Source organism: Neovison vison, chromosome 3 (assembly GCF_020171115.1).
Source record: "Neovison vison isolate M4711 chromosome 3, ASM_NN_V1, whole genome shotgun sequence".
Classification (NCBI taxonomy): Eukaryota; Metazoa; Chordata; class Mammalia; order Carnivora; family Mustelidae; genus Neogale; species Neogale vison.
In genome coordinates this window covers 67,853,830-68,120,208 of record NC_058093.1, presented here as the reverse complement: position 1 = coordinate 68,120,208, position 266,379 = coordinate 67,853,830, and the positions used below count along the sequence as shown (strand labels likewise).

At 39.1% G+C, this 266,379-nt stretch overlaps 3 protein-coding genes and 2 non-coding genes across 15 annotated transcripts; 1 reads left to right on the top strand and 4 right to left on the bottom strand.

The window, feature by feature from the left end:
• Nucleotides 1-30,749: 30,749 nt before the first annotated feature.
• On the bottom strand, nucleotides 30,750-62,853 carry LOC122902586 (plasma membrane ascorbate-dependent reductase CYBRD1). 2 transcript variants are annotated; one of them, XM_044242327.1, is made up of 4 exons: nucleotides 62,568-62,853; nucleotides 45,805-45,899; nucleotides 32,463-32,617; nucleotides 30,750-31,938 (listed from the first exon to the last, which is right to left on the bottom strand). In XM_044242327.1, the coding sequence occupies exons 1-4, from the start codon at nucleotides 62,758-62,760 to the stop codon at nucleotides 31,641-31,643; spliced, it is 741 nt and encodes a 246-aa protein (XP_044098262.1). In that variant the 5' UTR covers nucleotides 62,761-62,853; the 3' UTR covers nucleotides 30,750-31,640. The 2 variants fall into 2 exon arrangements, with proteins under 2 accessions (XP_044098262.1, XP_044098261.1); XM_044242326.1 differs by having other exon boundaries at nucleotides 45,691-45,899; nucleotides 62,568-62,852.
• Nucleotides 55,998-56,104, bottom strand: LOC122903792. Its single transcript, XR_006384020.1, has one exon. It is a non-coding gene; the product is annotated as a U6 spliceosomal RNA (small nuclear RNA).
• Nucleotides 62,854-91,383: 28,530 nt separating the features above from the next.
• DCAF17 (DDB1 and CUL4 associated factor 17) lies at nucleotides 91,384-132,947 on the bottom strand. 3 transcript variants are annotated; one of them, XM_044242316.1, is made up of 15 exons: nucleotides 132,444-132,946; nucleotides 131,942-132,045; nucleotides 123,709-123,799; nucleotides 119,925-120,061; nucleotides 118,928-119,006; nucleotides 117,671-117,760; nucleotides 115,391-115,495; nucleotides 114,983-115,088; nucleotides 110,205-110,249; nucleotides 107,083-107,225; nucleotides 103,739-103,848; nucleotides 100,405-100,495; nucleotides 99,628-99,711; nucleotides 96,927-97,082; nucleotides 91,384-95,953 (listed from the first exon to the last, which is right to left on the bottom strand). In XM_044242316.1, the coding sequence occupies exons 1-15, from the start codon at nucleotides 132,567-132,569 to the stop codon at nucleotides 95,807-95,809; spliced, it is 1,614 nt and encodes a 537-aa protein (XP_044098251.1). In that variant the 5' UTR covers nucleotides 132,570-132,946; the 3' UTR covers nucleotides 91,384-95,806. The 3 variants fall into 3 exon arrangements, with proteins under 3 accessions (XP_044098251.1, XP_044098253.1, XP_044098252.1); XM_044242318.1 differs by lacking the exon at nucleotides 96,927-97,082 and having other exon boundaries at nucleotides 132,444-132,947; XM_044242317.1 differs by lacking the exon at nucleotides 110,205-110,249.
• Nucleotides 132,948-133,040: 93 nt separating this feature from the next.
• On the top strand, nucleotides 133,041-221,361 carry METTL8 (methyltransferase 8, methylcytidine). Of its 8 annotated transcripts, none has more exons than XM_044242320.1 (12): nucleotides 133,041-133,251; nucleotides 144,177-144,365; nucleotides 165,874-165,932; nucleotides 172,672-172,826; nucleotides 191,766-191,857; nucleotides 202,421-202,788; nucleotides 204,975-205,024; nucleotides 209,260-209,323; nucleotides 211,391-211,530; nucleotides 215,325-215,431; nucleotides 215,552-215,617; nucleotides 216,325-216,791. In XM_044242320.1, exons 3-12 carry the CDS (start codon nucleotides 165,900-165,902, stop codon nucleotides 216,513-216,515), a joined length of 1,266 nt encoding a protein of 421 aa, XP_044098255.1. In that variant the 5' UTR covers nucleotides 133,041-133,251; nucleotides 144,177-144,365; nucleotides 165,874-165,899; the 3' UTR covers nucleotides 216,516-216,791. The 8 variants fall into 8 exon arrangements, 6 of the variants coding, with proteins under 6 accessions (XP_044098255.1, XP_044098260.1, XP_044098259.1 ...); XM_044242323.1 differs by lacking the exon at nucleotides 133,041-133,251 and adding an exon at nucleotides 141,927-141,947; XM_044242321.1 differs by lacking the exon at nucleotides 133,041-133,251 and adding an exon at nucleotides 142,634-142,691.
• A 34,278-nt stretch (nucleotides 221,362-255,639) lies between these two features.
• Nucleotides 255,640-255,743, bottom strand: LOC122903844. The gene has a single exon (XR_006384056.1). It is a non-coding gene; the product is annotated as a U6 spliceosomal RNA (small nuclear RNA).
• Nucleotides 255,744-266,379: the final 10,636 nt, after the last annotated feature.

Sequence of the window (266,379 nt, the reverse complement as noted above, 5' to 3'; positions counted from 1 at the left end):
GATCTATCTCTGAACCGATAACACATTCCAAATTACTAAAGACCTTATAATAAATCTTAATAGCTGGTAGTTGGGTCGTTGCTTCTATTCGTCCACCTCCAGGATTGTTTTGGTCATTTGTGGCTATTTGTTCACCTGTATTTTAGGACCAGCATCAACTTCCATGAATAGAATATCATTAAGTCTATAGATCATTTTAGGGAAATATTGTTTACATTTTCTTTAATGTCCTTTACTGAAGGTTGTTTTTAAAGATTTTATTTACTTATTTGAGAGAGAGAGAGCACAAGCAGGGTGGTAACAGGGGGAAGGGAGAGAGAGAAACAAATTCCCCACTGAGCAGGGAGCCCCCCACTCCTGCTTGATCCCAGGGCCCCGAGTTCACGAGCTGAGCCAAAGACAGATGCTTAGCTTAACCAACTGAGTCATCTAGGCACCCATTTTTACTGAAGTTTTATGATCATCATTTCTCTCAGTATATGTGTCACTGACATGTCGATTTGAGATTATGTTTTGTCCATTGACCTTAGATTGGCCTGGAAGTTTCTTTCCCCAATTCTTTTTTTTTTTTTTTTTTAAGATTTTATTTATTTATTTGAAAGAGGAAGAGAGATCGCAAGTAGGCAGAGAGGCAGGCAGAGAGAGGGGGGGAAAAGCAGGATACCTGCTGAGCAGAGAGCCCGATGCGGGGCTAGATCCCAGGACCCTGGGATCATGACCTGAGCCGAAGGCAGAGGCTTTAACCCACTGAGCCACCCAGGCGCCCCTTTTTCCCCATTTCTTTTCTGGTTTTAGTATGAAGGCTACACTAGCTCAGGTAATGAGTTGGACACTATGCCCACTTTTCCTATTCTACAAGATTTCATGTATGATTGAAGTTGTCTCTTGAATATTTGGCTGTTCTTGCCGTTAGAAATAGCGAAGCCTAGTGTTTTCTTTGTTGGAAGATTTGTAATTCATTTTTTTTTTTTAATGGCAATAGTGGAGTTTTCTATCTGTTGTGCCATGGAAGCAAACTGGTGTGTTCTGAATGGGTTTTAGAGATTTGAAGCCCTCAGCCCGGAAGAGACCAAGGCAGGCAGGTGAGGAGTGGACCTGGGGCTGCAGGATCCCTTGGTCAAGTTGCCTCTGGTCATAAGCATCCTTGTCCTTTTACTCCACTGTGCCTTTGACAGATATTACTATAGTTTTTGATTTCTCCATAAAGCTCTTATATATGTTTTATTGGATTTATTCCAAGTTGCCTCGTAATTTGTCATAGCTGCAATTGGCATCTTTCTTCTAATTGTGTTTTCTAAATATTTGTTGCTATAGATTTGCAACTGTAGTTTATTGATCTTATTTATGGCCAGCTTACTAAAGTCTCTTATTAATTCTGACAGTTTTTCTATAGAACAGCTTGCGTGTGTGTGTGTGTGCGCGCGCGCGCGCATGCCATGCTGTGAGGAAAGTTAGAAAGCATTGTCTTAGAGAAAGTCTAGCCATAGTCTTCATCTATGAAATGGGATTAAAAGATACGTGCTTCATAAGATTGTTACAAAGATTAAATGAGCCAATCTGCTAGGCAGCAGACCAGTAGCTGGAATGCAGTGTTTAATTACTGCTAGTTGTCTTCACTAGTTTTTCATCTTTCCTTTTCCTTAAGACCTTGTGTTCCACTCCTGCAGGCTCAACCTGGTGCCCCAGGCCATCAACAGTGGGTTTCCCTTTTCTGGGTCTTCTGCCCACATTTAGATCCTGAAGGAAGTTTTGCATCCTTGTCCCAGGAAAATGCAAAAACACCCAATTTTGCATATAATTTGAGGAAGGTCAAGGACCTTGACCTTCCAAGATTTGTGGAACTAGGTTAAGAATCCTGCTGTAAAACAATCCTCCTAGTTTTCTAGAGGGCTTTAAGCTGTTCTGGTGGGATCCCCTAGGGATCTGGTGTAAATTTACTTTGCTCCTAATCTGGCCATGACATTGTATGTCTGTTCTGATAAATGGGATTCAGTCCTGCCTCTCTGACCTACAGCCTGACTTTGGTATCCGGGCCACATCTTACTTTCCTGTTCTTGAGCTTGCCCTTGGCAGGCTGTTCAGGACTCCCAACATCCTGGAGATGGAGGTTCTGCTCTTTTAATATTAGTCTGTCTAGGACAGGGTGTCTCAGCATTGGCACGATTGACACTTTGTGCTGGACAGTTTTGTATTGTGTCTGTCCATGTGCAAGGGCTGCTCTATGCATTGTGGAAGGCTTATCAGCAGCCCTGCCCTCTCTTCATTAGATGCTATTAACATCCCTCAATTATAACAATTAAAAACTCTCCAGACATTGCCACATGTTCTCTGCAGAGACCAGATAACCTCTAATTGGGAATCACTACTCTAGGGCCCAAAGTCCAGTCATGAAGCTTCTGCCTGATGCTTAGAGTCCTGCTCTCCGCTGCCAGACCTCTCTACTACCAACTACCAGCCTAGCTCTCCAAACAGAACTTGCTCCTGGATTTCTCAGTGCCACATTCTGTGTTCCAATAAAGAGGCCACTGTAATTCTTGCAACATCCTTCTGGTACCAACAGCTTGCCTGGACTACCAGTTGTTCTGTTTCAGGATGCAGTTTTCTCTGGCTGGTTTGAATGACCTGCATCCATCCCCCGCAGTTGCTTGCTTTCCTGCAGAGATGGGGTGGGGTTGATTTCAGTCTCTGAATTTGGTCGAGATCCAGCTCTTGCAAGAGTGGCTGGGTCATGTGATAAGAAAGCCAGAATGTGTTTGTTTTCCTTGGGAAAGTAATCTTCCCAGTGGTTTTTATGTGAGAGAGCCTGTCCTTTTCCTATGTACGTGCAGATAAAATTTTCTAAAGGCGATAAATTGCCCCACTCTGTTGTGCAACAAGTCAGCTGGGAATGAGCAGCAGAACCACAGAATGTACAGCCTTCATAGATCCCAACAGCACCAAAGTGGGGTGCTTAATAACAGAGCCTTAGAGTAAGAAAGGCTGATGCATTGAAAGCTTAGAGCAAAGAACAGAATGAGGAAAAGAACACTGTGTAATGCTTTTTGCAGAGACCGTATCAATGAACCACAGGAGAAAGAGAGAGTAGAAAAAGCACAGAACAAATTATATTCTGTAATATCCTGAACCTGGCTTAGTTAATCATAGTGCAGTAGAGGGTGCTGGGAGGGCCTGGTGCCTGAAAAGTACTCCAGGGGCTGACACAGATATTGACATTGGGAGGAAATCTACTCAAATAGGTAAGAATGGCATGCAATGGCTCTAATCAGTTGGAAGATTATTTTTCTCTCGTGGAAGATTATTTTTCTCTCGTGAAAGTTTGGTGCCTTTCCTTTGGCAAGGAGTCAAGGGCCCAGGTTATGTTTTTTTTGTTTGTTTGTTTTGTTTTGTTTTGTTTTTCTCTTTTTGCTCTATTATCTCTTGAATATAGCCCTCATCTTCATGATCAGAAAGGTCCATTCCCATACCCATGTTCCTGCGAGCAGAAAGAGGTAGAGAAGGGAAGACACACCCCTTCCTCTTCGAGGCATAACCCAGAAGCTGCCCACCTTATTTTGGCTCATGGGCTATTGGCCAGAATTCAGTCATCTGGCCACACCACAGGGCCATGCCCAGCTGCAAGGGAGCTACAGGTTCTGGAAGGCTGTATGTCCACATAAAAAACAGAAGTTCTGTCTGAGAAATTTTTTGATCACCACCTGCCTAAGAACTTCTTGTTCTCAGTCTTACCTCCAAATTCAATTTCCCAAGTGCTCCAAGAACCTGTCTGGCAGATCCATTGTTGGAAGACAGAAGATGGAAAGGAGAAGAGTAGGCAAGGACGGGTTATTTTTAACTAAAAGGAGTTGATAAACACTTAAATTCTGTTTGCTCCTAAAAGAAGGGGGACTTTTAGTATAATACCATCCAGCAAGCAAACTGACCTGATCTCAGTGCTACTGCTCTTCCAGAAGGCCTGCCCGCTAGTCACGGTTGTGCGGTTACAGACAGGCCTGGGGCGGTGTTGTGGGCTCCTGGATGGCGTGGGAACACATTCATGTTGAACTGGGCCCTCAAGGGCAGCCAGTGTCCTGAGGCAATCCTCCCAAGCCATGCTCATCTTCCAAAGGGTGACATTTAACTTATGGAGGCCGGCATATTTCTGGGACTGAAAGAATTAGAAATCTAGGTGGGAAATGTGTCTTTGGCCACACTAGAAAAGATGCTTGATTGTACTGAGAGACTCTAGATTCTGTAGAGTGTGTCTTTGGCAGGACTATCTTAGCAGTCTAGTCTTGAATAGCAAGAGGACCGGAGGTCTGTGGTTGTAGGACATCACAGGATGATAAGGCTGTAAAGGCAGAAGTGGAAATTAGATAAGAACTATTTACATAAGAGATATTTTGACATGATATATGTGAATTGTTTTGATATATGTAATTTTATAAGATTATCTTTTTTTACATTTTAAATAAACTTTTTTAAAAAAAGATTTTATTTATTTATTTGAGAGAAAGAGAGAGAGAGCGAGAAAGAGAAAATGAGGGGGAAGGGGCAGAGAGAGAAGCAGACTCCCCACCAAGCACGTAGCCCTTATTTGGTACTTGATCCCAGGACTCCAAGATCAGGACCTAAAGGACCCTGAGATCATGAACTGAACTGAAAGCAAATGTTTAACTGATTGAGCCCAGCCACCCAGGTGCTGCCATTTAAATAAACTTTTTAAGAATGGTATTACATTTACAGAAAAACTGAAAAGATGGTGCAGAGTTCCCATATGTATCTTATACTTTTATTTTCAAATATAAATTTTTACAACATAGCAAGAAGCATAAACATCTGCATCTTTGTACCTTATATTTTTAAATGAAGTCTTTTTTTTTTTAATATTTTCTTTATGTATTTGACAGAGAGAGATCACAAATAGGCAGAGAAGCAGGCAGAGAGAAAGGAGAAAGCAGGCTCCCTGCTGAGCAGAGAGCAGGGTAGGGACTTGATCCCAGGACCCTGAGATCACGACGAGGGGCTCAATCATGACCTGAGCCAAAGGCATAGGCTTAACCCTCTTAGCCACTTAGGTGCCCCTAAATGAAGTCTTTTTTATTCTAAACATTTTAACGGGGAAATTAAGAACAAAATGAGTCAGTAGTGGAAAATTTAAGAAGGGACTATTTTCGCTGTTCTGTCACTCCCTGAATGTGAGATTTTTAGTAAATCACTTAACATCTTCGCACCTCAGTTCTGTCACTTATAAAACAGAGATAAAGCTAAAACTTCACAGAGTTGCTGTGGTGACAACATAATAAAGTACATACGAAATAGCTCTATGTGGACCTATTGTAAAGTCTGAAACACTGATCAAATCATGGGTCTAGTAATTATGCAGTATCTATGGTATTTTAACTGACTGAACACAGTATGTGAGCTGACATGCAGGGGTTAATTAATTTAATTAGCTTGTCATACTCTGGGCTGCTGACTCTGTAAGGAAGGGTTGCTACATTGATGTAAAAAAAAAAAAAACCTAGAAACCATTAAACAATTAAATATTCACTTATAAAAACAACTGGAATAATTTTGCTGAGAATAAATATTATAAAAGCTTAGGTGATTTAATAATAATTTTCCCTCAATAAAATAATTCAATAGGACTGATAAAGGGTATGAAAAAGAAATAGTTCTTAAGAGTGTCTTGGGTTTACTATGCCAACTTCCTAGAATAAGGAGCAGAAAAAATTGCACAAGATTTGTCTCTGGAAGTGGATTTTATGAACCAAAGAGGGAATGAGGGTTTTCCTAAGTTGCTGAGGTACATGGAGATGCTTGTAATAGATTTTTTTGAAGATTTATTTATTTATTTGAGAGACAGCACATGCAAGGATGAGCAGGAAGAGTAGGGAGAGAGGGAGAGCATCCTAAGGAGACTCTTCCCTGAGCCCAGAGCCTGACACAGGGCTAGATCTCATGATCCTGAGATCAGGAATAAGCCAAAACCAAGAGTTGGATGCTTAACTGACTGTGCCACCCAAGCATCCCTATAGTAGATTAGTAACAATGATAATTATCTCTGGGTGATGGAATTTAATTCTTTTTTCTACCTTTTAACATGTCCCAATTTCTTACAATAAACACACATTGTTCTTTTGTAATAAACGTTGTTTAAATGTTAACTGTCAATATTCAAAGTATATGGTGAGATACCTCACTTTGTTAAAACAAAAACTGTGAAGTATTTTTTTTTTCCTGGTTAAAAAAAAAATGTGATATTTCCTGGAAAATCCCGCCAATCACTAAGTATGTTCTTCATGGTTCAGATTTCTAATAGGCCACCCATGAAAGTTGAAGGATTCCAGTGATGAATGGAGGAAAGGGCAAGCTGCTTCATTCACCTTTGGGAATCCATGATAAAGCATCCTTCTCAGATATAAAACCATGATTTTTCTCTTTTACAGAATTACTACAATGGAAAGAAAAGTTGCCTACGGTCCTCTGGAAATTAGAGAAAATGCCAAAAATAAAGAGTAAAATTTTTTCTTCCAAAGTAAGGTCCAAATGAACTGGCTTGAATATACAAACATATTGTTGAAAGTAGATATTCATCTTAACTCTGCCCGTTTATTTGTGGACGTCCTTGTGCTTTATACAATTGGGAAACCCAAAGATGAGACACAGGTATACTCAGTTGAAGAGGAATATAATCTTGTCCTCGCTTCTCAGGTGTGGTCCACTGACCAGCAGCATCAGCATCACCTGGGAGCCTGGAGGAGGACCTGAAGCTCGGCCTCCACCCCAGGTCAGCATTTTGACAAGCTCTGCATTTGACGAGGTAAGTATGTACATTGAACTTCGACCACCACTGTTCTAGTGACTATTTGGCCAATTTTGAGCTTTCCTACCTGACGGTATTAGCTAAGAGATCCGGGTGTTCTGGAGCTACTTCTGGAATGTGGAGGTAGGTCACTGGTATCAGGACTTCTAAGAAGTTCATCCTCCTGTTTGCTGAGTCATCTAAAGCCTGCTCAAACCGATCAGGAGTAAATATAAAAAGTGGGGCCACTATTCAAAGAAATTATCAGAGCTTTGTGCAAAAACTATTACAGAATTTATTGTAATATCTTTATAATGGAATAACTGAAAACAATCTAATGTTAAATAAAAAGAAATAAAAGAAATTAAAGAAATGATGATGGATCTAATAGCTACAAAGTAGCATTAAAAGCCATGTCCTGGAAGAACATTTGTTGGTATGGGAAGATGTCCATGTCATATTCCCAAGTAAACAAGCTGGCAACAAAACGTGGCCTGATTCCGTTTTCATTTTAGAAATGTACATATAGGGGTGCCTGGGTGGCTCAGTCAGTGAAGCGTCTGCCTTCAGCTCAGGTCATGATCAAGGGGCCTGGGACTGAGCCCCACATTGGGTTCCCTGCTCAGCAGGAAGCCTGCTTCTCCCTCTGCCTCTGCCTTCCGCTCCCCCTACTTGTGTTCTCTATGTCAAATGAACAAATAAAATCTTAAAAAAAAAAAAAGAAATAAACATATATATATACAAGAAAAAAAGAAACTGCAAAGGCATGCCCCCAGTGTGTCGGGGGGCTACAGATACAGAGTGCTTTTTTTGTTGTTTTATCTGCATTGTGTTTTTTACATTTTCTGCATCAAGCAATTTTTCTTTTGTACAAAGAGAAAAAGAAGAGTGTCATAACAAAGAAACGTGATCCAGACATAGCCCTGTTTCTGGCCAGAAACACTAGACATTTTTTTCAACTAGAAACTCATTTCTGCTCTGATTCAATTATAACCAACATTCGGTAACGGTACTAACTTTCGCATTAGAACAGTGGTTCTCAATCCTGACTGCTTGTGATTATCACCCAGAGGGCTTAACCAACAAACAACTAGCCAACCAAACAACACAAAAACCCTGGGCACTGGGAATTTTGAAAAGCTTCCCAGGATTGAAAACCACTACTCAGTATGGTGGAAGGATACTCATTGTTCATTTCTCCAAACCATGACTACATTATGTTTTAGTTATAAAACCCTACAGTTATATATTTTGGGTTGTTTATTAAAGTACATTTTTTAAAGTCCTGTCACCATCATTTATACTGATTTTAGCAATATTCAACAAACATTTATTGAGCTAGATAATTCATTTTGTGTGAGTTTCACAGACTCAGGAGGTCAGGAGGAGAGAAATTATTAAATCCATTACACCAAAGAGATATCCCAGATCCCACAGTTCCTTAGGGAAAGGGCTCAAATTTGTGTTCCCAGATGCTGAAGGCCGTGTTCTTTCTCTCACCACATTGTTTCTAGTGTTCTACATTTATGAACAGTTGAGAGAAGGCATTTTCTAGTTCATGGTTCTTTTTCTCTTTTTTTTTCAATGGTGCTTTTTCTTTATACATCCCAAGCATCCTTAGAATGTTTACATCTGGGGGATGCATGAGAGTCTTCCTTTTATTGAAAATTAGGTGGGGTACCTGGGTGGCTCAGTCAGTTAACCATCTGACTCTTTTTTTTTTTTTTAAGATTTTATTTATTTGACAGACAGAGATCACAAGTAGGCAGAGAGATAGGCAGAGAGAGAGGAGGAAGCAGGCTCCCTGCTGAGCAGAGAGCCCAATGCAGGGCTCCATCCCAGGACCCTGAGATCATGACCTAAGCCGAAGGCAGAGGCTTAACCCACTCAGCCACCTAGGCGCCCAACCATCTGACTCTTGATCTCAGCTCCAGTCTTATATCCGGGTCTCGAGTTCAGGCTCTGTGTGGGGCTCCATGCTGGGTGTGGAGCCTACTTTAAAAAAAAAATTTTTTTTTGCATTGTCAGTCTAGAAATTTCTGAGGATCACTATCTAATCATCCTGTTAGGGACCTAGTGCTCAAGGGTTCAGATCTTCTGAATCTGGGCATTATAAGACAGAGTAAGCAAACTAGAGACTTGGTGTGACATTTCCCAGCTGGGTCTGGATTTTAGCGACAGTACCCTACAAGAAGAGACCACGGGTTCCAGCCATGTTTTACCTGCTATCATGATTCTGCCTTTTATAAAATGCAAATTGTTTGGAAGATTATCTGTTTCTTTGATTATTGTAAATGTTGACTTCCCCTGTACCTTCACAATATAAAGGTCTTATTAGTTAGAATTATTCATATGTCTAGTGCATTTTGGAAAACAAACATGTTTTAAAAATAAAGACTTTCACCAAGTGTATTGAAAAAAAAACGAAGGAAAAAATGTGAGACTGCTTATAGCAGGCATCAAATTATGGCTTATGTTAGTTGGGATTCAGTCAGAATGATTTCTAACTGAAAATGGTCACAACGGTGTTCTAAATCCCAGCTCAAAAGAAACAACCAAATCTGACTGAAACCACAACCGCCCTGTTGGTGAGGAAGAAGCCAAAGGCGGCCTCAGTTGCCCATGGAGCCCCTGGTTGGCTACCGAGGAGTTGCTGCCACCTCGTGGATATTTCAGATAGCGCAGCCGGGGAGGCGGCTTCAGCCATGGTAAGGGAGCACGGGCTTAGCAGCCTTGATAATGCTTCAGCGGAGCTCACTTACTACCGCGGAGGACGAAGGGCCTGTGCCGCTTATTATGGGTTGGTGGTGTTTATTAATCCGCGACAGTATTGTTTTTGATAGACAACCTAAGATTAAGGCTAATAAAAGACTCTGGGATTGTGGACTCAATAATTTGTTGGCTTGAGAACAAAGAAGAAAGTCAGTAAATAGGACCTGGACGGTCCGGTAATTACTCCATCTTATAAATTACTGTTTTCTCTTATTCCAGCCCACAGTCTGTCATTCTAGAAAGTATGATATATTAATTTTTAGCTAAGCAGTATCCACAGGGAGTAATCAGAGTCAGCACTATACAGGTGTTTTTCCAATGAAAAAGGTTACTATTGGAATTATTTATAAACGGCATCAGAACTCTGAATATTAACAAAGTGATTTTCATCTGCTTGTTAAGTATCAGGAGATAACACAGGCACCAAATCATGTTGTTCTGGCTGACATTTGAAAGGTCACGCATTATCCAAGGAAGAGGCACCCGCTCTCAAGGTGTTATCAACCTTCCTTCTTGTCCTTCTCTTTTTTTCCTTCTAAATGCTGTTTTAAATTTAATTATTATGAAATAGTTTATTCCTACACAATGGTATTAAAAATATGATATTGGTCATGCTTGACCTCACCACTCACCTTAAGCAAAGTATTATGGGGTGTCTGGGTGGCTCAGTTGGTTAAGCATCTCCCTTTGACTGGGGTCATGATCCCAAGGATCTGGGATTGTGCTACGACCCACTCCCTGCTCAGTGGGGAGCTTGCTTCTCCCTCTCCTTCTGCTACTCCCCATGCTTGTGCTTACTTGCTCTCTTTGTCAAATAAATAAATAAGATCTTCTAAAAAAAAAAAAAAAGAAAAGATCAGCTCGGGAGTTTTGACCTGCTCCATTTCCGACCTGGGCTGGTTCTCCCCTCCTTAGGCAACTTGGTGGTCCCCCCAAGATGGGATCAGGAGGGAGACAAACCATAAGAGACTCTTAATGTCACGAAACAAACAGGTTTGCTGGGGGTGGGGGGGTGGGGATAGGGTGGCTGGGTTATGGACATTGGGGAAGGTATGTGCTATGGTGAGTGCTATGAAATGTGTAAGATGATTCACAGACCTATACCCCTGGAGCAAATAATACATTATATATTAATTTTTTTAAAACAGAAAAAACGAAAGAAAAAAAGAAACAGTATTATCAATACAGCTGGAGCCCTTTGTGTACTCCCATGGTGTTCCCATCTTTCCCTTCACAGCTCCCACTCCCTGAATTTGGTGTTTATCATTTTCATGTATTTCTTTATGTTTTTATTAATATATAATATTTTAATATAATCAAAGTACCAGTTTTTGTGTTATTGGAACTTGATTTAAGTATCATTTTTTCCCCGTACTGAGTATTTTTTTTGTTGTTGTTTAATGTTATGGTTGTGAGACTCACCCATTCCACTAGTCTGCTAGGGCTGCCATAACAAATTAGCCCACACTGCGTGACTTAAAACAACAGGAGTGTATTCTCTCAGAGTTCTGAGGGATAGACGCCTGAAATCAAGGTGTCCACAGGGCTGTGTTCCCTCTGGAGCCCTAAGGGAGAAACTCTTCTTTGCCTCTTCTGTCTTCTGATGACTCCAGACATTCCCTGGTTTGTGGCTATGTAACCCCAATCTCTACTTCCATTTTTTCATGGTCTTCTGCTCTCTCTGTCTTCCTCTTTTATAAGAACACTTATCATTGGATTTAGGGCCCATCTGTGTAATCCAAGATGATCTCCAGTCAAGATCCTTACTTACGTTTGCAAAGACCCCAGATAATATGTGGGGGAGGCAGTTTTCCAACCCATGCATTTTGACCAACGGCCCTGACCATTGGATTCCATGGCTTCTGAGCTCAGATAGCTGGGACTGCTAGCTATTTAAAAGATGAGCATTTACTGTGGCATTGGTTTTCATGCTTAGCCCATAAAGATAAAAACTAACCAGTATTAAGAGGCTATAGTATGAAAGAATGGTGTACTGGCTGGGGAGGCAGGAAATCTGAGTTCTGGAGTCTGCCCTTGAGTGACCTCCAGACTCCAAGTAACAGGATGCTGTGTTGTCCCCATTTTTCTTCCAAACCATTTTACATGATTTAACCAGCAAGGACGTCAATGAGAAGAAATAACCAAACCCATTCCCCAGGTTTGGGCTGGGAATGCACAATGGGATTTTTTAAAAACACTTACGTTTTTTTGATTAAAGTAAATAATCTTACAGAAATTTGGAAAAGTAATTTTAAGCCCACTAATCTAATCTGTTTCTTTTTTTTTTAAAGATTTTATTTATTTATTTGGCAGACAGAGATTACAAGTAGGCAGAGAGGCAGTCAGAGAGAGAAGGAAGCAGGCTCCCTGCTGAGCAGAGAGCCCGATGCAGAGCTTGATCCCAGGACCCTGGGATCATGACCTGAGCCGAAAGCAGAGGCTTTAACCCACTGAGCCACCCAGGCACCCCATCTATTTATTTATTTATTTTTTAAAAAGATTTTATTTATTTGTCAGAGAGAGGGAGAGAGAGCGAGCACAGGCAGACAGAGAGGCAGGCAGAGGCAGAGGGAGAAGCAGGCTCCCCGCTGAGCAAGGAGCCCGATGTGGGACTCGATCCCAGGACGCTGGGATCATGACCTGAGCCGAAGTTAGCTGCCCAACCAACTGAGCCACCCAGGCATCCCCAGGCACCCCATCTAATCTGTTTCTCATCTGCACATATTTACAGTTGTAATCACTTGAATCTAGTTTTATAACCTACAATATATCATCATTTTCTTGCTGCTATATAATCTTCATAAATTGTTTTTTAAAAGACAAGTATTTTTATCTCTTACAGTTGTAGAAAATAAAGCTCAGGAAGACTGGCCTACTGTAGGCCACAGAGTTGGGAAGTGATAAAGCTAGGGACCATAAAGTAACTGTAACTTATGATGTATAAAATGTTGTAACTGTTACAAGGTTTTGTTTAGATACGTGGGTATTTCTAGTAAATATTTGCAGATCAGTACCTGGTTATCTGCTCCTTAACAAACCAACCCAGAACTTAGTGCCTTAAAATAATGATTGCATGGGGTGCCTGGGGGGCTCAGTGGGGTAAAGCCTCTGCCTTCGGCTCAGGTCATGATCTCAGGGTCCTGGGATCGAGCCCCACATTGGGCTCTCTGCTCAGCAGGGAGCCTGCTTCTCCCCTCTCTCTCTGCCTGCCTCTCTGCCTACTTGTGATCTCTGTCTGTCAAATAAATAAATAAAATCTTAAAAAAACAAAAACAAACGAACAAAAAACAATGACTGCATTTACTTTTCACATGAATTTGTAATTTGACCAGCACTGAGCAAGGCAATTTGTCTTTGCTCCCTATGACCTTTGCTCCCTTTGCTCCCTATAGCATTATAGCACCCTGTCACCTGGGGTGGCTTGAAACTCTTGGCTGAGGCCATCAGAAAACTCTTTTACTCACAGTTTTCTGGTTCATGTTGACTATGAGCCAGTACCTCAGTTGGCACTGGAGCCAAACACCTATACATGGCCTTTTCATGTGGCTGTTGTCTTCCTACCAAAATGGAGGCTAGGCTCCAAGGCAAACAACCCAAGAAAAAGAAAACAGGGTGAAAGCTGTCTCTCATTTTTTTTTTTTTTAAAGATTTTATTTATTTATTTGTCAGAGAGAGAGAGAGAGAGAGAGAGCGAGCACAGGCAGACAGAGTGGCAGGCAGACAGAGTCAGAGGGAGAAGCAGGCTCCCTGCGGAGCAAGGAGCCCGATGTGGGACTCGATCCCAGGACGCTGGGATCATGACCTGAGCCAAAGGCAGCTGCTTAACCAACTGAGCCACCCAGGTGTCTCTGTCTCTCATTTTCTGATCTCATCTGAGAAGTCACACAGTATCACTTCTGCCATATTCTGTTTGTTAGAAGCAAGTCCCTGCAGCCAACCATGATTCAAAGAAAGGGGAATTAGGCTCTACATTTTGTTGGGAAGAATTTGAAATAATTTGTGGACATGTTTTAAGATTATCACAACTCACCCACTGTACATAAATTATTTACATTTTTCCCTACGTGCAAAATACACTCATCACCCAACACACATACACACACACACACATACCTACATTGCATCTGCTGTAACCTCATATTCAAGCTTGAGGGTCATGATGTGGACACATAAATCAGGTCCAGGTGGAGCAGAGGCTCCTTGGGTACTGTTCTCCTTTCAGTCTGAAGGCCAATGAATCGAAAGACAAGCCATCTGCCAACCATATCTAATACAGCTAAGCATGAAAACCAATGCCACACGCCCAGGATAAGCACTGTACACACATGGGTTCAAAAAAGAAAAATGGGGGGGGCACCCGGGTGGCTCAGTGGGTTGAGCCTGCACCTTCCACTCGGGTCGTGATCTCAAGGTCCTGGGATGCAGACCCACATCGGGGTCTCTCCTCCATAGGGATCCCGCTCCCCGCCACCCGCCACCCCCCACCCCACCCCCGCTCTGCCTACTTGTGATCTCTGTCAAATAAATAAATAAAATCTTTTTTAAAAATAAAATAAATTACAAAAAAGAAAAATGGGAGGCATACAGCCGTCACTGGTACACAGCAGCTCTGAAACCCACCTGAGCTCACGCCGCTGTTCCTTACTCAGGACTCAGTCCTACTTCCTAGAAGTAGCTTTAGGCTCCACCCACTGTGCCCGTGGTTGCATCGCTGGAGCCAGTCTGCCTTCTCCACTAACAGTAGCCCATGATTGCCCTAGTAGTTCTTCAGGTGGCTCTCAGCCCTTCAAAGTCTGGGGCTCCAACAGCCAGACTGTGCTTCTCAGTCTAAGCTGATGGTAATTCTTAATTTAAAAAAAAAATAATAATAATAATAATAATAAAAGTTGTGGGTTTCATATGAATCAATTTATTACCAACTCAGGCAAAAGCCACTCGCATAATTCTCGCTTAGCCCTTCTCTACCTTGGATTCTGCAAAGCTGCTGTCTGCAAACACCCTTTCCGCCTGTGGACCTTCCGTGGCTTGTAAATGTCGACAAAGCAACCCCTGGAATCTTTGCCAGGGCTCGCCAGTGTTAGAGCCACACTGTGGTGTCACCTTTGAGCTGTGTTTTCCCGAGCGCATTCTGAATCTGATCTTCACTTGGAAGCCATTTCATCTGCCATTTGGCGAGGTGGGAAAAGAGAAACTTATTTTCCAGTCCAGCAGTTTCTGGCTTCTCTATATAGAACAGTTCTTTCTTCTCTCTCACCTCTTGCATTTTCCCATAGTCAGAGAAAAACCAGGCAGCCCCTGTAGTACTCTTCCGGAAAGTCTCCTTAGGTCATTCAGTTAATTTGTATATTTTCTATTTTCCATATTACCACAAGTAACAGCATTGCTGAACTATCTACCACTTTGTCACAGCTGCAGTAACATTTTCCTCACTTTCATGTTAGGCGAATGTGATAACCACTACATTACGGAAACTCTCACTTTCCTGTCAACCCTCACCGATAACCTCTTCAAAACCCATGAAGCTGGGGCGCCTGGATGGTTCAGTCAGTGAAGCGTCTGACTCTTGATTTCAGCTCAGGTCATGATTTCACGAAGGTGAGAGGGAGCCCCATGTGGGGCTCTGTGCTGGGTGTGGAGCCTGCTTGAGGCTCTCTCTTCCTTCTTCTGCCCCTTCCCCCACTACTCTCTAAAATAAATAAATAAATCTTTTTTAAAAAAAGGAAAAAAGGCCATGAAGCTTCCACTTGCAATTTCTTGAAGACCTTCCCAAATTCTGCAGCAGTCTGACCGGTCCTGAAGTCATTGCTACCTGTTTTCTGTTTTCTCATGGTACCAAATCTGTTCCAATTATTTGTTGTTGCACAACAAACCACCCCAAAACATAATGGCTTAAAATAGTAACAATATCTGTTTGCTCATTACTCTGTAATTTTGGGAGAACTTGGAGGAGACAGCTTCTCTCTGCTGTGCTCAGTGTCAGCCGGGGTGGCTCAAAGATTGGGGGCTTGAATAATCTGAAAACCCATTCATGTGTCTGGGAGCTGATGTTGGTTGTCATCTGGAGGTTCATCTGAAACTGTTGTTGAAACACTTGCATGTGTGACCTTTCCTTGTGGCAGCTTGGCTTTTCCACCAAATGGTGAAGTGGTTGGGTTCCAAGAGCAATCCTTCCGAGGCAGAGAGCCAGGGGAAACTTAGTCTCAGAAGTCACATGGTATGATTTCTGCCACATTCCATTCTTTAGACATGAGTCACCAAGTCTGGGATGTGTTTAAGGGAAGAGAATTGGATTCTACCTCTCCATGGGAGGGGTGTCAAAAAATTTGAGAACCTGTTTGTAAAACCACCAATAAAAAGGTATAAAGGTATTCTTAGCTCCATTCTATAGATGTAGAAGCTGTAATTCAGAAATGAACTTGCTGAAGATCTTACAGTTAGTGAGGGATAAGGCTCGGGATCAAGTGTACTTCATATATCTCATTACATAATATGTCATGTACACTCCCTAAAGCATTATAATGCTACAGCGTTTCACTTAGGAAAGCAGAGATGTGTATGTGTGAAGGAGAAGGAGGCAAGGGCAGAAGTTTTCTAGCAGGTCTTTGCACATACAAAATACTCCTTTAATGTTAGAATCTATATAGAACACCTTGTGCACACGTAATAGCTACAAAAAAACCCCAAATGGCACGCTTCTGGACTCCAGAGACTAAGATAACTGAGCATGGCAGAGTTCTTTAAAATAACATAATGTTGTTTCAGCTAGTTTGTTCCCCATGACATTGGGTGGGCTCTTCAGAACCCCATAAAGAGGGAGTGGAGGGAGTGTGCTCACCAACTTTTGCCCAAAGGAATTTTTGTTCTCATAATTAAATTTCTGGTTAGTGGTCAGTTTTCCTTATTGAATACCTCTTTTTTTTTTTTTTTAAGATTTATTTGAGAGGGAGAGAGAGAAAGAGAGAGAGTGGGGGAGGGGCAGAGGGAGAAGGAGAGAGAGAATCTCAAGCAGACTCTACACGCAGTGGAGAGCTCAATCTCACCATCCTGAGATCTTGACCTGAGCCAAAATCAAGAGTGGATGCTTAACTGACTGAGACACCCAGGTGTCCCTATTTCTTTTTCTTATGTGACATATACCTCTGTCTGTATGTGTTTGCATCTGAGTGTGAGTACATGTCCTTATGTGAGCATTTTTCAACTAGTTTGTTTTCTAGTTGTTAACTACTGGTGCCCCTTTGAATTTTCTTGGTAAGCATGTTGTTGTGCAACAAGGAGAAAAAAAGCAAATTATAATATACCAAAACCTAAACTGCCATGCCTAGCAATGTATCTAAAAATCTTCTGAGAAGTATAAAAATAACTTTTCCTGCCACTGTTATGTCCCGTATGGCCATGTTTGTTCTCTGTAGTTTTTCCTGGAACAAAACACCAGTCTCTATTGATTTTGGCCGATGTTTCCCATATTTGTCAAAATCCATGATCTTACCATCATGTACAATATTAAATATTCAAGGACAAAGATGTTTGGCTTGATCTCTCCCTCTCTTGCAATAACAGAAAACACAGGAACATTGTTTGGCTCAGATTGTTCTTGCCTGAAAAGAATAATGAATTGTGCATTGAGGGAAAATAAGGCTTTTAGACTACTATGCTTGGGAATTTACCACCATGATCTATAATGTTCCCCATTGCTTTTGCCCAGGATTCTCCCCTTTGCCCAATTCCTCCAAGTTGTTCTAAGCCAAGTGGATTCCGATATGGTCCATCTCTAACTCTTCATTCAGTTTATCCCTTACCCTAGCCTTGCCTTCTTTGTCAGCTTTAAAAAATCCACACTAATTTTCTTATTTCTGGAAGACTCAATACTTAGATTATAATAGTTCTGCTCCACTCTTAAGCCTTGAAAATTCTGGATAATTCTGTGCTGAAGTATGGCAATGGTGGTATAAATTTAATTGGGGGCAAGTCTATAAAATAACACAGCTTTGTAACAGGAGCCTAGGGCAGTGCCAGTGAATAGTGCCTGTGTACCCAGGAGCACCTCCATGAATCACTGGTGGGTGAGTAAGAAGGACCTGGATTAGGAGAGGATGGAGAGATCAAGTATAGCTTGTCCAAGGTTACACTCCTGGACCATGACAGAGTTCTTACAAGAATCCACATCTTCCTGTTTTATCCAGTTTGGTGATTCAACGTTGACCAGTGTCCAGTAACTTACATTACCTTTGGAAGACTTGGGGTTATTGATGGCTTTGGGGACCTGAGGATCCTCAGTGCTGCAAAGCAAATGGGTCCCCAGTCCGGTCTGGTGTCTGACCAGGTTGGTCTCCAGTAAATGCTTTGGTTTGACTTTTCTGGTGTTGATAAAGCATTTATATTGGTTTTTAAAATATCACCTTTAAAAAAAATCACCTTTTATTTCTTGCTCAATTAGGCAAAATAAAGATTTGGATGATGTCAACCAGGCAGATGGATTTCCTTTAAAAAAAAAAAAAGATTTTATTTATTTATTTGATGGTGGGGAGCGGGGAGCACAAACAGGGGAAGAAGAAGAAGAAGCAGACTCCCCGCTGAGGAGGGATCCGAATGTGGGGCTTGATCCCAGGACCCCAGGATCATAACCTGAGCTGAAGGCTTAACCAGACTGAGCCACCTAGGCACCCCACGGATATCTGATAATACATATTTTAAAGTATTTGTGATATTTTCTCACTATAGAAGTAACACATGTTGGTAATAGAAAATGCAGATAAAATAAAAAGGGATATTTAAAATGTCCATTATCCTACTCTGCCTCAATGAGAACCATATAACCATATATATTATGCATGTTAACATTTACAAGTTGTTTATATGCTGTTTGTTTTCTTTATTAATACTTTATGAACAGTTTTCCATACTGATAAATACTCACCTATAGTGTAATTTTTGGTAATATAGTTTTTTCCTTAAATAGTTTGACATTGTATTTGTCCATTTTCTTTCTACTGGACACTGTTTCCAAAGACAAGAAATCTTTAAAGATGATTTGTCATACAGGTAATCACCGAAGTAGTGATGCTCAGTCTTCTGTTGCATCTCACCCACAATCCAGTGCTCTGGATATAGGAGAAAGAGAGCATGCCCATGTACCTTGGGCTGCCTCTGGGAACAAGAGCTTTGGAGGAAAACAGAACTTGACCATCTAACCTCAGTGCCCTTTTCCTAGTCTTCCTTGAAGGAACAAAGATTTTCACAAATCTTGTGGGTCTCCTTCTCCAAATCAATCAAATATTTGTGCTTGGTAAGGTCAGGAATCAAGGAATTGAACAGAGGTAAGGAGAACAACTTTATAAATTTAATATAATCTTGCCAGGGTAGAAGTAGAATTAAAAAAAATCTTTTTAATGAAGTAAAGAAACATGTATCCAGTTTTGCATGCTGGTTTAAACTGATAAATCAGGGGCGCCTGGGTGGCTCAGTGGGTTAAGCCACTGCCTTCGGCTCAGGTCATGATCTCAGGGTCCTAGGATCGAGTCCCGCATCGGGCTCTCTGCTCAGCAGGGAGCTGCTTCCTCCTCTCTCTCTGCCTGCCTCTCTGCCTACTTGTCATCTCTCTCTGTCAAATAAATAAATAAAATCTTTTTAAAAAAATAAATAAATAAACTGATAAATCACATGTTAGGGAGGGATAGATGTGTGTGTGTGTGTGTGTGTGTGAGAGAGAGAGAGAGAGAGAGAGAGAGAGAGATATTGATTGATTCAGGGAAAAGGAGAGAATGGGCCTGGAGGTGGAAGGCCAGGTGAGGAAGGGATGATTTTCCATCCCACGGGACTTGACTCATGATCACCACTCCATACTTCTGCACACCCTTGAATTATACTTGTACGTTTGTTCCCTCTATGGTGAATAAAGTCATACTTAAAAGTTGCTGCTTCCCGGGACGCCTGGGTGGCTCAGTTGGTTGGACGACTGCCTTCGGCTCAGGGCGTGATCCTGGAGTCCCGGGGTTGGAGTCCCGCATCAGGCTCCCAGCTCCATAGGGAGTCTGCTTCGCTCTCTGACCTTCTCCTTGCTCGTGCTCTCTCTCACTGTCTCTCTCTCTCTCAATTAAAAAAAAAAAAAAATCTAAAAAAATCTAAAAAAAAAAAAAAAAAAGTTGCTGCTTCCCTTTCTTTTGCTTTCCTTCCTCCATTTGAGTGTTCCAGGTGAGTTCACTGGGCCCAGAATCCTCCATAGTCTGCTAGACACATGAGGGGAAACAGGAGTTCTGACAGAAGAGAGAGGAAGCTGGGTCGAGCTGGGAGAGACGAGGATGCTTCCATGTCTCTCCATGTTCCCCCAGCTGGGCCATAGGGGAGAAGGAAAAACAGTGAATGGCTCCTGGACTCCAGCCTGCTTCTCTGTGTGTGCGGGTGCTGAACTGGGGGCTGACCCTCCAGCCCCTGGGACACAGATTCGGGAAGATTACCTCCAAATCTTAACTTCAGAGGAATCCCAGACCTTATGCAACATTCAATGGTTGCTTCCATTTTGCCTTTTCACTTTCATGCTACAAGAAGAAAATTGGTAACAAGCCTCAGTCTAACCTCAGTGTGATAGATTCAAATGAATAGATAGAAGTACATGTAATATTTATTTGGACTGGGCTTCAGGTTAAATTTCAACCATAACATTGCCCAAAAGGAGAAAATGCTGAAGCAAGATTCTGACCCTGAGGCTGAGGGCCAGATGTCCTTCTAGTTGAGACTAAAAACCCCTATGACTCCACTCAGCCTGGAAATATCCCAGTTATGTACCAGTAGATACCAAACAAATCAAAGATGTACTTAAAGTCAATCAGAAAACCTCCTCCACTTCCTGTTGGGCTGGCAGAAAGGGCTACTTAAGATGGTGAAAGTTCCCGCCACAAGACCTGAGCTCGGACAGGAGAACAAAGGCCGAAGCAGGAATCTGAGACCCTCCCGCCCCAGGCTCCCATGGACCAATGGGACCCTGACAAGCAGGAATCTGAGACCCCTGCCCTGGGCTCCAGTGGGCCAATGGGACCTGGACGAGCAGGTGAAATAACCAAATAAGGGAAACTTGCCAAAAGACCCCTGAGCTCTCCCCCTGAGACCCCTTAAAAGCCCCTTCCTCCCTGCCTTGGGCTCAACTTCCGCCACTCTGCTTTCCAGAGTCGCGGAACCTCGCCCGAGGGTGCCCACCTCCTCCCAGCACAACTTTCCTGGCTCCCCTTCTCCTGAGCCCTGAAACTTTGCTGGAGAGCGTTTTTAATAAATCTTGCCTTGCACCCACTTTGCCTGGTGTTGTGTTTATCTCGCCAGAAAAAACTTTACACTTTCAAAAATCCTACCCTAACGGAGCACTCATCAATCACTCATGAATGCTACTTTTCAATCCATAAAACCTCACTCTTCCTTCACGAGAGGAAAGTGATGGTAGCTGACTCCCTAGCTATATTAAGATCTAAATAAGAAAACTTAGATAATTTCATAGGGCTTCTTTGTCTTTTTTTTTTTTTAATGCATACCCTCTTATCCAGATTTGTAATACACGTTAGCATGTTGGGCTACCTCCAACAAGAACAGAGATTGGCAGAGTGTGGGAACTAATACACCTCATTTACACAGCATCTTCTCCATCCAAATTGGCCCATCCTTAAGATGGGTAGCCTTATAGGTCATGCCTCCCTGGAGAGTGAGGAAGATCCGTTTCAACTTATACTCTCTTCTCCTCTTTTCTAGCTGCCTAAAGCCTAACATTCTATAATTAAAGATTTATTCTCTGGGGTCCAAGAATGTCCTCCCTGCATCAAATTACCATGGAAGAAAGTCCACATCTCTGTAAGAAGAGATATGGACCAAGGGGAGGTGCACAGTGAGAAGTCATCTTAGCTCTTATCTAAGAGGACTACCTAAAAAGGCAAAAGACCCTCTTAAAAAAGAAATGCCATAGGTATCACCAGATTTCTAGGTGCTGGCTAAGGACAGACTAAGTAAGTGACAGAGGAGATGCCCTTTTTGCCCAACAGCTTCTGGATCTGCAGGTCTAACTCAGCGCAGCAGTAACCTCTATCCACCCCCCTCCCCCTCTACCCCCCCATCCCCATTTTTTTTAAAAAGTATTTTATTTTATTTTTAAAGATTTTTTTAAAAATTTGTTTGACAGAGATCACAAGTAGGCAGAGGCAGACAGAGAGAGAGGAGGAAGCAGGCAGGCTTCCTGCTGAGCAGAGAGCCCGATGTGGGGCTTGATCCCAGGACCCTGAGATCATGACCTGAGCGGAAGCAGAGGCTTTAACCCACTGAGCCACCCAGGTGCCCCCCCATCCCCATTTGAACAACTAGCTAGCCTATTTCTTCACCCTTTTTGGGGTTGGGGGAGTGTCTCTCTACCTGTTTTCCAGGTGGAGGCAAACACTAGTCCACTGTGGGCACATATCAAGCTCTCCAGATAGTCCCAAGAAAACTCTTTCGAATCAGAGGTGTCCTCCCTCATTTCCATCTTGCCATGCACTTTAATGCGAATGGCCTTCGATGAGAGAAAAATAGTAAGGTAAAGGCACTGAGACACTAGGGAGTGAAGAAATTAAGAAAAAATGCCAGTGAGCCAGGAAGGGAGATTTAATTCAGCCTAGGGCCAACCAATAATCCCTCCTGTCCAGCCACAAAGGGGCAGCAGCCCTCACCAGTTCTGCTCCCCATGCTTCTTTCTCTTATCTACCACTGACCACCTCTCTCTGCTGTCATAGCCTACTTATCTGGTTGATCAACTTTTCATAAACATTGAACATATGTCTCTCTGGCCCTACCATAAGCCTGGGGTACAAAGCCCAACGCCCCAACACTTACAGAAATGAGGGGGAAGAAATAATGGCCAATAGATACAGTTGGATAAAAAGAGTTAGGGGAGAGAACAGGATTCTTTCAACGCTGTGAGGAAAACACTTCACTCAGACCAAGCAACAGAGAAAGCCAAGCAGCAGGAGCCAGGGAGGGTCTATCCTGAGGAGTGGTTCCCTGCTAGGCTTAGGACTAATCTCTGCCCTAAAATAGCTTACAAGATGGTCAGGATCTGGTAAAACATACCCAAACATCACCCTGCCTTGTCTGCCTTGCTAAATTCAGTACCTCCTCTAAAACTCAGATCAGGTTTAATGGCTTGAAGAACAAGAGAACAAAATTCAGTGTGACCACAGCAGCTTGAAACTAAGGGGAGAGTCCTGGAAAGAAGAGAACCTCTAAGAAGAGCCTTAAATTCTGCACATTAACTCTACTCATAACTCTGGCTAACCTGGAACTATACATAACATAGAGCAGACTAAGCAACCCATCTAAGGCTAAAAGAAGAGAGGAGATGTTTCAGCTGCTGCTTGCTTCAGGGTAAATAGAGTTTGCAGATTGAATCTTTTTTTTTTTTTTTTGAAAGATTTTATTTATTTATTTGACAGAGAGAGATCACAAGCAGGCAGAGAGAGAGGAGGAAGCAGGCTCCCTGCTGAGCAGAGAGCCCGATGCGGGCCTTGATCCCAGGACCCAGCGGCTTAACCCACTGAGCCACCCAGGGCAGATTGAATCTTAACCAACTTAACTGCTTATTAAAACAGAAAGTCAGGGGCGCCTGGGTGGCTGAGTCTGTTGAGAGTCTGACTCTTGGTTTCAGCCCAGGTGATAATCTCGTAAAATTGTGGGATTGAGCCCTCTGGCAGTTTCCTCACTCAGCGGGGAGTCTGTTTGAAAGGTTCTCTCCCTTTGGCCCTCCCCGCACTTGCCTGTGCAGGTTCTCTCTGTGAGTAAATAAATAAATCTTTAAAAAAAAAAAAAAAAGAGCCAATATTCTTCATAACATAGCCAGAGTCTCTTCTACCATTCTCAATGTCCAGGTACAATAAAAATTGGTAGACATACAAAGAAATAGCTAAACGTGGCCCAAATTCAAGAGAATAGGACTGCATCTCAAAATGACCGAGACACTGGTATTAATAGACAAAGATTATAAAGCAGCTACTGTAAGTATGCTCAGGGGTATAAATGAAAACTATGCTTGAAATGAGTGGACCAAGAAATCCATAACAAGGCACATCATAATCAAATTTCCAAAAGAAAAAATGACAAAAATCTTGAAAGCAACAAGAGTAAACACCCTCCTTATAAAGGAAAAACAGTATAAATTAACACAGATTTTTTTTTATCAGAAACTATGGAGGCCGAAAGGAATGGCATTGCATTTTTCAAGTGCTGAAAGAAAAACTGTCAATCCATGATTCCATGTTCACTGAAAACATCATTCAGGAATGAAGAGGAAATAAAGTCATTCTTAGATGAAGGAAAACTAAGAGAATTTGTTATCAGCAGACCTAACTGAAAAGAACAGCTAACAGAAGTTCTCTAAACAGAAAGGAATCTTGGAATACCTGGAAGGAAGAAAGAACAATGGAGAAAGTAAATATATGGGACAAATACCATAAATTTCCTCCTTAATGGGTTTTCTAATTTTTTTTTTGATGGTTGAAGCAAAAACCATAACACTTTGATATGATTCTCAACTGATAGAGGAAATATTTAAGACAACAATGTTATAAATGGGGAGGGTAAAAGGATGTAAATGGTGTTGGGGGAGAGGTGGTGAGTATGAATACAAAGGAATAACATGAGACAGATCTTTGTGGTGATGCAAGAATTCTGTAACTTTTTTTTTTTTAAGAATTCTGTATCTTGGTTGTGATAGTGGTTTTGCAAGACCACACATGATAAACTATCATAGAATTATATGCATACATTATACCAACATCAATTTTATATTGTGTTATACTTAGGTAAGATATAATCATTGGTGAAAACTGGATCAGGAATAGACAAGACATCTCTGTACTATCTTGGCATCTTTCCATGAATCTGTAATTACTTCAAAGTTAAAAGTTTTCTTTTAAAGTAAAGAAAAGGGAATATAAAATATCTAAAGAAATGTAAAATGACTGGAGCTTTCATATAGTTAAAAATGTATATAATTTTAAAAAATAACAGTCTCAATGATGTAGGAACAATATAAAAAAAGTCAAACATGGGGCGCCTGGGTGGCTCAGTGGGTTGAAGCCTCTGCCTTCGGCTCAGGTCATGATCCCGGGGTCCTGGGATGGAGTTCCGCATCTGGCTCTCTGCTTGGTGGGGAGCCTGCTTGCCCCTTGCCTGCCTCTCTGCCTACTTGTGATTGTTCATTCTCTCTCTCTCTGTCAAATAAATAAATAAATAAATCTTAAAAACAAAAAAAAGGTCACACACATTATAAATGGAATTCTAAAATGAGAAGAGAGAATGGGGCAGAAAAATATTTGAAGGCATCGTAGTTAAAAATATCCCAAATTTGATAAAGACATCAACGTATAGATTTAAGAAGTACAATGAACTCAAAGTATGATTAAAAAAAAAAGCCTACATGCAGATATATCATAATTAAACTGCTGCAAGCCAAAAACAAAGGGAAAGTCTTAAAATCAGCCAGGAACAAAAGACACACTATATACAAGGGAACAATGATATAAAGAACTACTGTTTTAGGATCATAAATTATTGAGGCCAGAACACAGTAGAAGAACATCTTTATAGTACTGCAACAAAAAGTCTGCCAACCCTGAATTCTATATCCAGGCACTATATTTTCAAAAATGAAAATTATATGGGTATTTTTAGAAAAATGAAAACAAGAATTCATCAATAGCAGATCTGTGCTAAAGGAATACCAAGGGAAGTTCTTCAATAGGAGGGTAAGTGATGCTTTATTGGAAACATAGACTTCAAGAAGGGTGAAGAACATTGGAAATGGTAAATACATGGAAAAGGCTTTTTTTTTTTTTTTTACCTTCCCCTTCCCTTCTTCCATCCTTCCTTCTTTCCTTCCTAACTTCCTTCTTTCCTTTTCTGAGAAATTCAGTGAGTTAAATACCATGAATCCTGCTTTACAAACAAGGGCTCTTAGGTTCAGAAAGATTAAGTGTTTGCCCAGGTCCCCCAGCTGGTGAACAATCAAAACACACACACAGGTCTTCTGACTCTTAAGTTTAGAATGCTTTTCACTACACTCTTGAACCAACACTTCAGTGCGCTCAAAAGTTACCTAACCAAACTCTATAATCTAGAAAACAAAGTCTGATATTGTAAGATAAACCACCACCTATTCATTTATAAAGCTTAAGTATCTTTAACAAGGTAAAGTAGACATTCTGGTATGCCACCATGAGAGAGCATCTCCAGAGTTGACCACGATCAGTTCCTCATCTCCTGTGTGTACACACTGCTCCTTATACCAGGAGATGAAATCTGTTGCTGCTTCCCTCAATCTGGGCTGACCTTTTGGCTTCCTTTAGCCAACGGAATGCAGAAGTGACATTCTGAGAATCTGAGCCCATACCTTAAGAGAACTCACATTCATGACAGGATTCATGGTATTTAACTCACTGAATTTTATTTAGGACCAAAAAAGAGACTGGAATCTCCCATAAGAGGTGCAGTTTCAATGGAACTGAATCTATTGCCTCCCTGAGAAACCCTCAGCAGGATTTCTTGGTTTTCACTCTGGTACCTGTCATTAATTTGAGCTGGCCACCCTTCCCACAACTACTCCACTGCCCACTTATGTTTCCCATTACTACCTACCAATTCTTCCTCTCTACCAGATAGGTATTTTCTTTTTATCACATAGTTCTTGATTTCTCATCATTTCAGTCTCTCATGAATGGTCATGCTCTTACCTCGTGGTCCAGACCAGAGATTGGCAAGCTTTGGCCTGTGGGACAAATGTAGCCTGCCACTGTTTTTATAAATAAAGCTTTATTGGAACACAGTCATGTTCATTTACTATTGTGTGTGGCCCCTTTTGACTACATGGCAGAGCTGAGTAGTTGTCACAGAAAGCATGTGGTCCACAAAACCTATTTGGCAATTTATAGACAATTTCTTGACCCCTAGTCTAGATCTCCTCAGGGCTTCTGTCTTTAGGTATTCATTTAACTTCTGTTCTCCCTGACTTACTCTTGAAATATTTCCCTATTCAAATTCCTAGAAGGGAGAGAACCAAAATCCTCTGAAATGCTCATTCCTCAATCCTCAATCTGAAATTAAATGAAAGAGGACATTTTCATTTCATACCAGGCTACTTCACAGTGCGTTGGCCAGTTATGGAGAGGCGACATTCGAGTGGTACCAATTAGCTGCAGCTAAGGAAACAGGTTATCTATCACCTATAGTCACTAGTCAGTAAAGCAGAGCTGTGTTGGGAAGGCTGGGCATGGTGGACAATTGTTCAGTAATTGTCCAGTACAACTGCAAATTAAATTAAATGAGCTAACATATGTAAAATTACATGTTACTGTGTTTGAGCCATGTGTTTATAAAGTATCAAAAGTACTTGTCTATTAAAGTCAGCTTGAAATAAAATACAGTACCCTTGAAGTTAATAATATAAATCACAAACAAAATATGATGTAACATAAAAATTAGTTCACATCCAATATTATTGCTCTATTGCATAATAGTATATGTAATATTATGGTGCTATGATAGGTATACAATATAAAATGCCATTAATATTTCTCAGGAGATAAAAAGTAGGTGAAAAAAAAGCTATATGAGCAGTTAAAATTAAGATGCAAGGAGCATCGGCACTACTTAGATGTGACTAATCCTTTTTTATTTGGAAAAAAAAATCTAACAATTCATCCATAATGCGTTATGTACTTTCTCAAGGATGAGTGACTGTAAGCACAGAGTTCTATAATAATCGGCTCTCTTAATAGGGCCCTCCTTCCATGCTTTTCCAACTTAAACCGTATCTGCTTTGGCTGCATAAACCTATGGCTCCCTTCTGCCCTGGACTGTGGCTCCAGTTCCGCTCCCACACAGAGGAGGATACCTTGGCAATTTTGAAACAATCCTCTCATCCTTCCAGTAATGGAAAAAGTATGGTACTCAGAGTACATTTGAAAAAAATCTGACCGCAGGATGCCTGGGTGGCCCAGTCATCAAGTGTCTGCCTCTGGTTCTGGTCCTGATCCCAGGGTACTGGAATGGAGCCCTGCATCGGTCTCCCTGCTCAGCGGGGGATTCTGATTCTTCCTCTCCCACACCCCTGCTTATGTTCCCTCTCTCGCCGTGTCTCTCTCTCTCTCTCTTTGTCAAATGAATAAATAAAATCTTTTTTTTTTTTACATCTGACAGCATTTTCAATAAAGAAACTTAAAAAAAGAATTTCCCCCCAAAACAAAAAAGATGGGACAGAAACTTGCCAAAGAAGAAAGTACACCTTGCAGTGGGACAAATTGTTAACACACACAAATAGCTTCCAAAATAACTTTTATTACTATATAAAAACAAGTCAAGAAAAAATAGATGTGTATTTTTTTCTACAAAATTATAAAATATTTGGGCTACTTCATATCTTTCCAGAAGAAGGCAAAATTTAAACACAGTAATATTTTCCACTTCAATTTTCAGGTATCTCCTAAGGGATAAAAAATAATAGTTTTTTTTTTTTTTTACACTGTACTTTCCTTATGTGCAGCTCTGAGACATAGCAGTTACAGTGTTCTGTCAGAGTTCTCTAAGAAAGGGCATAACAAGATAAAAAATTCTATCACACAGCAATAAAATTAGCATAACACTTTACTCCTTTCTTTGAGCTTTTAGATCTGGCAGTTGTGGTCAATCGGTATGGTACTGCAATTTTCAACTCAGCAGGGAAAAGAGCCTAATTAAAAACAAGACATTCTCTTTATTTCGTCCTTTAGAAAACAGAAACCACTTGTCAGTATTCCTGAGAAAGTCCAATTGCCTTCTTTGTCATTTGATTGTAAGGTCTGAGATACTGTTTCGAACTAGCGGCTTACATGAAACCACACAAGGCAAGGGAAGGAGAGTTTCTGGAGGGTGAATTCAGTCTGACATAGAAGCACAGGAAACTGTACGCCTTTGAGAACATTAATTCAAAAAGCATATTCATTTGAGTTTCTCAATAAATCCTTCCAGAGAAAAGGCTTTAGTGTTGATTTAGATGAGTGTTAAAATAAAGTTCCCCTCCACCCCCAACCCCAGAAATTAGATTATGGGGTAAGCCAAGCCAGACTACCTCTCCTGATGATAAAAGCTATAATTACTTGGGAAGATTTCAATCACTGTTTTGGAAATGATACCTAAGGCTTTCTTCTCCCTTCTTTCTTTTTGTGGACTTTTTAATGAGATATTTTGGGGAGAGATGGCTTTAGGTAGGAAATACCAGCTTTTGAAAGATAAAGGTACAATTACCATTAGAATAAAAAGCCCATTAAAAGAAGAGTTTCGGAAAGGTTTTCTAGATATATTTTACTATGCATTGTTTTCATAAAGGTTGAGAAAGAAAGAAGTTCCTATAATATCCGTAAGATTGCTCTCACATTAGCCCACAAGAGAGAGAAAATAAAGGGCTGAGATGATGGGTGCTCAAATACTTTGCAATGGAATAGAATATTCTCATGCCAAAACCATAATTAACTTTTCACTAGTAACCTCTTCCTTGGCTTCAATCATTGATACTGTTACTGACCCCTTCCCCTTCCAAAAACTCCTGGAATTTGGGGCACATTTATATAAAGAAACATCCATTTATCAAAAATATGTTTGTGTATGACAGTGCAATTATTCCTTCCACCTGACACCAAAATTGAAGCATGATCTACCCATATTGAATTGTGCCTACTACATGCCAGGTACTGGGCTGGGCACTGGGCATACTTACGACACCATTATCAATTTTGGAAATAGAATTAAATATGAAGAAAAGAGTATTTTGGCAAGGAAATCTTCAATGGTTAGCTGTCAAGTTTAACCGATATGATGGAGTGAAGATCATATTCAGTCTATGGAGGTAATTACCACTTCACTTAAAAGGAACTCCACTAAGCACCAAAAAGGTTAAATGTGTTTGGTGTAAACTGTAACGTTTTTACCTACATTAAAATGCTCCAGTTTAAAATCACAGGGAAACAAACAAAAAACCCAAACGAAAAGCATCATTTCAGCATAGGTACTACTCTATGGGTAGGTGGGGGGGAGGTTGGTTGGTTTGTTTTTTAAGATTTATGTATTTATCTTAGAGAGAGAGCACGCCCAGGCACATACACGTGAGCTGGGGGAGGGGCGGAGGGAGAGAATCTTCATGCAGACTCCCTGTTGAGCACGGAGCCCAAGGGGGTCCTCCATTCCATGACCCATGAGATCACAACCTGAGTGGAAACCAAGAGTCAGACACTCAACTGACTGAGCCACCCAGGTGCCTCAACTCTAGGTTCTAATTTAAGTCGGCCCCGAGTCTAGACAGCGTTCTCCACGCTCGAACGAGGTCACCTCTGAGTCTCAGTTCATACTGAGAACCCAAAGCTCCAGATGTCTCCTAAAACTCCACCAGTGTCAGGAAGGACCTTAGCTGTTGCCACTGGGAAGGGCAGACCATGAGGTGAGTCTCTCTAATCCCCAAACCCAAAGCTATTCAGCAGCTAAGATGCTGAAAAACAAAAATTGTGATTGATTAATCTTGAAAGTTACAGCTGTTTTTGCCCAAACCTTTCTTTGTTACCAAGACACAATTTTAAGATCAAAGGGGCCTCCGGGTGGGCCACGGCTGTCGGCAATGGTGGGGTGCCATGATCTATTTCGAGGTATGGGTGGACCTCTTTTCTTGGTTGTTTGAGGAATCTGCCTTGGAAGAGAGAGCCAGAAGGTACACTTTAACAACACCACTACACTCCAGCAACTGGGGTTTATCCAGGGGTGAGTCAGAGTAGGCATAAACTAGTATCAAACAGAAAATGTAGCAGAGTGAAGTGGTTAGGGTCACGGACGGAGGAGTCAGACAGCCACGAGTCAAGCCTCAGTTCTGCTACCGATGAGCTGTATGACCTTGGGGAGAGTTACTAACCTTTCTCACCTCCAGATCTCCCAGTGGTAAAATAGTGATAATGATAGTATAAAGTTTGAGGATTGAACAAGTTAATATTTATAAAGTACTAAGAAGAGTGTCTGGCATGTAGTCAGTGCCATGTAAGTACTTTTTAAAATAAAAAACAGCAACTTGGGCTAAGCCTTTGCCTTCAGCTCAGGTCATGGTCTCAGGGTCCTGGGATCGAGCCCCCGCATTGGGCTCAGCAGGGAGCCTGCTTCCCTCTCTCTCTACCTGTCTCTCTGCCTACCTGTGATCTCTCTGTGTCAAATAAGTAAATAAATAAAACCTTTAATAAAAACAAAAAACCCAGAAACTTGGGAAAAAGTGCCCTTTGAGGTGTGGAGAACAGTTTATGCTATGTACGCTTTCAGGCATGGTCCCTACTAATAAGGTTTTGGAATCTGGGTTAGAAAGTACACCAAACCCCAAGGAAACTTTGGGATGAAGTGGAGTTTTGGAAAAAACTTCCAGGTCTGACAAGAGATTTCGTTAGCTACGTTTGGCTCAGTCATCACTCCAAAATTCTCTATATAAACCCTGGTCTCCAGGGCCAATCTGAGCTCAAATGAGTGAGAGGGATAGATAGCAGGGGACAGTCACTGGGAGAAGGGAACCAGTCACTTTCCTGAATTTTTCTGCATTCTACTCCTTATCTGTGTAGCATAAACCCTGCCCCAGATCTGATTCTAAAACATTAGGATTGGATTCCTGGAATTAACAGGAAATGACTTCATGACAAGAGACCAGAGATGCTGCCAACTGATGACATTTACCAACTGAGAGACATATTTTTGATTTTGATTTTGGTTTTTTTAAGTTTTTTGTTTCTTTGTTTTGGAGAGACACATTTTGATGATCTGTTCTATGTAAGGCACTGTGCTAAATATTTTGGTCCATGATAAGAAAGAAGTAACATAACCACCATTTATATCTTCTACTATTTAGACAGATCGTCTCCTTTCCAATTCAGGTAAGATCAGAGGCCTCAATCCATGCAAACTCTTTCAAGGAATCCTACTTTATGATTAAAATAAATATCGACTGCCGAGCTCAATCATCTTGGGGCTAAACAGGAGAAGTTAAACTGGAAGGCTGGTTTTTCAAAGTGAAGTTATTGGGCCACATCTCTACAACAATTTACATGGTGGATCTCTGGCCAACCTCATCAGCAGTGAAGTTTCTTTTCCTTGCTGAGGCTTCGTGGTTTAATTTTGAATCTGGTGCGTCCACATTGCTGAAGTTGACGGTTAAGCTTCCCACTCCCTCTTGAGCGCCTCCGTTTGGCTGAAGCAGGACAGAATTTGGTTCTTTAGGACGTTGCCATTGCGGTCTGGTGACTATCCAAAAAATGAGCGCCCCATAGAGCACCATCAGGAGGCCGAGGGTATTTGTGAAAACACCTTCTGGTGGGAACTTATTGTATCCAGAACTATTCCTACAAAAAAAGAGTGTGTCCAATTACAAATAGGGCGATCCAGCCATATGTCAGTCTTGAATTTATCTGCTTAAAAATGCACACTGGTACCCCTTCTATAAATTCCCTTAAAGTTTGACATTAAGGAGAAATTTAAGTTGTGCCAAAATAACTCAATTGAAATAGCATGTAACTGTTAAAAATGGTAAGTGTGAAAATACTATAGCAACCTGGAACACCTAGAGCACTTAAAAATTGGAAAAAGCGCAATATAAAAATGTATGTATACCATAATCACAATGAATTTAAAAACATGTACATCAAAAAGATTAAAAGGGCATGCCTAACTTCAGTAGTTGTTTTGTAAGAGTGATACAGTTTTTTGGACTTTTTGGTCCTTCTTCCAAGCATTATTAATTCTATACCACATGCGTAATACATTTTAATTTTAAAAATTTTGTTACTTTAAATTATGCTTTTCTAAGGAACAAGTATTTAACATTTTATAGCTCAAATAATATAATTAGGAGAACTATGCAACTTACAGGGCAAAGAACAGTTTCTCAGTCACTCCCATAAGCGCTGCAGCAATCACCGTTCCAAAGATGAGGAGCCCAGAGTAGACATGCATGGGCATGACAAATGCTCGGAGGGAAAGCGGAGCCCAAGGAAGCAAAAAGATGAAAACCCCTAGGAGAAGCTGAACATCAACAAGTACAAAGGTTATCATTTAATTCTATGTTTTAATGAATTTTAAAATTATTACTGTAAAAGCAATTATCTGTAAAAGAAGAACCTTCCTACAGAGCCAAGGGCATAAGATGAAAGGTATATCTCCACGCTCTGGTTCCACTACTCAAAGGCAACACCTCTTACCACTTTCTCAAGTACCCTACCAGAAAATATTTATGCCTGTACAAGCTTGTGTGTGTGTGTAAAGACAGAGAGAGATTTTTTAAAGTATAAATTGCGGGGCAGCTGGATGGCTCATTGGGTTAAAGCCTCTGCCTTTGGCTCAGGTCCCTGGTCTGCTCAGCAGGGAGCCTGCTTCCCTTCCTTTCTCTCCCCGCCTGCCTCTCTGCCCACTTGTGATGCCTGCCTGTCAAATAAATATATAAACTCTTTAAAAAAAAAAGTATAAATGGCATGTTACTCTACATACTTGTCCTGCATCTTGATTTTTTCCCTTAATAGTATACCTTGGAGATCTTTTCATGACAGCTCATGTGCATCTGGTTTATTCTTTTTCATGGCTACTCTTCTAGTAATTTACTCAATTCTCTCTCTATGAATGTTCCTGTTTCTATTTTTTTCTGATCATTAACAAAGTTACAGTGAACATTCTGGTATCTTCTTGTTTGTTTTTATCTATTTGCTTATGGTTGCCAAGTAGAAGAGGAAATAAAAGATTTTCAAGTCACTAAAAGCAGATACAATAGGACACATTCAGTTCAGCCTAAAACAGTATGTGCCGAGAAGTTGAGGAAAAATTTTTGTTTTATGAGGAAAAAATGAATCCTGCAGAGTCCATTTGCTTGACAATTAAAGCCCTAGTAGGATGTTTCTCTGCAGAGGATGTCAGGATTCTTAGGGAAATGAAGTCAGGTGACACTTCCAGTTTGTTTTGTTTTGTTGCCCAGATCAATGATTAACTATTCTCCTCTCCTCAGGAGAATGAAGATGACCACTGACTCATCAATGAAGATGACCACTGAATTTAAAGGGGCATTTTTTCAGGTGCCTACTTTGGAGCTACCACCCAAAGAAAACAAATATGAGAAAAGGGAAGAACAGGAAGAACACAACATCACTGTTCATCTTTCCTGAGATCAAAGGACTAATTTGGGAGGCACACCAGAAGAATAAAGGCAGAAGGGGTCTGAGACCCTAAAACACATTGAGAATCAGCTTCTGGGACATGGTAATGAATGGAAGTTAAAAAATGCATGTGATAGGCTGGTTGTGCCTATGTTGTTGTCCACTTAAGGCCACAAATGCCTCGCTGTATGAAAAATGGTACAGAGGGTCCCCCCTGGCGGTTCAGAATGCTGCTAATTCTCCTTCAGTGAAGTTTAGTGATTGTATTAGTATCAAAGGGCAAGCATCCTGATGTACAGGTTGTGCCTTCTCTATGATATATATATATATATATATATATATTTTTTTTTTTTTTTGGCAAAAGAAAATTACTTTTTTTCTTTTAAAAGATTTTATTTATTTATTTGAGAAAGAGACAGTGAGAGAGAGCATGAGAGGCGAGAAGGTCAGAGGGAGAAGCAGACTCTCCATGGAGCTGGGAGCCTGATGCGGGACTCGATCCTGGGACTCCAGGACTGTGACCTGAGCCGAAGGCAGTTGCTTAACCAACTGAGCCACGAGGCACACTACTTTTTTTTTTTTTTTTTTTTAAGATTTTATTTATTTATTTGACAGAGAGAGACACAGGGAGAGAGGGAACATGAGCGGGGAAGTTGGAGAGGGAGAAGGCTTTCTGCTGAGCAGGGAGCCTGATGTGGGGCTCCATCACAGGACCCTGGGATCATGACCTGAGCCAAAGGCAGATGCTTAACAACTGAGCCATCCAGGTGCCCCAAGAAAATTGTTTTTAAGAGGAAAGGGAAAAAAAATTGCAGAATGCTTTACTTTGATTAAAAGTGTTCCAAATGATGCACGTTTATAATAAATTATAAAAACTTATAATTTAGAATAATCATTCTTTATTTCCTTTTTGCCTTACCATCTAGCTTGAAACCCAGCAGACTGAAAGAAAATACCTCTGTCCTTTTAAGTCAGTGGTTCTTGAAGACCTGAATCAGAAATGCTTGTGCCTTTCTTTAAAAAGAAATACTTGGGACACATCCAGAGCTGCTAAATAAGAACTGCTGGGAGTTGGGCTCAGCAATCTGCATTTTAACAGAATGCCCAGGCGATTCCTAATACATGTGAAAGTCCGAAGATCACTGCTTTTGATTCACTTACATTGGTTCAGAAATATGGGTTAACTGCAGTCTGGAAAATCCCTAACAGTGAAGGCGGTGGAATCTTCCATTACCTTCAGTCTCAAACACGTATTAAGAGCCAACTATGGGCAAAGTGCTCCAGGGTTTAGAAACCGTCACCTGCAGAAAACTGTTCTGCACCACATTGGAGTTCTTTTTTTTTTTTTTTTTTTTTAAATTTAAAGATTTTATTTATTTATTTGACAGGGAGAGATCACAAGTAGGGAGAGAGGCAGGCAGAGAGAGAGAGAGAGAGGAGGAAGCAGGCTCCCTGCTGAGCAGAGAGCCCAATGCGGGACTCCATCCCAGGACCCTGAGATCATGACCTGAGCCCAAGGCAGCGGCTTAACCCACTGAGCCACCCAGGCACCCCACATTGGAGTTCTTAAGAGAGCTAAAGAAGAAAAAAATCTCATTAAAAAATTATTATTTAGATATTAAAGTGAAAGTGCAGTATGACCCTAATTTCCTAAAGGAAATAAGCCAAAATATAACGGTATCTCTAGATTATGGCATTATCAATGACTTTGGTTCTTTTTTTCCTATATTTTATAAATTTTAAAGTTAATATATATTCCTTTTATAATTAGAAATAGACAGGGCGCCTGGGTGGCTCAATGGGTTAAGCCGCTGCCTTCGGCTCAGGTCATGATCTCAGAGTCCTGGGATCGAGTCCCGCATCGGGCTCTCTGCTCAGCAGGGAGCCTGCTTCCCTCTCTCTCTCTCTGCCTGCCTCTCTGCCTACTTGTGATTTCTCTCTGTCAAATAAATAAATAAATAAAATCTTTAAAAAAAAATAGAAATAGACAATGAAAGTTTACTTTTAAAGTTCCTATACCAAATACCTAGGCTTTCTCAGTTAATTATTAATTAGTATCCACTCACAAATGTATTTTGCTACTCCAGTTTTATCTCATGTATGAAACAAAAAAAAGATACATGTGAACTTTGAGAGCTAACAAGAGCTTTTATTTGCAAACATCATTAATGAAACCAGGAAATATCTGCCTGGCTAGCTTTTGTATTCGGTATGATTTCCTTTTTTTTTTTAACTATGGAGGTGGAGTTAATGAGCAATCACGTGACTGACAGATGGAGGTCCTCTCCGTTTCTCTATTTATGTACTCACTCATTCCTGGATCGAAAGCACATATTCCTGGGTCCCATCCCTAGAGTTTCTGATTCACCAGGTCTGGAGTGGAACTTCAGAATCTGTATTTCTAATTTCCCCGGTGATGTTAATGATGCTGTTCTAGGGACCACAACTTTGAGAAGCTCTGTCTTGGGCCATTTCCAAGTTGCATTCTTCAAATATAAAAGCATGTTTCTTCCAGCGATTAAAAAATATAGTCAGCACCAACTAAAATATGTCCACAGTTTTTTTATAAAGAGAGACGACACACAAAGTGAACACTACGTTCCCCTTGTCAGTATCCCACACCTTGCTGCACTGCCTGGCATCACGAGCACATGGTGATAGCCCAGCACTGGCTCAGCCATCTCCAGGACTACCTCTGGTCTGCTAGGTACTACTGAAGTAAATCACACAGCGAATGACATCACTAAAAATCATGGTTATGATCCTCACAGCTATGAGCACTTCGACACTGCTCAACAATCCTTCGATGGTCCGATTTCTCAGCTCGTCCTCCAAGTTCCTTCTTCCTCAAACTATTCGCTGTCCTGTGTGCCTTCTATCAGGAGATGATTTTATTACCATCTCATGGGAAAAACAGAGTCTCACTCTTCTGCCACCAAAATGGAACAAACCAAAAAAGCACCCCAAGCCAACAGTTCCTACTTTCTTCAATTACAATACGGTCGCTATTCAATTTTCCAGCTGGGCTTGGCAACCTGCTTCCTGAAGACATAGCTATAGATTCACTCTAGCATTTACAACCTCTCCTCCTCTACTGGGGTCATCCTGGGAGCATTTTGACACACCGGAGCTTCTCACAATGAAAAGAAGTAAAAAAAAAAAAAAAAAGGAAAAGAAAAAGAAAAAACGAAAAAACAACCAAACACCTGCTTTGATTTTCATCCTTCCTTGTCCAGTTGCCATCCTCTCGCTCCTTGCCTTCTTAGCCAAACCTCCTGAGTTGCCTATTTTTCACGTTCCACCCTTCTTCAATCCACTGAAATCTGGATTCTGTCCTCCAAGAAAATTGCTTTCCAGAGTGATCAGCGACTTCCAGGTCACTCAACCCAAAGAACAGTTTTCAGACCTTATTTTCGTTGACTTTTTAGACCATCTGACACTCCTCAAGCCCTCTGCTTCCCCTCTAATGTTCCCTTTCTCATCCCCTACTTGCTTAAGCCTGCAAGTGACTTTCATCCCACATTTATGCTGACTTTCCAAATCTCGTTAATTTCATCTTTGAACTATCTTTTTTTTTTTTTTAAAGATTTTATTTATTTATTTGTCAGAGAGAGAGGGCAAGAGAGTGAGCACAGGCAGACAGAGAGGCAGGCAGAGGCAGAGGGAGAAGCAGGCTCCCTGCCGAGCAAAGAGCCCAACGTGGGACTCGATCCCAGGACGCTGGGATCATGACCCGAGCCAAAGGCAGCTGCTTAACCAACTGAGCCACCCAGGCGTCCCTGAACTATCTTTTGAAATTATCCACTTTGGTCACTGCTACTGCTACATTTCAGGCCACCATCCTTTCTCATTTGAAACTCTGTAAATACTTTCAAGCTAGTCTATCTACCTGAAAGGAATGAAAAAGGAATCTGACACAGAACTCCTACATATCTGAAAGGAAAAGAAAAAAGAAACCCTCATTTTTCAAATGGACAAAAGATACAAACAGGTATTTCTGAGAAGAGAAACATGAGTAATCAGCCTCCAATTCATCTACCATACTCCACTCCAGGAAGTCTGACCTCCTTGTTCCTCAAACAAAACAAACTTTACCCACATACTGCCCCATCCCCCTCTAATATGTCCTTTTCACCACCAACCTCATGACTTCAGGTTTTAGTTTGATTTCCTTTAATCCCTATACCATATGAGGGCTTGCCCAGAATACTCCATACCCACCTTATCTACCAAATAGGGAAAGACCAGTGTCCCTTGCAAGTTGCATGAGGACAGAAAGCATGTTTCTTTGTATCCATGCTTGTCTTGTGGAACAACACATACCCTACAGCCTAGCAAGGAATCTAATACACAGTTGGTAATTTAGCTTTGTTGAATAAGTGGATGGACTCATGAACAAAATTCATTGACACAAAATATATGTTCTTAACCACGAAGGTGCCTAGGATCTACAGCAGAAATAAAATTTTAAAATGCCCTCTTCGGGGGCGCCTGGGTGGCTCAGTGGGTTAAAGCCTCTGCCTTCAGCTCAGGTCATGATCCCAGTGTCCTGGGATCAAGACCCGCATCAGGCTCTCTGCTCAGTGGGGAGCCTGCTTCCCCCTCTCTCTGCCTGCCTCTCTGCCTACTTGTGATCTCTGTCAAATACATAAATAAAATCTTAAGAAAATATGTGTTGGCAAAATCTGGGAGAAGACTCTCATAAAGAAATTTCAGCTTAATTTCCTCCTTGAAAGGGTAAACAAAGGATCTCTGCTTGGCAGGGGAATCATTACTGTGTTTGTTTTCAGGGCTGTGGGATTGGGCAGGGGGCAGGCAGCAGATTAGATGATCCAGGCTGGTCCAACCCTGGGCCCAAGTACCTCAGTCAAGAAAACATCTAACAGACAAGTAGACCCAAACACATTTTTATGGAATTTAATCTACGGACTCAGGAAAGATGGGCCCTCTCTTTTTAGGGGTAGGTTCAAGGATCGTAGGATCCACCTATTTCCACCCCAGCAACAGACTGAGGGGAGCAGAGGTCAGATATGCAACAACACAGCCCAGTCAGAGTACAGTTTGGACCTCTGATAGTTTGTTATTTTTAAAAAATGCCCCAGAGGCTAGATGTCACAAATTGAAAAGAATTTTACACTTGAAACGCTTTATAATCCATAGTGAAACTTGAGGAAGGAGGAAGACCTTTCAGCCTTTTCTGGTTGTGGTCTTTGTTCCTTGCCTCCTTCTTTCCTTTACTTACTGAAATCACCTGACACTGGCTTCACTTGGTGGATAAATCCTGACAGGGAAGCTAAGCCAACCTTAAACACTAAGATAAGAGGATCTGAACTTGACCATCTCTTCTGCGCTCTTCATACTCTGTGGTAGGACTGCTTCCTGAAGTGTTCTTGGGTGGGGGCAGGGAGTGCAAACCAACCTCACAAACTCGGTGAATGGTCCACACACAGTTAAACTCTGGGACTTGAGTACAGGCTGCGGGGGCCAGGGAAGCCGGCAGAAAGACTGCAGCTGCTGCTGCTCCAGGAAACTGGGGCTTCCTGTTCTCCACCCACAAGTGGCAGCTCCAAGAACCTCTGCCTAGAACTCATCTTGGTTCAGACAGAGATACTGCTTCCCTTTTGTACTTTTGACTTCAGAAGTCTGACAGAAGCAGATCTCAGGTGAAGCGTATTTTTGTGGCTCATCAATTTTTACAACAAGACTATGCAGGCAGGAATCTTTGTAATAATCATAGTAAGGAGGGAGCTTGAAGTGAAGAAAGCAAGCTGACAATTGGTTACTTTCCTCTGGGAAAGGAAATGTTCTTCCATGTAATCATTTCCTGAGCACACCTGGGAGATCGTTTCTGTCACTTCCATGGAGAAGCAATGCAAATAACTTGAAAACAGCCGTCATGCAACAAAGGAATAAAGCTGGAATGGAGTCCTCTTTCCCTGACAGGACACTGTTCACCTCAACCACAGGCACCAAGCACAATGTAAGTACTCACAACTGTGGTAAGGGGCACCCATTTGCTTGTTTAGTTTTAGAAACTACGCAGGGGAGCGCCTGGGTGGCTCAGTCGGTTAGGTATCTGCCTTGGGCTCAGGTCATGACCCCAGGATTCTGGGATCGAGCCCCGAGTCCAGCTCACTGAGCAAAAGTAGGGTGTCTGCTTCTCTCTCTCCCTCTGCCCCTCCCCCAGCTTGTGCGCTCCCCCTCTCTCTCAAATAAATAAATAAAATCTTAAAAAAAAACTATGTATATATGATTTTTATGTAACATATGGCTTACTTATATTTAAAACAAAACAAAAAAGCCACATGTTCAAACAAGTCAAACAAGACATTTAAAAATACCCCCCCCAACCAATCCTACCCACTCCCACAATGTAGTAGTGTGGTATATTCTCCCACACCCTTCTTTACATATCAACACATATATGCTTTTTTTCTTTCTCTCTTTCCTTTATTTTAATTTTTTTTTTAAGATTTTATTTATTTATTTGAGAGAGAGAGACATAGAGCAAGCATGAGCAGTGGGGAAGGGCAGAGGGAGAGGGAGAAGCAAGCTTCAGGCAGAGCAGGGAGCCTGACATGGGGCTTGAACCCAGGACCTAGGATCATGACCTGAACCAAGGGCAGATGCTTAACTGACTGAGCCACCCAGGTGCCCCTCCTTTTTTTTCTTTTTTTAAATGACATTTTACTATACATTTTACTCTTCAGTATTTTTTTTTTCAATTTTACTTACTCATTTGTCAGAGAGAGAGAGAACAAGCAGGGGGAGCAGCAAGTAGAGGGAGAAGCAGACTCCCCACTGAGCAGGAAGCCCAATGCAGGACTCGATCCCAAGATCCTGGGATCATGACTTGAGCCGCAGGCAGCCGCTTAAGTGACTGAGCCACCCAAGCATCCCTCTTCAGTATTTTTTATACTGAAGAACGTATGATGATTTTACTTTGGTCAGTAGACAGAGCTACATTCCTTGTAATAGCTTTATAATATCCACCACTGATTTACCCCAGATTATTTAACCATTCCTATTGATGGAGATTTCAGTTGCTTCTTGTTTCCTGCCTGCGTAAACAGTGCCCCACTAAAAATCCTTTTTAGAGTTCCTTATGTTATAGTATTTTTAATTTCCACTCTCTCCAAATGTGGGATTGTTAGGTTAAGGGTAACCAAATTAAAAAAAAAAATTAGTAGCTATTAACAAACTACTTCCCTAAAATTTGGTAACAATGTATTTTCCTGCCAGCAGTGGAAAAGCAGAAGATGAGAGCACCCTTTACCTCACACCCTTGGCAGCAAGGAACATCACCACTGTTGTTGTGATAATCTTGTGGGGGAAAATGACCATTTTATTGTCCTCACATTTTCCTTCTTAGTGAGGTTAGCATATTACCTTATTATATTACCTTATTATATTACCTTAGCACATTACCTTAGCTTATTACCTTAGCATATTACCTTAGTGAGAGGTAAGCATATTACCAATATGCTTATTGGTAATTTAAGTTTTTCTTCTTTGACCTGCCTATTCAAATTTTTTGTTTATTCTTCTATAAGGTTGCCTTTTTATCACTAATTTTTGGGAGTTGTTTTATATATTAGGGGCATCTGGGTAGCTCAGTCGGTTAAGCGCCTGCCTTCAGCTCAGGTCATGATCCCAGGGTCCTGGAATGGAGTCCTACAGCCCCTGCTCAGTGGGGAGCCTGTTTCTCCCTCTGTCTGCCACTCCCCCTGCTTGTGCACTTTGTCTCTGACAAAATCTTAAAACAAAAAGAGAAAATTGTTTTATATGTTAAATGCATTAGCCCTTAACACACGATTTGATTATTCCCCATATCCTCTGGTACAGTTTCTGTTGACCTTGGTAGCTTTCATCCCATATAATTTTTTAAAAATTTTATGTAATCCAATAGGTCTTTCTTTTCCTTTACGACTTCTGGATTTCTTATCAACCTTATGGACTCCCGCAAATCAGATTATATGCTTCTTAATTTTCTTCTTCTCTTTTCATTGGCTTTTTTTTTTTTTTAATATTTAGGACTTTAATCTATCTAGAATCTATTTTCTTTTGTTTTATATGCAGAGTTGTTTTGCTTATTTATTTGGTTTCTCCCAAATGGATAACCAATTATGATGATAAATTTTTTTTAAAAAGATATTATTTATTTGGGAGAGAGAGAGATTGTGTGTGCGCATGCACACGCACAAGGCGGGTGCAGAGGGAGAGAGATATGCAGACTGCCAGCTGAGCAGGAAGCCCAATGCTGGGCTCAATCCCAGGAGCCCAGGATCATGACCCAAGTGGAAGGCAGACAGGTGCCCAATGGATTGAGCCACCCAGGTGCCCCTGATGGTAACATTTATTAAATAAGCATTTTTTCCCACTAAATTGAAACACCATAGTGTCATTTTAAAAAAAAAAGCTCTCCTACATACTTGGTTTGTCCTCTCTGGTCTTTCCATGACTATATTTTGTTTACTTTTGTGTTAATAACTTGTTTTGAATAAGGCAAGTATCCCTTCACTTCTTTTTCAAAAATTTTTTTATTATCCTTGGTATTTGCTCTGCAAGTTTAAGACTCCCACTGGGCTTAAAATGAGAATGATATTAAACATAAATATGATTGAAGAGGGACAGATATTTCCATATTAATTTTTCTCTTTTAGTAATAGGGTATCTCTCTAATTATACCATGTTTTCTCAATAAGATTTTGTAGTATTTTACATATTCTACATATAGATTTTATACCCTCATTGTTCAATTTATCCCTAGGTATTTTATAATTTTATATCTACATTTTAAATGAATTCTACTTCTTATTCTAAGTGGTTATTTCCAGTTTAGGCAAAAGTTAATGAATTATGAATGACTATCTTATACCCAGCCACCTTTCCAAATGCTCGTATTACTCTAGCCATCTCTTGGGTTACTAGACATACATTACATGATCCGCAAATCAAAAAAAGGTAATAAATTCTCTATCATTTATACTGATTTTTTTCTTCATCTTGTAGCTAAAATTTCCATGGTAAAGTTGAATGACAATTTGACAGAAATGTCTTCAGTGTTTCACAGTTTAAGCTGGTGTTTGATGCTGGGTGTTAGTAAAGATGTATCTCATTGGAGCCGCCATCTTGGGTGTGGTATGTACTGCACAATGGGGCCATATCTAAGAAAATTTGTTTTCTCTCGGTGTCCTGGAATAGTTGAAAGTACCTGTTCCTAGAAGTTCAAAAGTATAAAACAGTAAGGACCCAATGCCTTTTTTAGTGATAGATTTCAAACAAACTTACCAATTTTGTCTAATATTATTAGCCAGTTTGTGTTTTCTAATACCTCTTGGATCTGGTAGTTTATATTTAGCAAGAAAATAGTCCTTTCTTCTTTAAGATTTTTAAGTATATTACTGTGTATTAAAATTTAATAACCTGTCCTAATTTCAAAATATTATTTGTAACTATGATTATATTTCTTTCTTATTCTGAAGTTTGTATATTTTGTTTTTTCTCAATCAGGTTTGCAATGGTTGGTCTATTTTTTTAAAGAATCAGCTTTTCATTTCATTTAGAATTTCTTCTATTTTTTTATTCATAGTTGTGGTAGGCTGAATCATGCTGCCCCCAACACTTGCAAAGATATTTACACCCTAATCACTGAAAGCTGTGAATATGTTATGTTACATGGCAAAAGACACTTTGTAAATGTAATTAGTTTATGGATCTTATGATTGGGAGATAATCTTGAATTATCTGGACAGCTCTATACAACCACATGACTCCGTTAAGGTATTTTATCTAGTCCGATTTAATTACTGCACTCAGAACCACAGAACTCTCTCACAGGAAAGAAAAAGCTACATAGCTTTGGGGTGGTTTCCATTCTATTCCTCAGAGATACACCCTCCAGATGAGGATGCTCGAAGGCTAGCTGAGTGATCATGGGGACATCATGGGAAGGGCAGAACTAAGTGCTCGTGGGGAGGGCCACGGACTTGGGCATGAGTCCCAGCTCTGCCACTGGTTGTGTAACTCCTGCCTCCTCAGCCCGGGCAAAGGCCATCTCCCACGAAGGACCAGGAGAGAGAAGCAGAATGCTTCACACAGAGCTCTGGCTTCTGAGTTTGGCATTCTGAAATGGTACAGAGGAATGGAGACAAAGTGAGGGTAATGGACAAGCTGAGAGCAGAACACAGAGCTGAGGAAAGTTCTGAAGAGACACCAGGAAGCCAAGGGGGGCCCTAAAGCAACTGGCAGCATCTCAAAGGCCTTTGTTCTTGCCTCCTATTCTCTGAACAGGGAGGATCCGCCAGCTGCTGGGGGAGAAAAGAAGCTGCCTCCCAGACGAAAACACGGAGGGAAAATCAACCTTGAGGACAGGAGGTCTGAGCTAAGCTCAGCTATCCAATTAGAGATACTTTTCTTTTTCCTTATCAGTAAGATCGTGTCTGATCCAGGGAAAATCAACCTTGAGGACAGGAGGTCTGAGCTAAGCTCAGCTATCCAATTAGAGATACTTTTCTTTTTCCTTCTTATCAGTAAGATCGTGTCTGATCCAGGGTTTTCTCTGTGCTCCCATCCTGTCTGGCCCCTTTTCATTAGCTCCAGTCATGGTAATGCAAACTTAAATAATCAATACAGTCCATACATACATTCACTTTTATTTAATTAAAATTCAAGAAGCTTTATGGCTTTAAAAGCCTTTCTTTAAAAAGAAAAATGACAGATACCTGGTAAGAGGTCTTTTTCTAAGAGGTCATACATTCATATATTTTAAGATATGCCTTGTTGCAGGAGGTGCCTGGGTGGTACAGTTGGCTGAGAGTCAGATTCTTGGTTTTGGCTCAGGTCATGATCTCAAGTCACAATCTCAGGGTCATGAGATTGAGCCCCATGTTGAGCTCTATGCTCAGCACAGAGTCTGCTTAAGATCCTCTCTCCATTTTCGTCTGCCCTTTACTCCCATGTTTTCTCTCTCTCTCAAATAAATAAATAAATCTTAAAAAAAAAAAAAAGATATGCCTTTGGGTTTTGTAGATTCACTCCAGTTTCTTCTCCTTTATTCACAGAAAACTGAAGTTTACATTGATATCCCAATTATGTAGCTGGATATATGCTGTACAAGGCAAGGGAAATGAGTTGACATAGTTGACAAAGATTTTTCATCAAGGGGTGCCTGGGTGGCTCAGTGGGTTAAGCCTCTGTCTTTGGCTCAGGTCATGATCTCAGGGTCCTGGAATTGAGCCCCACATCAGGCTTTCTGCTCAGCAGGGAGCCTGCTTCCCCCCCTCTCTCTGCCTGCCTCTCTGTCTACTTGTGATCTTTCTCTCTGTCAAATAAATAAATAAAATCTAAAAAAACAAGAACAACAACAAAACTTAAAAAAAAAAAAGATTTTTCATCAAGGTGGTTAATTCTAAAATTAACCTTTCCCTTTCCCTTCAGTGACCTAGAACAGCTACATCCCTTTCAAACTCCATTAACTTATGTTTAAATACAGTGCTCTCCAAAGTATGTGTTTTTACTAAGTGAGGAAAGGGGAAAACTAAACTAATTGCTGAGCATACAAAATCTAACAGAGAAGTAAAATTTACATCTTCATTCATAAAGTTAGAAAATAGAAGTGATAGGAAACATGGGGAAGAAATCTGTAGCTCTTACCTATGCTTGTTTACTTGGCACATTGAACTTGAAGTCTACATAATGGCAGCCTCTGTGTTATGGAGATGGCAGTTTCCCTACATAGATATGCACATATCTAAACTTTCACACTCAAGACTGAATTCTGCAGTTCTGGCGGCCCCTCAGGGAACAATACTGACAATGGAAAGAAAATGGAGCAGAGTCTAGTGGGGGAATGACAAGACGATTTCCAAGAAATACGGATGTATAGAAAACGTCTCTGGTATCTGAACTGTTTTACTTTTTATAACATGTTTATAAACACATCAAAAGATTGACCTGTAAGATGTAGAGTATGACAACCGTCAGTCCGACCCAGCTGTGTAGACTGTACATGTTGGGGATATTCAGGGCATTGTGGAAATCAAAAACAGACACCAGAGCAATAATTACAAGAATGGCGGCAATGGTGTGTAACCCTGCATGGATGGACTTCATCAGGAGCTTGCTGCATTTCCAGGTCCATGGCAGTCTGTAGACGATGATGGCTAGAAAGAGACGAAGGAGGACAGAATGAGGTGTTGCTTTTTTTAATCAACACAAGTTGAACACTTTGATGCACTTAACACTCTCCTTGCATGAAATCATTTTCACATGGCTTCTGCTTCTCCCCTCTTCCCTGCCTTTCAAGAATTCCTTTTGGGCTCTTTTGCCAGCATCTTCTTTACTCCCAACATATGAACAAACCCTGGTGGCTCTCAGGCTCAGTTCTAAGACTTTTTCTCTGTGGGTGACCTCATTCACTCTTTCACTGAGATGCCATTTACATGGCAGGGACTACAAAATTCATATCTCCAGCCCAGAACTTCCTTCTGAACTCCAGATCCACATAATGCAACAGCTTCTTGACATCTCTGTATAGATGCCTCCATATATCTCAAGCTCAGCAAATCCAATACTAAATTATTAATCTTATGACTGGTTCTGTGTGTGTGTGTGCGTCTTACTTTGATGAGAAAAGATAGACTAAGGAATTGAAAAATATGCAACACGATCTAAATAGACAAAAGAATATATCCCAGTATTTTACCAAAAACTACAATCAAAAATATCAACTTCATTAGTCAACAGAGAAATGCAAATTAAAATCAAATAAGACCATGTCTACTATATATCTGAATGGCTAAACATGAAAAATACCAAGTATTGGAGAGGATGGAAAGCAATCAGAGCTCTCATGTTCCACAGCAGGAGATATATGAGAACAAACACTCTGGAAAACCAGGAGTATTTATTCAAGCTAAACTTGAGCATAACTTATGATCCAGCAATTCTACTCCTGGGTATATTCTCCAAACAAGTATGTATTTATGTTCACCTAAAGACATGCACTAGAACATTATTAGCAGCACCATCTGTAGTGGCCAAAAACTAGAAACTCCCCAAATGACCATCTTGAATAATATGATTAAATAAATTGTGATATGGGCACCTGAGTGGCTCAGTGGGTTGAGCCTCTGCCTTCAGCTCAGGTCATGATCCCAGGGTCCTGGGATCCAGCCCTGCATCGGGCTCTCTGCTCAGCAGGGAGCCTGCTTCCTCCCCCTATCTTTCTGCCTGCCTCTCTGCCTACTTGTAATCTCTGTCAAATAAATAAAATCTTAAAAAAAAATTAAAAAAATAAATTTATTTATTAAAAAAATAAATTGAATAAAGAGAATGAATAATAACTATATAATATATATGTATTATATATAAAATATATACATAATATCTATAATAATCTATAACTAGAACTTCACCCAAGAATATGAATCCACCTATAATGTTGATGCCAAGTAATGAGACATAAACAAGTATGTACTGTATGGATTCAATTTATACAAAGTATAAAAATGAGAAAAACTCATGTCTGCAATAAGAAAAGTCAGGATATTGGTTACCCTTGTGAGGAAAGGGCGCAGTAACTGGAAAGGAACATACAAGGGATTCCTAGCTTCCTGCTAATACTCTGTTTCTCCGTCTGGGTGCAGGTTACATAAGTTTTCACTGAGGGGAGATTCAGTGTACACTTTCTTGCATGTAGATTAAACTTCAACAAAAACATTTTTTAAAAGATTGATTTATTTATTTATTTGACAGACAGAGATCACAAGGAGGTACAGAGGCAGGCAGAGAGAGAGAAGGGGAAGCAGTCTCCCCGCCAAGCAGAAAGCCCAATGTGGGGCTCGATCCCAGGACGCTGAGACCACGACCGGAGCTGAAGGCAGAGGCCCAACCTACTGAGCCACCCAGGAGCCCCTAACAAAAACATTTTTGAAAGCATTTTTTTTTAAGTGTCCTGGTTTAAGCAACAGATTATATGGTCACCTTAACAAGCATGTGATTAATTTTTGTTCTGAAGACAATATCCTGCTGCTACCCACCCTCATTCCCACATCTCCGGTCCATGTCAGGGAAAATTTAGGGATCTAAAAATGTAGGGCAGGTTGAAAAACTTTGAAGAATATTTCCTTGCAAGATAGATTCCGTTATATCCACAGTGTATCCTGTATATTGCTTCGTTATAGTAAGAAAAAAAAAAGGTACATTCCTACTAAAGACATTTATAATTTGAATATAAAGAACTTCATAGGATCACAAAAATGTATGAGATTATCTAATCCATTCTCAGGCAGAGACACATATAAACCCACAAAGAAAGATGTGAATTCAGCCTCTTTAAACTTTCAGCACAAAATGTCAATCTTCCTATCCTTTCATTCTATTCCACAACACTTGACAGCCCTCACCATTAAGACAGGATTCTTTTCTAATCCAAAGACTGAAGAATTGCACTTACTAATTTTAGTGCATATATGGATATCTTATGAGTATGATTGGTTATACTTCCTTGAGGACGTGGAGACTTTTCGGATAATCGTTTCTATATTTGGTGAATCTTTTCAAGCCAATTAGTGCAACCAGGTAGACCAACTGATCCTTAAACAAGGTTACAGCGCTTGATCCTTGAGCAAAGTTAGGGGTAATGATCCCCACACAGTTGAAAATCTGCATATTGGGGTGCCTGGGTGGCTCAGTGGATTGGGCTTCTACCTTTGGCTCAGGTTATGATCTCTGGGTCCTGGGATCGAGCCCCGCATCAGGCTCTCTGCTCAGCGGGGAGCCTGCTTCCCCCTCTCTCTCTGCCTGCTGCTCTTCCTACTTCTCTCTGTCAAATAAATTAAAAAAAAAAAAAAAAAGAAAGAAAGAAATAATACAGATAGAGCCCATATAATCTTCGTACAGCTAGCAACATCTGGTGTTACCAATGGTAACATCTTACATAACCATAGTACAATATCACAACTAAGAAACTGACGTCAATATAATCCACTGACCTAATTCAGATTTCATTAGTTTTATTTGTGTATGTGACCCATTAAGTGTTTTTAAAATAAGTATAAAATACTCTCTGCAAGCTGATCAAAGTCTAGAAATAAAATTGAAGTCAACTCAAACACACAGCCTCCCCTCCTTACGCTTTTTCTCCTCTGATTCAGTGGCACACCATATAGGATTTTCTAGTTCTCAAGAAAAACAAATGCCTGTTGACCCAATGCCTTTGTGACCTTTCATCCACACGGTAGGGAGTATTTTGCAATATGTATGATCAGGCAGTAGTAAAATTAAAATGTAACTAATATGAAAATCTAGCAATCATCTCACCCTCTTCTGAGTTAACCTCATTTATTACACACACACACACGCACACACACACACACAACTGAGCCCTTGCTAGATAGGAGGGGCCATGCTAAGTGCTCTACTTGTTTACATTTACATTATAATTCTTAACCTCAACTCTGTGAGGAAGGGATGATTACCGTTACCATGAGCATTATACAGAGGAGGAAGCTAAGGGACACAGAGGTTAAGTAGCTTGCGTAATCTTAGTGTTTTAAAATTAATATTATTATTGTCGTCATCATCCTCATTGCCATCCTATCATTCAGACACTGCCCTCATCTTAGATGAGGAAACTTGAACAGCTAATTATGAAAAGGAAATACTTGGAATAGGTTTGCTTGGAAAGCAAATTATGAACAATAAATCACATCAGCTTTTTCTCCCCCGTCTGGATCCTGTTACATTGCATTTTTTCCAAAGTCAAAACTAACCTCTGATGTTAGAAGTCAGGAGTAGTTATCATGACTGAGAGATGTTACGATGGTTAATTCTCAGATGCCTGGGATGTTGTTTCATGATTCGGGTACATGAGTGTGTTCACGTTATGAAAACATGTAAGTTATGAGTTAGGTATTTTTCTGCATGCATGTGGTTCTTCAATAAAATAGCTACAAAAATGTTCAGCAAAGAATCTTTACTCTTCTAAATACTACAGGCGTCACAGAGGAATGTGAAAAAACTAAAATCTTTCCCCTTTAACTGTTAAAACTGGATCTTTAAACCTTTCACATTTACCTAAATGATTTTAGACTGGGTGCACACTAGCTTTCCTTCCCTAGCCGTAACACAAAAGGAACGCAATTCAATCTTTTACTGTGGATTTGGGGTTACTAATGAAACTAATGAAACATATTATCCTCTTGCCAGAGAAAGCCCTTAGGGGTTTTGAGCAGGAGAGGGGCTTGTCTCTGATTCACATGAGCCCAGGCAATTATGGTTATCCAGTCCCTGGATCTAGTTTAGAGTTCTTCAATCTCCTCTTTAGGTATCTTGCTCAGGTTAGGGTGCTTACCCTCCCTCCATCCTCCTGAATTATCTTTTATTCCTACCAGCTTTAAGTTCTAGTTTGTAAATCTTTATGTTGGCGAAAATCGGAACATCTGTTAAATCAGAGTGATGAATACATGGGGATTAGTTATGTTATTTTCTGTATGATTGAAAGAGTTTCTAATAGTTTTGAAGTTAAAACAATATTTTCATAAACTCACAAACCTAAGAGTGAATTAATCTCCACTAAGTCGGTGGAAATTGGAGAGGTTCTCATGTGAGTGAGGCATGGAGTTTTCTGCCCATCCTGGCTATGTAGTTCTGCTACATAGTTCACTTTCATCATTCAAAAGCTCCCTGGGTAAATGAGGGATAACTGCAAAATACCACGTTTGCATAAGGTGTTTACATGTTTTTAAAAATGTATAAATAACCAAACCATGGTGGACTTCAGGAGAAAGGGCAACCTTAACAAATCAAACCACATTTCTTAAACAAGAAGCTACTCTTAACAGTTATAAAAACTTCCTGGAGAGCGGAATTTAAATATTTCTTGCTTCTTTGGCTTGGCATTTACTTAGACACCATTCCTGAGGTTCAGCGAGAAGGAAGAAAAAGGTCTCATAAGCCCATGAGGAAGGGAAATGGCATCAAACAGCTACTTGTAACTGAAACAAGGGTTTTCTGTTAGAGGCCCTCATTGGCAAGACCATTTTTTTCCCCAGAAAATGATGGAAAACATGAACACATATATATGAGAAATACATGTTAGATCTTTTAAAAGAAAAATTATTGGTAGTGGAATATGCTATTCTGATAAACTTAAAAAGAAAGAAAGGAAAGAAAGGAAAAAGGAAATCAACACCTGTATTTAATTGGTTTTTGGACAAATGAAGGTGAAAAATGCAGTAACTTGAATGGAATTTAATTATTAGAAAATTTCTCAGCTCTTCACTGCCTAATCAATTCAGGAATATGTGAAAATATATACTTTCAAAGATGTAATCTCTGGTTTGACATAGGCAATGCAAATTTGGAATCTTTCAAAGGATATGTGGAGAGAGGGACACTTGGAAGGAGAAATGTCCCCAAACATAGACAACAATTTGATTCTAGCTCTTCTGTGCTCAAATCTTGTGATTCATGGAGGTAGGAGCATGTCTATTTCGTTCACTGCCATATCTCAGCATTTAACACACTGTAGAAATCATTAAGTGTATGTTGAATGAATAAATTTAATGAAGTACAGTAACTTATTCAGTATTCCCCAGAAAATGAGCAGATCCTCCTTTAAAATGCATGAATCAAAAACTCAAGACAAACTGTACTGCTGATCCAAGTGTTAGTTCATATAAGACCAAATGGTCTTTTTAAGTAAGTAATAGGTACTCTACACTCGGGCCCACTTAACAGCTTTACGTTAGCTGTAAGTGAACTTTAAGTTATTGTTTGAAGTACATTGTAGTTTTATACACTAATTTTAAACGCTTATACATTCTAATTAAATATGGGGTACCTATTACACTTTTCTTAACTCTTTGAATAAAGCATTATTTTGACATCTTTGGTATAGGCTCCAAGCAGTATTATCAACTAATTTCCCTGTGCACCCCAAAAATGTGCCAGAATGTATCCAAAGACCTCAAGGTTAAACGTAAAAGCAGGGGTGACTGGGTGGCTCAGTCAGTCCGTCTGCCTGCGGTTCAGGGCATGGTTCTGGAGTCCTGGGATCAAGTCCGCATTGGGCTCCCTGCTTAGTGGAGAGCCTGCTTCTCCCTCTGCCCCTCACCCTGTTCATGTTCTCTCTCTCTCTCTCAAATAAATAAATCTTAAAACAAAACACGTAAAAGCAGAGAACCGTTTTAAAATAATCTTCTTGGGGGGGGACGGTTCAGTCAGTTAAGCGTCTTTGACTCAGGTTATGATCCCAGGGTCTTGGAATCAAGTCCCCCACAGGACTCCCCGCTCAGCGGGGAGTCTGCTTCTCCCTCTGCCTGCCGCTCCCCCTGCTTGAGCTCTGACAAGTAAATAAATAAAATCTTAAAATAAAATAAAATAAAATAATCTTCTTAGATTCCTGCAGTGGCTCACAAAGAGAATCTGAACTCTGAAGCACAGAGGCCTGAGACCCCCAGCCTGCAGGCACTGCGCAAGCGGAGCACTCGGGGCTGGCGGGGCCAGGGACCCGGTGATGCGGCAGCAGCGGAGGCCTGCAAGCTTTGCCACCGGGCACTGCCCATTGTGACCCCCTGAGTGCCCACCTCCGGGTAGGGCCGATCCCACGTCTGGCAGTGACAGAGCCGGGTGCCTACCTCACCCTCTCAAGGGCCCCCGGCAGCACCACGTCTGCCCTTCTGGAGCCTCCTGGCCCCCAGGGTGTTGCACCAGCACATCGAGATGGAGTCTGCGCGCAAACCCCCGCAGGAGGAAGAGGGGGACAAGATGATAGAACAGAAGATGAAGGAGGAGCAGAGGAGAAGGAAGAAAAAGGAGATGGACGTGAGAATGTCACTGCAGGAGCCCAAGGAACAAATCTGAAGTTGCAGGAGAAGCTTTGGGCCCTAGAGGAAGAGAAGCACCAGCTTTTCCTGCAGCTCAAGAAAAGTTCTACGTGGGGCGCCTGGGTGGCTCAGTGGGTTAATCCGCTGCCTTCGGCTCGGGTCATGATCTCAGGGTCCTGGGATCGAGTCCCACGTCGGGCTCTCTGCTCAGCAGGGAGCCTGCTTTCCTCCCTCTCTCTCTGCCTGCCTCTCTGCCTACTTGTGATCTCTCTCTGTCAAATAAATAAATAAATAATCTTAAAAAAAAAAAAAAAAAAGTTCTACGTGAGGAGGAGGAACCCGACCGCTCTGCCATCAGCTGCGCCCCGCAGAGCCTGGCTGCTCACACAAGGACTCACCTCCTCGGCGTGCAAAAGAGCCCTCCCTGGAAGACAGTTACCCAGGCACCCTCCTGGTGGCTGAGAGGGCCAAGCAGATGTTCAGACGCCAAGTGCTTGGAACCCGGCACTACGTGGGCTCAGCAGCTGCTTTCGCAGGGAGCCCAGAGCCCCGTCAATTCCAAGGCGGCCCCAGCAGTGCCTACGGAACCGCCTGCTTCACTATGGACCCACTTAGCCAGCCGTTACGCCCAGTCTGCAGCTCAGAGCACCTTCGGCGTTTCCAGCAGCACCGTACCTGTCTCAGCCACAGCCACAGCTCTACGCAGTGCACCTTCCGCCCACCCAAACAGGTTTCCTACAGCCTGGCGGCAGACTGTCCTTACAAAAGCAGATGAAACCAACAGACTGGTTTTTCTGACTCTTCCTGCACCCTATGTATCCCCAAGCTCTGCATGCACCCCCCGGACTCTTTGCCTCCCTCCAGCTTCTGGGGAACAGGCAACCTGCAGTAAAGTCGGGCTTCCCAGTTACCAGGCAACCTGGTTCTCACCTCCCCTTCATCCACCAAAGCCCCAGAATTTGTAGTCCTACCACAAGTGACTATCAGATTTTTATCTTCAACCTGTCCCCCACTCTCTGCCATGGGTGAGGATCCCCGGTGTGTCCCAGTCCAATAAAATCCACCTGCCACTGGGGGGCGGGGGAAGAATCTAAGTTTTGAAACATGCCTGTGTATTCAAACTGTCTCACCACATGAATATCATGTAACTGAAAACCTTTAGAGAATCAAAAATGCAGGAAGGGATTTGGATGATTTGGAAGATTTGTTTTAGTATCTTGGCACTTAAACATCTCTTTGAAGTGGCTGAAATCACAAAGGCGGCTAGTTGGTAACAAATAGTATGTGAAGAGAGAAAAATCCAATTAATTGCTAAACATTTATAAATATCCAGAAATCCTGCATTGTTAGAAACATCAGCTATACTTTCTTATGCCTCATATCAATATTATAACAGATTAGAAACAGTATGGCTCTGACATCACCTCTTTGTGATCTCTAAAATCTCTAAAATCAGGCACTGAACTTCAAATCCTATGGCTCAGGTTTTCCAAAGGAAACCATAATTCGGCTCTAGCAAACTCAAATAGGAACAACTTGTAGGCAAGACTACATTTTACTCCTTTGTTTTACAGAGTGTCTGGCATGCAGTAAGTGCTTAATTAATGTATGCTAGTTAAATAGCATGAGATATGAAAACAATGAATGAATGAACTTAGAAAAGTATGGCCTAAGTCTGTATCGTTATTTCAAAGCCTATTTTGGCCTTTTAAGAAAGATTCTACAGGAAGAAAAGAAGTTATAACAAAGATTTCTGGTCTAATTTCTTAAAAGAGAAAATTGTTCTACTTTTTAAGGGAAAAATTTTAAATCCCACAAAATCAAGATGAGAAGCTCTAGCAGGAGTCACTTGTAAACTGGAAGGTATGGACTGGATTTGGTCCATAGATGTGTTTTGTTTGATCAGCATCATGTTTGGGGGTTTGTTTTGGTTTTGTGGCTGGTTTACTTTTAGATTGAACCAGGTTTTTTTTCTTTTCTTTTTAAATATGTTATTTATTTACTAGACAGACAGATCACAAGTAGGCAGAGAGGCAGGCAGAAAGAGAGGAGGAAGTAGGCTCCCCGCTGAGCAGAGAGCCTGATGCGGGGCTTGATCCCAGGACCCTGAGATCACGACCTGAGCCGAAGGCCTGAACACACTGAGCCACCCAGGCGCCCCTAGATTGAACCAGTTTTTAAAAATCTGGGTTCTCCTGGATAATTGGAAGTTCTAGGCACTTTGGGCTGGCATCCCCATAGAGCCACATTCCGCTGCTGCTAAGAAGTTTCCTATTTTGTCCAGAGTAGGTGCTCTCTAATTCTTTACAATCCCCCCTCTGCCCTCAACACACACATACACACACACACACACACACACGGCATTTACCTTTTGTTGCACGAGGATCTGACCTTTGGTTAACTGTCCTAATAAACAGATACCAGGGGCTTGACATTAATGTTATTAGGCGACGTCAATTTATAATAAAAATTACCCCCTGAGGGACTGGGAGAAACAATAAAAATCCTATAAATACCCAATAAAGCCAAACTTTGGGCTTCCCAGAGTGCAAAACTGTTATAACCTGTGATGGTTTCCTAGGGCTACTGTAATAAATTAGCACAAACGGAGTGGCTTCAAACAACAGAAATGTCTTCTCCCACAGTTCTGAAGGCCAATAGTCCAAAATCAAGGTGTCTGGCAAGATTGGTTCCTGCTGGAGGCTTTGAGGCAGAATCCAGTCCATACTTGTCTCCTAGCTTCTGGTGGCTGCTGGCAACTCTTGGTGTGCCTTGGCTTGTAGACACATCATTTCAATATCTGCCTCCATCTTCACATCGCCTCTACCCTCTGTCTCTGTGTCCCAAGTATTCTCTTTTCTAAGGTTACGAGTCATTGGATTTAGGCCCCACTCTAAATAAGGATGATCTCATTTTGAGATCCTTAACTTTACATCTGCAAAGATACTACAGTCACATTCACAGATCTGTAAGATTAGGAGTTAGATGTGTCTTTTGGGGGCCATTGTTTAACTCACTGTATATCCCCTTCAGGGACACTGGCAACCAGGTCTGTAGAGTATTACAAAAGATACTGGCTCCTTCCCTGGGGTAAAAATACATTATATGTTAATAAAAAATAAAATAAAATAAACATATTGGCTTCTGTGGGGCATGAGGACCTTGCAGATCTTGCCTCCGGTGTCTGAATGGTCTCCCAGAGAGAGACTGGTTTATGGGTGGATATATGGCTGCTATATGAACAATTGCAGAAAGGATGCCTATTACAAAAGAATACCAAATGCTGCCCTGGCAGCAAGCTCTGGTGCCCAGTGTAGTCTTGGCAGTCTTGTGTATCTGAATGTTTAGTTGAACAGAGAAAGACACAGTAGTGGGTGCTATACCATTTCTCATATTGATTTTGTTTTTATTTATTTATTTATTTATTTTTAAACGATGGAACGCTTCACAAATTTGCATGTCATCCTTGCGCAGGAGTCATGCTAATCTCCTCTGTATTGTTCCAATTTTAGTATATGTGATGCCGAAGCGAGCACTCTCAAATAGATTTTATAAGCCATACTTGTAAGTATGGCTTGTGGTTTAGACGACTGACCAAACTTTCATTAATTTAGTAAATATTTATCAAATGCAGACTATATGTTCAGTAGCGTTCCATACACAAAGGATACAGCAGTGGAGAAAACAGACAAGGGAGCTTACATTCTAATAGAAGACAATGAGTGAATAAATAACTAAAATAATCAATGGTCAGAGTCTGGATAATACTGTATTTTGAGTTTGGAGTCAATATAATTTTCTGAAGGATTGGATGAGAAGTATGTCAGGAAAAGAGGAATCCAGGATGACCATATGAACGTCCAGAAAGGGTGAAGCTACCATTTACTAAGATGGGGAACCTGTGTGATGAGGGGTTTTGGAGGTATGAAGAAGATGGAGAGCTGAGGTTTGGACATGTCTAGTTGACATCCAAGCAGAGATTCTGAGTAGACAGATGGATATGTGGGTCTGAAGTTCCAGGGAGAGGTCCAAGCCAAAGACATAAATATCGGATTCAGCGAATAGACAGTGTTGAAAGCCACGAGACTGGATGAGATCACCAAGAGTATGAGTGCATCAAGAAAGGATTGGGACACTTTAAATGTAAAGGACCAGGGAGAAGAGGAGGAACAAGAGAAGGACACTGAAAGGCATAGCCAGTGAAGAGAGTAGAGCCAAGCACACCATGTGTTCTTGGAAGCCAAGTGAAGGAAGTGTCCCACGGAGGTCAGTTACACCAAATGCTGCTTTCTTTCTTTCTTTTTTTTTTTTTTTAAGATTTTATTTATTTATTTGACAGAGAGAGATTACAAGTAGGCAGAGAGGCAGGCAGAGAGAGAGAGGGGGGGAAGCAGGCTCCCTGCTGAGCAGAGAGCCCGATGCGGGACTCGATCCCAGGACCCCGAGATCATGACCTGAGCCGAAGGCAGCGGCTTAACCCACTGAGCCACCCAGGTGCCCCAAATGCTGCTTTCTGATCAGGCAAGATGAAGGCTGAGAAGAGACATTGAATTAGCTACGTGCTTGCCACTAGTAACTATGTTAAGAGCAATTTTGACTGAGCAGTGGAGTAAAAGCCTGACTGGAGTGGCTTCAAAACAGGACAAGGGAGAGGAATTGGAGATACTTTTTTGTTTATACTTCAGGTGTTGACAAAAATTTCCAAAAATGTTCAGTGGTAATGGAAGCAGAGAACTGAAACAGTAGCTGAAGGGGGAACATGGCGTTGCTGGTTTTATGAAGACAGACATTATAATATGTTGGAAATAATCCAACGGTGGGAAGAAAGTTTATGATACAGAAGGAAAAAGGGAGGATTGATGTCTTTGGTAGACAAGAGGAGACACAGGTCATACTTAGATGGCAACATTCTAATACGCCTGAGGTCTTTAGAAGAAAGATGCTTTTCCAATATAATCTGATGCTCGTTCTTCCTAAATAAATCTGTGTAGCCAAACTGGCTAAACAGGCTAATCACTGAGGGGCAAGGGAGGGCACTTTTACTTTAGATGCTATCATTATCATCCTAAATGAGTAAAATTGCATTTTGTTACTAACAGTTTAATGAAGGTACAGAGCTAATCACTCCTTTGTTCTTATTGGCCTACTGTCTGTCCATTCTAGGTGTTATTTTAGAGCCAGATATACAAAAAAGTGAGCAAAATAATCATTTCTATAACATTTTTATTAGTCACATTACAAAGAGATCTGCATGTATTTATTTATAACAAAAATTCTGTTTTGGGTTGTCTTGCATTGTGTCCTTATCCTTTGTAGCAAGCTTCCTTTCCCTAAAATTGGTAGGTTTTGTTCTTGGTGGTGCTCCCAAGACTGGTTTTGGGGTAGGTATCTGGGGCATTCTCTCCATTGTCCTCTTGGCCAGGCTCTATCCCAAGAGCCTTTTCAACTACACTTAAGTGGACTTGGAATGTGGTCACTTCTAGAGGTATTAATCGGATATGCCAACTGCCTTTTAAGAAGTACTCAGTTTCTTTTTGTTCGTCTTTTAAATGTTACTGAAACGTAGTTACATTTTCTCACAAAGCCAACTTGAGATCATTACACAATTCAGTTTCTCTCCCCTCAGATTATACAGTAAACGGAGTTCTACATGTGGAAAAGGGAGGAGGATAGAATTGCTGAAACTTCTATTCCACAAATTTAAATATTTGAATTTTCTACCTTTTACCGAATAACACATTCCACCTTGCTGAACCTTTTAAAAGGTCAGCTGCCACTTTGAGAGGGTTTATTTGTTTCACTCTTTTCTGCGGCCTTCTTTTCGAAGGTTGTTTCTCTGGTTTCCTGGCAGTGTTATTTACTTCATGGGAAACATTCCTTTCAGAGAAGCACAAAGCCTCTTCTAAGTTCTCTTTGAAACTCTTCCTTAATCACTAGATATTTACTAGATATTCCACTCGTTTAAAATTTTATTTCAGTTTTAGATATCCCACTGTTGGTTATATTCTCTTTTAGAACACATGTATTTCTCGAAATATCTGGACAATGTGTCTGTGAGCCTCCATGTGCACACATTTATTTTGTAACTTTTCTGCTAACCCCAGAGCTTGCTTTTTAAAGGTGTTACACAAGACTCTTGCTTGTTCTCAAATGGTTTTAAGTATTGCTTACTGTTTGTGTATTGTATTTGTAAGGCATTTCATGCTTAGAATAGTAACTGTAATTTAGCCTTCCCTTCCTCATCTCTAAATATTTGTGCATCACAGACAAATTCAGTTGCATCTTTTCATTACTAGAGATCTGAAAGAGAAAAACCTAAAAATTTCCTCCCTGAAACAATTACACACAGTAAAAAAGCCCTGTTCTAGCATGACTGGTTTGTAATGTATGTTTCCTCCTGGCCTATAATATTGATTACTGAACACTTATCCTTCCACTGCTGGACCCAAGGGGACACTGGCCCACTGAGATTTGTACAAACTTGGGAGTACTATGCATGTGCCTGTCTGCAGGAAGAAGCTTATGTTTATGTTGATTAGCATTATTTGATTTAAGTGCTTTGCAAATCTGGAATCCAAATAGTAAACAGGACAGACATTCCAAAACTGATAAAAATACTGTAACTGTGGCGCCTGGGTGGCTCAGTGGGTTAAAGCCTCTGCCTTCGGCTCAGGTCATGATCCCAGGGTCCTGGAATCGAGCCCCGCATCGGGCTCTCTGCTCAGCAGGGAGCCTGCTTCCTCCTCTCTCTCTGCCTACCTCTCAGCCTACTTGTAATCTCTGCCTGTCAAATAAATAAAATCTTTAAAAAATATATTTTGCAGAAAGTAAGCATATTACCTTAAAGGCAGAGAAATGAACCCTGAAAATAAGGGTAAGGTACTTAGCTGCTCTGTGCCTTGGTTTATTCTTAAATCCCTGTGAAAGAACACACTAGTGGGCATACAGAAAGCACTCAATAAATGTTAGTGACTGTTTTGTGACCATCTCCTCTTAGGTCAGTCAGGAAACAACTAGTATCATCTGTGTTTCCCTTATCCTCACAATTATGAGAAGACTCTGGAAAATTTCCTGGTATTAGGAGCTGCTCTGAAGTGCTGGTTGGAAGAGATGAAGAGACTGTTTCTCCTACTTTGAGCAAACAGAGGATGTTGACAGCTCTGGCAACACTTCAGGGCTCCACCACCAAGGAAAGAGTGCTTCTGATGACAGCGACTTTGGAAATGGAGTATGTTTTTCTCACTTTCGGTCAGTAGCAAAATCACCTAGACTTACATAAGGAAATAACTTGGCTGCCTGATGGCCCTCGCACCCCGTTACCTATGGAAACCCAGGAGAACTAAGCCTGAGCAACACCTACCACTGCATCCCAGGGTGAGAGGGTGCTGGCCACACCTGTGGAAGGCGGCAGCAAGTTTTACACCAAAACAAAAATCTTTGCTTTGCGAAAGCGATCAGAGCTCTTTTCTTCACTTGTTTGTTTTTTTTTTTTTTCCAATTTATTTATTTTTAGAAAAACAGTATTCATTATTTTTTCACCACACCCAGTGCTCCATGCAAGCTGTGCCCTCTATAATACCCACCACCTGGTACCCCAACCTCCCACCCCCCCACCACTTCAAACCCCTCAGATTGTTTTTCAGAGTCCATAGTCTCTCATGGTTCATCTCCCCTTCCAATTTACCCCAAAGCACATACCCTCCCCAATGTCCATAACCCTACCCCCCTTCTCCCAACCCCCCTCCCCCCAGCAACCCACAGTTTGTTTCGTGAGATTAAGAGTCACTTATGGTTTGTCTCCCTCCCTATCCCATCTTGTTTCATGGATTCTTCTCCTACCCACTTAAGCCCCCATGTTGCATCACCACTCCCTCATATTAGGGAGATCATATGATAGTTGTCTTTCTCCGCTTGACTTATTTCGCTAAGCATGATACGCTCTAGTTCCATCCATGTTGTCGCAAATGGCAAGATTTCGTTTCTTTTGATGGCTGCATAGTATTCCATTGTGTATATATACCACATCCCTCCTACACTGTTGGTGGGAATGCAAGCTGGTGCAACCCCTCTGGAAAACAGCATGGAGGTTCCTCAAAATGTTGAAAATAGAACTGCCCTATGACCCAGCAATTGCACTACTGGGAATTTACCCTAAAGATACAAACGTAGTGATCCAAAGGGGCACGTGCACCCGAATGTTTATAGCAGCAATGTCCACAATAGCCAAACTATGGAAAGAGCCTAGATGTCCATCAACAGATGAATGGATCAAGAAGATGTGGTATATATACACAATGGAACACTTGTTTGTTTTTGAGAGCCAGATACTGGTGGAGAAAAGATGGCCTGCTCAAAGACAAGGCTTAGAGGTTTCAGCTAGTGGGCACCTCTTTCTGAAACCTTTATGCTTCTATCCATTGTTTTCTGAGCTATAACCACCCCCCCACCCACCGCTTTCTACCTTCTTGTAAATACTTTATCAACCAGGCCTTGACTCCACTTTTTGAAAAGTGTCTACAAATAAATGGGGCTTGCACCACTAGCTAAAGCTTCCTTTCCAGCCAAGCAGCAGAGGAAGGAAACTGTCAGGACACTGAGTGTCACTACACAGCCACAGTAAAAACCACCATGGATGGGGGGAAGCGGGAGTGCAGAGGTGAAATGGGTGAAGGTGGTCAAAAGTTACAAACTTCCAGGTATAAAATAAGCACAGCATGATGACTACATGAATAATATTATATTGTATATTTGAGCCGTGGCTGAGAAAGTAGATCTTAAAGGTCGCTAAGAGAGCACATCTTCAAAGTTATTATCACAAGAAAAGAAACTGTGTAGCAATGTGAGTTGGGTGCATGTTAGCTAGGTTTACTGTGGTAACCATTCCGATTTATAAATCCTAAATATAATCATACACCTGGCCATGTTACACACATGAAACATATGTGTCAATTATACCCCAAAACAAAATCTGCTGTCCACGGAACCCTCCCTCTCGGTCAGCCTCATCCCAGGCAGCGCAGGCCCGGAGCTGGCTCATGTGGGGCCAAACATGGACACGGCAAACCCCAGGGATGTCTCAAGCACAAGCTCGTCTGGGAGCCAGGCGGCCAGCCGCAGGCCCTCACCTGGCATCTCCTGCCCGATTCGGGGCCAGCGCCCAACGGGAAGGCCCGCAAGGGAAATTTCCCTGGTCGGCAGCCACAAAAACAAGTTGGGCTCAAGTCTGTCCCATGACCAGGCAGGGCAGCCTAACACCCTTTTGAGTCCCGTAGGCTTCGCAGACTGCACTGAACTGAACGCTCTACGAGGAGTGAAACCCCAGTTGATGCTTTCCTCACCCTGGCCACCGGCTGACCGGCCGGCCCCTTCACTCAGGACCGAGGCTGGGACTGGGACCGACAAATTCTCGCCCCACCATTTCCCCCGTTGCGTTTCTCTCCCAATCTGCCACCCTGAAGAAAGTTCCGAGAAAGGCCTCGCCCAAAGAGCCTCTCTGTGCCAGGGACCGCGCAGGCTCCGTCCACAGGGGGCGATTTTAGGGGCTACTGCGTTAGGGAGGCACGGCTCTCCAGCCTCCCTCCTGCGTCCCGGCTTCGGGGGTCACCGGGCGCTTCCAGCGCGCCCCCGCCACTCGCAGCAAAGAGTTAACCAAGTGAGGCCAGCGGAGTGGGCCACCCGCCCGGCAGCAGCTGTGCTCTGCCTTCCCTCCTCCCCGAGGCGTCTGGCCGCGCTCCCCAGCCCCGCGCGCCGCCCCAGGGCCGCCGCTGCCCGCTAGCCCACGTCGGCCAGTCACGGGTCTGCGCGCCCGCGGCCCCCGACTCGGTCCCGCCGCCGCGCCCCGCCGTCTCGGCGCCAGGGCACCCTTCGCTCGCGCCCCGCGCGCCCCCCTCACCCCCTAGCTCGCCCACGTCGGCCCCACTCGGCTGAGAGCGATCCGTCCCGGGCCCCGGCCGTTGCGTTCCCCCCCCCCCCCGCTGCCTCCCAGGAGATGCCCAGTACCGATGCCCTGGATGAAGACGAAGCCGGTGACCATGAGCGCCGGGTGCCAGTTAAACTCGAGCGCGGTCCCATCCCATCCGAGTCCCTCCCGGTAGTGGAGGACCCAGATGAGGGTGAAGATCACGGACAGGAAGCCGACGAGGAGCGACGACACCAGCAGCCCCAGAAAGCCCTTGTAGCCGTCCATGGCCATCAGAGCCCCATAGCCAGCCGCAAGAACTCTGCCAGGCGGCGGCGGCGGCGGCCTTAAGGTTCTGACTCCGGGGCGGGACGCGGGCTTCTACTCCTGGGAGCTGCCTCCGCCCGGGAGGAGGGACTTCCCCGCCAGCCGCTGGAATCTCGGGGCCGCCCCCTAGCCCGGCATCCAGTAACCCACCCAGTTCGTTGCTGGGGCGAGAGCTGGAAGGATTACATACCCACCGCTTGCCGTGTCCATTGTTTGTGAGATGATTAAGGAGTAGGGCTACCGCTAGGTTTTGAGAAGAGAGGTTGGGATTGTGTATTGATTTTGGTTAACGAAGCCTGCTGAGCCCCAGCCCTGAGGACTGGCTGTCTTCAGTAGATGCCAGGAATGTACCCAAGAGGCCCTACCTAACAAGGAAACTCCTTGCAGTTTGCGCTTTAAAGAGGGAAGACAGACATCTCCTGGACCCTGAATTTGCCTACACAGTGTGATAAATAATGGATCATAAAAGTGCCCACCTACACAGACGAATTTGGACCAAAGCCCCACTTTGATGAAATGAAACTTCACTCTTTCCCCTCTTTCCAGTATCCCTGTTACCGTCTCCATTAGACTGTCTGTTGCCTGTTGTCTGTTGCTATAAAAGAAAACGTGGCTCTTGGGGCCCCTGGGTGGCTCAGTCTGTTAAGCATGTCTGCCTTTGTCCTGGGATGGGGCCCCACGTCCAGATCCTTACTCAGTAGGGAGCCTGCTTCTCCCTCTTCCTCTGCCTGCTGCTCCCCCTGCCCATGCTCTCTTTCTGTCAAATAAGTAAAATCTTAAACAACAACAACAAAACAAAACAAAACCAAAAACGTGGCTCTGGCTGTTAGGGCCTCTAGAATGCATTTGGGAACATTCACTTCTAGCTTCCTCCTGTAGCTCATCTCCAAGGACTGGTTTACCATATTGTTATTTTGAAAGATCATTGGATGTGCAGGCAGCGTGTAGAAGTGATTTTCAACAGAAAGACCAAGGAAGTAGGAGTGTCAAGCCCTGGTGGTAGGGCAGGATTAAGGGTTGTGAGTAGGAGGCTGCACACTTCACCTGTCATTACTTTTCCCTTAGTGGAGAAAGAGAGGGAGAATACGTATGTCGGAAAGAAGGACCCGTGCCTGCAGTATAAGGCTTTCTGTGGTCTGGCCCAGCCTCACCCTCCTCTCTCGTCCTTTCACACCCTGACTGGCCCTGATATCCATAGCTGTCAACTTCTCACTCAGCTCCTGACCCCTCTACTCACATCCTTGCCTTTGAATTTTCCTGACCCCATCTCCACCAACACACCTTCTCCAAATCTGCCCTTGCTTCTGCTTTATGCCTCCACTCACCTACCTCCCCATCCAGTGCCTCTGTGCTTCATTTTCAAACTGTAATTTTTTTTTAAAGATTTTATTTATTTATTTGACAGAGAGAAATCACAAGTAGGCAGAGAGGCAGGCAGAGAGAGAGAGAGAGGGAAGCAGGCTCCCTGCTGAGCAGAGAGCCCCATGCGGGACTCGATCCCAGGACCCTGAGATCATGACCTGAGCCGAAGGCAGCGGCTTAACCCACTGAGCCACCCAGGCGCCCTCAAACTGTAATGTAATCATCTGTTCCTGTGGCTGTCTCCACTCCCCAGACCGTCCCCTTGAGAGTATGAACTGTCTGATTTCTCATTTTATTCTTCCTTGGCATCTAGTAGTTACTCAGTAAATGAAGCGGACTGAGCATGTAAGGATCCTGGCCGGAAATAGATGACACATTCCAACTGGCAATTTAATAATGAACGGGACTATTTGCAAAGTTGTGGACAGGGCATAGGAAACCACAAGGGTTTGGCAGTGCCCAGGCCTGAAGGGAAGAGGATTACTGGAATCGAGAGAACTGGGTAAAGAGGGCAGTCTCACTGAGGTTCTGGCCTTGAGTTGAGCCTGCAGCGACCTCACAGGCAGGAAGAATGAGAAGCAGGATGAATATTCCAGTCTGACTCTCTTCCCCTCCAATTTCCTGTCCAGGGTCCCAAATGGCTGACCCTTCTCAGAAGATGATGTAGTCTATATAGATCAGCCTTCCAGGACACACACCAGGGTGGAAAAGGGTAGAAGCAAACCCATAGGAATGAACAGAAACTATCACCGAATCGTCCAGTTTTATTTTTTTACTTTTTTGGCTCCTGAGTGCCGTAAACATTCCCTTTTTAATTTTATGCTCTTTCTCTTCCTTTGTGATCTTCAGCTAGTAATTCTTTAACAATGTCATTGTGTCCCTATTCTTTTCCCTTAACGTAGCTATTCCTTGTCCCCGGTTAACTTCTTCACCTCCTTTACTCAACATCTATACTCCACTCTTGAGTTTATTTTGCTCCACAGAAGCAGCAAATAAGAATCTCTGGGATTCCAGATTCCATTCAATCCAGTTAATGGATTCCATTCCATTTAACAAAACATCTTAGGAGAATGAAAACATGGCCAAATGGTACAGATGGTGTTGAATTATTTTGCACTTACAAGCTAAACTGAGAGGATTTCAACTTTTAAGTCGTTCTTGTCAAAAGTTCAGAAAGAACAGAAAACCAATAAATCATGCAAGTAGTTACTAGTAAAAGTTTATTTATTGGGCACACAGCAAAAAGACAGTTTACAGAATAGGAGCATTCAAATCAAAACATGGAATGAAGTTCAGGGGTACAGGTATATTGTTATAAAACAGCTTATGTAGTGAGAAATCGGTGACTATTAGTTTTTCACAGTGATTTTTTGTCAAAGCTTTTTGTTGTTGTTTTTTTTTTAAATTTATTTATCCGACAGAGAGCACAAGCAAGGGGAGAGGCAGGCAGAGAGAGAGAGAGAAATGGGCACCCCAGCAAGCAGGAAGTCTGACATAGGGCTGGATCCCAGGCCCTCCGAGATCATGACCAGAGCTAAAGGCAGATGCTCAACTGACTGAGCCACCCAGGCATCCTTCACAGTGACTGAATTTAATATTAGATATTCCTTTTATTTGTTTAATTAATTTATTTATTTATTTATGATTTTATTTATTTATTTGACTGAGAAAGAGACAGTGAGAGAAGGAACACAAGCAAGGGGAGTGGGAGAGGGAGAAGCAGCCTTCCCACTGAGCAGGGAGCCCGATGCTTCACCCAGAATCATAGGATCAGGACCTGAGGTGAAGACAGACGCTTAAGAACTGAACCACCCAGGCGCCCCTCTCAGTGACTGGTTTTAATATTAGATTTTTGTAAAAGATAGGGAATTGATCAGTGGTTATCTCATATCAATCTTGTGAAACACTCCAAGTTTTGGTTATGATTTCCAGAGGCTTAAGCCAAAAATGACCTTTGTCAAATTAGTCTTACAAAGTGAGCTAAATTAAGCTTTGCTTGTATGGCTAAACTCATTTTGTCTGTTCAGGCAATTTTCAAGCCTGGTCTCCATTTGTTTCTTAATATCCCCGAAAAACCTAACTTTGATAAAACTTGTCACTTGAAAGAGAAACATTTTTAATAAATATTGTTGTGGCTTAGTATTAACAACTTTTTAAAACAAGAGTTGTTCAATACCAGAGGTTTCCCTTGGGAGATGGTAAACAATTTGTCACCAAAGTCAGACTAGACAATCTGTCAGCAATGCTATCAAAGGGATTCCTGATGTCTGTGGGGGAAGATGGGGCACGGGGGTGTGGCAATGCACACCACAGGCTAGTTTTCCTAAAACCCTGGGATGCTTCAAACATGCACAGGTTGGTATAGGTTTTGTTTTGTTTTGTCCCTGACAGACATAGAATGAGTAAAGAGTAAAGAGTAAAGAGAGGACCAGAAGGGATAGGGAAAGAAAATCCAAACCCCACCCATCAGGAGATCAGGAACCAGGTGTCCTAGATGCATGAGATATTGTTACAATACATGCATGAGGTATTGTTACATTTCTTTTGGTGCATACAGAAGTCCACTATTTTTTTTTAAGATTTTATTTATTTATTTGACACTCAGAAATCACAAGCTGGCAGGGAGGCAGGCAGAGAGAGAGAGAGAGAGAGAGAGAGAGGGAAGCAGGCTCCCTGCTGAGCAGAGAGCCTGATGTGGGGCTTGATCCCAGGAGCTTGAGATCATGCCCTGAGATGAAGGCAGAGGCTTAACCCACTGAGCCACCCAGGCACCCCAGAAGTCCACTACTCTAATGTGAATTGTAGTAAATTGTGCCTAGTGGTTTGCTTTATGGAATAAGTGGACCATTATTTAAATTTTCAAATACTGACTGTGTGTTGGTTACTCTATTTAACCCTCCATTCTCCATCCTTCATTGCCTTGTCTTCTGCCCTGGCAGGCTCCTTGACAATTGGCTTCCAATGGGCTTTGGCCAATGTGCTAAAGATGGAGATTAGAGGGCAGGAAGAAAGAGAGGTCCACCTTTTTATCTTTCTCTGCCTCCTTCCCAGGCCATGGTTTTTGCAATGGTACATTCCTTTGCCATAACAAGGTTTGAGTGACCCCTATTCCACATCTGGAACTCTCCCAGGGTCAGATAACACCATGCCCACTTACTTATACAAGCCCATGTGCAGTGTGAGCACCCCCTTGCTTGTCCCTTGTCTTCACTATTCCTTGTTGGCTTTTCTTAAGCCTGTTTGCACCTCTGTAAATACTCCCTTTATTACACTGTTTTTAATGAAACTTGGCGCACACCAGCTGTTTCCTGCAGGATCCTGACAGACAAGTAGAAAAATGGTCTCACCAGTGTGACTTTTCCCTTAGCCCCACATAATTGTCTATGCCTTTTTAGGACATATTATGAAAGGACAAATATATGAACCAAGAAAAAAACCACAAGTGGGAGGAATGAACTCAAACATCTCGTTCTCCCTTCTACTGGACAAGAGATCTGAGGATCAGAAAGCTGTCTCAGTGACTCACAGCTGACACCCTGACCCAAGATGTAACCAAGCTCGGGCAGTAGTCCAAGGCTCCTTAGCAAAATAGAGCAAGGATTATGACTTTGAAAAGAACAAAAGCCCATGTTAATAAGAGGAATATACTTCCCCATGTGAGACTAGACTGTTGTCTTTGTAGAAAAAAACCGAATGTCTGCATTGCTGAGATGTTTCTCCTCTAAAGGGAAAACTGATGAGGAGATTAGCTCCAGCTCTGGCTGTGGGGAGACTGGCTGTGGAGTCAGCCTCTCTTATCTAACTCTAGAGGCTCTCAGAATCTACCTGCCCCAAGAGGGCAGAGCTGAAACAAAGATAGATTTCATTTCAGGAACCCCAGTTTGGGGATAGGCAGAAAGTAGCTTTCTTCCTGAGAAAGCAGAATGGGCCACCAGCCTGGGAAGCAGACACAAGAAGAGGAAGATGCCAGGGAGAACAGAGGAAGCGAGGAAAGCACTTTAAGAGGTGCCCAAGCAAAAGGCCTAACTCAATAAAGGCCTCTTCCCCCTGGAGGGTCGGTGGGGGGGAGCCTGTGGTCATATCAAGGTGTTGCTTTTGTTCACCCACTCTATACTGCTCTGTAAGATCTAACTGACCCTTCATTTAATTTTTAGAATGGCGTCCATCATCATCCCATGAGAGATTTGGGAGTTTCGTAAGGCAGGAAGCCGTTGGGAAAGGGATTAGTAATTCTTGCTAATCATCTTGCCCTCTCCTAACCATCTGGCAAAGTAAAATTACAATGTTCCTCTTCTGGCGCTAAACTCCTCAACCCAAGACATTAGTAGGCCGAGCCTTGTCCAAGCAACGCCTGGCCTTTGCCCAGGCAGAAGATAAATAGGATTCAATTCTCTGATTCTCCGAATCTCATCCACCACCCTTATTTCATACATTAGCAGGAAATAGCCAGTTGAAGAAGAACAGAATGGGGCTTGGTCACACCTAGGTTCAATTTACTTCATAGCCCTCCTCCCCACACAAACTTAAAAACTCTAGATTAAAATGTAAACTTGAAGGTGAGGATTTGGTCTACCTTATTTGCTGCTGCTCTTTTAGGGTCTGTGTTTTAAAACTGTGCTGAGAATTGTTGTGATTGGGTGCATTGGACACATAGACGCGGATAGGACTGCGGTGAAGGAAGAGGTTACTTTTTTATATTCATAGTCCCCAAAGAACAGGAAGCACTGGAAGTATGGCATGCCCCTGCAGGGCCACCCAGGGAAGGGCCAAAACCAGATGAGTAGGCAGAAAGGGGAACCACAGGCTGGAGACTTCATTGCGGTTTTTAAGGGAAGGAATGGGTGAGGCAAGGTAAGCAAGTGGAACAAACTCAGGATTGGGTAGTTGGAATAATTTCCGTGGGTTCTGGTTTATTGAGGAGGTTCCCAGTAGTCTTGTTCCTGGTCCTATGGTGATTAGGGCCAGGGGATGGTGCCCAGGAAGTACTAGAATTTGCTAAAAGAGCTAGGTAGGGGAGTGGACTCTGAAGTGGTTGATCTACATAGCAAAGGTGTGCTGGCAGGCCAGTTGTTATCTTTAGGAATTAGTTAACCCTCAGAGAGGCAGTCCCCAGGTGCATAGGGCCCCAGGTGCCAGAGCAACAAGAATATGGAAAAGAAGAAAAGACAGTTAATACAGCCTAGGACAATTGTTGACAGGGAAAAGGTATTTAAGAACACGTTTGTGGACTGCCTGACTGTAGGGTTAGACTGGAGAGCCTAAGGTCAAACTGGGGAATTTGCAAGAGAAAGAATGTTCTAGAAAACCTTTCTGCCACCTCATCCAGATTTTATAAGTGCATTGGACTATTCAGGTGGGATATCAAAGTATGTTAAAAATTGGGTTATAGTATTATTGAGTAGCCAAACATCATTTTACCTTTGGAGAACTTTATTGGATGCTTCCTTTTTTGGCACTGAAGTAACAGGAGTTAAGCTATTCTAATTTTTTAAGGGAGTTCACAGATTCAGAAATGTATTTCTAGAATTTTGACTCATGGACCTCAGGATCTTACTGAAGTTTGAAAGAATCATGCATGTCCAAAAAAGAACTCTGAAAGTAGAACACAGAGGCTCTCTTACTTGTTCAAATATTTGGCTACATAACTTTTATCGGCAAACAGCTTAAACTGACCGCACTGGATCTCGGGAAGAGATTATAATTTCTATAAGAAGCTCTTTAAAAAAAAAAAAGGATTTATTAATCCATCTGAGAGAGAGAGAGAGAGAGCAAGCCTGGGAGAGGGAGAGGATGGGGAGGGTAAAAGAGAGGGAGAAAAGCCCAAGCAGACTCCCCGCTGACCACGGAGCTGGACTCGGGGCTCGACTTGGGGCTCTGGATCCCCCAACCCTGAGATCAACCCACTGAGCCACCCAGGTGCCCCTCTTAGAAGTTCTTTTTAAAGAGAAAACCAAACGGTATAAGTTCGAGTTTTATTTTTGTTCCAGAATAATTTAGCTCGGCCTCTTGTCATTTGTATGTTGCCTCCCAGACTAGATCCTTGAGCTCCAGTCAGCAGGAAGCAGTCTGGAATGAGGAAGCAGTCGTTGCTCTGGGGCTTCAATCTGCTACTCGCTTGCTGTATAATCAGACAATTTACAGGGGCCCAAAACTGGCCTGCGGTTTGCTAACCTGTGACAGGACAGCTTGGAATTAAATCAGGGTTGTGGATAGGATCTGGAGGGGGGTGAAACTGCAACGTTCTTTTCCTTATGTTATAACTGAAATTTAGCAATTTCTTGAATTATGAATGCAGACAACAAACCCCACTAGTATTCGCAGTGGCTATGACCCTGTCACCAATAGAAATCATATTTTTATGTCTCGTTAAGAGTTGTTACGGACACCTCAGTGTATCATTTATACTCAGCACTTTTCAGAATCACAGCAGTTATTAGACCTGCAGATCTTGTTAATGCATCAATAACAAATCACATATACTACTATATCATAATTTCCTTTTAAACTGTGATAACTCCTTTTTTAATGTAATTGGTTTCCTTTGTAGTCCTATTTTTAAAAATTTCATGCATTTTATTTTTTATAAGATTTTATTTATTTATTTGACAGAGAGAGAGAAAGAGCAAGCACAAGCAGGGGGAGCACAAGAAGGAGAAGGAGGCTCCACACCGAGCAGGGAGCCCAATGCGGGGCTCCATCCCAGGACCCTGGAATCATGACCTGAGCCCAAGGCAGAGGCTTTAACCCACTGGGCCACCCAAATGCCCCTGAATTTTATGCATTTTAAAACAATATTCGGTGGAGAGATCCAGGTTTTCTTTAGCCTGCCAAAGAAGTCCATGGCTCACAAAAGCTTAAGAACCCCTGAGTTAAATGACCTCTAAGACTTATTTTTGCTTTTTTAACCCAGAAATCCAGGGGCAGGCTATCAACTCAATCCAACTCACATCTTACAAAGTACGGTCACCATTCTACTATGTACGAATGTAAAAAACAATACTTGAAGAACTTGATACAACACTTGAAAAGCCAACCTAGAAAAACCTTGTATTCTCTTAATCCAGAGCTACTCTTAAATGCTGAGTTGTCCTGAGTGTCATACTTCCTCAAGAATAAAATCCTGTCCCTTCATTGCTTAATCTTTATTTACCAATGGTTTGATAGATGTGTTCTAAAAGCATAGCTGAGCCAGGCAAGAGTATCAAACATTACTTGTCACGGGTGTCCTGTTGCTCCCTCTTTTGGTAACTTCCTCTCCCTCCCCTGGCTGTTCTTCCCAACACCCACATTTCGTACAAGAACCCCCAACACTCAGATCTTCCTACTACCATCAAGGTCCCCGGATAGAGATGAAATCTTCTTTTACAATCTATTAATATTGAGTGATTGCAGGTCTCTTTCATGCTGAGTATTGGTGGTCATACTAACACCATGAGCATTACACACACATATGCTTATTGACAATTGAGCATACCCGAAGCACAGTTCTGTAACTTATTCATGTTATTAAATAATTTGATTCTTACAACAATCCCATTTTATAGATGGGGAAATTGAGCTACCCAGAAGGTAGTCAACTTGCCCAAGTTCCCACAGCAAGGAGGTCGCGGGGTTGGAATTCAAACTCAAGTAGTTTGGCTCCGTTCCTATACTGGTGAATACTATGCTAAACTACCATGATTTATGTAACAAATTCCCTGTTTGTTGAGTTGACGTTTATGTTGTTTACAGCTTTTCAGTACCAGGAAATTGCCTTCATGAATGTCTTCATACATAAATAATTTTACACTTCTGGTTGTTTCTTTAGGGCAAATTCCTAAAAGTGAAACTACCAGGTTAAAATTTTTTAAACAAATTGCTTAATTATCTTACAAAAGATTGCAGCAATTCGACCAGACTGTATGATCGTGTCCCTTCACATCATTGCCAATAAAGGGCATTATTGTTCTGTATTTTAAAAATGTTTGTGGGGGACGCCTGGGTGGCTCAGTTGGTTAAGCAGCTGCCTTCGGCTCAGGTCATGATCCCAGTGTCCTGGGATCGAGTCCCACATCAGGCTCCTTGCTCCGCAGGGAGCCTGCTTCTCCCTCTGACTCTGCCTGCCATTCTGTCTGCCTGTGCTCTCTCTCTCTCTGACAAATAAGTAAATAAAATCTTTAAAAAATAATAATAATAAATAAAAATAAAAAAATAAAAATGTTTGGGGGTGTCTCCGTTAACTGTCTGACTCTTAATTTTGGCTCAGATCATGATCTCAGGGTCGTGAGACTGAGCTCTGCATGGGGCTCCATATTGGGCATGGAGCCTGCCTAGGATTCTCTCTCTTCCTCTCTCTCTGCTCCTCTCTCCAAAATGTTTGCCAATCTGATGGACATCACATGATATCTCATTATAATTTGTGTTATACAATGTAGTATTTCTCATGTATTAATTGGTCATTTGTATGTCTTTTGTGATTACTTGTTCCTCTCTTTTGACCATTTAAATAAAATTTTGTGTAGGGGGTGCCTGGGTGGCGAGTTGGTTAAGCCTCCCACTCTTGGTTTTGGCCTGGGTCATGATCTCAGTTTCCTGTAATCAGTCCCGGGGTAGGTTCTGTGCTCAGCAAAGAGTCTGCTTGTCCCTTTCCCTCTGCGCCTCCCTCTGCTTGTGCGCTCTCACTCTAAAATAAATATGTGTGTGTATATATATATATAATTTTGTGTAATCTTTACTCCCCAATAAATTCTTAACATATAGCTTTGGAAAGATTTAACTGGAAATAATAAATGTTAGTTCTTCGCTAAGCAGGACAAGACTGAGATTTCACAATGTCTTACAATGTTCCAGTGTCATGAGACCTGGAAACTTACTTGGGTTGCTGTAAGTCAGAAACACCTTGTTTTGGACCAGGGATCACTTTCTGTTCCCATATCTTGTTCTTGAGATTCTCAAGCTGCTTTTCAAAAAATTATAAAAAATTATATTCTAAAACAGTTCCCTACTAAGCATGTTTCTCCTCTCAACCCTCCTTTATAGATGTCACATTTTTTAGTATAAATGCTGATTACTATTACTCATCCTACCTTAAATTATTCCTTTTGGCACCTCAAATTTGTACACCATGAGGTTCTATTTTCAATGTTCTTCACAGATCACTCGGGAGAGGGAGAACTGTGTGTCTTTCGAGGTTGCCTCCGCTTGTTGGTCCCTACATCCAGTTAATGGGTCCGTTCTACCCCCTGAGAAATCCATTCATTTCTCTCTATCTTTTCTGCTACTTTAATTCCAGCAACTCTATTTTCAAACCTAGATTAGCAAACAACCACCCAATAGGTTTTCTGCTTTTATTCTTGCCACTCCTTCCCCAGGCCACACATTTCCCACACTACATCAAAAGATATCCAAAAATACAAACCTGAGCACATTCCTTTGATTAAATCTTCCTGTGGCCTCAGGTTTCAAGAAAACTTCCTTGCCATGGCATGCAAGGCCTTTCTGAATGAGCCTCATCTCTTTCTGCCCTCCTCCAGCAATCTTGGATGCTGCCATCTTGAATTATTTGTAGTGTCCCCCCAAATGTCATGCTCTTATTTCTGACCTTAACTTTGCACACGTTGTTGTTGTAGGTTAGAATCTAGTGGCCCCATGAGCTGCCTTCTCCCTGATGGCTCTTTTCAGTCTGATTAAGTAGTTACAAATCAGAAGAAGCAACTAAAATTGACTCATGGGTCCTTTGCAAATATAACCATGTTTATTAGCACTCTCAACAGTTATACAGTTCTTAGGCCTATAGTAAAATAACCAAGGAAAAGACTGTAAAATGAATTATAAGATTTTTTTTTTTGGCCATATAGCAGTCAATTTGACACAGCAAAATAAAAAAAAAATCATAAGAATGATGAAATAGGGGCACCTGGGTGGCTCAGTGGGCTACAGCCTCTGCCTTCAGCTCAGGTCATGTCCTAGGATCGAGCCCCACATTGGGCTCTCTGCTCAGCAGGGAGCCTGCTTCCTCCTCTCTCTCTCTGCCTGACTCTCTGCCTACTTGTGATCTCTGTCTGTCAAATAAATTTTAAAAATCTTAAAAAAAAAAAAAGAATGATGAGATAATGCTGGGAAAAAAGAAATTAATAATAGGCATGATCAAAATTGTGCTGAGAGAAAGAAGTCCTTTAATCTCAAATCAGATTACTCGCTTAATATGCAATGTGTTCACCCTAAACTACGCTGGAAACAAAGAAATAATATCCCAGCTTCTCACAGCTTTGGATTAGGTTATATTTATACTGATCATACTGTGAGATATTTAAGTAGATTAAAATTTCAAAATCAATCCTTTGCAGAAGAAAGGACAGATTATTTATTTATTTATTTTTTAAAAATTCACTCTGTGGGAGCCTTGGTAGCTCAGTCATTCAAGCATCCAACTCTCAGTTTTAGTTCAGGTCATGAGCTCAGGGTCCTGGGACGAGCCCCACCCCAGGCTCCATGCTCAGTGTGGAGATGGCTTGAGATTCTCTCTCCCTCTCCCTCTGGCCCTCTTGCTCCTGCTCTCACGTGCTTTCTCTAAAACAAATAAATAAGTCTTAAAAAAAAAAATTCACTCTGTTCCTGGGTGATTGCTTAACATATATTGAAGAAAAGGACTTTACCCAAATATTAGTTTTATCAAAAAAAGTAATTAAACAGAGACGTAAGCTTAAATAATCTATCACTTTCAAAAACTATTTTTGCTCTACTCGTGTGGGGCAAAAGCAACTTGGGTATAAGGGAAGAAGAGGGAGTCCATGTTCTAGGTGCTCGCTACTCAAAGGGCGATCTATGGACAAGCTTGTTAGAAATGCAGGATTTTGGGGCACCTGGGTGGCTCAGTGGGTTAAAGCCTCTGCCTTGGGCTCGGGTCATGAACCCAGGGTCCTAGGATCAAGCCCCTCATCGGGCTCTCTACTTAGCAGGAGCCTGCTTTCTCCTCTCTCTCTCCCTGCCTACTTGTGATCTCTGTGTGTCAAATAAATAAATAAAATCTTTTTATAAAAAATGCAGGACTTCAGGCTCCACTGCAGTCCTACTCCATCAGAATTTGCATTTTAATAAACTTGCAGGGGATTAATAAGCACATTAAAGTTTGAGAAGCTCCACCTCAAGGAGCCTAGCACCTGGCAATCACAACTTAACCACCACAGCCTGGCCAGCTGCGAACCTTTCAGATGCTTAGCTAGTGCCAGGGACAGGGGTCTGTAATTTTCCAAGGCTCCGTATCTCAAATCAATAAGCTTTTTCAAAGGCTACAATCTGTCCTGAAAGGTCTCCTTTAAGAAGCCTGACCATAATTCTTGCATAGATGCTATAACTTTTTAAAAAAATGACTTGTGTTGGAAAATAGGATGAGATTTGAGGCACTTAAATGATGCTATGATCAGAGAACCCAGTAAAACTTCAAGGTTCTTCAAGATTTTTATTTATTTGACAGACAGATCACAAGTGGGCAGAGAGGCAGGCAGAGAGAGAGAGGAGGAGGAGGCAGGCTCCCTGCTGAGTAGAGAGCCTGATGTGAGGCTTGATCCCAGGATCCTGGGATCATGACCTGAGCCGAAGGCAGAGGCTTTAACCACTGAGCCACCCAGGTGCCCCAGAACTTCAAGGTTCTTGATGGAAATGTATGCCTAGTTCAATGACCAACACATAGAAGGTGAAGTGACATTTATTTCACAATGAGTGGATTTTGACCCCATACTTCATAGTAGTAATCTGATCTGCCAAGCTAGATCATGTGGAAGTCTCCTTTCCCCTAAATTATCCAAATCATGGTTTGAGTTCTACCTCTCCACATTCATTTACTTATTTTTATTTTTTTAAGATTTTATTTATTTGATAGAGAGAGAGAGACAGTGAGAGAGGGAACACATGCAGGGGGAGTGGGAGAGGAAGAAGCAGGTCTCCTGTTGAGCAGGGAGCCTGACATGGGGCTCAATCCCAGAACCCTGGGATCATGACCTAAGCCCAAGGCAGATGGTTAATGACTGAGCCACCCAAGTGTCCCAACCACATTCTTTCGTTTAAAACAACCTGGATAGATGAGAGACACAGAGAGGACAGAGACAAGAGACAGAGAGAGAGAGAGAGAGAGAGAGAGAGAGGCCAGGCACCATGCTAGGCACTGAGAACATAACTGAGAGCAGAAACTGACAAGGTCTCTGTCCTCATAGAACTCCCAGTCCCCTCCAAATACTAAACCTGAGTCCTGGACCTATAATCAGTTCAAATATGAGAAAAAGTAGATCCAGTACCCACTTCTAGCAGCAGGGGAATGGAGCCCAGGGTATGAGAGAATGTGGAAGGCAGATAACTTGAGGGGAGGCCATTCACTCAAAAACTGCGACCTTTTACTGAGCTTTAACATCTTTGAACACTCTATCCCTAGAAAACTCAGTCATTGTCCAAGTTTCTGACAAACTAATCAGCATTCCTCTTCCAGGAGATGCAGTCAGTGTGGGTGGAGAATGAGGGAGAAAGCAAAAAAAAAAAAATAGCCTTGTCCTAGAATATAAAGAGATTATTATTTTGTGTGGTCTGTAAAAGACCAAGCCATTTCCTCCTGTACAGAAGAAATTATTTCAATGTCTTGAGAATCTATTATGTGTCAGGCATTCTTCTAGGCTCTTGGGACACAGCAGTCAACAAAACAAAGTGCTCTCTTAAAGCTTTCATCCTAGTGTCCTGCAAAAGATTTGCCAAACCGTGCTTCAGCTTTGAAAAGGAAAGAAAATTTTATTATCATTATAGAAACAGAAGAGGGAAGGAATCTACACATAGATGAAGGTAATAGTAGTCAATAAATGAGAATAAGGCAAAAGTTACACCAAATCGGGTTCTTAACAACATCCAACCTCATTAGCTAGGGAAGCCCCATGGAAACAGCCAGGCTGGAGAGGCCTGGGTGGAGGCCTTCCCCTCAGGTGAAATTTCCAACTGACCATGCCCCTAAGGGCCATATTTACAGGGCAAGTAATAGGTTTCAAATTAAACAGTTGTTTGCCTACGTGCCTTTTGGAGGGAGCTGCATTTCCATGTTATCAAGTTTCTGTATTTCAAGGAGCCTGGGCTCTGTGTGTCTGCCTCCCCTTCTGGATTCCACTAGGGCGGGGTGGGGGGGGGCAGCCTGGAACAGGAGGGGGCGTGAGACAAGATTTGTAGCTTTGGCATCCACGACAGAAGGGCCAGCTCTGACCTGGAGGCCAGATAATAGATTTCATTTTTTTTTAATGATTTTATTTATTTGAGAGTGTAGGCAAGAGAGAGGGAGAGAGGGGAGGGAGATAGAGAGAGAGAGCAGGCGCGCACAAGCTGGTGGAGGAGTAGAAGGAGATGGAGAGAGGGAATCTCAAGCCAAATTCCCCTGCTGAGCGCAAAGCCAAAGAGAGAATCTCAAAAAACTCCCTGCTGAGCACAGAGCCTTCCAATCCAAGGACTCTGGGATGATGATTAAGCCAAAGACAGATGTGTAACCGACAGAGCCACCCAGGTGCCCCCAGATAATATATTTTAAACAATTAGGCTCCTAAGGTTAATCACAGAGCATAAGTCTTACAAACAACATTCCCTAGCCTGTGTACATGCAGGCCCAGGAGGTCAGTTCTATGAGACAAATCACAAAAACATCTACCCATGCAGAGCACCTAGGGAATGGGGATTGAGGGAATGTAGGCTTTGCCTGAAGAGTAAAATGCTACATTAATCTCCAGATTCCTGCCAAATGCCAGGAAAGGAAGTCAGTCTCTCAGGCTGGAACCCAGGGCTGGAGTTGTAAGGTGGTCCCAGCAGTCAATGACATATTCAAAGACATCATGTTCAGAGTTCAACTCCCATTCAGGAGGTCCCAAGATAGCATTCCTCATATGCAGGCAGACTAAAGGCTAGAGAGTGAGGACCCTGGGCAGCTGCAGTAAGTTATACCCATACTTTTAGCTCAGGCTCTCTGACAGGACTTAATATGGGACAAGGTGTGTGAATCCAGATGGTAAGATGGTTAGTATCACTATCGTATAAACCTGGGTTTTTTTTTTTCCTTGCTTGCTTCCTGTATTTTTAATTTTTAAAATTACCCAAGTAATACTTATTTTGAAACAAACAAACAAACCTGGTAAGTTAAGATAGCCAATTAAGAAGACACTCACCTATAACCTTCCCACCCTCCATAAATAACTACTAACATTTTGCTATATATCTTTCCAGACATTTTTTGATGTCTCTTTGCATATATTATGTACATATCCTCAAAATAAATTCTCCATTACCTCAGCAAATGTACACTGGATGAATACAATGAATATGTATGATTAAAATACAATTTTATTTGGTATCCTTCAGAAGAGTTAACTTTAGAATTTATTCTGTCAGAGAATTTGCATGATTCACCCATGTTAAACTCACAGGAAGGCCTTTTATGGAAATGTTTAATGATCTGAAAGTCCACCCTTGGCTCTGTGGTTTGGCATAGACACTGAAGTTGAGAAGAATATATTCATATACTCTGACCTTAAATATTTTTTCAAGATTTAAGTTAGAACACTTTACATTGATTCTGGACTGCTATGATTTGGGGCATAAGGATATTTGCCATCAGCTTTACATTTCTGGTGGGAGCCTTTTAAGTGCTATGTCCTCTTTATTACTGAAATCCAGTTCCAAAGAATGAGAGATTATTTTCCTCGGATGGTCTCCATTACTGGCAACTATTGTGCATCAAAAGTGAAACTTAGAACAGAATAATTCTATTAATATGCTGGAAGCAGACTGACAGAGAAAGTCTGTGTATTTGAACTGCTTTCATCTGTTGGGTAAGGCACAATCTCTCTGTGCTTCACTTTTCACCTACAGTTAAGTAGGGGAATGATCCAGATATTCTTTAAAAATTTTTTAAAAGATTATTTATTTATTTATTTGACAGAGAGAGACAGCAAGAGAGGAAACACACGCAGAGGGCGTGGGAGAGGGGGAAGCAGATTCCCCGCCAAGCAGGGAGCCCCATGTGGGGCTCAATGCCAGGACCCTGGAATCAGGACCTGAGCCGAAGGCAGACGCCTAATGACTGAACCACCCACGCACCCCAATACAGATATTCTTTACAATTCTTCTAATCCTAAAACAATTTGATCTCTAACAAATGGTACTTACCCTATGGCCCAAAAGTTTAAAATGTCAAGAGTTTTCTAAGGGCAAGTGCGAAAGGGTACATGCATTTCACAATTAACAATTTGGATAAACTGTCAGCTTTTCTAACCATAGTGTTAAAGCTATCTACTTAGTCTGGATAGATTCTGAAGGGGAAATGTCAAATCCTTGTGCAGTTTAATAAAATATAATTATGGCTCAAGCATAGCAAGTATAAAAATATATTCTGCTGGTCAAAAACACGAGTTATTATGTCTCCAAAGACATCAAAGACCTTGAAAGTAATGTGAGTGGGAATTTGCTTTACTTTGAAGTTATTCTGCATTAGATATCCTGGTATCCTAAACTGGAAAACCTGGATTTTCTGAAAATCCTTTCCTTTGTTTGCTTCCAAAGGAATTTTTTTTAAAAGATTTATTTATTTGTTTTAGAGAGAGAGTGTGTGAATGGGTGGAGGAACAGAACGAGAAGGGGAGAAGATTTCCCTGCTGAATGAAGTTACAATGTGGGGCTTGATCTCATGACCCTGAGATCATGACCTGAGCCAAAATCAAGAGTCAGACACTTAACTGACTGAGACACCCAGACTTCCAAAGGAATTTACTACTATAATTTTAAAACAAGATATAGGGTTCAGTTCAATTAACAAAGTACTAAGTTACTAATTAGTGTTTATATTCTTAAGATTTACTATATTTAAGTTTATTAGTGTGGAGGAAGCTGATCTAATTTCCTACCATAAAAATATCATTAGTGCAAAGGAATTAAGGTAAGAGAGTCTGTTGCCTATTTTAGCTGTGTACCTTCAATTCCATGATATCTATTATAGGACTTTAGACTTACACGCTTATTTAAATTTGAGATAAATGATGCACAACTTAACTGACTAGATTAAAAGTTCAGCAGTAGTAAATCTTTGTAAACTTGGTTCTAGGTAGAAAAAGAAAGAAAAGATATTCTTCCATATGTAAAGAATAACACTTGGGACACTTGAGACTTGCTTTATGGTCCAGCATTTGATCAGTTTTGCTTAATATTCCATGAGTACTTTGAAAGTTCTATATTTTTCTCCAAATCCCATAAAACCTCTTTTTAATGAGTTTAGTGAAATACTAAAAATTTCAACACTAACATATACTTTGTCAAAAGGCATTGTGGTATATTTCTCTAAAATTGCATAAGGCAAATGATCTACATATATTTTAGTATTCTTAAGCAGTGTTCTTTTGAAGAGAGAAACAGTAGTAAAGCAACAAGACCTTGCAAACTCTACGATTCTTAAGAATTACCTGGAAAACCCTACAGAAAAAAAGGCAAAGACTAGAAACATAGCAGTTCACAGAAAAGGAAATTAAAATTTCCCTTAGATGTGTAAAAAATACTCAATCTTACCCACAGTAAAAAATGCAAATCAAAATTAAGAAATATCATTTTCACCCATTAGATGGATAAATATCAAACAGTTTTATAATATATTTGATGAGAATATAGGCATGCTCCTACATTTCTGATGGGAATATAAATTGATACAATTTGTATGGGGGGGGATCTGATCCAGTAATTCTATCTCTAGGAATTTATAATACAGAAATACTCATATAGGTGTGAAATGACACTGCAATATTGTAATAGTAAATGACTAGACAGAATCTGCAAGTTCATCACTGGGGAACTGGTTAAAGAATTTTATACAAGAGATGATTCTGCAGTCTTATAAAAGAATGATGAGGCTCTATATGCACTGATCTGTAACACTATGCATCATGTATTATTAAGGACTTCCAGGTATGGTACTAATGGCTAATTAGGTGCACAGAGGCCCCCATCCACTAAGGAACAAGTAGACCTTGAGTAGAACCCATTTCTTTGAGGCACTGTTGGTCTCTCAAGAGATAGAGGAGGTTTCTGCAGACCTTTCCCCTCCAAAAGCAAAAACAAAACCAGAGTTGTCATGAGGGAAATGATGATAGTAGTGATACTACTATCAAGAGATGGATGCTTGCACCAAACATAGGTTTGGAAGGATGAACTGAGCCAAGATTCTGAAGTTGTCCCAGGATGTTGGCAACTTTAGCTACAGGTAGAAGTAGAAATAAATCCTCTCTGGAGGAGAGTTTTCCCAGTTTGGGGCTATGGGAATCTCACAGATTAAAATAAGTACACAATCAAAGATTATTAAGCTCAGGAGAACCCAAGGCCACCCAAGCCACCATTAGAGTCAGCATAAATAATAAAATATGGAAAAGCAATGAAACAAAGAAACAAAAATCCATTTTAGGTAGATCTAGATAAGAAAGTCAAAACTATAATGCTTTTAGGAAATAACATAGGAGAGTATCTTCATGTCCAGGACAGTAAAGAATCTATGAAAGAAGATGAAAATTGCATCAACCATAAAATAAAAGATTGATAAATTTAACCAAGTCAAAACAAAGAACTTCTGTTCCTCAAAAGACTCCATTATTACCAGGTATTATTAGAGTAAAAAAAGAAAAATGGATAGGAAAAGATGTACATATAATTAGCAAAACCTAGTAAGCATTACTATTATAAACTGATGGGACAAACAGCCAAATAGAAAAATGGGTAAAATACTTTAATAGATACTATATGAAATTTTATATCCAAATGATCAATAAACAGACAAAAAGAAGCTCTCCTTTAGTAATTAGGGAAGTACAAATTAAAACTACAATGGGATATACAACTATCAGATTGGAAGAAAATTAAAAGTCTGATAATATTAAGTTTTGGGGAGAAAATGGATCAATAGTCACCCTCAAACACTGCTGGTGGGATCATAAACTAGCATAATCTTTCTGAAAAACTGTGTGGCATCCAATAAAGTTGAACACACACACACACCCTGATCCAAGAATTTTAGATACCTTAGAGAAATACACACATATGTGCATATAGATGTATGTACAAGAGTATTCAGGGTGGTGTTGTTATATTTATACAACTGAATGTTACACAGTAGCTAGAGATACATAAAGCAACATAAATGAACCTTATGTACCTAATGTTGAGTAAAAAAGCAGGACACAAAACAATACATACAATGTAGTTATATATTTAAAGTTCATAAAAAGGCAAAAATAAACCCTTTGGTTTACATATACATATAGAAGTAGTACATTTATGAAGAAAAACAGGAAAATTACCAAAAATCAGGATAAAGGTAATATCTTAGAGGGGGGATAAAACTATAATCATAAAGGCATATATATATGGCTTCTAGAATGCTGATACTACTTTATGTCTTGACCTGGAGGGTGAGTTGCGTGGTTATTTGTTTTGTGGCTATTTTCTGAATTATGCTTTTTCCAGGATGCATGTTGTATTTCACAGTTTAGTTAGTTATTTATTTTTTAAAAGATTTTATTTATTTATTTGACAGAGAGAGAGAAAGAGAGAGAGAGATCACAAGTAGGCAGAGAGGCAGGTAGAAAGAGAGGGGGAAGCAGGCTCCCCACCAAGCAGAGAGCCTGATGTGGGGCTCAATCCCAGGACCCTGGGATCATAACCTGAGCCGAAGGCAGAGGCTTTAACCCACTGAGCCACCGAGGTGCCCCTCACAGTTTAGTTTTTTTAAAGAGGAAATAAAGGAAACCATCACCAAGATAAACAAGCCCCAGGGGAATACCAGAAATGAACAAGCAAATTTGAGGAAAAGTAGAAATTTTCAAATGCATATGCAAATTAAGCAAAATGGACCAAATGCTGGATGACAAAGCAACTCTCAACAAATTTCAAAGAACTGAAATAATACTGAGTATATTTTCTGACTACAGTAGAATCAAGCTAGGAATAACAAGATTATAAAGCTGAAAATTCAGTTTTTTGTAAATTAAGAAATACACTTTTAAAGAGTCCATTGTACAAAGAAGAAATCATTAAGAATATCAGGATATATTTTAGACTGATTAATATTAAAAATACATCCTGCCACAACTTGTGAGATAATAGTAAAAGCCATGCTGAGAGGGAAATTTTTAGTATATAAAGTGCATAGATCAGAAAAGAAGGAAAACTGAAAACCAAATGGTCTAAATGTCTATCTCATGAAATTAGAAAAGTACATATGATGGAGAAAATCAACACAGTTGAAAGACGGTTTCTTTTCTGTTTGTTTAAAGATTTTATTTATTTATTTGAGAGAGAAAGTGAGAGAGCACAAGCAGGGTGAGCAGGAGAGGGAGAAGCAGAGGAGGGAGCCTGATGCAGGGCCAATACCAGGACATTGAGATCATGACTGGTGCCGAAGGCAGCTACTTAACCATCTGAGCAGCCCAGGTACCCCCAGTTTCCAAAGCCTAAAGAGCATAATAAATGTCCTATGAGACTAACCAAGGGAAAAAGAGAACACTTGGGTCAACTGTGAACTGAGCTTTCAGGGGCTTTCCAACTGTCTACCATTATTGCAAGTCCTTTAGCTGTTAAAAGATGTCAAAAGTGGGGGTGGGGTGCCTGTTAAAAGATGTCAAAAGTGGGGGGGTGCCTGGGTGGCTCAGTTGGTTAAGTTACTGTCTTTGGCTCAGGTCATGATTCCAGTCCTGGGATCGAGCTTTGCATTGGGCCCCCTGCTCAGCAGGAGAGTCTGCTTCTCCCCCTCTCCCCTGCTCATGCTCTCTCTCACTCTCTCTTTCAAATAAATAAATAAAGTCAAAAAGCTAGTATAAACAACTTCAGGATTATAGCTTTGAAAATTTGATGAAAGGGATAGATTTTTAGCAAGACCCAATTGTCCAAGATTGACACAAGAAGGAAGAGAAACCAGATTAATAAATAAATAAATTGGGGAGCCTGGGTGGCTCAGTGGGTTAAGTTATTTATTAACTTATTAAAACTACGATATTATATATATATGTATATATAAAATATTTCCTTATTAAAAATAAAGAAGTCAGTTATCTGATGTTATTGAAGAAGGCTGGACAGTTAATTTGAACAGTTAATTAGAAAGGAAACCACTGTATAAATATATAAATATATATTATATATAATATATATAATATACATATGAGACTAACCAAGGGAAATATATAATTATATATTATATAAATATAAATATATAAATATATATATAATCTGTAAACATTTTATTCCAACTTAAAACAGAAGGGTACCTTCATTTAACTACCTTTGATATAAGGCCAAGGCATTTTTCTTTAGGTCTGAGTTTGTTGATTTTTCTTTAGGTCTGAGTTTGTGCCATCTTTCTGGCATAAGCCACACTCCCTGGACACAAAGCAGACCAGAACTCAGACACATAGGAAAAAATCTAATTCCTTCCAGCTTTTTGCCAATTCTCCCTTTTATTAGACATCCTATACAAATTCAGATTCTCTTGGCCTTACCCCTCTCTTGATCCAGCCACTGCTACCAACACTGTTCTCTGTGACTCGGCAAACCTCATGCCCACACAACCTGGCAACACTAGGACCTCAATTCATGTCATGTTGCTGAGTTCCCCTTGCTTCCTACCCATTGATATCAAAGTGAATTCTGCCTTGTGCAATTTGGAAATTGAGTTATGTTTGAATCTTTGAAGTGACAGATTAGACCTGGGGATAAATTATTCCCCCTTTCTCCCTAACCTGTCCCTGCCATACTGCTCTGAGATGTAGTTTATGTGGCTTCTTAGAGGCTGGTCCATCAGATTAAGCATTTAGTTGCACTTAGTGGTCCCAGTATAATGATTAGTAATATTTGCTGTTACTCTCAGAAGTGTCTGTATATGACATGATACTCTATGTAGAAAAGCCAAAAGACTCCCCAGAAAATTGCTAGAACTGATACAGGAATTCAGCAAAGTCACAAGGATATAAAATTGATGCACAGAAGTCTGTTACATTTCTATACACCAATAACGAACCAGCAAAAAGAGAAATTAAGGAAATCAGTCCTATTTACAATTGCACCAAAACCTATAACAGACTTAGGAATAAACCTAACCAAAGTAGTAAAAGACCTATACTCTGAAAACTATAGAACATTTATGAAAGAAACTGAGGAAGATACAATGACATGGAAAAACATTCCATGCTCATGGATTAGAAGAATAAATATTGTGAAAATGTCTGTATTACTGAAAGCAATCTACACATTTGGTGCAATCCCTATCAAAATAACATCAGCATTTTCCACAGAGCTGGAACAAACAATTCTAAAATTTGTATGGAACCAAAAAAGACCCCAAATAGCTAAAGAAATGTTGAAAAAGAAAACCAAACCTGGAGGCATCATAGTTGTAGACTTCAATCTATATATCACAAAGCCATAATCATCAAAACAGTATGGCACTGGCACAAAAAAGACATATAGATCAATGGAACAGAACAGAGAACCCAGAAATGGACCCTTAACTCTTTCCAACCAATCTTTGACAAAGCAGGAAAGAATGGCCAGTGGAGAGAAGACTATCTCCTCAACAAATGGTGTTGGGAAAACTGGACAGCCACACGAATAAGAATGAAACAGGACCACTTTCTTACACCATACACAAAACTAGACTGAAAATGAATGAAAGACCTAAATTGAAACAGGAATACATCCAAATCCTAGAGGAGAACACAGGCAGCAAACCCTTTGACCTTAGCCACAGCAACATCTTGCTAGGGCCAGAGGCAAAGAAAACAAAAGTAAAAAATGAACTATTGGGACTTTATCAAGATAAAAAGCTTTTGCACAGCAAAGGAAACAATCAACAAGACTAAAAGGCAACCTACAGAATTAGAGAATATATTTGCAAATGTCTTATGAGATAGAGGACTAGCATCCAATCCCTATTAAGAACTTATCAAACTCAACACCTAAAAAAAAAAAAAAAAAAAAAAAACCCAGTCAAGAAATGGGCAGAAGGCATGAACAGACATTTCTCCAGAGAAGACATACAAATGGCCAACAGACACATGAAAAAATGCTCAACATCACTCAGCATCAGGGAAATACAAATCAAAACCACAATGAGATACCACCTCACAAAGATCAGAATGACTAAAAGTAACAACTCAGGAAAGAACAGATGTTGGTGAGGATGTGAAGAAAGGGGAACCTCCCTATACTGTTGGTAGGAATGTAAACTGGTACAGCCACTCTGGTAAACAGTATGGAGTTTCCTCAAAAAGTTAAAAATAGAACCACTCTATGACCCAGCAATTGTACTTAACTAAAGGATAAAAAATAATGATTAAAAGGGGCACCTGCACCCCAATATTTACAGCAGCAGTATCCACAATAGCCGAAATATGGAAAGAGCATATATGAGCAAATATATGCAAAAGAGCAAATATGGAACACACACACAAAATGGGATATTATTGAGCCAACAAAAAGAACGAAATCCAGCCATTTGCAATGACATGGATGGAACTAGAGTGTGTTATACTAAGCAAAATAAGTCAGTCAGAGAAAGACAAATACCATATGATTTCACTCATATGTGAAATTTGAGAAATGAAAACTCATGAACGTAAGGGAAGGGAAGGAAAAATAAAATAAAAACACAGAGGGAGATAAATCATAAGAGACTCTTAATTATAGAAAATGAATTGAAGGTCGCTGGAGGAGACAGGGGCAGGGGGATGGGTTAATAGGGTGATGGGCATTACGGAGGGCACTTGATGTCATGAGCACTGGGTGTTATATGCAACTGATGAATCGCTAAATTGCACCCCCAAATTAATAATGCACTATGTGTTTGCTAACTTGAATTTAAATTTTTTTTTTAAAGTGTCTGGATATGCACAAAAAATGTAAGAGCACTCTAACTCTAGCCAAAGTGGCAGAAGCAACCAAGACTTCCTGGCAAAAATTGAAATGGAAGCCATTGGATCAGGAGTCCAGCTGGTAAGGGAAACCAAGACACACTCTAGAAAAGTGACGTCTGGGACTGTGTATTAGATGTGGTAGTGGTCTCAAGGACCTCTTTAAGTTCACCATACAGTGTAAGTCAGCATATCTTCAAGCAGATACTGTGTCAAAACTGTGGTTTTAGGGGCGCCTGGGTGGCTCAGCGGGTTAAAGTCTCTGCCTTTGGCCCAGGTCATGATCCCAGGACCCTGGGATCGAGCCCCGCATCGGGCTCTCTGCTAAGTGCAGAGCCTGCTTCTCTCTCTCTCTCTGCCTGCCTCTCTGCTACTTGTGTTCTCTGTCAAATAAATAAATAAAATCTTTTTAAAAAAAAAACACAAAAACTGTGGTTTTAGATGTGGGAGAGGTTGGAGCTGGAAATGCTTTACTCTGACTTTGCTCTCTATAGAAAGACAGATTACAGACAGGAAAATTAAATGTTAGAATGGTTTTTAAACTATAATTCTTTAAACATATTTTAACCAGTCTTGTTACTCTTAACAGATAAACCTCAAAAAGCTGTGCCCTTGGAGCCTGTGATTTTTCAAAGAGAAAAGGGGGTTCACAATAGGCTTCAGAAATGATTATCTACTTGAGCAGATGCCCTCCTAAAAGAAAATTAAAAATCTTTAATTGAGCCTTAAAACTTTTACTGGAGAAAAGAATTAATAATTTTTTGGTGAATAACTCATTTTCTTTTGAAAATTTCATTTGGGAGATCAGTTTATGGATACATATTACCTGAGCAGGTAGAGTGTCCCACCATGACCCATTTCACTGGTTGTCATCTTTATGAATTTAGTTATTCAGCGTCATCACTTCCACAGCAATTCACGGTTTCAAAGTGTATTGAACTAAAATGGGTTCAAAGCACTCACTGGTGTTACAGCAGCTGTAAACTGACTTTTCTACTTCAGATGTAATTTTATTTAGTATATGAACTCTCTGGACTGTGATAAGACCGGGAGAGGCTGGCAATATGCCCAGAGCTTCTCCAAGGTTGTAAGCCCTAACTTGCTAAATTCTGTTTATATGGGAATGAAATATTTGGCAAAAGGTCCAAAAATGTCTGGCAATCATTTGTAAAGGAAGAAAGTTATCTAAATGTAATGAACTTGAAATGATTAATTTGTACCATAATACAAATGTAATGGTAAAATTTATGAATTCACTATTGTGGAAATGACACATGTGAGAAGGTGGAAATGCAGAAACTATCTGACTTAAAATATGATTGATTAAAAACTTAGAGGGGCGCCTGGGTGGCTCAGCTGTTAAGTGTCTGCCTTTGGCTCAGGTCATGATCCTGGGGTCCTGGGATTAAGCCCCGCATCAGGGTCCTTGCTCAGTGGGGAAGCCTACTTCTCCCTCTCCGTGTGCTATTCCCCCTGCTTGTGCGCTCTCTCTGTTAAGTGGATAAATAAAATCTTAAAAAAAAAGAAAAAGAAAAAGAAAAAGAAATTTAGAGGTATCAAGTGGATTTATCCCAAGAACTCAAGAATGGCTTAACATTAAAAAAAATCAATGTAACTTACCATATTAACAGACTAAAAACTGTATGATCATCTCAAGAGATGCAGAATGATTATCTGACAGACTCCAACATCTATATCCAATAAAACATCAGAAAACTAGTAATAATAGGGAACTTCTTCAAATTGATAAGAAGCATCTATGAACAATCTATAGTTAATATCATACTTGGTGAAAGACGGAATGCCATCCTTTATGCATTGGATATCCATAGAGAAAAAAAAGAACTTTGATCCATCTTACACCATATACAAAAATAAACAAAAAATAGATTATAGGTCTAAATGTAAAACCTAAACTAAATGTCTAAAATTAACACTGACCATAACAAGGGTTAGCAAGGATATGGGGCACCTGGAATTCTCATATACCGATGATGGGGTGATGGGCATATAAAAAGGCACAGCCATATTGGAAAAAACAGTTTGTTAGTGTCTTAAGCATAGGTGTGCCTGGGTGTTAAGTGTCTGACTTTTGGTTTTGGTTTAGGTCATGATCTCATGGGTCACGGGATTGAGCCCTGCATCAGTCTCCCTGCTCATCTCGGAGTCTGCTTCAGGCTCTCTGCCTCTCCTTCTCCTGACCCTTCCCCTGCTCACACACACACTCTTTCTCTCTCAAATAAATAAATAAATAAATAAATAAAATCTTAAACAATAAAATCTTAAACAACAATAAAAAACAATTTTAAACAGTAAGATTGGATATCCAATCTTAAACAACAGCTTAACGAAAAAGTTAAGCATATTTCTAACATACAATCCAGCCATTACCTACTTGGTATTTCCCAACAGGAATAAAGCATATGTCCATAGAAAGAATTCCTACTGCATGTTTGTAGTAGCCAAAAATTGGAAACTACCTAAATGTACAGCAGCAGGTAAATGTCTAAATGAATTCTGTGTTATAACCACACAGTGAAGTACTATTAAGCAATAAAAAGGAATGAGCTGGGCGCCTGGGTGGCTCAGTGGGTTAAGCCGCTGCCTTCAGCTCAGGTCATGATCTCAGGGTCCTGGGATCGAGTCCCGCGTCGGGCTCTCTGCTCAGCAGGGAGCCTGCTTCTTCCTCTCTCTCTCTCTGCCTGCCTCTCTGCCTACTTGTGATCTCTCTCTGTCAAATAAATAAATAAAATCTTAAAAAAAAAAAAAAAAAAAGGAATGAGCTATGATACATATACTACAGACGGACCTGAAGATAGCTATATGGAGTGAAAGAAGCCAGGAAAAAAAAAGAGTACTTCCTGTGTGACTCCATTTATATAAAATTCTAGAAAATGCAAACTAATCTAAAGCAACAGAAATAGATTAGTGGCTACTTTGGGAAGACAGGAAAGAGAAGCAAGGGGTATTACAGAGAACCAAGAATAAGCTTTTCGGGGTGATGGACATGTTTAGTATCTTGATTGTGGTGATGGTTTCATGTGTGTATACATGTCAAAACTTATTAAATTGTGCAATTTAAATATGTGCAGTTTATTTTATGTCCATTATACCTCAAAAAAATCTGTTAAAAAAATTTAAATTTATACATTACCAGTTCAGAGGAGGCCTGTGTTACAGTTCCCCAATCCCCCCAGAACACAGCACATATTTTTTGTAGGATGAACACAGTTTTTACAACTTAAAAATAAAATAATTAAGTTTACGCATGGTATATAAACACACACAAATGTGCTTATCATCATTAGTTAATAAGGAAATATAAATTAAAACCATATTGAGATCCAATATAGTTATTGGAAAAATAATAAAGTTTGTTTTAATATTAATATGGTTTCATATCATAGCAAAAATTCATTTCATTGGGGTACCTAGGTGGCTCAGTCAGTTAAGTATCTGGCTCTTGGTTTCAGCTCAGGTCATGATCTCAGGGTCCTGGGACTGAGCCCATGTCTCTGCACTCAGTGGGGAGTCTGCTTGAGGATTCTCTCCCTCTCTCCCCACCCACCCCCTGTTGAGTGGGTGCACACACATGCTCTCTCTCTCTGAAATAAATAAATCTTTAAAAAAAATTCATGTCATTTACAAATAACATGAACTCCTATTCTTTACAGGAAAAGGTCATTTTCTGCTATTATTACAATGTTTTATGGAGCCTCTGCTTTGGTGTCATCCTGTCCAGCTCCAGTAGTCATGTGGAACGGTCTAATGTACCATTAGCAACCTGGGTTTGTTCTCTGTGAGTCTCCACAAAAGGAGACAGGGTTCTTTGGTGACACTGCATCCTCTGCTTTGCTGAGTTCTACATTATCTTGATTATTATCACAAAGAAAGAATGTTTTCAGCAGTTCCTGATGGAGATGAGGTTAAAAAATAAAAAGAGGGTAACCTGCTGGGAGGGCTGCTAGGGGCAAGTACAATTTAAGTAACAACTAGGAAACATTTTACACCCACCATAAATGCTAAGATAAAAAAGACTAACAACCACAAGTACTGGAGAAAATGTGGAGCAACTGGAAATTTCATACCTTGCTGCAGGCATGTAAAATGGTACAATCCTTTGGAAAAAAGGTCTGACAGTTGCTTATTAAACTAAACATACACCCACCCTAGGACCCAACAATTCCATCCTTAGATGTTTACCCAAGAGGAATAAAGACATATGTTCACAAAAAGTGTATACATGTTCAGAGCACTTTATTCATAATAGCAAAAGAAAAAGAAAAAGCAGAAACAGCCCAGGTGTCCATCAACAGGAAAATGGAAAAAACAAACTGACATTCATACAGAAGACTACTCAGCAATAAAAAGGAATGAGTCACTGGTACATGCGACATGAATTAACCTCAAAAACATGCTGACCAAGGAAGCGTTATGCTTTGTATGAATTCATTCATATCAAGTTTTAGAATGGGTAAATTTAATCTGTGAGGCAAAATAATCGAAACAGGTGATAGGTGGGGTGGGAATTGACTGGGAAGGAACATGAGGAAACTCTCTGGAATGACTACTGTGTTTGAAATTTTGAAAAGGGTTTGGGTTACAGAGATGAATGCATTTGCAAAATCTCAGCAAGTTTATATTTAACATTTGTGCATTTCACTGCATGTTAAGTGTACATCAAAAAATTTAAAAACCAAACATTAAACTCTACTTACTTATATGCATGCTGAAGTATTTGGGGGAAGTATACTGATGTCTGCAATTTACTTTGAAATGCATCATAAAAGTAACATGGATAGATGAGTAATAAAATATAGATGTAAAATTTAGGATCCATGAAGTTGGCAATTGGGTATTTACTGTAAAATTCCATCAACTTTGCTGTATGTTTGAAAATTTTCATATTAAAATGATGGAGAAGAGCCCTCAGTTGGTCTTATTTTTCTAATATATATTCTATGCCTGTTATAAATTATTCCTTCTGTAAGACAGAGGTAGGTTCTATAGCAACACAGGGACCAGAAATTAGCCCCAGAATTTTCCCTGAAATTGAAATTCTAAGTTAGATAACATACATAAACATGGTAAGAAAGGTAAGAAACTATAAAAATTATTAAAAAGGAAGCCAAGTTACCTAAAGAGTAATTACTAATACTGATGTTTATTATCATCCACAAATAGGATGAGAGTACCAGATTTTGTATTTTTTTTTAAATACTTTTAACCACTGAACAGAATCATCTTTTATATCAGGTAATATATGTGAATAGGCCAACTGTATCTCATTCAAACTTTGTCCAAAATTTGGATATCTAATCATTTAAAAAACATTTACTAAGCATTTTCCTATACCTAGTATTATCATTGTTAGTATGCTATATATGAGATAAAATAACATCATTTGTTTTTGAGAGCTCTGGAGGAAATCCGGCATAAGAATATGTCAAACAAACCTGGATGTTTCCTAACTCTGTACTTACTAGTTGTAGGACCTTGAGCAAATCAACTTCTATAAGACTCACTTTCCTCATTTACAAACTGTGGAAGGATAATGGTAGTTTGTACTTCATATGATTATTCTGAATGTTGAGTGAGCCAATTCATTTTACATGTATCACAGTGATTGGTAGATAGAAAGCACTCAATATATTTAAGTTATCATTTTTTTTAAAAGTACGTACAAAAAACAAAACATTCAATTGGTGGAAGAATGTGGAGTACCTTAATTTGTTTAAATAGAACATCTTCTCCTCACTAGGTAATTCAAACCCCTCAAATTGTGAGAAATGTTTTAGAAAGTCAAAGAACGATATCCCTGCTGCACTGATACGGCGAGGATACAGAATTGAAAGTAGTGAAATGCAGAAATACACTTATCAGCATATTGTTTAGACTTGTTGAAAGAAGCTATACTGCTTCCCTCGGTTTTGCATTAAACACTCAGAAACGTTATCCATAATGTTTTATGCTTATCACTAGTGCTTGTTAAGAAGGTGGGCACACAGTTAAAGACTCAAACAGTCAGGCAGACAATGGGGATTAAGGTGGGGCCAGGAGAATATTAACTGCCACTTTCCTCCACCCCAGAAAATTGCAGTGTCATGCCTGCAATGAATGAGCAGCTGCAGTAGCCCTATGGGAAGCTGGGAAGCTTGTTTGGGAAGCATGCTGTACTGTCTCCTGTTGTGTGTGTTATCCATACACTTCCCACTTTCTTTAGAATCTTCTACCTTTTGGCATCTTTTTATCAACCATCCTGTTAACAATCATGTAGCCCACATTCCCACATACTGTTACGGTTGGCTAAAACTATGTAGGAGCAGCCTGTCCTCTTACTTGGGGCATGACCCTTCTGCTTGTTACACTCCCCACAACTCCCTATGGACTTTCACCTCAGGTACATTTCCTGCCTGGTTCATAGGGCATGTGGATCCTGGTCTGGTTTGATTTTGGCAGTAATGAAACATTAGGAGTTTTTTAGCGGTCAGTTCATACCTAGCCTTGAAATATTCTACCCACCCACTCATACCTGCCCAGCCTAAAAAGCAGCTAAGAATCTCAGCTAGTTCTCAGATGCCTTTCTGAGCCGATGAGTTCCTATGATTTCATCAAAAGAAGATAATGACTTAAAGGAGAAGGGGAAACTCAACAAGCTCCTTCTTTAAAAAACCAGACAGGATTGAAGTCTTAGGACATCCTTTTCTGAAACATTCTTGAAGAGCAGGCCTTCGGCTTTTATATAGCACTGCATCTCTTTGAAACCCATATAACACTGGTTTCTTTCTTTTCTTTGGTATTTATTATCTATTACCTCTTATCCAGAACTTGTTTTTCAAGGTGTAAATTCACTGGGTATGACTGTTTAGATACAGTTAGTGTCCAGTTGGGAGTTTGGGGCAATAGCCAGCACATCATACCTATTCAACTGCTGTAACCACAAACATGTCTCTAAAAGGCTCTGAAAGCTTCAAACATTATATTAAATAGTACTATTAAAGGTACAGAAAACAAGAGTAGATTTTTCAATTAGTAGATATGAAAGTATAGAATTTAATACATGAAGATAGTTATTATCTTGCTCATGAGGTAATCACTTCTGCTTTCCCAAAACTTTGGATCAGATTCAGAAAGATTTCTCTTTAGCCCACATATAAATATTTTCTCTTACTCTAAAATGTCAGCAATCTTCTTTTCTACTGCACAAAAGACAGTTTTAGGTTTGCTCCCTTTATTTCTTTTTAAATTTAAGGACTGTGCTACTAATTTCTTGATGTCTGGAATAGGTTAACACATTTTCTCTTCAGCCCTGTTGATTCTAATAAGTTTGAAATTTATCTGCAAAATTCAAGGGCAGAAAAGGGAAGATTCACATCATTCTTAACATGGGATGAAGCCAAAGCCGAAGGAAAAACGGAAGGATTTAAATTTTTTCTTTTATCTTACCCCAATGCGGGGCTTGAATTCATGACCCTGAGATCAAGACCTGAGCTGAGATCAAGAGTTGGTACACTTAACTAACTGAGCCACCCCCAACACTGAATTTTAATGTAAATTATCTAAGCTAAAATCCTGAATTTAATCTTAAATTTGAATCAGCAATGATTTTTACTCTGTTTCCTCCCCTTCTATTTTTACTATTCTTTTGAGACTGAATCAGAAATGTGCTGAACATGTGGATTGCAGCAACTGGATTTCTCAAACAGGAAGCAAAAAGAAACAATTTTCTCCCTTAGGTTGCTTTTATTTAACAATCTGTAGAACGATTATCTGAGTTCAAGGATTAAATTTAGATTTGTCCTAACAAAGAAGAAAAAAAATACTCATTTCACAACTAAGATAGAGCCAAAAGCCTTTTCTAGCTAATCAGTCAATCCCCAAGCTAGTAGGAATTGAGACTTTATCTACTCTTCTACAAGGAGCAGAACTGGTGGGATCCAGGATACCTTTATCTTATTGCATAGGTATGAAAATACTGCCTATAAGCAGAATTGGAAAACTCACCAAATAAATAGAATGGTGAGATGAGTACAACATTCTTAGATGTATTAAGAGCTGAACAGGCTATACGTCAGAAAAAAATTTCTTTTCTTGGAATCTTTTACATTAGTCTATGATAGAAAAATAATCAATGGGAACACCAAGCCAAGAAAATAAAATCATGGAATAAAAGATAATCTGGGAACTAGAGCCAATTCCTAATGCTATATATAAATATAAAACATACATATACATATATATTATTTTTAAAATGTGATGATATATTTATGGCTCAAAAGTATTCTTTCACATTACAGATCTCCTTTCTCACCCTTAGGCAAAGTTTGGCGTAGAGGTTAGAGAATTTCTTTCTGTATCTTCTACGTCTGTCTGTCTCTCCTGTCTAGTCTTACCTATCAAAATTCCATACCATCCTTTAAGAACCATGTTAAATACTTCTCCATCAATAACCCTCTCCCAACAACTGAAATTAACTTGTATTTTGTGCTCCCCAACACTTAATATTTGCGCCACCACCAGTGAAAAGCTCTAAAATGCTCCTTACCACCCCCTTGTATGGCAAGAATTTAAAAAAGAAGTCACAGTCATCTGAAGACAACACAAGACCTTTTCTAGAAAATACTAGAGAACTTGCTATGCAGATAACAAAAAGGAGGACTGAACATAGCTGCTGGGGTTATGTGGCTAAAGTTCTCATAAGTTATATCTCAAAATTTAAAATTATCTCACTCTTTTTCACAACTTCTGTTTGTTGTTTCTTCTTCACCAGGGTCACATACCATCTGGTAAACATAGCAGCTGAAGACCCTGCTTGGTTTCTGTTCTATGTGTAGTACCAAGTCTCTGTCAAAGTAGACTTCATGGCTGTATGTCTGTAATGAAAACACAGTGAAATGAAATCTCCTCTTCAAACAACCAAGTTCGCAATTATATCACTATGTCATGGCACCTATGCTCGGGCTCTTCAATAATACACTTGGTAACAAAACAATTCCTAGAAATCGTTTATTTTCATTATTTATGAATATGCAGATTATTTATAAGAAAAGTATGATATAAAACATTGAAAATGGAAAGAGCGCTGGGTCATAGGAATCTGAACACCCAGATTCTCTTGCCTACATTTTTTTTTTTTTTTAAAGATTTTATTTATTTATTTGAGAGAGAGAGACAGTGAGAGAGAGCATGAGCGAGGAGAAGGTCAGAGAGCGAAGCAGACTCCCCATGGAGCTGGGAGCCCGATGTGGGACTCGATCCCGGGACTCCAGGATCACGCCCTGAGCCGAAGGCAGTCGTCCAACCAACTGAGCCACCAAGGCGTCCCTCTTGCCTATATTGTTATTTCACTGTGTGACAGTGGTCAAGTTGCTAAACCTCCTAGGTACTCCACCGATAAAACAAAAGACTAGATTAAAATAATAGTGGCTCTGTAATAATCAAAAAAGTAGACGAATATGTCCAAGAGTGCCTGCAAACCCTACATGTTTAGATATCATCTCTATTAAGTAACTGGGGGCATTCAATACAGTATACTTCTATTTTTAAAAATGCTACCAAACTTATAAAATGTGAGAAAACCAAAGACTATGGTAAGGAAATAGACAGCATGTCTCAGAATAAAACATAAAATTTTATCTTTAAGCCCTCTAGAAAGGAGGCATCCTCTAATTCCTAGGAAAGGAAGGCTTAAGAAGTACTCATTTTGTCCTGCAGGATGATATCCTCTTTGATGTGGTCACTGGTACAGGTGACCATGGACTGACAAGAACACAGTAACATCTGTTCCAATAAATGTCACCTACAAAGAAAATCCTTACAATTTTGCATTCCATGGACTCTACTCACCACATCCCATGACTCCACTAGTGGAATGCTTTTAAGTAAAGTTCCATATTCATTACAGTGGAAATCCAGGTGAGCTTTTCCTTCAGCGTCTATTTGGGTAACAGCTACCACGGAAAGCAAATCCAGCTCATCTTCATAGTCCACAATTTTAAAAGTCTCAGTGAATAGATGGATAAGACAGAGGAAAAGAGGGGTAAAATCCAGTTATCCAGTTAGGATTATTTCTATTTGTAGTTTAACTATTCTATTATTTATTTTTAAAATGCAGAAAGAGGAATGAATGGGTCAGAGCATAAGGAGAAACAGATCTCTACTTTTATGCCTAGTAAAGTCCCAAGATTCTGAAGACTGCAGCAGTATCCTACAGATTTTAATAGAACAAAGTCTATGTAGCTCTCAGCCAAAGTGTTACGGAAATTCTCTATTATGACAGCAAACTAGAACTTCTCCAAATTCAAAGAGGTATTCAACTGCTGCCTCTGACATGTGTGTTCACTAGCTTCCAGAGAGGACTAAATATATGAAGTTCAGAAAAAAAAATATGAAGTTCAGTTCTGAAACCTAAAAATGACCCACTTTGTCAGAAGGATCTTTCCTCAGAAAAACACAAGTCATTTTAAGAAGAACTGATAGCCTATCACATACTATTTATGACTCTATTTGCCATCTTCTTTTTTTTCCTCCTTTCAACGTTTTTTGGTTTCCTAAAGAAACCAAAAATGATGGGGCACCTGTGTGGCTCAGTTGTTAAGCGTCTGCCTTTGGCTCAGGGCATGATCCCAGAGTCCTGGGATGGAGTCCTGCATTGAGTCCCGCATTGGGCTCCGTATAAGGCTCCTTGCTCCACAGGGAGCCTGCTTCTTTCTCTCTTTCTGCCCCTCCCCCTGCTTGTGTTCCCTCTTTCACTTTGTCTGTCAAATAAATAAATAAAATCTTCAAAAAAAAAAAAAAAGAAAAAAGAAAGCAAAAATGGCCACTTATATTTGAGGGAGAATATTATTTGGGAACTGAAATCCAACCCACAGAATAGAACTGGGATGAGAGATGTTAGCTGGAAATGATTCATGATGGTAAAGTCTTAAGGAAGAAAAAAATCTAACCTCAAACTCTGTTTAAGGAAGTAAACCTGGGACTCTAGCAGCCTCACAGGGGAAGCAGATCCATGGCAGCCATCCAGGGATGGACCACAGGAAGGGACATTTTGGCAGGTACAAGTTTCTTTGAACCACCACATACTAAACCTTCACCCACATTTGGTCAAACTTCTTTTTCATCTATTTATATTTTCTGCCTTTACTACCCATGATATAAAAATTTACAGAGATTTATTACACATGGTTCCTTTCTATTTACTTTTTTGCCCTAATATTACTTTGGTCAAACTTCAAAGAGTAGACTTCTTGCCTGGGTCTAGTGATTTTAATAGTCTTGAGTCCCAACTTCTTTCAGCTTCTCTTTTACAGGCTAAACATTTTTGTTTTCTAATCTCTTGATGTAGAGTATATCTCTCTTCACTACCACCTTCTCCTTGTTAATTATTTTTTGCTATCTTTTAGAAATTTTAGTATGTCCTTCTTGAATATGGTTTATCTACAGGGAGCTTTCTGCTTTGTTCTCAATAGATTTCTATGGTCCAAAAAATATACATGTATTTATTTTATATTTTTTATATTATATATTTTACATGACATATTTTATAAAATATGTACATATATAATACATTATATAATTCACAAATGTATGTATATATATTTCTTTTTGAGAGTAGCAACATACTGAGTCACCTCCAACCTTTTTACTTTTTATTTATTTATTTAAAGATTTTAAAGATTTTATTTATTTATTTTATTTATTTATCAGACAGAGATCACAAGTAGGCAGAGAGGCAGGCAGAGAGAGATAGAGAGAGACGGGAAGTAGGCTCCCTGCTGAGCAGAGAGCCAGATGCGGGGCTTGATCCTTGGACTCTGGAATCATGACCTGAGCCAAAGGCAGAGGCTTTAACCCACTGAGCCACCCAGGTGCGCCACCTCCAACCTTTTTTAAAAAGTTTCAAAAACTATCCTTAGAAGCCTACTCTAATGTTTCTACCTAGAAACGGTCACACAAGCAAATAGTGTTCTGCTCCAAACAGATCAGAATTCATGAAATCGTTATATATTTGAAGCATGATCACTATCAGTTGATTTTGTAAGAACTTTCAATTCCTCTTTAAAAGAAAAGGATAAAAATGTAATAGCTCAGTGACTGGCAATGTCAAGTTCAGGCTTGAGGCTGACTGAATTTATCACACCCTCACACACTTCTTCCCTGGCCCACGATCATTAACAAACACATCCATGTCTTGTAAGTAAAAAATAAAGCAAAAGTCATAAAGTCATCAGGATGTGATTCAGGTATTTTCTATTAAGAAATTTCCCTATAAATGTGCACATTAACAAAACAATAAGCTAGTAGTAGTTTTTTCAAATTATTTCAGTCCTAAGAACCTTTTTGCAAACATAATCTTATGAATAATTCCAGTATGAGAAGACAGGGTGATGGGGATGCACTGGTTGAAATACCATGCACAATCCTACCAATGAAGTCTGCATGGAACTACTCACCCCCAACCCCTATCCCAGAGTCTGGAAAGCATCATTTAAAAATCACAGGGCTAGTACACACTAATTTGGTTTGTTATCTCTGGCTAAAGTAATACCTCTTGTTCTGGGTCATCATCCAAAAGGTTAAAATTTTTTTTCACCACCCGTCCAGAAGCTGTAACAGTGGGTAAGTTTTCATTCTATCACATGGAGAGAAATAAAAAGATACGATGAGTCCTTTTATGTGCAATAAATAGCAAAACTGTACCAAATTTCATTAAACAACTAACCCTTATCCAACATCCACAATTCTTTCCTCTACTGAGAAAATTCTAGATCAAATTTCTGATCTTCCAATTAGCAAAAATACTTAACCGTAATAAATTAATGGATAAAATACCAAAATAGACAAACAATAAATACACTCGCCCTTCTGATTTTTGCTTTAGTATAAGTACAGCAATGCTACACTGGATCTGCTTTTGGAAATTTCTCTCTGCATAATTCTCTTCATGTTCTTAATCTGCACACTAAAGGGAAAGAACTATTTGGAGTTAAAGCATGGCATGTGATTTTTAAAGATTCTTATGTACCCCAACCTACTGTATGTTTGCACAATAAATTAAACCCAAAGGTTAAAAATTCATCAATAAAAATCTAAAGAGAAATTCAGAAAGGGAACAGATATTAGCAAAAGTTAAGCTCAATATAATCAGCTCTTTTCAATTCTCAGTTGTGCACAGGGCTGAGACCAGCTACCCGCACAGACAAAAAACCCAGATTTTTATTGTGCTGTTCTTTTCAGCACACTAAAAGACAAACACATTTATATACTATATTCTCAAACAGAAAGACAGTGATACACAAAGAATTTTAAAGTACTCCTGGCTTACTTTGTTCTTCTCCCTGTTGGCCAAAATGACAAAATCTTCAGAGATCTGATGCTGGGCACTATTATTTTCTACTTCATTTAGCTTTAGAACTCTGAAAAGGGAAAAAAAGACCTCAACAGATCATCAGAATACCCAAGTTGAACTACTGAAATGAAACTCAGCAAATGTAAATTACAGGAAAAACTGTTAGTTCTTGTTTCCTCCTGTGGAATCTGAATTAGTAATGTCTGATCACTTTAGTGTCTATAAACTTCAAATTCAAATTTTGTTAAACAGAAAAACCTGTGACAATAGGTATTCCTGATGTAGATAATGAAGCCACTTCCTCAAGTTTAGGCCATCTTCCAAGCTGGCTTAATGAAAGTTCCCCTAAAGGACCTCATCTTTGTCATCCTGCAATAGGCCTTTAAGGTTTCAGCTTTAATGGTGGCATTAGAGTAGATGTTGGCATTTTCTACTTCTGAAGATAGAATGAGATATCAATGAACAACACTCAGAGTTAACTAAAAGGCAGACTGGAAGCAACTGAACCTAAACTAAGAGTTTTCATAAAAGAGTAATATTTAAAAACTCCAATTTACTTAATACTTTTATTGTAGGATTATATTTAAAGATTTGGGTTTTCTGAGTACAAATGGTTTAATGAATCAAGCTTACTAAGGAAGAGAAAAGAAAATAATTTGTTCACTGCCCACACAAATCTGTTCACAGCATTAACAAGCTTCAAAAGCACAATGTTCCCAAAGCTTAAAGTCTCAGACACAGGTAAAGAGAATAGCAGGGAGGAGTAGATACCCTAGCTAGGAAGAGCCAGAAGTCTTCGAGTTTGCCAGGGGCAAAGAAATCAGATTAGATTTTAAATTACTCAATGTGTTATCTTAATTCATGCCAATGTATAAAAGTGCCTATCCTCTAGAACCTGGCAAAAGGGCGCAGTATATTTGGACCTTATTTTCTTAAGCTCAAACTACTATTAAAAAAGGTGGGTTATGTGGGGCGCCTGGGTGGCTCAGTGGGTTAAGCCTCTGCCTTCGACTCAGGTCATGATCTCGGAGTCCTGGGATCAAGCCCCACGTCAGGCTCTTTGCTCAGCAGGGGGCCTGCTCCCCGCCTCCCCCTGCCCTGCCTGGCTCTCTGCTTCCTTGTGATCTCTCTCTCTCTCTGTCAAATAAATAAATAAAATCTTTAAAAAAATGGCTTATGGGACACCTGGGTGACTCAGTCAGTTAAGCATCTGACGCTTGATTTCGGCTCACGCTATGATCTCACAGTTATGAGATCAAGCCCTGCATCAGGCTCCACACTGGGAGTGGACCCTGCTTAAGATCTCACTCTCCCTTTGCCCATCCCTTCCTCTCTCTCTTAAAAAAAAAAAAAAAAAAAAAAGAAAGAAAGAAAGAAAAAAGAAAACATGAGTAGGCAATAAGCATTAAAATCCAAGCTTTATTAAAGCTGAACTACAGTTTTTAAGACTTTTTAGAAAAGTTCATAATCTTATTTAATTAAGTCCCTTTATCTTTTTTATCTTCTTTCCAGAGAAGTAAACTAATTAAAATGAAACATAAGGAATAGAGAAGGCAGATAATGTCTTTCTTATTCAACCAATTTACTAGTACCTACTCTGTGCTACTAAGTGCTATGCTCAGTGCTGGGGTTATAGTCAGCAAAACAGACTCTTTCCCTGTTATTATAGAGCTGATGACTCCAAAGCTAGATATTTAAACAGATAATCAAATAAATAATTAATTAAAATTGTTGTGTTAGAGGAAGGTAACACAGTGGCTGGTATGAAAATAAGATGGGGGCGCCTCGGTGGCTCAGTGGGTTAAAGCCTCTGCCTTTGGCTCAGTTCATGATCCCGGGTCCTGGGATCTAGCCCCACGTTGGGCTCTCTGCTCTGCAGGGAGCCTGCTTCCTCCTCTCTCTCTCTCTCTGCCTGCCTCTCTGCCTACTTGTGATCTCTGTCAAATAAGTAAATAAAATCTTTAAAAAAAAAAAAGAAGATGGGGGAGCTAATCTAATGAGGGGTATCAGGGAAGGACTCTGTTAAAAGGGGATATTTAAGCTGGGGACAAAATATGAATAGAAATCAGGAGAACATGGATTAAGAGAACAGCGATTAACAGGGACTGATTAAGATTAAGAGAAAAGGAAGGGGAAACACACTCCAAATGGAGGAAAGAGGTCCCTGACTGTCTGAAAAGATAGCATGACTGAAATAAACTGAGTGGGAGGAGGGTCTTTCAGATCAAGCTAAGTGTATGATGATCTTTATCTCAGGAACAAGAAACCATAAAAAGGTTAAAGCAGAATCCACTTGTTTAGGTTTTTGTGCTTGTTAATAGTTCTAAAAATCACTCTTATTGCTGAGAAGAAAAAAAGACTTAATGAGTACAAAAATGGATTCTTGGGAGTCCTGTAAGTAGGCTATTACTATTGTCCAGGCTAGTGATGGCAATGGTCTGACCAACATGGTAACAGGCCAAGGGCAGAAAGAGGCTGATTTAAGAAATATTGAGTAACAACAACAACAACAAAAAAAAAAAAAAGGGAAAAAGAAGGACTCAAGGGATCTGTGGGTGTGTGTGTGTGAGAGAGAAAATGCACAAGAGTATATATGTATATGTATGGATGAAAGACAAAAAGTATAACAAAGTGCTCAGAATCATTCCAGATTTCTGGCATGAGTGTAGATGAGAGGTTTCGGCTAGGATAAATTTTGGAGTTTTGGTGTATATGTGATTTATGAAGCCAAGGGAATAAGAAGAATCAATAAACAGAATCATGTAGAAAGGGAATGAAGAGTGAGAAGAAAATAGGGTCTAAATCCCGAGGACATCCAATGATTAAAGTCTGGGTAGAAGAGAAAGAACATAAAAGGGTATTAAGGAGGAAAATATTCATAACTGGTGTCAGGGAAGCCAAATGAAGAATGTTTCAAGGAAGGGAAGGTCAACTGTATGCAAGATGTGCGTCAACAAAGCAAAACAAGGTTTACTTCAAACAACTCCTGTTCTAAAGCCGTCTTTTAGAACAAAGACAAACCACTTCTCTCCTTAATTCTGGAGAATCAAAACATGATGAGGACAAGCCAATCTGAATTTCCTTTTACCCATATATCATCCATCAAAGAATTTATTTAAATTTAATGTCTACAAAGAGTAATGATGAGGCTGAAAGAATAGTTTTCTAGATGCCAGTCTCTGAGGAAACAACGTATAACAAGGTAATGATTTCTATAATTGAGTCAACAGTTGGCTGGCAAAAATAAACATGCCAATAAATGCTTCTAAAAGCCACCTTTCACTTTAGAGTAATGAATAAAAATACTCACTTGACCTGATTTGGGCCGACATGTATTATTCTACCAGAAGCATCAGGATGAAAATAGATCCAGTCAGATTCTAGAGAACAACATTCCATTTCTTGGATCCCATTTTTTGCCTGAAGTTGTGTAAAAATATTGAAAATAGAGATTAGGGGAAAATAAGTTTTCAAATCTAACTTCACTCACAGATCAATAAATCAAAGGTACAGGGAAGAGGAAATATCAACAGTTGGACTGGGATATGTATGAGAATTGAATACAGACATTCTTACTTGAGAAATTCAGAACATTTACCCTGTACCATACAATCTGCCTCACAAATAATAACTTAACAGTAATCATATCTCAAGCATTTAATTTGCGTCAGGCACTGCTGTAAATGTTTTAGTCATCTCGTTTAATAACACTCAAAGCATATATTATTATCCCCACTTTAATGAGGAAACTGATATACAAAAAGAATGAATCATTTGCTCGATGTTTTACACGTGCTAAACAGCTGCTCTGATTCTGAGGTCCAAGGACTTGTTCCATGGTATAGCTCTGTACAAATACTGCACACATAGTTCCCTTTAACTTCCTCTCTTGCCTATCCCCAATAAACTGTCAAAAGGAGTGGTTAACACAAAGATAAACAGGCACTCCAACCCCAAATCTCAGAAACAGGTCATATAATCTCTTCGGACAAGTCAGATATAAACCTCTAATAATGGAGAAATGGTCTAATACTGCTCAGCCTTTTAGGCAAGTAGAGATTTATTTCATGGTAAGATATTTGGACATTAAAATAAAGAAAAAGATACCTCCAGGCTATATGATCACATATGTACATAAATGTTTTACCTTACACACAGGAGCACTGGGAACTAACACCAGCATGGATACATTGATTTCATTTAATTTCTTCAATGTAAAATGAAGTGACACCACCTTTCCTATTAGATACAAATTTTTCAAATATTAACTTATTAATTTCATTAGCACATACTGACAGGACATGTTTTAAGTATTGCAGTAGGTGTTTGTACCTCACATGAACTAAACATAACTCTTGCCTTCAAAAAGCTCATAATCAAGAAGGGAGGCAGAAACATAACAGAAATAAGACAATGTAAAAAACAAAAACAAAAACGAACAAACAAAAAGATGGTGTAGAAAACAAAGTAATCAAGCCATGCACAGGAAATATTTTCAAGCATCCCGCTCAGGTGAGCAGAATATCAGAAGAAAAAACAGAACTTAAACTAAGCCTTAAAGGATGAGTAGAAAATGGCTAAAAAGAAGAGATGCCAAAACACAAAACACAGAAATGTTAATCCATGTAACATGTGTATGTGTACAGATGAATAAAAATTTTAATTTTGGCTCCTACAAAAGAAATATGATTAGAGAAGTAGGTGAGGGCTATGTCACCTACTAAAGTGCTTTGTATGCCACGCGTTCTAAAAAAATGAATTTTAACACATTTTCTATATTAGTGAGTTTTAATTTTTCAGGAATTTTTATAAGTATTCTAATAATTTCTAATAGGAATGGTGGTAATTATTACATTGTACCATATAAGGAAATGAATTTAAACACCGTAGTTGAAACCACTGAAATTAATGTGTCCAAGATGGTATTAGCTCTGGATGCCCCTTTGTTTAAAATAAAACATGTACATACCATACGCATCTTTCCTTAGACAATTCCCTTTATTGTAATTATTATAACATGCAAAAGAAATACTGTCTCTTTTTGTGTTGAATATAAGGCAGCATTATTACCAGCCTGTGCTGGTAACTATTAAACCTCAGTTTAATAGAAAGCTATGAAACATTTTCTGAATTCTTCAGTTTGGCTGCATGTGTTTGTGGGTTACCTACTCTTTTGACTGACAGGTGGGGAAGTAATGGGCATACGCATTCTTAAGTTAATGTGACTACATCTAAGCTGTCTGGCAAAAGGACTGAAAACTTCCTCTGGATTCGGCAACTACTCATGAATATGTTGAAATATAGATATGACTAGATGTTATCAGTTATTACAGAAGGTGAGTACTTGACAGGCATGCTTGATATAAATCTTGGAGGCCATCTTACACACACACACACACACACACACACACACACACACATATGTATCATCAGTTCTATTATAAAAAGAATATGCACTAAATATCCAGAACATGAATTGTACAGGGTTTGACTGGATAGAAAAGTTAAGTGAAAGAGAGATGTGACAGGTCCTGGTGGCTGAAGAATGTTCCCTGGCTGAGAGGTGAACAATCAAATCACAGACTTGTCATGCCGGGAAACAGTCCCTAGAGAGGCCACTCTAAAAGAACATGTCACTGGGCTGGGGCAAACAGGAGCTGCTAGATGTGATGGGTAAATGAAAAAATGAAAGGGGACAATGTCCCCACAAAAGAAAACTATAAGACACTATACACAGTGTTCCCTGGTAGTGACATCAAAGGAAATAGGTAACTGGACCCAAGATTGTGTTGATCTTTGGTGTGGTGAAAGGTGGCCTGTGACTAAAAGCCACTGAGTCCAACAGTGACTGAGCGTGATCCTGGAAGTGATGGGTGTGGAATTAGCTGAACCTATATGTTTGATATTCCAGAAATAAATTACACTAACTCAGCAATACAAAGCAAAGGGGAACCCCTCCACCACTCCCAGAGCACTTGTTCTTTTGTGCTGCATCTTATTTAACTACATGTGTGTTTTCAAGAGCATAAGCAACTTGAGGGAAGGAATATGTACACAGCCATGCCTGGCACACATTAGGCCCTCAAAGAATTGAACTGAATTAAATTAAATTAAATTATAAATCATGTGTAAATCATTTTCAAAAAGAAAATTAATTCAAGGGGTAAAAATTTCTATTATCTTACCATGTACCATTTCTTCCTTTTCTGCCATAAGTAACTTAACAATCTTCATGAAAATTCAATGTTTCAATGCTTACATTGTGACCAACAGGGTTCTACCTGGATCTGCTCTGGGAAGCTAATAGTACCAAACGATGACAAAACAGAACCAAACACACATTGCACCAGCAATTTCAGAAGCAGCCTGAACATATTCCATCAATAATTTCCACTATGGAGCTTCAGAAATGTTTTGCAGAGATCCCATAAGAAATCTTTGGTTTCCAAAAATTTTCGAATCTCAATGCTTTTAAGTTCTTGATAGTACACACAAGTGTTTGTTATATTCTTTGTATCCTTCTGTATCTAACATTGTTTACCAATTATTAATACAAACAAAAACTAATTCTTAGGAATTCTTATTACAGAAGTAGAAAATAAAGAATTTCTGATACAAATTTACTACTAAAAAGTTTGACTACTTATGATTTACCAAGGAGTTGTCTTTCAGGGCACAAATATGGAAAACCCCTTTCTGTTTCTTCTTATTAGGTGTGATGATGTAGTGCCAAGGATGGCCTCCAATTTGAAAAGCATTCTCCAGGGAGGACACCTCAAAGAGCAGTGGTGGTGTGTCTGCAGAGATGGGCAAAAGAAATTTATTATTTTCTCCGCTCTGGTAGCCTTGGACTACCGTGACTACCTTGGACTATCATGAATTCAATTCAACCCTTCTTGGCATGTACCATCAGTGAATTTCTATTAATGAAAAACTACTATGTTCAGGAAATAAAATATAACCAGGAAAGAGGCTGATTGCTAAGAAAAGAGAAAGCTGGTAGGAAACAAATGTTGTTATGAGGTCAAAATCTAGACATCTGTTTTCAGAGTATGTGTGACCTGCAACTAAGTGGAGATAAAAAGTGGGCTGAAGGTGCCCATGATGGGAAAAAAATGGCAAAGTACACCTTATAAAAGGAGCTGCTATTTACTAGGCATGTATGTCTCAGACTCTGGGTTAGATACTATTTGCAACACTCATTATAATCCTAATAGGTAATTAAGTCTGATAATTCCCTCAGATGTGAGGAAGAGATCTTCCAGAATAGCAGGTTACACTTAGCAAACTTTATCAGAGAAGTCTTAAGATTTCCAGTGTAGAAGTGATATTAGTCATAATGAATGTAACCACTTAGGACAGGTCCCGTCATAGTGAAAGCTTTATTAAAAGGTAGCCACCAGTAGTAGTATAATCTTTAGACAAGTTAACTAGTTTAGATACATCTAGTCAGTTACTGTCATTTAAAGACTGACACCATAAAAGAGGTATCTGTTAGTGCTTCTTAGTCTTCTTGATGACAACTAAATTTAAGTAGAGCGAAACAGATGTACTCTTAGAGAAATGCAGAAGTTGAAGGTACTATGGCTTTAGAAGACCAGAATACCATTTGGGCAGTCCTTGGGAAACACCACAAAGCACACAGTCTTTCAGTAGGTGGTTAATCTAGGACTCTTTTTTTTATCCCTCTACCTTAAAAGTATACTCTTTAGTTATGAGGCCATCACTGTCAGTAAAGAGGCTTGCCATAGGAAGACCATTCACTCAAGAGTCACGTGTTACATACAGAAGCGTTGACTCTATTAGGCTTCTTCATAAGGACAATTTACTATTTGGTGCTATACATAGAAAAACAATGAAAAGTGAATTCACAAATGGACAATCCTGAGAAAGAGATAAGTATAAGCATATTAAGCATACTTAAAGTGCTTTTTTCTTTTTTTTTTTTTACTATTTTTAAAAATTTATTTGACAGAGATCCCAAGCAGGCAGAAAGGCAGGCAGAGAGAGAGGGGGAAGCAGGCTCCCCGCTGAGCAGACAGCCCGATGTAGGGCTCGATCCCAGGACCCTGGGACCATGACCTGAGCCGAAGGCAGAGGCTTTAACCCACTGAGCCACCTAGGTGCCCCTAAAGTGCTTTTATCTTAAAAACCTTTTTAGGAGAAAAGTAATATTCTTAATATATAAAGGAGTCTTTTTAATAAGAAAAATATGAACCCAACAGAAAACTGGGCAAAAAAAAATAATCAGTAAGTAAATTATGAAAGAAGTACAAATATCATATGTGATAATATAGTAGCTATCAAATGATGGTGAATGAGGAAAAAATATAAAAATAAAAAATATAATTAGAGTTTGAATTTGCAGTTAAAGTTTCAAGTAGGTATGTCATAGAGAATATAAAATAGGTATGAACAATAGGAAAAATAAGTCAATCCAAAAAGATGTATTTATAAAGAAAGGCTTTTCCAGCAGTTGCCAAAAATGGCCCCAAAGTAACAGCAGGACTCTGTTCATCACAATTCTAATGGGTCCCCACTAATCTCAAGAGCCCGAATTTTGATCTCTAATACTATTTTCAATTAAAGAGTTCTAGAAATTCTACACTTGATCTTAGCCAAAAGACCAAGGAGTGAAGAGAGGGTCCTAGAAATTCTGAGAGTAGCTGATTCCATGTTTTGTAGTGAGGAAATTTTAGGATAGGTCTGAACCATCCAGTATTGTTATAAAGGATATTTACAAGGATGTCAGTGTAGTGTTAAAAGAATCAGAGAACCAACAAAAGGGGCTCCTACTGGCTAGACTGTGGAAAGAGAGGCACTAAAAAGAAAATAATAATTATTATAATGCTCTGAGTTTGTGAAAGGTCAATCAATGACCTTTCTAATATAAATTGTGCAAAATGTATGGTTTATAAAAGAATGGCTATAATAGGATATGATTTTTCTACAATTTTAAAATATAGGGATATAACAGACAAATGCAAATTTAAACCACAGTGAGATATTGCCTCCGATCTGTTAGAATGTCTATTATCGAAAAGAAAAAGAATGACAACAGGATGTAGAGGAAAGGGAACCCTTAGGCACTGCAGTTAGGAATGCAAATTGGTGCAGGCACTATGGAAAACAGGATGGAAGTTTCTAAAAAAATTAAAAATAGGGGACCCCTGGGTGGCTCAGTTGGTTAAGCATCTGCCTTTGGCGCAGGTCATGATCCCAGGGTCCTGGGATCCAGCCCCACACCGGGCTCCTTGCTCAGCATGGAACCTGCATCTCCCTCTGCCTGCCACTCGCCTCACCTTGTGCTCTATCAAATAAATAAATGAAATCTTTCCCAAAAAATTAAAAATAGAACTATCATATGGTCTAGCAATTCCACTACTGGAATATTTGGGTATTTACCCAAAGAAAATGAAAACACTAATTTGGAAAGATAATATGCACCCCTATGTTCATTGCAGCATTATTTACAGGTGTTCATAGAGTCAGAGAACAGACTGATGGCTAGCAGAGGGGAAGGGGCTGAAGCGTGTGTGAAATGGACGAAGGGGGTCAACTGTATGGTGATAAACGGTAACTACATTTACTGTGGATTCATGCAGATTTATACCTCATATCACTTAGTAGTGTATACAAAAATAAATTTTTTTGTGGCGAAAGCAGAGTTTATTGAAGATATAGAGCGAGCAGATATAGACAGACACTCCATGGGACTTGGAAAGGAAAGGAGCATGAGTCTCATCTTTGTCTGGGGTCTGGGGTTTTTTACTGACGATGGTGGTCTGGCGTATGCGTCCTCTCTGGCATCCAGGAACCATCTAGAACAAAGAAGAGGGCTCAGGTGTTATTCCTTGGAGTTAGGGGGTCTTGGCATAGAGCTGTCTAGCTCCAGTGGCCTTGAATGCACATATGATAGCTTCATCCAGTCATTCTCACCTGGTCCTTCCTTAGATGTTTTTTATTCTAGAGAATCATTAACTCTTCGTCCCTTACAAGGAGGACATGTACTATTTGCATTATAAGGCATGTGTAAAGTGGGGTAGGGGTGCAGGGGGTGCAGGTCCTAGCATGAATAGAAACTGGAAAAGAAGCAAAGGAAAAAAGCAGTCTTTTCTCTTTGGGTCCCCTTCAGTTTCTCTCTCATTCCCTACTATAAGATTTTTATCCTCCTAATTCTTCAGGGGTTTTGAAGAGTGAAAGTCTCGTGTTCTGTAGCTTCTTCAGGCTGAAAAAGATTGTAGATCCTACCTACTAAGAGACATAAAAATCCTGAGCTATCTCATTAAATGAAGGGCCCTTAGTGGCAGATTGTTTGCATTGGAGGCAATCATGAGGTCTCATCATAAGAATAAGATGCTTCTTACAGTTTCCATTGAGATAATTTATCTGACATACTTATGCAGAGCATGTAATAACAATAGCTCCCTCAATAAAGAAAGAAACCTAGCATAATTATTATCATAGCTAGGAAAAGAAGTGTTTTCCACCAAGACTATCCATTTCTGCTAAACCAGAAAGGAATCCAATCACTGAGAGAATTAGAGGAGACAGATACTGCTTTAATTTGTGTGTGTGTATCTGCTAAAACTGTGGATATCTTAAAGTCATCAGGGATATGTACAAAATATTTAGTCTGAATATTAGTATAAGTTTTTTCTTGAGTTACAGTCAGGATGTCAAGGTCCACCTGGTTTTGGAGGGCCACCTTTCAAATTTGTGGGTGACTGCATGTTGGGTTTGGTTAAAGGTGGCCGTTGCATGCTTGGCTAAAGTCTCTATTTGTAATTTTACAGCTATAGAGGAAGTTTCTGGGACAAATATAGCTAAGGGATAAAGCCATCAAGAATCCCTCTTTGCCTGATGTCTAGCCTTAGTAATATCCTAATTACGAAGACTCCCTGGCAAGTGGGAGATGACTTGTCCTGGGAAAAACTGAATTATTATGCTGTACACTGGAAACTAATCAAATGATATATATACGTATCAATGTTATTTCAATAAGAAAAACAGGTAGTCAATCTTATATATTTCTTTTACTAAAAAAATGTTTAGGGGAACCTGGGTGGCTCAGTCATTAAGGATCTGCCTCCAGCTCAGGTCATGATCCCATAGTCCTGGGATTGAGCCCCGCATTGGGCTCCCTGCTCCCTTGCTTCTCCCTCTCCCACTCCCCCTACTTATGTTCTGTTTCTCGCTGTCTCTCTCTGTCAAATAAATAAAAATCTTAAAAAAAAAAAAAAGTTTAAAAAACTTAGATACACGTTAAGTGAAAATACAAGGTACATAACAGAGTATATGATATACTACATTTGGTATAAAAAAGAAGGTAACATTTAAAGAATGCATACACACATTTGCTTATTTTTATAAAACAAACAATAGAAGGATACCTTGAAACCAAAAATAATGATTACTTATAAGGGCAGGATGGGGTAGGGGGAGGGAAGTAAGAGAATAAAAGGACTATGTATGGAAGCAAAATTTCTCAGACAATATCTTTTTTTGACCTTTGAAATATACACATTTACAACTTTAAGAATAAAATCGAAAGGGAAAAACAAACCTAAAATTAAAAACAAACTAAAACAAATGAATCTATTTACATAAAACTGGTAATCTAATCATATAGAAAAATAATTTCAGGGGCTCCTGGGTGGCTCAGTGGGTTAAAGCCTCTGCCTTCGGCTCAGGTCATGATCCCAGAGTCCTGGGATCGAGCCCCACATCGGGCTCTCTGCTCAGCAGGGAGCCTGCTTCCTCCTCTCTCTCTCTGCCTGCCTCTCTGCCTACTTGTGATCTCTGTCTGTCAAATAAATAAATAAATAAATAATCTTAAAAAAAAAAAAGAAAGAAAAATAATTTCAAATAATCTTTGAACACATTACTCTGTAGTACACTTATTGGGCTGTACATGAAGGACAAAAGCAATGGTATAGAAATCTTAACCTTCACACTATAGTTTTTAGTAGTAGCGCTGATAAGGCAATTTTAAGATTATCACATACATACTAAAATAAAATTTTATTAGGAATCAAGAAGTTCAGTGGGAGCCAAAAGAAATACAAATATAAAATCAAGGAACAATTAAATTGGAAATATGAGAATGAACTAATGAATTTTTGTTTTACTATATTTCCCAGCTCTGTTCACCAAAAAATAAAGACAACCAATTGCATTGAGCACAATCAGATCTTGGTCTGTGTTGCGGGCTGAACTGTGTCCCTCAAAAAGATAAGTCAAAGTCCTAACCCCTAATAATCTGTGAAGGTGACCTTATTTGGAAACAGGGTCTTTGCACAAGTGATACTGGATAAGGGTGGGTCCTAAGCCCCAGAGTAAAGAAGGCCTCATAAGGACCAGCAGAAATGGGAGTTACACTGCCACAAACCAAGAAATGCCAACAAACTAGAAGCTAAAGAGGCAAAGAAGGATTCTTTTCTAGAGTATGGGAGGTTGTCTCTGCCAACAACTTATTTTCAGACTTCTAACCTCCAAAAGCATAAGAGATTAAATTTTAAAGCTATCAGTCTGTGGTGTTAATAGCAGCCCTAGGAAACTAATGCAGTCAATGATAATGTTCTCTACTAAAATGGCTTCTTGTCAGACTTAGGAAAGTAAAACATAAACCTGGGATATATTATTGTTCCAGAAAGCAGGGAAATTCTCAAAGACTATTGAGGTATGTCAACATGGAGTTCTCACTGGCCAAATTTGGGGCAATTTGAACATCATTAAGAATTTGACTATACGGGTGCCTGGGTGGCTCAGTGGGTTAAAGCCTCTGCCTTTGGCTTAAGTCATGATCTCAGGGTCCTGGGATCGAGCCCCACATCAGGCTCTCAGCTCAGCAGGGAACCTGCTTCCTTCTCTCTCTCTGCTTGCCTCTCTGCCTACTTGTGATCTCTCTCTCTCTGTCAAATAAATAAATAAAATCTTAAAAAAAAAAAAAAAAGCCTCTGCCTTCAGCTCAGGTCATGATTCCATAGTCCTGGAATCAAGCCCCGCATTGGGCTCTCTGCTCAGCAAGGAGCCTGCTTCCTCCTCTCTCTCTCTCTCTGCCTGCCTCTCTGCCTGCTTGTGATCTCTGTCTGTCAAATAAATAAAATCTTAAAAAAAAAAAAGAATAATGACTATAACTATATAATTTTGAATAAATAAAAATCCTTGAGTCTTTTTTGATTATGAATGTGTGCTGACCTCTAAAAAATTTTGCCACCATTGGAAGTAACTATAACACCAACTCCTTGTTCAAAAATTGATAATTAAAGAAAAGGAATAAGTATCTACTTTGACTTTTTAGGAGGAATTATAGTTTATCCCTAGGTGACAAATGAAAGTTTTTCTTTATAGAAAAATGTCAGTTATTAAAGGTGGAAGGAATGACGGAATTCTTCAAATGGCTATTCTGCCACCCCAAATGACATAACTGGTTCAGGCAAGAACCAGTAATAATTACAGAAATATTCTCATATTATCTGTAATCACAGAAAATTAAAAACAGCCTACATGTCCAAAGCAGTGAATTGGCTCAACAAATTTAGAGTTCATCAATAAAATAGTATATGTCAAGTACTTAAAATTTCAAGAAGCTATGTGTGTACATGCATACACAAGGAATCACAACATAAGCACCACATTCAAAAAGTATCGCAAGATATATAATGAAAACTAAGTCTTCCTTTCATTTGTATCCCTCAGAGGTAACTAATGTTTATCAAGTTTTTGGGTGCCCTTTCATATATTTCAAGCAAATCTAAATGCATATGCTTGTATGTACACTTTTAATGTGTAAATATGAATTCTTTATACAAATGAAGCTTTTTATATACAATTTTATACTCCTTTTTTCACTTAGTAGTATATATTAGGAACTGCTCTATACCAATGCAAAAAAATATTTCTTTTTAACAATGAGATTTATGAAAAAAATGAATATAAAAAAACAATTAAATTTATGATACAGCGAAACAATCAGATAATATTAGTGTCACCTATCAATGTACACGTTATTTCCAATCATTTGCTATTAGAAAGAATGTTGTACTTGTACATCTGTCATTTTGTACACATGTGAATATATCTGGTATAAATTCCTAGGCACGTAATTGTTCAAGGAGTATATACATTTAAAGCTTTGGTACACAATGACAAACTGTCCTCCACAAAGGACCCCAACAATAAATGAATATGCTGTTAAATTCTTATATACTTCTATACTTTTAACAACCCTGTTATATAACTTTTTGATATTTGAGAATCTGAAAAGATCTATCCTATGATAATTTTAATCTGCATTTATCTTATCAGTGATATTGGGTTTCACCTTCCCCTAATTAAAAGCCAAATGAGATTCAGTATCCCCAGGCCTTCAGTTTAATGAATAACTGATAGATTTTGATAATACCTATTCAAAAGCAAGGAATATGCTGTAGAGAAGTAAAATGAATTGAGTTTATAATTGAATTATGAGAAAACATCTGGATGATTACAATAAATACTTATATGACCACTTATTTTTTAAGGTGAAAAAAATGCTACATAGTAGCCATACCTGTGATTTTAATATTACAAGGAATGCCAAAAGGAGCCTCTCCTACAGTTCCAGCAGTCCCACCCCATCTGCATGCACACCCTAAGTCAAGTTTCTGTTGCATGAACTAAAAACAAAACAAAACAAAAACGGTGGCTTTAGCACCTACTTATTTGCTGTCTGAAGAGAGAAAAAGTCAAATTCACACGTATATGACAGAGAAAATATCTTCACTGACTTGAGGGCCTCTCTGTTTATCTCCCCTCCCCTCTTTTAAAGGTTACTCTGTCTTTCTGCATTTGTATAGTTTTGTAGAGTTAAAATCTATACAACTGTCTTACTCTAAAAGCATTTCATTTTAAAAAAAAAAAACATACCTCAGTCCAAACCTCGAGATATTATAATATGGCAAATTTCAGTCTTCTCTACCTGTTCAGTGATGGCCTGGAAGCTATAGAGTCTGACCAGTCCTGAGCTGTACATCACAATCAGTATTCCATGAGACAAGGTAGCATCTGTAACGTTCCCGAAAATCTGAGGGGAAAGGTAGATATCACCTGAGAAAAGACCAGAAGGCCAATCCTCTGAGTGTTCACAGTGGTTTGGGCAGTTGCTTAATATTCGGGTCACCACCACAACACTGCTCTTATCATTGACTTAATTACAGTTTAGAGACTTGAAGTTAAGACGTCATTAGGGTAGTAGGCCACTAGAGTCTTGAACAGAAGCACTAATGGGGGTGCAGCACTTAACCCTCAAAATGATTCAGCAGCATTCACTTGCTTCATCCATTCGCTATACAGTTTTGTCAATATCTTTTAATAACATAGTCTATTCCTCGTGGACATCGGCATACAGTGAGATCATCTAATTCTACCCTGCAGGATATAAGCGGTAGAGTAAATATAGGGACCCATTCTTCATGCTAAAATGTTATTCATAAAGAGACTTATTTTTTACCTAAAAGTGAAAAGATTGGATCTAAGAAAGTACTTATAACGAAAAACATCTAACTCCAGATTTTTATCACTACTTTGTCCTTTAAATATCTAATACTGCTTAATTTTTTGGTCATATAAAAACCAAACGTGTTAAAGCCCAAGGAAGCACCTATAGAGACATTTAGTCTGGCTAACCTTGAGTAAGGCTTTGGCTCTTTGCTTTCTTTCTGTTTTTGTTCTATGCACTGGATCCTGCCATAGTCCTCCACAGAGCTCTGATAAAATAACTTGATTCTGTGCCTATTTTAATATTTAACAAAACCCAACATAGACAAATATTCATAGCAATGAAAGGACAAGAGGAAATTAAGTGGAAATCTGTTTCTGTTTCTACTCAACACACATTATTTAGTGAAGATTTACTACCCCAATAACTAGCTTAAAGTATATATTGGGCTTGGCCCCTGGGTAGTCTTCTATACATGGGAAGTGGAAGATACACTTCAATTCCAACTAACCCTAATCAAAACCAAATCCCTCCAGTGATTATCATAGGCATCTAGGAATAAATAAAAACAATTTATGATTTAGTTAAGTGTTCATTCCTGTTACAGACTATAATAAGCACACATAACTACTCAATCCACAAGCAAAAAGAAAATAGTTAAATTCATAAGTTGTGTTTCTTGTCATCTCTTAGATAATTATGCTTTGCTTCAATCTTGACTAATTCATGATTTTTTTATTTGCTGATCTTTGTTTCCCACTTTGAAAAGGAGGACTTGTGTAATTCAAGCACGTTTTCAAATAATGAGTGCTCTAATAAAGTAGCCACTCTATTTTAAAATTTGGTTCATACTTTGGAGTCAAATCTAGGTTCTAATTCCAGTTTCTCTATTTACTTAGGATTTGGGAAGCTGCTTACCTTCCTAGTTGAACCCACTATATGTTACAAAGTTATAAACTACTCAAAGAGCCTGGCACAATACAATGAATAAGCAACTGACACTACTCATTCACCTTCCTGTAGCTTAGTATATTATGCTTATACAAATTTCTTTTTAATATGTTCATCTTATTTGCTAATGACTCTTAGTTGACCATGAAGATCTGACCTCAGTAATACTTGAGGTGCTTAATTAAAGACTAGTAGAATAGACCAATAAATAACTCTCTGCCTAGACTAAGTAACAATTTTTTAATGGAAAGTAGGAGGCTATTGATTCTTTTACTCGAAGGAACTACGTCCTTTCTTTCTTCCCATATAACATACCATAAATCAAGAGATATGTCAAGAATAAAACCTATAACTGAACAAGTTGGAAAACTCACGTATTTAATTACAGGTCTTGTTTATGTAACATAAAACAAATTTTAGATCTATATTTTGCAATTAAAATGATTCATTTTGTTCAAGCTTTTCATCTTCCTAATGGTCATTTTAACAAGCTTTGGAATATCCCTCTAAAAAAAAAACACCTTACTCATTTCATAATTTTATAAAGTAGTGGTTTGTTAATGACACCAAAGGTATTCAATACTATCCATTTGAATAGCATAAGAACATGCAGAAAGATGAAAGGATGATTAGGCTTTCTTCCTAAATGAAACATTCTCATGAATTTTGCTATGAAACAAACTAGCTCAGAATGCTTTTTACAGTCAGGGGAATATTTGCAATCAAAACATCTAATAAACAAACATATATTGACATCCCATCTTTTATCAAAAAATTAATACTGCAGTCAAATAAGAAGTAAGTTGTTACCTTCTTGTTGATCTCCAGAATCCCTATGAGTGAAAAAGGTAAAACATGGAACACTGCAAGGTACAGCAAAACAGGCTGTTGAATGCCCGCCTAAAAGGAAAGATTAAATTACAGGCAGCTCTCAAAAGAATTTTAGAAACACTCTTTTCATGAGCTGAAAGCATCCATCTGTCCTAGCATACAGTTATGTAGATGTTTGCACGAATTGAAAACATTTATCTACATTGCAAATTTACTTAAACAGGAAAGCATACATGTTCAAAATATGTCCATTAAACCTTCAGCCCTTTGATGCACATGCACATACACATAAAAATCCATAAAAGTAAACATAGGGGCATCTGGGTGGCTCGAAGTGTCTGACTCCTGATTTCAGCTCAGGTCTGGAATTCAGGGTCATGAGTTTAAGGCTCGCATTAGGCTCCACACTCTGTGGAGCCTACTTAAAAAAGAAAAAAAATAAAAATAAATAAACATTAACAGTAAACATTTCTTAGCATCGAAACATATATACTATACAACAAAAACTCTTAAATGCATAATAAAACATTTCTTTTTCTTTCTTTTTTTTTTTTTTTAAAGATTATTTATTTACTTATTTGACAGAGAGAGAAAGAGAGAGATCACAAGTAGGCACAGAGGCAGGCAGAGAGGGGGAAGCAGGCTCCCTGCTGAGCAGAGAGCTCGATCCAAGGATCCTGGAATCCTGACCTGAGCCAAAGGCAGAGGCTTTAACCCACTGAGGCACCCAGGCCTAAACATTTCTATATTATAAATAAATATATACTTCTGATATATATCACATATTGTTTTATTATACATTGTTATATTAACATAATATAAATTATATTATAAATTGGAATTCTAATAATAAAGAGCCTAATCAAAAGACATAGTTATCATAGTCACATCATCTGAAAGTACAATTACATTGACATGTCTATATGAAATGAGAAAAAATTATCAATAGTTAAACGCTTGAGTGATTTCTCTGCTTGAAAAAGCTCCCTTACTTTAAAGAGCAGGTTCTGTCGATTTCTTTCCACTATGGAATGTAAAATAATCTGTTATACTTCCCCAAAGTGGCTTAAAGGTATTTCTTAAGTTTATACCATTTCTTAACTTTTATACCATTCTTTAAGAATCTAAGATGATTAGTTCTTTCCTAACAAATTTGCAGCCAATTTCCTCTGGAAACAAATTCCTCATCTTATTGATGTTTAAATATTTATTTATTGATATTTAAATATGTCTTACCTGCCGGGCCAATACTGAGCCCTTGTTTTGAGCTGACTTGACTGCAATGACTTCTTGAGGAGTGTCCCAGCTCAGGTATCTTGTAAAATAATGAAGAGAAGGTTATTCATTTGGTTAAGTTTCCTTATAGCCAAAATAAAATAGGTATTTCATGAATAAACAGTTCTTTATTTAAATTATAAAAGCAAAGTCATTTATTTTAAAAAACAAGTAACTTAAAAATTCCCTCTACATGCTTATATGGATATAATCCTATTAAAAATACATATATATTTAATTTTAATCCTTCTAGAGTGTTAGTAAATAAAAATTGTGTTTGATGAAACAGTATTCAAAACTTAGAAAACAAAAGATCATTCCTACTTTAAAAAGGACAGTAATATTACAAAAAGCATTAAAAATGTTATTTTTCATAGTCTACATACATATATTCCCTCCCAATATGTCTATAAATAATATATAAAACTACTAAATTAAAATAAGAGGTTTTAGGGATACCCAGCTGGCCCAGTCAGAATAAAATTCTTGATCTTGGGGTCATGAGTTTGAACCCCACATCAGGTATAGAGATCACTTAAAAACAACAACTGTTCTTAGACGATACTAGGCAGATGATTTAACTGAAACAGACTAGGCTTCAGGAAAACCTATTGTGAAATGTAACCTACATATAAAATACTATTTGCAGAACATATAAAATACTATATGTAGAAGAGAAATTTGAAAAGGGGGTGGTGAGAGATATCTGCCAAGGTTAGTTACTTATGAGTGATACAAAAATAAATGATAAAGGGTCTATATCCTCAGATCTTCAAATGTATATAATAAGAAGAGAAAAAGAGGAAAGGTTTATGAATTGAGATTCAGATATACAAACTTAAAGACAAACAAACAAAAAAAACCTTGAAATTTCCTGGGCCACAAGTCTCAAATTTGTATATATATTTATATTTTATATATTTTAATAAAATTTGAGTATCAAAATCACAGTTAATACCTGAATTTGCAATATGAAGCAAGATATATTTTCTCAAGTACTTTCCCAGTAGTTGCTGATATGCGAAATAGCCAATTATGAGCAGTCAGTGCTATGAGTGAAGATTTATAATCTGATGAATTGGGAAGTATTTCCCCCTAAAAAATACAAGGTGTAAAAATGAAATTGGTTCATCATAAACAAATCTGCAGAAATCTATATCCAAAGAAAACAGCTTTTTTTTTTTCCAAAGAAAACAGCTTTTTAGCTACTTTTTAGCTACTCAAGATTCTCCCTTTCCTTCTGCCTACCCCCTCAATGAATATTTATTCCAATATTATTCCAAGACTTGTTTTCCTTTTGATAGATGTCAAATGGTAAAGGACAAATTGTTCCATGATTCACTGAGGCTCTACTGTAACTCCAAATGCAAAGCTAGAATGCAGATTCAAGGCAGCCAAAGAAAAACAGAAGATGGCCATGTTTTAAAGATATTCTCTGTCACCAATGAATTACCCCCCAAAAACAGAGAGAATAGCTACTTGGGCATACCTGCAACTGAGCAGCTGCCACAAGGTGGAAATCTAACGCAGGAAAACAAAGAGAAGCAAGGAGTTCTCCTTTGATTTGTAAAATAAAAAGGAAGTTCTCTCCCCTTAAAAAAAAATTATTTGAGGGCGCCTGGGTGGCTCAGTGGGTTAAGCCGCTGCCTTCGGCTCGGGTCATGATCTCAGGGTCCTGGGATTGAGTCCCGCATCGGGCTCTCTGCTCAGCAGGGAGCCTGCTTCCCTTCCTTTCTCTCTGCCTGCTTCTCTGCCTGCTTGTGATCTCTCTCTGTCAAATAAATAAATAAAATCTTAAAAAAAAAATTATTTGAGAGAGAGAGAGTGTAGTGCAGGGAGGGCTATAGGGAGAATCCCAAGCAGACCCCTCATTGGGTGCAGAGCCCCACTCGGGACTTGATCTCACCACCCTGAAATCATGACCTGAGCTGAAACCAAAAGTCAGATGCTTAACCGACTGAGCCACCCTGGCACCCCTAAAAAAGTTGTAGAGAAACGTTAAAAATAGAAAAGTTGGAATTAATCTAGTATTCACTCAGGCTAAAAAGTGAATAGAAAAGAATGAAGGCACAGTTATTTTATATATATATATATTTTTTAAGATTTTATTTATTTATTTGACAGACAGAAATCACAAGTAGGCAGAGAAGCAGGCAGAGAGAGAGGGGGAAGCATACTCCCTGCTGAGCAGAGAGCCCAATGCGGGGCTCGATCCCAGGACCCTGGGATCATGACCTGAGCTGAAGGCAGAGGCTTTAACCCACTGAGCCACCCAGGCGCCCCTTATATATGCTTTTAAAGATTTGTCTTGTGTTTATTTTTTGGTTGTGTGTGTAGGGGGAGGGAAGCTTATTAACTACTAGAGGTCTTACATTAAAATTACATGCAATGATGCAAATATTTTTATTCTATGGCGTCTTATATATATATCATCTCCTGGAGATTTTTAATTTTAAAAAATACACTACTTATACCTTGCTTATTAAAGAAGAATTTGAAATAGCGTATGTAAAAAAAAAAAGAAACAAAGAAAAAAATAGCATATGTAATAGGTTTGAGCTATTTTCTTAAACCAAAAGTTGTATTTCATACATTGTCTCAGAAAAACAAGGTGCTGATTTAAATGTGGTTTCACATCGGAATGTTAACAATACGATATGCTTCTTAGTTTTTCTTAATAGAAAATCTTGCTTAGCTTCAAATGAAAAGAAAATGGTAAAAGATAAGTGAGAACAGGAATTAGGTTACTAGAGGGCACCTGGGTGGCTCAGTCTGTTAAGCATCTGCCTTTGGCTCAGATCATGATCTCAGGGTCCTGGGATCAAGTCCCATGCCCTACTCCTCTGCTCTGAGGGAGCCTGCTTCTCTGACCCTCCCCTGGCTCATGCTCTCTCTCTCCCAAATAAATAAACAAATACTTTTAAAAATAATTTAAAAAAAAAAAGGCTTTAGATGTTGGAGGCACAACCGTTATTTTCAGCTTTCAATAAGAAATTAAGGGAGAGGTGTGCCTGCTGGCTCAGTGGGTTAAAGCCTCTGTCTTCAGCTCAGGTCATGATCTCAGGGTCCTGGGATTGAGCCCTGCGTCGGGCTCTCTGCTCAGCGGGGAGCCTGCTTCCCCCTCTCTCTCTGCCTGCTTGTGATCTCTCTCTGTCAAATAAATAAATAATAAAAATCTTAAAAAAAAAAAAAAAGTAAGGGAGAAAACATAGGTTTAAAGCTTTCTGATTTTTAAATAGGTGTCTTTTTAAAAAGAGTAAGTGTCTAGAGAAAAAGCAGCAGCTCTGAAAAACTAGTTTTATGTAAAAACAACAGTATTTAAAAAAGAGAGACCCAGGACCCAGGGATCATGACCCGAGCTGAAGGCAAACGCTCAACCAACTGAGCCACCCAGGCAGCCCGCTGCAGCATTTCTTAAGTGCTGTTTTTAAAACACTGATCCTATGGAAAACCAATATGTAGAAATATACCTCAAAAAAGGAAGTACTATGATCAAGAGAGTTTCAAAATGGTTGTCAAAATCACCAAGAACATTATTACTATTGTATAGTATTATTAAAAGCTTTAAGAAATAATTATATAAAATTTGTTATACGTTTTAAGCTCAGAAAATCCCACTTACTTTGTCTACAACTCAATTCTCTCAACTCCTCTAGCAAATATAAGGTGCTATCATTTTATTAAAACAGTCTTCTGAAAAATACACATCAGGACAATGTTGGTCTGTCTCATAAAATAAGTTAGCTTATTATTTTATTTTTTTAAATTATTTTTTATTTTTGACTTGTTATTTTTCTAACAAGATTCATGGAGTAAACTCATAAAAATCTACTTTTAGAAAGAAAGAAAGAAAGAAAGAAAGAAAGAAAGAAAGAAAAGAAAAGAAAAGGAAAGGGAAGGGAAGGGAAGGGAGAAGGAAATGGGGGTGCCTGGGTGGCTCAGTGGGTTAAGACTCTGCCTTCGGCTTGGGTAGTGATCTCAGGGTCCTGGGATCAAGTCTGGAGTCACGCTTTCTGCTCAGTGGAAAGCCTGCTTCCCCTTCTCTCTGCCTGCCTCTCTGCCTACTCTCTCTGCCTTTCTCTCTGTGTCAAATAAATAAAATCTTAAAAAAAAAAAAAGAAAGAAAGAAAGAAGGAAATGAAGGAAGGAAGGAAGGGAGGGAGGGAGGAAGGGAAGGAAGGAAGGAAGAAAGAAGAATCCTTGTCAATTTCCTGTGACTCTCAAGGTCAAAAATCTGTGTATAACTTTTAACTCTCCCAAAACAGAACTACCAATAGTCACCTGTTGACTGGAAGCCTTACTGATAACATAAAGAGTTGATTAACCCCTTTAAAAAAAAAATCTACTTTCAAAGACCCATGTAATATAACTGTAGCCTAAATTAATATTTTATTTTGACAGAATGATCTCTTAAATCGGTAGAAAAATCTCTTAAACACTGAGAATAACTTCCTTACATTGCTTATAAAACTTTTAACCAGTTCATAACATTTTCCAGTTTTGAAGATTTACAAATGATATCAAGTTTTTTAAATGCCTTCATAATATTAATGTATATTTTTTAAAAATAAAAGTTATTTCATGAGAAAAAGTAAGCAAAGGATATACTCTCTTCTTGACTCCTTTCAAGAGTCAGAAATAACTATGATATTTAAGCTTTTTTTTTTAACATATATTAACAATAATCAATTATTTTAGGCTAAAAATGTGTCAGAAACAAATATTCTAAAAGCAAATCTTACCACCGGGCATTCCCATAATAATGCATCCTCTATTTTTTCTGATTTGGAACATTTTGGCATTTCATAAAGTTTTCTTGGCTCTGAGGCAACACTGGGGGGAAAAAAAAAAACCAATTATTCTTCTTGATAACTCAGATAGTGTTTGCCCAGCTCTGAGTGACTTTTTTCCAGAGATTTGGAATACCAAGATATAACTTGCTATTTTGCTTTCCTTTTCCTAACTAAATGTTAACATTTTTTTTCTGATCACAAAATTAACAATAAAATTAAAAAATAAAAATTAAAAAATTTTAAAAAAAGAAAATCTGAAAAATAAAATAGATCATAATACTATATAATTACAAAAATAACTATTATTAACATTTTGGTTCATTTCTTTCTGGGTTTTCTGTACATATACTTACCTGCAGATTATTTTCCAAAATTGGATCATATTAAATTCTTTCTTTACCCTTGGACCTTAACTGTGAATATGTCTGCTGAGTTCCATGGGGTTCATAAACTGTTATTCTAATATTATAAAATGAAAATTAGATAAGAAGTCCCTTTATTTTAGAATGAAAATTAGTAGGTAAAAAAGGAAACGCCTTTAGGGGTTTTTCTACTCCCAAATTCCCGTTCAGAAAGGTTAAACAAGTTTGTACCTCTACCAGTAGTTAACACTACATTTTTTATATGAAAAATAGTCCCTTACCTTTAGTTTATACTTACCTGATTACTATCAATATATGATCATAGATGTTTTCCCCCTTTTTAACTGATTAACATTAAAATTAAACTATAGTTTAGAAACAATTTTCAGAGGCTCCCGGGTGACTCCGTTAGCTAAGTGTCGGCTTTCGGCTCAGGTCATGGTACCAGGGTTCTGGGATCAAGCCCCCTGTCAGGCTCCCTGCTCAGTGGGGAGCCTGTTTCTCTCTCTCCCTCTGCCACCACTCCCTGTTTGTGCTTTCTCTCTCTCAAATAAACAAAAATCTTAATTTTTTTTTTCAGAGTGACAATTTTATTTACCTTTGATGTTCTCTGATTCAAAGTTTTTTTTTTAAAGTGAAGAATCGACTGATTCTTTTTTTTTTTCTTTTAGATTTTATTTATTTATTTGACAGACAGAGATCACAAGTAGGCAGAAAGGCAGGCAGAGAGAGAGGAGGAAGCAGGCTCCCTGCGGAGCAGAGAGCCAGATGTGGGGCTCCATCCCAGGACCCTGGGATCATGACCTGAGCCAAAAGCAGAGGCTTTAACCCACTGAGCCACCCAGGCGCCCCTCTCTGATTCAAAGTTTTAAACCAAACAGAATTTCACAGGATTGAAAGCAAGCCTTAACTTTTAAATTACGGGTGATTCTAAACTATGGGTAAAACACCCATGAATGCCATAGTAAAGAAGTCCAACTATTTTATTATTAGATCACCAACCAATGCCACCCTCTCAGATTTAAGGTATTTTTTTTTTAAGTAAAGCAGATACTTCTCAATTGGGTAAGTTATGAAATAGGCATTAAATGTTACCAAAGAATTATTACTAATTTTGTTAGATGTGGTAATGACATTATGATCAGATAAAGAAATGTCCAGATATCCACTTCCAATGTGATAGCATGACAAGCTCTATAGGCATGCTCTCCAGGAAAACTGGTGAAAACTATAAAAGGGCAACTATTTAACGTCTCTGGAAATGGTCCTAGGAGCATATAGCAAACAAACATTTATTCAAAAAAATCTGCTAGAGTTCACTAAGAACAGTGAGTCAATGATGTTTGAACTAGGATGTGCTCTCTCCATACTGTTCTTAGCTCAGCAAGATGAAAACTACTCCAGACTGGTATAGCCAAGAGCGCAGGACTCCCTCTACCTCCAGCTCCCAGAGGGCCACCTTCTTCGGGGACCAGGATGACAGCATTTCTCATGTAGCTCCCAGCTGCTTGTTGCTGGGGCTGAGTCATGGGTGAGTGCAGTCAAAAAGCAGGGCTCCCTTCTTCCACCTAGCCCTAACACTACCTTGGCCGTGGCATGCCTAAGAATAGAGAGGCTCTGGTTACCCTTAGCCCACCTCATAAAGTAGTGGTTCCACGTTAAGAAAGGCAAGAAAAGCTGAGGCTAATGTTGCCTCAATTCCAGATGCTCAGCTTTTAGAGCATGAGCGTCACTCAAAGAGAAGAATGCGATTGATTCAACCTGCCTCCTACTACCAACTCTAAAGACTTGGGTTGAAGATTTTGCCTGGGCGGAAGAAGCAGGCCTTAAAGCATATAGCCCTATTCTCTTCCCAGAGGAACTGACTTCATTTCACAGAGTATGGAGAAGTTCTAGCCTAAAAACACTCTTAAAACCAGTGGAGTTTGTGGTGAAAGGCAAATGGGAAGAAATTTGTAGATTCACTGGTCATACAGGCTAAATTGTTGGCTGGCTAATTTGTTAGAGAAAATCAGAAAAAGATTGTTGGCAGGATCCCTCCTCGGATCAGCACAAATATCAAACTATCTTCTCTAACTTCTGGTTTCTGATCCTGTAAAGCGCTTAAGAGTCATTACTCCTGTCCTTACCGGAAAAAAAGCTGAATAAACAAAATCAACAACTGTTCCTAGTTACATCAGAGAATTAAGATCACAGAGAAAACTGCTGCACCCAAAACTAGAAAGAGAGGTGAATACCAAGAATCACAGCTTAGCAGGAGTAAGCCAATGGAATCAGTACCAGTTAAACAAAAACAAGGACACTAGAGGAAATTTTAGCCTCTGACACCTACTGCTTCAGCAAACAACAAACACAACATAAAAACTCACTCTAAAGACCCTTTTACCACAATCACTTTTACATCACATACAACTTACAACAAAAAAATACAAAGCAAACTGCAATTTGCAAAATGCAGAATGCAAAGATTGAAGAGACAAAGCAAACATCAGAACCTCCTTGCTGAGGGAGGTGGATGGGGGGGGCTACTGGGAGCCTGCTTTTCCCTCTCCCTCTGCCTGGCACTCCCCTGCTTGTGTTCTCTCTCTCTCTCTGTGTCAAATAAATAAATAAATCTTAAGAAAAAAAAAAAACCCAAAACCGAAAAAAAAAAAAAAACCCTAAAAACAAAATCAAAAGGAAATGCTAAAAATAAAAAAATCCATACAAATGAAGAATGTCTTTGACAGGCTCATCAACTAGACTGGACACAGCCAAGGAAAGACTGGTAAACCTGAAGATACGTCAACAGAAACTTAACTAAAACAATGAAAAAAAAAATGATAAAAGCAGAACACAACATCCTGACAGAGAATTAGAAAAGACGAACATACACATAATGGGAATACTAAAAGGATAAGAAAAGGAGAACAGAAGAAATACTGGAAATCAATAATGGCTGAGAATTTTCCAAAATTAATCACAGGCACCAAATCACAAATCCAAAAGCTTACAGAACACCAAAGAGGAAAAATATTAAAAATCCTATACTTAGATATGTATTATTCCAACTATAGAAAATAAAAAATATGGGGCGCCTGGGTGGCTCAGTGGGTTAAAGCCTCTGCCTTCCACTCAGGTCGTAATCCCAGGGTCGGGATGCGGCTCTCTGCTCAGCGGGGAGCCTGCTTCCTCCTTTCATTCTCTCTGCCTACTTGTGATCTCTGTCTGTCAAATAAATAAATAAAATCTTTAAAGAAAGAAAGAAAATATCTTGAAAGAAGCCAAAGGAAAAAAGTACCTTCTCTAAAAAAAAAAACAGGATAAGAATTACATTGGATTTCTCTCTCTTTTTAAAAAATATATTATTTATTTATTTGCCAGAGAGAGAGAGAGCGCGAGCACACAAGCAGGGAGGAGGGGCAGAGGCAGAGGGAGAAGCAGACTCCCCACTGCACAGAGAGCCCCACGTTGGACTCGATTCCAGGACCCCAGGACCACGACCTGGGCCAAAGACAGTTACCCAACCAACTGAGCCACCCAGGTGCCCTAGATTGGACTTCTTTAGAAAACATGCAAGCCAAGTAGGGAGTGACATAAAATATTTAAAGTGAAACAACCCCCAACCGCAGTCCTTTAAGACTCCTGCACCCAATTCTAATATGAGGGGAGTGGAATTCTCCCACACACAACACCCAGATACCAGTAGAGTATCCAAGAATTCAACTTAATTCTTACACTGTCTACTAGGAGATAGCATCAGATTCCACAGGTTAAGGATTCAATCCAGTAAGACTGCCCTCCACAATCACCCCACCTTCAGATGCCAGTTACAAAGCCCCTAGGCTGTTACCTGTGTTTCTGACCCATGGGCTACAGATTGGGCTTCCAATGACCTTCTCTTTAGTTTCTTTGATAGTGGCTCATAGAACTCAGGGAAGCATTTACTTATGTTTACCAGTTTATTAAAGGATATGATAAAGAATACAATCAACACCTAGATGAAGAGATACATAGGAAAAGGTATGGGAAAGAGGGCATGGAATTTCCATGCTCTCTCCAGGAAAGCCACTCTCCCTGCATCTCCAAGTGTTCACCAACCCAGAGCTCTTCAAACCCAGTCCTCTTGAAGTTTTATGGAGGCTTCATTGTATAGTTGTGATTGACTAAGTCATTGGCCTCTAGCTGATTCAATCTCCAGCTCCCCTCTGTTGCCTGGAGGTCAGGGGTCAGTGCCAACCCCCTAATCACATAGTTGATCCTCCAGGCAATAAGCCATTACACTTGGATGGGGTCTGAAAGTTACCTTCATTAATAACAAGATACCTACCTTCACCTTTACAAGTCTGATGTATTTTCAGTAACTACAGATAAAAAGCAAATATATCTGAGAAAAATATTTTGGTCATCTGAATGACCAAATATAGATTTTTGTTTTTTAATTTAAATTCAATTAGCCAATATATAGCACATCATTAGTTTTTGATATAATGTTCAGTGATTCATTACATATAACACCTAGTGTTCATCACATCACGTCCAAATATATATTTCTTATAAATACTTATAATACACTCAATCAATCCAGAATTTTGTATTCTGAGAAGTCATCCTTCAAAAGTCAAAAAGAAATCAGGTTTTCTCAGATGAACAAAAATGGAGGGAATGTGTTGCTGGCAGATCTGCTTTATAAGAAATGTTCAAAAAAGTCCTTCAAAGAGAAAAAAAATTATATAGGTCAGAAACTCAGATTCACCTTAAAAAAGGAAGAATGTTAGAAAAGGAATAAATACAGGCACCTGGGTGGCTCAGTCAGTTAAATGGCTCAGGTCACGATCTCAGGATTGTGCCCCAAATCCAGCTCCACACTCAGCAGGGTGTCTGCTTGAGATTCTCTCTCTCCCTCTGCCCTTCCTCCTGCTCATGTGCATGTATGTGCATGATGCTCTCTTTCTCTCTCTCAAATAAAATAAATAAATAAAAGGAATAAAGGTAAAATAAAATCCTTTATTTTTCTTATTCTTAACTGATTTAACAGAGAAAAATTTATCTGTCATAATAATAGCATAGTAACATAATAATATTATTGTCATAATAATACCAGCAATAAGGTATTCAGGGAATATAGCTCATGGGTAAAGAGAATGGCAGCAATGTTATAAAAGGCAGGAGGGAGCAATTAGAAATACTCTAATATAAAGTAACTATGCTACACATGTAGAGCTATAGCGCTACTTGAAAGTGATTTAAATTAGTTGTAAATATGCATTGCAAGTTCTAAGGCAACCATTAAAAAAATTTTTTAAAAGAAGTATAATGGATATGCTAAAGTAGACAGAAAATGGAATCATATAAAATGCTCAATTAAAAGCAGAGAAGACAAAAAAGAATGAAAGACAAGAAAAAAAAACAAAAAGCAATGAATAGAAAATAGTTACATGGGAGTATATTAAACCAACAGTATTAATCACTCTAAATGTGAATGGTCTATACCTATTAAAAGGCAGAGACTGTTAGAGTGGATCAAAAAACAGGACTCGAATACATGTTGTCTACAAGAAACCCATTTCAAATATAAAGAAACAGATTATAGTAAAGGAATGGATAAAGATATACCATGCGGATACTAATCAGAGTCCAGAGTGCTAACCATTACACTATGGAACCCATGCGGATACTAATCAAAAGAAAGCTGGAGTAGCTATATTAATTTTAGACAAAGTTGACTTCCACAAAAAAATTATGAGGGATAAACGGTGGCATTACATAATGATAAAGGGGGTCACTTCTTCAAGAAGGCATAAAAATCCTTAATGTGTATACCATCTAACAACACAATGTCAAAACATGTGAGACAAAAACTGACAGGACACAAGTAGAAACAAATCTACTATTATAGTTGGGAGACTTCAACATGTCTGTCAGTAACTGGTGGGTCCAGCAAACAGGAAGTCTATAAGGATATAGTTGAAATGAACAGTACTATCAGTCAATGGGATCCGACTGACTTCCAAAAAATATTTCATCCAATAACTGCAGAATACACATTGTTCTCAAGCTCAGATGAAATTCACCAACAGACCACAATCTGGGCCACAAAACACACCTTTACAAATTTAAAAGAGCGGAAGTAATACGAAGTATTACTTTCAGACTACAGTGGAAATAAATGAGAAGTCAATAACAGAAGGGCGCCTGGGTGGCTCAGTGGGTTAAGCCTCTGCCTTCGGCTCAGGTCATGATCCCTGGGTTCTGGGATCGAGCCCCACATCGGGCTCTCTGCTTAGCAGGGAGCCTGCTTCCTCCTCTTTCTCTGCCTGCCTCTCTGCCTACTTGTGATCTCTGCCTGTCAAATAAATAAATAAAATCTTAAAAAAAAAAAAACAAGAAGTCAGTAACAGAAAGCTGGAAAATCCCAGAAGATTTGGAGATTAAACAACAGACTTCTAATTAACACATGGGTCAAAGAAGTTTCATGAGAAATTTCAAAATATTTTTAACAAAATGAAGACGAATAAAATATATGGACATTTGTGGGATGCAGCAAAAACAGAGCTTGAGGGAAATGAATAGCACTAAATGTATATATTACCAAAGGAGAGAAAATTCTGGGTTGGTGAACACATACAGATTTAGGGACAGTAGTATGCTCAAAAAGCATGGATATACCATCCCCCTTCCCACATATCCACATATCTCATCTATCTGGCTGTTCTTGAGTTATATTCTCTTATAATATACTGGTAATCTACTAATAGGTCAATCACAAAAGACCACATACTATGTGATTCAATTCAGATGAAATGTTCAGAACAGGTGCATCTATAGAAACATAAAGTATACTAGTAGTTGCTTATGGGTAATGTTGATGGGGCTACAGCTAATGGAATAGGGTTTCTTTTTGAAGTGATGAAAATGTTAACTGTAGTAATGGTTGCCTATATGAACCACAATGGTTCACCAAAATTCCTATCATTGAATATGAATTTCAACAAAAACCATAAAATTGTATACTTTAAATAGGTGAACTGTATTATATGAATTATATCTTAATAAAGCTATTAAAAGAAAGAAAAAAGTCCCTCTTTTTTAGAGAAGTGAACTTAAGTGTGGTGTGGTGTTTCGAATATGCTTTAAAATACTTAGTAAAAAGGTCAAGGAAAAGGTGGCAATGGGTTAGAAAAGCAAATGCAGCAAAATGTGGATCACTTTTGAATCTTGGTAATGAGTATAGGGAGGTTCACTTATACTACTCTCTTTGAAGCAAGTTTAAATTTTTCTCTTAAAACAAACAAAAAAAGGCAAGTACTTCCAGAACAAAACAGGGAAATTCTCTAGGGGGTGCCTGGGTGGTTCAGGGCATGATCCCAGGGTTGTGGGATTGAGGATTGAGTTCCCTGCTCAGCAGGGAGCCTGCTTCTCTCACTCCTCCCTGCTCCTGCTCTCTCTCTCTTTCTCTCGATAACTCTCTCTCTCAAATTAATAAATAAAAATCTTAAAAAAATTTACTCTCTAAAGCAGTATCTAATTATTAGATACTTGGCTTCCTTAACTCTGATATCTTTCAAGCATAATAAAACATTATACCATACCCGAGCAACCCATCATTTTGCCTGCACTATAAATTCGTTTTAAATTGGTATTTGCAAAAATGAAATCTCTAACTTCGAATTTAACAAGATTTTAAAATTACAACCCATTTTTACCACTTACTCTTATTTTGGGCTAATTTTTTCATTCTTCCTATTTCATTAAGCACTGAAATAGCATGTGGTTCTATAAAAATTAGTAAAGATTAATAGTGAGGTGAATTAAAGCAAAAATGTTCATCAAAAAGATACCTGCTGACACAGCACCGATAATTGTCAAAATATATTCTTCCTCTCTCATAGGCTATAGGTGACTTGGAATGAGTTGTCCACACATTCTTAAATTTAGTACTTTCCTGAAAGACAAGGAATTTTGGTTTAAGGAATAACTCGTAAGTCTCTACCGTGCACCGATTTTAAGTGGGATAGTTAAATCTACAGTATTCAAAGTAATCCTACGTACGTTATTTAAAACATTATGTTCCTATCTTCCTCACTTTGCCCTCGCGTGTTAAGCGGGGTGACCAAATTTCTGGAAGATCATTTGCAGGAAGACATAAGCGTAAAACTAAAAGCATCTGCCGGTTCTAACAGATATTTACTAACTCCCCAGGTTCAGGGCCTGGATTCCCCTGCTCAAGACATGTGATCTTCTTAAAAAAGGGCTCTAATGCAGAAAAACTGCGCCCCGGGAGGAGGCTTGGCCGCCAGTCGCCCCCTGCCCTTGGCCCCATTCCCAGCCGCCGGCGATCACCTGGCACACCAGCACCCTCAGGATGCCCAGGTTCGTCCTCTGCACCACGCCTGCGTCCCGCGAGAAGAAGCCTAGAGCCCGGCGACTCAGCTGGCGGCACACGTTGGGTTTCTGAGTTGGGCCCATGGAGGCAAGGGCCAGGTGCGGGGTTGGCTGGACTGAAGAGGGGAGCGCCCCTCTCTCCCGCGCCAGGCAGCGGCCGTTAACTCCGAACCTCCAGGCCCCAACTCCTTGAGGGGCCCAGGAAAAGCTGACACCGGGAGCCGGGCCAGGAGCGCACGGCAGAGGGGCGAGATAACACGGATCGGCACGGCCTGAGCGCAGAGTGAAGGAAAAGGCACCCCCCTCCGACCTGCCCCTCAAACACTCTGCAGCTCGGGACCCGGGTGCGGGCAGTGTGACGCCCCCGTAACGCGCGGCCTGCGGGAGCCGTTCGCTCAACAAGAAGTGTAGTTCCCAGAGCCCTTTGAGGAAGCCTGGCTAATTCCCAGAACTACAATTCCCATCAGGCGGCGCGAAGGGAGCTCTTGCGTCGGCCCTGCCTCCAACCAGTCGTGGCCCCGCCCAGCCCGGCCGCGAGGAGGCTGCGCTGTGCGGCGGCCACCCCTTTCCGGCTCTGCACGCGGCGCAGGGCAGAGCCCCGGGGGCGCTGTGCTGCCGCCTCCTGGTGTCGGTTTACTGTACGAATTGTGCCGCCCCGGTACCCTCACTCCCCGGACTTTCGTTCTGGGAGGCCCTGGCCGGGTGCCAAGAGGGGCGCTGTATCGAGTGCGACCCCCCCTCCCCCAAAGCAGCGTCCATGCTAAAGGTACGCCCCGCGGCTTTCCCCTCCGTCGCACGTTGGACGTTGTGGATGAGGTTGACGGTTAAACATTTTGGGTCTATGAACATTGTTATTGAATGATGAGTTAGTGGTGGAAGATGCTTGCATTCCCACCGAACTAGGGTTGAATTACTCTTTTCCAGAGCTCGCTTTTCCGTGGCCTGTGGGGATACAGGCTGGTTTCGCAATAATTACTTTCCTTCCTCTCGCCTCTTTTTTTTTTTTTTTCTTTCCTTCTTTTGGTAATAAAATAGGAAATGTTTACATTCTTACCGGACTAAGATATTCCACGTTGATTCCTCTAAGTAAAAGGTAACTTTGTCAGCGACCCCTGCCTGTAGGATCAAAGTTCCCACGACACTACATTTTCAGTAATCGTTCACTCTGTGTGCCCCATTGCTTTGCCAGCCCCTTGAGGGTGGTGTCTTTGCTTCTTCCACGTGGGCTCGGCTCGCTACCTGCTACCTCTCGATCCTACTTGGGCGAGAGAACGATCGCCTCTGACTGACAGAGCCGAGTACCGTACTGGGTGAGTGCGTTGGGTCACAATTTAAGTGTTGAGTAACAATTTGTCACATCTCTTTTTAACCCTGCCGAATTTCCTTCAGGGCCTGGGCTTTTGCTGATTTTTCATGACTTATTTACAGCATACTGTGGAGTGCTATGTGTATTTTTAGAGCGCGCTATAATAGTTAATTTGGTAATTCATGAATGCAGCTGTCACCGAGAAAACTGGGACCCAGAAACAAAAACTGGATTTTCTTTGGATGGAATGAAATTCAAATCATTGCTGACTTAAATTCATCATCTCTCACTTCTCATTCCCCTTCACCCTCACTTGTTTTGTCTTCCTGTGGTTTTTTATCCTACCACCAACTCACCCAGAGGGCTGTCTTCCTGAATACCTTCCTTTCCTCACCCACAACCAGATCTTTTTGACTCTAACTCCTATCCGTCTCCTTTTTAGATCACCTAAGTAATTTAGGGCCTCACAATTTTATCACATTATTATATTAAGTATCCTCCTCCTTGCCTTAAGTACTTACGATTCCAACCTTCCATGCTGCTGCCAGAGTGGTTTTTCTAAAGCACAAATTTGTCATTTCTTCAGTAACATCTTTCAGTGGCTCCCAGAACAGAATTTCTCAAGCCTGAGTCGATACCCAGGATTCTCTATTGTTAACTTAAAATATTTTCAGTATGTTAAATATATGCAAATATAAAACTATATATAAATTCCTTATGTTGTATATCTTATACGACTGTAACTCCCAGTTATAAGTGAAATGAAGCACAATTATAAAACAAATAAATTCAAATGAATACATATTCTTTGTTACCAATGAGACTGTTTTTGCTGGACCTAATAAGCTTCAAAAGCAAATGTTCACTGTTCTCCATAGCATAATTTCCTTAGAAAAGGTCTGTCTTTTTCTTTCTTTAAACCACTGCAAAGCTTTCCTTTATTCAACGTGTCATGATTTTATTTGACCTTCACTTGTCAAACACCATTCTTTACATAAAGTAGTTCCCATTTCTTTCTCATTAACCTGTGCCAGTGACAAATGGTACCAGTTGTTTGCCAGTGCACTGCTGAACACAAACATGTGAACTGAAATCTTATGACAGTAATCAGTTAAAAGGTGGCCATTCAGATGATCCAGAATATCCTTTTAAAAAATGTTTTTGTTTTTTATTTTAATCAAGCTGAAAATAAAAGGTTTCTCTAGGAGAAACATGGCCTTGGGGCTACATCTGGGGTGTGTGTAGGTGCCTTATAAGACAAAATCTGGATCCCTTAAAGTAATATCAGGGCATTGTTATCTGCATCTTGCCCACACTTTCAGCCTTATTTCTTTGTCCATCCTTAACATTTGCTCTTGTGGTTCTGAATGTTGCTCACTTGCTTAAGCCAGTGTATCTTTGCATCTCAAAGATACATCTTTGTATCTTTGATGCTTCCTTCCTTTCTTTCTCTTTTCTGTTTATCTCATGACTCATCCCAGGTATCACAGCTCTACTCCGACACTTTTCCTGACCCCTTCACTTTAGTTATGGTCTTGCCTCTTCTAACATGTTACTCTGCATACATTGTTTGCTGCACTATATTAGAATTGTTGTTTGTCTGTTTTCCCAACAAATTGTTTTTCTTCTTCTCTCTCTCTCTCTCTCTTTTTAAAGGAGGCTCTATTCCCTAGGGGTGCCTGGGTGGCTCAGTGGGTTAAGCCTCTGTCTTTGGCTCAGGTCATAATCTCAGGGTCCTGGGATCCAGCCTGGCATTGGGCTCTCTCCTCAGCGGGGAGCCTGCTTCCCCCTCTCTCTCTGCCCCTCTCTTCCTACTTGTGATCTCTCTCTCTGTCAAATAAATAAATGAAAGCTTTAAAACAAAAATAAAAACAAAAAAACCCGGAGTCTCTATTCCCAACATGGGCCTTGAACTCATGATCCCAAGATCAAGAATTACTTGTTCTACTGATTGGCCTAGCCAGGTGCCCCCCAACATACTGTTTTTAGAGTAGTCCATTCATTCATTCAACATACATATGCATTGACCACATTTTAGGCTGTATATGAAGGGTGCATATGTACGTTGATTAAATGACTATTCTAAGGACAATGTATAGAATCCCTTTATTCTTCAAATCAGTAGGAAACCACATTGTTCTTAAGAAGAAATAACTTTCTAAAAACTTAAATCTCCAACAGTTCTACCTATAAAGTAGATGTTTTTTCCATTTGTTGACGGTAAAATGGCTTGCACAGATATCCCTAGTTTAGGGTTTGAAAGTAACTTCTCAATTTGAAACATAAAACAAACATTGTTTTTTGTTTTTGTTTTTTCTTTTTCAGTCTGTGCCTTTGTGTTTACAGAATACTTAACCATATTTATCGTGATTTTTAAATTTTTTTTTTTTAAGTAATCTGCTTCCAACATGAGCTCGAATTCATGTCCCCAAGATCAAGTCATATGCTCTACCGACTGAGCCAGCTAGGCTCCCCTACCATGATATTTTAAAGATAGAGAAGAAGAGATATGAATTCAGAAGTTAGTAAAATGCTTTTTGTTCATATACTTTGTTTAAAGAAGCATAGTATAACCGAATAAAGAATTCAGGTTATTAAACTTGAACATTTGTTCAGAGATAAACTTGAACCAAAACCACAAGAAGTCATTTAGTCAGCATGTAATTATTTTCATGTACATTATACTGGGAACTATTTTGGCAAAGGGTATAACAGTGAATGGGATGGACAAGGTCCCTACATATGGAGGGAGATAGACAATAAATACCTAGATTTTTAAAATAAGATTTCAGGTAGTGTTAAGGGCTGTAATGAAAATAAAACAGGGTGATGTGTTTGATAGAGTGTGTTTGGAAGCTTTGTGTTAGCCAGAGTAATCACAGAAGGTTTTTGGAGATTGAACTTTTTTTTTTTTTTAAGAGAATGGACTTTTGAGCTAAGCCCTGAATAATGAGGATGGGCCAGTCTGCAAAAAACTGAGGTTAGAGTAGTCCAGGCAGGAAGATGCTTGAATGCATCTGCAAGGCAATAACAGCCTAGGTTTTTCTTAAACTGTCAGGTCAGTGTGGTGCTTTAGTGTGCATGAGAGAGATGAACTTGGAGAAGTAGACTGGAAGGAATTTTGGATTTTATTCTCTTGTAATAGAAAGCCAAAGGAGAATTTGAAGAAAGAGAGTGACATGATCTGATTTGTGTTATAATAAAATCTTTATGTCTATAATGTGGAGAATGTACTGTGGGGAGACAAGAATGGAAGCAAGGAAAACAGGTGGCTGTTCATTTGGTTCAGGTAACCAGTGATAGTGTTTGGGCTGGAATGGTAGCAGGAGAAATGAAAAGAACTGAACAGATTCAGGATATATTTTGGAAGTAGAGTTGATAAGGCTTCTAATGTAGTAGATACTAACAATGAAGAAAAGAAAAGATTCAAGTGAAATCGTATTAAGCAGAACCACAAATAAGCATCCCTAAACTCCTCAGAACAAATGGAAAGCAGGAAACTACTTACAATATGATGTCTATGAAGCAGTATCTACCTTTTATTAAACTTACACATCAGCTTTTTAGATATTAATGCTAAGGAATGTTAGGATCTGTTCTGTGGTTAGGACATGTGGGAAGAAGGAAATAAAATCAGGTCCCAGTGGGTCAGGAGTCAGAGCATGTGGGACCATGGTAATTTAATGGAAAAATCACTAGTGATAGGATATTCTCTTTAGGAACAAGAATGAAATAGACCATTTAACAGGTAATTGGTATAGTTTAGGTGAGAATCACTTTTGGAAATTTATTTTTAAATTATTGAGGCTTTTGACCACAAGTTTGGTTCTTATGTTTCCTTTTCTCTGTATATTTTCATATTTGCTTGAACATGAAGTACATTCATGCATGTATAAAATCCAGAAAGATTTAGGTTTAAAGGTTGGTAGTAAAGTCTGTAAACGATTCTTATTTTTAAATTATCTTATTATTTAAAAAACATTTATGGGGTGCCTGGGTGGCTCAATCATTTGGGCATCTGCCTTGGTCCCGGGTCATGGTCCTAGGGTCCTGGGATAGAGCCCTGCATGGGGTTCCCTGCTCAGCAGGGAGCCTGCTTCTCCTTCTCCCTCTGCTGCCCCCCTGCTTGTAGGTTCTAGCTCACTGGCTCTCTCAAATAAATAAAAATCTTAAAAAACAAACAAATAAACAAAAACATGTATAGGTAACATAGCATAATATATAAATAATAATTATAAAAGGAATACCTATATATTTATCATCAACTTATAAGAAAGACCCAGATATTACCTAAAACTTTGACATCTCCTTTATGTCTCTCCTGGTTCCCAGAACTTTCTTTCCTCTTTAAAATAAAATATTGTGTGCCTGAGTGGCCCAGTTGGTTAAGCGTCTGCCTTTGGCTCATTTCATGATCCCAGCATCCTGGGATCAGTCCCACATCAGGCTCCCTGGTCCACAGGGAGTCTGCTCCTCCCCTGGCTTATGCTCTCTCTTGCTCACTATGTCCTTCAAATAAATAAATAAGATCTTTTTAAAAAGATAAAAAATTTAAAAAAAAATTTTTTTTAAAGATTTTATTTATTTATTTGACAGACGGAGATCACAAGCAGGCAGAGAGGCAGGCAGAGAGGAGGAAGCAGGCTCCCTGCTGAGCAGAGAGCCCGATGCGGGGCTTGATCCCAGGACTCCAAGATCATGACCCGAGCTGAAGGCGGTGGCCTAACCCACTGAGCCACCCAGGCGCCCCTTAAAAATTGTTTTGAGTGTATTGAACATCATATAAATTGAATCATACTATATTTACAGGTTCTTCTACTCTTCTTACCTATTTTTTTTCAACGTTTTTTCAACATTTGACAAAGTACCTACAGTTCATTTATTTTACTGCTATGTAGTATTTCGTTGTATGAATTTACTATAATTTATCCATTTTCTATTGACTGGGATTTTGTTTCTTTCAAGTTTTTTATTCTTAGAAAGGTATTGCTGTAGACATCCTTAAACCTGTTTCCTGGTATACATGTTAAAGAGTATATTCCTATTGCTCTGTAACAAATTACCACAAATTTAACAGCTTAAACAAACACCTATTTATTATCTCTAGGTGTTTTTTTTTTCCTACATGAATAACCACTTGTCCCAGAGCCATTTTTTTGAAGGGCCCTCATTTCTTCACAAATTTGCCGTGCTAACTCTATTGTATATCAAGTTTACATTCATAGTTAGGTCTGTTTCTAGGCCCTGTTTTCTGTTCTGTTGGTCTATTTCTATTCCTGGGCTAATACCCCACCACTTTTGTAGTAAGGCTTGAGAGCTGGTAGGACAACTCCTCTACCTTATTCCTTTTTCTCAGGAGTATTTTCTTTTTTGCCATTTGCATTTTCAAATACCTTTTAAAATCAGCTTTAGTTCCACAAAAAACCTTACTGAAGTTTTGATTGTTATAGCATTAAATCTATATATCAACTTGAAGAGAACTAACATCTTTACCATATCAAATTATCCTGCTTATGAAGACCATATGTCTCTCCATTTATTTAGATCTGTAGTGTCTTTCAATGAAGTTCTATAATTTTTTTCTTGAGGGAATTGCATATTTCAAACTTCCTAAATACATTTTTGGTCAGTGTTATAAATGGTAAATTTTTAAATTAGATTTTCTAACTATATTTTTGCAAGTACATAAAAATGCAAGTTTTCTTTTTGTATATTGGTCTTTTATTTAGCAACCTTGCCAGACTTTATCTTTAGTAGTAATAATTGTCATTTGTTTAAAAAAAAAAAAGTCATTTGTAAAGTTTGGAGGATTTTTCCATGTAGATAGATAATCATGTCCTCAGGAAACTGTGACACTTTCATTGCTTCCTTCTCAAATTTATTACACTTTTATTTATTACACTTTTCTTACTGTGCTGGCCAGAATCTCAAATGCAGTATTGAATAAAACCAGTGATAGTGGACATTCTTGTTTTACTCATGTTTATAAACGTTTCTAATATTTTACCTTTAGGATAACATTGTAAGTTTTTGGTCACTACCCTTTATCAGGTTAATGCAATTCTCTTCCATTCCATATGTGCTAAAAGTCTTGTATATTTGATTTTTTAATCATGAATGGTGTTGAATTTAGTCAGCTACTTTCTCTGTATCTGCTAAGGTAATAATAATATAATTTTTTCCTTTAATCTGATAATGTGGTGAATTACCTAAATATATTTTCTAATGTTAAAATAAGGTTTAGTTTACTTTGGTAAGTTTTTGTGTTATGTTTGTTTTTTATACATTGTGGGATTTGGGCCTCTGGTCACTTCAGTTCTCACTCAGCTTTCTGGACTTTTGCTAGCTTTTGATCTCTAAGCATTTTTCTTTGTTTTTGGCTTACTGGTGTATTTTAATAAGATGCATACTTTTTTATCTATTTACTCTGCCTTTGGGAGTATTTTATAACTGAAAGGTTTTCAGGGTGTCAGTTCACCAAATTACCAGAACTAGAATTCCACGTCAGTATTTTTAGTGTAAAAGTTTCCATTAATGTAAGATATGATCACTGCCAGCATTTCTGTCTTCTCTTCTTCTTGTCTCTCTGCCTAACCATCCCCCATCCAGCTGGAAATAAGGCAGCAGTGTTGTGTAGTAGAAAGAGCATCATACCAGAAGTCAAAAGGCACAAATTGTAGTGTCAGCACCACCACTTAGTGAGATCTTAACCAAGCTACTTACTCTCAGGGAGTTTCATTCAACCATCCGCTAGGAGGAAATACTCAGGATTGAAGTGAGAATTATATGGGTTTATGAATGTGAACGTCTTGTCAAGGGAAAGGACAAGATGTAATGATGTTGAGTACATTCTGTGTTAGGGAAATGTAATTGAAATGGAGTTTAGGGAAGGGAGAGGGTGGATTTGGTAGCACAGAGGATTTTTTTAGGGTGGTGAAACTATTTCATGGTTTTGGAATGATGGATATATGACACTGTGCATTTGTTAAAATCCATAGAGCTCTGCAGCACAAAGAGTAAATTATCTTGACATAAGCAAAATTTTAAAAATAAATAAGGAGAAATAGGGTTCTGGATAGAAGGCCGACTGATAAAAGAATCTATGCAATAACCTCACTGAAAGGGGCCAAGCTGACCTAAGTAACTTTGAAAATATGACTAAAACTAAAGGCAGTAGGAACTGTACATAAGCACTCTACTCCAGTTGTTAAAATATGAACTCTAGCTTGCTATAGATAGAGAAGGATATATATAGAAACATTTATAAAGACATGTATTTAACCAAGGTTTAGTATACCTTCATGTATTTCCTTCTTTTGTCAATTTAGAGGGCCTATAAGCAGCCTAGTAGCAAGGAGCACACCCAGCACCTGGTCTGTTCTCCAAAAAAAGGAACCAGTACTCTTTGGAGAACTAGCTGATTCTAGGACTGGGTCAAGGAATATACAACATGAGCCTGCAATATCTTGTAGTACCGGAAAGTGAGGAAGTGCTCAAAACCAGAACACAATGATGGGAGTATGTCAGAAAGATACAGGAGCTAACTATAGAAGAAACTATAGGAGGAAGAGCTCTTCATGGCCGAAACAGGGAGAGTTTGAGCAATAAATAAAGTAGTGGTGGGTAATAATCCACAGTTTAAAATAAACATGATGGGGCGCCTGGGTGGCTCCATGGGTTAATGCCTCTGCCTTGGGCTCAGTTCATGATCCCAGGGTCCTGGGATCGAGCCCCACATTGGGCTCTCTGCTCAGCGGGGAGCCTGCTTCCCCCTCTCTCTCTGCCTGCTTGTGATCTCTGTCAAATAAATAAAATCTTTAAAAAAAAAGTGCTTGGTCTGTCAAATAAATAAATAAAATCTTTTAAAAATAAATAAATAAATAAATAAATAAGAGTCCATACTGATAGAAACAAATGATTAAATAAGTAAGTGGGGGAGAAGAAACAAATCTCTCACACAAAAGAATTCCAAATAATTTGTGTATATACTCTGCCCTTAAAGAGGTGGAGCATAACTCACTACTCCATAAGTGTGGGCTTCCTGTAGTGACTTCCTTCTAAGAATACACTGTGGAAAGAGGGAAGGAAGTAACTTCACAGTGGAGAAACTTGTCAGTCACTCCACAGCCAGTGATCAAGATTAACATCAACCCATGGTAAGTCATTTTCATACCATGAATACCCTTGATATGATGTGATAAGAATGGCACTTTACTTTTGTGGGTTTTTTTTTCTCTCTGAAACCCAAACCCCAATCCAGTCATGAGAAAAATATCTCAAAAATATTTGAGGAGCATTCTACAAGATACTTGATCAGTATTCCTCAAAATTGTCAAGGTCTTCAAAAACAAAGAAATTCTGAGAAACTATTAGAACCAAAGAGGAGCCTAAGGAGACCTAATCACAAAATATAATATGGTGCCCCGGATGGAATTCTGTGAGAGAAAAACACATCAGATGAAACAGAAAGGGATTTTGAATAAAATATGGACTTAGGTTTATAATAATGTAGTAGTATTAGGGTGTCCTGTCATGATCTCAGTGTGGTGAGATCGAAGCCCCGCAATGGGCTGCACTCTGGATGTGGAGCCTAAGATTCTCTCTCTCCCTCTCCCCTACCCCCAGTTGTGCACCCCTGCTTTCCTCTCTCTCAAAAAAAAAAAAAGAAAGAAAAGAAAAGAAAAGAAACTATGTTAGAATATGGGAGCTCTCTGTGCCATCTGTAACTTTTCTGTAAATCTAAAACTGTTCTAAAATTAAAAGTTTGCTTTAAAAATGCAATAGGAATATGGTAGATGCCACTATATAGAGGCAGCATAATGTTTAGTGGTTAAGAGGAAATCAGCGGCCTGCCTGGGTTCAGATATCAGCCTCACAACCTGCTAGCTGTGCCAGCCTGGGTATGCTAAGTAACTAGAATTACTTTAACTTCTCTGTGCCTCATTTCCTTATCTGTTAAGTGGGTTCTTGGGAGGTCTAAATGAGGTATCATATGTAAAGCACTGGAAGTAATGCCTGGCATATAGCAGATACTAAAGAAATGTTTGATTCCATTTATCATTACTACTTTGTTTTGATCTTAATTTTGGGGAGCTCTGTGTTTATAGCTGAATTTTACTGAATCTCTCTTCTTTAGCATACTGATTTTTAGCTGGTCACTCCAACAGTACAGTGTCTATAATGCTTTTTTCATAGGGGAAAATTACTAAGATTATAAAGATTCAAGAGAAAGCAAGGCCAGAACTGGTGGATTGCCACCCCCAGTTTCATGCTGTATAAATAGTATTGGCCGAGTGAATGCAGATGCTACAAAGCCTGGCAGGATCTACTTTTTTATGGGCATAGGCATGCCACGTACATAAATTCCGAAGTTAACTTTATTTGGTTTTTCAGTAGATTTACTATTGAAATGTCTAATCCCTTTTTTTTTTTTTTTAGATTTTATTTATTTATTTGACAGAGAGAGATTACAAGTAGGCAGAGAGGCAGGTAGAGAGAGAAGGAGGAGGAAGCAGGCTCCCTGCTGAGCAGAGAGCCCGATGCGGGCCTCGATCCCAGGACCCCAAGATCATGACCTGAGCGGAAGGCAGCGGCTTCCCAGGCACCCGTCTAATCCCCTTTTAAGGCAAGGTACTGCCTACAGTACAAATCCCTCAGATTTAGGGGTCAGCATCTAAAATTTTCGTGACATTTGAAACAAAATGGATTGTATTGTTTAAAAAATGTATATAAAAACATGTTTTAGGCACTTTACTTCTCTGTGTGAAATACATACAAACACTGATAGGAAACTCCTTATACATCAGCAGCTCAGGTGTGATAGTGTAATGCATAAAACAAAGAATTCGAAGTCAGGAATCCTGCTTGGACTCTGGGGTCTTATAGCTGTGTGAACAAGGCAATTCATGTAACCTGTTTGAACTTCATGTCCCACATCTATAAAATGGTGATAACAAAAATGCTTGTCCTGCCTTCCTCCCTTACTTATAGGACTGTTGTAAGGATTAGGTGTGAAAATGAACATGAGAGCTTTTTGTGAATCGTAAAACCTATACAAATTTTATTGTTCTAGTCATTCTCAGGCTTTTGACCAGATTAAGACTCTAATGAAGCTTTAGAGTCAGATTAGGTGTTGTATACCTTTACTTATTTAATTATGCAATAAGATGAAATCATTTGAATTTAACATGCCTTTGATGGTGTATTTTCTCACAGCACTTCAGTTTTTATGATGTTTTTCTTTGGTGTGACAAAGGAGGGCATTGTTTTTATCTGGAATTGTTTCCTTCAGGTGGCAGTTTGAGGAACTAGGCTTCAAACTCTTCACTGAAATTAGTTGTATAGAGAACACAAAAGCATATCTCTCTGATTTGTTGTCTCCTTAGGACATAGACCCTATTGTCCTGGAGTGAAGCTGACCAGCAGAGGGTGCACGAGCTTTCCCAGGAGCTGGCCTCAAAGGCGAGCTGGGCAGACGGGACTGGTGTCTGATGATTAACAAGTACTATAATGAAAAGGTTCTGGCACACCAAAAACAGTTACCAAATGGAAAGAGAGAGCAGCCATAACATCAGGTAACAATGTGGTACTTACCCACCGTAGCTGGTGAATAGGATGTTTCTAGGTAATTGGAATTTGGTATTGTAGCATAGGTTGTCTTCTATGTCCTCCTGCTACTCTTTGTCTTTTCCAGTAGTTGCTTTCCCTTTCAGGGTTCTTTGCCCCCACCTTCAGAGCATCTGCAGTTGTCGGCCTTATGTGGTCTAACAAATTGGAGTTTTTAAAAAACTAGTCTTTCTCTGAACTTTTTTGGCCGTAGGGTGTTTGGGTCCTGGATCCAGCTGGCCACAGCACCCTGCCTGGGTCCCTTTACCAGGCTCTCACAGATTCCATGGCATCTTTTCCTCCATGTAAATGGGTGACCTCTAAAAAAAATGTACAGTTTTCAAGTTTTACTATCACTACTGCCCATACCATTTTTTCCCCCTTCCTTTCCAAGCATGAATCCTCTACCCATAGATACTGTGTAGAGTTTATATACTTAGCGATTATAAAAATATTTTTATGGAGGCACCTGGGTGGCTCAGTGGGTTAAGTCTCTGCCTTCAGCTCGGGTCATGATCCCGGGGTCCTGGGATTGAGCCCTGCAGCGGGCTTTCTGCTCAGCGGGGAGCCTGCTTCCTCTTTCCTCTCTTCCTGTCTCTCTGCCTACTTGTGATCTCTGTCAAATAAATAAATAAATAAATCTTTAAAAAAAAACTTTTGCGGCGCCTCCGCAGGGAGCCTGCTTTCTCCCTTCTCTCTCTCTGCCTGCCTCTCTGCCTACTTGTGATCTCTCTCTCTGTCAAATAAATAAAATCTTAAAAAAAACAAAATTTATGTTTCCTGAGTATAAAGGTTATTTGGGTTTACTTACAAAGAAAAAGAAAAGAACATTTTGGGGACATATTGAAACAATAGAAGGATCTCCCTGAGTCTTTCAATCAGAGAAAACTGTAAATTCTTCCAGACTTTTTCTATGCATATGTGTATTTGTTTTTATATATATTAATTTTTAAAAATGAGATCTTACTATAGCTACTATTCTGTACCTGATTTTTTCCCCAACCTAATAAATAATTGATTTCTTTCCATATCAATAAATTTAGATTTATAAGCAACATTTTAATATATATAATTATTATATGTATATTTATATAGGATTGGGTCCTGCAGTCCATCATGGGGCCTGATCTCACCACCCCAAGATCATGACCAGGCACCCCCCTAACATAGTTTCTGTATTATTAAAATCTTATATTATCATGACAATTTGTTACAATTAATAAGGCAATACTACTACGTTATTATAAATCTAAGTCCATACTTAATTCAAATTCCCTTTTTCTTCATTCGATATGTTTTTCTCTTATACATGTATGTGTATATATATATATATCTATTATGGATATATAGTAATTTAGTCAGTTTTTTTAGTCAGTTTTCTAAAGATGAATATTTAATGGCCTACAGTTTTTCAGGATAATGTACAACAATGCTGTAACAAATTCTTATATACAGGTCTGCCTAGGTGGCTCAGTTAGGCATCTGTCTTTGGCTTGGGTTGTGATTCCAGGTTCTGGGATCAGGCCCCACATGGGTTTCCCTGCTCATCGGGGAGCTTGCTTCTCCCCCTGCCCCTCCCTTGTCTGCCTGCTCGCTCTCTCTCTCTCTGCCAAATAAATAAATAAAATCTTTAAAACAAAAACAAAAACAAAATCCTTATATTCGGGGCGCCTGGGTGGCTCAGTGGGTTAAGCCGCTGCCTTCGGCTCGGGTCATGATCTCAGGGTCCTGGGATCAGGCCCCGCATCCGGCTCTTTGCTCAGCCGGGGAGCCTACTTCCTCCTCTCTCTCTGCCTGCTTGTGATCTCTCTCTGTCAAATAAATAAATAAAATCTTAAAAAAAAAAAAAAGTCCTTATATTCTTCTGATTATATTCTTAGGATATATTTCTAGAAATTGAATTTTCCATCAAATTTATTCTTTAAGAATTTGCATATATATGGGGCATCAGGATCACTCAGTTGGTTAAGTGTCCAACTCTTGATTTTGGCTCAGGTCATGATCTCAGGGTTGTGAGATCAAGCCCTGCATGAGGCTCTGTGCTAAGTGTGGAACCTGCTTAAGATTTTTTTCTCTCCCCCTGCCCCTTTACCCCCTTAAAAAAAAGAATTTTCATAGGTATTGCCTTTCCTCAGGAAGGGTCTTTCAGTGCAGTCTCCCCTAATAATGTGTGAGGATGCTTGTTTTTGCACATCACTGATCACAACATTTCACTTTGCCAAAATGATAAGTCAAATACTTAAGTAAGCCATCATATTCTTTTTTATTTTTTTATTTTTATATTTTTAAAGATTTTATTTATTTATTTGACAGAGAGAAATCACAAGAAATGACAAGAGGCAGGCAGAGAAAGAGAGAGGGAAGCAGGCTTCCCGCTGAGCAGAGAGCCCGATGCGGGACTCGATCCCACGACCCTGAGATCATGACCTGAGCCGAAGGCAGCAGCTTAACCCACTGAGCCACCCAGGCGCCCCCATCATATTCTTTTTTAAAAGAATCAATGGAATTTCCTTTCTCCGTGTCACCCCAGAAAAATTAGTCTAAGGCAGTGGTTTTCCAACTTTTTGATCTCAGGACCCTTGACACTGAAAAATTATACCAAGAGCTTTTATTTATATGGATCATAGTTGTCAATATTAATGTATTAGAAATTAAACCCAAGAAAAAATGTCAATATTAAGTAATTTAAAAATAACAATAATATATCCATTGCATATTAGCATGAATACCATTTTTATTAAAAGTATTTTTTTAATCTTTTTTCTTTTTCCAACTCTCTTTTTTTTTTTCAAAATCCTTTTCCAAAAGAAAAAAGATTAATGAGAAGAGTGGCATAGTTTTACATTTTTGCAAATCTCCTCAATATTTGGCCTAAGAGAAGATGACTGGATTCTTTTTCTTTCTTTTTTTTTTTAAGTGTGTTTAACATAGAATGTTTTATTAGTTTCAGGTGTACAAGATACTGATTTAATAATTCTGCACATTACTCGGGTCTTACTGTGATAAGTGTAGTCACTGTCACCATGCAATGTTATTATGGTATTATTGACTATATCTCTTATGCTGTATTTTTTGTCTCTGCAACTTATTTTATGACTACAAGTTTGCACCTCTTAATCCTCCTACCTCTTTTACTGGATCCTAATGCTTGTTTCTTCATTGAGTCATTTGTGATATATTGTTCTGGTTTATATGCATGAAGAAAATCTGATCTCGTGCAGAAATGTAAGTGCTTAGAGATGCCTGGGTGGCTCAGTCGGTTTAGCGTCTGCCTTTGGCTCAGGTCATGATGCCAGGATCTTTGGATCAAGTCCTGCATCATGCTCCCTGCTCAGCAGGGAATCTGTTTTTTCCTGTCCCTTTGCCCCTTCCCCTTGCTCATGCCCTTTCACTCTCGCTCTCTCTCAAATAAGTAAGAACTTTAAAAAATAAAATTTAAAACAATGTAAGTAGTTAGAAAGAGGAGGAGTACTTTAAAGGTCTCTTAGGATGAATGAGAATATTCTTTGATACTATACCATTTCCAATAGGCAGTAGTTTTGTAAAGGTTAATTACAATATAACGTTTGAAACCATGTCAGTGAACTTTTCATATTCTGTTACATTAAAATCCTTTGACTGTCTTGCACTTTGAATAGATCTTTTACCCAGGCATGATTTTGTGATATCATGTGTCTCATCTGGAATATATTGGTTCACTGAGCTGTGCAGTTGACACATTTCATTATACCGTATCAAAAATACCTTTTTCTCATTGGAACAGTGTTTAAGTGTCAGAAAGCTGTTAAGCTCACCGTGGTAGGCACAAGTTTTCTAGAATTCTAATTTTTTGCTTAAAAGCTTGAATTTTATTAATGGCAACAAGTGGTGTCAGTTGTTTTCCTGACAGGCTTATTTTGTTTTTGAGAAAATGCCAAAGTAAAAATGGTGTTCCATGAATACAATTTTTATTGCTTCGTCAAAGAGATGCTTAAGTGAAACTGGCTTTTTTTTTTTTCCCTCCTGTCATTGCATGGTTGGTGAAGAAAATAGTCACCTGCAGTATAGTTTGGTGCAACTGCCTTGATTCAAATGAAGATGCCAGCAGCTTTATCCACCATTGCCTGAGCACCTTCGTGCAACTGCCACTACTGTAAAAAATACATATAATGTGTTGACATTATTATGAAAATAATTCTGACCTCTTGAAGACCCCCTTAAAATGTTTTGGACCCCTAGGAATCCCCGGATCACACTCTCAGAACCTCTAAGGTAATTGTAGGAACCCATTCTCTTACCAGAAACTGATGTAGCAATAGTTTGTGCCCTCAATTTCTGGCCAGTGAAATCTGAGAGTAAATGTGTTGAGGAGCTTGTGAGAAAATTTCCCCATTCCTACAAAGATATAAGGAAGAAATGGTCCTTTCCTTCCTCTGGATATTACCATATTAGTTGTGATACCTGGAATTGCTGCAGCCATTTTGTGGCAAAGGAAACCAGCCTTAGGGAGGAAAGTAATCCTGTTAACAGCAGGATAGAGAAATGACAAGAACCTAGGTCCTTGCTGACATAATAGAACTAAAGATGAAACCACACCTAGAGCTTACCCAACCTCTGGACTTCTAGTTATGAGAGATATTATTCTCTTATTATTTAAGCCAGTTTGGATAGGGTCTTCTGTTACTTGCCATTGGAAGCATCCCCCAAAACATTTTTTGTTAGCGTGATGAATATTTTTTAGTGTCTGGTGGCCATTTGCATTTCTTTTGTGAATGTTTATTGGTGGCATTGGTGTATTTTCTACTGAGGTCATTTCTAAGTACTTCCTAAGCATTCCTTGGTATTTTTAAAGCATTCCTTACATATTAGTAATACATTGTAGTGTTTTGCAAGTATCTCCACCAGAGTCTTCTATAGCATATCCTCCCATACATCTTTTAAACAATCTATTAGTCCTTTTCTTTCCTTTTTTACTTTATAGCTTTGGTATCATGTTAAAAAGAGTCTTCACCTGTATATTTTTAGGCCTATTGAGTATTTTTTAACATTAAAAACTTAAACTTACCTGGAATTTATTTTGGTGTTAGGTATAACATAGGCATATAACTTTATTCTTTCCAAAATAGGTAGCCTTTTTCTTTCTTTCTTTCTTTTTTTAAGATTTTTTTTTTAAAGTAATCTCTACACCCAAAATGGGACTCAAACCTACAACCCCAAGATCAACAGTCCCATGTTCCACTGACTGAGCCAGCCAGGTGCCCCTTTACTTCTTTCCATTCTTTCTTCCCTTCCTTTCCTTCCTCCCTCCCTCTCTCCCTTTCTCTATCTCTCCCTCTCTCCCTTCTTCCCTTTCTCCCTCCCTCCCTCCCTCCCTATCTTCCTTCTTTCCTTCCTAGTTCTAGTGTAAGGTGGGGCTCAAACCCACAACCCCAAGATCTAGAGTCATATGCTCTCCTGACTGAGCCAGCCAGGCTCCCTGGTAGTGCATTTTCTTAATACACTTTTTTGATTAGTCCACCTTTAACCACTGCTTTGAAATACTAGCTTTATTACAAGAATTCTTCCATACATTTTACCCTAGTTTCTGGATTATCTATCCTGTTTCACTGCATTGACTGTATATCCTGGCACTGTAGACAGAAAATATACTTGCTTTATAGTGTATTATAATGTCTGGAAGGGTAAGCTCTTCTCTACCCCCCCTTAACCCAATCCTACCACAAGTAGCATCACTGTTTCCCTTCCAGTATTTTCCTGGCACTTCCTACACGTTTATTCTTCCAGATGAACTTTTAACTTATTTGTTCAAGTTCCTCAAAAACATTTTTTGGAATTTTGAGTGGCATTTCTCTAATTTTATGGATGATTTTGTTGAGAATTTGCATTTTTACAATATTGAATCTTCAGCTTCAAAAACCCATATATTGGGCGCCTGGGTGGCTCAGTGGGTTAAGCCGCTGCCTTTGGCTCAGGTCATGATCTCAGGGTCCTGGGATCGAGTCCCGCATCGGGCTCTCTGCTCGGCAGGGAGCCTGCTTCCTCCTCTCTCTCTCTGCCTGCCTCTCTGCCTACTTGTGATCTCTCTCTGTCAAATAAATAAATAAAATCTTTAAAAAAAAAAAAAACAACCCATATATTGTCTTCCTATTTATTAAAATTATCTTCCACGCCCCTCTGTAGAGCTGTATAGCTTTCTTCCTATCAGTCCTGTATATTTCTGGCTAAGTTTATTCCTTCGTATTTCATATTACTTTTGTTGCAGTCATAAGAGGAATCTTTTTCCCTATATATTTTCTATTTTTGCTATTGATAATTGTTAAAAAAAAAAACTTACAAAAAAATTCAGCTCTTATTTCCAGATAGTTTTGGCTTCTTAAAAAACAGTAAGCACAAAGGACACTATCATTTGTGGTAGTACAATGTGTACTATGTGATTTATGAGGTATGAGGTTCTGCTTAAAGAAACAGAACATACCAGAAACTATATCTCAATGAGCATGATCTTTCCAAGCTGGTTATATTGGGAGTCTATATTTTTCTGGCAAAAAACCCAAAACAACTGACTCAAAAAAAAAAAAAAAAAAGGTATTATCCTAAAGCAAAGGGTTTGACACCACTAAGGATATGAAAAAGAATTAATAAGCTCTAATCAGAGAAAGACAGTAATCATCTGGTTCCACTCATATGAGGAATAGAAGAAACAACACAGAGGATCATAGGGGAAGGGAGGGAAAATGTAATGGGAAGAAATCAGAGAAGGAGACAAACCATAAGAGACTCTTAATCATAGGAAACAAACTGAGGGTTGCTGGAGGGGAGGGGAGTGGGGGGATGGGGTAACTGAGTGACAGGCATTAAGGAGGGTATGTGATGTGATGAGCACTGGGTGTTACATGCAACTGAGGAATTGCTGAACTCTACCTCTGTAATTAATGATGCACTATATGTTGGCTAATTGAGTTTAAATTTAAAAAAATAAAAATTAAAAAGAATTAGTAAGCTTGCTAGAAGGATATTATCTGAAAATGGAATTTCAGAGATGTTTATTACTTTAATAAGTAGTAATCCCTCAAAGTGACTTACTTGAAGGGTCAACACTTATTTTGATGCACAGGTTTACTTCTTAGTTAAACAGCATCACTTTTTAGACACGCTTTGTGTTAGCAGGTGGCAAAGAAATGGCTGACAGGTTTTATGTGGTTTTGTTGTTGTTTTAAAAGAATCATCATTTAATCATACTGTTTTTATATTAAATAAGATTCATGTTGCCCCAGGCAGTATGGATTGGCAGTGTTTCAACTGTTGGGAAAATGGAATTTGCCAGTCTTCTAAGATCATTTAAAATAAACAAACAAATTTCTTTTCATCCACATTGTGGATTTAAAAAGCATGTGTGGGCTAACCTTGTATCTTAATCACCATTTTAAATGTTTTTATAGAAAATGTGCTGAGCTCTTAGCAGTTGAGTTACAGATGATGTTAGAAATAAGACCTTTTAGGTTGAAGATTACTGAGGTTTCTTTACATGATGTGATCCTTGAAGGTTAAGAATATAATACTCTCTTGTGATGCCTATCTGGCTCAGTCAGAGCATGCAACTCTTGATCTCAGGTTTGTGAGTTCAAGCCCCATGTTAGATGTAGAGATTACTTTAAAGTCTTTAAAAAAAAAAAGAATATAATATTCTCAATTATTTTTAAGCAACTTGCTATGGCATTATTATTCATGGGCTTCAGAAAATCATTCTTAAATTTATTGATTTTTTTTAGTTTATATAATTTCTTGCAATAAGGCTTATTATATTTTAGGAAAGGAATGTTCATGTTTTTTTATTTCTCTGGGTGAAGAGTCCGGCTGCAGGTCAGAATCCTATGCATGGTATTTCAGCCCTGACTACAGGCAATTACAAGACTTTTCCTGGAAGCCTCACAGGAGGAAGCTGCCATTTTCACAGCCAGTGCATTGCAGTTTTCTGGGGGGATTGTAGTCAAGGTCCCCTGGGCAGTCATGCTCAATAATGGGGACTGCTGCTGAGATACTTTCTCCACTTTGGCTCAGTACCATTCCACTCCTTGCTCTTCTTCCCCCACCACCAACCCCCTTCTAGCCCATAGATCTATGGAAAGACAGGAGACAGTTTCCCCCATCAGTGCTGCATCTACGTGATCCTGACCCAGTGCCGTTCCAAAGGGAAAAATATAACACTCAGAGCTGGTGCTTCTCTTTGCCTCTTGTTTGCCCTGTTGCAGTAAGTAAAGGCTTGAGTGTTACTTTCAGTTTGGCTTGTTGTCTTCATTCCCCACCTCAAAACCTGATTGCTTAGCAGTGGGAGGTGGGAATTTTTTGTGTGATACATTTTTTTCCTTTTCAGGCTTTAAGGGGTGCCATTTAGAAATGTTTCTGGAATTCACCAAATAGTAACTTGACTTTACATTTGTGAAGTACTATGTAGTTTATAGTGTTCTGTGCAAGAACTTTGTAACTTAAGAATTATCTGCATTTTACAAATGAGCCAATAGGTTCAGGCAAAGTAAGTGACTTTTCTAAAAGTCATGATAATAGAGGGTTGGACCAGGACTTGAATTTGAGGCTTCTTATATACTTGGTTCAGCACTTTCTACTTTACTTCCCTACTTCACTGGTAAATTAGTTTTTTTACCTTCTTGGGAAGCTGGGACTACGTTAAATCTGTTTAAGCTAAACAGCACAATGGAAGGCTTGGTGCTTTGGTGTCCATGAAGCCCTGTGGAAGTTGTAAGATGAACCAGACTAATGATAAAGACAATAATAACAGCTAAAGTTTATTGAGCACTCACCGTGTACCCAGCACTATGTCACATATATGTGTTACATAGATCACCTTCTCTGACCTTTCTAAATCTTAAAATAATCTTATTAGCCACATTTTGAGGAAATTGACATTAACAAAGTTAAATATCATATCATAGGTTGTGTGGTAGCAAGTCGCAGAGCCTGGATTCAACTTAGTCCGAAACCTTTGCCTCTTCACCTGAAATTGATTTCCGAGAAGACTTGAGGTGATTCTACCCTACTTTAGGGGTATTTCAGCTATTAAGGAGAAATAAGAGGAGAATTCTCTGGAACAGAATGTCCTAATATAGTATTTCTTAATATTGAAAAATGTATACACCTCCATTTAAAAGAAAAAAATTCTTAGGCCCCTGGGTTGACTTAAATTGACGTATTGTTACACAAAGCTAGGTATAAGCTCCGTGTTCAAGTATAAAGTATATAAGCTCTTGTTCAAGTATAAAATCAAAGTACAAATGAGGGACTTTTGGGTGGCTCAGTCACTTAAGCAGCTGTCCACCTGTCCTCGGCTCAGGTCATGATCCCAGGGTCCAGGGATAGAGCCCCACATCCAGCTCCTTGTTCAGTGGGGAGTCTGCTTCTCCATTTCCTTCTGCCTTCTGCTCCCCCTGCTTGGGCTCTCTCTCTCTGACAAATAAGTAAATGAAATCTTTAAAGAAAAGTGCAGATATAATCACAAAGCCAATAAAATTCAAATTTCCAGCGTAATGTGACTGCTGATGTGTTACCAGAACCCAGTTGTAGCTCTCATTATTAACAAGGTACTGACCTCCACCACACAGGTTCTTTTGACTTTAGCCCATCTTTACTATTGTGCGCTGTGTGTCTACTCAATTCCCTCACCACTTTTCTCAGTTTGAAATACTGCAGAATCTTTGACAGTATATTCAGATGCACCATCTCCATATTCTATATCTGTGCTGCTTGTTGCCAACAAGATCATAAATGCAGACATAGGTGCTGAAATCAAGTAGCAGTGATACATTTGCTCCTTTTGATTTTATTTTTAGATCATTATCATAATATAAACATGATTTTAAAAAATTGTCAGAAAAAAAAATTGTCAGTAGGACCTGAGTTTGACAAACCCTGTTTGTTCTTTTGTTTTTAAATGTGTGTGGTTTTTTGTTTTGGGTTTTTTTTTTTTTTTTTTTAAGTAATCTCTACACCCAGCAAGGGCCTCTAACTTACAACCCCAAGATCATGAGTTGCATGCTCTACTGACTGAGCCAGCCAGGCGCCCCAAACCCTGTTTTAATAGATGTGTTTGTTACTGAAGAACAAGGAATGGTAATCTAGTATAATGACCTTAAGAAGGTTAAAATGAGGTGGTGAATGGCAGTCCATGTTTTAGCTTTTGTCTACTCTAAAGTGTTTTTATTTCTTAGGTGTTTATAACCTTGTGGTTCTTTCTAGCCACACTTAAGAGCTTCTCATTCAAAGCAGGATTTCCTTCTCATTGTTACAGTGTCACCGTTTTTGTTACTAGGTGACATGGGTTATCCAACTCAGAAGGCCTAATTACTAACCAGTAGGTTCTATCTCTCTTCTCTTCCCCTTATTTCTTTTCTTTTCTTTTTTTAGATTTTATTTTTAAGTAATCTGCACACCCAACATGGTGCTCTGATTTAGAGTCTTGAGAGCAAGAGTTGTATGCTCCACTGGCTAAGCCAGCCAGGCACCCCCTCCTTTCCCCTTATTTCTATTTAACCCAGACTTAAGCCACATCATGTCCATCAGTTGCATCTCGCCCTCCTCCCTCCTTTTCCTCTGTCCTCTTTATTTTTTATTTCTGGTCATTTGGGGCTTACTTTATGGTCATCATTTATATTCTCCCTCAGTTCCACCATCTTAAATCACCACTACTTTTTGTACTACCAGCCTGGATAGGCCTAATACAGATAAAAACAAATATATTGCCCCTAGACTGCCAGATGGTAGAGGAAATCATGTAATGGGTCTGTCAGGTTACTTCTGGTTGCAGATAACAGAAAACTCAGATTGGCTTAAATAATTGAGGGAATGTATTGGCTTAATAACTGAAAAAGCCAGAGGTGGGTTGGGCTTCAAATGAAACATAACCCAGCTGCTTAACAATGGCACTGAACCTCTTTTTATCTTTCCAATTTTCTTTCCTCAAAGTTAGTTTCATCCTAAAGTTGTACCATTGTGAGACCTGGCCACTCAAGTCTCTAAGATGGCTTTTGTTGTGTTCTAAACTGTGACCCACCTTCACCCCAATTCATACCAAAACCCCAGCCCCCAGAGTGACTGTTATTGGAGATAGGGCCTTTATGAAGGTAAAAAAAGTTAAATGAGGTCATAATGATGGGCCCCTAATCCAATAAAATTGTGTCCTTACAAGAAAGAACAAGATACCAGAGAGATTTTCTCTGTCCACAGCGTGCAAGAGGGAAGGCCATGTGAGGACGCAGCTGTCTACAAGCCAGCAAGTGATACCTCACCAGAAACCAACTTTGATACCAGTAATGTGAGAAAATAAATTCTGGTTTCGGTCATGTCTCCATGTCTCTACAGACTCAAAGATCTCAAATCCATGAGCTATTAATGGAGAGTAAGTGGTCAGGAGGCAACCAGTAAGTGATTGCTAATTTGAGTTGCAACTTCAGTTGGGCCAGTTAGCTGTTAACATTCCTTTACTCAAATGTTGTTAGTTTTCTTTTTCATTTTTTTTCTCTGTTCCTCCCTCAAGTTCCCTACCTTGCAGTCTCTTATTTTACACAAGGATTATAACATTGGGAAAGGACTTACTGAACAATCTTTCCTTCCACTACAAACTTACCTGTTCTCACTCATTAGAGAATGAAATTGTTCTAGACACCTTATGTGACTGACACATTTTTGGTGTCCCTTCCCTTCCTCCCACTTTTTTTTTTTTTTTTAAGATTTTATTTATTTATTGACAGAGAGCGATCTCAAGTAGGCAGAGAGGCAGGCAAAGAGAGAGATGGGGAAGTAGGCTCCCTGCTGAGCAGAGAGCCCGATGTGGGCCTCGATCCCAGGACCCTGGGATCATGACCTGAGCCGAAGGCAGAGGCTTAACCCACTGAGCCACCCAGGTGCCCCCCCTTCCTCCCACTTCTTAAAGCGTGTCAACAATTTATCTCTTTCCTTTTTTTTTTTTTTTAAGATTTTATTTATTTATTTATTTGACACCGATCACAAGTAGGCAGAGAGGCAGGCAGAGAGAGAGAGAGGAGGAAGCAGGCTCTCTGCTGAGCAGAGAGCCCAATGTGGCTCGATCCCAAGACCTTAAGATCATGACCTGAGCTGAAGGCAGAGGCTTAACCCACTGAGCCACCCAGGCACCGCTTCCATTATTTTCATTATATTTTTCAACATTGGATTTTCCCTTATTCTACAAAGATGCTTAAGATCTTTGCAACTTAACAAATACTCTTCTTTGATTAGGCAACACCTCTAGATGTGCTCCAGCTTCTCTCTTTTCCTTTCTACTGCCTGTGATAGTCATCTACATTTACTACCTTCCCTACACTACCCCATTTACCTACTTATTCCTCAACTCTGCCTTCTGCTGGCACAACAGGGTTTTTGTTGTTGTTGTTTTAAAGATTTTATTTATTTATTTGACAGAGAGATCACAAGTAGGCAGAGAGGTAGACAGAGAGAGGGGGAGGCAGGCTCTCCTCTGAGCAGAGAGCCTGATGTGGGGCTCGATCCCAGTACCCTGAGATCATGACCTGAGCCGAAGGCAGAGGCTTAATCCACTGAGCCACCCAGGTGCCCCTGGCACAGCCAGGTTTAAAACACTTTGATAAAGGTAAAAACCGATTATTTATTTTTAATTTCTCTTTTTTAGTATTCTTTAGTATTGATCACATAAGCTGGCTCCTCTTCCTCTACCTGTCTCCTAAGTTTTGTATTACCATGAGTTCCATCAGTCTCATTTTCTTTCTCTATCAGTTCATCATGACTTCATCTACCACCTGTAAACCAGTGACTTGCCTCCCAAATCGACATCTCTACCAGTGCCTGCCAGTTACCTAAATTCATCTCCAACTGTCTGTTGGCAATATCCACATAAATATATTGTGGGATCCTTAACACTTGTCATGTGCAAAATGAACTTACTGTCTTCTTTTCCCTACCACCATCTCACCGTTACCTACCTTTTTTCTGAACTCTGTCTTGATTAGTCTCATCCTCTACCCAGCTACCAAAGCTAGAGATCTTGTTCCATATCCAAATATGCAGCTTCATCCTGCATATTTGGCTTCATCCTACTTCCATGTCTGATCATTTCAAAAGATCTTATTGATTCTGCTTCTAAAGTGTGTCTTGACTTAACTCCTCCTTGATTATCATTCTGTTGTCTTCTCTAGTTCCCATGATTTCGGACAGATTCTTGTTATTTGGCACTCTCCTTTAATTAATTCTATATAGGAGTGTTTCTCAGTCATTGATGTGCACCAGGATCACATGAAGATTTAAAAAGCTGTACATGCACAGTCCCAGAGCTTTGATTTTCACTAGTCTGGTATAGGACCCCATGTTTTGTAGTATAAAACAATCATAACAATCTTTATAAAATACAGATCTAATCATGTGGCTCACCTGTTTAAAACTCATCAGTTGTTGTCAGTGCCTACAGAAACTGCCTAGGGGTGCCTGAGTAGTATAATCAGTTGAGCTTCTGACTCTTAGTTTTGGCTGGGGTCATGATCTCAGAGTCATGGGATCAAGCCCCAGCTCAGGCCCTATGCTCACACCATGGAGTCTACTTGAGACTCTGTCCCTCTCTTCCTCATCCTCTGCTGTTACCTCCCATGGGCTCTCTCAATCTGTCTCTCAAGTAAATAAATAAATCTTTAAAAAGAGAGAGAGAAAGAAAGAAAGAGAAAGAGGAAAGAAGGAAGGGAGGAAAGGAGGGTGGGAGGGAGACAGGGAGGTAAGGAGGGAGGAAAAGAAAGAAAGACAGCCAGACTCCCTAGTCTGGTATAAAGATTCCTTATTATCTGGCTCTGGCATAAATTTCCAACCTTATAAACACCTCCCCATCCCCACGCTCACCTGCTCCTCACATCATAAGCTGTAAGAATACAAAGTTAATTTTTTTTTAAAGATTTTATTTATTTATTTGACAGACAGAGATCACAAGTAGGCAGAGCAGCAGTCAGAGAGATAGGAGGAAGCAGGCTCCCTGCTGAGTAGAGAGGCTGATATGGGGCTGGATCCCAGGACCCTGGGATCATGACCTGAGCTGAAGGCAGAGGCTTTAACCCACTGAGCCACCCAGGTGCCCCCAAAGTTAATTTTCTAATATAAGCTTTTAATTTTAGAACAGTTTTAGCTTTATAGAAAAATTGTGAAATTTGTATAACTACCATATACTCCATACTGAGTTTCCCCCAACTATTAACATCTTACATTAGTATGGTCACAGTTAATGAACCAATATTGATATATTTCTGTTATCTGTTCACTAAAATACATAGTTTACTCAGATTTCCTTAGTTTTCACATATCCTTTTTCTGTTCTAGGCTCTAAGGACACCACATTGCATTTTTTTTTTTTTAAGATTTATTTGAGAGAGAGGGGGAGAGAGCATGAGCATAGAAGGAAGAGGCAGAGGGAAAGAGAGAGAGAATCCCAAGCAGACTCGGAGCACGGAGCACGGAGCCTGATTGAGGGGAGGGTGCTCAATCCCAGAACCCTGAGATCACAACCCGAGCCAAAGGACACTCAGTTGACTGCACCACCCATTGCAACACCACATTGCATTTTAGTCATCATGTCTCCTTAAGTTCCTCTTGGCCCTTACAGTTTCTCAGATTAAATTGCTTTTTGATGACCTTGACAGTTTTGAGGAATACTGTTCGGTATTTTATAGAATGATCCTAAATTGGGGTTTGTCTGATGTTTTTCTTATGATTAGACTGGGATTATGGATTTGGGGGAGGAAGAAGAACACAGAAGCAAAGTGCCATTCTCATTATATCATATCAAGAGTACATGCTGTCAACATGACATCCACTATTGATGTTAACTTTGATCACCTGACTGAGTAGTGTTGGTCAAGTTTCTCCACGGCAGAGTTAAGTTTCCCCTCTTTCCTACGTACTCTTTAGAAGGAAGTCACTGTGTAGCGCACACTTAAGGAATGAGAAGTTATGGTCCACCTCCTTGAGGGTGGAGTATCTACATAAATTATTTGGAATTCTTATGCCTGGGAGATTGTCTGCACTTATTATTTCCTGCACTTATTATTTATTCAATCAATCATTTATATCCATATGGACATACAGATACTTTATTTTGGGGATCAAACTATTTTGTTGCTCAAAGTGTTTCAACTTTGGCCATTAGGAGCTCTTTCCATTGGCTCACATGTCCCTTTGACGTACCTCTGTCATTGTGGGGTTTTGAATTTTGTTTGTTTTGTTTTCTTTTTGAGCACTTCCTTACTTTCTGGGACTAAAAGATGCTTCAGGCTCATCTTGTATATTCCCTGCCCTAGGCCTAGCTAGCATTTCTCCAAGGAACCCTAGTTCCTTTTGTTAGAGAATGGTATTAGAAACCAAGATATGGGGCTCCTGGGTGGCTCAGTGGGTTAAACGTCTGCCTTCAGCTCAGGTTATGATCCCAGGGTCCTGAGACTGAGCCCCGCATCGGGCTCTCTGCTCCGCAGGGAATCTGCTTCCCTTCCTTTCTCTGCCTGCCTCTCTGCCTACTTGTGATCTCTATCAAATAAATTAAAAAAAAAAAAATCTTAAACTTTGTTCTTTAAAAAAAAAAAAGAAAGAAAGAAACCAAGATCTGGGTGCTTCATGTGCTTGTCGCTACTGGGATATGGTAGCTTCTAGGCCTTATCAGCCCGTGGAGTAGGGAACTATATGTTTGTGTACTAACTTGTGTATATACATATCTACAAATATTTCTACATATAATATCTGTATTTATATTAAGTTAAACATGAGTTCATACTGATGATTCCAATTCTAATCTATTACTATATGGATCATTTCAACCTTCTCCCTCCATTTGTTTGTAACCTTTGATTCCCAGTGAGAAACCTGGTCCGTTCCCACCATCTACTATCTATTTCTTAATTGTTCAGTTCTGTTATTTTTTATAGTGGTTTCAGAATTGTTAACCTCCTTTCATCTGGAATACATGCTTATTATACTTCTTCTTGCCTTTAAAGACCCCAACTCATTTTCAAATTTACTTTAATTAGTATCTTTTTCCCCATTACTTTTTATTTCCTGAATTTAGCATATGCTTTCACACTTCTTTGTCTTTAATTCTGCCAGTCCCTCTGCCTGAGACACCCTGGTTTTTGTCCTTATCTCTTTGAAATATTGCCACTCATTCTTCTAGACACAGCCAGATTTTTGCCTGTACCAGAAAACTTTCCCTGGCCACTGCCAATAGACTTCAGTCACTCATTCCTCTGTGCTCTGATAGTACCTTATACCCATCTCTACCACATGTGTGTCAGGACTATTTGCATTTCATTCCGCTTCACTTGATGGTACGTTTCTTGAAGGCGGAAACCAAACGGATTTGTCCCTGGATTCCCAGGACTTAACACTATTGTGTTATATATTGTATGTTAGAAATCCTCTTGGATGAAAAATAACAGAAAATCTAACCATGGTTAAAATATTTAAGGATTTTTCTTACCCACAAAGAAGTCCAGAGGAAGGTGGTAACTAACGTTGGTTTACCTGTTCATTGGTGCCATCAAGAATCAGACCCCTTGGGGTGCCTGGGTGGCTCAGTGGGTTAGCCGCTGCCTTCGGCTCAGGTCATCATCTCAGGGTCCTGGGATCGAGCCCCACATCGGGCTCTCTGCTCAGCAGGGAGCCTGCTTCCTCCTCTCTCTCTGCCTGCCTCTCTGCCTGCTTGTCATCTCTCTCTGTCAAATAAATAAATAAAATCTTTAAAAAAAAAAAAAAAAAGAATCAGACCCCTTTCCTCCTATGCGCACTGCATCCTGAGCTTAGATGCATTGCATCTAAGTTCAGGAAAGAGGTAGGGTGAGTTTGTGCCAGCAAGCTATCCTCTGGTCCCTTTCCATCCATAGGGAAGAAAGACTTTAGCCCCTTAGCAGACTTTTTTCATCCAGAACTTGGTACCATGTCTCCTCTAACTGCAAGAGAAATTAGAAAGCTGAGTTTTTAGGAAGACTAATCTTTTGAATGAGAACAAGATGTTGGAATAATCACAGATGCTCCAAGTAGTCACAAGACTGCAAGGAAATCAGGGATCTGTTTCCTGTTGGATAAAAGACCTGAGGATTGACAGAGGACCAGTCCAAGAAGTCTCTTCAAGACAAGAGGGAAAAAAATGAATGATCCCAGTGCTCCCACTGTGTGGAGTACCTCACTGTTACAGGTTCATCTATTGAGGAATCTAACATACTCTGGCCACCCACTCTAAAATCTTAGAGAATTCTGTATTGCTCTGGAAACTTTTAACTTGTCTTCTCATTTAGAAATCGTATTGTTCCTATTAACTTCAGTTTTTGTTCTTTGGCCCCTTTTCTAAGTATCATGCCTCCTATGGTTTTGCAGTCAAAATATTTCCTGACAGCCCATGGTAAGTTTGCCTTGCTTTTTTGCAAGTTGTAACTAGTTGTAACTAGTAACATAACTTCTACCTACCTAAATTCTATGTTCTTTTGAAATTAAGGAGATACAGTCATTTGGATACCTTTATTCACTAATTCTGTATTTCAGATTTTTTATATCTAACAACTATTTATGATTTGAATTTTTTAATAATGTTCCATTTTATAACAGGGCAGCCTTATTGACACATTAGTCCAAAACATGACTGGGTAAACCCTGTGCACAGGTACAAGTACCTCCTGCCATCTGGTATACCTAGAGATAGGGACCTTTGCAATGAACAGGAAAACAGAAGTCTCATTAAGGGACAAACTACATTAATCTCATCCTTGAACATTTTTTTACTAGAATTTATAAGGACTGATAGCACATAAAGTATATATGTAACTTAGTACCTTTCTCAGCCCACCAAATCGGATTAATGCCTCTAGAAATTACAACAATGCACACAAACTTGAAATGCCAGGTGGATGAGTTAAAATAGATTTCATTCTGATCCAGCATCATGATTTTGGAAACAGCTTCCAGAGTAATTTGAATGGTATGGATTGAGGCAGCTTTGAGATGGAGTGACATGCAATCCATTAAAGAAATAACTTGTGAATACCAGTAGCTTCTAGTAAGTACCTGGTGTGGCCACCTTTAAGGGTGGTCATGGTGAGCAAACACTGAACATGAGCTTTCCATTTTGAAGCTGCAGAGTGACTGATGTCATAGTGTGATCAAAGTGCTCTGCAAATACTTACTGTAATTATTGTTGTTGTTCTGTTCTTGCTAATAGCCTTATTTATACCCTGAAATTATAATCATCCAAACAAAGATGAAAACAAGATGTATGAGTTTTCTGAGCTGTTTGCCTCACAGATGGTCACCCTTGGAGTTCTCCAAAATTGCTAGGGTTAATTGAAGCTTCAGTCTTCACTGCAGTGTAGTTGATACTTAAGTGTTTCTTACCTGTAGTCTCTCACTATCCAAAAACAGTATAACAATAGCACTTTAATTTGCTCTCATTAATGCTAGCCTCTCAGGTAATGTTAGTGCAGTTTTATCTAGATGATGTTTGTTCCTCTGAATGAAACCTTTGTACCAGCTTCCCAGCTGAGAAGAAAAGCTAAACAGTTACAAAGAGAAAAACACAAATGTCTCACTAATTTATTTATTTAAAAGATGTTCAGAACCCAGGAAACATCAAAGGGGAGTTAACTTTTAAATGGAGGGCAGGCATTTAGTGTGTGATTAACAGTGGTTTCTTTCCCTGAGATTTCACTGAGCTGAGACAACTGGGAATCATTCTTGGGGAGCCTAACAAATAGTTTTTGCTCAGAGCCAGCTGATTGCTCCAAGGATAATTGTTATAGACTCACACAAACAGCAGTACTGTTTGCTCTAGTTCTTTGGGGCTCTTCTAGCAGTATTGAGATGTAAAAAGGCAGTCATAGGATCAAGCTTAGATAGAAAGAAGTAAGTCCTTCTTTGCCTCTACTCCTCAGCTGTGTAAAAGTAGAAGACCAGTATTAAAATGTTCCATTATTTAGGTGATGCAACAGTGCTTTGTCTGTATCTTGAGTTTGGAATACTGGAAAAAGAATAACTATGCTTTCCTAAATCTGGGCACTAGTGTCTCCCATTGGCATTGCTTACTATTTAATTAAGGCCCAAGAGAAGAAACGGAACTGCAAAAGATGAAGGGGGTAAGGAGGGAGAAGGAATTCTGGGTCTCCTTAAATTAGTTACAGCAAATTAACAACTTCAGTAAAGACTGGAGAATCAATGCTGTGATCCTTCTTGCATGTGTTGTGTACAAAAGTAGAAAGCAGGGCGCCTGGGTGGCTCAGTGGGTTAAGCCGCTGCCTTCGGCTCAGGTCATGATCTCAGGGTCCTGGGATCGAGGCCCACATCAGGCTCTCTGCTCAGCAGGCTTGCTTCCTCCTCTCTCTCTCTCTGCCTGCCTCTCTGCCTGCTTGTGATCTCTCTCTCTCTCTCTGTCAAATAAATAAATAAATAAATAATCTTAAAAAAAAAAAAAGTAGAAAGCAAATGGGTGAACTGTATGTATGTGAATAGCAAAGATGTAAAAAAACAAAATAAGGAAACAGAGCCTGGACTCTCCAGTTAGACTGACTGGGTTCAAATTGAAATGTCATCAGTTATGGATTGGGTGACCTTAAACATGTTCTTTTATGTCTTCCTGTATGGACTTTTCCTCTATAATGTGGGTATAAAAGCAGTACCCCTTGATAGGGAAATAGAGGTTAAATAAGATAATACATGTAGGGGTTCCTGGTGGCTCAGTCAGTTTAGCAGTTGCCTTCAGCTCAGGTTATGATCCCAGGGTCCTGGGACTGAGTCCCACATCGGGCTCTCTGCTAGGCAGGAACCTGCTTCTCCCTCTTCCTCTGCCTGCAATTCTCCCTGCTTGTGCTCTCTCTTTCTGTCAAATAAATAAATAAAATCTTTTTTTTTTTTTTTTTAAAGATAATACATGTAGAAAAAAAATGAAACAAGATGGGATTGGGAGGGAGACAAACCATAAGAGACTCTTAATCTCACAAAACAGAGGTTTGCAGGGAGTAAGGGGGTAGGGGGAAGGTGGTTGGGTTATGGACATTGGAGAGGGTATGTGCTGTGGTGAGTGCTCTGAAGTGTGTAAGCCTGACGATTCACAGACTTGTACCCCTGGGGCTAATAATACATTATATGTTAAATATATATATACATACACACACACACATATATATGTAATACATGTAAAGTACTTAGAATAGGGCCTTCAGGGGCACCTCAGTGGCTCAGTCCTTTAAGAATCGGACTCTTGGGGCGCCTGGGTGGCTCAGTTGGTTGGGCAGCTGCCTTCGGCTCAGGTCATGATCCCAGCGTCCTGGGATCGAGTCCCACATCGGGCTCCTTGCTCGGTGGGGAGCCTGCTTCTCCCTCTGCCTCTGCCTGCCTCTCTGTCTGCCTGTGCTCGCTCGCTCTCTCTCCCTCTATCCCTGACAGATAAATAAATAAAAATCTTTAAAAAAAAAAAAAAAAGAATCGGACTCTTGATTTCAGCTCAGGTCATGATCTCAGAGTTGTGAGATCCAGCCCCATGTGGTGTTCCATACTGAGCATGAAGCCTGCTTAGGACTCTCTCTCCCTCTCACCCTGCATGCATGTCCCCTCCCCCTCACTCACTCTCTCTCTCTTCTCTCTCTCTCTCTCAAAAAAAAAAAAAGAAAGAAAGAAAGAAAAAAGAAATAGGGCCTCACACATGGCAAGTACTTGACTCTTTTATTAATTGAGATTTGCATGAAAGATAAACTGGGATTGGGCATTTACTTCCTTAAAGACTTTTTCAATTTTCAAAATTTAGTATGGAGTATTTCCTTCAACTGAAATTATCCTTTTTATTTAAAAAGTACTTAAAACTATTATTCTACAAAAATTAAATTCACAATTACTTAAACACTTTTTCATGTTTGTAACATGAAATATCCTTGTACATTACATATTCTGGTAGAATATGGTATAGTTTGTTGGTATGTAAGACAGGTGAATCATTGTGAAAAGGGATCCATTTTTAGTAGAAAGCAAATCACCTAGCCAAAATTTGGAGGTAGGACAGAGATCTCTTCCTCATAAGTCAACCTATACCAAGGCGGCTGCTTTTGCTACACACAATGTGGTAGCAATGATGAGTCCAGAAAAGTAGTATAAAAACTGTCTTCTCCTTGGCTTGTCATACTGTATGTGGAACCTGAGTCATTTTGTGTATTTGTGCTTTTCCGTGTATTCTAATATAAGTGCACACTTAGCTATATCTAAGCTGGCAGGAAGTCTATCAGCATTTCATGACATACTTCTGTATACTTATAAGTATAGTAATGTTATTGATAATGAAATTCTGTCATTCTGATATTTTTATGAGCTTCAGTTCCTTTCTGAATCTGTTCCTTTGTGATTTCTCTAGCCAGTTAACTACTCTTGACTGAGTCATGGCATTGAAATCTCAGAGGGCCTTTGCCCTAAAGTCATGCTCATTCTGTTTCATTTTGACCTTCACAGGGCTTGATAGGAAGAACCACTCTGGGATGGTGAGCTGCAGTTGGGAACCTATAGGCAAAGTAAGTAAAAGAAATACCATTTGATTGTATGGACTAGAATTGGATATGGCAGAATTAGTCAAAGCTAAGTTAAATGAAGGATGAGGACCTCAGAACTCTTCAGGTGCTTCTAGCAGTACATAAAAACTTTCTGAACACCAAACAAGGATTTGCAGAGATTTTTGTTATCTTCATTTTTCTCTGCTCTGAACTGGAGGAACTCAAACTAAATATCAGTTTTAGCAGTGAGCACACTAAAACATGCCTAGAAAATTCTTACCTGTGTTTCTCATTTTAGATAGCCTCAAGTTTTGTTTCTGACAAACACTTGATAATTTGAAACTATAATGAGAAACACTAAGTCTGTTAGAAAAACTGCATTGTAACTATCTGGCTAATATTCAGACCTTTACTTCATACAAGTGTACTACTTACCCAGGTTATATTGGCCTCATGAAACAGAATGATAAGTATTCTGTCCTCTATTTTCTGAAAGAGTCAGTGTAAGATTAGTGTTATTTCTTCCTTAAGTATTTGATATTCACTAGTGAAGCCATAGAGTCTTGTAGTTTTCTTTGTAGGCAGATTTTTTGTTTATTTGGGGTTTGTTGTGGTAAAATATACATAAAATTTACCACTTTTATCTTTTGCAAATATACAGTCCAGTGGCATTAAGTATATTCACATTGTTGTGTAAGTATTACAACTATCTATCTCTAAGACTTCTTATTTTCCCCAACTGAAGTCCTATACCCATTAAACATTTAATTCTTTCGTGGCAGCCTACTACCATTCTACTCTCTGCCTCTATGAATTTTTGACTACTCTAGGAACTTCATAGAGGAGGAATGATACAACATTTCTCCTTTTATGATAATTGGTTTATTTCACTTAGCATAATATCTTCAAGGCTCATCCATGTTACAGCATGTGTCAGAATTACCTTCTTTAAAAAGGCTAAATATTACTCCATTTTATGTATATGTAATTTTGTTTATCTGTTCGTCTTTTGGTGGACACTCAGCTTGTTTCTACCATTTGTCAGTTGTGAATAATGTTGCTATAAACATGGTATACAAATATGTCTTCAAGTCCCTGTTTTCACTTACTTTGGGTATATATCCAGAAGTAGAATTGCTGGATCGCATGGTAATTTCATGTTTAATATTTTGAGGGATTGCTGTACTGTTTTCCACAGCATCTGCACCATTTTACATTCCATCCAGCAATGCACGAAGGTTCTGATTTCTCCACATCCTCACAAATACATTTTTTAAAAATAATAGCCATCCTAATGGGCATGATGTTTGTTTTGCTTTTAATTACAAATTTAATTTATTTAGTACATTTGGGGCTATTTAAATTTTTTTTTCTTGCACTGTTTTGGTAAGTAATTATTGGTAAATTGTGGTTTTGAAGGCATTTATCCCATCTATAAATGGAATACAATTTTTCATAATACCTCCTTATTAGCTTTTCAATGTCTGTAGGGTCTGTGGTGATGTTCTCTTTTTTATTCCTGTTATTAGAAATCTGTGTTTTCTGAAACACAAGTGCTTGAGATCTTACCAGAGGCTTACTAGTTTTATTAAAGTGTCAGCTTTGACTCTGATTTTCCCTGTTTTATCCACTTTCTGTTTCATTGATTTCTACCTTTAGTTTCTGTTACTTCCTTCTTTCTACTTACTTTGCATCCTATTTACTGTCTTTCTAGCTTTTTAAGATTGAAACTGGATCATTGGTTTGAGATCTCTCTTCCTTTCTAATAGAAACATTTAAAACTATCAATTTCCCTCTAAACATTGCTCCAGCTGCATCCTATAAATTTTAATATTTTAAGATTTCATTGTTATTTAGTTCAACATATTTTCTAATTTACCTTAAGACTTACTAACTCATGTAAATCTGACATGTAGGTTATTTAGAAGTGTGTTGCTTGGGGCACCTGGGTGCCTCAGTTGGTTGGGCATCTGCCTTTGACTTAGGTCATGATCCCAGGGTCCTAGGTTCCAGCCCTACATAGGGCTCTCTGCTCAATGAAGAGCCTACTTCTCCCTCTCCTCCTTCTCTTGCTTTTTTTCTCTTTCTCTTTCTCGCTCAAATAAATAAATTATTTTTTTTAAGTGTGAAGCTTAATTTCTAAATATTTGGGAACTTTCTAGATATCTTCTTATTATTTAAAGTTTGAATAAAAAAGCAAGAGCCAACATTATGCTCCTATAAGAGAAGCACTTTATGTATATTTTATAAGAGAAGCACTTTAAATGTAAACATATAAATGCAGTCATAAAACACTGCATAAGACATCTGGTCAGGTTATATTAATATCAGACAAAGTAGACTTGAAGAAAATAGGTATTACCAGAGATAAGGAGGAATATTTATTAATGAGTCAATTCATCAAAAATATTAACACTAGGGGGTGCCTAGGTGGCTCAATTGGTTAAGCGACTGCCTTTGGCCCAGGTCATGTTCCTGGAGTCCGGGGATTGAGTCCCGCGTCGGGCTCCCTGCTCTGCAGGGAGTCTGCTTCTCCCTCTGACCCTCCCCCATCTCATGCTCTCTGGCTTTCTCAAATAAATAAATAAATAAAATCTTTAGAAATATATATATTAACACTAAATATGGTTATGGCCAGAAAGCATACCCTGTAGGATTTTAATACTGTGGAATATACTGAGACTTGTCTTACAGCCCTGCATGTGTGGTGTGCCTTGGCAAATGTTTCATGTTCACTTGAAAAAAATGGGCATTTGGCTGTTACTAGATATAGTGTTCTTTCTGTATGTCATTTAGGTCAAGTTGATAATATTTAATTCTTCCATATCCTAATTGATTTTTTCTATTGTTTTCTTAATGTATTATTTATTACTGAGAGAGGGGTATTAAAATCTCCAAGAATTACTGTGAATTTACTAATTTCTCCTTTTAAAAAGTTCTGTCCAATTTTGCTTCATGTATTTTGAAGCTCTATTATGTACATGCACATTTAGGATTTTATGTCTTGACAGATTGGCTCATCATTACTAAATGTCCCCTTTTATCTCTGTAACAGTCTTTTTTCTTTTTAAGTCTACTTTGTTATTAAATAACAAAAATTCAACTGGATAATTTCTTTTTTTTTTTAAGATTTTACTTATTTGTTTGACAGAGAGCGAGACAGTGAGAGAGGGAACACAAGCGGGGCAGTGGGAGAGGGAGAAGCAGACTTCCTGCTGAGCGGGGAGCTCCAGTAAGGGGGCTCAGGATCATGAACTGAGCTGAAGGCAGATGCTTAACAACTGAGCCAACCAGGCTCCCCTGAGTAAATTTTAAAGATTTAGTTGGCTTTATTAACCAGTTCACAAATTGGGCAGTATTCCTTCTAGCACGTAGAGAGGAATTCCAAAGGACTGCAGAAAGGAAAAGGTTTTTAAAGGTAAAGAGGGGCTGGAAACAAGGAAATTATTAGCAAAGAATACAATTTTTTAGGCAACATTGCCCTCCTAAGGGGAACTGAAGGGGTCTTCCAATTAAGTCCCTAGTGCACCAGGAAATTCTCATGTTGACTGGTAAAAGGTTACATTTCTGAGGGATTAAAACTGCAATTATGTTAGGTATTAATTCTTGTTTTACTGACTTGGGGTCTTAATTAAGTGATGCCATTTGGGGCCTGTGGTTTTGTTTTTAACAGTATTAATATAGCTCCACTGGTTTTCTCATGCAGCATTCATATAGTATCTGTCCTTATTTTAATATATTTGTATTTCCGTATTTAAAGTGCTTCTCTTATAGACAGTTTATGGTTGGGTCTTGATTTTTCATACAAATTGATAATCTATGTCTTTTAACTGGACTCCATTCACATTTAATGTAATTATTAATATAGTTGGGCTTAAATATCTCATCCTAGTATTTGTTTTCTTACTGTCCTTTTTGGTTTTAGTTCCTCTGTGCTTCCTTTCCTGCCTTCTTTTGGGTGATTGGAATATTTTTAGCTACACTTATTTGTTTTATTTCAAATAAAAATACTGCTTCTTCATACAGATTCATTATGCAGATAATATCTTAGTTAAACTGCAATTCAAGTTAGGGTATGCCAGAAGAGTTCAGAGAGGGTACATAAGAGAGTGGAACAATCTGGTGGCAGAAATCAACTTTCTCTACCAGAATTGTGTTTGGGGTTGACCCTGCCTATCTTTTCTTTTCCCATTACAAAATGGAACCAGGAACTAGTAGGCATTCAGCTAACATGATAGTCATAACATTTCATTTGCCTCCACCAAAGAGCCTTCATTTAGCAGAGAAGGAAAAACAAACAAGAAACAGGAGATCTGCACCAGCTATTGAGTGTTTTGTTTCTTCTCACACACTTTTTGAATCATTGTTACTGGTGTAACTGGATTGCTGCCTATTTACTGTCATACTTTCCTGTCACTGCCTTCTTCCACACTGTAAGGATCTTAGGAGCCACCCTGAAAATATGAATATTTTCATATAGTTTCCTTCTAATTAAATTTATGCCGGACAGTGGAGCGCCCGGCTGGCTCAGTAGGTTAAGTCTCTGCCTTTGGCTCAGGTCATGATCTCAGGGTCCTGGGATTGAGCCCCACATCGGGCTCTCTGCTCAGCGGGGAGCCTGCTTACGGCCACCACACTGCCTGCCTCTCTGCCTACTTGTAATCTCTTGTCAAATAAATAAATAAAATCTTTTAAAAAAAACAAAAACTAAATTTATGTCAGACAGTTATCAGTTTTATATTATCAATCAAACAGTTAATTCACAAGCAACTTTAGAGGCTTGCAATTTAGTTGAGAAGATATATAATTTTATTATGTATTTTTCTGTATTGTGTTTATTATATAAATGTATCATTTTTATATAATAAAAAAGACAAAGAGCAGTGCAAGGTTGTGTGTGACTGTTACAGATAATAAATAAATGAGGTAAGGTGTTTTTGTAGTTAATTAGAAAAACAGCAGCCTATCAAGATTCTTGATCATTTCTAGTGAGAGAAACTCATATTTTCTTTTCCCCTTTCTCTTCTCTATATAGATAAATATAGATAAGTATCACATAATTATTTGAAGATTAAAATTTCATTTTGATTTGGCTTTTCTGGGTGGAAAACGTTTACCTCATTTTACACTTTTGAGCATGAATTGTCTCTCTTTCTAGGTATAATCAGGTTCTACTCTTAAGCATTCAGATTTTATGAATAATATTCAGTGCAGAAAGAGCTCTAAAAATAATTGTGCAGGTAGGGTTTTGTTGTAGTCTTACGTGGAGCACAGGCAGGAGATAAGAGCAAAGGCACATTAGAGGAAATGTAATGGTTGGCAGAGCATTTCATCTCATTTGCCTCCACCAAAGAGCTTGCATTTAGCAGAGAAAGAAAAACAAAACAAACAGGAGATCTGCACTAGCTATTGAGTGTTTTGTTTCTCATCACTGCTAGTTACATTTGAATGGAACCATTACACTCTTTTTGGTGTATAACTAAGCCCTTTTTTTCCTCCAAAAGGAAAATCTTGAATTTTGTGTTTGAAAACACAATGAGATGTTTTTGACATTCTGCAGTTCATTTTGGAAATCACCATCTTAAAACCCATTGCCTTTCAATAAGTTGGTAAAGGATGTACAATACATGTCATTTTACACAAAATAGACCCTTTGATAGTCTCTAGTGTGTATAAGATATACACACCTTTTAGCATCTGTTTTTACAGCATTAGGCTCAATGTTGTGATGAACAACTGAATGGGGATGAAATGCTGAGCACTCTTACAATGGATTTTTATTTAAAAAAAAAAAAAGTAAGCTCTTCAGAGCTTCTTTTTGATACTTTTCCATAAAGATTGTAAGCCAACATATTTGTCAGTACATAATTAAGGCAACATTCTCTTTAAATGTTCAAGTTCTTCCAAAAATGGGGATGGACTTGACTAACCAACTGATGATTCTCCTCTTGAGCTAGGATTGTATATTTTTTTGTACAGGGAAATCTGTTTTTACAAATGTATTACTAATTAAGAATCACTGGGAGTAGGGGTGCCTGGGTGGCTCAGTCATTAAGCGTCTGCCTTTGGCTCAGGTCATGATCCCAGGGCCCTGGGATGGAGCCCCACCTTGGGCTCCCTGCTCAGCAGGAAGCCTGCTTCTCCCTCTTGCTCTCCCCTGGTTTGTGTTCCCTCTCTCAATATCTCTCTCTGTCAAATAAATAAATAAAATCTTTTTTAAAAATTGCTGGGATCATATTTTCAGTATTTACTTATTATTTGACTAAATTTCATACTATTCAGCTCAGCTCAGAGAAGGAGATTTTGTAGGTTTGTTTTCTTATTCTGCTACTACTGTACTTGGGTTTTTGGTCTAGTGGTCATAAAATATTACCAAGAAATGTGTTCCCTTAGGATCCCCAAGCCAAAATAATAAAATCACTTAAATTAAACTTTTAATACACAAAATTCAGATTCTAGGCTGACATGCTTTGGCTGGGTGCTAAAAATTAAATGAGTAAATACCAAACAAAGCAAAGCTGGCCAAGGCTGCGACTTTTGAAGAATGTCAGCCAATGGTACACACTCTAAATATTCTTTTTGCTTCTCCTGGCCTGAAAATACTTTAGGACGGAAGCTATCGTGCCCACTTTTCATTTAAAAATGTTTAGTTTTCGTGTCTTTTCTCGGGTTGTAAACCTTTTGGACCAGTTTTTGTCTATGAGATAAATAATACCCTGTATAATGCATACTGACTAATTAATCATTTGTAACTTCCCAGGTGCTGATTACGATGAATGTGATTTGGAGAAATTCTGTTTCCTGTCTAAGGATAAAAAAGGTGCCACATAGATACCAAAGTGGTAATTACCCAATGGTCCCTCTGGGATCAAGGATTTTAACTGACCCAGCCAAAGTTTTTGAACACAACATGTGGTGAGTTACCTTTTGACATCTGATGTTATAGATAGATAGATAGATGATAGATAGATAAAACATTGGTATATTTACTCTTTCTTTCTTACTTTCTTTCTTTCAGATTTTATTTATTGATTTTACCGAGAGAGAGTGAGATAGAAAGCCCGAGTGTGGGAAGGGGCAGAGGGAGGAGAAGCAGACTCTTTGCTGAGTAGAAAGCTTGATGTGGGGCTCGATCCCAGGTTTCTGGGATCAAGACCTGAGCCAAACACAGATACTTAACCTGTTGAGCCACCTGGGCTCCCCAGCAGTGGTGTATTTTCACTTAGAGACAAGAAAAGATTTTTAAAGTTGATCAGTGTTGTTGAGGTCTGAAAGGCAGGGTAACTGATCCTAACTTAACTGTTGCCAATTCTGAATTTCTTTGCAAATAGAATTGATAAAATGACACTTCCCAAGTGCTTTCCACAGCTTTGGGTTTCTTGCAGACCCTCCCTGCTCACCACTGGTCCTGATTTGCCAGCATACTATGGGAAGTGAGGCTCTTTTCTAGGTAGAGCCCTCCTCCTGCCCTGCAGGCCCTTCCACCTTTTACAAGTACTTGTCCATCAGCAAATGTGTATTCTGTACCTGCGCACCTGCCCTTACTGACACCAAGGGAAACACACTGGTTTGACCCTACTCTGTGCTTTCAGGAAATCTGTCCTCTATTTGGAAAGGTAGACAATAATAGGAAAAGTTGATAATTAGCAATACATGGCAGCAAATTGTAAGGGACCAATGTGTTCTTATAAGGCATATACAGTGTTTGTCTTATAAGAACAACTCAACTGTGCAAAAACACTTCTGTTTTGACATAGGAAGATTTCTTTTTTTTTTTTTCTTTTTTCAGTTTCCATTTTATTGACATATAATTGATATATAAAGAAAGACTTCTTCAAGTGGAGAAATTGAGATCAGGATAATTTATTCTGTCTCCAGTACATAATACAGTGCCTGACACATAAATATTTGTGAAGTAATGACTTGGATAGTTAAGGCTGGAATAAGGGCATTCTTGGTGGGTAGAAATTTATAAAACATAGAGATAAAGAAGTATGAGGCATATGCAGAAGACCATGAACAGGATATCGCCTAAAATAAAGACTGTCCTAGGAGATTTATAAATGATAAAGTATTGGAATGATATAGGCCAGGTATGGGGGTTGGTGGGGGGGGGGGCAAGATTGCATGAATTCTTGAATTCACAGCTGAAGTGGAAGACATTACAGAAGCCCCTGAAGAGACATGACATTATACATGGGCTATTAAGTACTGTGTATATATTTGGTTAACATTATGCTAACTAGACAGATCAACAGGTACAACTAGAAGCAGGAAAGTGCCAATGAGAGAGATTTTGAAGGAAGAATAAGTAGAGCTTGGTGCTTTTGTAGAATAAAGGAAAACAAAATATTTGGCTATAAAGTTTTGATCCTCCGTGACTAATAGAAACTTATTAATTAGTCCCACATTATACAATATGTTGCCACTAGCCAGAGGTAGTTATTGAGCACTTGAAACCTGAGTAGTCTGAATTGAGATATGGTGTAACAATTTGAAGATGTAGCACCATCTTCTTGGAAACCTCTGTATCATGAGAGCCAAGTGGAAGAAGAAGCAAATGTGCAGGCTGAACTGTAAAAAGAAGAAAAGTGAGGCAGAGGTTCAAGTAAACCACTAGCTTGTACACCCATGGAAGCCACAGGAGCAGAAATAAGGAAAGCCAAAGCCAGGGACACTGGTACAAATTGTTGAACTGCATATATACTTTCTAGAACATCCATCACCATCTGATCTCAAGGACCACCTTTGAGAGACCCACCTTGCTTATACCAAAACATACTCTTTGGGTCTTTTGCCCTGGACCTGTGACTTTCAAGACTAATTCTGTTTCCATTTGTGGCTGAATATAACACATGTACAATAAATCATCTCTTCTGTCTTAGCTGAAGGGGAAAAAACAGTACAAAAAGAAAAGGTAAAACATATCATTAACATTTTTTATACTGACTTGTGTGTTGATATTATTTTGGAAATATTGAATTAAATTCATTATTAAAATTTCATTTCTTCTAGCATTTTTAAACATGGATACTAGAAAATCTTAAATTACATCTGTGGCTGACATTGTACTTTCTTGGACAGTTCCTGAATTAAACTACTTTGCCTGCCATCACCAATGTGGACAGTTAACAGTAGGTTGTGAGATCATTGCTAGGCAATTAAACCTCCACAGGAACTTCTGGTCCTAGACAAGCTATTCGTCTACCAGTTTTTTATTCTTCATTAGAATCTAGTGACTTAGCTGTCTGTGTTCTCTTTTTCTATCTGCTACCACCGACTCTTTTGTTTAAGGTTCCTGCCTACCCATTTAAGTCCTGTTTTGTCATAGGCTCTCAGGGAAGCAAGGGTCCTCTGGGTCAATGCCCCTCAAGCACTGTGGGCTAGCTTTGGGATGCTGCACAAGAGTCCCCTGGGCTAGAGGTATGGCCTAGGAATTCGTAATTTGAAAAAGCTCTTCTAGTAATTCTGTTGAGCAGCCAGGTTTAGGACTCTTTCAGTCCAGTGGTTTTCAAACTTTTCTTTAGCAGTAGAATTTTTTTTCCAAGTGAAGTCCTAACATGGAATCCCAATATTGTGGATTGGGATCTTAATGAAGCACATAAAGAGGCCCAGGGCATCAACAGCTCCACCTCCCATATCTCCCCTTACCTCCTCAGTGTAGCAGCTTCAAGGATTTTTGGGTTCTGTTGATCAAAGTTTGAAAAACCTTGATCTAGTCTCAATAGCTATCCTCCTCCACAGCATATGCCCTTAAAGGGTATACAGCCTGTGCCAGGATACTTGTAGTGGACCCTCTCCAGAAGCAGATTCACACCGTAATAATAAAATAATTTCCTCCAAATGAAGAGTAGAGTATTTGCCTCCTATCATCTCCTTTGGTACCTATTTTGTTGTTTTAGTTTTTGTTTTTTTAGGGGCTTCGGGGGTTTTGTTTGTTTTTCTTTAAAGTGAAAATTTGTATGTTAAACTGAAAACCAGAATACTGGTTGACTTTCCCCTTCCTTCAAGTCCAGAGTTCTATCCAAAAGTTCTGACCCTTATTTTCTCCTTTGTATTTAAGAGTAATGTTTCCTCTCTTGTTGAATTTTGATTTTAAAAAGGTGTTTCTAGAAAACTACTGTACCTGTCAGTTTTCTCTCAGAGATGTAGAATTGTCTACAACTTATTTTTCTGTTTAGCCTCTAGTTTAGTTAGTACTATTTATATATGACCCTCTTTTTAATAAAAAAATGTTTTTGAGGAAAAAATTAAGATACCCATTTTTTATTCAGTTTCTAATATCTTGAGAAAGAGTTGCCCTCCAGATTCTGTATATTTATGTTACTAGTATTTACATCTCCCTATAGTCTTATTTTTTAATAATTGAGCAAAGTGAATTTCACATAGCATAAAAGTAACTTTTAAAGTGAACAGTTCAGTGGCATTAATTACATTCATGATTTTATGCAACTAGCACCTCTGTCCTGTTCCAAAACATTTCCATCAACGTAAAGTCCTTTACCCATTAAGTGGTTTATCTTCATACTCCCTTTCCCCAGCCCCTGGCAATCACCAGTCTGTATTCTAGCTCCATGGATTCTCCTCTTCTGGATATTTCATATAAAAGGGATCATACAATATGTGATCTTTTGTGTGTGGCTTCTTCACTTAGCATAATGTCTTGGAGATTCATCCACATTGTAGCATGTGTCACTACTTCATTTCTTTTTTATGACTGAATAATATCCCATTGTATGTATGTACCACAACTGGTTTATCCATTCATCCACTGATGAACATTTGGGATATTTCCATCTTTTGGCTCTTGTGAATAGAACTCCTGTGAACATGCATGTTCATGTACTTGTTTGAGTCCTCGTTTTCAGTTCTTTGAGGTATATACCTGGGAGTGGAATTTCAGGGTAATATGATAAATCTGTGTTAACTTTTTGAGGGATTGCCAAGCTGTTTTCCCCAGTGACCGAAACATTCTACATTCTGCTTTAAGTCTTTTGATTATACTTAGCAAAGTTTTTAATTTGGAGGGGAGCGGGGTGGGCAGGGCTCTAACTATATCGAGCAAATTCCAGTTACTTGGAAAAATCATTCCTTATTTCACACTGTTCTTGGTTTAAGTGTTTAGTAATTTTTCAGAAGATCTATGAAATTTATAAGGAAGTAATAAATACATATAATTGTATGACCAAATCAGCTAGGCCAGTGGCTTTCAAGCATTTTAGCATGATCCACAGTAAGAAGTACAGTTTATATAATGGACCAGTACATGTACACATAACATATGTACATATATGAAACAGGAACAAAAGCTTCTTTTACGATTTTACCATGTGAGACATTCACTAATAGTTTCCATTTATTCTTTTCTACTCCATTTCTGTTTCTTTCTCATTTTAAGAATTGGTTAGATTGATGAACTTGACTTCATGACTTACTAAAAGGATCATGACCTTTAGTTTAAAAAATACTGAGGTAAACCATTCTCTATGGATCCAAGATAGGACTTGTATGCTGCAACATAACCTCCTATTATATAACCCATTTAAATAATAGTTTGCAGAATTCCAATAGAGTTTAGTTATCAAGATATCTTTCGTATTATATGGTCTGAATTTTCCTTACACATGTATTTCTGATTCCTCTTACCTTGTTTCATACATAGTTCTTGAATACAGTTAATAAGTAATTTCTTTATCTGTCTCTGTTATAGCATTTGTCATGAGTAGTAGTCTTGATGTTGAGAGCACAGACTGACTGGTTGTCTGACTAGTTGGGAAATTAATCTGTCCCTTGGTTTCTACATCTTTATTTTTATTTCTTTTTTGAAAGATTTATTTTATTTATCAGAGAGAGCACAAAACCGGAGGAGGGGCAGGCAGAGAGAGAAGCAGACTCCTTGCTGAGCAAGGAACCTGATGCAGGACTTGATTCTAGGAGGCTGGGATCATGACCTGAGCCGATGGCAGATGTTCAGCCAACTGAGCCACCCAGGTGTCCTGGTTTCTACACCTCTAAAATGGGATAATAATAGTATTATCTACCTCAAAGGGTTACTGTAATGATTAAATTAATATATATAATATAAAATGTATGCACATAGTAAATAAGCAACACGTAAGAATTAGTTATCATATATTATCATTTTCCAACATGTACTTACTTAAGTTATTTATTATGTATCTGTTTTATTGTCATTATTGGATTGTATGATCCTTCAGAGTCTTCTTAGTTTATGTCTGTTTCATAACTACATTCCCCATATAATACCCACCCAATAAGTATATTTGAATGAGTGAATGAATATTTACTAGAAGTGTACAGCTAGACCAAGACTTAATATAATGGCTAAATATGGGCTTTAGAATCCAAATAATGTGAATGTAGATCCTGACTCTATCCCTTTCCAGCTATGTGAACTTGAGCAAGTTCCTTCATGGGTATTATGAGTATTAAAGTCAATAAATGTTTAGGACTCTTAGTCATAGTAAGTGTTCACTGAAATAAGTATTCTTGTTATTATTAGATGGAGAATTAAAATATATACCAATGAATAAATAAACAGTATAGAGTATGCAAGGTCACACAGTGAAGGAGGTGAAGAACATAGGAATGAGCTTTAGAACAGGAAAAGATTTCTGAGATGAGGTTGTAAGAAAAGTCAGTAAAACTTCATAGAATGTGGGATTTAACCTGGACTCTGAAGGATGAGGAGTATTTGAATAGTGAAGACTTTTCTAGACAAGTGGTAGCCTGAGCATTTGAGAATACACGAGGTATATTCCAAAGCAAGCACATGGACCAGCCCAATTGAAAGAGAGGTTTCTTATTTGGAAAGTGGATGAGTGATGTGACAAAAGAAGTGTTTTAGGAAAACTAATCAGGCTCTGTTGTTCAGGATACTTAGAATTAACCATAATTGAACATGAAGTGGTATCTTTTATTTCCAGCATGTTTTGTATATTGACATATACCCATCACTAGGTTAAATTCTATGGAGGACTTAAGAGAGGAAATGATTACTGCTCCAAAGGAACTCCAGCTCATTTCACTAAGAAACCTGAATCCCCAGATATGGAAGATGGGGTGAATCTGGAAGACAAAGTGTTCCTTCTCCAAGAAAAGTAATGAGAAGTAGTAAAAACAAGAACTATACCAACAGCAACCACAAAAGTCCATAAACATGGAAAATTACTATCAAGGCAAGAAATTGTAGATTCATGTGTGGCTCAGAGTGGTTCCCCTAACCTCATCTTCATCTCTCAGAAGCAGTATCAGGAAAAGGGGGTCAGCCGACATATCATTACTAATACTCATTAGCAGCCTAGGCAAAGGTTGAGAAAGAACCTGTTGGAAGCCATGAACCCTTGAAAATAAATGCCTTGTCTGTGGCAGCAGAATTTAAGGTCTCAGCAGAGCAAGAAAAGTCCTGCGGTTCCCCATTTCCTTGCTGAATTGAGAGAACTGTCTCAAGCCTAAGGAATAGGAATAGGACACATCTTAACTAGATAAGTGAAACCAAACATAGGACTTAATAAATCTTATTTTTTTTTTTAAGATTTTATTTATTTGACGCAGAGAGAAAGATCACAAGTAGGCAGAGAGGCAGACAGAGAGAGGGGGGTAGGCAGGCTCCCTGCTGAGCAGAGACTCCCGATGTGGGGCTCAATCCCAGGACCCTGAGACCATGACCAGAGCTGAAGGCAGAGGCTTAACCCTCTGAGCCACCCAGGCATCCCCAACTTAAATGAATCTTTAAAAAAAAAGAGAGAGAAAAGAAGGGAAGTGGGAAGAGGAAAAGAGCAGATTCAGACCTTTATAAAGGTTGTCCACTACCCTGTGGAATCTTCCCTTCTCTTCCACCCTCAGATTATAGGAGAGCGGAGGGCGCCTGGGTAACTCTGTCAGTTACGTGTCTGACGTCGGGTCAGGTCAAGATCTCAGAGCCCTGGGATGGGCCTGCGCGGGGCTCCCACTCAATGAGAAGTCTGTTTGTTCCTCTGCTTCTCCCATCTCTTGTGCTCTCTCTCTCAAATAAATAAAATCTTTCAAAAAAAAAAAAGAACATAGGAAAGTGAAGAAAATACATAATACTGAGCCTTCAAATTAGAGTTTACACTGAAAGATAAACAGGTCTCTGAGAAAGGTTGAGTGTCAAGAAAATTTATTCACAGAAAAACAAAAGGAAAGAAGGAAGGAGGGAGAAAGAACATAGCATGTATTATAGATTAGTTTGCATTTTCCAATATTTTATGTAGAGGGAATCACAATTTGTATTCTCTTTTTTCCCTCTGGCCTCTTTCACTAAGTGTGATTATTTTGAGATTTATCCATGTTGTTGCATGTATCAATAATTTGCTAATTTTTATTGTTAACTCTTGAGAATATCTAAAACTCTTGAGAATATCTAAAAAGCTCTCAAAATTCAGTAAACCAACGGCCTAGTAAAAATGGGCAAAATATTTGAACAGACGTCACCAAAGAAGATACACAGGTAATAAGCACATGAGGGGTTGATCAACATCATTAGTCATGAGGGAAGTGCAAATTAAAGTCACAATGAAATACTACTACAAACTTATTTAGAATAGCTAAAATGCAAAATACTGTACTGACTGTTGGAGAGGATGTAGAAGAACTGGAACTTTCATACGCTACTGGTGGGAATGTAAAATGGTATAACCGTGTTGGAAAACAGCTTGATAGTTTATTAAAAAAATTAAACATAAGCATGTAATGTGATTCAGCCATTCCATTCCTGGATATTTACCCAAGAGAAAAGAAAGCATATGTCCATACAAATATTTATACATGATTATTTATAGCAACTTTATTTTTAATAGCCAAATTTGGAAACAACCCAAATGCCCATGAACAAGTAAATGGACTATCTATATTAGGGAATACTACTCAGTAATACAAAGAAGTGAGCTATTGATAAATACAACAATATGGATGGATTTTAAAATATGCTGAGTGAAAGAAATTAAAAATAAAGAGTATATTTTATACTTTCAGTACTATATTAGATAATGCAGACTAAAAATAGAGACAGGAAGCAGATCAGTAGTTGTCAGTGGAGTTGGGTAGTGATAAGGAAGGGGAGACTGCAGGGTGCCTGGGTGGCTCAGTCTTTAAGCGTCTGCCTTTGGCTCAGGTCATGATCCCAGGGTCCTGGGATTGAGCCCCACATAGGGCTCCCTCCCTGCTTCTTCCTCTTCCTCTCCCTCTGCCTGTTCCTCTGCCTGCTTGTACTCTCTCTCTCCATCAAATAAATAAATAAAATCTTTTAAAAAAGGGGGGGGGACTAGAAAGGAGGAATTATAAATGTGTACACAGAAAGTTTTGAGGGTGATGGATGTATTCATTATCTTGATTGTGATGATGGTTTCATGAGTGTCTACATATGTCAGAACTTACCAAATTGTGTGCTTTAAATATGTCCAGTTTACTGTATGTCATTTATACCTCAATAAAACCATGAAAAATATGGTTACATGCATACATTTGAAAATAATGCACAGTTAATAAAAATAAGAGAGATCTGTGTATATTGATATTAAGAGATGGCCATGACATGTTATTAAATCAAAAGAGCAAGTTGCAGCAAGCTATCTTTAGTACGTCTTATTTTTAAGGAATTCTTGTACATGTGCTACATGTATATACAAATCTTTGTTTTTATATGCGTGGAGAAAGTTTGGAAATGTCCACATCATCTTGATAAGTGTTTATCTTAAGAATGGGCAAGAGCGGGGCGCCTGGGTGGCTCAGTGGGTTAAAGCCTCTGCCTTCGGCTCGGGTCATGATCCCAGGGTCCTGGGATCGAGCCCCGCATCGGGCTCTCTGCTCAGCAGGGAGCCTGCTTCCTCCTCTCTCTCTCTCTCTCTCTCTCTCTCTCTGCTTGCCTCTCTGCCTACTTGTGATCTCTGTCTGTCAAATAAATAAATAATCTTTAAAAAAAAAAAAAAGAATGGGCAAGAGCATGAGAGAAAGTTTTATATTTTATATGCATTAGTAGGTTTGAATTTTTTTTTAAAGAATGCCCTCCATGTACCTTTTCTCAACTCACTGTCTACCTGATAAATTCTTTATTCTTTAATAACTGATTACAACTCTTCATCTCATTAACAGTTTTGAATTCTACCAAATCTTCTTCATCTTAATGTCTCCCAATTCACAGCTCAGTGCCTGAAAGATACAGGTTCTCAATAAATGTTTAAGGAGAGAAATGGTATTGGTTTCTTCTGGCAGCTATGATCTCTATTCCATTATATACAGAAATGGGAAGCCATTGTTTCTTTCTATGTGTCCTTTAGAAGTCATTCATTCCTAAGTAAGAAACTGATATACTAACAAAAATAATCAATGGAAATATTTATTATGGCTGAAAAGGGAAGTGGATAGCCAGGAGTCATTAGTATAAGTTAGTGTCAATAGTAGAAAAGATTTAATTGAAGTTAAATTATTAGCTGATATACCTATAATAACTGTATTTCATTCATCTGAGACTCACATTTGTTTCACAATTAACATACCTGAAATCGTGATACATCTTAAAATTGTAATTGGAGTGTTTTTTCCTTTCTTATTGGTACAGAAAATAATGGTATCTTAGATTTGAAGAAATAGGATAATTATAACTTCAAAGTACTTAATTATATACCATTTTGAGAATTATTGTTTTACTAATACAAAAATTGAGAGACACAAAATGATTTTTCATGACCATATATTAGAGTTAACATATAGAATATTTATTACATTGTTAGAAAATCATTTAAGTCTTTTGCTGTGTGGATAAATGGACAGTGGACATAGAAAGTTGATCCAGAAGGAAGCACATTAAACATATGCAGAAATAGACAACAGTAAAACGAGTACAAATTACACAATAAGGTACCTTTTTATATCTATCAAAATAATATAAAAAAAGAAAAAGGAGGGAGGGCCTGGGTGACTCAGTTAAACATCCAACTAATATTCTCTCTCCCTCTGCTCCCTCTACCGCTCCCCTGTTCTCTTTCTCCTCCTCTCTAAATAGAAAGATAAAAGAAGAAGAAAGAAATTTCAAATAACACTCAATACTGATTAGCATTGTAAATTAATATAACCAGGTTATCTTTATATTTTTTATTTGTCTCATTTGTTATGTTATTTTCTCTACTAGCTTTTTAGCTGTATATCTTTACATTATTTTTACATGTTATTCTAGAAAAATATTTTCAAAATTGTGGTCTCAGAACCCTTTCACTCAAATCTTTGAGGATCTGAAAAAACTTTTATCTAAATTGTATTATTGATTTTTCCCATATTAGAAATTAAAACTGAGACATTAAAAATATTTAATTCATTGTAAACCAACAATTATCCATTACATCTCATATAAATTATATATTTTAATGAAAATATCTGTTTCCCAAAAAGAATGGCATTGTTTTTCGGTTTTTTTTTTTTTTTTTTTAATTTTATTTATTTATTTCAAAAGAGAGGAAGAAAGAGCACAAGCAGGGGGAGCAACAGGCAGAGAGTGAGAATTGGGCTCCCCGCTGAGCAGGGAGCCCAGGGCAAGGCTCAGTCCCTGGACTCTGGGATCATGATCCGAGCTGAAGGCAGGTCCTTAATAACCTGCCCAGGTGCCCCATAGTGCCATTGTTTGAAATAATTGCAAGTCTCTTTAATGTCTGACTTTTTTTTTTTTTTTTAAGATTTTATTTATTTGAGAGAGGGAGAGAGAGCGAGCAAGAGAGCACAGTGTGGGGAAGGGGCAGACAGAGAGGGAGAAGTAGGCTCTCTGCTTCTCAGGCTCTGATGTGGGGCTTGGATCCCCGGACCCTGCAATAATGGACCTGAGCCAAAGGAAGCCACCTAACTGAGCCACCCAGGTGCCCCATCTTTAATCTCTGGCTTAATGGAAAAAGTTAGATTCAAATGTCTGTTTCTTCCTTCCATCTGTTGTGATATCTTGTTTAGATTGAATTATGTGAAGAAAATTTGGCCACACACAGATATGCGCTAGTAAAGGAGTTTTTTTGTTATTGTTGTTTGTTTTTTGTTTTAAGATTTTATTTATTTATTTGACAGAGAGAGATCACAAGTAGTGGGGGAGGGGGAAGAAGGCAGAGGCTTAACCCACTGAGCCACCTAGTAAAGGAGTTTTTTAATAGCATTTTAAGATAATTGTAGGTATATTTCCTGATATTACACTACATCTTAGCAACAGTAGTTTCTTAGTTGTAATATGGAATATGAAATCATATCAATTATATTTCATTTATGTATCTTGTACTTTGGATATTTTACCTCTGCATCATCTAAAAATGTTCATTTTGCATGGATAATTTGGAAAAGTTTGATTCCCTTTTTTATGTAAGTCTTTTGAATGTTGACACATTTTATTTACAGTATTTAAAAATCATTTTTGTAATATTACCACTTTTTTCATCAGGAAAATCTCTTAAGTATTGGGAAGCTGTCAATTCATGGTGATGGGCATAACTTTTCAAAATTCTGATTTTTGCTTTAAAACACAAAATTAACTTTGGCAGCAAAAATTGTCATTCATTTTCCTTAAAGTATAGGCTCATTTCATTTACTTTTTCTTTTTTTTCCTTTGAGAGAGAGAGGACAAAAGGGGCAGAGTGAGAGGGAGACAAAGAATCTTAAGCAGGCTCCATACCCAGTGCAGAACCTGATCCAGGGCTTAATCCCACGACTCTTGAGATCATTAACTGAGCCAAAAATCAAGAGTTGTACACCTAACCCACTGAGCTACCAGGCAGCCCTCATTTTACTTACTTTTGAGATATACCAGATCCCCAAGTCTGAATAGCTATAGTTTGTCTACAGTTGCTCTTTCCTATTTTCTATTTCCTCTTTCCTCTATTCCTATAGTATGGCATATCTGGGGTCTTAATTGAATAATGGAGGTGTTCAGAGAGGCTTCTCCACTCTGGCTTAGCCAGAATTCCAGTATCTCCAAGTACTGCACTGCCTATGTCCACTCAGTTCTCTTTTTGCTACCTTCACTCCCAGAATCCTTAGGTTCTGTCTTGTTGGTGAATAGCCAGTGCTAGTTAAGCATTAGGAGAACTCTCCTGCAGACTTTAGGAGCCTGCCCCTCTGTCCAGTCCCCTTTTCTTCAGTATTCTAATGCATAAAGTTTCACACCTCAGGAACTCTGAACCCTGATCTCTGTCTGTCTTCTCAAGTCACAAAAGTGCCACTCAGTAAGATATCCACTCTTTGCTTGGGCTCTACCTCTGCCCTGTAGTCTAGAACATGATCCTGATAGAATACCAGGATGAATGTGGTGACTGACCTTTTGGTTTCTCTTCTTTAAAGGATCACAGTCCTGCACTGTCTGAAGTGTAATCCAGCATCTAAAAACAATTCCTTTGCATACTGTTTTGTTTTATCATTGGTTTTGGTAGGATGGTAAGCCCATACTCTGTCATGGCCAAAATTATAAGTCCTGTTCAGCAGTTCTAAGTCATAATTATGAAGATTTTATAGCTATATAGAAAACTGTTGGTGTATATGTGTGTACACACATACAGGAAAGGAACTTGAAAAATTAAGGACTGTTTGTTAATCTGTTAGGATATTTAAATGAAAGGTTAAACTTTTTGTCTTTAAATTTTTCCATTATTATTGTAATTGTAACTATGTAATAAATATGGTTTTGCTATGGAATTAAGGATTATTGAAATAATTTTAAACTGAAACTAATAACCTCCACTTCTTTCTTTTACATAAATTGTATTTTTTAAAGATTTTTTTAAAATTTTTTAAAAGGATTTTATTTATGTATTTGATGGTGAGAGAGAGCCCAAGCAGGGGAATAGCAGGCAGAAAGAGAGGGAGAAGCAGGCTTCCTGCTGAGCAGGGAACCCCATGCCAGGCTTGATCTCAGGACTCTGGGATCATGACCTTAGCCGAAAGCAGATGCTTAACTGACTGAGCCACCCAGGTGCCCAAAGATTTATTTTTTAGAGAGGAAGAGAGAGAGAACACGAGTGAGGGGCAAAAGGAGAGGGAGAGAGAGTCCCAAGCACATTCCATGCTGAGCAAAAAGCCTGATTCAGGGCGCAATCTCATTACCCTGAGATTAAAACCTGAGCCAAAGCCAGCCAACCAACTGAGCCACCCAGTCATCCCCAAGAATATTTTATTTTTAATTCACGAGTGACCTGAAATTTGTTAAGTTTGTCTTTAAATTTTGTTTTATAGTGATACTCATATATACACAGTAGATGACAGATGGAAAAACATTCTATCCACATAGCTTGCACCGGGTACTTTAGTCTATATATGATTATTAAAAATTACAATAGTAAGTGGTACATTTTGGCAGAATTTTTGGTAGGTATGATCCTCAAAAATGGTAATACCCACGCTAAACAATTGGGGTGTGTGTGTGTGTGTGTGTGTGTGTGTTAACTTTTCCAAACTAAACCAGATGCACAATTATTTAGACTGTTACTGCAATCAACTGTGAAAGCAAGGAATCATCATTGAGTTATACTTTACATATACAAGGAATAGGAAATATATATGCACATTCACGAGCTGAGGTCATAAGACTGACAACTACTGCAAAATGACAAGACAAATTCTATCAACCATGTTGTAAAAATTTCTTACTCAAAAATCCTTTTATTTTTGAGATTTCTTTTTCTCAAATTCACATTTTCAGAAAAACTATTAAGTATATTTTGAATTTTCTGCTTAATTTTCTTTTTTTTTTTAAGAAAACATATTTTCTTTTTTATTGTAAGTATTGCTGGATTTTCTGTTAAGAAGGATGACATAAAGGCGTCTGGGTGGCACAGTTGGTTAAGCCACTGCCTTCGGCTCAGGTCATGATCCTGGAGTGCTGGGATCAAGTCCCACATTGGGCTCCCAGCTCCTCAGGGAGGCTGCTTCTCCCTCTGACCTTCTCCCCTCTCATGCTCTCTCTCACTCGCGTGCTCTCTCTAAAATAAATTTTTTAAAATTTTTAAGGTTTTATTTATTTATTTATTTGACAGTCAGAGATCACAAGTAGGCAGAGAGGCAGGCAGAGAGAGAGAGAGAGGAGGAAGCAGGCTCCCTGCTAAGCAGAGATCCCGATTCAGGGCTTGATCCCAGGACTCTGGGATCATGACCTGAGCTGAAGGCAGAGGCTTTAACCCACTGATCCACCCAAGTGCCCCAGAAAATAAGTAAAATCTTTAAAAAAAAAAAAAAAAAAAAAAGGATGACATAAAAATTTTATTGACCATTTTTATATATCTTAAACATATAGTTTTTTTGTAACTATGTATATTTTTAAGTTACCTCTAGTTGAGGGGTTCTTGGGTGACTCAGTTGATGAAGCATCTGACTCTTGATTTGGCTTAGGTTATGATCTCAGGGTTGTGAAATCAAACCCTGCATTGGGCTCCACTCTGGGCGTAAAGCCTGCTTAAGATTCTCTCCCTCTCCCCCTGCCCCCTCCCCACCCACCAAAAACAAAAATTGCCTCTGATTGAAGCAGCTTTATAATATTAAGGAAATTTTAAGACTATTACATTTTAATTCCACTATTCTAATGTACTTGTTTTTATTTCACCCAATGTCTCTATAATTTTATTTAGTTGTGATTATAATACATATACAATTTTGGGAACTGCTGTTTTAACCTCATAAACATTTTTCCATGTTGCCACATAAACTTCCTATTATCATTTTAAGTATCTGTATAATATTCCATTAAGTTAACATAATTTTTTCATTACCCTATCACTGAGATTGCTTCCACATTTTTGCTATTATATTTGGTATTCTAGCAAATATCATTTTACAGGTACTTTTCTATACAGAAATTCTCTGTTCTTTTGAGTTAGTTTATTACAATAATTTCCTAGAAGCACAACTCATAGGTCAAACAGTATGAACCATTTTTTCCTTTGGTGGTAATGGCAATGGTTGTTAAATACGTGATTATTTCTGATAGTTATTTGTCTCTGTGCTTAAATTCTATTGAAATTGTATTTATTACTTATAAACCCAAATGATTCTTATTGCTGTCTGTTGGGTTTTTGTGTATGTGAATCAGACTCTTCTAATATAAAGAAATGCCATAAAGCAGCAGGTCTGAAGGAAGTCCCCATAAATATAGTAGGAACGTTTTATAGGTTTCTGTGGGGATTCTGTAACTATACAGTGGAAAATCTGTTCTTCAGGGGCTTAGGATATAATATTCCCCTCACTTAGCAGTTAAGAAAATGAAGTAATATAAAGAACAGTGTAAGGAAGTTACAGCAATTTAAGAAATAACTAAATCTATTAAATACTCAGGAAGAAGCAAGTTAAACTAACAGTTTAAAACAAATGCTTAAAGCTAAAGACCATATATACCCTTATTGTCTCAAAGCTTGATTTTTTTTTTTAAACAGGGAAATTGATTGTTCTGTTTTCTTTCTTATATGCTGTAGAAATTTATAGATGAGAAACTTGTACCCAGCCTTGGAAATCCTATTTTTTTAATAAACTACTTGTTGCCTTTAATACCATAACTATCATTTAATAATACCCTATGTATTCATATATATAAATTATAAAATGTAATTGCCAGGTCCAAGTTACATATGTTATTGCTCACATATCTTAAAATAAGTCAAAACAAAAATCTGTGTGTGTGTGTTTTTTTAAGAGTTTATTTACTTTTTTTTTTAAATTTTACTTATTTATTTGATAGAGATCACAAGTAGGCAGAGAGGCAGGTAGAGAGGAAGCAGGCTCCCTGCTGAGCAGAGAGCCCGATAAGGGGCTTGGTTCTAGGACCCTGAGATCATGACCTGAGCCGAAGGCAGAGGCTTTAACTCACTAAGCCACCCAGGCGCCCCAATTTTGATCCTTCTTAAAAGAAAGCAGTTTCTCACCTTTTGGTGGTGTATTTATAGCCAGGAATACACCCTCTTATATCCTGGTTGCATAAACATGACTTAAAATAGTATGAAGCTTATCATCATTCCACCCAGAGCAACTCCTTATTCTGTCTTGGTTACCCACCACACACACACACACACACACACACACACACACACACACACACACGCACTTTCCTTGAAATCCGTTTTAAGACCTTAGACTTGTTCTTGACTCTATTCTTCTTTCTCTCTCCCTGCAGCTAGTTAATCTCCAGGTCACAGATACAATTTTTGTCACAGTGGCTCCTCCTGTTTCTGTTTGCCGTTGCCACCATCTTAGTCCTGGGACTCATTACTTCTAGACCACTGCAGTAGGCTTCTCATTGGTCTCCCTTCCACGAGTTCCTCCCCACTTCATTTTATCTCATACATTACTAAACTGTTCATACTTAAGATCCTTTGAAATCTAACCATTACCCAGCTGTCAGCTTCCTAATGAAACATACAAATTGCCCACCTCCTTTCTCCCTAAGATGAGGCCAAACTTACCTTCCTCTTAAGCCTTCCTGTCTGCCCCAAGCTAACATTAATTGGCTATGTTTGCATACATTAGATGCTAATCAAGTAGGCTGTATTATATTGTCATTTACATATTATCATTGATAATATTAGTGTATTATCATTACATTGTTAATCTGCCTGCATCAGGATCACATAAAACCCATTATGGACAGGGATAAAGTCTTAAATCTCTCAGGATCCCCCACTGTCATAGTAGACAGTAATGGACTACTGGTCAAGAAGATAGACTTTGAAGTGAAACAAACCTGGGTTTGAATTCTGGTTCTGTCACTTAAAGCTATATGACCTTGAGTAAGTTACTAAATTTCTGTTTGCTGTTATGAGAATGAGCATGATTATAACCCCCTCATAGGGTTTTTGAAAGGATTAAGTAAGATATATATGTGTGTAATATGGAAGCTCAATGCCTAGCAACAAAATAAATAATAGTAGTAATTATCATTATAACAATTATGATCATCCTAAGTGCTCAGTTAATGTTTTTTAGCCACCATTATGAGGCATGTCAAGAATTTGGTATTTCACCCTTTTTCATCAGTGAGATAGCTACAAATATATGAAGATAATGGGAGAGATTTTTCTTACAGTTATCAATAGGATATGTGGAGCTTGAATTTTGGATATGTGGCTTCTTTGTTGTTTAGAAAAATAGTTTATTCCAGGAAATTACATCACTCATTTGTAACTTTACCTATTGCAAAAAAGGAAATACAAATTTTGTAAAAACAAACCCCAAAAACCCCACCTTTTTTGTATAAAGATGTTGCTTGAAAACATTTTAGCAGCAGAAAATAATATCTTCTCGCATAGGAAGTATAAATTCTGAAATTGAAAATACTTATAGAAAGTGCCAGATCTTGGAAAGTTGACCTTCTTATATAATATATCAACTATTCTATCATTTAAATGTTAAAGAATCCATTTACAGAAATTAAGACGACCAGTAAGAAAAATCTAAAGTTACTTAAAAAACTGAGGATACCAAAAAAATAATCCAGTCAATAAGTGGGCAGAAGACATGAGCAGACACTTCTCCAAAGACATACAAATGGTTTACAGACACATGAAAAAATGTTCAGCATCACTAGCCATCAGGGAAATACAAATCAAAACCACAATGAGATACCACCTTACACCAGTTAGAATGGCAAAAATGAACAAAACAGGAGACAACAAATGTTGACAAGGATGTGGAGAAAGGGGAACCCTCTTACACTGTTGGTGGAAATGCAAGCTATACTGCCACATACTTTAAAACAGTATGGAAAGACATTAAAAATAGAGATACCCCAATTTAAAAAAAAAAATCAACAACAATAACAAAAGAGCTACCCTACAACCCAGGAACTGCACTACTAGGGATTTATCCCAAAGATACAGATGTAGTAAAAAGAAGGGGCACATGCATCCCAATGTTCATAGCAGCAATGTCCATAATAGCCAAACTGTGGAAGGAGCTGAGATGTCCTTCAGCAGATGAAATGAATAAAGATGATGTGGTTCATATATACAATGGAATATTACTCAGCCATCAGAAAGGATGAATACCCACCATTTGCATCATCATGGATGGAACTGGAAGGGATTATGCTAAGTGAAGTAAGTCAAGCAGAGAAGGACAATTACATAATGGTTTCACTCAAATGTGGAACATACCGAGTAGCACAGAGAACAATAGGGGAAGGGAAGGAAAACTGAATGGGAAAAAATCAGAGAAGGATGCAAACCATGAAAGACCCTGGACTCCAGGAAACAAACTGAGGGTTTTAGAGGGAAAGGGATGGGGGAATGGGGTAACTAGGTGATGGGTATTAAAGAGGGCATGTGTTGTAATGGGCACTAGGCATTATATGAATCATTGAACACTCCATCAAAAAACTAATGATGTACCATATGTTGGCTAACTGAACGTAATAAAAAAATGAGGGTAATACAAAATAATTTTAAACTTTCATCTCTATGATAGTGAAGTATTAGAATATAGTATTATAAGAGGAGATTTTAAAACTATTAAAAAGAATGAGGTATTCATAAATGAACAAAAAGGCAAATAAATATAGCCTTAGAGTAAAATACAGCAAACCGTACTAGCACCCAAATAATCACACAACGTAGTACTCCTGGGACATGGCTTCAGCAATCATTTCCAAAAGGTGGTTGGACTTGCAGCCCAGTCATATTTTAACGGAAGATCTGTGTGAGTTCTGGGGTTGTACCAGCACTATCAGAAGAAACATCTGACTCAAAATATATTCATTCAACATGGAATTAGTCTGTATCATTTGCCTTTGATTATTTTAGAAAGAAAGATGTATCCCTTGTCACGCTTTTTCTGCCTTCAGTTATGAGGCAGTTTTACAACCTTTTCATTTTTTGGTAGGGATCACATGCAATGGTCTGAAGAAGAAGAAGCAGCAGCTGGGAAAAAAGTAGAGGAAAACTCAGCTGTGCGAGTCCTTCTGGAAGAACAAGGTAGGCAACTACATGTTGTAGCTCCTGGAGCTTGGTTCTTCTGTTCGGCCTTCCAATGATTCAGTTCACAAGTTCTCTTCCTAATTGTGTCATTACTTTGGAGTATTCTTTGTTTCTACCTATGCCAATCCACTTGCTCCATTTGGGAGAATTCCATTATTCTAGTGTAGTGGGACCAAAGTTAGTGAAATAAATTACAGATGACTCTTTAGTTGCTTTTTTGGTAATCATGGTATTACCTTTTTTTGGGAGATACACACAAGGAAATTTAAAAATTTTCCCCTTGCTATACATCTTTTAGTCTGTTGTTGTGCGTCATACTGGCAAGGAGTGTTTAACAAATTCAGAAACTTAGAGCAAAAATGGCAAAGTCATATCAAAATGTTGTGGCCCTTTAGGATAAATCTCAAGTTTCATAGGGATTCAAAGTACTTTTCTTAAAGGCCTTTTGATACTCTGGGTTTAATTGAGGTAAGACCTTGCCAACCTTCAAAGCTGGCTTCTGAAGAAATAGGCTAATGCTACTATCACACACACACACACACACACACACACACAAAACAAGCTTTGGTAAAGATGTAGAGAAATGAACCCTTTGGCACTGCGGACTTGGTAAACTTGTAAAATGATGCAACCTCTATGGAAAACAGTATGTAAGTGCCTCAGAAAATTAAAAATGGAGCTACCATATGATCTAGCAATCCCACCTCTAGATATAGAGCCAAAAGGGTTGAAAACAGGGTCTTAAAGATGTATTCACACACATGTTCATAGCAACACTAGTCACAATAGGCAGAAGGTAGAAGCAACCCAGATATTCTTTCACAGATAAATGGATAAATGAAATATGGTATATATGGACAATGGAGTATTAGCCTTGAAGAGGAAGAAAATCCTGTCATATTCCACAACATGAATGAACCTTGAGAATATCATGCTAAATGAAATAAGCCAGTCACAAACAAGGCAAAAACTATACAATTCTACTTATATGAGGTATCTAAAGTAGTCAAATTCATAGAAACAGAAAGTAGAATGGTGGTTACCAGGGGCTGCAGGGAGGAGGAAACACAGTTGTTGTTTAACAGATAGAGAGTTTCAGATTTGCAAGATGAAAAAGTTCTGGACATCTGTTCACAACAAAGTGAATATACTTAACACTACTGGACTGTACACTAAAAAATGGTTAAGATGGCAAATTTTATGTGTTTTTTTACCACATTTTTTCTTTTAAAGCATGCTAAAAAAATTGCATCTGTGTCCTTTTCACTGCCATAGCTAGGAATCCAGGTACACTTTGACCAACATGTACACTCTTGAGATAAGCTTTTCTACCTTGTTTCTCTTAAAATGATTTCTTCCTTAAAACAGATTGGTTCTTTTTTCTTTAAAAAAAGAAAAAAAAGATTACTGAAGTACCAAACACAGAGAAATTTTCACAATTCCTAAATGAATTGTCACAAAACTCGATAAATTTCCCTCACATCCACATCAAGAAACAGAATATTACTATTAACCCAGAAACTTCCTCATTTTCTGTCCCAACAGCAGTACTTCCCCCAACCCTCTGACCCCACGAAGAGCAAGTATTATTCTGGCTTCTAATACCCTAGGTTAGCTTTACCAGAACAGCTTGGTTCTGGTCATCATAATTTCTTCATCACTCTTGTAGCAATATCAGTCTACCTACTAGATAGAGCGAGTGTCCAAAAACTATGGCCAGGAGCCAAATCCAGCTGACTGCCTGTTTTTATAGTTTCTTTGGAACACAGACGTACTCATTTGTGTACATATTGTCTGTGGCTGCTTTTGAGCTCTATCTACACAGTTGAGTAGTGATTAACAGACCATACATAGCCCACAAAGACCACTCACTATCTGGCCATTTACAGAAAAGTTTGCCAACCCCTGCAATAGAATTTTGTTTCCAGATTGATCCTGTGTTCTGAAACGCCCTTGGGGAAGATGTTTGAAATCTGTGCAAGCCCAGCATAGTGCAAATCTCTAATCTCACTGATAGTTAACTATTACTCTAGTGACTTCAGTCTATGGTTGTGGCTAAGGTTTGCAAGCAGAGGTAGCTGTGGACACTGAGCTAAGGGGAGCTCTTCCTTAGGTAGAGAAGCTCTTAGGTAGTGAAGGGGGCACTTCTGCCCTACCTTATCCTCTGCCACCATCGATGACTTACTTTATCCTCTGGCATTGTTTGCTTTTCATTAGAGCTAGTTCTCCTTCCTCATCCTAAGCATGAATGTGTCCTGGAGGGTAGACAGGAAAGAAAAGCACCTGAGCCACAATGGAACCATTCTATTTTTATGAGCTCCCGCCATGCAGTTCCAGAGTGGGATATGGCCAGGGAGTGTTGGCGCTGGATTGGAGGGTGCATACCAGTGGCTGTTCTGCTTACAAATCAGCCAACATTGCATTCCTTTGCAGGAACTCTGTCACACTGTTTCTGAGGAAGTATAATTTTGCTTCTTTGCCAGCAGCTGCACAGACATATTTTCCACATTACTCAAGCTTCTGCTAGTGGCCACCTGGATGTGACAGAAAGCATCAAGCCTAAACAGAATTAAAAGTTATCAGTCATCTTAATTCATTTCCTGGAAGTTAAGAACTATCTCCAGTATATTTCCTGATATGAAAAAACAAGGATTTTTTCCATGCTGTCTTGAATATTTGTTTAGGACATAAATAGATGAGCAGTGCTGATAATGTTCCCTTAAAGTGCTCTGTACTGTACGAGGCTGCCTATTTTGGCCTATTTATGTTAACAATGAACTTGAGTGAAGCTAATGAGAAGGTTATTTTAGAGCCTTGGAAACCGCAGTAAAGGAAAATGACAGTTCCCACAGAACTATAGTGTGACTGAAATAGAAAGGTGGTGACTGGTCTCTCTCTACAGAAGCAGGAAAAGCAGGCTGGAGAGGACTGATGATACTGCTTTGAAGCATTTGGTTTGCTTATTAGCATGTCCAGTCACTTTTTGAAGCAAGTTTTCTGGCTGCCGTGGAGACACGGAACTAAAGACGACATTTTAAAATGGCTCAAAGTGGGGCGCCTGGGTGGCTCAGTGGGTTAAAGCCTCTGCTCTCAGATCAGGTCATGGTCCCAGGGTCCTGGGATTGAGCCCCGCATCAGGCTTTCTGCTCAGTGGGGAGCCTGCTTCCTCCTCTCTCTGCCTGCTTCTCTGCCTGCTTGTGATCTCTGTCTATCAAATAAATAAATAAAATCTTAAAAAAAAAAAAATGGCTCAAAGTGATGCAGGATTCTGCTGGGCCCCACCCCGCCCTAGAGCATGACTCGGTGCAGTGAACTTCACACATGTCAGGAAACCGGCACAAGGAGAGGACCCCACTGTGCCGGTGACTTTGTGATCACATGTAAGCGAGGGTGCTGTGAGGATGGCAGAGAAAGGGAACTTTTGTTCTGAGGAACTATATTGAGTGACAGGACGTAACTGAGAGTAAATACCTTCCCAGCCACCCTTCCTGGCTTCTCCATTCATCGGAGACCTGATGGGCCGCAGAAGCCCTCTGCGAGGCTTCCTGTTTGATATTTAGCATCTCTGATGAATACAGGTCAAGGTGAATGGATCCAGTTAAAAGCTCAACTAGCAAACTTTGTGAAAACCCAAAGGAGGCTCTGACCCTGTTCTTATTCTGTGCCTTTTAGGAACCACCATCTCTTCTTATCCAGGAGAGTCCTCAGTCTTTGAAAGAGCACGTTTTCTCCCATCGCAGAGCTTTCTATTTGCAGACATATAGCATAAACACCGTCTATTGGTCTTATTTCACTGATTTTAATGCCCCTGGGAGGAAATACTGGTGGTTCAGCTATGCTAGCCTCCTCTCTAGCGCACTCCTTTTGGTCTCTGTGTGTGTGTCACTCTCTCCTGTCGCTCCCATTTCTCATTTCTCACCTATTGTCTCAGATGTTGTGAGAACTGAAGTCAGGAAACACCCTCACAGTTCTGAAAATAAGAGCTTAAGCATCACCAATAGTGCAGTGTTCTAATGTGAGATAGTTGACATTTCATTCCTGTGATTAAAATGTATAACATCCAAGCTCTCGTGAGCAATTTTTCTTTCACTTAGATGCCCAAATTAATCATTTTAATTCCACATTTCCTTTTGGTAATTTCCTTTAAATTTTATGATAGCTCATATTTCTTTTAAAAGCGGGTTAATTCAGAGAAATAAGGAAAATACATTTGGCAGTTTTGAGTTAACATGATTATATCTTATAATTTCCTAAAAATATCTCCAGTGTGTTATAGCTCGGCTGGTTATTTAGAAAATGTAATGAGTTTTTAAAACTCAATAACAAAAGCAGCTGCTATTTTTTTTTCCACTTTACTTTAAAATATTCTTGCAAATAGTTACCTATCTAGGGTGAGTTGTCTGTGTCCAGCAAAGTCGTAAAAGAATTCCACTGTACCTTACCTTGTGAATTCCTTTACCACTTGAAAGTGTCCTATGTAAAAAAAAAAAAGAGTAGTTGAAAGTTTTGTACACTAATAAATTTAGAGTACTTATTTTTAAGTCAGCTTTGATTATTTAAAATTTCATGCAATACTGTTAGAAATATACTTTTCACAGGGCACCTGCCTCAGTCAGTGACTGAGGCATGTGACTCTTGATTTCAGGGTTGAAAGTTGGGTACCCCATGTTTGAGCCCATGTTGGGTGTAGAGATTACTAAAAAATAAAATCTTAAATTATATACATATCACACACACACACATATATATACACTTTTCATAAGAGTTTTCTTTTATAAAAGGTTTTATTTAATTATTTACTTTAGAGAGATTGAGAACATCTGCTTACACAAGAGTGAGCAGGGGGATGGGGGGAGGGAGGGGAAGGAATGTCAAATAGACTAAACGGGCTAGGCCCTGGCAGGAGTGTGGCAGAGGGCTTGATCTCATTACCCCGAGATCATGATCCACACCAGAACCAACTACTCAGGTGCCCCAAGAGTTTTTTCTTAAGTATAGACAATGAATTTTCATCAGTGATACGTGGAAATTTCCAACTTTGAGAGCTCAGGTATCTGATGTAATTGATGTGCAAAAATGACTCTAAATAGCTTTTTGTTACATTTTAACAGGATAATTTTTCATAATTAATATTAATCATATATATGGCAGATACATAAATGGTTTGGTTCAATTTCTTAGTTATGATATTCAGTGTGATTCAGGGTGAATTCTGAATATTTAAGTATAGTTAATATGTCACATTCCCTCTTCCCCTCAGCAGTATTGAATTTAATCAGTGAATAATTGAGAATTTGCTTCATCTGTCGTTAAACACATCACTACAACCCTTTTACTGCCATTGGCAAAAACCAATTAACTCTGAATCCACAGCCTAGGAAAATGAAATGAAAAAACTGCTTCTCCAAGAAAAATTGATCATTGATACACCTGTTTAGAAAATCAGCTGGACTTTTGCATCAACATGGATGGGTCTGAGGATATTATACTAAGTGAAATAAGTCGAGCAGAGAAAGTCAATTATCATATGGTTTCACTTGCTTGTGGAACATAAGGAATAGCATAGAGGACGTTAGGAGAAGAAAGGGAAGAATGAAGGGGGGGAATCGGAGCGGGAGACGAACCATGAGAGACTGTGGACTCTGGGAATCAAACTGAGGGTTTTGGAGGGGAGAGGGCTGGGAGGATGGTAAGCCTGGTGATGGTATTAAGGAGGGCATGGATTGCATGGAGCACTGGGTGTTATATATAAACAATGAATCTTGGAACACTACATCAAAAACTAATGACATACTGTATGGTGACTAACATAACATAATAAAAATAATAATTTAAAAAGGTAAGAAAATCAGTCACTTGCTAAAGAAAAAAAAATGGGTTGGGAGTTCCCGGCTTGCTCAGTTCAGTAAAGCATGTGACTCTTTAACACAGGGTCATGAATTTGAGCTCCATGTTGAGGATAGAGTTTACTTTAAAATAAGCTAATAAGTAAATAAATAAATAAATAAATAGAAAATCTTTTGGACAAGATTAACACAGGGCAGATTTGTCCACACTATATTCAACTTTTTGGCCTGAACTTGAAATGAGTTAACAGCAGGTCAAAACTAAAATTTTCACTCATGGTCAGGAGAATACCTCTTCCACTTCCCGTTATCACAGACACCTTTAAAGTTCTGGAAATTAATTCATATGCTGAAGGTGTTTACATTGTCTCATAACCATAATTGTGAGTCTGACTGAGCTTCTGTGGCATCTCAGAAGCTGTCACATCTTACTGGGAACTATGAGCTGCCAGCATTGATTGAGATAACTGCTGAGAGCACAACTTTAAAAGCAAAGAACAAAAAAGTTCTAGCCCTTTAGCCTTCACCCCAACCTATGCTGGATGCTGTTTCTGTTTTGTATCTATCCCACAAGCCAGTCTGTTCTCATAGAGCATTTTATGTTTCCCCATCGCTCATCATAATTCCATCATCTAATCTTGCATAGCTTATATTTTATATAAATCAAATGGTGTTTAATTAATTCTGCATTTTTGATCTGTTTTTATGAAGGTTCCCTTCAATCAGCATTATTTTTACAGTTCAGTCATACTGATTATGTCATACTGGAGTTTTCAGTTTGATGCTTCATAATGAAAGTACAAAATTTAAAAAAACAGGTTATTTTCAGGGATATTTTGAAGAGGTTTAATATTGACTTTGTGTTAGGTTGGCAATGTAGTGTGATGGTTTAGAGCATGAGCTTTATTTATTTAGTTTTTTAAAGTTTATTTATTTATTTATTTATTTTTGGTGAAGGGGTTCACCTCCAGTGAGGGGTTCGAACTCAAAACCCTAAGATTAAGAGTCATATGCTTTTCCGACTAAGCCAGCTAGGTACTCCAAAAACATGAGTTTTTAAGTCCAATAGATCCAGGTCCTGGCTCTAGCTGGGTGACCTTGGGAACTTTTCTTTCTCCTCTGACCTTGAACTTCTTTGTCTATAAATTGGAATAGTAATTTGTCTGAGAGAGATTATTAGGATTAAATGGGGAAAAAATCCAAGTAAAGCATTTGACATAGTACCTGGTACATAATGAACAATATATGTGTTATTGTTGTTATTGGTATAATGATTGTGTTTTTTTGTTTGTTTGTTTCTCTTAATTCCTGAAGTTTGGGAAATACTTGGAAAAGGCTTGGAAGTATACATGTTAGCAGCCCTTGACTGTGGTCTTCCCATAGTAATCAGATCCTTTTTAAAGATTGCATAGTCTAGGGTTGAATCTAGATGCTTGATATATTTGGAATCTGAGCCAGATTCCAGTCACCTTGCTGCACATTCACCTTCTTTACAAGCTGGAAATATTAAAATGTAGTAATACAGGTTCATACTTAAGATCATAGTCTGAGCCAAGATTTTGTAGTTTGTAGAACTGACACTGTTTAATGTTCTCTATAAATTCATGGGGTTTAATAAGGTACATAGACTTCTTAGACATTGAACCTAGAGATACCCTAATTCAACCTCTCATCAAATGAGGAAACTCCATAGGCAAGTTGGATGAAGCATTCAACTAAGATTCTGTTTTTTGTTTTTTTTTTTTTTAAGATTATTTATTTATTTATTTGACAGACAGAGATCACAAGTAGGCAGAGAGGCAGGCAGAGAGAGAGGAGGAAGCAGGCTCCCTGCTGAGCAGAGAGCCCGATGCGGGGGCTGGATCCCAGGACCCCGGGATCATGATCGGAGCTGAAGGCAGAGGCTTTAACCCACTGAGCCACCCAGGTGCCCCTAAGATTCTGTTTTTATGTGTAAGATGCAGTGAACCTTTCTAAAAGAACGAACTACCTAATAATCATTACATTGTTACCATTGTTCTAAATTTTTGTCTGATTATTATAAATCAGCATAAAATAAATTTTAGAGTTGCAGTGTATAGACCAGTCTGTGTGAATGTTTTCTGTTAATATCATTATCCTTTAAATTTTAATTGCTACGGAAGATTATTGTGTTTTGACCTGCATGGCTTGCTTGGTCATTCCTATGTTGTTGAGTATTTAAGTTTTCCTCCCACTTCTTTCTATTTTAAATGGCCCTGCTATGAACATCTTTTCTTTCAAGTGCGGTCCTGCTATTTACGCCCCCCCCCCCCGGCCAGTTAATTCCTAGGGGAATATTTCCACAAATTAATCAAGGTGTAATACTACATGCTAGTTACTGATAGGTTCAAATTCATGTCACAGTAGCTTGGTATTGAAACTCAGATACTAGAGATTTGACTAATGGTAGTTCTTATTAGGTGGTTGCTTTTTATTAAACAGAAATATTTTTTACAGCATAGAGTGAGTTACAAAGACAGTTTTTAAGGTAGAAAGAAGGTGTGAGAAGACCCTGGGGAAATTTGATAGTTTGCTAATTCCTCCTGAATCTGATTTCAGAATGTTGTTTTATTTTCTCATACAGTATAGCAGGTGTACTCCAGTTTTTAAAAGTAGAGATAGGACTATTTTAAAGATAATATATGACATTTTTAGATTAACCATATATGGGCTTCCTTCCATTGGTGCAGATGTGAGCATGTTTTGGACTTCACATAGTTCTTTTGTTACAGAGATCTACTTTCATTTCTCAGACCTTAAATACAGATGGGAGTTTCTGTCTTTATAGCAGTGCTGCTGCCGGATACGATTCAGCCTTGATGGGAAGGAAGTCTCGTGGTCAGATGGGTGGAGATCCATGTACAAGGCCATAAAGATAAAAAATGGAAAGAAAAGGAAAACTACAGGATTCTATAACAAGGATGAATCTGACTGTGGGCAACTGCTTGTTCTGAGGGTTGGAGCTTCTTTAAAATTATGAAAGTATTGAGTCCACTGATTTTATTTGTAATTTAGTTTATTTGGGGGAGGATAGTCACTTCAGAAAGATCAAAATTCAAATAATTCTTTTACAAACCCTGGCCCCCAGCCACCCGGTTCCCCTTCCTAGAGGCAGCCAGTATTACTAATTACTTGATTTTCCTTCCAGAAGTATTCTGTACATATACAAGTAATTATGTGTGTACATGGATTGTGTTTCTGTGTATGCATACGTGTTCTTTATCTTCTCTTTTCCTAGCAAATGTTTGTGTCATAGATATGCTGTTCTACACTTTGCTTTTTCATCCAACATGAAATCTTTAAATTATATCAATAGATGGTCTTTTTTATTCTTTGAAAGCACTTTTAAAATGTCACATGTCTATATTGGGTGAGAGTAATTCTTTTTTTCTTTTTTTTTTTTTTTAAAGATTTTATTTATTTATTTGACAGAGAGATAGAGAGCACAAGGAAGCAGAGCAGCAGGCAGAGAGAGAGAGAGAAGCAGGCTCTCCGCTAAGCAGGGAGCCCAACTCATTCCAGGACCCTGGAATCATGACCGGAGCCAAAGGCAGCCACTCAATGAACTGATCCACCCAGGTGTCCCGAGTGGGTGAGAGTAATTCTTAACCCAGAGATCAGACCTGGTCCATAGTAGCATTCAAGAAATGTTTGTTGAGTGAAGGGGTGAAGGAGTGAGTGAATTTATTATTTTATTAATTTAAGGTACAAATAAAAAGAGGCAGAAAGCTAAGAATTGTCTGAAGTTCTGAGACTGTTGACCTAATCTGACCCTGGGATAGAGGGAAATCTAAGGGTTAACATCATAAAGTGTGAATTTCTTGGGGCACCTTGGTAGCTCAGATGGTTGAGCCTTCTGCTCAGGTCATTGGGATCAAGCTCCATGTTGGACTCCCAGCTCAGCAGAGAGTCTGCTTCTCCATCTCCCTTTCCCTCTCCCCCGCTCATGCTCTTTCTTTAACTCTCTCTCTCTCTCAAATAAATAAATAAATAAAACCTCTAAAAAAATTAAAAACACTAATTTCTTTTAAAAAGGCGTATCTCCTAAGGCTTCATATTAGGAGATGTCAATAGGAAGATTTCTCTGGAGGTGGAGGAAGAATGGGAGGCCCCTAGATTGCAGGAGTTTCAAATGCAAAATAGGGAGTTGGAGTAGATTATTTCAATGGGTTGTTCTGGCTCTAAGATTATGTCATTTATAATTCTGCAGTTTCCTGACTGATTACCAATTACAAGACACTTGTGTTGAAACCACATTTATAGAGAAATTAAAAAATGAGGTGTCCTTCCTTTAAGATGATAAAGAGCCCTACAGGTTATTGATGAAAATGTGATTATTAGGAATCCAAGATTCAGACTGTAGAAAGTAGTTTGCAATGATTATATTCCTCACAAAAATTTATTGGCCAAACTCTTGAAGCAGAAGCAGATTTATGGGGATAGGAACTAATACCCCACACATTGACATATTTTGAGAGAATCAATACTCTATAGTGGTAACCTGTAAGAGGCCAAAAAAAAAAAAATCAGATAAAAACTGTAATATTAAAATTACTCAATAGTAAATATAATTATTATAAATCATAATGTCTGTAATATATTTAACAATATTTATTAATATATTTAGTTATTAAAATAGTAAGTAATAGTAAACATAATTCATAGTAAAATCTTTTTTTCTTTTTTCTTTTAGTTAAGTATGAGAATGAAGCTAGTAAATATTGGAACACATTTTATAAGATTCATAAGAATAAGTTTTTCAAGGATCGTAATTGGCTGTTGAGGGAATTTCCTGAAATTATTCCAGTTGATCAAAAAACTGAACAGAAGCTGCAGGAATTATCATGGGATCATGCAAAAACTAGTGCTGCAGATGGTTTCTCAAGAAGGCACTGCCCTACTATGCCTGAAGAAAACAATCATAAGAAAAGTTGTGGTTCATCAGGTAGTCATAGCAAAGTGGGATCACATTTTTCCAACCTGGAATCTAAGGAAAACAGAAAAGGACCTCTGAAGACAGAATTGTTTCCTGGTAGCAACGCCACTTTCAGAATCCTAGAGGTACTGTCTGGCCGGGGCAAAGATGGGAGGTGGCAAATAGCTTTGAAATGTACATTCCACATGACTTTATTAATAATCCAGATTTTTTAGGGGGAAAATTATCAAATCTAAATAAGTATTCAGTATACTTCTGTGCATAAAGAATATTTAAAGGACTTATGTCTATCATCAGGTTCTAAGTTTGGGTTTTAATTTTTTTTAATTTGTTTTCATTTCTAACTTGAAGGCAGTTTTAAATTCCAATTAAGTTTTGGCCTTAATTTCTATCTCTTCCTGTTATTAACCCTTTTTAAGTGAACTAGAAATAATGAGATATATAATTAACTGTAATCCAGTATAGACATTGACTTTCTATTTTTAAAAATAAATCTCTTCTTTCTGTTATAAAGGTAATATATAGTGATTAGAGAGTTTGCAAAAGAGTAGATAAAAGTATCTACCATCCCACATACAAGGGAGTTAACCACACTTAACATTTTACTAACTTTTCTCCTTTTGTTTACACTGTTTTATACAGTTGAGCTATACTGTACCTGTATTTTGGGGTTTTGCTTTGTTTTTACTTAACATTATAACATAAACAACATAAGCAGTTTTTCTATCTTAAAATTATCTATAAATATTTTCGTGGCTGCAAAATATTTTCCTATGGAAAGTACTTTAATTCTGCTTATTTGTTTTTTCAAACTAGACATTTAAATTGTTTTCAGATTTTCTACAGAAAATATCTTTGGGTATAGACTTTTCTCCATTTTCTTTTATTATCTTGGGTTAGATTTACTAGCTCATAATTTATTTTAAAAATGTAATGCCCTTGGGGCGCCTGGGTGGCTCAGTCATTAAACATCTGCCTTCTGCTCGGGTCATGATCCCAGGGTCCTGGAAAGGAGCCCCGCATCAGGCTCCCTGCTCGGCGAGAAGCCTGCTTCTCCCTCTCCACACCCCCTGCTGTATTCCCCTCTCTTGCTATGTCTCTTTCTGTCAAATAAAATCTTTTTTTAAAAAAGTTTTAAAAAATTTTAATGCCCTTAGTATGTATTGCCAAATCACTTTTTAGGAAGTTGTATTAATACCAATTCATGGCAATGTATGTCTGTTTCATCATACCCTCATTGGTTAGAATATTCTTATTTTAGGGGCTCAGTTGATTAAGCACCTGCCTTCAGATCAGGTCATGATCCCGGGGTTCTGGGATCAAGTTACACATTGGGCTCCCTGCTCAGTGGGTAGTGTCCTACTCTCCCTCTGACCCTCCCCTTGCTCTTGCTCACTCTCTATGTCAAATAAATAAATAAAATCTTTTTTTAAAAAGTGTTCTTATTTTAAGTGATTTCCTCTTTGACAGATAAAAATTATACCGTGTTTTAATTTGCATTTCTTTGATTGTTAACTAGGTCACATCGTTCTTCAAATGTTTAGAAACTATTTGCACTTCTTTTGTGTTCTATTTATTTCCTTTGCTTATTTATGTTATTTTTTTAATGAATACTATCTTTTTACTGTATTTATTTAAAAAAAGATTTTATTTATTTATTTAATAGAGAAGGAGAGATCACAAGTAGGCAGAGAGGCAGGCAGAGAGAGTGGGGGAAGCAGGCTCCCTACAAGGAGCAGAGAGCCCAATGCGGGGCTCCATCCCAGGACCCTGAGATCATGACCTAAGCCAAAGGCAGAGGCTTAACCCACTGAGCCACCCAGGCACCCCACCAATTTTTTTTACAGTGTGTTGGTCACCTTTTAATTTGGTTTGAGTTTTGGTGTGTAAAAATTTTAAGTATTTCCATAGTTAAATTTATCAATATTATTCTTGTGACTTATTCCATTGCTTTCGAGTTTAGAAAACCCTCTGATTCCTCTGGGGCACCTTGGTGGCTCAGTCAGTTAAGCATCTCTTTCTGGTCAGGTCATGATCCCATGGGCTCCCTGCCCAACAAGGGGTCTACTTCTCCCTCTCCCTTTGCCCCTCCCCCTGCTTATGTGCACTCGCTCGCGCGCTCTCTCTCTCCCTCTGTCAAATAAATAAATAAAATCTTTTAAAAAGTAGAAAGAAAGAAAGACCCTTCGACACCTAGACATCTGGTACATTTTTTTCTAGTTTTTTTTTTTTTTAATTAAAAAAAAAATCTAACATTGGTGAGGAAAATTTAACCTTGTTTTCATATTTTTTATTCTTTTGATTTTTTTAGGTTGGCTGTGGAGCTGGAAATAGTGTTTTTCCAATTTTGAACACTTTACAGTGAGTTTTAAAGTTTTCTCTTGCAAAATTTTACATATGTATGGGGCATTAAGAAATTCTAGAAAAATGTCATCTATATGCCAGTAGTATTCTTGTTCACATATAAACAATGGCTTAAACAGCTTTCAAAAGAGTTGTCTTAGTCCTAGTGTCAAATTTTGTGTGAACTAGGAATTACTCTGAAAAGAGTGTTTCACAGCTGTGGGTTGAAGTAATTTTTTAAGCTTGTGTGTGTGTGTGGATGAGAGAATAAGAAAAGAACCAGAGATTTGACCTTCCACTAAGCTGTGAATTGCTAAACTTCAGAGTTCTGTTTGCTCCTCCAGGTCTGTAGGAGCCATTTCCCACAGAGAGAATTGAATTTAAAGATTATACTTTAACCTCATTTTATTTTGTCATCACTTCTGGAGCCACACCCAGTATTAAGACTTCCCTTTGTCCAATGATTGTCTCTAGACTTGGAATTGTTTAGAGGTAACAGCAACTATCCCTAAGACAAAAAAAGCAGGTGTAGATAATAGGGACAGAGGTGTTCTCCTTATGCGTCCTTCCTGTTCACTGCCTCACTTGTGTTGTAGTATTTCCATGATGAAGACAACACTCCTCACAAAGATTTTTCTAGCACTTGTACCTGTGGCTGGTCTTCTTTTTTTTAAGTTTACACAGTAGCTTTCACATTATTTTTCCATTATAAAATTGACATGAGCACATTGCAGAACATTACCATTAAAGGAGAGGAGGGTAGGAATCACCCATCATCCCCATCATCTTAACATAGCTGCTGTCAGCATTTTTGTTATAATTCCTTTCAGTCTTTTCTCTATGTGTATTTTAAATTTTAATGATGGGTTTTTTTTAGCTTTTCCTTATGAAAATGTGAAAGCATTCAGAAAAGTAAAGAGTAATACAGTGAATTCTCATAAACCCACCACCTTGATTTAACAGTTAACACAATGCCAACATCATGACACTTTATTTTTAAATACTTATGATGTCTCTCAAAAAAAAAAAAAAACAGTACATTCTTCATTACTATTCTAAACCTAACATAATAAATAGTAATTTCCTAATACCAGTAGATTACCAGTTAAAGTGGCCAGGCAGAAGATAGCAGCAAATTTGCAGTTCTCTTTTCATACTTATTTTCTTTGTTTTCCCTTTTCCCCATTTCTGGACCAACATTTCCTGCTGTTTTATACCACATACTCAGTTTCCTTCACCCCAGTAACTTCTGATCTTATAATACCAATAAATTTACTGCTTTGGCAATTGATAATGAATTGCTTTATGACTCATCTCAAGGTATTATTTAGCATATCATTTATTTTAAGTCTTGTCTCTCCAACCACTGCATATATTCCTTGAAATAGAAAATATATTTTATCCTAATCTGATTTTCCAGGTAACCAAACAGTGCAATACAGGTAGTTAGAGTTCAATACATATTGGATAATATCTCTGAATTCCTAGTTGTTCTGTTTTTCCCTCTTCTCCCTCCAGTGAATGATTGCAAGCACTTTTTTCCTCACATCCTGATACTTCTTGGCTGTATTGTTTTGTTTTAATCATTGTAGCTTGATAACCTAAGATAATTAATTCATTTTTAAAAAGCAATCAGTGATTTTTTTTCACCTTCCAAAGGGAGAATTAGACTCTTTTCCCCACCTAAAAAATTATGTTTTATTACTTTTGGAGAGTATAGGATTAATATTTTACATTTTCTGAATATTTTACCATAATTAGACCTCTGGAATTGAGAGGTCATATCATTCTCCAAGGATCATTTAATGCTTAAACCCCCTGCCAAGAGAGTGGTGTGGTGGTAGTAGTGATATTTACACCTGCTTCCTGGGAGAAGGGCCAAGGCAGTCAGCTGATTTTACAGAAAAGCTCTGGAAAGTCATTGGGTGGTCACAAGACCTCAGCTTGGGCTGCTATTGCAGTGGGAATTCAGTCTTAGAGGTCATGCTGCTGTCCTGGGAGGACACATGGCAAATGGCACATGCTTTCCTTTAGCTACTAGACTATTCTGTATCTTGTGGGTGTTTAGCAACCAGTGCCCAAAGGTTGACTGCATACCTTTTATAAGGAGCTAGATGTGCTAGTGTCCAGAGAAGCATTTTGAGTTATATGGAAGCTTTTACAGAACTGTGATAAGTTCTTAAGTTTTTAAATTCCTCGAAGGTAGAGGCAGGTCTTCCTATAATAATAATATGATGGTTATAATAAAAATAATAGCAATAGCAACAACAGTTACAACAATGACTAACATTTAGCAGGTGCTTACTCTGAGTTTGGCACCTTTTTGGAAACTTAAATGAATTGCTCCAATCCTTACAATGACCTTAGGTGCCATATTTATCTCTGCTTTATAGATGAGGAAATGGAGTTACAGAGAAATTAAGTAGCTATTCCAAGATCATACAACGGAGTGTTACAGCCAGGATTCAAACCATAGGCAGTTTGGTTCCAGGGCCCTTGCCCTTAGCCATCATATCACATAGGTCTATGTGCATGTCAGTGCTTCCTGAGAAAGTTCAAACACATGTGACCGACCACCCAGGAAGTTAGTGGTCACAAATATATGGATTTCATAGGAAACAGTACAGGTATCAGCTGGAGTAAAGCACTGTTTTTTATATGGAACAGATGAAAAAGGCAAGCAGCACAAGTCATAACCAAATCCTATTTATCATATTTTAACTAATCTTAAATTGAATGTAAATCCCCAATGCCACAGAATTAATGCATTATACATGAATGTAGTATCCATCAATGGGTAGCATTTAAGAGTATAATCTGAGCCTGGGTGGGATTTTATTTGTGGAATACATATTTGTGTTTGTATTTCATATGTATTTAGTAGTTCTCCTCGCTTGAAATGTCTCCTGAACCAAATTAGAAGTTCTAATTATGTGTTTTAAGGCCCACTTATATAATCTGCTACATACTGGTTTGAGCTCTCAGGATCAACTCTGCTTCTTATCCCTGGCATAGGACTCCCATCTCTAAGCCTTTATACCATTTACCCTTCTCCCCACTCAGCAGTGCTATTCACCTTCTACAAAATTCTGAAGACTTACACCTTTGGAACTCTGCCCTATCCACAACCCTATAAAAGCTATATAAAACCAATCATGTCCTCAGCTAGGCTATAAAACCCACAAGAGCTAGGACCATAGTTATAATTATTGTTTAATGACAAACTAATCTCTTTCTGGGATTCAGACATGGTATTAAGTAACATGATGCAAGGATTATTTGGTACCATCATACTAGGGATAATCAGTAAGGGTACAGGTCCACAAAATTCAGAATATATGTGTGCCCATGAGTAACCGCGATCCAGACATTGTAACTGAATTTTAGGTAAAGGCCAAATAGAACTTGTCTACAAGTTCAGTGGAGCCCACTTAAAACTACTCAAGACTTTGATATGGATAAACATTCCCTGCCAAAATATGACTGACTTTAAATTTATAAATAAAATAATTCACAGAGTTAATAAATGGAAAATTCAGGATTTAAACACAGGTCTATTTGGCTCCAAAATATATACTTTTACTATTTTATTAGACAATTTCATTTACTACCTTGTATTCTAATGTTTCGTACATAAATGAGGCTAATAAATGTTTAGAAGTTGTGTTTACATGATATTAAAATATATATATATGTTTCTGTTCCACTAGGGGCATCAGAGCCTCTCTGATCGGGTCAAGAACCAAATGAGTTGTACACAGAGAAAGGGGACTGAAGCACCAAGGACACAGGGGTCTGAGAGTCCTTGCACACAGGTCGAACTTGACTAAGCTATGAAGGAGCTATAGGCCTTACTGGCTGGAGGCACAGAAGAAAGAGTGTGGGGAGGTGGGGGGAGCAGGAGAAAGATGGAGCAGTGATGATGGATAGCTTTGGAGGTTTCCCATGTGAGAGTATGATGGGATGTAAGGGTAGGTAACCTTACATGATGGAGAACTTCAAAAGCAGGACAGGAATTTGAAAGTTACCCTGTAATTAATGGTAAGCATTTGAGTCAATGCTATTTCAGAAGCAACATGAAGGCACCCATATACCATTATAGAGAATAATGTCTAAAAGGAAGAAACAACCACCCGGGTGTTATCCAAAATTCTATTAAAGAAATACTTTTTAACAAGTTCAAGCCTACAGTTTCCTTCTGTAACCTGAGCATAGATTAACTCTAGATTTAAATATTGGTTTCATTTTCATAGGAATGTTCCAGAGTCCTTTCTTTACTGTTGTGATTTTGCTTCTAGAGCTGTGGAGCTAGTAAAGGTATGCTTCATATTTTCTTTAAGGAGAGCCAGGTAAGGATCTAATTTATTTGCTGCTGCTGTGATATTTTTGAAATATTTCAGATGTTATCTGTGACCATTTTTAACCGAGCTTTTACTATTTCTGGGAATCATATCATCAACTGATACCTAAGGTATCATCTTAAAATGATAGAAGTTGTTTTGTATTTAAAGTTGAAGGCACTGGTACACCCAGAAAGGTCAACGGGTCCTACAAGGTGATTTTTTTTTTTTAAGAGTTGGGGGGGGGGGAGAGAGAGAGAGAAAATCTTATTTATTTATTTATTTATTAGAGAGTACATGCACACAAGCTGGAGGAGGGGCAGAGGGAGAGGGAGAGGATCTCAAGCAGACTCCCTGCTGAGCGTGAATCCCAGCGTGGGTCTCATCAGCCCTAAGACCATGACTTAAGCTGAAACTAAAGAGTCATACACAACCAACTGAGCCACCCAGATGCCCTGGGGAAAGAATTTTAAGTAGGCTCCATGCCTTATGTGGAGCCCAGCACAGGGCTTGATCTCAGTATGGGGCTTGATCTGAGAACCCTGAAGTCATGACCTGAACTGAAACCAAGAGTCAGATGCTTCACCATGAGTTACCCAGGTGCCCCCTACAAGATGATCTTATTCATATTTATGTCCCTAGATCCCTGCACACAGTCTAACATGTAAGAGGTACTCATTAAATTAAAAACTATGAAGTTAAAAAAAAAATTGAGAAGGCATATAATACAAATGTAAACTGTCCTAGACTGTTGGAAAAGCAGTGGGGAGCCTGGACTTGTTTGACCAATCCCCAAAAGCTAGTAAGCATTACCTTAGCAAAAAGTATTTTTAGGAGATGGGAAAGGAATGGAAATTCTGCTAACAGAAATGTATAATCAGTACATGGAACTTAATTTCTGAATTGAGTAATAGTTAATCATGGTAGACATTTTCTGAAATACTGAAAAGCCTAAACAGAGAATTCACCTATAATCACACTTCTTAGAGTCCTATGGTGAATCAAGGTTAGGTATTTTGGTATATATCCTTCTGGTATTGGTTTGTTTGTTTTTTTTTTTTAAAGATTTTATTTATTTGTCAGAGAGAGAGGGAGAGAGAGCGAGCACAGGCAGACAGAGTGGCAGGCAGAGGCAGAGGGAGAAGCAGGCTCCCCGCTGAGCAAGGAGCCCAATATGGGACTCGATCCCAGGACGCTGGGACCATGACCTGAGCCGAAGGCAGCTGCTTAACCAACTGAGCCACCCAGGCGGGCAAATTTGTGTGTATGTATGTTCTAATTTTTTTAAATAACAGCCTTTATTGAGATACAGTTCACACACCATGGAATTCACCCACTTTATACAATTCACTGATTTTAGTATATGTACAAAGTTGTGCTATCATTGCCATTATCTAATTTTTGATTATGTAGTAGAGGATATTTATATTTTAAGCCAAAGGAGGTATAGAACAAGCAGTAGGAGAGAGAGCTGAGGACCGTCTCAGTGCCTCTGAAATAATATATGGTAGTCTTTCAACAATGTTGGCTACTGAATCAAAGGCCTGCCCTATTCCTTTTTTTATTTTATTATTTTTTATTTTTTATTTTTTTGAAGTTTCTGGACCTTTTTTTAAAAGATTTTATTTATTTGACACACAGAGAGAGAAAGCACAAGCAGGAGGAGCACCAGGCAGAGGGACAGGGAGAAGCACACTCTCCACTAGCAGGGAGCCCAATGCGGGGCTCAATCCCAGGACCCTGGGATCATGACCCGAGCGCAAGGCAAGCACTTAACCGACTCAGGCCCCCAGGTGCCCCCATATTCCTCTTTTTAAACTAAAGAGGGATTGTGAAGAATGCTGTGAGTCCAAGCACAAGACTTAATTTTTTATGGCAGCTTGAAATAAGCTTACAGAATACTGAATCTGAAATAAAGTGCATCCAGATTTACAGAGGAAAAAGGCACTAGGAGAAATATAAAGTTTGACCTTTTTATTTTAAGAAAAATGCTAGAAGTCTGCTAACTGCTTATTTCCCCCTTTTTATTCCCTTATCATGATAGTTGCACTCATCCTACCGAGCAGCCCAGTGCTATGCCTTTGTTCATGACGTCTGTGATGAGGGCTTACCTTACCCTTTTCCAGATGGGATACTGGACGTCATTCTCCTTGTCTTTGTGCTCTCTTCCATTCATCCTGACAGGTAACCAAAGACAGAAGGGCAAAGCAATGTGTAAAGCCCCTTTATCAGTTGTAGTTTTCAGAAATATTAGAAAAAAAAAGTGACAATTCTTGAATTTATGATTTAGTGAACTACACTATGTAGAACATGCAGCCTTTTAAATGCAGTCTTTCCTTTCTTCCGACTTGGGTAAGAAACTGGTCAAACTGCTTCATTAGTGAGCTTTCTATCACTGTCAGAGAAGTGAGCATTCTCTGGCTAGACACATTCCTATTAAAAGTGATGGTGCGTCAAGGAAATTACAAATTCAGAACAGCCTAATAGACTCCCAAGAGGGAAATTGTACTTGGTGATCAGAAACAAACATCTTTGATTTAGTATCTTACTGAATGTTTGTGAAGAGGTGGGCTGTGAATCTGTTTGGTTTCACACCGGTCTGTCGACAGGCTTTAAAAAATTTGTGTTAAAGAAGTTCTCCAGGGAATTAGAGGTACTCAAGATTTGCTAGATTAACCTTGGACCTTTATCATCTAAGATTGGGCATTGCCATCATTTAAATATTTATGACTTAAATTTTTTGTTCATATATTGTTTTGAAACAGTCGACATAGCTTTTGTCCAGAGAGGAAACAGAAAGAGATACTACCAACTGTTAAAATGATCACCTCTCTTAAAATTCTGCCACCTCATTTGTATTAAGGCACACGTGTGGTGGCAAGGGTTGTGCATGTGTAAGTTTTCTTAAAATTGGATTTTCTGCTGCAGCAGTAGATTCAACCCCGAAAATTTCCTCTGCTGGTAGATAGAGACTTGACATCAACCAGTCTTTGTTTGATGAGTGTGACCCTTTCCCAAAGAAACCGAGTTAACGTGTGCTTTTCCCTTTGCAATTACAAACTCACTAGGACCCTTTATAGTCTTTTTACTTCTTTAGAGATGAGCACTTTGATTGCTTGTTGAAAAACAAATTAAATTTCCAAATAAATCCGAATGAAACATATTTTTGCACCTGGTGAGACATATCACATTCCATGAAGCCACTTTTTCCTCCCACTTTCTATAATCTGTGTCTTTCTGCTAATCTGTTTAGAATATTGGCATCATTCAGGTACTGGTAGAGAGATGTCATCTATGTATTTTGTTTCATAGTTAAAAGAATGAATAGTTAAAAGGATGGAGTAGGTGGTAAGAGAACAAGATTTTCTATTTGACACCTATAACAGGAAATGTTTAAATTCCAAATAAGACCACAAAAACTCTACTTAAAATTAGTGTAGATAATGTATTTTCTCATGATTTGAACTGAATGTTAAAAAGAAGGGGAAGCAGATGTCTTGGAAAGATTACTGTTATTCTACGTATAAAATAAATTCAGATGTATCCTGTCCCTAGCCACTTTCTTACCTATATAGAAATGATCTGAAAGTAAGGTGAGTAAGTTGAAGGAAGGCACTAGTAAGTGAAAAGACAGTATCTTTAGGGTCATTTGGGACTCTGGTGGTATATTCAGCCCCATGGAAGTTTTAGAAAAGTGGCTTCCTACCAGCTTGAAAAATCCATACACAAATGAATGGCAAGCAGTTCTGCTAGACCTTGAGACTGGGGGATCCAGCCTAAATGGGAATAAACCATAAGAGGCTAAAAAAAGAAGAGCTAACTGTCCTTACCACTGAAATAAAAGAAAGTACAATATGTTTACCACAGATCCAAGCATAGAGTAGGCAATCAACAAATAGCCTTTTTAAAAATCTCTTCTTTTCCTTTTCTTTACCCTCCATCTAGAGGTAGATGAGGATAGCAGAGTTGGCCCAAGGCAGATAAAGAAAGAAAAGGGGCCCTCTCCCATTTCTTGTCTTGTCCATTTCCCCCAGCCCACACTCACCTGCAGTCCTCAGGAACTGGTTCTGGAATTTGGCACTGAGCCAAGCAAGGTGGGCTGATGAAGAAAAGCAGCCCCCACCCTTGCCTTTACCTACAACCCTAGATGTTAAAGGATAATTGGGAAGAAAGGATTTGCAGAGGGAGATGGCTGCATTTTGAAATATTTGGCTGTTTATTTTTCTGCATTTATGTTTCATACTTTGTTTTAGTAGTAATTACAGAAAGGTATTCTCTGTACGTAAGACATTTATCCTGAATGCGAATATTTTAAGGTTTAGATATAGTTTTCTTTAATTGCCAAACTCTAAGGCCATAAACACAGTGTGAAAATAACCTCTAACAAAATAAACAAGGAAAAAGACTTTTCTTTTTTTCCCTTTCATGTACTTATGTTCCAGTTTTTTAAGAGAGCATTTCATCTAATTATGCCACCTCTTTATGTTATATTTCTATCTTGTTTTCATAGGGACTTTCATTTTCTCACTACTTCCTTCATAACCTGACATAAATCTGGCTTTTCTCTCCTTTATTCCACTGAACATTGTTTTAATTGGAAGGAATTTACAGATTATCTGATGCAAACTCCTCATTTTTAAAATAAGAAAATCTAGAAGATTTAAGTAGCGTGGATAAAGCAGAGATAGCTAGGACTCAGCACACAGGCTTCCATTTACCATTATCTGCTCAGGGCAGACACTCATAACTGATTTTGTACCCTAATTGTCATTCCCACTGAGCTCTGTAGGCAGCCAATGTCAGTCACTCGGCATGGATATGAGATCTGAAATCTTTGCCATCTCTGACCCATAATCACACATAAGACCATGAACATTTAACCAAAAACATTAAGTCAAGAGCAGTCACAAGGGGTTGTATTTGATTGGGAACCAGATGAAAAGAATAAATAATAAAAGAAAGTAAGTAAAGGCTTCCCAGTATTGAGCTGGGGCTTGGAGTGTGAATAGAATTTAAATAGGCAGAAAGTAAGAGAGAACTCTTTGAGGGGCATGGATTGCTTTGGAGCCAAGCTTGGAACAGTTTGGGCAGAGTTGATGCTTCACATTACGATGTAGTGGGAAAGATGTTGGAGAAATTGAGGCCAGTTGAAGGAGATCTTAAGAGCCCAGCTGAGAAATTGAGATTTTATCCTATGGATTAAAATCATGAACATTTTTGAGCAAAGGGATGATTTGACAAAACCATCATTTTAAGTAGAATAATTCCTCATTGATCTGCAGGAAGAATTAACAGGGGAATAATAAAGGATGTTAGAAAGTATTCTGTTTCCAGGCCTAAGGAGGTGTCAATTTTTACTAAAGGACTACAAAAGGGAAACAAAAAGGAGACAAAACATCATTTAAAAAAAGAAGACCTAGAATTGGATGACCACGTGGTTGTGGAGAGTCTAGTGAAAAAGGAGGAAAAGAAAAGGGGTTAAAAATACCTCTGAGGTGTAACACCAGTGAATGATGGCACCTTTGAACTAAATAAAGGAGAAGGGGCTAGTTTTGGAGGAAACCTGATCTCTGTTTAGATATGTGCAATTTGGGATGGCTCCACCATATTTTTTATCTTGCAAGGAAAATGAGGTGACTTCAGTGTTTATCTGCCTTGGGACTACCGTAACTTGACAGAAATACCAGGAACTATCTATGTTGTTTTGCAGTGCAGCTTTGACATCATCAAGCTCTGCGAAGACACCACTCAGTCATTTGGGTGATTGCCTTATACTCTAGGTCTTCTGAGTCTAATCATTTAGCAAGTTTTAGTATCCATTTTCCTTTCTGTACAAAATATTTTTGGTTTTGTCGCCCTTAGGTTTGTGGTGAGATTTTCTTGGCCCCATGGAACTTACCCTATTTTATCTTTAAAAAGGTTAAATGTGGCATGTAAAGCAAGACATCTGCAGATAGTATCTTGCTTTGTTTTCAAAGGATGCAAGGCGTTGTAAACCGATTGTCCAACTTACTGAAACCTGGAGGAGTGCTATTATTTCGGGACTATGGAAGATATGATAAGACTCAGCTTCGTTTTAAAAGGGGTATATTCAGTTTGGAATTCTTTTCATGTGTTTTTAAAATGCCGTGTTTATATTTTATGTCACATTTCTGTTTTGTTTTAAGGAATACTAAGTTTCTCTGATCACAGTTATGTTTTTTAGGACATTGCTTATCTGAAAATTTTTATGTTCGAGGAGATGGTACCAGAGTATATTTCTTTACAAAAGGTATGCTTATCTCTAAGGGAAAGTAATTAGCTGTAAGAACTCTCTTTGGTTATTCTGTAACCACACTGTAACTGTTCTATGTGAAAACTAGAAAATGGCCTTTTCGTCTTTTAATCTTTCTCCAGTTGAAACTACTTTAAAGAATCGCTTGTTTCATTCTTATGGCCAAGTGAAGGTGTAGTCTGTTCCATTTTGGAAATACTGTTAGTCCAGATATGAATAAAATGATGACATACCACAGCCAGAGGAGGGAACTTGGTTTTAAGAGTCCATAGAAAATTACTTATCTCTTGTCAATTTCTCATTTTTAAAAATGAATGAGTGTTTAAAATGAATTCTTCACTCAAGGATTTTCTCCAAACTTATGTGAGTACTTTTATAATGTGCCATTTGGGGTCTCTGGAAACAAAAAAAACTCAGAACAGAGGGCACCTTTCAAAATATTGAAATCTGCAACCAGTAGTATTATATATCTGTTTATGCCTGCCATTTTAAGCTGTTCATACTTGGTGTATTTTTGTGAAGTAGAAGAAATCCACTTGGTTTTACAGGTTTCCTTAACCAGTTTGTACTGGGGAGTCTCTTAGTATAACTGAAATTTAGATGGTCAGTCATTCCATTAATATTCCATTGTTCCTGACTGTCCCCCTTCTCCCACCACCATGCACCAGTCACATATACATTTGATTGCCATTTTTGTCTCACAGGGGAAGTCCACAATATGTTCTGCAAGGCTGGGTTAGATGAGAAGCAAAATCTGGTTGATCGTCGTTTACAAGTGAACAGGAAAAAACAAGTGAAAATGCACCGAGTGTGGGTTCAAGGCAAATTCCAGAAACCATTACACTTGATTCAAAAAACCTCCAAGTTGGGATTTTCACTCCTTTTTCAAGGCTGAATCATGAGGATTACACTGTACAAAGACTTCTGTAGATCTTTCATTTTTGAAAGGACAACCAGAAGAAAAGAGAATTTGTATATCCTGCTGTTTATCATGGGTGAGCTCTTTTGTTTAAGCACTCGTAAATGATTTGGAAGAGTGTACCATATTCCGTGTTTTCAAAGCTTAATGTGCTCAAGCTTGTTTGTGTTTATGTCTAACCATTTTGTTTGTTCTCTGAAATTTATAAGCTTTCAATTAAATTACTGCTATAAGTCAGATGATTCTGAGAAACCATACCCTGCCATTTTTTAGAAGTGCAAAAAAAACATTTGTTTATGTGTTAGTCTAATATAGTTAAACTCTCTTCCTCTCTTATCTGATAGCAGAGAGACAGTACTCCTTTGTTCCCCCCCCCCCGCAAGTCACAAGGCCTAGGTGAATTTTTTGTTTTCACCTTTTCTGTTTACCCCAAAACTCTTTTTTTTTTTTTTTTTTTTTTATTCAGAGACTAATGTCTGAAATAGAATTTTAGTTTCTGTTTCCTAAAATTGGGGAAGTATGACCCATGCTAACATTATTTTCAGGCTATTATTAGGTGTACAAGTTATTGTAAGCTCTCTCTTTTTTTTTTTTTTTTTTAAAGATTTTATTTATTATTTATTTGACAGTGATTACAAGTAGGCAGAGAGGCAGGCAGAGAGAGGAAGGGAAGCAGGCTCCCCGCTGAGCAGAGAGCTCGATGTGGGGCTCGAACCCCGACCCTGAGATCATGACCCAAGCCGAAGGCAGAGGCTTAACCTACTGAGCCACCCAGGCGCCCCTATTGTAAGCTCTCTTTAAGTCAACTGTTATACCCCCCCAAAATTCTTATTACCACCTTGCCTCAAAAAGGATTTAAGTTGGCTTGGAAATTGCACTTTGTAAAAATGGGAGTTTCTAAGATTGGTTTTTCATTTGTCATACAACATATACTGAGTACTTTACATTGTGCTAAATTATATGGACTAATACAATAAATACAGACCCAGCCCTGTCTTCAGAGAGCATAGATAGAATCTGGCTGTCAAAGCAAAACATGCACATCCCAAGCCTCTAAATCACAATCTCAGATAATATATAAACAGGTACTCAAATAGGGAACTTAGCAGCTAACAGACTTTGAGCCACAGAAATCTAGAAGAAATGGAAATCTCTTGAAGGACTACCATTGGAAAAATTCAGTTCCCACTCTTTTTCTTTTTTGAATGCACTTAAAATTCAGTTTTCAGAAGAATGTGATTGGTCTAACTTGAGTCATGGATTCATCTCTTGACAGTTTGGGGCAGAGAAGCTTCATTGATGGTGCCACCTGAATGTATGGAAGTGCAGGAAAGTTCCTCAAAGGAAAAGGAAGACACTGTTATCAAAAGAAACAGTCACAAACAGCGCGTCCCAGAGTAGTGTTAGTGGCAGCAATAGTGGTTCCAAAGACAAAGATTAGTTGGTGGGAAGGAAGGGGGAAACATCAGGTTCTGGGGGGCAGTGGGTGTCAGCCTAGTCCCTGATGGGGAGAAGACAAGTGTGTTTGGTGTGGGCCATTCCCCATGATGAATTGTGGAGAAAAGATGGGGTAGGAGTCAGCTGCTAGACAGCCTTGAATAGAGGGCACGTGGGCTTCTAGTCTCTAGTCTGGAGCAATCCAAGGTTAGTTTGTTTCTGTTTTATTCTACTCATGTTATAAATACATTTAGAGAGATTGAGGCATCCCATATGTAATGGAATGCAGTGAGGCCAGACATCAGGGCAGGAAGACCACATAAAGGGTTTTGCATACACTTGCCGTGGTGGCAATTCCTCAGAAGTACAATATCAAGCTTTCTGTTTACATGGCATGAGTCAATAAATGCAGAAGTTAAAATGTGCCTGAGACTCTTCACTCAGTTGTATTTCATAATTAAAGAATACATTTAAAAGCCAAACTAGTCCTGAAAGTATTACATACAACTAGGGCAGTTAAACACGTTAATGTCGCTATGGGAACCCCAGCAGATATTCTTGTGCCTCAATTTAAAAATCGTGGCCTAAGGTGGTTTTAAAAACAACAGAAGGTAAAATCATTCTCACATTCTCACACATGTAAATTGTACTCTCTCTCTCAGTCCTAAATAGCAGTTTCAAGCCAGGCTTTTGACTGGCAGAGTAAAATTCAGCTTTGTGTCTTTCTATAATGTATTATAGCACGTAGTTAACCTTTAGAAACTTCAAAAATACATCAGCCAAATTTGGACTGTGAGACACAAACTGGGCTCTTCTGGTCTCTGTCTAGCATAGACCTCCCGTGCCACATGGCTACTCGGTAGGGCCATTTCTACAAGTGTCTTTCCACTTGTCTGGTCAGTCTTTTCTCTTGCTTAGCCCACCTAAATCAGCCCCCTACTTAAAGTTTGCTGCTAGACAAAATACAGATTTTTGGCGGCGGTGGGAGGCCGGTGGAGAGAAAGACCTGATTTGGAATATTGCCTGTAGGTATTAAAAAATCATGAAGTGTTGCAAATGTATCTGCCTGGATATTAGTTTAAAATATTTGATAGCTGCATGAAATTCTTATTTTTTCCGCATGGACATAAAGCTAGGACCAGTTAGTTAGACAGAATTTGAGATTTAAAAATTCATCTTCTGAGAGAGCTGAATTTCAAAAGGACCATTTTCTTTCTAACAGAAAAAGATGTTCCTTCATCTTCTTACAATACAGAAACAATGAAATAGTCTATATTAAAAATGCAGCCTCTTTTCTCTCCACTTCTAAAAATTCGCTTTTGAGCGTTTTCCAAATGTAAAAACTCTCACACATGAAGAACTATTTCAGAATTTTGTAAGAACGTCAAGGTAACAGTTTCTATTATTAAAAGTTTTGCATTCCGTTTGATAGATTTATCGTATTGAAGCACTCAGTGAATGTTGTATTCTGAGAAATTACTTGCTTTGCTTGATTCAATTCCATATGCTTTGTCTCTAAACCATGAACACATGGAGGTTTCTACCATTCTGCAATCTAAATAGTCACTATACTCTAGTTTGTATGGGAAAACTCACCCATATTTAGACTGCTTACACTTCAGGTAAATTTCTTGCCCCCAAACTCCCGTGCTGTATTCCTATGGTTTGCCAACTCCTCAAAGCCAAGTTCTGAAGCCTGAATATATCACTCGTTGTTACTTCTAATTGGTTTTAATGTTTATTATGCTCCTCACAAGTGCAGATAACTTCGCATTTGCATCACTAATAGACCTCTTTCAAAGCCTCCGCAGCTCCTGCTTCCGGCCTCTGTTAGTCACCAGTAGACATCGAGCTGGCTTGGGTACTCCCCTGCCTCCCCTCCCTACCTCCCCGCCCTGCGCTTGTGAAAGTGCGTTGTAAATTCTAAAGCACTGAATATATGGGAGGTATTGTTATTAATAACAGCATTTACAGTCTACAAGGCCACATATGGAGAGTATTCCAGCAATAGAAACTTCTTCAGTGGCTTTATGAGACCTTGTGAGAAAGACAGTAAGATGTGGTGGGAAAGAATTGCCTCAGAGTCAAACAGAAAGTATGGGTCTTGGTTCCTTTTGAATCACTTAACTATTCTTAATTTAGCAACCAGTGCTGAGTCTTCTATATACTATATTTTTAAGTATTGCATTATTACTTCATTTCATCTTCGAACGCCTATGAATTCATTTCTGTCCTGACCATTTAACAGATAAGACTGGGGCTCTGAGACTTGCCCAGATGTCACTGCCAATCCATGGCAGAGCCACGGTTTGGACCCAGAATTGTATGATTCCAAAAACTCTAGTCTCATCAACACACTTTTAATCGATAGCTCACATGCTGCTGGGAAAGCTGCTGGAGAAGAAAAAGAGCTCCTGAATCAAGCGGAGAATTATAGCAATGGGTAGGAGTTTGGATGAGACAATCTACAAGGTGACAGCTCATTCCAGATCCAGTGATTCTATGAAATAAGTACGTTGCACTGGTCCACAGTTACAAAATGGGAAGGAAAAGAAGGAAAGGAACTAAGAGGAATGACAAAGCAAAAGCTTTCAATCAGTTCTTTTCAGCATTCTGCATATGTTTACTTCTGCTCCTGCCCCACCCCCTTCTGGCTTCCACTTGGCTCCCCTCCCAGCCGAGCCAGCAAGCCGAGCACCCATCGCCTGCATACTCCTCACTAAACAGAGTGGGGGGAGGAGGCAGTCTGAAAAGCCTTAAAATGTCTTCCAAGGGATTCAGCTTTAGTATAATCTAAAAGATGGGAATTCAGGGATTGTCAGCAACAAAATATGAGTGAAAACATCATTATTTTAAAACATTGTATGTACGTTAATGCCACATTAATGACAATTCGAGCATAAAATGTTGAGCATTTCTTGGAATATGGTTTGGGATTCAAGAGGCACAAAGGTACCTGCAAGATGGCTTTGGTGTTGTTATAAATATAAATAGAAGTAAAATAACAGTTGCATCTTCATTTATAATGAATCTTATATTGTGGCTTCAAAGCTACAGAGGAGAGTGGATGCCAAAATCTGTCTTTCATTAACATATGCCTTACATGACAGGGAAGAGGTGTTGAAGACAAAATTACTTTTTCTTCTGAGTATGAATCAGCAACATGCGGTAACAAGTAATAACAGTTCTGTGTATGAGTGCTTGCGGAGAGTAAGAAAAACAGCCTCAGAATGAAAAGGCAAGTGCACCTGCTGGAGAGGCCCAGGAGGCTGCAGAGCACCACCACCCCACCCCCAGGCCCCTCCTGCAGTGTCTCCGAGCACAGTGACTCCAACTCTGGCAAGCCACGCTGACACGAGATGGACAGAGCACATTAAAACCTACAGATGGGGGACGCCTGGGTGGCTCAGTGGGTTAAGCCGCTGCCTTCGGCTCAGGTCATGATCCCGGGGTTCTGGGATCGAGTCCCGCATCGGGCTCCTTGCTCAGCAGGGAGCCTGCTTCCCTCTCTCTCTGCCTGCCTCTCTGTCTGCCTGTGCTCACTCGCTCTCTCTCCCTGTGTCTCTGACAAATAAATAAATAAAATCTTTAAAAAAAAAAAAAAAAACAAAAAAAAAAACCTACAGATGGTCAGAGAGAGCCCACCCTCAGCTGCCCCTGGAGCTACAAGGCACTACTCCTTGTTCAAGAGTTTCAAACAGCTGCTTTGGATTCTGTAGTGCATGTGGTTTCACAACCACTTAACCTTTAGTAAGGAACAGCCAGAGGCAGGTGAATGAATAAAAACACGCGTTAACATTTCATAAGGAGAAAAAAAGATCAATACTTGAGGAACTCATGGACTTCAAATAGTCACAAATGGCGTCCAGTTAGCTGTGTCCCTGGCTTCCCAGGGATTTGCATCTTTATCTTTGATTTTCTCCAGCAGGTAGGCACTAAGTAGAGCCTAGGCCCCGGAAAATATATGCTTTTCTATCAAATGTTGCCTACCAGATCAAGTGAGCCATTGATCGCCTCCTAAAAAGCCCCCAAGCATCACTCTCCTGCTTGGGCTGTTGGGTTTGGTCCAGGGAAACTATGAGTTTTGTTCTGCTTATACAAATTCTTTGGCAGTTTTCTCAATCTATTGCTCCTTTATGTGACACCCCCTAGGCTCATTGCAGAAAAAGCAGAAATGGATTTTCTTTCTCAGTTAATCTTTATGTATTGATTATTGGTTGTGGTCTTTAAGCCTTTTTCATTGGGAAAAAGAGCTAAAACTCTGTGACTTCATAAAATTAACGAGGAGATGCCGCCGAGTCCTTTGCATTGGTTTTGGGGGGTGGTTTAAATGTTATATATTTAACACAGACAACACTATGCAGTTGCTGCCTCATTGCTCTTACCTGCCTCCCAAGGGTGACTTCCTCCTGAGGCTGTCCTACCGAAACAGAATGTTTGCCTTAAAGAATCTGCTAGCTCTCCATACATCTTTAGTTATGCCCCAGTCCCTCAGGTGAACTGAGACCACGTCCCCTCAAGCAGCATTTGGAACTCGCATGGAAAATCAACCTGAAAGAGAATGGCTGAAATTGCCTGCATCACAGGCTGCATTGAAGCAAAGAAATTTCTGTCTCCAAGGATAATTGCTTTTCTCATTGCTCATACTTTTTCCTCCACAGCCCTCATTTATTTTAATGTATATATTCCACTTTGACTCTGTAGAAGGTATTTTAAAAGTTTTTTAAAAATCCAAATCAAAGATGAGATTCAGGATCCAGAAAAGTATTTATTCTATTTATCCTTTCCATGAATGTATTCTTAATCAACTGTCTTCCTGATTGTCTCTTCATTTGCAGCTTTGTTTCCTAATAGAACACTTGGGCTCTGGAGATTAGCGAGACAAAGCTTCATTATAACCGTCCTTGTTTTACTCCCATTTCTTATACGGTTTCTTATCCTAACTCACTCTCCAGGTGCTTCTTTCTCTTGCCAGATAGTGCAAGGAAACACTTTTGCAGATCTTTTGTTTACTTTAGAAAAAACATTGATCCAGTCTTTCCTATGCGGGATTGCTGCTCATTTCCTGACTGGCCTTTCAAGTTTGGTTCAGTAGCAACTTGGGAATTTGTTTTCTATCCAGAGTGGAAGGAGCTGGGCGCCCAACAGCTCCATGCTGGAATGAGAATTAAGTTCTGCTCATTCCCTGCATAAGCAAGCTGACGTTTCCTCATAGTTTTTTTTCCTCCCCATTCCTCAAAGTTTTAATGTTCAGTCATTTAGCTTTAGCTTTTTAAAAGGTATTTTAATAGGGTTGTCTCTCCTCTAAGTGCTGGCAGAAGCTGGTTGTCTGCACCGGGCAACTCTCAACTATAATGGATTCCCTATTTGCTGGGTTCTAAATGCAGTGCAGTGTGCTGTGCAACATGGGGTGGGCTTGCCCCAGCTCCAAATCCACCGTCACTTGCCTGGCCTGGTCTAGAAGGACCTGCAACACCAAAGGAATCTGGCTGGTGCTACTTTATTTTCTGGACCCCCAAGACTGCTAAGTTAATGAAGTTTTGGTTATTACCCAGTTGAACATTTTCTTACTTCATATAAGTTTGGTTTCGGGTTTTTTTTTTTTTTTTAAATTTTTATTTATTTGTCAGAGAGAGAGTGTGTGTGTACAAGCAGGGGGAGAGACAGGCAGAGGGAGACGCAGGCTCCCCACTGAGCAAGGAGCCTGATGCGGGGCTTGATCCCAGGATCCTGGGATCATGACTTGAGCAGAAGGCAGTCGTTTAACAGACTGAACATCCCTACTTCATATAAGTTCTATAAATTTTTTTGTGCTTTCTTCTCTTTGGCACATCTACATTAAATTTCATTTTAGTTATGCAATTGTATCTATACTTAATTATGTTTGTATGTGAGTATAAGTTACTTTCTGTTCATCCTACCTTGGGGAATTTATTCATAGTTTCTTATGAGGTCAGTAACTTTCCAAAGAGGCGGGCTTTCTAAACCAGAAGCCTATACTTCTCTATACTCATGCATTTTTACATTAAAATGTATGTTTGGACTAGCAAAGTTTGTTCTTTTTTTTTTTTCCTTAAGATTTTTATTCATTTATTTAAGAGAGTGAACAAGAGAAGAGCATGAATTGAGGGGTGCAGAGGGAGAAGGAGAAGCAGACACCCCTCTGAGCAGGGAGCCCAAAGCCAATCTACCAGATACGAAGTGGTGCTTGATCCCAGGACCCCGGGATCATGACCTTAGCCAAAAGCAGACGCTTAACAGATTTAGCCACCCTGGTGCTCCTGAACTAGCAAAGTTGAATGAAAAACACCCACGAAGATCTTAACTACATCGAGGGGGTGGGTACTATCTTTCTTTAGGGACTTAATCTGTAACATAAAGTAATATCACAAATATAATTCCATATTTGGGGGTGGGGAAAATACAAAGCTATTGGCATAGACAAGGTCTAGTTGAGGAGACATAATGCTGTGAATACGGTGACAAAGAATCTAGGGTCATTCATTCCTCCAGCTCAGCCAGGCATAGTCAGTCATCACGAGGAAGGGCTACCAGAAGAAGCAAGCCACATTCTGGCTTAGAAAATGTAGGCAGTGTTCACAGGCGATTAGCCTAAAACTACTCCAGTGACCCAAAGAAAAAATGCAAGGTCAGAGAGAATTGTAGCAAGAGTGACCTGTAACTGAATCTCAGAGAAATAGACTGTAAGTTTTAATGCTCCCTGGCCTAACTCAGGAAGAGCCAAAGAAAGAGTCCTAACTGGGTCTTGGAAATGGGAAGGCTGCAGAGGCCATGAGCTTTTCTCTGTTTACCCAAAGTGAACTGTAGAAATGCCTGGAAAGACATTTTCTTCTTGATACTTTGTAGAGGAGCTAAGACTCACTTTTATCTGATTCTTCCTTTTGATTCTAGAGCCCTTGTGTTTTCCATCGTGATGTGTCCCAAAATATGTGCTTATTGATCTTCAAAAACCTGGAAAGATGAGCCACAACTTTAGGAGAAACACACCCAGAAAAGTACAGGCAGAAAGGGGCATTGACTGAGCCAGGAGATTGCTGTCACTCACCAGTGTGGCAGAGGAAGTTCTGGCTTCTACTTGGCAGAAGGTACCGAATAGGTATCAATACAGCATAGTCACCACATGAGTGTTTCAGGATCTGCTCTCTTCTCCAAGAAGGCTAATGGAAGGCAAGTGAAGAATATAGGCCAGCAAAGCCTATGAGACAAGCCTTTAATGTATAATCACTGCCATTTGGTGAGGTTTGAGAGAAGCCTTCCAAATAATACCTTTGTATTCCTGCCCAAACTATAAGCCAACTGAGAGAAGCTGATACTGGAGAAATTGGATCAGGGTATATAGGAACAATTCCCTTCCTATGACTGAATCCAGGAATCAACACCCACAGCTGAACAGCCACAGGACTCTGCTCTTGGGGGTCTGCCCCTGTGTAGCCTTGTACGGAGTAGCTAGTTTCCAAGAGTGAAGGACTAGGTTAAACATGTCTAATTCATTTTCCCAAACTCACTTCTATAAGGCGCTTCTCCCAGGAATGAAGAAACCAGGTGCGTCCCTCCACATGGCAAGAAACAACAGGAGTGGACACTACCTAAACCTTTTTTAAGAGTTGAGGAAACCTACGTCTCATTTACGCAGGCTAGAGCAATGTGCAGTGGACTCTCCTGTGCCCTTTGTGACTCACTTAGTAGTCTGCTTAGAGAGCCCATCAGTAGTTCTTCAGCATTTCCCTGTAAGCCTGGGGTCATAAGCATCTGCCTCAGGGATGGATGGAATCTTCAGGGAATGCACTGATACATGTAGATGGTTGGAATACGGGGAACTAAAAGTGAGTGTCCGAAGGTATTACTGGTGACTTATTCTGGGAACATTACCACACCTAAATCTTTACTAGACGCTAAATAAATGGCTGGGAGTTCTAGCAACTCTGCCAAGCACTATTTCTACATTTACTTGCTAGACCAGCACTTCTCTAACTACCTGAGGTAAAGGACCAGTTCTTGCTTTTTGTTTTGTTCTGCATATTTGCAACCTGTCATAGACCAATGCTTTATGAAGATGAATTACTAGGGGAAAAAAAAAAGTCCATTTGCTGGCATTTGGTGTTTCCTGGTCTCTGCCCTCTCCCCAACATTCTCTTATGATCTCCCAGGCAGCCAGTACATACCAGCTACATGTCAGGCCCTGCTCTAGTGTTTGGGAATGAAGGGATGAACAGAAAAAATAAAGATGGGCAATATATAAACCCAAGATTTTTATTAGATCTGAGAGATGAAAAAGTATTTTGTTACTCTACTTAGCGTGTCACAGGCTAGGAATGAAATGGACCAGTGCTTGCCCACAGCCCCCACCTTGAACTACTCGACTGTAGACCATAGGGAGACTAAAACTCCACATCACAGTATTTAGTTGGCTTCACCTCCTGAGCCCCATGGTCTTTCTTCACCATGAGGCATCCGCTCCCAGATGTGGGTGCTCGCACCTGGAAAATGGTTAGTCCAGGTGTGCTCTGTGCTGTTCCTGGTACCTTTTCATGCAGTTGACTGTGGGAAGCACACAAAACTACATTGTGACACCTGGCTTTCACCAGGATTCCTGGTGGTTATTATTCCTTTACTTTTTCACTTTTTTAAAAATGATTTTTTGTCAATAGGTGCATAATAGTTTGTAGGCTGATTTAAAATGGGAAGGGAGATGATTCTATTCTTTTACTAAAGTCAAAACTTGTGATTTTTTTCCCCCATTGAATGGTATTTTAAGGACTGAGTTGATGCCAAACTCAAAGAACATGGAGAACTTGGGGAAAGGCCAGAGATAGATAAAAGATTATTAATAGTTTGTTTTTAAGGGCCATGATTAGAAGCTGAAGAACATGTGTTAATTACCGTAGAAGAAGAGCACACTAGAAGATGGGAATGATTGCTCCCAGGTAGAAACAGGCAAAAAGTGTCCTCAGAGAAGAAACAGGGGACCCATTGGATATAAAGCCTAGTTTTGCTGCTGCAGGTTGTGTAAACTTAAGCAAAATACTTAACATCTCTGAGCCTCAGTGTCCTCAACTATAAATTGGAGATGATATTGCTTACCTAAAGATTGTTGCAAGGACAAAAGACAAAGCACATTGAATGTAAGGCTGGGGCCTGGAGATGACTGATGCTTAATAAGTGGTAATTATTTAATCTATCACTAATAGATTATTTTATTTTATTTTATTTTATTTTACAAAAGATGGTGATCAAGTCTTTGTCTCTTTTGAAGGGAGAGGCAGAATGGACTCCTCCTGCAGTATAGTATAATTTAAATTAGCCGTAAGAAACTTCCTAACTATGAAGTTGAGGGTTTTTTTTTTAATTTTTTAAGATTTATTTATTTATTTTTAGGGAGAGAGAGCATGCATGCAGATGAGTGGGGAGAGGAAGAGAGGGAGAGAATCTCAAGCAGACTCCTCACTGAATACAGAGCCCAATGCCAGACTCAATCTCATGATCCTGAGATTATGACCTGAGCCAAAACGAAGAGTTGAATGCTCAACTAAGTGAGTCACTCAGTCACCCCAAGAATTAAGGTTTTTTAAAAAATTTAGTAGGTAAATGCTGTTTCCTTTGCTTATGTTCAGTTCTGTTCAAACATTTATTAAGCATGGAGTGTGTGCCAGAAAGTGTGCCAGACACTGATAGTACTGGAGTGAATAAGACTTGGTCCTTGCTCCTTAGATGCCTGCAACATAGGATGGATGCCCATTTATCTGAAATGTGGTATCTCGACTTGAATTGCCTGGCTCCAGCTGGCCACTTACTTAGAGCTCTTGGTTCCATTGGCCAGCACTGCCACAGCTTACCCTACTGTTGGCATCCTCATTTTTTTTTCTTTTTGATCTTCCATGTCTTTATATATTTTTAATTTTTAATTTTTTATTAACATAGAACATATTAGCCCCAGGGGTACAGGTCTGCAAATCATCAGGCTTAAACACTTCACAGCACTCACTGTAGCACATAACCTCCCCAATGTCCATAACCCAACCATCCTCTTCTTACCCCCCAAGCAACCCTCAGTTTGTTTCCTCAGATTAAGAATCACTTATGGTTTGTCTCCCTCCTGATCCCATCTTGTTTCATTTTTTTTTCTGCTCTACCCCCCCAAACCCCTCACTGCCTCTCAACTTCCTCATATCAGGGAGATCATGTGATAATTATCTTTCTCTGATTGACTTATTTCGCTCAACATAATGCCTTCTAGTTCCATCCCTGTCATTGCAAATGGCAAGATTTCATTTCTTTTGATGGCTGCATAGTATTCCATTGTATATATATATATGACATCTTCTTTACCCATTCATCTGTTGATGGACCTCTAGGTTCTTGCCACGGTTTGGCTTTTGTGGACATTGCTGCTATAAACATTCGGGTGCACGTGCCCCTTCAGATCACTACATTTGTATCTTTAGGGTAAATACCCAGTAGTGCGATTGCTGGGCCATATAGTAGCTCTATTTTCAACTTTTTGAGGAACCTCCATGCTGTTTTCCAGAGTGATTGCACAAGCTTGCATTCCCACCAACAGTGTAGGAGGGTTCCCCTTTCTCCATATCCTTGCCAGCATCTGTCATTCCCTGACTTGTTAATTTTAGCCATGCTGACTGGTGTGAGGTGGTATCTCATTGTGGTTTTGATTTGTATTTCTCTGATGCCAAGTGATACGGAGTACTTTTTCATGTGTCTGTTGGCCATCTGGATGTCTTCTTTGCAGAAATGTCTGTTCATGCCCTCTGCCCATTTCTTGATTGGATTATTGGTTCTTTGGGTGTTGAGTTTGATAAGTTCTTTATGGATTTTTGATACTAGCCCTTTATCTGATATGTCATTTGCAAATATCTTCTCCCATTCTGTCAGTTATCTTTTGGTTTTGTTGATTGTTTCCTTTGCTGTGCAAAACCTTTTGATCTTGATGATGTGCCAATAGTTCATTTTTGCCTTTGGAGATGTTCCTAGGAAGAAGTTGCTGCAGCTGAGGTTGAAGAGGTTGCTGCCTGTGTTCTCCTCAAGGATTTTGATGGATTCTTTTCTCACATTGAGGTCTTTCATCCATTTGGTGTCTATTTTTGTGGTGTAAGGATATGGTCCAGTTTCATTTTTCTGCATGTGGCTGTCCAATTTTCCCAACACCATTTGTTGAAGAGACTGGTTTTTTTTTTTCCCCATTGGACATTTTTTCCTGCTTTGTCGAAGTTTAGTTGACCATAGAGTTGAGAGTCTATTTCTGGGCTCTCTATTCTGTTCCACTGATCTATGTGTCTGTTTTTGTGCCAGTACCATACTGTCTTGATGATGACAGCTTTGTAATAGAGCTTGAAGTCTGGAATTATGATGCCACCAACTTTGGCTTTCTTCTTCAACATTTCTCTGGCTATTCGAGGTCTTTTCTGGTTACATATAAATTTTAGGAATATTTGGTCCATTTCTTTGGAAAAAATGGATGATATTTTGATAGGGACTGCATTAAACATATAGGTTGCTTTAGGTAGCATAGACATTTTCACAATATTTGTTCTTCCAATCCATGAGCATGGAACATTTTTCCATTTCTTTGTGTCTTCCTCAATTTCTTTCATGAGTACTTTATAGTTTTCAGACTACAGATTCTTTGCCTCTTTGTTTAGGTTTATTCATAGGTATCTTATGGTTTTGGGTGCAATTGTAAACAGGATCGACTCCTTAATTTCTCTTTCTTCTGTCTTGTTGTTGGTGTAAAGAAATGCAACTGATTTCTGTGTATTGGTTTTATATCCTGACACTTTACTGAATTCTTATACAAGTTCTAGCAGATTTGGAGTGGAGTCTTTTGGGTTTTCCACAAAAAGTGTCATATCATCTGCGAAGAGTGATAGTTTGACTTCTTCTTTGCTGGTTTGGATGCCTTTAGACCCTTTCCAAGGCCCTGCGTGAACACATCTAGTCATGTGCTACCCAGTGAAAGCCAAACAAAGCATGTGGAACAAGTCCCCAAGATATAGCCCCTGCAGGGCCACCTGGGTGGCTCAGTGGATTGGGCCTCTGCCTTTGGCTCAGGTCATGATCTCAGGGTCCTGGGATCGAGCTCCGCATGGGGTGCTCTGCTCAGCAGGGAGCCTGCATCCCCCTCTCTCTGCCTGCTTCTCTGCCTACTTGTAATCTCTCTCACTCTTTCAAATAAATAAATAAATAAATAAATAAATCTTAAAAAAAAAAAAGATATAACCCCTACACCTATGCCCTCTGGTGTCATGCCCTCTGGTCATTTCTAACAATGCTTTCTCTCCACAGACCACTTCCTTCGCAGCATTTAGGGATTCCACTCACAATGGCTCTCAGCAGTATTCACCATCACTATAATCCATCTAACTGGTCACAACTGAGATGAAATTTGGGCTACCTTCAAGAGATCTACAAGACTAATAGTGCTACAAAGCTCTCTCCTTGCACCATGCACCACTCACCAGAGTTGGTCATCCAAACCGAGAACCTGGTCTTTTTACAGTTGTCACCCAATCCTCACATAATCTCAAAAAACGTGTCCTTGCAGAGCCCAGAAATAAACCTTGCATATATGGTCAAAACACCAGAGCACCTAAGTGCCTCAGTTGGTTGAGCATCTGACTCTTGATTTCAGCTCAGGTTGTGAATTCAGGGTCATGATCTTGGGGTTGTGGGGTTAAGCCCCATATGGAGCCAAGCATAGGGCTCCACACTTAGTTGGAAATCTGCATTCTTCTCCTCCTGTTCCCCCTGCTCCCATGCTCTCTCTCTAAAATAGATTAAGAAATCTTAAAAAAGAAAAAAAAGATGCCAACACCAATAGGGAAAGGACAATCTTCTCAAATTGCGTTGGAAAAACTGAATATCTACCTACAAAATAATTAAGTTGGTCCCTTACTTTACAATACAGAAAAAATGAACTCAAAATGGATTAAAAAAACCTAAAGGTTAACACCTTAAACTATGAACCTCTTAAATGAAAACACAGAAGAAAGCTTCATAACACAAGTTTAGCAGTTTTTACTTGGAATATGACACCAAAAACACAAGCAACAAAAGAATCTTTTTGTAATCCAAAAAGACCAATTAGACTACATCAAAAGTAAAAGCTTTTGTACATCAAAGAACACACTCAATGTAGTGAAAGAGTTGCCCACTAAATGGGAGAAAATATTTGTAAATTACATATTTGATTAGGGGTTAATATCCAGAATATATAAAGAACTTCTACAACTGAACAACAACAACAATAACAAAAAGCCCAATTATAAAATGAGCAAAGGACTTAAATAGACATTTCATCAGAGAAGATACACAGATGGCCAGTAAGCATATGAAAAGATGTTGGACACCACTAATTAAAATCACAGTGGGATAGAACCTCACACCTATTAGAATGACTATCACTGAGACACAGTAGTAACAAATGTTGGCAAGGATATGGAGAAATTAAAATACTTATACACTTTTGGTAGAAGGACAAATCGTGTAGCATTTATGGAAACATTATGGTGGTGCCTCAAAAAATTTAAAATAGAGTTACCATATGACCCAGAAACTCCACCTCTGGATATATATCCAAAATAATTGAAAGCAGAGACCCTAAGACATATTTGTACATCCATATTCATAGCAGCATTATTCACAATAACCAAAAGGTGGAAGCAACCCAAGTGTCCATCAGGAGATGAATGGATAAATAAAACAAGGCACATACATATAAAGGAATATAATTCAGCCTTAAAAGGGAAGGAAATCCGGACACCTCAAGGTGAACCTTGAGGACTTTATGCTAAGTGAAATAAGTCACAAAAGGACAAACACAGTATGGTTCCACTCCACCTCCATTTGAGATACCTAGAATAGTAAAATTCACAGAGACAGAAAGTAGAATTGTGGTGCCAGGGGCTGGGGTATCATAAATGGGAGTTCTTATGTAATGGGTAGAGTTTTAGTTTTGCAAAATATAAAGAGTCCTGTGGATGACTGACTGGTAGCGAGGGTAGCAGGACAATGTGACTAAATGCACTTAACGTCACTGAGCTGTACACTAAAAATTACTAAGATGGTAAATTTTATGTACAGTGTATTTTACCACAATTTTTAAACTGGAAAAGAAAACTAGCCCTTATGTTTAGCCTGGCCTTCCAAAATCTTGAACTTCCTGCCTTCTATCTCTAGCTCTCTGCTCTTCCCACCTCCACATACACCAGCCTGTCTCCTGCCATTCCTCACCATGCCCAGCCTATTTGGACTTGGGCTGACAGTTTCCATACATACTCATTCCTGGTCCCAGGAGAGAGGACTTAAGTACAGGAGATCCTGGGCTTCCACCTCCATGGGATTTTCTCATAACCTTTCACTCCTAAGTACAGATAATCAAAACCCCTCACCAAAAAAACCTGGGAAAATTTCAGCCCTTTTATAAGTCCTCATGGTTGAAGTGATGGGTAGATAGAAAAGGGCCAGAAGCAAAGGTGTTACTTTTGACTTTCTCTACATGGTGTGCTGGCATGACATAAAAAGAACCCTAGCATTTGTTGGGGACCTTAATTTGGAATTCCAGACACTACACTTCTTGTAGTTCCTAGCCTCATGCCTTCTGACCAGAGGATTCATTTTTTTTTTTTCTGAGTTCATGCTTATCTTCTCTCTTACCTCAGTTTCCCTGCTATTTCAGTCCAAATGTCCCCTCCAGCTGTGTCAGTGACAACTTGGTTCCAGGGAGTACCACTCCCAGCAGGCCCTTCTGAACAGATATGACATGACCAGAAATCACAGATGGCCAACCAGGAAGGGAGGGTGCAATATAAAAAGGTCCATGCTACCAATTTCAATATTTCTCTGGCTTTAAAGAATATTTAGGTCAGGTGACCAAACTAAAAGTTTTGATTGTATTAAAGAGACCATATACACTTCCTAGTTTGCCCTTTTTTTGTAAAAAGTTCATTATTTTGTTGGTTGTTTATCTCTGCCCATTCTATTCTGTGACTAACCACTAGTCTTAATTTTCTTAAATCCTTTATGTACTCAGAGGTGGTTTGCAAACTAGCAGTGTCAGCATCACCAGAGGAGGTTGTTAGAAATACAGAATCTCCGGGCGCCTGGGGGGCTCAGTCAATTGAACATCTGACTCTTGATTTCAGCTCAGGTCATGATCTCAGGGTCCTGGGACAGAGTCCCACATTGGGCTCCCTGGTCAGTAGGAAGTCTGCTTCCCCTTTCGCTCTCCTTCTGCACCTCCTCCAGCTCAAGCATTCTCTCTCTCAAATAAAGAAAAAGGAAATAAGAAAAAGAAGGAAATACATAATCTCAAGCCTATGCCAGACCTATCAAATAAAGATCTGCATTTTAACAGTATCTCCCTGGTAATTTATATACACATTAAATCTAGAACTGTTCTAGAAGTTGTCTAACTGCTCCCACTGGAGCAAATGGATCGCTACCTTAGCTCTTCATTAGAAACATCTGGGAAGCTCTTAAAATTATTGATGCCGGGAGTCCCACCACCAGATTCTGATTTCATCCATCTACAAGGACGCTGAGCATCAATTGGTTGTTGTTGGCTTTTTTTTTAAGATTTATTTTTAAGTAATCACTATACTCAGTGTGGGGCTGGAACTCACTACCTAGAGATCAAAAGTTGCTCACTCCACTGACTGAGCCAGCCAGGCACCCCTGGTTGGTTAGTTTTTATTCTCTCAGAGATTTGTTGTTTAGCCCAGCTGAGAAACACAGAATTAGAGTGTAACTTAAAGGAAAATATCCCAGAGAATTCCATGAATTTTAAACTGTTTTAGAGATGCGGGGGGGGGGGGGGACCAGAGTAAAATTGTTTAATTTGAATAGGTTTCTTAACCTAAATATGTAAATATTAACTTGAAACGATGGATTACATATGTAAGTAACTTTTTTTTTTTTTTAAAGATTTTATTTATTTCTTTGACAGAGAGAGATTACAAGTAGGCAGAGAGGCAGGCAGAGAGAGAGAGGAGGAAGCAGGCTCCCTGCTGAGCAGAGAGCCCGATGCGGGACTCGATCCCAGGACCCTGAGATCATGACCTGAGCCGAAGGCAGCAGCTTAACCCACTGAGCCACCCAGGCGCCCCTGTAAGTAACTTCTTAAATTCTTCCTATTTTATTCCTTATTTTTTGTCTTATTTTCTATTTCTTTAGTCCTTAAAGTCCTTCAATGGCTTTCTTAACTTCTATTAAATGGCATCCAGTGTTTTCCACCAAGTCCATTGAGAGGGCCTCCATCCTGTCCCAGTGCCCAAAGCTGGTGCTGCTTCCTCCTGCTGACAAGGCTCAGGTACAGGGTACTACTGGTGGGAGCAGCAATCACTATGACTGGTTGTTAGTGTTAGTGGGTTGATACCACTCTGCCCAAGCAGGTTTGAATCCCAGTAGGAAGCAAAGCATAGCCTCAAGTTGTGTATTTATGTACTCCTTGCAAATCAGCCTTGTAAACTTGGTATAAACTGCAACCCCCCGCCAAACTTGAAAAACTTTAGTATCCCCACACCAATCTGCCGTCTTCACAATTTCTTTAGCCTTTTCCTGTGTTTATCGTTTTCCATGTGTCCTTTCAAAAAGCCCAGCCCAAATCTATCGTTATCTTAAATGGGTTTAAGAGTAGAGAGCTTCACCTGCTACATGGGTCTCTTCTTGAAGACATGCTTTTCTTCTGTGGTCACAAGTGAGTACATAAGGGCCTCTCAGCAAGGCTTAATAAATATTTATATATGGGGCGCCTGTGTGGCTCAGTGGGTTAAGCCGCTGCCTTCGACTCAGGTCATGGTCTCAGGTTCCTGGGATTGAGCCCCGCATCAGGCTCTCTGCTCAGCGGGGAGCCTGCTTCCCCCCCTCTCTCTCTGCCTGCCTCTCTGCCTACTTGTGATCTCTCTCTCTCTGTCAAATAAATAAATAAAATCTTTTTTAAAAATAAATAAATAAATAAATATTTATATATTCACCCATATTCTGAATTTCTATCCCAGAAACTAGTTTTTAAGAAGTTTAGATAGATTTTTTTTTTTTTAGCCAGTGTTGGAAAACATTTTTTTTTTTAATGTTTGAAAGTGAAATTCAACTTAATTGATTTATCAAGTCTTGATTGAATTCCTGCTGCTACCATCAAGGAAAATAACTAGCAGCTTCCCCATTGTTACTAAAATGCTCATCTCCTTACAAATATTTTGACATGTCTCAAACACCAAAAATATGCATGATGTGTACTATATAGTCAAGAATTAAACAGGGCTCTTGCTTTGGCATAAAGCTTATTTCAGGTGGGGAAAGAATGCAGCTGATAGTACAGTAAGAGAGTAGAATTAGATAGTCTTTTTTATTCACATGATATATTTGAAGATAGGGTCCTAATAATTTAATTTCTTATTGAGAAGTGTACCCTAAATGTACCCAAGGCTGATTTGCATTTTGGGGTTGTAAGTTCTGGCTCTAAATTCAGTATGTGTCGTTGAGGAAGTCAGTCTTTTTCTGCCTCAGGTATTTAGCTGCAAAATTAGGAAGTTGTACCAAGAGTTCGATAAGGTCCCTTCCAGCTCTAAAAGTCAATGATTCTTTGAATTCTCGGCTAATTTTTGTTTTAAAGATTTTATTTATTTATTTATTTATTTGACAGAGATCACAAGTAGGCAGAGAGGCAGGCAGAGAGAGAGGAAGGGAAGCAGGCTGCCTGCCGAGCAGAGAGCCCGATGTGGGGCTTGATCCCAGGACCCTGGGATCATGACCAGAGCTGAAGGCAGAGGCTTTAACACACTGAGCTACCCAGGAGCCCCTCTCAGCTAAATTATGTATTATCAAAGGGCAAAACATCGTCTTCTGTTTGTTCCCCACTTTTGGTTTTGCCAACATATGGAAAGCAACAGAAATAAAGGCAGTTAAAATTAGATTAAAAAATGGATATAAGATGCCATCCTAACATCTCAAGTATTATCACTTTTGTGTTCCATTTTGGTCTTTGAACATAACCATACATAGTTTTGCATAACTGTAACCATAATAGGTAAAATTTTATATGTGGCTTACTTTACTTGACATTATATAGCATTCTTATATTACCATTATCACTCATAATGATAGTTTCAATGGCTGTATGATATTCCGTTTCATTCCTGTACCAAAATTTGCCCAAGTATTTCTTGTATTTGGAAATTTAGATTGCTTTCAATATTTGATAACATAAAGAATGCTGTGGCACATTTTCTACTCATATGACTTTTGTTTGAATAACTTTCTAAGAATAAATTTCTAGGTGTATGATTACTGAGTTAAAGGGAGCCCCTTTATGGTTGTTTGTAAGTACTGACAAATGGCTTTTTCTAAAAGCTAGCACTGATTTACATTGTTGCCACCATATCTGAGAGCAACATCTTAATCACAGCTTCACTAAAGATGAGGTCTGAAAGTATACTTCACGTCTTAATGCACATTTCTTTGATTACTGGCAATCTTGAATATTTTTCCATTTGTGGAATATTTTTCCATTGCAATTTACCTTCTGTGAATTAGCTCATTTTTGCCCTTTGCCATCTATCTGGCTGTGTACCCATAGATGAGTTGCTTAACCTCTCTGTGGCTCCATTTTCTCATCTGTACACAGGTTGATAATAGTTCCTGTCTACAGATTTGTTGTAAGGATTGAACATATTTCTAAATGTGAAGCATATAGGATAGTATCTGGCATATGGAGAACCTTCAAAAATGCTAGTATTAGTGCTAGTAATAGCATTTATATTAATTATGTAACAGGATAGTAGTCATTTTCTTTATAATTTATATGATTTCTTCAGTTCTTATGCAAATGCATACATATCTTTGATTAACTTTTATGAAAGAGTTCCTTATATAATATAGATATGACTCCTTTGGTCTGCTGGATTTGGTAAAGTATTATAGTTTTAATTCCCATGAGTTCTGCATGTGTGTATATGCACACACACATGAGCATATGAGTATGTGCTTTCTCACAAGTCCACAAAGACAGCGCCAGTGCAAAAAGGGCAAACCCTCAAAATGCCAACTGCAGACCATTCTCAGAATGGCACATCCAGCTCTGCTGAAGAACTGTCTAACCAAGTCATTTACAAAAATAACAAATAAACACAAACCAAAAGCAAACCCATACATATACTCATTTACAAAACCCAAACCAAAAACAAACCAAGTAAAAACAAAACAAAACAAAAAAAAACTGTTGCTGTTTTAAGCCAGAGAGATGAGGGAAAGGCAGATGTAAGCCATGGAAATTTCTCTTTAAGAGTACTTGATTCTTTGTGTGCAATTATTGCCTGATTCCTGGCATAGGGAGATCTAACTTAGACCACTCAAAGGAAAAGCAAAAAGGGGGGCATCAATAAATTGCCTCCCATGGCCGGGCGAATGCCCAGCTGGCTCAGTGAGAAGAGCATGCAGCTCTTGATCTTGGGGTTCTGAGCTGGAGCCCCACGTTGGGTGTAGAGATTACTTAAATAGAATTTGAAAATAATAAATAGCCTTTGGGAATAAAAGAGCCTCTTAGATTCCACAACATCATGGTTGGAAGAGATCCTTAGGGAGGGAAGGAAGTGCAGCTGAGAATGGGAAGGTTAGTGATGTTCAAGACCAAATTTAATCATCTATACGGTGAGCAAATTGAAGGAAAAGGATAAAGAGCAATAAAAAATAATAAAATATGAGTAATGGGAGGACTAAAGAAGTCCACCACCCAGATGAGGATCGGAAACTGTTTAAACTGGATAATACAGTATGTGTTTTGGCTCTGAAAAAACAGAAGTTGAACTTTTGAGTAGTAATCAAGGACTTGGGTCTCAAAGTATTTGCAAATAGTGCTGGTATGGAGAACAGATGCTGACATTATTGCCAATGGGAATCGCAATATGATAGTTGGAGTGAGAGACCGAAAGAAACCACAGGGAATTCTTGTGGAAAGTTCAGCACTGAAAATGATTTATGGTTGATTTAAGGAGACAAGGAAAATAAGGCTACAGTGTATACCATCTGACTGTTTCAGACAAAGGATGTAAACAGCCATAGCTCTCCAGCCTCCTGGAAATCAGAGTCTGCTCGTACAGAAAGGCGCCAGAATGTTTGTCTGAGTTAAGTGCATACTTCTTTTTTAGTATCTAAGAATAGTGCCTTATCCTCCTTTTTTCTACCATTACTGTTTGGGTGTCCTTTAGAATCAATCTATTAAGCTGTTATCACCAGCTTCTAAGCATTGTGCAGTCTCCCAAAGAGATCAGTAGGATACTTTACTAGCATCAAAGGAACCTCACTTGAGGTCCTAGGTTTGAAAGGTGGGAGCTCTATTTTGTTAATGTTATCTGTGTGAAATACTGTTACACTAGAAAACAGAAGTTGGGGGATTCGGGAGAGCCAGGTGAATCTTCTGAAAATCTCCAACAAAGTATACTGAGAAGGGAAGTTGAGGAAGGAAAGATAGGACCATTCCTTACTAGAGGACCATTCCTTACTAGAACTCGGAACCACTAGAGAAATAAGGTTCATATAAGGACAATAGATGAAAAACAACAACAAAAGCATCTCCAAAGGTTTGGAACAAATATGTTTTAATATCAGTCCAGTGACAATGCTTATTGAATAGCAAAGGGAACATGAAAGGTGGAAAATAAAGCTGGGCTTTGTGCCCAGGAACCTGAGCCAGCTAAGCCAATCAGACGTCGGATCTGCATTGCTGTAGGAAAATGGATCCAGGTTTTATCAACGTGTCTGTTAGTAGGCATTTTCCTCACACACATACATGTCACCAGCACCCTCTCCATTGTTTCCTGGTTGAGTTTCCTTTGAAAACGTCTCATTCCAGAGCCTGTGCTAAGACTGCTAAGATCTACTCAAATCTGGACCAGGATAACTGGGGAGATCCACCTTGGTGGTCAGCATATCCTGCTTAGGTGTAGAGTCAAAGAAGAGCCGATGTAGCTAGAGCAGATGCAAAGGTGGGGCTTCTTACCTGCTTGCATTGCCCTCTTCACTCTCATTTTCTTGGTGGAATCCTAATCAGCATTCAGGATCCACACAAGTATTGCCTATTATGTCCTCTCTAAGCACCACTGGTCTTTAGAAGGGGCTCTATTTCCAAATGATCTTGTTCACAGTGCTAATTATGCATTTACTGTATTGTTTTGTGATGATTTTCTCGTCCATCATTCTTACTGGACCATCAGCTCTGTGATGTGGGGACAGTATCCTTTATCTCTGTGTCTCCAGCCCCAACACAGTAGCTGAAACTGTGGCTACTGAGAATTTGAAATGTGACTAATTCTAATTGAGACAAGCTTTGAGTATAAAATACAGAGTTTCACATACCAGTAAGAGAATGTAAGATGTTATTAATAAATTTTTATATTGGTAATACATCAAAATGATCTATATTTTGGATACATTGAGTTAAATAAAATATATCAAAATTTTCTTTTACTACTAAAAAGTTTAAAATTATATATGTGACTCCCATTATATCTTTTACTGGAGAAGACTGGTTTAGAACCTAGCAGAGGCTTGTTCAAGTCGGGGTCTTAGCAGCAAAAAGAAAATCTACTCCATTTGGATTTTGAAGAAATGTTAATGAAGGGACGATTTCCAGAAGTGTGGGCAGGAAATGCACAAAAGATGCTGAAGCATCAAGAGACTAGCAACAGTGGGGAGCAGTTAACACTCAGCCTGAACAAAGGGAGAAGGTGGTGTCATTAGAGTTGGTGAGCACGGGAGGTACTTTAGAGGATCAGGAACTCTAGTTATAAAGGGACCCAGTCACTGCCAGAACCATGGAACCGAGCAGGGACACAACTTGGCTTTAATCATCTGCTGTGCTCCCCACTAGCTGTAGAGAATCAAAAGCCCAAGGATGGGGGATCCTGAATGATGCCATCCTTAGAGGTCACCTCCCACCTTCCAAGGCACTAGGCAGTGCAGAGAAGACTAGAGAATTGATCACAGCAAGAAGAGGGCAGGCGATAAAGAATAACCAACACAAGACTCAATAAAAGTTAAATGACCGAGTGAGGTAAAACTAGCCAATGGGGACAGTGATAATATTTTCCACCTGGGATCTTTTTGCAGTGGTGCTTTTCAAACTATTCTGTGACACTAGGAGTTTAGTGAAATTACTTTAGGAGTACCGCAGCCATTTCTTCTTTTGTCATACATCAGTATATGTATGTAATCACCAAAATGCTCTGCTAGACAAACATGTAAAATTGTGTTATATATATCAGAATTTTTAAAACATAGGAAATATGTCACCACCAGCTTATGCTGTGGGTAAATTTGGTTTTGTGCAAGCCTAAAAATAAGAGTCCCCCTGCCTCTTCTCTACTTTTATTTGAAGGTCTTAAATGGATCATTAGTTAGGAGGGTTCCCATCTGCATTAGTCTTCTATGAAAATTCAAGTCCATATGTGTCCACTTTCAGAAAATTATATGCATTAGGAGACCACGGTAGCAAATGTGCATAGCTCAGCAAAATGCCTGGCAAGTTTCAAGCATGTGTATCTGCCCGCATTCTCATGTCTAGTCATGTTATATCATTTTATATCATGTTTCTGTAAACATGATCTATTTATGCTAAAGAATTATGCAGTTGTACATAGTGTGAGGGAATTCCATTTGAAATGCACTTCTGGCCATTTGCATCTCCCATTCCCTATGTCTGGAAGATGATTCCTTCAGTTCTTTGCAAGGCTGAGATTAGGATATTTCTCAGAAGGTGATTCCTCAAATCGCCTACTATCTTAATTAGGTTCCCCTCCCAATTCTCTATTTCAGCCCTATTTTATTGTAACTGTTTTGTTTCATTGGCTCCTCACTGATTTTTGTCTGTTTCCTTAACAAAAATTGAAATCTCATTATTGCTGGGTTTGGGTCCCTGGCTTGGCATGAGTGGGGCATTATTGTAAAGACATTTACCTGTATTAATTCACCTGATCATAATATCCTTGTGAGGGTCTTTCTGAACCCCCTTTTAGAGATGAAGACTCTGATACTGAGAGATGAATAATCAGATAAAGGTCACGTAGCTATTACATGGGAGAGCCAGGATTCAAACCAGGAAGTCTTGCTCCAGTTCTTTTACCCACTGGGGACCCAGAGATACAGCAGCACAGTTGATATTAAAGTCTCCAGATTTCAGAGTCCAAAGTGCCAACAATAATACTGGCTAACATTTCATGACAGCTTCCTATGGTGCAGTGTTTCATACGAATTATTATTATTATAATAACCTTATAAGATAGATACTACCACTATCCCCATTTTATAAATAAGGAGATTGAAACCTCGAGAGAGTAAGTACCTTTCCAAAGATCATACAGCCTAAAAATGGTAGAATAGGAATTGGGACCTAAGCTCCTAGCCATGCTGCTTTGTGGCCCACGGTGGAATCCTGATTCTGCCCTGTGCCCCACCTCACCGTGTCTGCCACCATGTATAACTGGACATATATTTCTCATCTGTAACTTGGAAGAATATGCATTTACTGAGGGCATCTTTGTCCTCTGGATGGAGAGCTGGAGGGCACCTGGTTTATATGGATGAGTTCAGTTCTAAGCAGAGGTCACCAGGAAACCTTGTGTTGATGCTACTCTCTGTATACATGTCCTCTCCAAATCGTGTTCATCTTGGGCCTCCCAAACTGATGCAAATTTAACGTTATCATTTCCCTGTGGAAAATCTGGGAAACTCACAAATGTGCGGAAATTAAACAACACATGCCTAAATAACCAATGGGTCAAAGAAAAAAATCTGAAATGAGATGATGAAAATAAAGATAGAACACACTGAAATTTATGGGATGCAGCTAAAACCTCCTAGTTACAGAATGTATGTGTTTGTTTATTTCTGTCTTCCTCACTTGATTTACTGTCTTATCTACCTAACCAATACTTAATGAAGGCCACCTTCAGGCCAGGTACTGCTAAGGTTTGGCAATACCATGACCAGAGCTCAGTCACAGCCCCATGGGGATTAGCAGATGAAGCACATAAACTGATTACACTGACTGGTTAAGTGCTGACATCAGGATTCTAATCAGTAATTCTGGAAGAAGGCTACTATTCTTTTGGTCTGTTACTATCTGATTCTGTCTTTTATTTTACTCTCCTCCAGCTTTCCTTTTCCCTTGGGGACTTCCTTCTCTAGGGGTCTCATGTCCCCTTTCTTTGCTGATGTTGTATGATTTATAAATAATTACAGCTTATTCAAGATATTCTCTTCTGTGTATTTTGTACAGTTAACATTTGAACCCTGACTACTGAAATCTGGATTTAATCTTCCCCCTCAGCTCTCCCTCCTCCTCCAGTCCCCAACTAACAAAGGCTCAACAAACAGGGATTCATGGTAACATTAGCCTGAGGAAAGCTGAATTAGACAGTCATTAATTCTTCACCACTCCCTACAAAATTCAGGATCTCTTCCAAAGCCACATAGGAATGATTTTTTTTTTTTTTGTATTTTCTTAGTTCTTTGTTCCACTTCCATTGGCACAGATATTTACAGATAGATGTCTTCTGACTTCTTTTCTGCTGTCCCTAGAATTGTGGAATGTTGTTTTGAAATTCTTCTTTGGATTTTTGTATCCAAATTTATATCCTCAATTCCTTGCATGTTGCCTGGCACATAATAGAAGTCCAATAAGTGTATGTGAAAATAAATCCATAATGAAAATAGAGAAAAAAATTGGTAGACCATTTTTGTGTGAACAGTGTTGCTGTACTTAAATTTAGGGGGTTACTTATAGGTTTTGTTCCTAAATTATCCTGATCCTCAGGAATAGGGACTAGTCTTTGTCCTTCTTTGTATTATCCACTACCCTGTGCCTAACACAATATCTGGTACAGAACAAATATTAGTTTATCCTGTTGAATGAAGAATGAATAAATATCATTAAATAAATATCATTAAATATCTGTGGATGCTAGAGATGAGGATTTATATCAATAATATTCCTTTGACCATCAACAAGGTATAAGGAGCCTAGGTAAACAGACTATAAATAGTATTAAAAGAATGTCTGTGGAGAAGAGACTGCACTGGTGTGGTGTGACTCCTGCTCTGGGAACCCATCCCTTAGAATGGGTGTGCCTACTTCTGTTTCTTTTCCCTTGAGAGAAACTGGAGACGAAATTTGGAGATGGCTTTGAAATGGGAGTATAAGAGTGTGAACATGTGGCTGCAGGGTTTTTGTTAATGTAGTCATTTCCTTCCAAACACTTGAAAAATATTTTTCTTTTATATTTTCCATTCTATTGCCATTGCCTCTGTGCTTTTTCCTCATTTCACATTTAAATTCTATAAACCGTCCAGTTAATGTGGACATGCATAATAAGTGGGCCCAGATCTTATTCCAAATGGAAGCCAGAACCAGGGTCCAGACTCTAGGAAAGCATAATTACCCAAAGAACAGAGTTATGTTTTCTGGAAGGGCTTTTATCAGTGTCTGTGGAGCCCCAGATGTATGTTCCAGCATCAGACAAGGAGAAAGATTTATGAAACACATAGCTATTCTTTCCTGGGGAGGAAAAAAAAACATACAAAAAGCTTTCTCTTTTGCAAAAAGACTTAGTATATGAGTATATCCTGACCCTTAAGGGAAAGAAAGAAAATTTTATCAAATCTATGCATGCTAAAATAACATTCACTCAAAATGAGGAATGATTGATTTTTCCATATGTTCTTATCCCATTTCAATTTAAATTAATTTTGCAAGAGTCATTAACCATCTTTGCAAAATTTGCTGGGTTTGCTCCCGATGCTGGCTTTGGCACACCTGCAGCCTGTGCGTGTCTTTATGGTTAATCTGTAGGAACCAAAATTAATTTCAGTGAAACAGCCAAATGGTCCTCTGGAGTCCTTACTCATATGTCTGGTTAGTATTCACCAGGGGCAGAAAACAGCCCGACAAGGGTGATAGAAATGTTTCAAAGGATCTTTTCTAAGTTCCCTCACTATCTTTTTTTTTAATCTGCAGGTGCAAAAATTCCATTTGTAATTCTTTAATTCCAAGGGTAATGGGTGTCTTGGGGTCTCAGAATTCAGGACAAGTGGCCAGCTGGGACACAATATTATGCGTGCAAGTCATGGCAGGTGCAGAAGGAGGGCAAGCAGTTAAAAGTTTGGCCCATTCGCCTTTTTTCTCTTTTTGTGCTTCCTTTTGCTCTTCTAGACGGGTGTACAGTTACATGAGCTGAATTCGTTATCTCCCAAAGCTGTGCTGTTGTACATCCAGGAAAAGGACTTGATTACTCACCCCATGTTTCCAGGAGCCTTATTTGGGTTCTTTTGTGCAGCAGAAGCAAAAGTGCTGAGTGCACCCTCTATTTGTTTTGCGATTTGCCTGCTGGGCACATTACTTGCTATCACTCTGGTTTCAATAGATGGTCTTTCCACTGAGGTTTTAGCATGTCTATATTTAGAAAACAATAAAAGATGTATAAGATGGAAAAATTAGAGGAGAGCAAAAGTGCACAGAGGAGGAGGCAGAAAGGCAAGAGATAGTCACAGGTCCTTTCCGATGACAAGAGCTGCCCCTGGCATCCAGGCTTGATTTCTTTCTTACTTTGCCAAGTGTTTCACTGCACAATGTGGTGTTATTAAGTGTGGAGATGAGGAAAGGAACAATAGCCAAAGAAAACATGGCTGCGGTTTTCTATGGCGTCCTCTGAGCAAGCTTTGCCAGGGTGTACAACAGAAACAGTGTGAGAATACAGGGACTGATACGTCAGCTACAGAGGACATAGCCATGTGCTATAATAACCACACATAATCTCTCTTTTGGTGACTTTGTCAGCATATAAGCTGCTGGGGAGGTCAATGACTTCTTTCCCCACCAGGAAAAGGCTCTTTGGCAAGCTGTGACCAGAAACTTAACTTTTTTTTTTTTTTAAAGATTTTATTTATTTATTTGACAGAGATCACAAGTAGGCAGAGAGGCAGGCAGAGAGAGAGGAGGAAACAGGCTCGCCACTGAGCAGAGAGCCCAATGCAGGGCTCGATCCAGGACCCTGGGATCATGACCTGAGCTGAAGGCAGAGGCTTTAACCCACTGAGCCACCCAGGCGCCCCGTGACCAGAAACTTAAGTTTGGGCATTCCAGAGGTCAATGTCACCAGAATACGCTCTGGTTTGGCTCCAAGGATTTTGATCCTCTGAAAAGATTAATGGGCAACAAACTGAGAGACTAAAACAAGAAGAAGCAGCAGAAGAAAAGAGGAAAGACAGACTGAAAGCAAAGGGGAAATGACACGAGATGGGCTTGTCCCTTGACTATAGCTATAAAAACTTCATTGTCCCGTTAGATGAGATAACAATAGGTTTATTTGATTATGAATGGTTTGGTATATGTTTGCCTCTTTTTACATGGCCCCTTTAATGCTATATGGAATATTATGTACTTTTACTTGCTTATGTATATATTTACTTACATACTTTTTACTGTACCCAGCCTAGGAACGTAAGAGTTGGGTACTTAGCAAATAAAAAAAGGAGTTGCCATAGTAGAATGTACATAGACATTTTCTTTGGTATTGAAAATAAAATGAAAAAAGAGAAGAAAAGGTCTGTTTGGCTAAAATATATATATGAGAGGTCCATTTAACCTTAAGATGTTTAATTGAACACATACCTCTTATTTGAAAACTTCACCCATGACTTTTTTTTTTCTCTAAAGATTTTATTTATTTATTGGACAGAGAGAGATTACAAGCAGGCAGAAGGGCAGGCAGAGAGAGCGGAGGAAGTAGACTCCCTGCTGAGCAGAGAGCCCGATTCGGGGCTCGATCGATCCCAGGACCCTGAGATCATGACCTGAGCCGAAGGCAGCGGCTTAACCCACTGAGCCACCCAGGTGCCCCCACTCATGACTATTTGATATAATATGACTGGGGGACCTCACTGGCTCAGTCAGTAGAGCATGTGACTCCAGATCTTGGAATTGTGAGTTCAAGCCCCACGCTGGGTGTAGAGATTACTTAGAAATAAAATCTTAAAAAATAAAATAAAATGTTGCAATCAAGAGTAAAGAATCCTGGGGTGCCTGGGTGGCTCAGCGGGTTAAAGCCTCTGCCTTCGGCTCAGGTCATGATCTCAGGGTCCTGGGATCGAGTCCCGCGTCGGGCTCTCTGCTCAGCAGGGAGCCTGCTTCTTCCTCTCTCTCTGTCTGCCTCTCTGCCTACTTGGGATCTATCTGTCAAATAAATAAATAAATAAATATCTTAAAAAAAAAAAAAAGAGTAAAGAATCCTGTGATGAAGTAACTATTGTCAGATCTCGGCTGCCTGGTTGGACATCATCACAAGACTTAGATTCTGGTGTAATTAAAACAAAACATCAGATTCTGGTGTAATTAAAAACTGGACCCCAAAATGCCCACCCATCTACTGGGGGACATCACTTCCTTCCAGCTTCAGGATGCCTTTTGGTTTCTAGGCAGAAAGTCTTGGATGTAACTCTGGGCCAGGATCCCTGGATTTTCCTGGGGAAGGGAAGTGGGCCACAACTTGTCTCTGCCTTAGGGTCTCTCTGCAGACTGGTCGACAGAAAATACTGCCAGGAAACCGGAACGTTGAGTTCTAGTGCTGTCCCAGCCACCCTTGTGAGCTGTAAGCAAGTTAACTTCATCTCCTAGGACCTCAGTTCCTCATGCATGCAAAAAAGAGGTACTATTTTCTCTGGATGCTTCAAAAGACTATTTTACAGAGTTGCAGGTGATATTATAGAAAGAGCAAAGGCTTTGGAGTCACCCAATCTCAACATTTCCTCGACAGGTATTTATTTAGCATCTACTATATGTCAGGTACTGTGCTCAGTGCTAGAGAGGCTGCCCTTGTGAAGCTCACATTTTAATTGGTCATAGCCTTAGTGAATCATTTAGTTCATCTCAGTTTATTTTTCTACCTATAAAATGGGCATTGTCATAATTCAAGATTTGTCAGGATTAGACACTATGGTATTTAAATCATCTATTATACAATAGGAGTTCAATTCATGTTATGTAAGTAATATTATATAACATGGGAAAATGCTTTTGCAAGTGAATAATGCTATCCAGGTATGTGAATTATTATTTTTTCATCTCTCCTCTGTACTGTATGGCTTTAAGACCACAGACTTCACAAAATTACACTATAGAGTTTGTAACTTCTCTTCATTTCTTTAAAAGGGATTTCATTTATTAAAGAAATGCTTTTTGAGTACCTACTATGTACTAACTGCTAGGCTGGCACTGGGGATATAGAAATAAATGAGACTCAGGGCACCTGAGTGGCGCAGTCGTTTGAGCGTCTGACTTGCTTTAGGATTGGCTCATGATCGCTGTGTCGTGAGATCGAGCCCTGCACCTGGCTCCAGGCTTAGCGCAGAGTCTGCTTGAGATTCTCTCTCAAATAAATAAATCTTAGAGACATAAATGAGACTCTCCAATTCTTATTTAGAATCATAACAATAAATACTTGGATTTCAGCAGGGCTCTTACTTTGGAGGGCTTATTCCTCTAGAGTTTATATTGGCTATTAACTCTTTAGAAAAAAAAAAAATAAGAAAGAAAGGAAAACAGACCTTGGCAAGTGGGTTAAGCTAAGTTTTATTAGAGAGACTGAAACTAAGTCTGTAAGACCCCTGGCAATTTTACTCTATTTAAGACCAAACAGACAATATAAGACATATAGCTGCCTGTAGCTGCCCCAGAGGTAAGTAGTCAATCTATCAATGTCCTTTACAACAGAGAAAATCAATCAAATTATTCACTGTACCCAGCAATGCGGCCAGTGTGCTAATGGATATTTCGGAGGATATAAATGAAAGAAAGAAGATATTGAAGTGATCTATATCAGTGTAAGATATGATACCTGCCCTGGAAGCGGGAGGTGGAATGCATTGGTTAATTTATTCATTTATTCATTCAAGAAAAATCTGTTTATGGGTCCTGGGTAGGTCAGTCGGTTAAACGTTCAACTCTTGATTTTGGCTCAGGTCATAATCTCAGGGTCATAGGATCAAACCCTGTATCACATTTCCCACTCAGTGGGGAATCTGCTTAAGAGTTTCCTTCTCCCCCCCACCCCCCCAAAAAGATTCTCTTTCTCTCTCTCCCTCTTCCCTCCCCCCCAGCTCTTTCTCTCTCTCTCCCAAATAAATACATCTATCTTTAAAAAAAAAAAGGTGGGGGGACGCCTGGGTGGCTCAGTTGGTTAAACGTCTGCCTTCGGCTCAGGTCATGATCCCAGGGTCCTGGGATCGAGTCCCACATTGGGCTCCCTGCTCAGTGGGGAGCCTGCTTCTCCCTCTGCCTGCTGCTCCCTTGCTTATGCTCTCTCACTCTCACTCTCTATCTCATAAATAAATAAAATACTTAAAAAAAAAAAAAAGAAAGAAAGAAAAAAGAAGAGATGCCTGGTATATCAGTCGCTTAAGTGGCTGCCTTCAGTTCAGGTCATGATCCAGGGGTTATGGGATTGACCTCTGCATCGGGCTCTCTGCTCAGTGGGGAGACTGTTTCTCCCTCTGCCTGCCACTCCCCTTGCTTGTGCGCTCTTTCTATCTGTCAAATAAATAAAATCTTTAAAAAAGAGAGAGAGAGAGAAGAAAAAAGAAAAATCTGTTTAGTAACCATGGCCTTGAAGGAATTGCACTAGGTCCTGGTTCTTCAACTGGGAGAACCAACGAAACAGAACATTTATTAAACACCTGTAAAGTACCAACACTATCACTTTACTTACCTCATCTTAGTTTACTCTCCCATCAACCCTAAATAAAAAGTTGTAAACTTTGAACTCAAGAGACTTAATTAGGATATGACAGGATGGAAAACAACCGTACATAGTCTGAGAAGGAACAGGCCCAAAGCTGGGAAGCTCAGTAGAGGGGGGCACAGTTAACTGTCCCCAGAGAGTAGAATCAGGCTTCACAGAAGTGATGGCATTCTAGTTTTAAAGCAGGAATAAGACATGTCAAAGAGATACTACTGGGCAGGCAGGGATACAGACAGGGGGCGGACAGATAGCGGTGGACAGCCCAGACTGTAAGTGCTGCAGGAGCTAGAGGAACTCTAGGCTCTCAGAGCACCAAGGTACTGCTCCCTTCCTATGCATTCACCTGGGGTTGTTGCCTCAACTGAGAAAATTGATTTCCCTGAGATAATGACACTGAGACACAGATTTCTAGCCCAATTCATGGTGCACATGGGGCCTTTTTTATAATTCATGCTCCGTTTTATGAAGGAAATAGGTCTCTTCTCCTCTGTGCTCTGTTTTAGAGTCAGGAGCTGATTTTTGCACTGATGCTGAGGGATCTTGATTTATTTTATGTTGATGACATTTAAGAATAAGAAATGGGAAGCAAACTGATCTTCTTCAAACTATTGGGTTTTGATGGATAAAATGGCCTTCTTTAAGCTTTTCTTCTTTCATATGGAAAGTATTGCAAGATAAAAGTTGAACACAGAAGTGTAGAGCCAGATACACATAAGTTCAAATCCTCTGTCTGCCCTTTGTTATCTGGGTGACCTTGGGCATGGAATCTCTTGTCCCAAATTTGTATCACAGGATCGAATAAAACTCAGAGAAGTGGAGATACAGTTTTCAATTTGGAGCCCACCATGGAAAAACTCAGGAAAGCCTCCTTTATCCTTCTGTTCTTTGAATTAACAAGTGTAACTCAGTGATCACACCTGCAGCATTAAAGCCATCAAGAAAGAGGAAAAGCAGCCAGAGACTGGTCTCTAACTAGTTTGCTCTCAGTTGCCTAATTCAGCAAGCTAAATACCTGATACTCAAGAAAATTGTTAGGGTTTTTTGCAATAAATATTGTCTAAAGGCCCCACTGAGTCTTGGAGGTGTGTGATTATAGTCGGAAAGTGGCCTTTTTTGAAATAACAGAACTTGTGAATAGGTAGAAGTTAGAACTTTTAACGTATAACAACAGCAACAATAATAATAGATTAATTTGAGGGTGCTTACTATACACCAGGCATTGTGTTAAGCACTTTATTATGAGTGAACTCTTTTAACCTTACAACCACCCTGTAATGTAGGTGCTATCATTTATCTCTGTTTTAAGATAAGGAAGTTGAGACACAGACAGGGTACCTGGGTGGCCCAATTGGTTGAGCGACTGACCCTTCGTTTGGGCTCAGGTCGTGATCTCAGGGTTATAAGATGGAGCCCTGCATCTGGTGCTGTGCTCAGCATGGTGTCTGCTTAAGACTCTCTATACCTCTCCCTCTGCTCCACCCCGCCATGTGCCCACATACGCACTTCTCTCGCTCTCTCTCTAAACTAAATAATCATTAAAAGGGGGTGGGGCACCTGGGTGGCACAGTTGGTTAAGCAACTGCCTTCAGCTCCGGTCGTGACTCTTGAGTCCCAGGATCAAGTCCTTCTTCAAGGTCCCTGCTCAGCAGGGAGTTTGCTTCTCCCCCGACCCTCCCCCCATCTTGTGTACACATTCTCTCTCACAAATAAATAGAATCTTTAAAATAAATAAATAAATTTATTTTTAAAAAAGAAAAAGGAAATTGAGGCACAGAAAGGAATAGTGGCTTGCCTACCTGGCAGAACTGGCATTTAAATTTATGCTGCTTCAAGCATGGTAAGATGAACCATTCTCCAGCTCTATAAGCCAACTTTTTTGTTTTAGAAGCTAACTTCTTTTTTTTTTAATAATTTTTAATTTTTTTATAAACATATAATGTATTATTATACATTACTAGCCCCAGGGGTACAGGTCTGTGAATCGCCAGGTTTACACACTTCACAGCACTCACCATAGCACATACCCTCCCCAGTGTCCATAACCCCACCACCCTCTTCCTACCCCCTGCCCCTTGGCAACCCTCATTTTGTTTTGTGAGATTAAGAGTCTCTTATGGTTTGTCTCCCTCCTGATCCCATCTTGTTTCATTTATTCTTTTCCTACCCCCCAAACCTTCCATGTTGCATCTCCACTTCCTCATATCAGGGAGATCATATGATAGTTGTCTCTCTCTGATTGACTTATTTTGCTACGCATAATACCCTCAAGTTCCATCCGCATTGTCGCAAATGGCAAGATTTCATTTCTTTTTATAGCTGCATAGTATTCCATTGTATATATATACCACATCTTCTTTATCCATTCATCTGTTGATGGACAGACATCTAGGTTCTTTCCATAGTTTGGCTATTGTGGACATTGCTGCTATAAACATTCAGGTGCACATGCCCCTTCGGATCACTACATTTGTATCTTTGGGGTAAATACCCAGTAGTGCAATTGCTGGGTCATAGGGTAGCTCCATTTTCAACTTTGTGAGGAAACTCCTTGCTATTTTTCAGAGTGTAGAAGCCAACTTCTTTAAAAATAATTATAATAATAACATTGTGTGTGTGTTCTAATTATAAAAGTAAGTCATAATAGGAATTTTTAAAAAGATTTTATTTATTTATTAGACAAAGAGAGACACAGCAAGAGAGGGAACACAAGCAGGGGGAGTGGGAGAGGGGAAAACAGGCTTCCGGCTGAGCAGGCATGTGGGGCTCGATCCCAGAACCCTGGGATCATGACCTGAGCTGAAGGCAGACACTTAATGGCTGAGCCACCCAGGTGCCCCCATGGTAGAAATTTTTGAAACAGAGGAGTAAAGAAGCTGAGATTTTCCATATTTTTATCACCTAGAAATAAGTTTTATTAATACTTGGGTCTATTTCCTTTTAGAAATTAAATTACATATATAATTCTCTTTTCAAATATATAACACTACATATAAATTTTTAAATTTAATGTTAAAATTTGAGCATCTTCCCATGATATTAAATGTTCTTTTGAACATAGATTTTAATGGCTGAAAATATTCTAGTTATCTGGAGGTATCAAAATTTACTTTTAAAATCTCCTAACACTGGACTGTTGGTTGTTTCCAATGTTCCTGAGACTTCTCTTTTGGTTTCTTAAGGATTCCTTAGCTTCATAATTTCAAGAGCTCCCTGGGCTATTGGAGAGCAGCTTATTTTCTATTGAAGAGAATGTGCTCACATACCTCTCACCAGGTAAAAACACCCCTGTACCATTGAAAACAGATAATTCAGAAAATTCTCCTTGAGTGTCCAGATTCTCAATGACAATTTAGAATTCCATTCAACTAAAGAAGAAACCTTGTAATTTTTCCTAATTTTGTAAATAAAACATATGTCTTATAAAGAAAGTAGAGGGGCACCTGGGTGGCTCAGTGGGTTAAAGCCTCTGCTGTCAGCTCAGATCATGATCCCAGGGTCCTGGGATTGAGCCCCGCATCGCATGAAGTGCTCTGCTCAGCGGGGAGCCTGCTTCCCCCTCTCTCTCTCTGCCTGCCTCTCTGCCTGATCTCTGTCTGTCAAATAAATAAATAAAATCTTAAAAAAAAAAAAAAGAAAGTAGACATATAGGTGAGCAAATAAGGAAAAAAACATCTAAAATCACACCACTCAGCTTGATGAATATTTATCTTTTGACACTATATGCTATTTTGTTACCTGCTTATTTTATTAATAGCATATTACATCCTTTCATAATGTACACATATAGCAAATCATCACAATGTGCACTTGAAATATCCTACAATTTTATATGTGAATAACACCTCAAAAAAACTGGAAAAAACAAATGGATACCAAATTGTAACTGATTTCTTCCCAACCACCTGCCAGCCCACAGGGCTGATTCCTCCAGACAATCACTTTTAAAGCCATTTATTTTTACATAAATATGAAGCATTTTTTCTCCTTATTCATTTTGCCACACCTATCATGGAGTAGTGCTATACTTTGAAAGGCCAAAGTGGTGTCCCTACCATCAAAGACTCCGCCTTCTGCTTGAGGAAGCAAGACCCATATTCTTGAGAAAAACACAAAAAGACTAGATTATAAGAAAGTGATGCAAAATGGTGCTACCAATGAGGACATATGTGGGAATAAGGAAACATGCAGAACATTTTACAAATCCAAATGCACTATCCCATCTTTAACCTAGCCTATTATGTCCAATTTTTCCCTCCATTCCTCCACTAATCTCAAGTTTTTTGACAAAGGATCTAATTAGCTGTGCCAGGTACAATGTCCCAAACCAAATGTCTGCCTCTAACTTTTAAAGAGATACTTCTACCTCACCTTTCTAAATTATTAAAAAAAAAAAAAAAAGTATGTTTGTACCAGAGGCTAAGCCTCAGTTTATTTTAAATGACTCTTGCTTGAAATCAGTAAAGACAGGACTCTGAGCCACTCCAGCTTTCCCAGACAGACATTATTAAAAATGGAGTCTTGTTTCCAGAGGAGTTATGAGTCTAGGGATCACTATACTAGGGGTATAACAAGTGGTAAAAAGATCCAATGAAATGTAATCATCTGCTTTGTGAACAAACTGATGCTGAAAGAGCATCAAAATGGCTTCTTCTTAAAGCTCTCTTCCTATTTCATAGCTTCAGGTCATTGCCATAGCATCACTCTGAACTCACTGTTATTATAATTATTTACCAGAACCCCACAATATATATATATTTTTACTTTAAATAACCAATTATATTTTAAAGAGATTTAGAAGAAAATACCAACCAAAAAAAGGTCTTTTATACCCACCCACAGAGTGACCATTACTGGTGTTCTTGTTTCCTCTGTGCAATCCAGATTTCCATGTGGTGTAATTTTCCTTCTTCCTGAATGTCATTTAGCATTTCTTGTAGTGCAGATCCACTGGTGCAAATCTTTTCAGCTTTTGTATATCTGAAGAAGTCTTTGTCCTTTTGAGTTGAAAGATGTTTTCACTGGGTATAAAATTCTAGGATGACAGTTGTTGTTTGGCTTGGTTTGTTTTTTTCTGTCAGTACCTTAAAGACACTGCTTCATTCTCTTCTGGTTTGCATTTTTCCAGACAAGAAATTTACTGGCCTGTTACCATTCTTATCTCTGTTCTTCTGGCAGTTTGTAAGATTTTCCTTTTTTCACTGGTTTTGAACAACTTGATTCTGATGTGTACTTTGGTTTGGTTCTCTTCTTGTTGCTTATGCTTGGATTTATTGGGCTCATTAGATCTGTGGGCCTAGGATTTTCATTAAATTTAGAAATTTTTCAGCCATTATTTCTTCAAAATGTGCGGTCCTCCCATCTCTTTCTTCTTTGTTATGGCCTGAATTTTGTCCCTTCAAAATTCATATGTTGAAGCTCTAACCCCCAATGTGACTGTAGTTGGAAAGAGGGCATTTACGAAGGCAATTAAGGTTCAGTGATGTCATAAGGGTGAGGTCCTGGTATGCGTCCTTGTAAGAAGAGGAAGAGACACCAGAGATGAGTCTCTTTCTACACACATGCACAGAGGAAACCATGAGAAAGCACCATGTGAGGATACCATGAGAAAGCAGCTGTCAACAAGCCCAGAAGAGAGAGATTACTAGAAACAACCCTGAAGGCACCAGGATCTTGGACTTCCCACCTCCAGAACTGTAAGAAAATAAGTTTCTCATAGTAAGTAGCAACTGGATATGTGAATGAGGAACCTACCCAAGTAAGGGAAAATACCCACTGGAAAGGAGCGCATAGTCTTCAGACTTCACACAGGACCAGGAGTAATTTATGTTCCTCGCACCCAGAGTGGAAAAACCTTGTGCTACATTGGTTATCAAGAAGAATGCTCAGAAGGCTATTGTTTTGTTATGGCCAAACTCATAACCCTAATCTAATTATGAAAATAAACCAGATAAAATCCAATAGCTGGGCATCCTATTTTAACCAAACCAGTGCCCCTGAAGATTTCATGTTCATCAAAAACAAGGAAATTCTGAGAAATCGTCACAGCCAAGAGGAACCTAAGGAGACATGACAAGTAAATGTAACTTGGTGTACTAGAAGAATCCTGAGGGGAAAAAGCATATTAGGGCGAGATTAAATCTGAATAAACTATGGACTTTAGCTGATAATGATGTATCAATATGAGTTCATTAATTGTAACAAATATACCATACTATTGTAAGATGTTTATAATAGGGGGCACCTGGGTGGCTCAGTGGGTTAAGCTGCTGCCTTCAGCTCAGGTCATGATCTCAGCAGGGAGCCTGCTTCCCCCTCTTTCTCTGCCTGCCTCTCTGCCTACTTGTGATCTTTCTCTCTGTCAAATAAATAAATAAAATCTTTTTAAAAAAAAAAAGATTTTTATAATAGGGGAAACTGGATGTCCGGTTCAGGTGAGTGGATGGCTAAAAAATGGGAATGCTCCGAACTATTATATTAGCCTTCTACAGTTGTCATAACAAATACCACAGATCCAGCAGCTACTTACCTGAAGACTGAAAAGGAACCGTGGTTTTGGGGGCCCTTGCTCTGTCTCTGTGCAGCTCTCTCCTCTCTGGCACTCTACCCTGTGAATTCTGTCTACCTTGCTTCCTCCGAACTCACAACTCTGGCTACTCAACTCAGGGAGATTACCAGGTTCTGTCTGGGATTTTCCTCCCTATGCTATAGCCTGGAAACTCTCTAGGCACAAAACTAGGGCTATCACAGGGCTAACCTCTTTAATTTCTTTTTTCTGAGGGACTACTGCCCTAGGTTTCATGTGTCCAATGGCTGAAAACCATTACTCATTGTCTTTTTTCTCAATTTTTTTTTAAATGGAACATTTCACAAATCTGCCTGTCATCCTTGCACCAGGGTCATGCTAATTTCTGCATCATTCCAATTTTAGTATATTTGCTGCCAAAGTGAGCACTTGTTTCTCGATTTTAAGTGGAAAGAGTAAATCCAGTTTCTCAGTGTTATGGCCACATACTGAAGTCAAAATTATTTTTTTGTTTTATTGTGGTAAAATACACATATCATAAAACTTACATTTAACCATTTGAAGTGTACAGTTCAGTGGCGTTAAGTGCATTTACATTGTTGTGTAAACTATCACCACTGAAACCCAGTACCCATCAAACAATAACTTCCCATTTTCTCTTCTCCTCAGCCTTTGACTGTTCTGTTCTGTCTCCATGAATCTGACTAATCTAGGTACCTTATGTATGTGGAATCATGATATCTGTCCTTTTGTGTCTGGCTTATTTTACTTAGTGTAAAGATTTTATTTATGTAAGAGAGAGTGAGAACACAAGTGGGAAGAGGGATGGGGGAGAGGGAAAGCAGACACCCAGCTGAGCATGGAGCCTGAGGTGGGGCTCCATCCCAGGACCCTGAGATTATGGCCTGAGCCAAAGTCAGATGTTTAACTGACTGAGCCACCCAGATGCCCTTTATCTCACTTAGTGTAATATCCTCAAGGCTTATCCATGTTGTAGCACGTGTCAGAATTTCTGTCTTCTTCTTATTTTTTTTTTAAGATTTTATTTATTTATTTGACAGCAGGAGAGAGAACAAGAGAAAGCACAAGGGGAGGGAGGAGAAGCAGATTCCCCACTGAGTAGGAAGCCTAATACAGGGCTGCATCCCAGGACTCTGGGATCATGACCTGATCTAAAGGCAGATGCTTACCCAACTGAGCAACCCAGAAGCCCCAGAGTTTCTGTCTTCTTGAAGGCTGAATAATAGTCCATTGTAGGTATATACCACTTTTTATTATCTATTCATCTGTCAATGGATATTTAGATTGTTTCCACCTTTTGGCTATGACTAATGCTGCTATGAACACTGGTGTATATTATGGACCAAATTATGTCTCCACAAAATTCATGTTAAAGTTCTAGCCCCCAATATGACTATATTTAGAGATAAGGCCTTTATGGAGAGAATTAAAGTTAAATGATATCATAAGGGTGGGACCCTAATCTGATAGGACTGCTGTCCTTAGGAGAAGAGGAAGAGACAGATCAGAGATTGATCTGTCTGCATGCAGATAGGCTAAGTGAGGACACAGCAAGATGGCAGCCACCTACAAGCTAGAAAGACAGATGTCACCAGAAATGCACCCTGATACCTGGTTTTGGACTTCTCCAAAACTGTAAGAAATTCAATTTCTGTTGTTTAAGCCACCTAGTCTGTGATACACTTTGTTATGGGAGCTTGAAATGACTAGTATGGTATACAGATATCTGTATAAAATATATATATACATACACACATATATACACATATATATGTATATATATATTTAAGAGAGAGTGTATGTGAGCTGGAGGGGGAGAGAGAGGGACAAACAGACTGCACTGAGTGTGGGACCTGACATGGGGTTTATCCCACAACTCCGAGATCATGACCTGAGCCCAAATTAAAAGTTGGATGCTCACCAATATTCATAGCAGCAGTGTCCACAATAGCCAAATTGTGGAATCAGCTGAGATGCCCTTCAGCAGATGAATGGATAAAGAAGATGTGGTCCATTATACACAATGGAATATTACACAGCCATCAGAAAGGATGAATACCAACTTTTGCATCAACATGGATGAGACTGAAGGATTATGCTAAGTGAAATAAGTTAAGCAGAGAAAGTCAATTATCATATGGTTTCACTTGTGGAACATAAGGAATAGCATGGAGGACATTAGGAGAAAAGAGAAAAATGAAAGGAGGGGAGGAATCAGAGTGGGAGATAAACCATGAGAAGACTCTGGACTCTGCGAAACAAACTGAGGGTTTTAGGAAGGAGGGAATTGAGGGTTAGGTGAACCTGGTGATGGGTATTAAGGAGGGCATGTATTGCATGGAGCACTGGGTGTTATATATGTAAACAACGAATCATGGAACTCTGCATCAAAAACTAATGATGTATTTTATGGTGACTAACATAATATAATTGAAGAAAAAAAGAGTTGGATGCTCAACCAACTGAGCCATGTAGGTGCCCTGTGTAATTACATTTTAATCATCAATTTCACTGGCTAGAAAGTAAGCTCTGGGAAGGCAAATTAAGTCTCTTGTATACATAGCGCATAGCATGTTATAAGTGCTCAATAAATATATGTCAACTCCATGAGCAAATACATGAATTCTTGCTCCTGAAAATTAATTATTAGTAATAATAACTATTTGAGACAGCATTATATTATAGAAAAAAAGCTTGAAACTGGAATTTTAGTTAATCCTTTGCTACCAACTTACTTGTGACCTTGAATAAAATATTGAATCTCTTGGGGTCTCAGTGTCCTCACCTGAAGATGAAAGAGTTGTACTGAATGATCTCAAGGTCCTTTCAGTGCTAAGATGTCTTGGTTCTCTGAATCTCAGTGCTGGATACCTAGTATCATTAGTTTTACATACTTGAAAATACTACTGCTTGTCAAGTTGCCTGCTACTAGGGCTTAGGCAAAGCAGGGTACCAGGTTAAGGTCCTGATGGGTTGAATTGGGTTGGCTGTTTCCCAGAATTACAAACAGTAGAGGACACATCAGAGATTAGGTTAATAAAAGCAGTATCAGTTATCAAGACTAAGAGTCAAGTATAAGGGCTTTAGGTGGGCACCAGTGATACCAGAAAGAGGTCACAAATGCGTTGGAAAGCTAGACTACAAAACTGAATGGTAGTTGGCTTCATTAGGGTGCCTGCAGAAAGTGCTGGGTTTCTAGAGCTCTGTGACAGGATCTTTAGGTCTGTCTTCCAGAGTATAAAATTGGAGTGTTAATTACTACTTTTTCTATCACTTAGGCCAAAGATAAATGGAAATAAAAACTTCAAAAAGAACCAGGCCTTAATTTTTTATGAAATATTTGAAAAATTAAATGTAAATGTGTTTAAATTAGAGCAAAATATAAAAATCAGTGAATTTGGAAAAGAGTATTTAGGAGTTCCTTGTATTATTCTTGTATATTTTCTGTAATTTTGAAATTATAAAAATTGAAACTTGCTAAGAAAAAGAAGAAACGTGTATTTTAAAGAAAGTAAGACAAAAACCAGAAGGGCACATACAGGAGCTTACCTAAGCGTCCTTTATCTGCCTCTCTTCCTAGAGTACGCTCTGCTTTTCCTGTAAGCATTAAAGTTGTCAGTTATTTAAATCTATCCCGACTGTGCAGGAAACATTTTATATGGAATTTACCCACAGCAACTTTAGAATTAATTTTACAAGCATAGAAGAACGACTTGTAGGGCCAAAAATCCAAATCATCTTATTATAGAAGTTTTTTGACATTGTTCCTAAGTCTATATCAAAGTACTAGTGTATCAATACCTAGAACTCCAATTTGAAATTAGAAATTCAAGAAACCACAATTTTAGATTTACCAACTTATCAGAACTCCTCTGGTTTTTAGCTAAATTACATCATTATTTTGGAAGAAAGTATTTCCAAAGTATAAATTTGATAAAGTGCTTATATCCAGAATAAAGAACTCTTAAACCTCAATAATAAGAATATAACATGATTTTTTTTAGGTTTTTAGGTGTTTTTCTTTTTTAAAAGATTTTGTTTTTTTATTTGAGAGACAGAGAGAGAGAATGAGAGAGAGCATAAGAGAGAAGTCAGCCAGAGAAGCAAACTCCCTCCTGAGCAGGGACCCCCCCCCCACCATGTGGGACTCCACCCTGGGACTCCAGGATCATGACCTGAGCCGGAGGCAGTAGCTTAACCAACTGAGCCACCCAGGCGCCCAATGTGATTTTTTTTAAAGGTAAAAGATAGGAGGACATCTCACCAAAGAAGAACATAGCAAATAAATGCATCAAAAAATGTTTAATACCATAAGTCATTGGGAAATGAAAATTAAAATGGCAATAAAATACCATAACCCAGGCACTAAGATGGTTAGAATTTTAAAAACAATGCTAATACCAAGAGTTGGCAAGAGTGTGGAATGGCCACAATGTCTGTACATTGCTGGTAGGAATGCAAAATTGTACATCCACTATGGAAAGCAATGTGACTATTTCTTAAAAATTAAACATACACTTACCATCTGATCCAGCAATCCTACTCCTATATATTTACCCAAGAGAAATGAAAAACATTCTTCACTCAAAGACTTATACTTGAGTATTCCTAACAACTTTGTTTATAATCATCAAAAACTGGAATCACCCAAATGTCCACCAACTGATGAAGGAATAGGCAATGTGTGCTATGTCCATACAGTGGCATACAACTCAGAAATAAAAAGGAACATACTACTCACGCACACAACAACGTGGATGAATCCCAAAAGTGTTATGCTAAGAAAAAGAAGGCAGACACGAAAGATCACACACTGTAATATCATTTATGTAACATACTGGAAAAGTCAAAACTTAGAGTTACTAAAAGCAGATTAGTGGTGGCCTGGTGCCAAAGAGAGGAAGAGAATTGCAAAGGGGCAGGAGGGAATCTTTGAGGCTTGATGGAAATGTTCTATGCCTTAATTGTGAGAGGTGGTTTTTTTTTTTTTTTGAAGATTTATTTATTTGAGAGAGAGAGATTGGGGGGCGGGGAAGAGGGAGAGGGAGAGAATACCAAGGAGACTCTGCACCAAGGGTGGAGCTTCATGCAGGGCTTGATCCCATGACCCTGAGAGCATGATCCGAGCCCAAATCAAGAGTCAGATGCTCAACCGACTGAACCACACCGATGTTCCAGTTGTAAGGGTTGTTAAACAAATATATGTACTTGTGAGAATTCATTGATTTTACACTTAAATTTTGTGAATTTTACTGTAGTCAATTATACCTCAATAGTGCTGATTTTTTTAAAAAAACTTCATAAAATTAAGTCATTCTTTTTATTGCCCCAATATTTTTATCCCAGTGGATATCTAATACTAGGACCACAGTAACTGTCCTTGGAAAGTAATAATAAATAGCATCAGTTGATGAATGTTTAACATAGGACACTAAAATGACCTATACTGCCAACTTCACCTTTTTCAGGATAAATTAAAAATAAGAGAGACAGGGTGGTTAACATAATGGAATTGCTTTGACAGAAGGCTGCCGTGGTGTTTTATTTTATGCGAAATGGAAAGGTGACAAATATGGGGATCATTTTAGTTCAGATGTATCAAATCTCCTTATTATTCTAGAGCAAATATTAGTGGATTGAATGAATCTCAAGCTGTAGACATTTCTCAGGTCTATTTTTAAACTCAAACTGGCTCTTTCCCAGAAAGAAGAGAAACAAAAATTTACTGGCAGTAAAGCCTTTACCTTTTTTCATTGAATTTTCTGACGAGATTAAAAAAAAAAAGCCTCTGAAAAATCAGAACAGATGGAACATTACGAAGAGCACTGAAAAATAGAATACTTTTCAGAGTACTTAGAAGAAAATAAAAGTGCTCAAAAAGACCCCCGTCTTTTAAGAAAATCAGTTGACTAGAGACAAAGTATCAAGTGTAGTAAATATTTGCCTTTCTTTGAAGGAACTGAAAACAATAAAAGCCCAGTCACATTAAATTGTTCTCAAGGTTGGTCTGTAAGGCACCAGTCCAAAGAATTTCCATCTGAAAAAACTTTGTAGAATTCTTCTTAGAAATAAATAGTTGAATGGTTTGGGGAAAGCCTGAGAGAATTGATAAAAATGTTGCTCGTTAACATTCACTCTCTCTTTTTTCTTGCTATAAACCTATCCTTTAAATATCAGAAAAGTTAAACTCTCTGAGGGGAAAACATAGCAGAGAAATTCCCACATATGGCAGCCATGTTGTGCACTCATAAAGGCTTCATCTCTCCACTTGTAGATAGTTGAATAGGTATCACAGTAATTGCCTGGCTCTTTGCAACGGTAAAGGATGAGAAGTGACCTATACAGGAGTGGAGGGAGAGTGTGGAGGGCTCCAGGTGTTAATCCTATTTTCCAGCTCACCAGAATCATTCATCACAGACTTGCTACCAAACCATTGGGAATGAGACAGTGTAAGGGAACATGTTAACGGCAGCCAGTGAAATAGACCAAAAAACTGTCAGTCCCAGGAAAAGTACTAGAGAGGAGAATCGCAAATGCAGCAGTGGATCTGCCAAACAGATACAGTTGGTTTGTTGGTTTTTTTTTTTTTTTTAAACATCACACTTGACAAATCCTTCCTGAGTTTGAAAAGGAAGAGACAAATAAGCTTCCATTTTGTTATCAATAAAGGTAGCAAGTTGTAAAAAGCTTAAATACTGTTTTAAGAGTAAACCATAGAGGGAACATGGCAAGCTATCATAAAGTAAGAAAAAATAAAGAAAAAAGAAGTGAAGTGAAAACAATAAAAACAAAATCTTCCTTGAATGGAAACTGGAAGTATATTTCCTTGGCTGAAGATCCAGTGTGAATAAAAGGGAAAAAAAAATAACATCTTGATAAGGCCAAATGAAACGGTAAGCCAACCTTCAGTATTGGTGTGATTGTCAAGAAGCCTTTCGGTGGGTGATCTGGAGTACTGGTCTTTCGACACCTGAAGCTATTTACTAAGCTTAAAGAAATGGAAAAATTCTCAAAAAAAAAAAAAAACTTTCAAAATTACTTCATTCTGATTCTCTGTGTTTGGGAAAATCAAATAGACGCCAATAGCTCTTAGATGAGCAGGAACTAAGATGCATAGATATGCTATTGTGATGAGCTCAGAGTATTTGGAAGACATTTTGGAATGCAAGATGTTTGCAAAGAAGATGATCTAAAAGTGGACGGTCAGGCCTGGTTTCAAATGGTTGTCTGAATGAAAGGTTGTCTGATTTTAGGAAACCCATCACAGACCTCTCTGAGCTCTAGAAACCAGCTTGGTTTAATGATGTCACTGCCTCTAAGAGAGAGCAGGTGATAAATTGCTTTGATCATTTGACAAGAATACCCCCTCCCCTTCAGGGACAGAGTGTGATCCAAGATGCAAAGTACATTCTAGGACCTGGCTCTGATGCCTAGAGTCTCAAGAAGCCTGGGAATCTCAGGAAGTCTGGGAACTGGACCTGGGCTCTCATGGGGGAGGACTTCTTAAGGAAATTATTTTTTCTTCTTGGCTAAAAAAAGCACTCAGAAGGAAATGTGTTTTCTTTTGCTGCCATTGGATAAATAGACGATCCACCATCCATCTACCTATGTATAATATTCAACAAATATTTTTTCAGCATTATGTGTCAGGCACTGTGGGTGCTAAAGATTAAGGAGTTAATGAGACCCTCATGGAGTTTCCCTTCTAATGGAGAAGTCCCAGAATAAACAAGTACACAAATATTATACTTATAGATTATAAATGAGCTCTCAGGAAAATAGGGTGATGAGAGAGTGAATAAGAAGGTCACTAAAGTGAATAAAGTTCACTATAATGAGTGGTCAGGTCACATACAGCCAAGTCTTGATGGATGAGAAAGAACTCATCCTATGGAAGCAACAGGGAAGGAAGAAATGTTTCAGGCAGAGGTAATACCAAGTACAAAGGCCATAAAGTAGAAAAGAAGGAACATATATCTAGTGTGGTATATGTGTTAAGGGCGGAGTGACATTAGATGAGGCTAGAGAAATACAGAATTAGGATCTTATTCTGAGTGCACTGGAAAATCATTGATGGCTTTGAAGCAGAAGAAAAAGATTTGACATTTTATTTTAGTAAATCACTTTACTATTCTGTTGAAGGTATATTGGAATGGAACAAACATGGAAACAGTGAGACCAGTAAGGAGATGCAAGGTAATGGTGACTTGTGCCAGGGGTATCTATTTATCCCACTGAGAAGTGGGATCTACAACCCTTCTTGAGTTTGAGTTGTTTGAGTTTGTGACTACTACTACCAATAGAGTAGCAGTGGAATTGACCCTGGGACTTCTGAATTTAGACCATGGAAGGCCATAGCTTCTCACAAGAAGTCTACCTACCTTGAGGCTTCTCTAGGCTATGAAGGAGCCTCAGCGCATGAAGGGGCCATGTGTAAATGTTCCAATCAGCACCCCCAGCTAAGATCCCAGTTAACAGCCAGGATCTGCAGATCAGGTGTGTGAATGAAGATGTCTCCAGATGATTCCAGCCCTGCATTGTTAAGTCACCCCTAGTCTCTGAGTCTTCCCAACTGAGGTCCCAAGATATCCTGGTGCAGAGATAAGTCATTCCTGCTGTGTCCTGTCTGAATTCCTGACCTATTAAGTTTTGAGGTGGTTTGTCATATAGAAAACAGTAACTGAACCACTAGGAGAGGAACACCTTTGAGGGGAAAAATTAAGAGATGCCAATGAAAACTGAGGGCAAAATGTAAAGCAATTGAGGAGAGACATCAGGTAGTTTGTTGGACACACGAGTGTAAGCAGATAGCTGGGCTAGAGCTATTCTATTGGCGAACAGCAAATGGATCCTATCTACTTTCCTGGGACTGCGTGAGTCCACTTAGGGCAATGAGTGGGCAGAGAAGAGACTCTATTCAAGACCTTATTCTGAAAAAGTCTAGTCCCTAGTGGTAGGTAAGAGGAAAAAGAGACAGAAAAGGGAATTGGGACAGAGTGCCCGGTGAGGCAAGAAAAGAAACAGAATGGTTTGTCCCAAAAGCCAAGAGAGAGACTTATTTCCAGAATGAAGAGAGAGTCAACTTTGTAGAAAACTGTTGGGAGTCAAAAAGACAAATGTGGTTATTGAATTCAGCAGCAAGAAAATCACTTGTGACCTTGAAAAAGAATAATTGCAGTAGGGGTAGATTGTTCAGAAATATAATAGGGTTTTGATCTCTCTCAAGGAATGAAGAACAATAGTACATTCTTTCAGAAAAATTTGGATCAACCTGCTGTATGCAGCTAGCTTAAGTGCTACCCAAACTGCACAATTTACCTGGGAGGGGAATAGCACAATGTAGGAAACAACATACATTTTTGGCATCAGAATTGGGTTGAAGTAGTTATGGGCAAATTATTTAAACTCATTGAACTTCAGTTTCTTCATCTGTAAAGTAAAATAAGGGTAATAATACTTCTTCATAAGATTATTAAAAGCAAAAAATGAGATAACATTTTAATACAGTTGTAAGGATCAATATATTTAGCAAGAGGCTTTCATTAAGGTTAAACAATAATCTTGTTGTTTAACCCTTAAACTGTCCCTGCTCCCCTTCCCCCAGGGGATTTACTTAAAAACAAGTCCTGGAAACCAGCCCCAGGTAACAAAGCTCAAATACAAGGGTGGGTCAGGCTAGCTGGACACTTCCGATCAGTGGGGGGTTGCATACTGTCTCCCTAGCTACCAAGGAGTATGGGCCCCGCCCTTTGGACACCTTTTGGACACCAATTCTGACCAAGGTGATAGGCTGGTTCAAATGTCTACTAGGGTAAATTGTAATTCAGTTGGTCGCCTAGCATGACTGTGCAGCTTTCTCTGTGTGTTACAGTTTCATTGGCCACCTGTGCGTGGCCAGGCCCAACCGCATGGCCTTTGCCCTTAAAAGTTAGTCTGTGAAACAGAGAAGGGTCACCCTCTCTGTAAGAGGTGCGGCCCTGGCCGGGTCAGTTTGATTCTTGATGCTTGGCGCGAAATAAAGCTTTGCTTCACCTTCACTTTGTATCAGCCTCGCTCCTTTAATCACAGATCCATTTTGGGGGGGGGGGGCATAACACAGTGCTAGGCATAAAGAAGTTTGCTCAGTGCTCATTCATTGAAAACACACTCATTGAGTGCCTACTGCATGCCAGGCCCATGCTGATTGCCCGGATATGAATTTGAGAAGTTTCAGTCTGTGATCTCCAGAAAGCTGTGCTTGAGGATAAGATCGTCATGTCAGTGGGATTGTGATGAAGGAGAAGAAAACCTAAAATTTGTCTGAGGGAGTCAAAGAAAGTTGTACCAAGGGAATAGCATTTCTTCTGTGGCCAGAAGGCACGGGGTAGGTTTGCCAGGTGGACAAGCTGGGGAGGGCATTCCAAGCAGAGAGAAAATCATGTGCAAAGGCTCAGAGATGCGACTGAGCATAGCATGTTCTGGAGCTATAGAGATCTGTGTTACTGTGGGATAACCTGTACAGAACAGGCAGAGGTAGTAGAAGGAAGGTGGTCAGGGAGGAGGCCAGGCTGGCAAGAAGCAATGGGAGGATGAAAAGCCACATTTGGGGACACCTGCGTGGCTCATTCAGCTCAGCGTCTGCCTTCAGCTCTGGTCATGATCCCAGGGTCCTGGGATAGAGCCCTGCATCGGGCTCCCTGCTCAGCGGGGAGTCTGCTGCTCCTTCTGTCTACCCCCCTCCGCCAGTCAAATAAATAAAAATCTTAAAAGAAAAGAAAAACCTCATTTGTTATGCAGAAAAGTTTAGATTTTATTCTGAAGGGGTAAGGAGCCACTGGCACAAGTAAGTGACAAAACCATTCTTAGGCATGGAAGGTGGACTACATTTCCTCAGCTTTGTAAAATGCCTTGGCCTTTGCACTCGAAGAAAAAAAAAAGTGTCTCTGAGCAATGCTTGGCAGGACATGTGCTATAAATTATTTTTCCAATTGTGACACTAGGCTGTTTTCATCCTCTTGCTGGAAGGAACTCATGGACCAGTTGAACAGAGTAGAGAATCCAGAAA

Bases quoted from the DNA above. Each gene is read 5' to 3' on its own strand.
- LOC122902586 (XM_044242326.1), bottom strand. From the start codon at position 62,760: ATGGCCATGGACGGCTACAAGGGCTTTCTGGGGCTGCTGGTGTCGTCG. The intron at 32,618-45,690 runs GTCAATCTTTTG...GTTGATGTTCAG, and splicing joins TCATACTCTACATCTTACAG to CTTCTCCTAGGGGTTTTCAT. The intron at 31,939-32,462 runs GTAAGTTGCATA...CTTTTTTTGTAG, and splicing joins GAGAAACTGTTCTTTGCCCT to GAATAGTTCTGGATACAATA.
- DCAF17 (XM_044242316.1), bottom strand. From the start codon at position 132,569: ATGGGCCCAACTCAGAAACCCAACGTGTGCCGCCAGCTGAGTCGCCGG. The intron at 103,849-107,082 runs GTAAATCATAAG...ACACAACTTCAG, and splicing joins CCCTGAAAGACAACTCCTTG to GCAAAAAATGGGATCCAAGA. The intron at 99,712-100,404 runs GTAAGCCAGGAG...TCCATGTGATAG, and splicing joins CCAACAGGGAGAAGAACAAA to AATGAAAACTTACCCACTGT.
- METTL8 (XM_044242319.1), top strand. From the start codon at position 155,734: ATGTCTCTACAGACTCAAAGATCTCAAATCCATGAGCTATTAATGGAG. The intron at 165,933-172,671 runs GTAAGTAAAAGA...GTAACTTCCCAG, and splicing joins GTTGGGAACCTATAGGCAAA to GTGCTGATTACGATGAATGT. The intron at 209,324-211,390 runs GTATGCTTCATA...TTATCATGATAG, and splicing joins GAGCTGTGGAGCTAGTAAAG to TTGCACTCATCCTACCGAGC.